Genomic DNA, 222,216 nt, shown 5'->3' on the forward strand with positions numbered 1-222,216 from the left:
TATATATATATATATATATATATATATATATATATATAAAACCGTAACTGTATCTTTACATACATGTGTTAGTCATGTGTCTGTGCCCAGAAGTCTATTTTAGCTGATAAAGGACTGCTTCCTGCTGATGAATATGTGCGTGATGCGACATTCTTCATCCTTTTCCTTCCAACCTGCCTCTATTATTATATTGAAGATGAATTTCATATAGACAACATGTTTCCGAGTCTAGATTTTCATTCCATTCTGCCTGTCTTTTTGGTGTTTGGTATTTTCATTGGTTTATTGTGACCAGTTATATTAAAATAATCCCTTTTGTTAGGGCTTAAGTTCATCATTTAATTTTTGTGTCCTGTTTCTTCTCTGATTTTAGGTTTTTTTGTTTGTTTGTTTGTTTTTAATCCTTTCTCCTGCCTTCCTGTGGGTTTCTCGAGCATTCTTCTAGAATTCATGTTGATTTATCTCTAGTGTTTTGGAGAGTGTCTCCTGCATAGCTTTCTAGTGGCCACTCTAGGTGCTACATTTTACACACATAAATGACTGGGGTCTGCTGTTGAAATGAGGTCCCTTTACTCTTCCTGGTTATAGTTGTCTCAGACATTTCCTAGTCATGCTTTCGGAAATTCATCACACTGTGTTGCGATTTTTACTTTCACTGTCCAACGTAATTTAAATACTTCAAGGGGAGAACAAAAATCCCTTGATTCCCCCATATTTCTGTCTACTGTTTCCTTTTTGTTTTTCCTTTTTGGTGTTTCAAGATTTCTTCTTTTGTCATCCACTATGTGTAGAGCACTTTCTTCTGCCATCCCTTTCTCCATCTGAAAATGTCCTGATTTCCCCTTCACTCCTGAAGGACATTTTGGGTAGACAGAGAATTCTGAGTGGACAAGTCTTTTCTTCCAGTACCCGAGCAATACTACGCAACTTCCTTCTGGACCCCATGGTTGCTGTAGGAAACCCCCCTGCATTTGAAGTGGTGTTGCCCTGAGGTGAGGTGATGGTTCTCTCTTGAGGCTTTTCAGAGGTCGTGTCTTCTGATTGATGACAACGTGTGGTGGGTTAGAACTCTTTGGGTTTCTCTGGCAATCTTGTCTCTACAAGTTTATGTCTTTTGCCAAATTTCAGAAGTTTTCGGCAAGCCACTGTTTCTTTTTCCTTGCTGAAGTGCAGTTGACACATAGAATCGTGTTGGTCTCGGGGGTACAACAGAGTGATCTGACAGTTGCGAGGACGCCCTCACCGTCTGTCACTGTATGGTCATTACAAGTTACCGACTATACTCCCTATGCTGCACTTCCCACCCCCACGAATTCTTCACTTTCTAACTGGAGGTTTGTACCTCTTGATCCCCTTTTTGCCCAGCTCCCCCCCGTTCTGGCCACCATGAGTTTGTTCTCTGTATTTATAGGACCGATTCTGCTTTTTATTTACTTGTTGGTTCATTTGTTTTGTTTTCTAGATTTCGCATGTATATGAAACCGCGCCGCCTTTGTCTTTCTCCGGCTGACTTAGCGTGTTACTTCGCACAATAACGTCCAGGTCCATCTATGCTGCTGCGAGGCTGGTACTTCTTTGAATATGTTTTCAGCCCGACGTCTTTCTGTCATCCCGAGGCTCCGAGGACACGTACACTGGAGCTTCTGTTACAGTCCCACGGAGTCCTGAGGCTGCGTGCATTTTTTCAGACTGCTCTCAGTCTCTTGTCCAAACTGGCTAATTTCTATTTCTCTATCTTCCTGTTCGTTCACCCTCCCCTCTGTTATTGTGCCACCCCCTGAGCTTTTTATTCTGGTTGTTATATTCTGCACTTCTATGTGTGTCATTTGGTTCCTCTATAAGTGGTCTATTTCTCTGCCAAGACTGAACTATGAGACCTAACTGTTTTCTATTTTGTTTCAAGGGGGCTCATAATTGCTTGTTGAAGTTCTCATATGCTAGCTCACTTAACATATCTGTTGGATAATTCTAATGGCTCTGCGACCTTGGTCTTGACATCTATCGACTACATTTCCTCATTCAGAGATCTCTCCTGGTTCTCAGTGTGACAAATGGTTTTCTTCTGAAGCCTCGACAGCTTGGGCATTACGTTTTAAGACTCTGGATCTTATTTAAGCTACTGTGTGAGCTGGCTTACTTTGACACTCGTCCGCAGAGGAAGTGGGGAATGCCAGCTTATGTCTGCCAGGTGGGGGCAGAAGGGCAGGTTTCCTATTTGGCCCCCTTTAGTCCCATCCCATGAGGGTTCCTCATTACTTTTAGGCAGGGGTGGGGGGTGTGACCACACACTGGGGCCTGTGTGATACTTCCCTGGCTGGGATAGGTGGTGGTGTCTTGTGACTGCTCCCCCGTGGCCTCCAACAACATGCCTGGGAGGAAGGTTGGCCTTGTTGGATTTCCCTAAGCACCTAGGGGAAACCCAGCCATCCACCAGGCCTCCTCCCACAGCGTCCCTGTGGGGGGACCTTGCTGCTGCTGGGTGGAGGAGGGAATCCAGCCTCCCATGTGCTTTCTGCACTAGGACTTTGGGGGACGGAAGTCCTGACCTCTCAGCAGACCTTCTTCGACACTACCCTGGTCATGAGCATGTGTTGGGACAGTGTGTGATAGCCTCATGAGGGAAGAAGTGTAGGATCTGCACCTGACCCTGCTGGCATGTTGAGAGTGGGACTACGGGTTTTCCTGTGCTGTGATCGAGAGTAGAACAGTTACCCTAAAAGTTTTCCTCCCCGACAGGCAGTCCCTTCCCCGTTCCTTTGGTTAGAGAGAAAGCAGGATTTCGTTAGGGGTGTGTGTGTGTGTGTGTGTGTGTGTGTGTTAATTTTAGTAAAAAACAACACACCACATAAAATTTTCTACTGTAACCACTTTCAAGAGTGCTGTTCAGATCAGTCGTGTTAAGTATATTCACCTTGTCATGAAATGGATCTCCAGAACGTTTCCATCCTGCAAACTGAAACTCTATGCTCACTAAATAATTCCCCTTCCCCACATCTCATGGTAACCATAATCCCTATTATCTGTTTCTATAAATGTGGTTACTCTAGGTTCCTCATACAAATGGAATCACACATTATTTTTATTTTTGTGACTGGCTTATCCCACTTAGTATCATGTCCTCAAATGACAGGGTTCTTCAATAAAACTGAGGGTTGTTTTTGAAAAGATCAACAAATTTGACAAATCCTTAGCTAGGTTAAGTAAGAAAAAAAAAAACGGAGAACACTCAAATAAATAAAATCAGAAAAGAAAAAGAAAGAGGGAACATTATAACCAGTGCCACAGAAGTAAAAAGGGTTATAAGAGCATGCTGTGAAAAATGGTATGCCCACAAATTGGGTAATGAAAAAAATGGAAAAATTCCTGCAAACTCACAACCTACCAGGGCTGAATCATGAACTGGAAAATCTGGACAGACCAATAAGTATTAAGGAGATTGAATCTGTGATCAAAAACCTTCCCACAAGGAAAAGCCCAGGACCAGATGGCTTCACTGAAGAATTCTACCAATTAAGGAAGAATTAACACCAATTCTCTTGAAAGCCTTCCAAAAAATTGAAAAGGAGGGACCACTTTGAAGCTCATCCTCAGAGGTCAGTATCATCTTTAGACCAAAACTAGACAAATAAACTGCAAGAAAAGAAAATTACAGCCCAGTATCTCTGATCAATATTAGTACAAAAGCCCCCAGCAAATACAAGCGAACTGAATTCAATGGCATATTAAAGGGATTATACACCACAACTAAGTGGGGTTTATTACCGGAATAGAAGCATGATTCAACACATGAAAATCAATCAGGGTAACTCACCACACTCACAGAGAGAAAGTCAAGACCACACGGCCACCCTGGTTGGTACAGAAAAGACATTTGACAAGATTCCACAGCTGTTCTTGGTGTACAGCCTTGGACCAGCAACCTTCGAACCCCGTCTTTTTATTACCTTTGTCTGGCTTTATTATCAAGAATGTGCCTTTTGTTTGTTTGTTTGTTTGTTTGTTTTCCCCCTTAAATATGTGGCATTACATTGGAAGTACTTACTCCTTGAGTAAGGATAGAACTTGAGTCCACCAGGACTTGGACTTCGTGTGAGGAGTTTTGACTATTGATGTCTGGGGTCCTGGCTGGGATGCTTCCTCCAGAGAGGAAAGGGCCACCTTTGGGTATCTTTTTTTTTAGATATAAACAGTTGACTCTGATAGTTCAGGCCCCATGGGATACACTCCACACCACCTACTGCTGAGGTTGTGAGGAAGAAACAGACACAGAGGATACCCTTTGAACACCTCTCTGTCCCCTGAGCACTTTGGACCCTGTAAAGGGAAGGATTGCTGAGTCATCAGAGGTGTCACTCGCTAGCCGTCTGAGCTCAGCCCAGAACACCCAAGATAATTTCCCCTGCCACGCGTGCCCTTTTGGTTCACTACTGGTCTTCTTAGAGCAGAATCTCTCTTTTTCAGTTACGCCCCTATCCAGACTCTTGCTACCAGCGTAACAACCTAGAACAAATGAAGTGGAGCCATATGCAATTACCATGTCATTAATATTACAGTTTCTAGATTCACCAGCTTACCTACATGTTAATTCTTTTTAAAAATCCTACAAAGGTATCAGTATTATTATTTTGAACAATTTTCTTGCGGTTTATCCACATATTTAACTCTGTGCCCTTCCTTCCTTCCTGCGTCTCAGACCCTGCAGTTCCTACAATTGCTGTTTTTGTGCTCAGGACACATCCTTTGATCCGTGTTGACCCACGTAGTAGCCGTTAGTCACATGTGGTTATTTAAATTTAAGGTGATTTTTTAAAAGATTTTATTTATTTATTTGACAGACAGAGATCACAAGTAGACAGAGAGGCAGGCAGAGAGAGAGGAGGAAGCAGGCTCCCCGCGGAGCAGAGAGCCCGATTCGGGGCTCAATCCTAGAACCCTAGGATCATGACCTGAGCAAAAGGCAGAGGCTTTAAACCACTGAGCCACCCAGGCGCCCCAAATTTAAGGTGATTAACATTAACATTTACATGGGGTTCCCCAGTCAGAGTAGCCACATTTTACATGCTTATTGATAACCACATGTGGCTGGTGGCTAATTTTCTGTCCTCGTAGAAATTTCTACTCAGCCGTGGTGCTTTAAAATGTCATTAATGAAGACCTCCACGTGCAGATGTACTCACTTTTTGTTATCCAAAGTGTCTTCCCTTCGCACTCCCTTTTCACAAATCTTCTTCTGAGTATAGGATTCTGGGTTGAATCCCTGCATTTGCATATAACAAGGGTAGTAATTCTGCAGCTAAGAAACCCAAGGTCGGGGTCCTTCTCCCTAAATCTGACCCCTGTGTGCAGCCCCAGATGAGGCTGGAAATCAGGGCCTGGCCTGGCTGGCTCCTGCTCCTGTGACTGCGAGTGTCCCGTGACCTGGACGACCGCATCTGCGGCTCCTGTTACTCCCCTGTAAGAGTGGCTAAAGTGGCTCCCACACCATTAGCTTGCATGTGAGATGGCTATTAATGAGTTACTTTCAGTTAATGAATCTTTCCCATGGGGCCTGAACTATCAGAGTCAACTGTTTATATCTAAAAAAACTGTTTATATCTAAAAAAAAGATACCCAAATAACCACGTTCAGTCCCACTTCAGTTTACTTTATATGTATGAGATCTCCAAAGCCTCACCTGACTCAACAGAAGCAGTAAACTAACAGACTCACTGTAGGTTAGGGGCTGTGCTAAGCCCTCCCAAGGGTTAAGTCAGTGCTTATGAATACGATTGTCCCCCCCAAAACGTCATAATACTCGTGTGGGTTTAAGTAGCCCGAAGATCTAGCACTAATAACATTTTTGTTCAGCTGTAGTGTTTTCAATGTGTAGAGAATCTTCCAATGCCCTAGAGCTTGAAAACGAGCCCATGGTCTTCAGGGGAGCTGGAGACGCACCAAGTCCATTTCCTCATTTGGAAGGCAGACCACTTCATGTTTATCACTATCTTCCTAATTCTTCCTCCCATGTTGCCACGCCTGATGAGCCAGGCTGGTGTAGGAGACCACCAGGACCACAGAGAGCACCCAGGGACTCAACATGTTAGTTACGTGCACTGTGAACAGATTAAGCAACGCAATAAACGTGTTCATTCATTATGGGTCCATGGCCCCCCATGTTGGAAGACGGTCCACTGCTCCCCGTGTGGGAAGACTATTTCAACATCCCAGTCGCATTGTCACCATCAGTTTATGCCTATACAGGAAAATACATCCATTGCGTTTGTCCTCCTTCAGTGTAAGAATCGTGAACTTTATATTTTATGCTTAAAAAATCCATGGAAAACAATTATCTACCAGATGTTCTGTAAGGAAAGAAAACAAACTAAAATTCCAGAAATGGTGATTATTCTAGACGCACAGAATGCCCCAACATGTTTTTCTCTACAACTACATAATCCTGGGGTGGTAGTGAAGGGGGCTTTACTTCATCATGGAGTAAGCAGGGGTTCTGAAGTTCTAGTCCAAATAATAAGTGTTAATTATGTGCTATTTTCCTTTACTGTTTGGAAATAAAACTTGGGGAATTATTATCTTTGAACATTTATTTCATAGAAAGGTGTTATTTGCAAACTAGGATTTGTATATTTACAGTGCTCTAGAAACCCAGCCCCGGGGGGAAATCTTGTGTAACCTGTTTTGAGTACATAGTAAACATTCAACAAATAACTTACTGAATGCTAAATTATTGTTCTCTGGCAAACGTATAAATACCTACATTCATAGGTATTTTAAGTTGTAGTAATCAGTAAATACTAGGCACTTTATGTTTTACTTTGTGTTTGACAATTTAAACACCTTGGCAAATCATATTAACAGAGCATAGTACTCTCTATATACAGCAGAGATAAAATAATACACACACCACAACAGAATATATGCATTTGCACAATTTTTAATATTTTAGGGGAAAATCAATATAATTTCATAATTCAAATTTCATTCGATTTCTTTTAAAAATATTTTCCTAATTTAATTCAAAAAGATTATTTCATTAACAAATAAGCAGGTAAAATTTACAAATCAGTAAACTGGGTGATACGTCACTGCAGTTTGGTACAAATATTTTGTTTTCTCTTTTAAAAAGAGAGCAGAATACAATTAATTTCACTATCTATAAATCTGCAAAATGCCAGCTACCAAAGTGATGAACATTTCCAGAACTTAATGTGATCATTTGTTAAAGTTGTCGTGATTTCAGGGTGTTAACAGTCAGCTGTGCATTAACTAGAACCTATCGTTTTTGTGCTGAATCCTTCTCCATTGTGCATAAAAGCCTTTTGGGGTGGGGGAAGTATATATTATTCACCGAAGTAGGTTCTTCATATATTACTCTATTGAGACCCTGAAAATCCTTCATTCTTCACTTAAAGAAACTTCAGTATAGTACTGTGGTAGATTAACTTTCACGTGACTCCCATGATCTCATCCTGCTGGTTCAAGTCCTTCTGTGATCCTCCCCTCTTCAATGTGGGCAGGACGTAGGACTTGCTTATAACCAACTGAATTTGGCAGTGGGGATGGGCCTTCACTCCCATCATCATGTTACAGTATTTAAAACTCCTTCTTGTCAGCAGACTTGCTCTAGAGTCTCTGTCTCTCTCTTTCTCTCTCTCTCTCTTGCTGGTCTCTAGCAGAAGCAGGCTTCCAGGAATCTTCCAACAGTAAGGAATGGAATGCTGCCCATAACCGTAAGACCGAGGACTTCCCCAGCTGAGTCTCTGGATGAGGACACAGTCCTGGCTGATGCCTCAAAGCAGCCTTGCAGAAAACACGATAAACCCGTGCCCAGCTCCTGATCCACAGAAACTATGAGATAATATATTATGGTGATTTGGTAAACCTCATAGAAAACTAATATGAAACCATAAGAAAAAAGGGTTTTTGTTTTGTTTTGTTTTGTTTTTTGAGAAAAGGCTTAGTACTGAGGATATCTTTTTCTATTGTTTAAAAAAATCACAGAAAAATAGGCATACACTCAAAGGTCATAGCAAGGCTCCATGTATGGAGTTCTGGGTGGTCCTGTTGTGGTCAAAGGAAGCAACATGATTCCTGGCAGGCACGTGGCAAGTGGCTTATCAAGGCATTTCACGTAGAAATGGCTAGTGAGTGCAAATGGTCAGCTCCGTGCAATTATCCTCTGACCCCTACCACAAAAGTCGTTACTGGAAAAATTCCTGTGGTTAATACAAATTCTTTATGCCCTGAGTATGCAAATATCCCCAAATATGAAATGAACTGGTTGATTATGGGTGCTCTGATGGATGACTCTGACTCCGAAATCCTAGATTCCTGACCAGAATGACAGATTGGGTCCAGATCCTACAACCTGCATTTTCCCTGGCATCAGCACCCTTCCCCTGACATTCCAAACAGTGACTAGACTGAGATGGTATTTCAGAAAATGGTTTGCCTAGATCACTCGGAATTTAGAAAAAAGAAATGGAGAGCTTTTGTTCAAAATGGGACTTTTCCCAAGTAAATGAAAAGACAGTTGCAAGAAATCCAGTTGTTGTGACAACCTTCAGAACAAGAGAACCACAAGACTGCAAAGAATTGTGACCATAGCACCCCACATTTGAAAGAAACAAATTTAGGATTAAGTTCAGGCGTGCCTGGGTGGCTCAGTGGGTTAAGCCTCTGCCTTCAGCTCAGGTCATGATCTCAGGGTCCTGGGATCGAGCCCTGCATCAGGCTCTTTGCTCAGCGAGGAGCCTGCTTCCCCCTTTCTCTCTGCCTGCCTCTCCGCCTACTTGTGATCTCTCTCTCTCGCTCTCTCTTTAAAATAAATAAATAAAATCTTAAAAAAAAAGGATTAAGTTCATTCTGATGAAAGGGAGGAAGGATACATTTACAGTGTTCAAGCCAGTCTATACCTGGGCACTATTTCAGTTAGAAAATATACATGTTGGGGAGATCGTCAGCTGATCTTTATCATAATTTACAAAGATTAAAATGACGGATTACAAAGAAAAAAAGCAAAGTAGTGCAGACTAGAATGTTTTACGCGTTTTGCTACCTATGAATTTTTCTGTTCCATAAATGAATACAATACTACAATTTCATAGCTGGCATTCAATATTCATTTCATCACTAAAAATGTATGCAAACTGACTTTAAAGAGACAGATCATAAAAACAGTTGGTCAAAAAAAAAAAATGTTTTTTTCTAGGTCACTAGTGCATTTTCAGCCCATGGGCTCTGGTTCAAACAGAGATAGAAACGCACTCCAAGACCATTGGAGAAGCACTTCCCAGCTTAGAAGCATCTGCAGGTGATTGATAAAGGAGGCAAAACACAAGATTTGTACGCAACACACAACGCTAGGGTCCAACTTTGACTTTTATAAACTTCCGGGTCTCATTTTTTAAGAGAGTAGGACCACAGCTCACATCCTTGTTCTCACTTCAAACCCAAAGTCATTATGCAAACCACGTGTGTATTTTCAACAATCGGGCCAGACAGTCAGACACCTCCGAACAGGGGTTAATGGGCACTGCCGAGTCCCTCTACACACACAGGTCATGAAGCAGCACGGAGCAGAGCCTTCCAGGACTGCACTCGAGCAAGCTGACGGTGCTGAAGGATGGCGCCCAATTGGGGGGGGTGCTTCATCTGCTGGGAGCCCCCCCCCCCCCCCCCCCCCCCCCCCCCCCCCCCCCCCCCCCCCGGCTTAGTGAGAAAGTCCCATCACCAGAGCCTGAAGTAAGGTGCCGCTACCCTTCAAAAGAAGTACTCTCTCTGGCTCTCACTGACTGAGCTTTGCACATTGACCTCACTCTTCAGAGCCGTCTCAGCGCTGTCTCCAGCCGGGGGAACAGTTGACTCGTTTTTTTGGTACAGCCATCTCTGCTGATAAATGCGTGCGGTCACGGTGGTGAGACAGAGCAAGACAAATACCACCACCGCTATCACACCTGGTGAGAGAAGGGGGAGGCGCAGTCAGAACACAGACTTGTAACATGCAGGACTCACGTAGCTGATAGCAAGCTCACGTACATCACACGTGCATCATCAGGAAAGTGGGCACTGGCCTACTGGAACACTGAGTCCTAAGTCTGCACGTCCTTTGGATACAGCAGTTTTTTGCCTTTAGGTTAAAAATCTATTGGCCTGGCTTTCACCTGGTGCCTGCCTGTTAAAATTCAGAACCACAGTGTGGCCTCTAGGTCATGCCCTCACTTCATGCTAACAAGCAAGCACGTTTTCATTATTTTAAAAGGATGGAGTATATAGACTTGTCATAGAGTAATTAAATACTTATGTACAAGTACATTAAAAAGATCTGCTGCTGACGTTCTGCTGATTTACAGTTCTGTGGTGAGTACACCAGTTCCTTCTATGAGGCTAGAAAAGTCTTTCGTGATCTCTGCTGCTGGGGGGCCATGCCTTGTGCGTGATCCCCTTCAGTTGCTTATGTGTAGGGCCTGTGGCTTGTTTTTAACCAATGAAAACAACAGAGGTGATGTGCTGTACCTTGGTTATGATTTTATGGTATGTGAGATGGTAGCACCTGTCTTATGGAACCGTCCCTCCTCCTGCTGGCGGTAAGGGGGCAGGCAGTCATGGTGGGAGTCCATATGGGAATCCCTACATGGCACAGAACTACAGGTAAACTCTAGGTGCTAAGGGCAGCCAGCAAAAATCGAGACGCTCTTGGTCCTACAGCTACAAGACTCTGAATGCCGTCAGCACCCATGCGGAGGAGGAAGTGGATCCTTCCCCAGAGGAATCTCCAGATGAGACCTCAATGCTGGCTGACACCTTCATTGCAGGCTTCTGTGACACTGAGCAGAGGACCCAGCTAAGCTCTGCCCAGACTCCTGACCCACAGAAACTGGGGCATACTAAAAAGGAGTTGGGTTAAGCTCTAAGTGGGTGGTGATCTGTCAGGCAGCAGTAGATAACTGATATACCACTGTATTAAAAATTTCTAGAAAGAGAGACAATGTTCAGCGACAGGGGAAGTAGATTATTTGACATCTTTTGCTGGTAATGCTTTAAGTACTGAAGTGTTAGCTGTGTCAGTGCTTCTCAACTTTGGCTGCACAGCAGATGATAGCTCAGAATCTTCAGTGGGAGGCTTGGACACCAGTATTGTTTTAAAATTTCCTCTGATTTTTTTCAAGGGCTGCCAGGGTTGGGACGGTCAGATGAAGCTTAGAGGGGTTTGCTCAAGCTGCCATATTCGTTAAAGAATGAATGTTAATCCATACCGAAACAGGGAGTTACCAAAACAGCGTTCATCAGTCAAACACTTTCAAGATGACTGACACAGGCATTGATATTGCAGTTAGCAAATGTTAGAAAATGCATTACTGTTTAGTTAGCTGAATCCAGATTCGTGTTGTTAAATGAAGATTCTTCACTATGCTCTGGGACAGAAATAAAGAGCATAACAGATCCCAACAGACTCGCAGCTCAGTGGGTGCCTCTGGTCACAGGGATTCCTGATCAGATGCTCAGAACCTCTGGAAAGGTTCTTAAATACTAACAAGTAAAACAATCAACACGTTCTCTACACCTTGAACCTCACCTGACAACAAACAGTTGTCGCTTTAATTACTCTTAAGTTTTGTTACAGGACTTCGCTTTGAAAGGCTACATTGTATCCAATTTTAGTGTCAGGGACAGGAACTCAATAACAGTGATCAGGCCACTTGGTTATCCAATCACTGTCACTGTTACCCTCAAACACCCAGGATGTTATTATGTATGTAACTGAGTACTAGCTTGCTCGTTCTGTGAGACTTGGTAGGGTTCTAGAGCAACCTCTGTCTTCATCTGCTCTCTGAAGAGACTGAGATGACGTGACTAATGCATCCGATGCCTTCCATAACCTTCCTTTCAGCAATCCAACTGTGAATGCATTTGTGAAAAGCACTTAGGTCTGTCTGCCTCTCCATCCATCTACACATCTGTGTCCTTCTCTGCCTGTTCATCGACACGATGGATCCCGTGGCAAGAAACACTCCATGATCTCCGGTGTACCAGGTTAATTCCCCTTCCTGTATTGTACCCTTTGTTTGCAAGAGGAGAGGTGATGGAGCTCAGCACGTGGAGAAATCCACCTGCCGGGGTGGTTCTTTAACTGGACTAAGTACTTTACATGTGGTGCGGACTGTGGTCATTCGGACACAGGGCTGAGGATTCCACCCAGGATTCTACACTGCAGCTCAATATACTTGGCAGTGGACACACCACGCAGCACACAGCCACCGCACAGATCGAAGGCAGAGCCACGTGAGTTGCAGGGGCCATAAGCTGAGTTGTTACCTCCCTAACATCCCATGTGCTCTGATTCTCCCTCCCATCTGTCAGGAGCTGCAGCTGACCCTCAGAACAATGTATTACTTAAAATATAACCCATGGGGAATTTTACTAGTTACCAAGCACATTTAGATATAGCCTTAAGAAAAACACATACTGGCAACAGGCTGTAGGGGAGAGGACGATATGCGGCCTTGAAGCTGAGCAGCTGGGAACGCCTGGCCCACTCAGGGCGGAACGCCGCCTGCTTCATTTTTCCGTTATCTCCCCTTTCCCCCAGAGAGCACCTGTGGCTACTTAGATAAGTCCTTTGAATGTGCTTGTTCAACTATAAATTTTATACTGCTTGTCCAGACATATTTTGCCCTCCTTCTTGTTTATCTACAAGGCCTATGACTAATGTTTGGCCTTCTTCGGCTCTTCTGTTGGTTACTGTTTCTATCTAATGAAAGCGGGACCGAGGAGTTGTTCGGGGCAACAGTCTTTTCTACTGTTGTCTCCTGCTCGCTTTCTTTTGCAGCTGACTTGTTTGTGCCTCATTCTTCTCCCGTTCGCTGACAGGAAGCGGCAAGGAGCCAAGCAGGATTTCTCAAAAGGGAAAAATATTGGTGCAACTTACTTACTTTGTACAACTTGCCAGTGATATTTAACCAAAGGCAATATAGCTCCGAAGACCACACCTTCTATTCTAGCACCATCCTATCATCGTTGCTCTCTTTAAACATGGCACCAACCATGACATTTTGCATGTTTGGACTTTGATTCCTATTTCAAAAACATGAATCACATTTAAGTCGATTTATTTTAAATCAGCTTTTTGCTTTATACTGAAGTCTTCTCATTCAAAATAAATGAGAACAGTTCAGGATTAAGACTTGATTTATATTTTAATACAAAAGTAATCCTTTTAAGTGTACATTATAAATAACACATGTTTCTTTGTTCCTGGAGTTGTGAAATCAGGAGATCGTATACCTCATTCATTAGAAAAACAGAAGCAGTTACGATAGGAATGGGCAAGTTCACATTCTTACACAGATTTGGTCAGCACGTGAAAATGTCTGAGTACCTTCCTAATAGTCTGGAGAAAACTGGCATCTTGATGAACAGAAACCCAATGGGCAGATGCAGTCTGGTCTGCCTGAAAAGGGGACACCCACCTGCATCCCCCAGCTTGGGGATGACCTCCCTTATCTGGAATAGCCATGGAATGGAGAGCAGCTCGCTCCCTCCTAGCCCACAGAGTTTACAACAGACACATTCCAGTAGTCTAATAAATGTAAGCGTTCTCTGAATCATAAGGAGGAGACTTGAATATTCATTTTTTAAAGCAGGCCTAAATAAATTCTGTTTCAGAGAATACAGTGGGAGATATTTAAGATGGAATTACTTGTACCTCTTCAAATATATGTAAGTACATAAAAAATATAAATATACATTATATGTGAATATATATGTAAATACATATATAGTTTATCTATAGAACTTTGTTTTAAAGAGCTGTGTTATATCCAGTTTTACCATCACATGCATAGTATACATGTGACACTGAGGTGTATATATAATACAAATATATGTGAATAGTTACATTTAGAAATACAAATAAATATATGTAAATCTAAGATAAGACTGACACCAGGAAACAGTTCCGTATATTTATGTTTAGAAAAATCTGTTTTCTATCTTTGTGTTTATGAAAATGACAACTTGCACAGTTTAGGTGGTTCTAAACTCACCTAATGCTTTACTTTTAATATTATTTTTTAAAGTTTTGGGCGAATGGACTGAGAGGTCGTGGCTATTTTGGATCAAAGAAGTAAAGGTGAATATGTCATATACCTGCGTGTGTATATATGATCTCCTGAGAGATATGAATGGGTATTTTCAAATGAAAAACCTTATTACTCTGTTGTTGGGCAACTATCCTTTAAAGGATAGTTCCCTCCACTCAGCCCCACTCAGCCCCAGCAGAGGCCGACGTGGGGGCAAGCCCGTGAAGAACGCCCGCAAAGGGGTGTCCGGCCATTGACCTCGCCCCTCAGCTCGGACTCCAGAACACGTGTTTATGCCCGCGGTGACAGCAGCGCCAAGGACCAGGTCGTTCACTGCCCTGTTACCTCCGATCACAGCAGGGCCACTTCTATCAGCGCTAACTAAGGGCTCTCCCCCGTCTGTCGGTCCAGAACCACCTACAGCAGAGAAAGGGAGAATGACAGTGGCAGAGGGAAGAGCACTTTGGTGACATTCGCGAACATCTGACAGGAGATGACAGGAGAGCAGAGCACTGCGCGGGCGGGCAGGAGCATGAAACCCAGACCAGAGCAGGGCCAGGTGACCCCACCGAGGTCCTGGGCAGCCCTGGGGTGCAGACGGGGTGGAGGACCGCGGCGGCGAGCGCGACCGCGGGCGGAGGGGCACGCACCTGCGCCACCTGCGATTGGGCGGGTGGCCTCCCGCGCCGGGGCTCCGGCCCCCTTGGACTCCGCGCACTGGGACGCGGCGGCCACGTGTCCGCGCACGGTGACCGCTACGGGGCCGCCGGGGCGCAGCGCAGCCTTGAGCGGAACGGCGGGGCCGAAGCGCACGGCCGACAGGCAGCCGGTGAAGCCGCGCGCGCTGGCCCTCAGCGTGTCCGGATCCGCGCCGGGGGGCTCTGAGGGCAGACAAGCGGGGCACGCATTAGGGCGCGGGGGGCGCAGGCCTGGCCCGCGTCTGCAGGGCCGCCACCAACCGACCAGTCCTCGGAATCCTCGGCCCTTCTTTCCGTAGGGCAAGACAGGCAGGGCCGTCCCTGCGGCCCCCGCTGGTGACCGGCGGGCGCCAGCTCTGCCTGCGGGCAGGCCGAAGCATCCCCGGGGCAGTCCCGCCCAACAAAGGATTCCACCCTCTGCCGTTGCGCGTTTCAAAGATCACGGCAGTATTTTGTTAACAGGATCTGTGGCCCGTAATCGAGGTGGTCGCAGTGAAATGTCACCCGCGTGGGGTCAACAGTGCTCTAGGAATCCCTGGGGCGTTCTAACCTCCCCATTTACACTTGACTCTGGCCCCGTTCTCAGCCCCACAGAAGCCCCGCCCCAGCTGCAGCTGCCACCGGGGAACCCCACCTCCCGCTGCCTTTCCTCGTCACAGCGGTGGGCTCTGTCCCTTTCCCGTAAGTCTGGGCTGGCTGCCCGTCCTAGCCCCCGACCTGGCTCGGATCTGACCGAGGTTGGTTAGCGGGAGAAGGGCCGCGAGGGACCCACGAGAGCAGAGCACCAATCCCTTCACTTTGAGGACGATTAGCCCCTACACTGCACTTGCTCAGTGCGCCCCAAATCTGACCGGGCCCAGTTACGTGCAGGCTTCGGACGTTTCATGGATGTGCAGGGAAGCCGCCTCAGTGTGGGGACCCGCGGCATCTGCGTCTGACTCCCTCCCTGCTTCAGTGTGTCCACTGGCCGGCTGACATCTTCTCCTACCAACCATACACAGAACCAAGAATTCACCCGGTGCCTTCCACAGGTCGGCCACCGTGTGGGATCATTTGCAGAGCTGAGAATTTAATGATCTCAATGTAATACCGCGAGTGTTTTTATTCCTGCTGGAAGCCAGTTCACATTAGATTTCAGAAATGTCTGAATGTCTCTCACCTGGGGCGACCTGGATCCAGGCTGGTCACAGGAACCCCCTTTTCAACAGGATATTCTCTCTTTATCCGCCAGTAGCTTTTGGACATGTTCGTAATTGCTCGCATTAAGGGATGGGTAAATGGGGATCGTTACACTATTTTTAGAATGAATGCTATACCTTCCATAGAATACATGCGCCACTCTACAAGTCTTTTTGGTTAGCGCGATAGCAGGTCTTTAAGTTCACCCTGAGGATCTCAGCTGTGATCCGTTCCTCTTGATGTTGTGGATAAACTCTTAGGGGGTAGTGTTTGCTTCCTTTGAGTTTTTGAGGGGTGCTCTAAGTGCTATGTAAAAGACCTCTAAAAGCAACTAAAATGAGGGGCATGTTTACATTGCTACAATCCTAATAAATAACTCTCTGAAACACACAGCTCTCTTGGCCAGGCTGATCATATGAGACATCAAGGAGGCTTATGTATGATGAATTTCAGGTAGATTCTTACAGTGAAGTAAGCCAGCTGGAGACAACTCAGTTGAATGATCATTTTAGATTAAAGAGCTCTTCTGGGGCACCCAGGTGGTTGCGTCGGTTAAGGGTCGGCCTCTGGCTCAGGTCATGACCTAGGGGTCCTGGGATTGAGCCCCTTCGTGCTCCCTGCTCTGCGGGGAGTCTGCTCTTCCCTCTCCAACTGACCTCCGCCCACCCCCAGCCCTTATGCACACTCTCTCTCCCTCAAATAAAAAATAAATAAAAAAAATTAAAATAGAGTACTTTAAAGGTCACTTTTTTTTTTTTGCATTCAGACCATATATATTCATTCCATAAAGAAAGGCATCCTTGATTGAATATACTTAAAAGAATATCAAGAACTAAAACAGGAAAACGCTGTCATAGTAACATAGGACTGCCACAATGCTAAAATACTAAAAACAAAAACAAAACACCACAGGCCAATTAAAAGTCCCAGCCACTGAGCCAAAAGAGGAACCGGACAACACTCTCTTTCCTGGTCAAAGTCTGACACGAGCGCTACAAGGCTAGGGTCACAGAATCAATCCTGGGCAGACATGTATCTTACTAACTAATTGGACTAACTTTGTGAAATTCATTTTAAAGATAAATTTAAAAATGTCTATAGGCAGAGCTATTATTCAAGAAAGGAACACCGGTAGAACACTGTATTGCAGTCAAGAACTTGTACTTGACATTTATACGTACTTGTGGATTGTGGGTATGGGCATGTGTGGGTGGGCTCATGTTCGCCCATAGCCTGTTATTAACCCCCACAGCTGTAGCCATGACTTTGTATGTGTACGGGGTACCAAGATGCATGCAAGTTTACTGCTCACTGCTCCCTGCTGCCTTCATATTTTCCATCCTGAGGTCATGCTTGTGATTCGTTTTTTGACTGGAATAATTCTCTAGTATTTTCCTCAGATGGGAGGCATGGTCCATATTTAACCTCCAGCCTTCCTTGTTACCCAAAATATCTTTTTTTAACCTTGTCAAATACATTATATATTAGATGCTTGCATTGTGGCTCATTCCTCAGCCATACTAATGATAATCCACATCATTTTTTTATCCCGCTATAACAAATGAGAAGTTAGATGCTGATGCCACAATCATTGTTTTTTCATTGTAGTAACTTCTGCCTGGAAAGTTTGGAGGACTTTTCTCTATGGGTTTTGCAAGTCGGAAATTTTCTCAGTTTTATGTGTTTTCTCATCAGAATTGATGCGTTCTTTCAATCTGCAACTCCAGTTTTCCTTTAGCTCAGATAATTATTTTTCATGCATAATTACTGTCTTTGCTTCCAGTTCTGTTTCTGGATCTCTAATTATCCCCGTTAGGTTTTCTCTTATTTTCCCTTCTAATTTCTCTCTCTTAATCTTTTCTCTGCGGTTTGAGATAGCCCATCTCTGTAATATTCCAGACCACTGTCTAATGAGAACCAGTGATGATTCTCTCCTTCAGATAATCCTGTGAAATTGTGAAAACCCGTATTTGCTTTAACCCCCAGAGTTGGTGTGTGACTTTTCCAAGTGTCCTTGAGTGCCAAGTCTCATCGCAGTTGTGTTCTGTCTTCTTTAATGGCTCTATTTTGATGTGGGAACTGTAGTTGTCTTCAGTCCTCCTCTCCATCTTCTTAGGGGCGACATCATCTTTTTAGCCTTTGATTTATCATTCAGCTAGTGAGAACTCCGTGGCTGAGGATCTTAGATGGTATGGGGGTCCTGGAAAGCTAGAGGCTGCATCTTTTCTGCCCCATACCCAGCAGTGGACCTGCAGGTTCATGATGTGGCCCCAAATGGAATGTAGGAAGAAGTCTCTCTCTCTCTTACCATGGCAGGAGGAATATGGCGTAACCATTCTGCCCATCCCCTGCTCCACGAGGGGCATTGAGGATAAGCATAACCATGCTGAGCAATGCTGACCTTCCCTCTGGAAGTTAAACTTTTTTTTTTTTTTAATTCTAGATAAGTTACATAATTAGAAAACGAGTAGAAGACAGACTTTTCCAGTCCATCTTTCCAACAATTCAGAGCCAGGGGGCCCTGATTTTCAGAGTGAGAAAGAAGTGAATGAATTATTCCTTCCTCCCCAAAACACAGGCCCACGGAGCACCAGGTTCTCCCAGTGCTCGCAGCTAACACCAGAGAAGAAATCAGGGGTAATCTGGGACCCGATGTGCTCAGAGTGAGCAATGCTAGTAGGCACTTCCTGGAGCACTAGTCCTTAGTACATAATACAGACTCTTCGTGTAATGACACGTAGGCAATCCCCGCCACTCTTTCACCCAACAAGGTGATTACATCAAAACTCCCCACAATCGTTGCTCTTAGTTCTTTAGTCGTCTTTACAATCGTGCAGCCCCTCCCGATGTGCCTCTGCCCGTTTCAGCAGTCTTGAACCCTGAGCCCTTCCACTTCCCTCCCCCCACCTCCCATCACACCCTGTCCTGGAACACACTCATTCACACTTCAGACTAGACACCCAGTTACAACTCATCACTCACCTCTCCCAGCTGCGTTTGCAGAAGAGGCATTGGCAAAAGAAATGAATCTGTAATACTTTTTTTTTTAATATTGAGATACAATTCACATACCATAAAACTGATCTTTTTAAAGTATACAATTGAGGGGGATTTTGTATATTTACACAGTTGTCAAACCGTTATCAGTATTCACTTGCAGAATCTTTCTATCTCTCCTAAAGAAAGCCAGTACACATTAGACTCCACATTGCATTCCTACCCCTCTCCAGCCCTGGGCAAACCTAAACTTTCTGTTTCTATGATTTACCTATTCTGGACATTTCATACAAAATAAATCACACAGTAAGTCACTTTCGGTATTTATCCTCATTTATTTAACATCATGTTTTCACCCATCTGTAGCCTGTGTAGCGACTTCATTACATTTTATGGCCAATATTTCACTTTTGTTTGTGGCACACAGTGAAACACTGGCATGAAACATAACACTGTATCACTTAGTCGTCGGTCGCTGGGGTTATTCCCATGCTGGGTTATTAGTGGAGAACACAGCTATGGGGATTTACATATACCTTTTGTGTCTGGACATATGTTTTCAATTCTCTTGGGTATATACCTAGGAGAGGTCATATGGTAACTCCGTGTTTAACTTCCAGATCAACTGCCAAACTGTTTTTCCACAGTGGCCACACATTTTACATTCCCATCACCAATGCACAAGCGCTCAAATTTCTCCACCTCCTCCACTTGTTATGGTTTTTTAGTGATATCTTGTGGTTTAGATTTGCATTCCTTTGCTGGCTAATGATCTTGAGCATCATTTCATATCAGTTTTTGGTAAATCTTCTTCAAAGAAATGTCTTTGATTTCAGCCTTTGACCAGATCTTTGGACCATTTTTAATTGGGTCATTTGTCATTTTGTTTGGTTGTGAGAGCTCTGTATACACTCTGTACAAAAATTTCTTATGAAGCTGGAGCAAACAATCCTAAAATTTGTATGGACTCAGAAGAGACCCTGAATTGCTAAGGAAATGTTGAAAAAGAAAGACAACTGGGGGCATCATGTTGCCTGATTTCAAGCTTTGCTACAAAGCTGTGATCACCAGGACAGCATGGTACTGGCACTAAAACAGACACATAGATCAGTGGAACAGAGGAGAGAGCCCAGATATGGACTCTCAACCCTATGGTCAAATAGTCTTCAACAAAGCAGGAAAAAATACACAGTGGAAAAAAAAAAGTCTCTTCAATAAATGGTGCTGGGAAAATTGGACAGCTATGTGTATGAAACTCAACCATTCTCTTACACCATATGCAAAGACAAACTCTAAATGGATAAAAGACCTCAACATGAGGCAGGAATCTATCAAAATCCTAGAAGAGAACATCAGCAGTAACCTCTTCGATATCAGCCACAGCAACTTCTTTTAAGATATGTCTCCAAAGGCAAAGGAAACAAAAGTGAAAATGAACTTTTGGGACTTATCAAGATCAAAAGCTTCTGCACAGCAAAGGAAACAGTCAACAAAAAAAAAGAGGCAACCCATGGAATAGGAGAAGATATTCGTAAATGACAGTATAGACAAAAGTCTGATATCGAAGATCTATAAAGAACTCCTCAAACTCAACACACACAAAACAGATATTCATGTCAAAAAAATGGGCAGAAGACATGAACAGACACTTCTCCAATGAAGACATACAAATGGCTAACAGACACATGAAAAAATGTTCATCATCACTAGTCATCAGGGAGATTAAAATCAAAACAACATTGAGATACCACCTTACACCAGTTACAACGGCCCAAATTAACAAGACCGTAAATAATGTGTTTTGGATAGGATGTGGAGAAAGGGGAACCCTCCTACACTGTTGGTGGGAATGCGAGTTGGTGCAGCCACTTTGGAAAACAGTGTGAGATTCCTTAAGAAATTAAAAATAGAGCTACCCTATGACCCTGCAATCACACTATTGGGTATTTACCACAAAGATACAGATGTAGTGAAAAGAAGGGCCATCTGTACCCCAATGTTCATAGCAGCAATGGCCATGGTTGCCACACTGTGGAAAGAACCAAGATGCCCTTCAACAGATGAATGGATAAGGAGTATGTGGTCCATATATACTATGGAGTATTATGCGTCCATCAGAAAGGATGAATACCTAACTTTTGTATCAACTTAGACGGCACTGGAGGAGATTATGCTAAGTGAAATAAGTCAAGCAGAGAGAGTCAATTATCATATGCTTTCACTTACTTGTGGAGCATAAGAAATAACACAGAGGACATGGGGAGATGGAGAGGAGAAGTGAGTTGGGGGAAATTGGAGGGGGAGATAAACCATGAGAGACTGTGGACTCTGAAAAACAATCCGGGTCCTGAAGGGGCGGGGGGTGGGAGATTGGGTGAGCCTGGTGGTGGGTATTAAGGAGGGCACATATTGCTTGGAGCACTGGGTGTGGTACATAAACAATGAATTCTGGTACACTGAAAAGAAATAAAAAACAAATAAATAAAATGTTACTTGTCAAAAAAATTTCTTATGAGATGCATGACTTGTGAATGTTTATCCTCATTTTGTGGATTGCCTTTTTATTTTTTTAGTAGTGTCTTTTGAATTACTAAGGTTCTAATATTGAGGAAGTCTGACTTATATTTTTCTCTTTCTGCTTGTGCTTTTGAGAAATGATGATCTAACCCAAGGCTTTTGAGAAGCCTTCTCTAAGAAACCAGTGCCTAACCCAAGGTCACAAAAATGCACAGCCATTGTTTGGTCTAAGAGTTTTATATATGTAGCTCCTACATGGAGGAGTATCATTCATTTTGAGTTAATTTTTCTAAATGGTGTGAGGTAGGGTCAACATCGCTTTTTTAACCTGTTGGCTCTGTACCATTTAAGACACTAGTGTTCCTCCACTGGATGGGCCTGGCACCCATGTCTAATGTCAACTAAAGATAAATAGTTTGACTTCTCGACTTTCAATCTACTCCGTTGGTCAATATGTTTCTCCTCATGCCAACATCACAAAGTTTTGACACCATGGCTTTGTACCAAGTCTTAAAATCCAGGGCAAAAACTCCAGCTTCACTCTTCTTTTCAAGATGGTTTTGGTTAATTGGAGTACCTCGCATTTCCATACGCATTTGGGATCAACTTGCCACTTGGACTTGGATCGGAATTGTACTGAACCTGTAGATCAATTTGGGGAGCACCACCACCTTAGCAACGTTAACACTTCCCGTCCACAAACACGGATGTCTTTCCATTTGTGTGAATCTTCCTTAATTCCTTCCAGCAGTGCTTCATGGTTTCCAGCGTACGTGTCTCACACCTCTTCTGTTCAAGTTATTCCAAGGTATTTTATTCTTTCTGATGCTACTTTAAGTGGAATTTACATTTTGGTCTTCATTTCATTTTTGTATTATTCATTGCTAGTATAAAAATCTAATAAATTTCTGTACGTTGATCTTATATCCTTGCTCCAACTGTGAACTATCTCCATTAGCTTTTCTCATGGATTCCTTACAAGATCCTGTTCTCTACAAATAGAGATAGTTTTACTTCTTCCTTTTCATTCTGGATACTTTTTACTCTTTGTTTCTTGCCTTGTAGCCCTCACTCAAACCTGTACTACAATTCTGAAAGAAAGTGGTGAGAGTAGACATCCTTATTTTATTCCTGATCTTAGGGAAAGATTTCCATTATTTTCCATTAAGTGTAATGTTTAGGCATGGGGTTTTCGTAGCTGTCTTTTTTCATGTGAGGAGGTTTCTTTCTATTCCTACTTTGTTTTTTTTTTTTTTGTTTTTTGTTTTTTTTATGAAAGCACAGTGGATTTTTTTCAAATGCTTTTTCTGTGCCTATTGAGACAACCATGTGGTTTTTGTCCTTTATTCTATTAATATGCTGTATTACATTGATTGTTTTTATCTGCCGACCCAACCTTAAATTCCTAGGATAAATCTTATCTGGTTGTGTATAACAATTTGTTTGTTACTGGATTAGATTTGGTAATATTTTGTTGAGGATCTTTGCATTTATATTCATATTACTGAAATTATATAAAATCTTTGTGTCTTCCGCCCTATGACTTTACTCCCAAATGAGATAAATTCTTAGGCAGAGCACAGCAAAGACAAAACATACATCACAGAAGTCAATGGAGCTTTTAATATCCAAACTGTAGTCTGTCCATGAAGGCATCAATAACTCCCACATATTATTTATAACCCAATTCTCATATATGGAGTTCCATTTCAACACAAGATCCTTCAGTGGGTTTATTTTCCCCACTAAGGTTTATCCGCATGACTGTACTGACTTGAACTACATTCAATGTATTGTACTCTTTCCCAGAAGGAAAGAGAAAGGCACATCTTTACTCTGCACCCTTCAAAACAGATTTTTGTTTTGGTATTTTGGGGATCTTTGCTGTTGTTGTTTTTTAATGCACAAAAGACAAAATCCACAGAATACCATTTACACAAAAGCCTTTAGAGAGATAAAACCTAGTGAAAATGCCAGGACACCTTACTGGGTTGTTGTATTTTAAAGCTCTCATACTTCAGGGTTACAGGCCACATCTTAGTCAAGACTGGACAGAAAATTAGAAACCTAACGATCTGCACTTAAACTAGGATTTTACTAAAATTATTTTATAGTAACTGGGAGCACTTGACCTGAGTAGTCGTCGTTAATAAGACTACTGAAGAACGGGAAGAGCAGCCTGTTAATCTAGAAGATGACCCTGAACCGCTCCTCCCAGTGCATATTAGGGTAAATAATAAAGACAATAAAGGAGATCCATCATGAACACTCCTTTATTCTTCATGTTTCCTACTGTGCTGAGAGCACTTTGAGGGCAGGTACAATATGTCTTGTTTCTAGGATTCAAAATGCCCAGGGAAGTACAAGTGCACATCAGGGACCTAAAGCTTTTTTACTGAATGGACATGTTGTTGAGTCGAGGGAGCTCGCCAAAAATAAGTGGAGGACAGCTTGCCATAGCTTGGGACAATTGTCTTTGGAAAATGAATGGCTCTTCATTAGCCAGTCTGTTGCTCTATTTTATGCAACTTTATGAAAGGAAGCTCAGCTTCTATTTCCCAAATCTGAACATGAAATAGTCATCTTCTCGTAGTTACTACTAAGTAGAAGCTATCCTAAATAAAGTTACCCAAAACATGAAAAGTGTTATTAGCCTTTGATCAAGATGCGTACCTCTAGGTACAGATGAAATGAATATTTATAATTTTATTAGACTCAGTTGCTTCAAGCAATAAACTTCATTGCTGAATTTCAACTTCAATTTCTATAGCCTGAGAGAGATGCTTTTTGACTAGACCATTCTTGAATCAAAACATTAACATCTTCAATTCCGTGCTACTGCTCTCTACAGATGAACTTGCAGGAAAATAAAAATGTATATGATAAAATGTATTATTCTCCTTTTTTATTAAAATGATTCCCTTTATATAAGGGTAGTTTAGTTATTAAATCAGTTTTCATAATCCATGACATATCTTTTTACAGAGAATACATTCAAAGCTAAATTGTCTTTAAAAATGTTTGTCAATTTCACACTTCCTGCTGGCAGCTTCCTTCCTTGTGCCACAGTCACTTCTGAACCTGCCTCATCTCTCCTGTCAGAGCCGGAGTCACTGAGGGCAAGCAGTTGTGTGTGGTGTGTTCCTTTTGTTCCTTGACCCTATCTGTCCTCCTGGCTGGGAAGAGTGCCCACAGAAACCTGCTCCAGCAACAAAGGAGAGATGACTCTGCTGGGGGCAGGCGGGGCCATCCCTGCACTCACAGACCGCACCTGCATGTAAGTAAGCTGAGCTCTGAGGCTTGCACACCCCTAAGATGATCTACTCCTCACTCTGTTCAAGCCATGAATGGTAACTGTCAGGCCAGAGAGTGGAGCTCAGTAGCACATAAAAAGGGAGCAAATTCTTTTCCACTTGGATATTAAAAATTCCTTTCCACTTGGATTGTATAAAAATTTATACTATTCAGCTGACAGCCGAGGATGGGGTTCCATCCCACTGTTCTGTGAAACTCAACATGTGCTCTGACTTTTTAGGAACTTCAAAACCTCTTCCTGCTAATTGTATACTGTTATTCTCATGGATCAAAGCCAGAGGAGAACCTTATCTCTTTCCATTGTCTTTCCAGTTCTTGTGGTTTTTCTATACTATGTCACTGTTTTTGTTTGGTTTGGTTTGGTTTCAGTGTTGGTTTTGGTTTTTAAATTTATTTAACAGAGAGAGAGACAGTGGGAGACAGAACACAAGCAGGGGGAGTAGGAGAGGGAGAAACAGGCTTCCCACTGAGCAGGGAGCCTGATGTGGGGCTCAACCCAGGACCCTGAGACCATGACCTGAGCCGAAAGCAGATGCTTAACGACTGAACCACTCAGGCAAACACCACCTCCCTCTTTTTTTTTTTTGCCACTGTTCTAAATAGAATGAAAAAAAAAAAACAACTTACTGGGTCTTGTATCTAGATGATGAATCACTAAATTCTACACCTGAAATTAATATTAAACTATATGTCAGCCATCTAGAATTTAAATAAAAACTTTAAAAAATAGAATAAAAAAATCTACTCATATCACAAAAACATGGATGTCCAGAAACGCCTAGAAAACACACCTGAAGTCACACATTAGAGACTAAGCTGTTCCCCTCCCTTTCCTATGGGCTGTTTGAGCTACAGACTTCTCCCAGCGCTCGAGGGGAACAACTGTGCTCGTCTGCATTTCTGCACCAGCTGCTGGAGGCCCACTCTGCATGTGCAGAGGAGGCAGGAACGGCGAGCCACAGCAAAGCCTTTCTGCCAACACATCATGGGGCCCGACTCTTTATCCACACTAAGGCACAGTTAGAAAGCAAGACCACCACTTCGGCCCAAAGTTGGTATCCATTACATGATGCCAAGACTGTTTTCACAGCAAAGAACCCCAGGACCCTGCTTCACTGGCTTAACCTGCACTTGTAACTCCCAGGACCAACACGGAGCTTCCCATGCCTTCTACCATCTAAATGATGTGCATCTGCATTTACCATTTATAAGGGCATGCTGCGATCTGCCCCATTTCCTCTGAAAAATAAGAACCTATAATTTTATTGCCCATCATCTTTTAGAAAAATGTCACCGTTTTAACAGTTACTGTGCTTCTCACCCTATTTTGAACATGGGCTCGTGGGCTGTATCTAAATCTCCAGCAAATGTAGGATGTTTTATGTGTCGGGGATAAAAGAAATGATCAAAGAATCAAGGTACAAATGGCTGAAAAGGTAATAAAGAGTCTATGAATTATCTCGGACCAAACACAACCAGATAGTGTCATGTACCAGAGCAGAAATTCTACCCAAGACTACAAGAGGATTTCTCCCAAATAACTTTAGATATTGACAGCACATACAGTTTACAATATAAACAATCAAAAGGAAAAAAAAAAATCCTTTCAAATTTTATTTTTATTTCTAATTCTTGGTGACAAGGGGGAAAACAAAGGCATAAATAATTTGATGCTTAAGTAGTCTGGTATGCTTTTATCAGCCCTGAAGGGGGTGTGGGGGATCTTCAGATCCTGACCTTCTAAGGGTAGCTGGGATCACTGAACACACCTCAGAGCAAGGCCCAGCCAACCACCCAACATGTACTCACTTTCTCAAAGAAAATGTAAGTCCTTTCTTCTTGTAAATGTAAATCTATATTTACTGTTGGGTGATTTCTGCATTTGACCCCTGATTAATATACAATTGTGAACGTGACACCTGCTTTGATTTTGCCTTTCCTCAATTGTTATAAAAATACCAAGTCTCATTCTGCTTGATTGCCAAGTGAGAGGGCACATGTGGAGACACTTCTCAGGGGTCACTGTGGCTCACCTAGGAGACAGCCCTCCCTGGTGATTTACAGGCACACTCGGACAAAAGAGCTGCTTCTACCTTGATTGTCACTTGCTGGGAAACCATGAATACGACAAGGAGCTTCTTTCAGCCTTATGAACCCTTCCCGTGTTTGCAACCTGACACTTCTGATCCATGTCAGGAGGTTGGGGGTGGGGGGACGATGCTCTTTCTGAAACTTACCTAAAATTGTCCCCAACATAAGGGATTTGACAGCATTGAATTCTGTCCCTGATGACAGGACAACTTGTCTCCTTGCATTCTGGTTAACCTATTAAATATTCCACAAGAAGCAAACATCAAAATGGCGAGTAATTTTGGTGATGAGAGAATGGGAGTCTGAGGGAGACCAAGGAAAACGGTAAAAACGAGCCATATGTTCAGCTGTCACAAAGGTGAAATGGTTTCACAGCAATTGTTTTAATACCTCGGATTTCACACCACCCCATTGCCTATTCTTTCCCCTTTATTTGTCTTCATGGTTTAGGGATCCGTAATTGGTATGATCCACAAAAAAATGCAATAAGCTATTTCAAACCTTAAAGCTTTTACTTATTTCAAACAGAAATTAGTAACACAAGCCACAAAAGGTATTACTGGCACAGATTCAATACATAAAGGTTATTCTTCAAAACCCAGTGATAATGAATAATTAAAACATGGAGGCTTTTAAAAAATGTATTCCCACTTTCAGCAAAATCTTGCTTTTTCCTCTTGTGTTTACATTTCTGCCACCTTTGCTCTTTTGTAGTCAGATGGAAAAGCCTCTCATTCTCGTTGGAATGTCTCCAGTAATCGCTGGGAGAAACTGGGCAACATTTCCCTACTGACAAGGACAGCTTGGCATTTAGCAGTCAGATATTAACAAGAACCCTGTCAGCATCTTGCTAAACAAACAAACGACATTGCTAAAGAAAACACTTTGACTATGTTTTCTGTCCCCAGGACTTTCTGGGAAGACTGATGAACGTGTATCTCTTTTACTAGGATTTATTCTCAAAGCCTTGCTGGAGGTCATACACTGAATGCCACAGGTTTGGTTACTGTGGCTGCTGTGAATCTACTCCTTACCTCTACAGAGACCACCGCTGCTTCTCTGTAAATCGTCACCTGGTGAAGCCGCCCATCAGCAAAGTTTTTAAAACCAAAGTTAAAAACATCAGGTTCTTGGTGCCTGTCCAGCTTATACCTAATCTGCAAACTTCCTAAACAAGACCAAAAAAATGACATTTTTAACTAAAATGGAATTTTATAAAAACCATCAATGCAGGTTCTAAAGCACATTTTGTTTTTATTTATTTCCTATAATTTGAATTTACTGAGCATTTGCTTAAGGACACCGAGAGTCTCTATTCCTGGAAGAGTGATCATTTATGTGCTATTCCAGGGCTGAATTCAGAATCCGATTACACTATTTTAAAAGTCAAGACCAAATGGTCTTTCCCCAAGTTCTTCCATTTTCCTTAACAAAAGGAAAAAATTCTAAGTTAAGCATATGGGAACTCGGAGCCAGGCTCGAAGTTAATTATTCATGTGGTATTCATAGTATTAAATGGTAAAACCTCAAGCAATATTGCATTAACATTCAGGTTCCATCAGCATCACTTCTTTTAATGTGACTTATTTTAATGCATTTTAATGTATTGCTGACATTTGCATAAAGAATCTTTTGCACAACTAGAATTTTTTTCCTAATGTTTTTGCCATAATTAAGAAACAGAAGAAAGACCAATGATTTGCTACAACATCTAAATCTCCTGATGTCCTTCACAGGGATGCCCACTGCCCCATAACCCCGTACTGCCTAGAACAGATCTTCCAGAAAGTAGGTCTCTGCCCTTCCGCTCTGTGAAGCGAGGTTACAGCTTGGGCTAATGCTCCATCTGCAACAGTCTTGGAAAGACGTGGTGGCCATGAGTTGGGTACCTCTCATCCCACTTTTCTTCGTATGTAGATATTGCCATGAATGGCTTCCCAGCCACTGAAGAGTAAAGAACAATCCTATTCATGTGATGCATAGGAATAGTGGATTTTAGATAGTTTAATATACTTCTTTACTTTGCTAAGAAGGAGGAGGAAATATTTTCCATGTACAAAATGAGCTATCTTGTTTCAAAGTGAATTGCAGAACTAATTTATTCACGTACAGAAGGAAAGACTTCCCAGAATAGCAAGAAGCCTAGTGGCACATCAAATACCTAAAATGATCAAACTTCCATGGGGGAAATGTATCTTAAATGTAATCATGGAAATGTGAACTTTAGTGATAAACACTTGAGGGTTATCATGAACTAGTGTAACAAGCATGGCAAGCCATTCAATTGTGTTTCCTTTTCATAATTAAACACCTAAAAGGTCCCTGTCATTGTGGTCCTTATTTTCTAATTCAGCCTCCTCGTTCTTACAGTCTCGACACTCACCATTGGGGGCGAGGATCACGGACAGGTATTCCTCGTAGAAGGAGCTCACGTAGAGGAGTAAGCTGGGCGTCCCTGTGGTCCGGAAGCTCAGTGTGGCCATTTCTCCAGCCAGCGTCAAACCCTCATGAAGTAAAGTTGCAAAGGAGCTTGAGTTCTTGCTGGTGGTGTAGTTAGAATGTTCCTGAAAGTCGTAGATAACAGACGAGCCAATTCCAAAATACGCAGAAATCTCTGGAATGACACTCATTTTTGTTATGTTAGCACGAAGTCAAGGCGAGGCTCTTCTCTATGTGTATTTACACTATCTCTAACCCTTAGTCTCTCAAGACAGAAAACAAGAATGTCACACTTTGCTTTTTTTTTTTTTTAATTTAGAAATATTTCTGATTAAAAAGGTAATCAAGTATGGATAAAAAGATAACTTATCCCCGTGTATATTTGCATGATGTTGAACTAAGTAACAATATTTTATTATGGCCCACAAAATGCTTCATCTCAGAGTTACACAGCATTAAATGCTGAGTGTAAACATACAGTTAGAGTTATTGTCCATCTCAGTGTCACGTGAATGATGCTGAATCCAACAGAATTCATCATGAGTTTCTCAAGAACAGAATCATAAATGGACAAATTTGGGAGAGAAACAACTTTCCTTTAGCCAATCAGAGAGAACCGCCTTATCCTTTTGTAGAGAAAGGGTTAAATGCCAGAAACACGAGGCAAAGATCCAAATAAGGTGCCTCCCTTTCCCGGTCCTGCCTAGGGCATACTCACCGCTCTCACAGAATGGCCCATCATATGCAGAGAAGGCACAGTCGCAGGCAATGCCCCTGGGTCTCTCCCTACATCTCCCTCCATTGCGACACAGGTGTCCATAGCTGCTGCAGTGTCCTGGGCAGCCTGGGTCCACGCCCGGCGTCATCATGGCCCTTTCTTCCAGGTCGAGGGCCAGCCCATTCAACCGCAGAGACCGAATGCACCCCAGGAAGCCTCTCTGTCTGGTGGCCGTCCCGCCTACAAGGGAAACAATTACAGCCGTGCCCGGGGGGTCTCGGTGGCGTTTCCAACCCACATCCAACTGTGGCCGGACCGATCGCATCAGAAAGGGGACCCACCGGAAGCTTTACAAACATATGCAATTTTGAAAACCTAGGCTGTGATCTCATACTAAGAATCAGCAAACGATATCGAATAAACCACAGACGGAAATATTTTTGAAATTGAACTTGGTAAATATTTATTCTAAAAAGTACTTCTTCAAGTTCTATTTAGAAAGATTTGTACATTTTTAAGTTGGTTCCTTCATTTAAAAAAAAAAAAAGACCATCTCTCCCTTTTAAAGTTTAAGTGTATAAACTGTGATGGGCACAATAAAGTTAAATAGTTGAAAATCTTTGCAATATAGTACATATTACAAATTTGTAACATGCAAATGTATACACATTGTATAGGGTTAATATGTAATATACATTATATTTTGTATATGGATTTGTCATACATATTTTGTTATGTATTTGTTATACACTTGTTATATATAATATAATGCATGTATTATATATAATAACAAATTATATATGTAATACCATCCTTTCTTAGAAATGCTCCCATTAATAATGCCATTTAAAGGGAATTGAGGAGCAGGCAAAGAAAGAGAAAGTAGGGGTGACATTAAAACCCAGGCTCAGGCCTGCCTTGCTCCAGCCTGCTGGCTCTGAGGTCGGGAGGGTAACAGTCTCTGAGCACTCTTTCTATCCTGCCTCACGTGAGCCTAATCTCAAATCTCGGGGTGCGGGGTCACCCAGAGTGCTTGCTACTCCTGGGGTTCATTCCCAGAGATTCTGACTCAGTGGGCCTGGGGCATATAGATCAGCATTTTCCGCCAGCTTCCCATGCTCTAGAAACATTGTTTCCATGAGGATGTCAATTCCAGGTAGGTGTTCATGCCAACTTTGTTCCTAGAAATTCCATTCCTTGATCCTCAGGATTATGAATCAGAAAACAGAATTGTTTAATTTGAGTAACAGTTTGATGACTTGATGGGAAGCTTTGAAGTTTTCTGTGTCATGGGTTGTGCATGTGCACGTGCGCGTGCACACACACACACACACACACACCCCTCCCTGCATTGTACAGCACCCAGAAGCTGTAGGTGTCCTCTGGCAAAGCAGACCGCGGGCTAATCTGTGATTTAGATTAGTTCCTAATTGGACCAGCTCCTTATTTACTTGAAAACACGTGAGAAATGACCAAGGAAGAGCTACCTCATTGATTTGCTTGCTTTCCAAATTAGAATAGAGTTATCTGAAAAGTAATGTAGCAAAACTTATCTCTCACTTTGAGAAAAAGAAAAAAAAAATCTTAAAAAAAATAAGTAAATGAAAAGGAAGACTTCCACTACCCAGAGCTTTCATCCCTGAAGCACCGGCAGCGAGAATGGAGCCAGCCCGGTTTTGAACCTGGTGTCTGCAAGGACTGGGCAGCGGAGGAGGGTGACACAGCCACGCGAGTCTTCCTGCGGTCTGCGTTAGAGGGGACACGGAGAACTCGGGCACAGTCACACGGCAGATTCCCTGACTGCACTGAGAAGTAGAGCCGGGAGTTCTGGATGAAATTTGCTAACCACTTTATAAATAGCATTGATAAGAAGTCACTAAAGCAAACACGGGTCATCAATACTGTTGAGGTCCAGCCTGGGAATCCACCCACTGGGGAATGGGTTTCTCTTCTATTTCAGTTTCTAGACTACATCACTCGCTCTCTCTGGACCTCCATTATCTCATCTGTGACCTGGGAAATCTATGGAAACCATGATCCCAAACAACACATTATGGAAACTGTATTAACAACCATCTGTGGAAAGAGTGCCTGACTCTTGCTCAAGCTCTCAGTCCGTGGTGCTGACAGGAGTCGTGTGCACCTGCTGCCATCACAGCTGGACGGCTCTCGACTTCTCTGTGTCCACCAGCACGGCCCAGCCAGAGGGCAGCCACACTCACCCACGAAGAGCTGGCTATTGAGCTGCAGGCGGGCATGGCCGTCCGCAGGCGCAGCTTGCGTCTTGCTGGGGAGCTGGTCCACTTGAAGGGTCGCCTCCTTTACATTCCTCTCAGCCCTCACGTGGTGCCACTGGTTGTCGTTAAAGGGAGTGGGAGACCGCACTGTGACCTCACATCGCCCGTTCCCCACATCGAAGGAAAAGGTCACTTCTGCAGGAGCTGCAAACACAGAGAGGAGAGTAGCTTGGTTCATTCCCCGGGTAGGAAATTCAGTCTCAAGAGACAGGAGGGAAGCAGCATGACATGCTCCTTATGAAAGCGGGTGGTGACACTGCTGCCGAACAATGTCATTCTGAGCTGGCTAGGAAGGCAACAGAAATGTGTGTCCTCAGGGAAGAAAAAGAAAGCCATTTTACCCTATTCCTCCTCAGAGAATGCTCCTCATCTTGCTAAACCTTAAGGAGTAGAGATCTTTCCCCACCGGAGGGAAACTGGCCTGTGACCTGCCTTCTTATATATCAGCGGATTTATTCCAAGGTGGGTGGAATCCTCATGTACTTTATTTAAAAAGCCCTCCGTGAAATTTTGAAGTAAGGAACCGAGCCTTGCATACATGCGTGAACAATGTGGCGAGTCAATTACATGAAATGATTCTGCAATTTAGGGAGTAGTTATCAGACCAGTTTGGTTTAAAAGATCCTTACTGCACACACAGTTAGGGCAGCACAAAATTGGACAGACTGCGAGTGTTTTGTGAATCACTGTTTTCCGCTCTATTAAAAATAAGGATTTAAAATAATGGAGCTTTAGGCACTCCTGGGTGGTATGGTTGGTTAAGTGTCCGACTCTTGGTGTGAGCTCAGGTTGTGATCTCAGGGTCACGAGATCAAGCCCTGCACTGGGCTCTACACTCAGCATGGAGTCTGCTTAAGACTCTGTCTTCCTCTTCCCCCCTCCCAACCCTGCTCTCTCTCTCTCAAATAAATTAATCTTTTTAAAAAAAGGTATTAGAACTTTAGCACGTACTAAAGGAATACAAGTGACGAAGAAAGCATAGCAGTACTTTGGGAATTAGGTTCCCAGAAGGGTTATTGCTATATACTGAGACCTGGTGGCTTTGCCCAGGGGGTGACTCACCGTGCAGCTCTAGCCTGATGAAGTCTGTGATCCCCAGGTTCTCTACAAACACCCCAGAAGGCGCTGTCGTCTTAAAAAAGAAAGACACATCAGCACTGAGCTCTCCACGGAACGTAGGGAAGTGAAGGTATGAGGTTTTGGTGTTGAAGGAAGCGGAATTCCAAAATGAATCTGTTTCCAAAAAAAAAAAAAAAAAGACAGTGACAATAGCAAGGAAACAGAATAACAACCATATTTTGTATTTCTAGCAATATTTTTAACCATTATTACCATTTTTACCATTATTAAATGCATTCATTATCTACGCAAGCCTTCATTTGGGGGTTCTTCCAAACATACAGCCACAATGTGAATATCCAGATAGTGACTCTTTCAAGGATTAAGATGGACAAGACTGCAACTGAGTGGACAGATAATCACTGGAAATACCTTGCGTTTTTAGAAGACGATATTATTTATAGATTACCATTAAGTCAAATTGACTTTGGGGGGACATACAGTTAGATGAACTTTTATACACATGTAGGGTTGTATAACCACCACCAAAATCAGGATAAAGGACAGCTCCATCTCCCCTCCTCCCTCAGGCTGTTCTCTTACAGTCACACCCTCCTCCTGCCCCTAAGCCCTGGTCATTGTGATCTACAGTTGTGCCTTTTCCAAGTGTCATATAAACGGAATCACACTGTAGGTAACCTTCTGAGACTGGCTTCTCTCACTCATTGGAATTCGAGATTCATTCAGTTTGCCACAACTTATTGCTGCTCTATCATCCTTCATCACGTGGATCGGGCCACCATTTCTTTGTCACTGGAGAATATCAGTGTGGTTTCCAGTTTTGGTCGTTCACAAACAGATCTGCTCTAAACATGTCTGCTAATCACATGTGTATCTGCAAATAGTTTTCTTTCTTGCTTTCCAACCTGGATGCCCTTCCTTCCTTCCTCGGTTGCTGCACTGGCTAGGACGTCCAGTGTGACTAAAGTCACAGAACAGAAGCAGTGAGATTGAATATCCTTATCTTGTGCCCACTCCTGCAGGGAAAGGGTTCAGTTTTTCACCAGTAACCATGCTGCCAGCTGTTCTGTATATAGATAATCTTTATTAGGATCAAGAAGTTCCCTGTTATTCATAGTTTCCTAAAAGTTTTATTGTGAGTGGTATCTGATATGAATGTATCATGTTAGTTCATGATATAATCATAGTAATTCAAATGATTGTGTTCATATCAGTTGATGCAAAAAAAAGCATTTGGTGTGATTTTTCTTCTTTAAACTGTTAATATGGTAGATGACATTGATTGATTTCCAAATATGGTCAACCCTTGAACAACAAGGGGGTTGGGGCACTGACCTTTGCACAGTTGGACATTCACATGTAACTTTGGACCCTCCAAAAACTTAACTACTAATAGCCTACTGGACAGGTTGACTGGACACCTTACCAAGAAGCATCAACATTTGATTAATATACACTTTGCATGTTATAGTATTATATACTGTATTCTTACAATACAGTGAACTGGAGAAAAGAAAATATTATTAAGAAAATCACAAGAAAGAGAAAACACATTTACAGGATGGTACTGTATTTATTGAAAAAAATCTGCACATAAGTGGACCTACCCAGTTCAGACCCATGTTTTCCCAGGGTCAGCTGCACTGAATCAGCCTTGTGTCCTGGGGTAAACCCCAGTTGGTGATGATGTATTATTCTTTTAATGTTCCTGGATTTTTTGCTAATGTAGTTGAAGATTTTTGCATATGTATCTGTGATGATGCTGTCCATAGTTATCTCTGTCTTAATTTTTTTTTTTTTTTGCATTTTCTTTGTCTAGTTTGGGTATTGGGGCAATGTTGGGCCCTCATAAAATGTTGGAAAGAATTTCCTCTGCTATTTGCTGAAAGAGATTGTGTAAACACGGTGTTACTTCTTCTTTGGTGGAACTCACCAGTGAAGTCATCTCCAACTGAATTCAATTCCGTCAATACTTCCAGGTCTCTACTAGTTGTTCAATTTATCTTGAGTGAGCTTTAGTAGTTAGTGGTTATCAAGGAATAAGTCTGTTTTATCTACATTGGAGAACTGACATGTGTAGAGTCGTTTGTGGTATGCCATTATTATCCTATTGATGTCTATAGGGTCTGTAGTGATACTCCAGCTTTCACTACTCATACTGGTAATATTTCTCTTCTCTCTCTCTCAACAATTTTGCTGGAGATTTATCTATTTTATTGTTCTTTTACAAATATTTTGTTTTTATAGATCTCTGCCTTTAACTGATTTCTCTTCTTATCTTTACTATTTCCTTCCTTCTGCTATTTTGAATTATTTCTTCTTTTTTTTCTAATTTCTTATGGTAAAATTTTAAATCATCCAGTTGAGATCTTTTCTTTCATAATACAAGCATTTAATGCTATTACTATCTCTCCAAGCACTGACATAACTGCCTCCCACCATTTTTGATATGTTGTATATTCCTTTTTATTCGGACCAATATGTTTTATAATGTCTGTTGAGATGTCCTTGACTCATTTAATATTTAGTAGTTTGGTGTTTAATTTCTAAGTGTTTGGAGACTTTCTCACTCTCTTTGTTCTTTGTTTCTAGTTTAATTCAATTATGTCAGGGAATGTATTTTTGTGTGATTTATTTGATATGTGCTCAAGTTTGTTTTGTGACACAGAATATGGTGTATCCATGTGCAACTTAAAAGAATGTGTATTTTACTGTTGGTACGGTGTTCCATAAATGTCAATTAAATTCTGTTGCTTTGTAGTGACATTAGGTTTTATGTACACTTTGCTTGTTTCCCCCCTTTTAGTTCCAAAGATTAATGAGAGAGGAGTATTTGATTCTCTAATTATAATTGTGATTTGGCCTACTTTCCCTTTCCATCCTGTCAGTTGTTGCTTTATGCATTTTGAAGGTCAGTTATCAGTGTACACATTTAAGATTCTCATGTCTTCTTAATCGCTTTTTGTATCTATTAATTTTCTATGCTTTTAAGCAAAAATTTAATACAGAATCTCCAGCTTTCTTTCAGTTAGTGTTTGTGTAGTATATCTTTCCCTGTCCCTCTTTTTAAACTTATGATATCATTATATTTGGAGTGAGTTTCTTGTACAAAGTACATAGTTGAGTCATACCCATCTGTCCCTTAACTGGTTTGTTTGGACCATTTATATTAAATATAAATGTTGACAAGTTTAACTTAGTTTTATCATTTTATTATTTTTTTTTCCTGTTTCTTAGGCTTTGTTGTTCTTTTCTGTCTCCTTTGGGGTTAAACATTTTTTAGTATTCTATTTTTGTTTGTCTATAGCAGTTCCTTGGTTGGTTACTTTAGGAGTGACAATATATACACTTAGAGTCTGCTCAGAATCTACATTTTAACCACTTGCACTCATATGTCAAAACAATTCTGTCAGTTTACTGAGTGCCTTCATTTATTGCTGCCAAATGTATTCCATCTGTACAAATTAATAGCTCTATGAAATAATGTTGTATTTTTTGCTTTCAACCAAAGGTATATTTAAAATAACTCAATAGGAGAATAGTCTATTATATGTACCCCAATATTTACCATTTCTCAAGCTGATTTTATACCCCTGAGATCCCAAATTTCCTTCTGATATCATTTCCCTTCTTTCTGAGTCTTCCTTTAGAAAGTCTTTTAAAGTATCTTCTGGTAAGGAATGCTTTTAGCTTTCCTTCATCTGAGAATTTCTTTATCTTCATCCCTGAAGGAGGTTTTCGCTGAATATGGAATTCCAGACTGACAGTTCTTTACTTTTAGCCCTTGAGAAATGTTTTGCCACTTCCTTCCTGGCTTCCATATTTCTAATGAGAAAGTCATGGCCATATGAGTAGGAGTTCACCTACAGATGATGCATCACTCTTCTCTCTGGTTGATTTCAAACATTCTTCATTGCCTTTGTTTTGAGCAGTTTGATAATGATGTGCCTGGAGGTGAATTTGAGTTTATCCTGTTTCAAGTTCATCCAGCTTCTCAAGTCTGTTTTTTGCCAAACTTGGACAATTTTCAACCTTTTTTTTTTCCTTTTTTTTCCAGCACCACACTATTCTGTCTGCTTCTGGATGCTCAATTACATCAATGTTAGTTCTTTTGTTGTTGACTCAGAGTTCCCTGAGGCCCTGTTCATTTTTAGATTTTTTCTTTCTTTTGATCAGATGAGTCATTCCCATCATTAAGACCACTGACTTTCTCATCTCAGACCCACTATTTGGCCCACCCAGGACATCTTTTATTTCAGTTTTCTATTTTTCAGTTCTAAAGTTTTCATTTAGCTCTTTGGATATCCTATTTCTTTGGTGAAATTTCTTTTTCTATTTCTTACAAAAGTGTTTATGATCACTTGTTAGAGTTCTTATGTAATAGCTGTTTTAAACTATTTATCAATTTGTTCTAACCACTGTGTCACAATTGCATTAGTATCTGTTGACTATATTTTCCTAAGCCAGCTTAGATTTTTCTGGTTCTTTGTGCTAAGTAATTTTGGATGACTTCCTATATATTTTAAATATTATATTAATATATTCTGGGCTTTGTTTAAGTGTTGTGGAGCATGTTGATTTCATATATATATGTATATATGAATACATATGTATTCATATATACAAATTCATTTATATAAAATTCATATATACAAATATTATTTTATTTTTTTTGTAAGACAAAGTGTTTATTTTCACAACAAATAGCTTTTAGACTAGATGGTAAATAAAAATATCTATAAATAAAAATAGAATAAATGCTAAATATATTCTTAGGTATGGCAGAGAATTGGCAATGAATGAACAAACTAACAAATTGCAGAAGTAACAAATGTGCTATATTTAAAAGTTGAGGATTTTTCATGACTTTCCATGTCTTGACAGATCTCAGAGTTATTGTAAATAATAAGAGTATGCAATCATATTTGAGTACCTTAGATAAGAGCATGAAATGTATTGACCAGAGTAATTCCTGAGAAACTCCACACCCTGTCACTTCATGTGTGCCTGATCTGGAGACTCATTTGCAAAGATGTCTGAGAAAACAGCTTGGTGGTAGTATAGCAACAAAGCTATACCAATCTATATCTTCAAGAACTTTGGATCATTCCCGTTCATCATCACTTGTGTTCCTGCCTAGACTCCACTAATAATGCCTGTGAAGCTCAAAGTCACTCAAGCATGGTATATGTTTTGTGGTTTCCTTGTTAAATGTCAGACCAATGGAAGTCAGGTCACCTGTTTTCTTATTTCAAGAGGGGACTCAGTCCTTTTTACAATGTCACAACATTCCAAAAGACTTTTGCATGGCTTCACATGAGGTCTGAATCATATTATATAAATGTAGGCATGGCTTTACATGACAAGTGTATAATAAATGTGTTGTATTAACATATTATCTTTTCATGGAATTTGTATCAATTTAGAACATACTGTAAAAGTTACATTATATGTTCAAAAGCTTTCTCAATTTCTAATACACTATAGTCTATGCTCTCAGGACAAATATAAAAGGATCAAGGTCCTCAAAGCAGTTTTTGTATTCAACTGGGGGATTATTTTTCTTAAGTATCATATGACTAAAATTAAAATTATTTTTAGAAAATTACCACATGCCTTTAGGTTTCAAAAGGACTCATGTATTTCTGCTTTCAGTTCATTTTTTTTTAATATCTAAGTTTTTCAAGTTAGAGGGTATTTTTTAAAGTGTATTTATTTTCTAGAGGCTCAGCCATTTTCTTTTTTTTTTTTACTGTTTTATTTTTTTTTAATTTCTTTTCAGTGTAACAGTATTCATTGTTTTTGCACCATACCCAGTGCTCCATGCAATACGTGCCCTCCCCAATACCCACCGCCTGGTTCCCCCAACCTCCCATCCCCCACCCCTTCAAAATCCTCAGATTGTTTTTCAGTGTCCATAGTCTCTCATGGTTCACCTCCCCTTCCAATTTCCCTCAACTCCCTTCTCCTCTCCATCTCCCCATGTCCTCCATGTTATTTGTTATGCTCCACAAATAAGTGAAACCATATGATAATTGGCTCTCTCTGCTTGACTTATTTCACTCAGCATAATCTCTTCCAGTCCGTCCATGTTGCTACAAAAGTTGGGTATTCATCCTTTCTGATGGAGGCATCATACTCCATAGTGTATATGGACCACATCTTCCTTATCCATTCATCCATTGAAGGGCATCTTGGTTCTTTCCACAGTTTGGCCACAACCTGAATAGACCAAAATCTAGTAACAAGATTGAAGCAGTGATCAAAAGCTTCCCAAAATACAAGAGCCCAGGACATGATGGATTCCCTGGGAAATTCTACCAAACTTTCAAAGAAAAAATAACACCTATTCTCCTGAAGCTGTTTCAAAAAACTGAAGCAGAAGGAAAACTTCCAGACTCTTTTTATGAAGCCAGCATTACCCTGATCCCCAAACCAGGCAAAAACCCCACCAAAAAGGAGAATTTCAGACCAATATCACTGATGAATATGGATGCTAAGATTCTCAACAAGATCCTAGCAAACAGGACCCAACAGCACCTTAAAAAGATTATCCACCATAACCAGGTGGGATTCATCCCTGGGTTACAAGGATGGTTCAACATTCGCAAATCAATCAGTGTGATAGAACAAATTAATAAGAGAAGAGAGAAGAACCACATGGTCCTCTCAACTGATGCAAAAAAAGCATTTGACAAAATCCAACATCCGTTCCTGATTAAAACGCTTCAAAGTATAGGGATAGAGGGAACATTCCTGAACTTCATCAAATCTATCTATGAAAGACCCACAGAAAATATCATCCTCAATGGGAAAAAGCTCGCAGTCTTCCCACTGAGATCAGAAACACGACAAGAATGCCCACTCTCACCACTCTTGTTCAACATAGTATTAGAAGTCCTAGCAACAGCAATCAGACAACAAAGAGAAATAAAAGGTATCCAAATTGGCAATGAAGAAGTCAAACTCTCCCTCTTCGCAGATAACATGATTCTTTATATGGGAAACCCAAAAGACTCCACCCCCAAACTACTAGAACTCATACAGCAATTCAGTAACGTGGCAGGATACAAAGTCAATGTACAGAAATCAGTGGCTTTCTTTACACTAACAATGAAAATACAGAAAGGGAAATTAGAGAATCAATTCCATTTATTACAGCAACAAGAACCTTTAGATACCTGGGAATAAACCTAACCAAAGAGGTAAAGGATCTGTACTTGGGGAACTACAGAACACTCATGAAAGAAATTGAAGAAGACACAAAAAGATGGAAGACCATTCCATGGTCTTGGATCAGAAGAATAAACATTGTTAAAATGTCTATACTGCCTAGAGCAATCTATACTTTTATTGCCATTCCGATCAAAATTCCACCGGTGTTTTTCAAAGAGCTGGAGCAAATAATCTTAAAATTTGTATGGAATCAGAAGAGATCCCAAATTGCTAAGTAAATGTTGAAAAACAAAAATAAAACTGGTGGCATCACGTTACCTGATTTCAAGCTTTACTACAAAGCTGTGATCACCAAGACAGCATGGTACTGGCATAAAAACAGACACATAGACCAGTGGAACAGATTAGAGAGTCCAGATATGGACCCTCAACTCTATGGTCAAATAATCTTCAACAAAGCAGGAAAAAATATACAGTGGAAAAAAGACAGTCTCTTCAATAAATGGTGCTGGGAAAATTGGACAGCTATATGTAGAAGAATGAAACTAGACCATGCTTTTACACCATACACAAAGATAAACTGAAATGGATAAAAGACCTCAACGTGAGACAGGAATCCATCAGAACCCTAGAGGAGAACATAGGCAGTAATCTCTTTGATATCAGCCACGGCAACTTCTTTCAAGATATGTCTCCAAAGGCAAAGGAAACAAAAGCCAAAATTAACTTTTGGGACTTCATCAAAATCAAAATCTTCTGCACAGCAAAGGAAACAGTCAAGAAAACAAAGAGGCAACCCACAGAATGGGAGAAAATATTTGCAAATGACAGTACAAAAAGTTGATATCTAGGATCTATAAAGAACTTCTCAAACTCAACACACACAAAACAGATAATCATATCAAAAAATGGGCAGAAGATATGGACAGATACTTCTCCAATGAAGACATACAAATGGCTATCAGACACATGACAAAATGTTCATCATCACTAGCCATCAGGGAGATTCAAATTAAAACCACCTTGAGATACCACCTTACACCAGTTAGAATGGCCAAAATTAGCAAGACAGGAAACAACGTGTGTTGGAGAGGATGTGGAGAAAGGGGAACCCTCTTACACTGTTGGTGGGAATGCAAGTTAGTGCAGCCACTTTGGAGAACAGTGTAAAGATTCCTCAAAAAATAAAAAATAGAGCTTCCCTATGACCCTGCAATTGCACTTCTGGGTATTTACCCCAAAGATACAGATGTAGTGAAAAGAAGGGCCATCTGTACCCCAATGTTTATAGCAGCAATGGCCACAAATTTTGTTTTTTGTTTTTAATTTATTTAGTTATTTTTGCAGGCACTTGGCCTAGTTAGGATCTGGCCACACATTGCAACCTTCCTTCTGTGGGTTGTCTCTAATGGCAGTCCAGTTTCCAAAGCCTTTGCAGCATGACTCAGCTCTGCCTCACTTGTGCATGACCCAGTGGCCAGCCTGGGTCTTGGGTGGTCGACTCTCCATTCAGTTCTCAATTTCTTGGGTCTACAGTTAGGACCGGATCCATGCATGTGTCGCTCCAAGATGAGCCTAGGACTTCATAAACAACATATAATATGCTTTCCTGAATGGCTGCCTCCCTCTGCTCTTCTAAGTACTTTCTGGTCTCCTGGTCTCCCTTGTCAGTCACGGAACTGGAAAACAGGCTCTACTGAGACTGCTCTTTAATGCTCTCCTATGCAACTGTACCTGGTCCATTACCAAGTGATGGGTGAGTAGAGGAAGAAAACAAAAATAAGAGGAGTCTTCCCACCATCTCTGAGCCACAGCTGCCCTGTGCAGAACAAAAGTCCCCTTCTGAAGTCCTGGCTCTTGTGCGTTCCCTGGGCAGCTTCTGCTGTTATCGTCATGGGTCTGCCTGGACAGAAAAAGAGGGAAATGGGATTCCTGCATTCCCTGAAAGTTAGGAACTTTCTGTTCCAGCCTGTAGCCAGGGCTCAAGGGCTTCTCCTGGAACCTCTCTGTCCATGACCCAGTGCCCGCGTCTGGGTTGACCGACAGATACTGGAGGGAAAATAAATGGTGACTTCTGGTTTCTCCTCCTTGCCTCTCCTGGCTTCCTAGCGTCCTGAGATAACTGTTTCAGGCATTCTGCCCAGGTTTCATAGGGGGACTCGTGGGAGAGATGAGGTTGGCATGCTTAGTTCATGCTATCTGGACACAGAATGTGGTCTGCTGTCTAAGGTCATGAGTGGGAAGAACAATTCTTTGTACTATCATCCATCAAGGCATGTTCATATGTTCTTTACACTGTGACTATCCACCTCTCAATATTTTTGTCATCTGAAGTAGGAAACTTCCTTTTTCTGAATGGCAAGGCTCAGAAATGCCAGGATTTCTCCACATGGCAACATCTGCTATGCGGCCCTGGGAAGGATTGGCCACCACAGCCTTGGTAGATGTTGAATTTTGGCCTCTGCTCTGATACAAATGCCACTGGAGATTCTGGGCCAGAGGACTGACGTGCCCTGACTTTTCCCTCTGGCCGTTCTGTGGCGTCTCCGCTAAGTGGAAAGAAGCAGCTGCAAGCAAGCCAGTCAAGCCACTGGGAGAGGGGTGCTGGATCCAGTTTTGAAATTCAAAGCAATACGATTTGTATTTGTGGTTGAGTCCGATGTGTGTTAAGAGAGGAAAGAAGTTATGAGTGGCTGTTACATTTTCTGTCTAAGCGAAAGGAAGCATGGAGTTGCCATGCCCTGAGTTGGGGAAGGTTCTTACGGAAAAACTTTTTTTTTTCCTTCTTTTGGACAAACTGTTTTGAAATGCCTATCGGGCCTAAGCAGCTGGATGGCAGAGGTGGGAGTGCAGGGAGACAGCCTGGGGTATAGCGATGACAGAATCATTGACCTCAATGTGGGATTTAAAGCCATGAACCTGTTGGGAACAGCTAACCACTGGAGAACAGAGAGACAGAGGGCTGAGCACACAGGCTGGGGGCACCGCAATAGGATGTCACTGGCACGGGGAGGAAGGAGGGAAAACCCAGAATGTTGTGGGTAAGAAATCCACATGTAGTGGGAGGGGTGAGGACAGTTAGGACCACTGAGGTTCACAAACTGTCCGAGGGTGACAATGAAGAGGCACGTGATGGCTTCCATCACCCCGTTTCTCAGTATCTTACCAGTTTTAGGCATCTCAGCACTCAGCCAATACTTACTCCAATTAATTAATTATCAAATGACTAGATTTTGCTGACTGGGTGACCAGTGTTTCAGATCATCCCACTAACATTCACAGCAATAGTCCGACTCAAATACTACACAGAGGACACACACTCTGAAGGTAATACAATATTCCTCATTTTTTTTCTCAAGCAGAACGCCAATACACACTTCTTTTGTAAGTTAACACATTCCTAATGAGATGCAGAGTATTAGCATAGACAGTGTTCTTATGGACTCAGGCAGCTACATGTCTCCTAAAACACTGACATGCATTTCCAAGGGTCAAGGCAGTTCCTCTTGCCACTACTTACTGTCCCCTGAGCAGAGCAGAGGCCCCAGCGCATAAGCCGCTTCTGAATGTGGTCGGCCTGTGTCTCTCATCACAACCTGAGTGACTGGCAGGTGCTCCTTATGGGAAAGGACTACTGTGTCGCTGGTCCTACAAAACAAAAACGACCACCTTAGTATTATTCTGAATGACATCTAGAGAAGGAGCAAATATTTTCTTACTGCAGCGCAAGACATGGTAAGCTGAATTTGTAAATACGTAACAATAAGGAAATCAAAGGGCTCATCTGAACTCTGACATAGTAACGTACTTAATAAGGTCTGAGGGTCCGAGATCCTTGTTCCTCTGCGTGACCACAGAGATAAAAACAGGCAGGGCTGAAATCATAACCGTCAGTGCAAGCACGAGATTACATTTCCCTGCAATGAAGCAGCTCGCAGCCCTTTCCCATCTGCCCGCCTTATGAGATTTAAATGCAAAACTTACACATGCAAGATCTGCCCGGCTTTGTTAAAAAACAAAACAAAACAAAACAAAACAAAACAAACCCACCCAACTGAAAAGATTTAGGTTTTCAATTCCCAGATCTTTCTTTTTTAACTCAATTTTCCAAAATTCCTATCATGGTTACTAAGCATTTCCTTATGTATTGATGCCATCCGTTAAAAAAAAAAAGAAGGAAAGAAAGAAGGAGAAGGTTGATTAAACCAAACTGAAGGTATGATACAATGTGCTCTTAAAATTAATAATTGGGGTAATGCAGGGGAAGAGCTGGTCATGACTGTCTCTATCCATTCATTCAGCCAACATTTGGTGCACAGCAACTCCTTGCCAGGTCCTGCGTGTGGGGGGTGTGGGCATAAGAACCACCATCAGTGTCACCAAGGAATCCAGTGGATATTATAAATAATGACAAAAATATAATTGTAATATAATAAAATCACACAAGTGAATATTTAGGACTGAATATCTATAGTTCTAATGTAACAAAAACCAGACTAGAGCCAGAGGTCCTGAGTAGGAAGCTAGCTGTGCCACCAACCACCACTCTGGGCAAAGAAGATTCTTCTGCACCTTGTGAGCTGCTCATGTTTTTACGTCCTGCTTCAATTACATATGTACTTTGGATTTAGAACAAATAACGGTGTGTCTAATGTATCTTTCAGATGTCCTGAATCTGTGTAGAACCTAGGGAGTTTCAATTTCTAACAATTATAAAGCCCCCACTTGCTCTGATGTATTTTTACAAGTCAAAACAATCAGCAATTTCGAATGCTTCAGCTTAGTAGCTTTGCTTCAAAAAGACCCTGCATCACTTGATAGTTAATCATTCCAATTCTGTTGAGGCATCAAAAGTATTCTTTCAAGGTAGGAAGTTTAAAATTATTAGCATTTTTATTTTGCTTTAAAAATTGACAAGGTGACTGCTGGTGCATATTTGTAAGATATCAAAAATTTGAACTAAATATCCTGAAAGTTCAGAAACATTTTTTTTGGAATCAGATGGTTTCCAAAAATCAGGTGGAACAAAACCCCAGGGCTTTATCTGGGTAAGGCCCTGCAATTTCTGTGCTTGGAAGCACACAGGCAGGTCGTCCCAAAAACAGAACTCCTGGCTTTGTTGGGAACGGGACAGGTGGTCGGTCACAAGCCAGAAGGTAGCATGGATGGTGGGGGGAGTCAGTCTGAAAAAAATGCTTGTTATAAATGTGGGACTAACACAGCAAAATTAATTCCTGGTGTTAAGTATCAGGAAATGTTGCAAATAAGCATTTTCATTCCTGTCATTGCTATTTTGGAAGAACATCTAGAGGGGAAACATAAGGGCATTAGTCATTCATTGAGTAATCCTGAATTTTAAAGAACAATTTAAAAGCTACATTTATAATGTAGTGAAAAGCTACACTTTGTGTTTAGCAATGACAAAGCACAGAGAGCCCTGCAAAAAAACCTAAGGAAAATCATAATGGGTAATCGTGTGTGTTAAGGCAGATACCATAATACGTTCTTTTTTCATTCTGTTGTTTGCAAAGTAACTTCCTGAGCCTGAGGAAATTTTAAACAGCTCAGAACTGAGAATACTTCTCAGCACAGGTCATTCCCAAATGCCCACGCTTCACGTAGGACGAGATTCATTGCCAGGGTCACCAGACTCATTCGAAATCACCGAACTTCGTTACATCTCAGGATTTTCCTTGCCTCTCCATGTTTCTCTCTTTTCCCCGAAGGCCGGAGTTTTGCTCTCTCGGCGTGACGACTCTCATGGTAGGTTCCCAGCACTCAGTGACGGGACTTCCAAGGCCTCTTCCTCTTGGTCTTCCATTCCCGGCGCTCTAGACGCTTCTTGCGCTGGCTGTTTCGCAGAACACCTTTTCGCGGGTGCAGTGCAGCCACCGCGACTCCTGAGTTCTGGGAAAGGCTGCAGGGAACCAACACTGGGTCGGCTTTCACATTTCCTAATTGTTCCGGAGAAAGCGAGCCTGGGGACCACGGAACCATCGCCGCCCAGAGCTCCCTGTTTTGAAAGCTCCCGGGCTCGCTCTCGGGCTGTGCTGTTTGCCTCGCTGATCCCGTCGGCAAACGCCCTCCGTTAGGAGCCTGCGGTCCCCTGACACTCCAAGTCCTGGGGGGGGGGGGGCGGTCTCCTGTCCTTGCTTCCACCTTCAGGACCGCCATGGACCACTGCTTTCCCATGCGCATCTTCCCAGCGCCTAACCGTCCCAAACACTCGGCAAATGACTGGCGTTGGAATGAAATGGAATCAAGAAAATGAAATTTTTCCCACTCATGGCAGTCATGTGATATTTCCATTTAGATACACCTTCTCATAATCCCATAATAAAACATAAAAGTTCTGCATATTTCTGTTATCTTTATTGCAGGATCTACAGTCTTCATGCTGATTTTGCAAGTGGTTTTCATGATTTTTTCTTACGGTAATAATTTCTTTGTAGGAACTCAGTTATTCTAAGATTCAGTGGGTAGCCCTACTAAATTCTCATTAATTTCAATAGTATTTCTGTCTATCCTCGGGTTTTCCTGATAGGCAACCATATTTTCTATGAATAATGTCATCTTCATTTCCTTGTTTCTAATCATTTGTGGCTTTGAAATGCCACCTATATTTTTGTCCTTCTGCTATTCATTTCTAACCTCAGTGTCCTGTAATCAGAGAAATTGTCCATACCATAACAACTTCTGTAAAATTTTGTGGGTTTTGTTTTATGAAACATTAGGAAAATCAGTTTGCAAAAATGTGCCATGTGTGCTTGAGAAAATTATATATTCTGTAATTTTCAGGGCCTACCAAATCAATCCATTGATTTCATATAAAAATATTCCATATCCTTAATAATTGTCATCTCCATGATTTACCAGTTGCTAACAGATGTATGTCTAAACCTCTCCTTACAATGGTTGATTTGTATAGTCCTTCTTTCAATTCAGGCAATTATTTTCTATATACATTTTGAGTCATGTATGTTAGAAACATACAACTTTAGGATTACTAGGGGTTTTTTGATGAAATTAAAAAGCATCATTATATGGTGATGCTAATCGTTCTATATTAAGACTTCAAAATTTTGGGGTGCCTGGGTGGCTCAGTTGGTTTAACATCTGACTTTGGCTCAGGTCATGCATGGTCTCAGGGTCCTTTGATGAACCCCAAGTCGTTGGGCTCCCCACTCAGCAGGGAGACTGCCTCTCCCTCTGCCCTTCCCCCACTTATGGGCACAGGCACCCTTCCTCCCTGTCAAATAAATAAAATCTTAAAAAAAAAAAAAGACTTTTAAACTTAAATTACTTCTGTGCACATTTGCTTCGTAAGTTGTTTTAAGATTTTGCGTTCAACATTTCTAGGTGTACAAACAAGATATACTTATTTTTAATTCAAAATGACCTATCTGCACTTAAATGGCTATTTTGTCACATTTATTGTGCCTTATTACTCATAATATTCCTTTTTTTTAAGATTCCATTTATTTATTTGACAGAGAGAAAGAGATCACAAGTAGGCAGAAAAGCAGGCAGAGAGTGGGGGGAGCAGGCTCCCCGCTGAGCAGAGAGCCCGATGTGGGGCTCGAACCCAGGACCCTGAGATCATGACCTGAGCCGAAGACAGAGGTTTAACCCACTGAGCCACCCAGGTACCCCCATAATATTCTTATATCATTTTGTTGCTTGTTGTTTCCTCTTCCTTTTTAAATTTTATTTCCTACCTTCTTTTGAATTAACTGTTCTTAAAATCCCATTTTTCCTTCCTTCCCTCTTTGGATTTGAATATTACACTGTTTCTATTCTTCAGTGCTTAAACTTGAAATCTTAATGCGTGCACTATGAGCCATTTAATGATGACAGACTTCTACAAAACAAGTTTCTAAGTTCAATCATATTCTTATTTCTAACCCTGGCTGTAGTTCTGGACAGGACCGCTCCCTCCTGTTTCAGTATGGTACATGCCTGACACATGACTGGTGTCTCATATTTGCCTCTTATGTTTCTGTTAACCTCTGAGTTTACACATTTCTTTCCTCGGTATTTCTTCTAGAATCTGAGATTCTCCTTACCAGATCACCAACTTTCATTCTAAAAACCATTCTTGGGTGTGCCTGGGTGGCTCAGTGGGTTAAAGCCTCTGCCTTCAGCTCAGGACATGATCTCAGGGTCCTGGGATTGAGCCCCACGTTGGGCTCTCTGCTCATTGGAGAGCCTGCTTCCTCCCCTCTCTCTGCCTGCCTCACTGCCTACTTGTGAGCTCTGTCAAATAAATAAGTAAAGTCTTAAAAAAAGAAATTAAAAAATTAAAAAAAATTAAAACCCTTCTTGAAACTGTCTTTTGGAATCGGCTGGTGGTGTATTTCTTCTGTGTCTGTCTGTCTGGGTGTCCCTGTATCTTGGCTGGGGACACACTTGGAATCGGACAGTACCGTACTTACTGAGGCACAGCGAGGGGAGTGCTGGCGCCCGCAGGCTTTGCTGGATCCACAGAGGGAGTCTTGTCTGGCTCCTACAGTCCTTGCTTTGACACCTTCTGGTCACCTCTGCTCCCTTTCACATTCTCTTTAATCTTCCTTGATTTCAGAATGATGCTTCTACAGGTGGATTTACTCTTATTTATCCTGCCTGGTATCCTAGTATTTTCTCAAGTCTGGCCAATTCTTAGCTATTTTAGCCCTTAATTATCACCAGTCTCCTCTGTTAAAACTTGACTCCGACCCCAGTTCTCCCCTCCCTGTCCCTGGTTTCCTTCCTCCCATGCCGGTCTCTCTGGGCTAGAGTCCCTGTCACTTATCTACAAGCATTTTCCGTTTCACCAGTGTCCTGATCCCGTGTGTCTAGTATCTGATCTGACAAGTCTTAAATTTCAACGAGAATATTTTCATTTCTAAACGTTCATTTGGTTCTTTTGTAAATCGCGATCACCTTTGTCTATAGTATCTGGTTGCTTTCTCAATCAATCCCAGGCCTTATTTTTCCAACATCTCAAGCATTTATTTTATCTGAGTTCTTAAGTTATCCATGATCTGGGATTTTTAGGCATCCGTTTACTCCATTGTTTCTTCTGTCTCCCACTTCTGTCCCCTGGGGCTGTGTAGCCCTGATTGTGAGCTCATGTTTGGTGGCATTTTTATCTGTGGGAATCCTCAGGGAGGGCTGGCCTCTAGCAAGAGTGTCACATACTTCTACGATGAGCCATTGGTACTGCTGACCTGTGGCCACACTAACTTAATCCAAGGACCATGTAAATTTGGACTCCGGATCTGTGTGAGGGAAGGTCTGTGGATGTGTGTTTTCAGGGAGTTATTTCTTCCTACCTGGGAGGTTAGCTGGGGTTGGCCACGGGGCCATCATCATGTCTATCGGGTTAAACTTAACCATAGGAACTCTGATAATGATACTTTCAGTGAATGGGAAACATTAATCTGGTATTCCTATCTTGTCTTATTAGGAAAAACATTAAATGGACATGATTAGTTACAGGTAAGCAGAAATAGCTACCTTAATGCCTCAGTCCTCAGATTAATTACACTGTACACATCAAAGCTTACACCTCGAACTGGCTGGGGAATACTTTAATCTGTTCTCTTTATATGACTGTCTTGTCCAATGTCTGCCTAACTTACACAGTTTAAGCAACACAGAATGACAGTTTGCACAGGGAAATTATATGGAAATCACCATTCATTCTGGGCGGCATCACAGTTGCAGTGATATTGAGAATCAAGGCAGTTCCCCTGTAATCCACAAGCACATTTTTGAGCACCAGGCAGAGAACCTCCCCAGTAAGTGTGTGTCTCATTGGTTCTTCCAACCCACCAGCTCACTGGGGTTCCATCTGAAAGACAAATATGAGAAAGGTGACACCTACTTTGCCCCCCAATGCCTGCCTCCCCAGCATAGTCCTTTACTCCCCTCTGTCTAAAACACAGATGAGCAGAGGTTAACTCCACAACAGGGTCCTTTCTAAGAGGACCTCCAAAGGTTTAAGACATATTTCCACATCTAGATGTACGTTCTCACCATATGTTTTACTTTTATTAGAAAACGAGCAAGTTGTCCCTAACTCATTCAGGCATGATATCTACACATTTCTCTTGAGGACTCCAATGACATCATTTATTGGGACACAACATTGAAAGAACTGTCATTTTAAAAAAAAGGAATGAACGAAAACCAGACTAATTTGTACACTGCATCCAAATGCTGTTCGAGAGCCTAAAATGCCATTGAAAGATGTAATATGAGACAAAATATGGATTTCTTATCTATTGGATGAAAACACTGGTACTCTCCTGTCATGTCTTCAAAGTCTGCTGGAGGAACGAGCTTCTTGTACTGACAGGTTGGCTTTGTATCTGGAAACCATAGACATGGCCTGACAAGCCTCCCTCATGCCTGAGGTGGGTCCTGGGCTCTGGACAACTGAGGCCAGTCTAGCTCAACGCTCAAATGTTCCAAAAGGGCCAGAGGCCACATCATCTCTGCTGGGCTGTGTCCTCTGCTGAGGCCCCAGGACAGACATGCAGGGTGAGGGTGACAGGGAAGGAGGGCCCTTGGGAGGGTGGAGGGGAACAGTGCCTCATAAACAGAGTCGGAGCAGGAGAAATGGAAGTGACCTCCATCAGCTGCCCAAGAAAATGCCGGTCCGTTTCAGCACGCTTCCTCCCTCAGACCCTCAGGTTGTCCCACTTGGCCCCCACCGGGAATCTGGAACACGTCCCACCTTCTCCCTAACTTACAGCCACCACCGCTTGTTACGGCTCCCTGTTCGACGAGGCTTCACCTGCTGCCCACAGCCTCCCAGTGGGCGCACACGGGCCGCACTCATTACCGCCCACCGCAGGCCCGCTGGGTGAGAAGTGCGCCAAGAAATCAATGTCGGCAATGTTTGTTTTTTCCCCTCAGTGTGTTGAAACTTATCTGTAGGGGGTGGAAGATCTTTTCCACTCAACAGATATTTTTTAAAACACCATTTTAAACACAGGATTATTCAACATCCTTTTCATAGATGGAGGAGCAAAGAAATCATTGCCCACAGATGCACAATTGTTTGTTTACATCCGAATCTCTCACTTCCTCTATCAAGTAAGAACCAGCAAGTGTTGTTCAAGGTACAGAATACATCTGGCTCCATTCAAGGTTTCTTAGAGCAATCCAGAGAATTTGCAGAAGGATCATTAAGAGCAAGGTGAAGAGGAAGAAACGGCTGAAGGGAAGGGAGCAGGGCTCCCCACACCTCCGGCACCTGAGCCCCTGGCTGGCTGTCTTCTGCTCCAGCCACAAGGGCAATCCTCAGGGACCTTAATGCTCATGGCATGGAGACCGAACAGTCTCCTGGAATCAGCACTTGTCGTCCTTGAGCTCCCTCTTAGGCCCCCAGAACCTCAGCCCCTGAAACCTGCAGGATAGAGACTTACATGCTGCTGCAGGCAAAGGCTGCAGGACCCTAATAAGAGCTGAGGCCCACTGCTCCCCAGCAGCCCTCCCGGAAAACCACATGAACCAGGGCCTGCGACACCGAGGCCCCAGCTCCGCCCTCTCTCCTCTCACAATAAACCCCGGGGACCTGATAACAACTGAGGACTTGAACACAGGAATTCTTGGGGGGAAAACTCGATTCTGACTGACATTCCCGTTCCCAGTCTGCTCCATGACACTCTTAAGCTCCCTGCTTCACATGCAGCAGCTGCCTAAGGTGGTTTTCCACGGCGACATTCCACTGAGGGCTCCCGGGGAAGGCTCCTTGAGCCCATTTGAGTCCTGGATGACACACGGGAAGCAGTGCGACCCTTTAAAGTGTCAGGCAACAGTCTTTAGGCCTCACCTGCACCGTAATGAAGGGCTGCTGGGATCACGGGCTGGACTGCGACTGTCTAAACGAGGTTTGTACAAGTTCTCCAGCAGCAGCCCACGGAAGTGCAGCCTCCAGCCTGTGTAGTTACAAAGTCCCTCATTCTGTCTCCACCCCAACCCCAGTTAAAGCTTCGGTTTGGTTGTGGCTGTGGCTGCGTTATTTACTGCTGTGGGAGGGAGCACAGCCAAGGAATCTCTTGCGAATCAGGTAGGGAGAGGCCCGCCCTCCGTGCGGGGATTCTCTACTGACCCGGGCCGCGTGTCCGGGCTGTGGCACAGACCACATGCTAGCACGCACGAGTTTGCTCCCAGATTCAAGGGGGTTTTGCTTTCTGACCCTGCTAGCGGCTGGCATCTACACCACTCTGCCTTTGCCTCTTTCCCTGCTCCAGCAGCCCAACCTGCCCTGAGTTTCTCCCCAGGAGGCTGCTTTCTCCACCCCCGGGAGCAAGCCGGTTTAGCTCGCTCATCTGTTTGGCAGGAACCCAGTCACAACAAGCACTAAGCCCCCAGCACTAACTATGCATCCACATGCTGCAGCGAGGCCAACAAACAGCATTTGCTTCACCCATCGACATTGCACAGTTCGGTCCCGGCGAGGTCAGTGTCTGAGTGCGAAAGTCTTGGGGAGATGAACCCCCAGGCTGCTGAGCGGCAGGCTTGGACCCCCTGAGCTCAGAGGACCCTGACGACCATTCTGACAAAATGAGGTATTTCAAAGGAAGAAAATACGAAACCAAAAATAGAATTTTCAAGAACAGAAACGCTATGAAGAATGAGCTGCTAGCCGGTGTGCTGTGTGAGAGGAGCTGCGTGACACCGACAAGGCTCCCTATTAATAATGACCGAGAGACTAATCCCACTCAACCCGTGATGAAGAATCTCCAGATAACTAAGCCCACGTGCTGTCCCCCATATGTCTAAGACCGAACATTTCCGAGGCGTGGCTGCCCTTCGTGGTGGCTGAACACCCGGCGTCCCACGGCCTCATGAGGGGCTTTCGTTGATCTGTTACCCACTTGAGTCGGGAAGAGACTTCCCAGCTCGTTCTCCGCTTTGAGTGAGGAGCCACACATATGGACCTTGCTCTTCACTCTGAGGAAAAACATCTCTGTAATGTCCCGATCGCGATATGGGCACCTGGGTCAGGCCCCTGCCACTGGCGGGCACGGCAGCCTGCGATGGCGAGGGACTCCCACTACTCACCGCGGCCAGCTGAAAGCCTCGACTTCTTGCAGCGCAGGACCAGCTCCTGTCGGCAGTCGTCCGCACCGTCCATGATGGCTTGGAGCTGGTCCGGGCTGGCCGTGTACTTGAAAAACACGGGCTGGGGGCTTTCTCCGTTCGAGCTTTTGACCTTGGCCAGCTGGGAGCCATTGTGCTGTACCGAGGTCCAGGTGGTGTCCTCTGGGTAGAAACAGGGTTGGGAGGGAGACTGGGACTGTGACTAGGTTGGAGCAGTTAAACACAATGTGAAAGTCGGAAGCCTCTTTTATCTGAATTAGGGTTTTAATGTTTGTAGCTATCAGGTCTCTTTGATGTTGGAGTCAGCATAAGGGACACTGTTAAACTGTTAGGAATGGGGACTCTCTTTACTGGAATTCTTCTTACCCTGAATGCAGCCAACATTGTCAGGGGGCCGATTCTTAAAATTCTGCGCTATAATATTCAAAGTTATAAATAAAACATTTTGTCCCTTAATTTATGTCTTTACATTACTGTAAGAAGAAAGCTAAGTTGTTATTGTGTATGATTATACACCCTTATATTAATATACATACTCTTCTTCATTGGACTGAGCATTTTTTCCTTTGGTAATCAAAGAAATGCATAAGAGACACATGAAGGGAATAAGCAGTTCATATGATCATGCAAAATGATAGGAAATCAGTATTTTTGACAAAATTGACTGATCGTGTGTCAGCATCTCATTCAGTGCCCAGCCCCAAACGAGGCGCCTGCTGGAGTCGCTAATATAACCATTCCTGTCAGGAACACGACACACTAATGTCTGCTGGCAAATTCTGACATGTTTCTGTTCCCTTGACTACCCATATTTTTAAAAGAGATTTAAAAACAATGGATGAGCACTCCATGGTGTTTGAAACAGAAGAGAAAGATCTCCCTTTCTTCTACCTTCCCCCAAAACCTAGCTCCTCCCACAGTGTAAAAGGGCCGTGGTTCAGGGACCAAAATTCTGGCTTCATGTTGTCCTAACCCAACTTCATTTATAGCATCAAGTCTCATAAAACTTCGTCTGGAACATGAGTCGGGTACAGACATGATCGGTCGACATATTTCCAAATTATAGGGGCTGGAAACAGTCACGTGAGGTTTATTCTTACAACTTTTAATGGCTAAGACCTAAACAAGGCTAAAAAATCAAAACAACGTTACCAGGAACCCTCAGAGCCCTCCCTGCCAGCCCCTCCCCATCCTGCCCCAGGAAAAACCTAACAGCCTTATTGGTGCTCAGGGACCCATGGAATACAGTCAGAGATCCAGAGCAGAGAACGCCCAGGGGCCCTAGCTCAAAGCCTATGAAAAACACCATCAAATATGCAAAATCCAGCAGGAACAGGAGCAGACTGTGAATCAGCACGACTAATGCAGTCATTCATTCAGTCAGGGAGAAAAAGCTTCATAGATCACCCCCTCTCTCCGCTCATTTAAGGGGCTCTGAGTGCTCCTATAGCAATTTGAATCCTACAGGTTCCCCGCCCCCCCACTTTAATCACGTTTTCACCAGACATTTTACACTTCAACATTTTCCTGGAAAATTTCTTAAATGGACCTGGCGTTATTTTTTGCAATTACCTACTCACATTCACAGTCAGGGTTTCTTCCACCAGACGAAAGGGGGTGAGAGCACCGATGGAGAAGCCAGGGGCTGGGCTCGGGGATTCATGGGTTCTAAAGCCTAAGGGTCATTTATGTCCATGGTTTACGGCACAAAGAGAAACACTGTGACTGAGGGGCTCCCGCAGGCTGGTGGCCCAGTGATGGACTCATGGTTGTGCATGGTTACAGTGTAATCAGAGAACTCTTTCTTGAGTGGAGAGAAGGGAAAGCATGAATAGAATCTCAAAGCTGCCTTTTGAAAAAAGAGAAATTTCAATGCTTGTCCTTTCTAGAAATATCACTTGTAAGGCCCCAGCAAGGGCTTGTTATGTTTCCTTGATGTAGCACAGAGTGGGATTTTCATAGGTTTCCAACTGTAGCTGGGAAGGCACCCTGGAGAGGCAACGTGACGGAAGCTCTCAAGGACGAGGAGACAGACCAAGGAACTGAAGGGACCAGCGTGGTGGAAAAACACTTTGTTGTCACGCACCGTAGTATGGAGCACAAACAAGATCAGAGGAAATTAACTGTAATGGGGAAAACTTAAAACAGGACTTTCGAACTGTTGAATGAGGCCCTATCATATAACGTTCTCCAGCTCAGCGGAGCCTCTCCTCTGCACACGAGCAGGGAGGCTAACCGGGGCTCCTGGCTCACTGTTCGTTTGGGCAAACCAACCTACATTAATGTGACGCTTTGTTTTGGTAAGCAGGATATTAAAAAAAAAAATAACACTGACTCGCCATATCATATGACACCCCTAGTTTCTCTTTTTACTTTTTCAAATTATATCTACTTGGCAACCTGCAACACTTCGTACACTGTGGATTGTATCTCTGAACTATACAAGGCATCTTTTAAGGGAAAACAGGTGGTCAAATGGGGAAAAGGAAACGGATGTGTATTTTCCACAGTCGGGGAAATGTGAACCCACGGTGGGTCTGCTATGCTCGTTTTCATCTCCCTAAGGGAAAAGAAGAAAAAAGACTTGATTGTAAAAACCCCAATGCCTGTCTGGGTGGTCGGTCTGTCCCTCACGAGATGGACATTGATCTCCAGGAAAGGGAAGGCAAGAATCCCCTTTCTGACAGATGCCTGAAATGAAGTCCAAGCTGGGTCCAACACCACCTCTTCGGAAACGAAGCCAGCTGCCTGCATCTCTTCTGATGGGACGTGGGTGCTCGAGTTCAAAGATGAGGAGGGAGGCAACATGCGAGGTGATGCGAGGCCCGTTGCCTCACACGTGCAGAAGAAGAACCAGCAGAGGACGGTCACTCACAGTGACACAGGATGGCAGACGGATGGGAAGACTAGCAGGCATCCCTGGAGTCACCAAGATGACGTGAACACTGTGCTCTGGGCGGAACAGCCCCAACCCTTCTCAGGACTCCGCAGCGTCATGATCCAGAGGGAAATACCACAGCAGGTGGCTCCCATCTCCTGCAGCCCAGTCCTCCTGCTGCACAGAAAATGAAAGGGAAGCCTGGGAACACCCACTCACCCAACTTCAGGAAACTGTGCCATGTCACCACGCAGTGTGGTCACCAGACCTTCTGAGGTGCTCAAGTTCTCAAAGAGCACTGAGGCCCATGACCTTTCCAGAGTGCCTCATGCACCTGGGTCGTATCCTGGATTTCAAAGGAAAACACTCCCAGGGAAAATAGAACCAGATCATGGGCTCTGATGGGCACCTATGTGCACACAGGGCTGGGAGGGCCAAGCAGCTGCTGTGAACGTCCAGTGGGGGCCAGAGGAAGGCGATCGGTGGCTCTGATCTACCCCCGCCCTAGACCTAGGAGGCACCAGCCCTGCTGTGTTGTCCATGTGCCAGAGCCCAAGAGGATCGGATGCTTGTGTTTCACCAAGGACAGGGATGGCTCCTCGAAGCAGGCAGCCCCTGGGTCCTGGGAGAGGCCCAGAGGCCGTCCTGTCTCAGCCCCACCCCTTTGGGTCTCTCCGAATCAATATTTGCATTAGGGTCCTTACAAGGACTGCTGTTCTTGTCAGAGTTTGGAGGCCTTGAGCTTTGCATGATTTACTTTAATATTTTCCACGCAAGACAATGCTCTGAGACACAACTAGACACACCCAAGAAGTGTAGCTACTTCACAGCCTTCTTCTCCTGGGGTTTCAGAGGGTCATCTTGTCACTTAACAGGTCACACTAAGTGTAGATTTATGTGTCTGCTCAGTCATTAGTGTGGACCCTGCTGTTTAACATGGAGGGACATGAGGCCCCACCCCCCACAACCTCCCACGTGTTCAGTACCATAAAATGTCATTAGAGTCTACCCCTGCATTTCAGCCCATGACATGGCAAGAGAGCAGTTTCCTCGGAGAGAACACTGTGTAGACACTTACAAAATTAGATACAGACGGAGCACTGTGTTACCGTCAATGGGAGAATACAGGCTCTAATCGCAGCATTTGGTAAATGGGGAGAGTGAAGCAGGTGACGTCAAAAGACTGAAAACCATGGTTCTGGCTGTCTTAAAAGGCCATTAACCAGGCACACTGCTGGCCGAGCCGCCATCTGAGGGCTGGGCTCTTACTGCTTGTCGAGACCATCTTCCTATCCATCCACAGGCAGGGCCGTGCTGATGAGAGCGGGAAGATGAACTTTCCCAAAACACGTGTCTCTCCACTCCTTTGGGAGCAAAGACAGGACCTGGTCTGGAAGTTGTGTGTCCCCATGCACACTGGGCGTGCCTACTTTTGCAACTCCCTTTAGAAGCTGCAGGAGATCAGCCAGAATGTCCCCTCCGTGGGAGCAGGAAGGATTCCTTCCAGGCAAAAGCCCATAGAAAAGAGATGCAGGGTCGTGGTGTGTGACCATCATCAAAGAGCAGATTTTCTCTTTTTTTTTTTCCCTTGCAAATTCTAACATTTCAACATTATAGAATCTTCTGGAAGAGATGCTATTTTCAAGCAAACCTTGCCACACGTGACATGATGATGCCACGCTTACTGTCCATCTCAGTTTTCAAGGGCAACACAGAGAACTACGAAATCACAACTCTTCCCAAGCAGAGAAAAATATATTCCTCAGCAGCTGTGTGTGTGTTCACGAAGGAGACTCTCCAACCCACACGCAGAGCCTTTTTATTTTGTTTTACTTTATTTTTTACAAATTCCCAGCAAGTGTCCCTATCTACAGGCATACCTCAGAGATACGCAGGCCCCGGTCCAGACCACCTGAATAACACATATACCGCAAGACAGAGAGATAGAAGAACGTTTCGGTTTCCACTGCGTGTACAGGTCACCTCTCAGCCCTCCTGGAGTCAGTATGAAGTGTGCAATGACATGACGTCTAACAAACATACCTACCTCGATCAAGAGTGCCTCTTGCTGAACGAATGCCAGCCATCATCGGCGCTCCCAGCAAGCCGAGATCTTTGCTGCTGGAGAGCCTTGCCTTGCTATTGGCGCTGCTGACTGATCAGCGTGGCAGTGCTGAAGGTCAGGGCGGCCGTGGCCACTTCTGAAAACAAGACAACGGTGACGTCTGCAGCACGACTGACTCCTCCTCTCCTGAGTGACGTCTCTATAGTGTGGGATGCCGTCTGGTCGCATTTTACCCACAGTAGAATTTCTTCCAAACTGTCAACTAAGCTGATGCAATGTTCTAAACCCTTTGTTCTGTTAAGCACCTTCACCGGAAGTAGATCCCACCTCCACAAACCACTTTCTCTGCTCATTCATCAGTAGCAACTCTTCATCAGTCCAAGCTGTATCCTGCAGTGGGTCTGTCCTGTGGTCAGGCTCCACTTCTAATTCTGGCTCTCTTGCTATCTCCACCACTCCTGCAGTGACCTCTTCCTCTGAAATTGTGAACCCCTCAAAGTCATCCATGAATACTGGAAACTACTTCTTCCAGATTCCTAATAATGCTGATATATTGATCTCTCTCCATGAATCATGAATTCTCTCCATGGCATCTAGGACAGTGAATCTTTCCCAGAAGGTTTTCAATTGACCTTGCCCAGATCCATCCGAGGAATCACTATCCAGGGCAGCTATACCTTTAGGAAATGTTATTTTATTTATTTTTTTTTTTTGAAAATGTTATTTCTTAATGACGACGACCTGCCAGCTGAAATGACTCCTTGATCCATGGGCTGCAGACCGGATGTTTTGTTAGCAGACATGAAAACAACGTAAATCTCACTGTCCGACTCCATCAGAACTCTGGGGTGATCAGGTGCACAGTTGGTAAGTGATGATAATGTGAAAGGAATCTTTTTTCTTTTTTCCTTAGGCGGGTCTCAAAAATGGGCTTAAAACACTCAGTACACCATGCTGTGAACAGATGTCCTGTCCTCTAGGTTCTGCTGTTCCATTCAGAGAGCACAGGTAGAGGAGATTTGCCGTGATTCCTAAGGGCCCTAGGATTGGAGAAATGCTCAGCACCTGCTACACATTAAAAGTCACCCTTCGCACTGGCCCCAACCATGGACAGTGGAAGCTGTGAAGGCAGCACTGACTCCTCCTATTGAGCCGGGAAGTCCTCGATGACACCTTCTTCCTGTGGGAGGCTCTCGCATCCACCCTGAAAATCTGTTGGTCAGTGCAGCCGCCTTCAGGAACGATCTCGATCTTCTGGATCTTGTGGATCTCCTGGTCACTTGCTGCAGCTCCCACGGCAGCACGTGCTGCTTTGCCTTGCACTTTCGTGCCACGGACGAGGCCTCCTTCCTGAAACCTCAAGCCTGGATCTCTGCTCATGTCAGGCTTCGCTCCTGCAGCTTCCTCACCTCTCTCTGCCTGCACAGAACCGGAGAGAGTCAGGGCCTTCTGCTTTGGCTGAGGAGAATGTCGTGGCTGGCTGGACCTCTTATCCACTAAACGTTCTCCATATCAGCAATAAAGCTGTTTCACTTTCCTATCGTTCATGTGTTCACTGAGGTAGCACTTTTAATTTCCTTCAGGAGCTTTTTCTTCAATTCACGACTCGGCTAACTGGCATCAGAGGCCTTAGCTTTCAACATGCCTTCCTCACTGAGCTTTAGTCATGTCTAGCCTTTGGTTGATAGTGGGAGGCATGCAGCTTCTCCTTCCAGCTGAACACATAGAGACTACTGTAGGGCTATTAATTGGCTTAAATTCAATACTGCTATGTCTTGGGAATAGAGAGCCCAAGGACAGAGATGGACCTATATGAGGAAATGGCCAGTTGGTAGAGCCATTTACCAATGAAGTTCATGGTCTTGGACGCACATAGCTCATGGCGCCTGAAAACAACCCCAACAGTAAAGATCACTGGTCAGAGATCATCATAACAAATATGATGGCAACAAAAAAGTTAGAAATATTGTAAGTGTTACCAAAATGTGCCACAGAGACGCCAAGTGAGCAGGTGCTGTTGGAAAATGGGGCTGGTAGACTTGTTTCACCCAGGGCTGCCATAAACTTTCAAATTGTTTCAAAAAAAAAAAAAGCAAATTCCTTTAATCTGAATCCAAGTCCAATAAAGCAAAATGCAATAAAATGAGGTATGCCTATATTTAAAATAACAAATGCAGGGTGCCTGGGTGGCTCAGTGGGTTAAGCTGCTGCCTTCGGCTCAGGTCATGATCTCAGGGTCCTGGGATGGAGTCCCGCATCGGGCTCTCTGCTCAGCAGAGAGCCTGCTTCCCTCTCTCTCTCTGCCTGCCTCTCTGTCTACTGTGATCTCTCTCTGTCAAATAAATAAATAAAATCTTAAAAAAATAGCAAATGCAAACTTATAATAGTCATAATATGTTCAGTGAGCCGAATTACATCTGTCCCCCTCCCTAGTCTGAAGTCAACGAGAGAAGTTCATTCCTCTTCTTACTCAAATGTGGTGTGGCCCCTGGGAGCCCACAGTACAGTAGTGGTCAGGGATGAGGATGAGTGACCAAACGCCTGAACTGAACATCTGATTGGAAAGGGAGGTGTTTGACTGGGCTGAGACAGAAGCTATTGCAGGAAGACAGAAGCAAAAGAAACAGAAAATCCATACAAATCCACAAACATAAAAAGCACAGCAGGATGCTTGACAGGCGCCCATTCCGTAGAGAATTTCCTTTTGAAATTAATGGGAGAGTATGTAAAGCAGCTGATTGGCTGTCCTCTGTTCTACCATGTGGGTTGGAGACCACTCGCAATTTCTGTCATGGGAAGAAGGAGGCTGTTTAAGAAAACACGGTGGCTTGGTTAGCACAAGTGTGACAGACTCCATGGTAAGTGCTGGGTCACTGACATGCTGAGTCAATGAATCAGGATCCGAGTGGGGCAGCGGGCAGGTGTGCAGCCGACCATGTTCTCGGCATGTTCCTCAAGCCCCTGCCAACTCTTACGAACCTGATGCGGAATCATAGCTCTGCCTTCATGCCATCTCCTCCCTGAGACAAGTGTTCCCACGGTGCCATGTCTGGGAACCAGTGTTTGGAGCACGACTAGGAACACATCAGCGAACAACTGCGGGGGGTTTCTGGGGGCACAGGCGGCCCCACTGTCCCTGTAGGCAGAGCCATCGAGCTCATGTTTCTCATCCCGCCATCAAAGAAGTTAGATTCTGTCTCTTCTGCATAGGAAGGGGATCGATCTGTTAACAAATTGCATAAACAGTCCCTTCAAAATAGCTTTTTTTTGTTTGTTTTGGTAGCTTTTATACTAAAGATACTAAAATTTATACAGAGTATATTCAGAGGATATTCTGGCACCAGGGTTTGGAAGGCTGTTACCAAGTATATACTTATAGCCATTGCTTTAGAATTTTGATTTTTGCATGTTTCTCCATGTGAGAGTATTTGTTTATAATAATGAAAGAATACTTCATTGTCCATGGGCATGGTAGCTTCATGGAGAAGGTGACCTTGCAGCGGAAATATTTCCCTCCTGGGAGAAGAAGGCCAGGATCTTAGTTCTTCTGCAGTCACACAAGGTTTGTCGGGGGACCTCATGGGACTGTAACTCTGGGTCCTTCCTGGATCACCTTGGATTGTTTTAAACTTTTGATTAAAAACTTCACAGTGTAGCTTCTGGAAATATTTGTCGTCTTAGCACAGCACTTTCCTTATGGCTTTAAGTTTCATAAAAACCATTGGCCTTTAGCATTATTTGGAAATCCTTTCCACAGTATTTCTAACAAAGCAGGATGTGTGTGTGTGTGTGTGTGTGTGTGCGTGCGTGCACACGTGCATGTTCCATTCTCCAGCTCAACCCTAACTCATGGAACTTGATAACATTTATTCATCACATAGAATAAGAATATACTAACCTTAGGGGTTTTCTTTTATGAAAGCCAGCTAGAAACTTTTCTAAAAACTTAATTACCTAAAAGGTCTTTGTGACACAATGATCTGTACTTTGCTTGGTCATTTTCAAAGTAATATGAAAGCATACATGTTTGTTAAGTGTTATCTGATAATAAAAACATATAGTAATATCAATCATTAAATCATTACCCCTACAGTTCATGAATTCCTATACACACAGACACACACATGCATGCTTTTAAGCTCTAGACTTTCCAAGATCAAGTTAGAGAGTTTGGAAGATGTTTAGTTTACAGAATCCATGCCTTCAATATTATCTTAATGCATGTGAGAGATTCTGCTGCCTTTGTGGATGTGGTGGTCATTAAATTCCACCACAGCCAATTTTACAAATGGAGCAACAGAACCGTGGCCTGGACCAAGAAATGAACAGCAGCTCCAGAATTTTACAGCTGCATTGGTTCTATTTCTCCTTTCTGTGATGCCTTTTGCCCTCTTTCCATTTTAATTTTGGTGGACACAGGGCAGGCTGTGCCAATGAAACCAAAGATCCAAGCCCCATGGCCATGGCTTCTGAATCTGTATGTACATCAGAAAACTACAGGAAGCTTCATAAAAACACAGCTTTTCCTGGGATGCTGCTGCAGAGCCTGATCCTGCTGAGAGCAGAGCTGCCCTTCCATGGACAATGGACAAGGGTGTGGGGACCAAGAGATGCCCCTTGTTGCTGTGGGATGCTGGACAGCGTCCACCAGCCACCCCAAAGCAAAGGGGAGCCTGCTGGTCTGTTCAATTAGTGTGTAAAGTCACTCTCCAAAATATATTTTTAGAAGTTCATATTACCAAGGAGATTCTAACTACCCAGCGGGCTTACAGATGACACATTGCACTTGTTTTTATGACCAACAGGTCCCCACTAACTATTCACACAGCTGGCAATGCAACCTCAGGTGTTCACTGTGGGAATCCTGCTCTCCTCTGCAGACCCGCCTCTTCCCTGCTGCTAATACCTGCACCGTCCTTCCAGGGCTTCGATGCAAACATGGAAGATGTTCCAGATGCCTGTCTTCCTCCAGCCACATTCTGTCCATGGATTTGCCCCGACTCCCTCCCCTCCTCCATTCCCACCTGCTCCACCCCATCCCCACTAACGGGTCTCCTTGCTCCTGCACAGCCTGGTGGCCAAAGGCCCCAACTACTCTGCCAGTGGGAGTCCTGGACCTGTCACTTTCCAGCGGCATGATTTGAGGGTCCCCCTCGGGTCCACGCCTCCCCCAGCATCTGTCCAACAGATTAGGGTCCCGGGAGCACACTCCCTCTGCTTGAAGGCTTGCTCCGGTTTTCTGGAAGCAAACCTTACTTTCAAATTGAGTGCTTCTCTGGATGGCTCTATCTAAAATTGTGACCCCTTCCCCCATCCATGGTCTGTGCGCCCCTCCCCCACCATATTCAGCGTCACAGCACCTGCCGCTGCACACCAGCCACCTGCTCCAGCAGCAGCTCTCAGGGCCCTGGTTCTGTGCACAGACCTGCGTACCGCACACCCGGGGCAGGGAGTGTTCTCCTCCGCTCCCTGCCACGGTTACCACCGTGCCCAGCACAGAGAGGGTACTGAGGACACAGGAGCTCCATGTTTGGGGGCACTGCTTTTTCAACTCTTCAGTGTGGGGCATTACTTGGACATTCCTTGGAGTCATGCCTGGGAGGAAAGTGATTTGCATCCTCAGGAGAGAGTCTGTGAGGCTTTCCTCTTATACATAAATTGGCTAAGAGATTTTACCTTTTAGAGGCTCCTTCTTGTCTCGAGGATAAAAAACAAACAAAACCCTGGCTTATATGTCATCAGATAGTTTCTTGTGTTACCCAAAATCAAAACCTGAGATCTGTTCTTGCTTTCTCTTTGCACTTTGACTGTAACTACTCTTCCCTCTGCTAGTGGGCTCACTCTGAAAAGGCAGCAGCAATGACAGACCATCAAAACACACCAGCGATGTTATGAAATTCGTATTAAAACAAGTGTCTATGAGCCAGCGGTACATTCTGAAGGCACTTTATAAATAAGCACAATGAAAGCTTCCTGGTGAAGCCTGGACCATGTGTCCACTTGCATGATTATACTATTTTTCTTTTATTATGACGATACACTGCAGAGAATCAGGCAATTAGTCATCTATCATGCCTTTCGGCAGCAAATGTCTTTTTATTTCTTTATTTTTTTAAATAAATGTGACCTCAGCCTTATTAACCCTGCCAGCAGCTAATTATCAAGAAAACAGCTTCAAAAAAAAAAAAAAAAGAAAACAGCTTCAGTCATTGAAAATTTGCTCATCTTTGCAGTGTGCCAGCTGGGATCATTTTCACTTTTCCCCAGATCTCAAAAATTTTCAGTGTATAAGGAACTTTGCTTATAGGACAAAATATATGAAAATCTTTAATAGGTCCTAGACTTCTGTGATAATTAGGCATGTGATTGATAAAAGTAGAATGTATTACTGGGATGCCAGGATCTTTATTTAGCTTTCTCTGTTCTTGGCATTCACTTGAGCCATGAAAACCAAGCAGAAATTGAGTAAGTTGAAGGCCTGTTACAACCACTGGAGCCCAGGATGTCTAGAAAGATCCTTACGTACTTTAACACATCACATACCTTTCAATAAAGTAAGTCAATATATTTACCTCTTATCCTGTTGCAATGTTTTGGTCAGTTTCTGTGATAAGATGCTTGCCCCAAAGCCCCCAACAGTCATACATCCATCCAATGCAAAGTTGGAGGTAGTTTTGGGGCTGGAAGATATAATTGATCCAATTCAGATCAACACTAGATTCACCATCACCAAAATGCTCAGATTTTATGTATGCAGTGAGAGTAGGTATAGAAACCACAGCAGAACTTCCAGCTTGTCACAAACCACCATTGTCAATTCCCCCATAAATGACTCCTTCCATCTAGAAATTGCAACCCTATCGGGGTGACACGTAGCCAGAGCAGAGAAAGCAAATTATAACCAGGTCAAGGTTACCTGAGAACCATTTACAGCTGACTCTTTTCTGACCAGTGTCTCAGACTTTGCAGGGTCAAACTCTAAGGTTGCCAAAGTTCCCACCAGGTCCACACCACTAGAGTAGCATGGGAAGTTTATAAAGGAGGGTTGTTTCTGCTGGTGAAATGTGATGTGAGCACAGAAGAGAAGATGTGGCCACCAACACACACACACACACACACACACACACACACACACACACACACGGAGGTGTTCGAAATTGCATCAGATCATGGGCAGCAGTCATTCACCATGGTATACACACTGATCCTTTGCAGGACTTGCCTGTGACACACCTGTATCCATCTACCATGTATAACCGGGTTTCTAGGGAAAATGAAATACTGCTTATACATAGTTTCACAGGAACACACATATTACTCGACGGAGCTAAACCTCGTGGTTTGGCACACAGCAACCAATCACACGAGCTTAATGGGCACAATAAAGTGTATCATTAGCATACCTGTCATGTTGCAGTATACAAGAGCAGGTCCCAGCGGGCCACTTCCGTCTGAATCAATATAGTAGAACCCTGAGGAGTCCCCTCTGTGCCTGTGGGCATCACAGGACTGCTCGAACAGAGCTGCAAAGGACAGGGGTCTCAGACAGGGCTGCAGTGGGATGGATCCTTCCCTGTCCTTAGTGATGGGATGCTTTCCCCAGTGATACTCATTCTGCCTTGCTCTCTGGGACAGTTTTTCCAGGGGAGTGTTCCCCTGTGTCAGTCAGGCAGCATGAAGACCCTGAAACTTGGAGCAAAAGATTTTAAGAGGTTATCACCTTTTGTATCTGAACTCTCCCTGCTCTAGCAACAAGATTCATTCCAAAAACACGGCAACTGGCCTCACACTATCTCCTATTCTGCCCCATGATATCTAAGCCTCGGAAGTGCACTGGCTTTGTCTCCTTAAGTGATCTGTTATTACCTAATAACCATGTCGATGTATTAAATTACTCAGTAGTTTTATCCTCTGTTTACTTAAAACAATATACTTGTGCAATGCATTACTTTCCAGAGGAGTTTTATAAATCAGCAAGTCTCCTTCATTCCATTTATAATGTGTGTTTTAAAAGGAAAGTTCCTGAAATGCTTCACAAATGATTATTCAAGCAAACTGAAATTCAAGCAGTTTGCTTGAATATGAAATTTGCTTGAATTTCACATATATATATATATACATATATATGAAATATCTCTCAGTAATTTCAACATGTCCAGATTCTTAGTTGAATTTTTTATACGTACAATAAATGTTTTGCTATCACCAGGCAAGTGACTAACATCAGTAGATGATGGACTTAATCAATGTTCAGAATAAGTCTAAATGACTAATCAACTGAGTAATAGCTCCCACGTATCTCCCTCATTTCCATGACATGAAAGACCCTTTGAAAACCTGAGAAGTGGCTAATGGCAGCCAGTCAAGGACAATGCGGACTGGGTCCCTCAGCCCCCCTAAGGCTGAGACCTGGCATCCATGAACACAGACCCGCAAGTGGCCAGCCCAGAGTCACAGAGCAGAGTGACCCTAGCAGGGACAGAGGGGGCCAAGCGTGGATGGAGAACAGACACCATTCTAAGCTTTCTGAATTATCTACCTTTTAAATCTCTGCCTCTTTTGAAAAGCGAAGAGAATCCGGGAGAAGCGGGGCAGCCAGGGCAGAGGGATTTTCTCCTTTCTCACTGAAGAAGAAGATCAAAGTCATGTCTGCCTGCCCAAGGATTTTGCAAAATACGACATTCTTTTATAAATTATGGCTGAGTGTCAGTGTGTCAAATTAGATTGGCCCCCATCTGTCACACACCTAGCACCACCATCCACTCATGGCCACAGAGACAACATGGATTGCTTTCCCAGACATGCTGGCAGTTTGCCCACTCATGTTTGTGTTTTTGCAAATACATGAATATGCTCGTAACTGCCTAGGAGAGTGTCCAGAGGGACAGACGCAAAGTGCTAATGGTGGTTACATTTGGGTTGGGGCTGGGCCTGCCTGGGGACAAGAGGTAGCGAAGGAAACACTAGGAAGACACCTGCTGTACGTGTGAATGCAGACACATTCACTGGACCCTTACACCAAAATCTCATCATCTCTGATCCCTTCCTGTGGCTTTGGAATTATCCCACCTTCACTTTGGTAGACAGAGAATCAGTAAAGTCAGTTCAGTCATTCGACCAAATCAAATTATGAAGGCCACGAGTGAAAGACCCTTTTTTATAACACCTGGGACTTTTTCAATCAGAGTTGTTTGGAGCGATGTTTAATTCAGAGTTACTGATAACACTTTAGCAACTGCGCCTTAGTCATTAAGTCTGTGTAGGACACCTTGCTCGATGTGATGGGCAGACACTGTAAGTAGGAGGCCACCCCATTCCTAGCTGCAACTCTAGACCAGTCACTCAGCCTCAGACTTCCCAGATGCCCAGCTCCTTCCAAATAGTTACCTCAGCAAGTTCTTACCTGGTACCATAATAGTAAATAGAGATGCAGGTAGAATTGCTCTGGTTGAACTTATGGGATTTTGGGGGATTGAGTATTGAGTGACCTCCCTTTGTCTGCAGAGCCTTCTGGCCCCTCTACAGAACCCCCTGGGCTGGGGACCGAGCCTTCTCATCCCAACAATGATGCCTGCTTCCTTGGGGTTCAGTTCACTTAAGGTTGGATATGGGACAATCTATGCTTTGCTCGGTGAATTTTCATGTCATGCTGTGTCTCTAAAGGCCCAGAGAAGGGAGACATGCTACAAAAGAAGGGACTCAGAAATGGTGGCAGCCACTCTGGAAAATAGTACGGAGGCTCCTCAAAAAGTTGAAAATAGAGCTATCCTATGACCCAGCATTTCCACTACTGGGTGTTTGCCTGGAAGATACAAATGTCGTGATCCAAAGGGGCACGTGCGCCCCAATGTTTATAGCAACAATGTCCACCATAGCCAAACCAGGGAAAAAGCCCAGATGTCCACTGACAGATGAATGGATAAAGAAGACGTGGTGTGAAAATACAATGGAATGTTACTCAGCCATCAGAACGGATGACATCTTGCCATGTGCAACAACATGGACGGAACTACAGGGTATTATGCTCAGTGAAGTAAGTCAATCAGAGACAGACAACCATCATGTGATCTCACTCGAAATTGGAATTTAAGAAACAAAACAGAGGAGCATAAGGGAAGGGAGGGAAATATAAAATAAGATGAAATCAGAGAGGGAGACAAACCATAAGAGATCCTTATGAAAACAAACGAGGGTTGCTGGAGGCGAAGGGGTGGGAGGATAGGGTCACTGGGTGATGGGCTTTAAGGAGGGCATGGGATGGAATGGGCACTGGGTGTTACAGAAGATGGATGAATCACTGACCTCTCCCTCTGAAACTAATAATATACTATGTGTTAATGAATGGAATTGGAATAAAAATAAATAAATTTTAAAAAATGTCACTGATACACACAAAAAAGGAAAAAGTAGAATAAAAACATAAACAACAAAAGCTAGTAGTTAGAAAGCAGTGAGGATCTTGGGGCTCTGTTGTGAGCTTCTCGTAGTAATGAATTAGGGGTCAATAAAGGATGCTTAGCTATGAGATGGAGAAAATAATTCTTTAGGAAAGAGACTGGCATCCAAGGTGGAAGAAATGGGATGGAGAGGTGGTCGAGAGACCTCGCTGGCAGCAGTGTCACCACAGCCAAAGGAGCTGACCTCTGTCTTTCCTCAAGCGCACAGTGTGGAAAATAAAGCACTTACCTTCCAGGGCAGTTCTGAGGGTTAAAGGAGTTGAGACGTGCAGAACTAGACAAAGTGAGGGTCCCACAGGCATGTGGTAAGTCCCCAGTGTGTAAACCACCACCATCATCAAAGAGCATCAAGATTGCAAGGGACCTGAACGTTTGCCTGGCTTCTGGATGACATCTAGAAACCCCCCATGGTATTTCCCATCCTGTGCTCCTCCAGAGACTCTCCCCGTGTGATTTTATAAATACCAACCACCAGTACTTTGTCCTCTTTCTTTGGCAGACAGGACTTGAGAACCAAAGTTGGGTCCAACCCAAGGAACAGAACAAGTAACGCCACCATGCCATCCAGATTGCTTTTTGTATTGGGGGAGAGGGAGATTGTTTTTTCACTTTTTGTTATATTTTATCTTCTTATTCTTATCTTCCTTTGCCTCCTATTTTATTTTTTTTCCTGTCCTATTTGATATTATGGATTTCTGTAAGCTATTGTAACATGACTAGGAAATAAAATTGATTAAAAATAAACCAGACAAGGGCACCTGGGTGGTTCAGTTAGTTAAGTGTCCGACTCCTGATTTCAACTCAGATCATGATCTCAGGGTCATGAGATCGAGTGTGATGTCAAGCTCCAAACAGGGCTGGGATTCTCTCTCTCCCTCTCTCCCAGCCCCTCCCCACCTCTAAAATAAATAAATAACCAAACCAGACACAAATTAGTCTCTAAAATACCTACTGGTTTTGTTGTTTTCCACCGAATGACTGCACAGATACAGACATATATACACCAAATCACGGAAAGGAAAAAGGAACTGCACGGAAATTGAGACTGATGTGTGAGGCTTACAGGAATGGCAGGTTGCACCCGTGTATCCAGTGTGCGCGCAGTCACAGCTGAAGGTGTCCCAGGACTGGGAGCATTCGCCCCCGTGTTCACAGTAGCTGGGCAAACACCTGCAAGAAAACAGATACACTGGCTTTTCCCCACATTCTGTCAGGAGAAAATGTGTGTCTTAGCTCTAACCTGCTACAGTGAAACATGGTACCAACAGGGCCTTCAGGAGAAAAATGAGACCATGGACAAAACCTGCTGGGTCTGTCAAGAAGGTTTCCTAATGCAGTACCCACCACAGATAAGAAACCCACTAGATGCTACCAATTGTTCTGTATTGGCAGCAGATCAAGTTTTTACACATTGCATTCTGTCAAAAAAAATGTGTTTGCTTTTTCACAAATAAGGCAAGATTGGTTTCATCCATGATCAAAGTCAAAGTGCTAGCAAAGGCCAAAGGCGGCCAGCTGCACCTGTTCCCCTCCTAGCCTCCATGTCCTTGCAGTGGGACCTGCAGATCCTCCCACCAAGAGGCTTAGCCTTCTTCAACCTGGGTTGGGCATGGGACTTGCTCTGACAAATGGGGCATTAGCAAACTGAGACATTGGGGGCTAGAAGAGTGTTTGGGGGTGAAAGACCTGTACCTGGAAAACTATAATATATTGATGAGAGAAACCAGAGATGACACAAACCAACAGAAAGGCATGTTATGCTCATGGATTGGAAGAATTAGTATTGTTAAAATGTCCTGCTGCCCAAAGCAATCTACCTATTGAACACAGTCCCTATCAAAAGGCCAATAGTACTTTCTACAGAACTAGAACAACAACAACAAAAAAATCCTAAAATTTATATGGAACGACAAAAGACCATGAATAGTCAAAACAATCTTGAAAAAGAAGAACAAAGCTAGAGGTATAATTCTAGATTTCAAATGACTGCCAGGCTACAGTAACCAAAACAGCATGGTACTGGCACGAAAACAGACACAGAGACCCATGGCATAGAAGTGAGAGTGCAGAAATAGACCCATGATCATATAGTTAATTAATCTATGGCAAAGGAGGCAAGAATATACAATGGTGAAAAGAGAGTCTCTTCAATGAATGCTGGGAAAAATGGACAGCCACATGCAAAAGAACGGAACTGGACCACTTTGTTACACCACACACAAAAATAAACTCAAAATGTATAAAGACCTAAATGTGATACCTGAAACCATAAAACTCCTAGAACAAATATAAGCAGTAAACCCTTGCCCATCAGCCTTAGCAATATTTTTCTAGATATGTCTCCTCAGGCAAGGGAAACAAAAGCAAAAATAAACTATTGGGACTACATCAAACTAAGAAAGTTTTGTCCCATCAACAAACAAAAAAGCAACCTTTCGAATGAGAGAGGATATTTGCAAATCATATATCTGATAAGAGCTTAATAACTAAAATATATAAAGAGTGGATATAATGCAACATCAGAAAAACAAATAACAAATTAAAAAATGAGCACTGAATCTGGACAGATGTTTTCCCAAGAGGCCATCCGATGGCCAACAGACACATGAAAAAATGTTCATGACTCATCACCAGGGAAAGGCAGATCAGAACCATGATGAGATCTCATCTCACTCTGCTCAGAATGGCTAGTGTCAAAAAGACAGGAAATAGCAAGTGTTCGGGAGAATGTGGTAAGAAGGGAAGCTTTGTGCACTGTTGGTGGGAATGTAAACTGGTGCATCAACTACGGAAGCAGTATGGAAGTTCCCAAAAAAAGTAAGAATAGATATGACATATGATCCAGTAATTCCACTTCTGGGTATTAATTCCAAGAAAAACAAAAACATGAATTCCAAAGGCTACATGCACCCTATGTTCTTTGCAAGCATTATTTACAAAAGTCAAGACATGGAAGCAACCTGACTAGTCATAACAGATGGGTGGACAAGGAAGATGTGGTATATAAACACACAACAGTAGACTGCTCAGCCATAAAAGAAATCTTGCTATTTGAGAGAACACGGATGGACCTAGAAGGTATTATCCTCGGTGAAATAAGTCAGATGGAGAAAGACAAATACCATATGATTTCATTTGAATGTTGAATCTAAAACAAACAAACAAACAAATGAGCAAACAAAAGACCATAAAAAAGAGAAACAGACTCATATATATGAGAACAAACTAGTGGTTGCCAGGTAATAGGGGAGGGGAGAAGGGCAAAATATGTAAATGGGATTGAGAGGTACAGCCTTTGGTTATAAAATAAATGCCAGGGATGAAAAATACAGCATAGAGAATATAGTCAATAGTATTATAATAAGTTTTTGTGGTGAAACTTGTTAACAACACCATTCAGGGTGAGTGTTTCATAATGTATATAATGGCTAGTCAGCCACTCACTCTACTGTACACCTAAAACTAATAAAATATGTAAACTGTGTTTCAATTACAGATTAAAAGAACTTAAAGTTAACCTAACTTAGATCATAGACCTAATTGTAAAATACCAAACTGTTAAACTCCCAGAAGAGAACGCAGGAGAAAAATCTAGCTGACCTTGGGCATGGCAGTGACTTTTCAGATATGGTCTATGAAAGAAATTTGAAAGTTGATAATTCAGGCTTCATTAAAATTTAAAACTTAAGGGAATAAGAATAGAGGCCACAGACTGGAAGACTGTCTTTGCAAAATTCGTATTTGACACAGGATGGATATCCAAAATATAGATACAACTTTTTAAAAATTCAACAATAAGGGCAATGAACAACCAATTAAAAACTGGGTCCAAGGAGTCAAAAGATCTGAACAGATGCCTTACAAAAGATGACCAGACGGAAAATACACGTATGTAATCATGAACAGATGCCTTACAAAAGATGACCAGACAGAAAATACACATATGTAAGCCTGCTCAACATCATTAGTCATTTGGAAAGCACAAATCAAAACCACAACGAGATGCCACTTCTCACCCACTGGAATGGTTCTCATCAAAAAGACATCATAATAGGTGTAGGCAGGGCCAAGGAGGATTTGGACCCTTCTACATCACTGCTGGGAATATAAAATGGTATTTTGGAAATCCATCTGGAAGTTCCTCAAGCAGTTAAACACAAACTCACCCCAACCCAGCAATTCCGCTCCTAGGTATCTGCCCAAGAGAACCAAAAACTCAGGTCTGCATAAAACCCTGTACATTCATGTTTATATCAGCATTATTCATAAGAGTCAAAAAGTAGAAACAACCTACATGTCCATCAAATGAAGAATGGGTAAAACAAATTTGTTAATATCCTCACAAAGGAATGTTATGCACCACACATTTTCAATGATGTAGAAATGAAGACCGACATCAATTTAAAGGCAGATTGCTTAAGTCCTGACAAGCCACATGGCCTCTCTTGTCATACAGTTAAAGCTCTCGATATAGCCCTTCAAAAGCCTCATACATATGCAGGAACTTACATAAGTACTTGTTATCCTCTGGAGCTCAACGCCTATTTCTCTCAAGGAGCCAAAGGAATGGGTAACTTTGGGTTCCTTCTACTCTATATGCAGTTAGCACTCCTTTGCTATTTGGGAGGAAGGTGCTGGAAATGAGCCCAATGTCTTTCAAAGGACACACATAAACACTCTCCTGCTAGGTCTTCTGGCATTTGAATGTAAGACACCTGATTCCATGCCAAGAATTAGAAGGTGAGCTTCTTGGGAAAATGGAAGAACGTCTCTTCACCTCTAATGATTATAGAGCAGGTCTGTTTGTACCCGGGCCCTTTCCTTAGTGACTATTGTCCCATGTCCTTGGTCTATTTAGGACAGTTTCCTTGACTCTACACACCTGAGGTCAGCTTCCTTACCCCAAACCTCCAGCTTTCCTGGCAGGACCCAGCATGCACAAGGAAGACCAGAGAGAGGCACCAGCTGTAGTAAGAAAACTAAAATAGCAGCACACCCCCACATTTGTGATTGGTGAAAACCACAAGTCCAGCATGTGGATATGGGGATAAAGTGTGCCTAAACTTAGAGCAGGAAATATGAAGATTTGTGGTAGAAATCTGGGTGGAAAAGAGGACACTGATGAAGCATTTGGTGAATGGGCAAGGGTCTCATTCCCGAAAGATGGAACAGAAGCAGGATTCTCTTCTCTACAGTGAGAAAGAGATCTCCGCTTTGAGATGGAAACTTCAGTAGATGTCATGCTTAAGATTCTTCTCAACTTTAGGATTTTGTACTTCTATGATTCCCTAAATATCTTCAGATTTAATAACTAAGCCTCTTGACTCTGCCTCCCAAAATCATGCTTCTTCTTCAGTGTTCCATTGAGTGGTGATACCACCCTTTATATAGCTGTCCAAGCCAGAACCCAAGGGTCATCCTGACCTGTCCCTCTCCATCCCCCCATAGCCACGCACTCATCAGCTTGTGCTTCTGTTGAACAAACACCATGTAAGTCATCTACATTTTTCTCTTCCCTACCTCAGGCTATCATCCCTTCTCGTATGGGTAGGCAGGTCCTTACCTGGCCTCCAGGCCACACACCCTCTCTCTGTGGCCCACACCCAAAGCATCTTCCCCCATAGGCAGTATTGCTTAGCTGTGCAAGTGGCTTCCTAGCACAGAGGCTTCAGTGACTTCCTGGGGAACCTTAGATCAGTGTCCAAATTTTGAGCTGGCCACCAGGCCTCTGCAGTGTAACCCCTTCCCAGCCAGGCAACCCAATCTCTCGCCATCCCTGCTGCTCATCCTCAGACACCCAATTTCTACAGCAGCCATGTTCAAACAGGCAGACTCATGGCGGAAATTTGGCTTGGGCTCATGGCTGTACCTTCGCTGGATGTCCAGCCTCTCTCACTCAACTGATGTACCTACCTTCCACCCCAGGGTAGGTGTCTCTCCTTCCTCTCTTATAGCCCTGTCTTGTCCCAGCACAAATTAGGCACCCGTCCTGCATGTCTCCACAACCTCCCCACAACTTCCACCTCAGTCTACTGATCTCTAAAAAATAACACGTAGAGCACGTGATGCTGCATTTTGCATCTAGAAGATGAACACTGGCCAAAGTCCACAGAGGTGGGAAAAGTGGTCCCATCAGTACAGTTCCGCCTAGAGATGTTCAAGTTGGCATTCCTGTGATCCTAAAAGAAACCTGGAAAGGACTGTGTAACCTGAGTTATAGGACATGAAATCCTAATATCCAAAACACAATTGCTGTGAGACATGATCCTTCACCACAATAACCTCGTTCCTGAAGCCTTGTCCCCAAGAACCCACAGCTTTCCCAGTTTCATGGGAACCTGGGGTGCACAGAGCACCATATGCATGAGTCCTTGTGCAGCTCAGGAAGGTCTCCTGTATCCCCAGCCAGTTTCAAACATCTTTTCATAACCTGCTGTGCCGTTGGGCCAGGAATGCTCTTATGCATCATGAATTATTAACTCCTTTGCCCGACAGATAAGAGTTACAAAATTGCCTGCATTGCAATCATAAATCGCAGCTTCACCTGAACACAGCGTGACTGGCTCTGGACAGGCAAGGTGCGGGCTGGCAACAGCCGGGCTCGGCAAGGAGCAAGTGCCCAGCAAGAGCCTGGCATGGATGGTTGCTCTGTCATATTTCCACGTGAATCTCTTCCATGATGCATTGAACATGGAGGTGGAGGTGTGGCCTGAAGCACTAAGGAAGAGTGAATGTTTCTAACAGTGAAGAGTAAGGATGTGTTTTCTGATGCCACAAAAACCATAAAAAATTACAATTATTGGCTACATCAGCCAAATTGCCAATGGCTCTTTTCAGACCCACTTATGGGGTTGCCATGAACCTCAGCTTCTGCTTTGAAAGTGGGGTTGCCATGAACCTCAGCTTCTGCTTTGAGCGGGAAAGGTAACTTAATACACCAGATCCCAGAGGTCCCTATCCATTGCTGGTACATACTTCTAACAATAATTTTTGGGTGTGATATGGGGAATCTTTCTATTTTGGTGATACACACACACACACACACATATACACACACAGAGGCATACCTCATGCATACTTTGTTATTGTTGTTGGTGGTGGTGGTGGTTTTTTTTGTGTGTTTTTGGCTAAAGACCTTTCTGCACAAAGGGGCAACATGCATTTCTTATGTAAGAGAAACACTGATTGCATCATGCTTTGTGCAGGAATTCCCAGGGCACTGAGGTAACTTCCTGTGAGCATCATAAGCTGCACGACTGAACAACAACCTGACCCCTGACCCCTGGCCCTCCTGAGCCACTGACAGCCATTCTCATCATTGAGGGCTATACCTTACCTCCAAGCTAGTGTTTCTGAACCCCCTCCCAATACTAAGATTCAGGATTCCAGAACTGGCGGAAGCTATAACTTACAGACGAAGCCAGTTTCTATGCCAGCATACATTTCATAATCTGAGAATTAGGATTCAAAGTCTTTGCCTAATTCTTTGAATCTACTTTTGCCCCTACAAATGAACAGAATGTAAACGATACCCATGAACATCTGCATTAAGGAAAGCAAGTTCTTATGAGTTAATATTTCAAGTTACTGGAACTTATGGTTTTCTAACACACTGCCAAATTGCAACATTACTTGTACTTTATTGGACATGACGTGGGATTCCGACTAGTGCTGTTAAACTGGGAACAGATTTACTGCACAAAGCACTTTGCACAGCGTGAACTTGGAAGAGGCTGGCCAAACACAGATGTGGGAGGGTGTCTGGAGTGTGCTAATTTATTCGACAGGAACATAAGGCAGTCCTGCTTCAGGAAGGGCAGACATAACAGGCACAGAAAAAATTTAATGTCATCAAGCTAAGCCATCCCTTCTAGCTAGAAAACCTGAAAGTCCAAGAGTGCGACAAATAAGACAGTTTGAATAAAGTTGCAAGATTTCGTGATTTTAACGTCCTACGGCTTCAGGGGTTTTCTTTCCTTCTTTCTTTCTTTCTTTTTTAATTGAGGTACAATTGACTTAAAACATTATATTAGTTTCAGGTGTACAATAGAACGAGTCAATATTTGTGTATCTTGTGACGTGATCACCACAATAAGTCTCACTAACATCCAGCACCACACAGTCACAAAATTTTTTTCTTGCAACGAGAACTTTCAAGATCCTCAGCGACTTTCAAATATGCACAACAGTATTCACTACAGTCATCATGCTGCTCGCTACGTCTCCACACTTACTTATTTTAGAGTGGGAAGTTTGTGCCTTTGTCCCCTTGCACTCGTCCCCCACTATGTCCTCACTGACTGGTATGGTGTTCAGTGTGTGGTAACTGGGTTCCTTCCATTCCTCCTTGTGTTTGTGTGACTAGGAATCCCCGAGGCTGAGACCCTTCTAGGGGAAGAGTTACTTTTCATTTTCCACATAGAAAAGGGAGTGTGGGGTGAATCCCGCTGACCACATGTGGCTTTCAACTTTCTGGTCCTCAACGATTCACCATCTTTCTAGAATATTCTAATCTGTTTTGTGCCGTGAAAGAATTTTTAGAAGTATTTTCACTCATCAGTATTTACACTCATCGACAATTATAGCACCACGTACAGGATTCTATAAAAACTAAGTGGCTTGGGGACACATGCAAGGAAAACTCACAACAGTGCATCTTCTAAGAAGACACCATCTGAAAGGAGCAACAGTTTGAAATTAAACAGGGTCGTTTTCTAGTTTTCAATTAATTATAGTTTTCCAGACGGGTTGGCTATCAGAAAGAGAGAAGGGGCTAGAAGGAGGTGCTCCCCCTCAGCAGCTCATTAGTTCTTAACCCACTACCCAAAAATTGAAATCAGGAATGCCGAAATGACCTGGGACGGCTTTACCTGTCAGTGAGGCCACATGTGTCTATCTGGAGGTCACGGAAAGTCCCCAGCGACCCCTGCTGTACCGTGATAAGGTCCACCGCCTGGTCACCAATGGAGATGAGCCTCAGGCAGCCCTGAAACCCTGCCAGGGGACCTCCGCATCCAGGGCCAGAGCTGCTGTCAGGACAGCCTGAATGAACACGGAGACACACAAAGGAGAAAGTCAACAGTCATGACCAAAACAGCCGTCAGTATTCTGTACGTGCAAGTTTGCCACCTCCTGCTCGCAGACGCCTGAAGATTACACTTCGTCATGGACGGGGCAGTGGATGGCTGAGAACAGACACTACTGGTTTTGCTAAAGCACAGAAATAACAACTCGAGCCAGGCTGGTGGCTGGCTGAAGGTAGCCGAAGGTAGCCGAAGGTAGACTCTACCAGTACAGTCAAGGCCCATTTACTCTAAGCTGAGTTTGATTTCTCTTTTGAAACCACCTGAAGAAATCGGTCCTTTCAGCATGATATTAAACTATATGAAGTAAAGGCCATGGGATAACAGAATCAGAAGGAAAACACAGGCCTACTAGGACCTATGAAATTTAAAATGCTTGAGAAATAACAATGTATGTGAGATTCCTACTCTGGGTGTGCAACACAACACAGTTGTGTGTGCTGTGCTGCAAGCACAACACAGTTAAAACAAGGTTTGACCATACACACTCAGAGACCTCGAACGACAATGTAAGTGACTTACATTTCCAACTGTTTCTGAATTAGGCATTTTAGTCAAATACCTTTTAACACACACACACACACACACACACACACACACACACAGTTAACAAGTATCTCAACAATATGGCCCTGAGAATAATGGAGAAAAGTTAGCATCCTGGAGCACCCCATGCAAAAAGAAATGGGCTTTGACTGTTTTCAATAATAGTAAATTTTTACAAGTTCTGCTGCATTCACTAATTAGCTTGCTGTAAATTACTGTTAAATTAATGAAGGAAAGAAGCCATCAGACCGCGGTGACTCACCAAAAGCTTCAGTGGCCTAGGACAGCAAACCAGAGTTTGAGACTGTAAATGAGTTTGATTTCTGTGTGGCTTCATGTGGCTTGTCAAGACTCTGAAACCGGAACCTATGGACAGTGGCCCCAGACAGCCACCCCCCCTTTCAGCCAGAGCGGAGCCAATCAGTAATTCTTCTCCCTGCTGCGGCTCCTCCTCTCCGGGAGCCCTCCCCCCACTCCTGCCCACGGAACACTCCTGACCACTTCTACTTCGGTGTTGTGTGATTCGGATCAGTTTTTGCTCCAAAACATCCTTAAAAATTTGAATCTGCCTCAGGTTATCTTCTACCATTACAAACCACAATGCCTAGCCTGTGGTTTTATTGTATCCCCCTGGTTTCCCACAAAGATAAGGCTCTTATACCCATGATGAGCAAGGACACAGCTTTGAAATCAATGTCAAAGTCAATCGGGGTTCAGAGCTGCCTCCTTCTCCTCCTGGGGTCAGGAGGCTGGCACGTGCTCTCCCAACCTCTGCGGAGCTGCCCTCAAAGCAATCACAGGTCCTTCGATGTGAGCGCCGCCAGATTCCCAGGGGACAGAAAAAGAGAAACAGACTCACTGCAAATGCTTTGGTGAAATGCCATCATGCGGAGAAATCTACAGACACAGCTTCATCTCCATTTCACACACACCCCTCATTTTGGGGACTGAGGCTGAGATTCTCCCCAGGAACTTCCCTGGCTGCAGGGAGCAGAGTCTCATGGGTGGTACCCTCCCCAAGGACGGCCAGTGCCCACAGATGCAATGGATGGGTCAGTGACCCACAGCCTCAACTGGGATGTCCCTAAGGGGCAATGCTTCTTCAGAGCTCCCTTGAGGTTTGTATGCAACGGCATTGTGCCTCGCCTTGTCTCTGCTCATCCCAGCTGCTCGCTCCCCTCCCCTGGTGGGGGTCATTCCTGAGAACTAACCTCACTAAGCCACGAGTCTCCCAAGCAGAGAGCCAGCTTCCTGGGGAACCTACCTGTAGCCACGTGGGATAAAATCTCAAAGCATTCACTTAATTGAGTATTTTATTTTCAGAAACAAAGACAGTAGAAACACAACATTTTTAAATAATTTAATATTCTTTTAATTCCAAGAAATTGTGAAACAAATTTTATGCTTCCTGAGAAACTCACCTATTTAATTCATTCTGTGCCTTATACAATTATGTCTCATTGACATCATTTCCAGGAGAATGTTTTCTTTTAACTTGTTAGATACAGAGTCATAACTATTCATCTTTCTAAAAAAAATCATTAAAAAATCATTTTCCAAGCATTTAAATATTAAGGAAGTTTTTGGTAATATTTACAGGTGGGGTTTGAGGTTATTTTATAAGTCTCTTATTTTTTAAATGAAATAGAATCAGTAATTAATTTTTTTAGAAAGATTTATTTATTTATGTGAGAAAAAGAGAGAGGGAGACAGTGACAGCATGAGGGGAGGAGGGACAGAGCATGGGAGACTCAAGCTGGGAGCCCAACATGGGGCCGGATCTCACGACCTTGAGATCACGCTCTGAGCCGACATCAGGCATCAGACATTTAACTACATCGTCCAAGTGCCCCTGGAATCAGTAATTTCATAAAGATTTGACTCATTATGCTTAAATGTTTTTCATTCTCCTCTGTCTGAACTTTTGTCATGAGGGTCACTGGTGCACCTTCAAAGGGCAGGGACTGAAGACGGAGCCTCCTCTTGTTCCCACCCAACAGCCACAAGCTTGCACCTAAGAATTTCCACAAGACGCACATGGTCCATCTCTCCTCTTTTTTCAGTGACTGAGGCTTTGCATTCCTGACAAATAAACCCCAAACCAGCCAAGGCCTTCGTCCGGTGAAACCCACTGTTGGGCACAATGAAGCCCCATAAATTAGCCTCATAGAGATGTTGACACTTCAAATGTGATGTTACATTACAAAGAACAGACAAACTGTCCAGTTTCCCTTTCCCTTTTCCTTGTTTTATGTGAAAATATGCACATTTCCATTTGTAAAAGAATTTCTGGAAGGTTGGATATGTTTGGAAGATACCTGGTGTATCTTTGTGTCCTTATAGGCGACTTCCACTGACAGTGCTTAGGGACTGAGAACAATAGGATACAGGATCAGAAACGTTCAGCCAATAAATCTTTCCCTTTCTCCAGATCACAAACTTCAGATGCATCTAAAATACAATGCAGTATCTGGGGCACCTGGTGGCTCAGTCAGCTGGGCATGCAACTCTTGATTTCCACTCAAGTCATGATCTCAGAGTCGTGGGATCGGGCCCTGTGTCGGGCTCTGCACTGGGCAAGATTCTCTCTCGCCCCTCGTCCCTCCCCACCCATCCCCACTCACACACTCTCTTTCTCTCTAGAAAAGAAAAGAAAAAGAAAAAAAATGAAAAAATAAATACAGTGCAGTACCTCAGTGTTCCTATAAAGACTCAACTGAATCCAGCGGTCACAAAAAAATTTTCTCAAAGCAGAACATTAAGAAGGAAAGGTCAAGCCACAAAGTCCTTCCTTGCTCCAGTTACAAGAGAAAGGTCAAGAAGCAAGGGATGCCACAGCCCAAGACAAGCCCAGACCACCAGCTGTCTGTTCATCCACACAGATTGGCCAAAGTCCCAACGGTAAGATGGCAGAGGGTCATTCCTCCATGACCTGATTCGGGATGGACAGTGAAAGTGGACAGGGGATATTTATTGCTAAGTCAATGGCACATACCCATCACCATGTAAAGAGTCAGAAATTTAAGTACCTCTGAGGATGACAGAGAAATTGTCACTGGATGTCACGACCCCAGAATGGGTTATGAGGTGAGACCTTGTTACAGCCGTCATTGTTCCCTGGTCTGCTAAGGCCTCACACACACACAACGACCTTTGCGAGATTCGGAGCATAATTTGATGTTTCCCAGCTCTGCAGAGCATGTGTGCTGGTGGACAGCACCACGATTCCACAAAAGGAATCCAGATGACAGCAGCTTCCCACTACCCTCCCCGGCAGGCACCAAACTCTGTAGAGGGTAGAGCAAAACTACTGTCAGAAGAATAATTTACAAACAAAGCTCACACTGAGGAGAAATAGAAAAGGAAAAAGGGAAACCTGCACCACATGTAAAAAGGCTATGAATCTGCGAGAGGAACTTTGTCACGGAAAGAAATCAACAGAGCCCTGCTTTATGCCTGTTGTCCTGCCATAATTATCAACATCATCCCCTCCGTTCACTAAAGTGTCCTGGTTTGGACAATAAATTATATGTCCACCCTAACTGTAATAGGAAGGCACCCTAATCTGTCCTTATGGGAAAGCATGGCAACAAAATGTCACTGGCCACATGGTGAGCGGGAACTTGCCACTGAACCTCCATCAGAAGAGCTGGCTAAGGAGGGTCTCGGAACATGGGACACTGGCTGTCATGAATACAGCATACTGCTACTGAGCATGGACTGGATAAAGTGGGTTTCTCTGTTAACACAATACACATTCCAGTTCCAATGGATGTCCATTAAGAAGATAATTAAAGAGACACTGGCATACACGATTCTTGGGACTGGATAAAACATCTCTGGCATTGACGTCTTTGGGTCTCAAAGTTCCCACTCAATTTGAAACTGACCTGCACCCCTTTCCCCAGAACAGAGCTGGGGAATCCAATGGACCATACAGACGAGGGGCTCTGAACAAGGGATTCTTCCCCTGTGCATACAGCTTTGAACACAGCACATCGACTGAGAATCGGGCTGCATGTTCACCGGTCCTAGACCTGCCTCTCCTGCTTTTCCTTCACAACAAATAATTCTCATCTCCTTATTTAACATCAGTAAATTGGGGTGTTTTGGTTTTGTGTGTTTGCCACAGCCTGGTGACAGCATTAGCTGGGTTGTTTGGAAAGAGTATATTCCTTCTCTAGGAAAAAAGATGCAGTTATGTTGGTATAAAAAGGATACGTTGGTTTGAATCAGTGCCTGGAATTGCTCTGTAGGAATCAAGAGGGTGTTTACAATGGAGTACGTACAAGTCATTCTGAATTTACACATTAGTTACAGATAATGTGCTGTGATTGCAAGATCTTACACTATTTTTGCTACTCAGTGCCAAATTTTAATTACAACCAAAAAATAGCAAACTGGTAACGAAGAACAGTCATTATACTCTCTCATGGGATGTTTAAACTTTGTAATTCCACTCATCTTAGAGACACGATTTGTTATTGGAAACTAAACTAACAAGACAGTTTTTCTGCACATCAACACAATTTTATGAAAACATGTAAGAAAAGCCCATTATGCTTTTTTTTCAACACATTGCCTCCAAATCTCTAGGGTCCTTTATAGACCAAAGGTTGTTTCATTAAATTGACTATGCATATTAGGAAAGATTGATAGTTTGTACATAAGGAAAATTTTAAAATCACTGGCAAGATTATTCTTGGCAGCTATAGGATATTTATCACATCTTTTATAATAGCAAAAAAATGGGCACCATCAAGTTGTTGCTCAACAGTAAAACGGGATGGCAGATTTAATAAGTGAAACATGGTGTTGTACACATCAAAACCACATGGCAATAAAAATTTAATTAACTTTACCTATAAATACTCACAGGGCTGGATCTCCAAAACTAATCTAGAACAACAGTGACAGCAATAACAATAAAAAGAACCCAGAAGAAGGCACATGGTAGTGCTCTATTTGTAAACTGAAAAGCAAGGGAACACAAAACACTACTGTGTGAAGTCACTTACATGGATATAGCTTCTAAAGAAAAGCAATACATTAAAAATTACAAACTTTCAGTTGTAAAATAAATAAGTCATAGGGATGCAACATACAGCATGGAGTTTACAGCTAATAATACCTTATTGTCTATTTAAAAGCTGCTAAGAAAGTAGACCTTAAAATTTTCATGACAAGAAAAATTATAACCATGTATGGTGGTGGCTATTAACTAGTTATTGTGGGATTATTTCCTAATGTATACAAACACTGAGTCATATGTTCACATCTGAAACTGACATGGTATTACACGTTGATTAAAACATAAAAAGGCGATACAAAGATTAGTAAAAAGCGGGGGCAGGGTAATACTTAACTGGGGGAGTGTGAATTTAGAGGAGTGAGGGAGACATTAAAAACATTGTAGCGTTTAATTGTGTACATTGGGGGATTAGCCCACAAACACTCTTTCAAGAAACATGAGTAGTATTTTAAAATACATACATGAATTACATAGTGACTTCATATCACGTCAACGTGTAAGTATTTATGGAAAGTACCTGTTCTCATGCAGCTGTGCATTGCACACTTGGAACATGCCCAATGCTCAAATATGAGAGAAGACTGTGTGGTTTTAGAATATATATATATATTTTTTTTTTTAACTTTTTATTTTAATACAAAATAACAAGCATTCCATTTTGCACCATTAAACAATACAGCAAGGATTTTTCTTCCTGTCCCTTTTAGTGCTTCAAAATCTTTTACATTTTAAGTTACAGCTCCCAGATAAATTCTTTATTTAGTTTTGAAGGAGTTGTTTCCTCTGCAGAGCTCTAAAATCCATCATAAGCATAAAGGTTTAAAAACCTGTCTGGGTCAGAGGTGCACCATATTTGGCAGGTGGGGAGAGTGAGCAATCCAATGTTCTAATGCTCCTGGCTCCACTCCATGCTCACAGCGATGCTTGTTTTAGGGGGCTTGAAAGATTAAACACCCTAATGCATGGTGTATGGGCTTACTATCAATTCTTAGGGAGGATTTTATACTTTCTTGTTGGGCTATCAAGTTATCTCCACCATGACCTCAAACTTATTTTGGAAAGGAACAACCATAAAATGTGAAATGGGAGTAAGAGCAAGGACGGCTTCCAGCCACGATTAGAAGGAAGTCTCACAACTGACAGGCCTAAGTTCTGGTGGCTCAGACTTTTCACACGGACGCCTCAGAACGGACATTTGTTACCCTCAGAAGCTCCCCCTCCCTGGCTGCATGGATCCTGGACAGACTCGGTCAAAGTTCTACCAAACAAGCAAACCCGCCATCTCCCACAGTTGGGGTGATGGTCTGGTGTTGTCTTGGTAAAGTTCACCACGAGGTAGTGAGTGAGTGTCAGTAGCCATTAAGTTCCTGTCTTGCTCTGGTGTAGGTAACGGTGTCCTTGTGCCTAGATAGTGGGCAACAGGACCCTTCTTGAATGTTTAGGGCAACAGAGCAGCTGGGGATCTTGGGGAAATGCAGACTGTGGCTCAGGAAGTCAGGAGAGTTATGTCTGCATCTGTGACAGGCTTGAAAGTGGTGCTGCCATGGGTGGCTCCCGGGCCACTCCAGAGGACCTGGGCCCCTCAGGGAGGAGAGTGGCTGACAAAAAGAAGACCACACACGTGCAACAAGGAAACTGTTGCATAAAAACATCTGAAGGAAAGGTTCTAAGGGTTATCTGGCCTCCCGAAAATACTCTACAGTGAAGCACAAAAGGTAAGACAGAGAGTGAGGACCCTCAGAGTGGCCTGCACAGAGTCACCTGGAGAGCCCACTCCCTGGGTGTCAGAGGCAGAGAAAGCAGATCTCTAGGGATGGAGACAGGCCCTAGCATTCTGGAAGCTTTCCAGGTGACTGCAGTGAAACAAGTGCTAAATTCAAAACCAATCTTAGCAAATGCACGTCAAAACAAGGCCCCCCATAGACTTGCATTTTAGGCCATAATTTACCGTCTTTGTCCGGGGCACCTGGGTGGCACAGCAGGTTAAGCACCCTATTCTTGGTTTTGGATCAGCTCATGATCTCAGGGTCATGAGATTGAGCCCCATGTGAGGCTCCACTCTCAATGGGGGATCTGCTTAGGATTCTCTCTCCCTCTCCCTCTGTCATTCCCACTCAGGCTCTCTCTCTAAAATAAGTAAATAAATCCTTAAGAAAAATTTACTGCCTTTGCTCAACATTTTCATTGACTAAACTGAAAGAGAAACCTCACTCTTCACTATTAACCTTCATTTAAAATTGCCGGTTGTCTCAGAAGGCAGGAGCTGGAAAGACAAGGATGGTTTGATTGCCAGCACCACCAGTTCCTGTCACTTACCACCCAAATAATAGGTGTTCCCTGAATCAATCTGCCCATGCAGGAAGTGAGCCACAGAGGCTGCCTCACCATCCACCATCACACTCAGGTGATTTTCTTTCAACGAGAGGGCCACTGAATGCCACTGCCCATCACTTAATCTGGCACCTGGAAGTAAACAAAATTGGGTAAGAAATTCCTAAAAACCTTATAGATGTAGATACGCAGAACCATGCTTGAAAACAATACAATCACCATCTTAGACATACTACCAAACTTCACCTGAAGTTTGAACTCACCTGAAACCCCCCAGGTTATTTAGCTGGCTGGGCAATGGAGACCAACCACAGAGGACAGCTGGCCCTCTCAGAGAGAAAGGGAGAGGCTTGGGACAGATGTGGGCTTGGGGGTTTCTTAACAGGTGATGAGATCACATGGTATCCTGGTCATGTTTCTCTACAAGGAACAGGTTACCTGTGGAGTGAGGCTCATTGAGTAAATGTGTGGTTCCAGAGGGTCCTTGCCTCTGACCTCCCCCAGTCATAGATTGGCCAGTCACGTTCTAACACAAATTATATTCTAGCAAAAATTACTGTGGTCAGTTAAGAGTATTAAGACATATGTACACACGGCAATGCCTGTGTTTCACTTTATCATTGCTCTGTTAAATCAGAAAAGTGTGGGGAGAAAAAAAGAGAAACGAAAGAAAGCTGAATTGAAAGGGGAAAGAAGAATCAAGAGTGGACAGTCTAAACATTCTGCCTTGGACAGCACAATCTTAGTTTCTCCCAGTGCTAGGACTTTAACAGACTAACACAACAGGATCCGGAACGAGCTTGAAATGATAAAATATCTTAGTCCTCTGGCACAGGGCATACTTCCCCCTCTTCTAGTTTGTTAATATTTTAGGATGTTGAGAAGGAGAAGATTTCCCAAAATTGTTGTTATAAAAATAAAATCTTGTCTCTACTTTCACGTATTATTACTATATATAACCTTGGTAGACTATTTAGAAAAATATATCATATATGTTGATGTAACTCTTTAGAAAAAATGTATCAGCAACTTAAGTATTACTAAAACATGAAAATTCATTGAACAAAATGTAAAGTTTAGAAAGCATCACATTAAAGTGTGTGTGTGTGTGTTTGTGCATACTCAATCACTGTCTAAAAATGGACAAAAACCAGTAGGTAATATTTTTAAATGTTAACATTAACTTTGGATGAGGGAATTGTGTTTGCCTTCATGCCCCTATTCCACTGGCCAAATCGAGTCATTTGTTCAAAGGCAAGGGACTCCTCCCTTCCACGGGGAGGCCATGGCCACTGTCAAGGCCCCAGAGACACCTGCTGCTCTGAAGGAGCACAGTGAATAATTGGAATCTTTAGAAATTGTCTTGCCCAACAGGGAAACAGGTCATAAACAAACACTTCAGCTCATTGAAAAACAACAAAGTGAGACTCTTGATTTCTTTGATGTCATGCCCAAGCTCACACATGAGCCTGCCTGACTCTAATTTGATCATCTTGGGGAACTGTCCTGATAGATTAGCCTATACCTCTTGCAAATGAGAAAGGTGCTGACTGCTTAGAGCTCTCTAAGTTTGGAAATCAACCTGCAAGGGTCAGAAGTTATTTTCTAGCTCATGGGGTATCAGCCCCAAAGAAAATACAGCCATGTTTCCAGTGGAAAGTTAACCTGGCATATTTAATTTAGTATTAGAGTTTGGCCCAAGGAACACAATCAACTCCATAAATCCATGTCCCTCCAGTGCTCGTTTATATGTCAACGATACTACAATTAAAAATGAAAATACAGCTTTTTTTTTTGTCTTGGCTTCATTTCTCATCAGTGATGTTGACATGGATTCAAGACCCATATGCATGGGAAATATGTTTCTGGCCTGACCCCGAAGGTCATAGATCCTACTGTAAAAATCACGATGCCTCTGCTCCTCTCAGACTGTGAAATAGGAGCAATGGTACTTCCCAGCACTCCCTTTCAGGGACATTAGCTCTTTGCCGTGTATACACATCTCTCACTTTCTGTGTCACATTTGTGAATCCAAAACTGTTGCAAAGAACCCACATAGGATAGGTTCATGAGCAATGATGAGATAGCCAACAACAGAATATGGAGGACTGCGGTTAGATACTCAAGACCTATAATATGAAACTGGTCCTGAAGGAAATCCTCCAGCCCTGGAGCTGAAGGAATCCACAAACAAGAACCTGGGAGTGTCCCTTCCACTCTTGTCATTCAGTATTTATTTTAAAGTTTACCTAACATTATCTGTCAGGACAGAACCACATTCATTTAAAATCTGATGTTAACACCCGGGTGTGGGCACCTGAGTGGCTCAGTGGGTTAAGCCTCTGCCTTCGGCTCAGGTCGATTTCAGGGTCCTGGGATCGAGCCCCACTTCGGGCTCTCTGTTCAGCAGTAAGCCTGCTTCCCCCTCTCTCTGCCTACTTGTGATCTCTTTCTGCCAAATAAATAAATAAAATCTTTAAAAAAAAATAAAATCTGATGTTAAAATCCCCTCCTGTCCTCTCCCTCCCCCCTCCACCTACCCATCTGTCTAGGACATAGAGGTTTTTTCCTGGGAGAACTTGCAGAAAACACTCCAGAATATCTCCTTGAATGGGTAATAGATACCATTTACCTCTATAATAAAAGACTGTTTTTAATAAAATTTGGCATCCTCATTTAAAAGTGAAATGCCTGCTCTTATGATGATTCTGTTTCTCCCCATCATAATTCTCAGCGTTTGTGTTCCTTTTGTGTGTCTTCTAACCTCCCTACTTCTGACGGAAGGACGGCCTGTCTCCCAGGCAGCACCACAGTCAAAGGATGGATGGAGAAGGGAGGGGCAGGGGTGTTTTCATTTGTGCTACTGGGAACACGATGCTCATTCTCCCACCCACCTCCCAGCTCCACAAAGGCTTCAGTCTGGGGGGCCAGTGATGGTCTCAGGACTAGTTCTGGAATAATGAGAACTAAAGGTTTTGGAGTGACTGCTGACTAGCAGGCACTGGGCTCATGGTCTGTACGCTCAACATCATTGTTTCTACCATCGGTCACACTAGTGTCACTCCAACGACGAGGACCCGAGGCTTGGGGAGAACATGGGTGGCACTTTTTGAGCCCATCAGCCCTAGCAGCACAGAGGTGGTTCTGGAAATGGGCCTGGGAGGCGAGCCCTCTCACGCACCCCTCCCACCAGCTTGTCTCAAATCTTTCCTGATTGCATAGAACACTGCCCTGGGCAGTCAACTCCCTTTGGGAAAGGATGGACTGTGTCTTTTCCTACAGAAAGGGAACCCACATTCCCCTTCCCCCCACTGACCTTCTGTTCCCACCACGCTCCACTGGCCCAGCTCCACAAGTACACGGACACTAGATTGTACACTCTGGACCTTTTTAAATCCCTTCACAATCACAGTGAGGTAACTATTTGGAAAAAGGACCCAAAGCTGGAAGCAGGATGAACAGTGACTGGGTGTCCTTTCCTGGCATTCGGCATGATTACGTCTCACTCAGCCTTTAAACTTTGGTTCTTGGTTTGGTAGGTGCTTTCGCACTTCATCCAAGGTTTGGAGTGAAAACCAGTCGCCATCTGTCTCCTCTTCGTCGCTTTCTGTGCTTCACAGACACCACGCCTTTCTCCAGCTGAAGGCTGGTGGCCCGCTGCCCGGACTGCATCTCTCGGGGACATTTTTCCAACAGCATCTGCTCATTCTGTGTCTCTGTGTCATGATCCTTCAGACTTTTTTTTATCACTGTGACATTTGTGATGCTGATCTGTGATCTGTGATTACAACTCGCTGAAGGCTCAGGTGACACCATTTCTTAGCAATAGTGTATTTTTTTAATTAAGGCACGTATATTGTTTTTCCAGACATAAAATTCCTGCACATTTAAAAGACCATGGTATACTGTAGACATAACTTTTATATGTGTGGGGAAGCCAAAAGAAAAAAAAATCAATTTTGTTCGCTTTGTTGCAATATTTGTTGTACTGGGGTGGTCTGGAACCAGACCTGAGTATCTCAGAGGCAGGTCTGTATTTCAAAGGAAAAAAAAAAAAATCACCCCTCAAATGCTTCTTTATTTTTTCTTTTTAAAGATTTTATTTATTTATTTGACAGAGACCACAAGTAGGCAGAGAGGCAGGCAGAAAGAGGGGGAAGCAGACTCCCTGCTGAGCAGAAAGCCCTATGTGGGGCTCGATCCCAGGACCTTGGGACCACGACCAGAACCAAAGGCAGAGGCTTCAACCCACTGAGCCACCCAGGTGCCCCACCCCTCAGATGCTTCTTTAAAAAGCAGCAAGAAAAATGCACCAAAAATTAACGCGTTGCCCAATGAAAGCTTAAAAAATCAATTCAATAAAATATTTCTATAATATCTCAGTGCCAGCCTTCAAAAAAAGTTAAATAACTAATCCCAGTGTGTTGGAAGGGAGAACGGCGTGTACTCACGTGAAGCAACAGCAAAACACCATCTCTTCATTAATAAGGCACGCAGGTTGTAAATCTACACAAACCAAGAGTGAAGCAATTTCCAAAATCTGACTTGGTCGTGCTTATCTGCTGAGGTCCACAAGGGAACTCCCTATGCCAGTGGTCAGATTTTTTCTTTTATTTATAAAGAGAAACAAAGAGCTACGTTTCATTCCTGGCTTTCAATCCTGACCTGGTAATCTGGGTCAGGCAAGGTGCTCCTTCCGTAGTCAACACTCGTGGAATGACACCCACCTGGCTTTACATTTTCACCAGCACTCTAATGCAAAACAGTCCCCAGACTCTAAGGTTAACACAACCCCGGAAGGGAGTTTAGAAACGTGGGTCCTTCTTGGAAGCCGAGCAGAACATTCGCCCACAGTTATAAGAAGCCTTATCCAAAACAGGGATTCCCGAAGGAACAGAAAATCCGGGAAAAATCGTAACTTCAAATATTATGACTCGTGTGTGTATAGACTCAAAAGACGGTATAAGGAACCTCTTTTCTCAGGACTCCGACTTAGGATACTGTTCTCCAGTATTTCAAGCAGACTGCCAACTCCCTACCATCAGTTGATGACAAGGTTATTTTTTAAACTTTTTGAGAGGTATGTGTGATCTGCAGCTAACTTCAGCTCACACTGACTCATACACCAACAGCCTGGAGGTACCTAGTTCAAAGGTAAAAGAACTCTAGTTCCCTCTAGAAGGATTATGAGTGTCTTACTGATTCAGTCGCTCGTTTAGTGCAGAGGTGACAGAAGGACTGTGCGGTCACAGCAAACGCCTATTACCTGCTGTGACGTCCCTCGCTGGATGTCCGGGTTGGGAGAGACTCAGCCTGAGTTTTCCATCATTAAGAAAGAGGACGAGAGCCGCTGGCCTGTGTTGGAATTGAGTGGTCAGCAGCAGCCCTGCCCTGTTCCACGTTCGGAATTGGAAAGCGACCGACACCTTGTCCTCTCCGATGGTGCCCGGCAGAGCCAAATAACTCCTGGAGCTCAGAAAAGTCACGGGCATAATTTGTGGGTGTGAGCATGAGAAGGACACATTTCCCTGTGAATACAGTGGAAAAGGATTTAGGAAGGGGCAGAAGGGATGCTTTCATGAACAACAAGCTTTCCAAGAGGTGCAGTTTCCTATCAACCTTCCAGCAAGCAAGGACTTAAGAACTAGGCTTCCCTATCCAGCTGCAATCCAGATTTACCTGACAGGTCCCTCAAACCATGACACTGCCCTGGCTGGGCAAACTTCCTTCTGAGACTTTTAGGGCAGTTCTGTCTCCTCCATTTCTGGGCATTGGCAAAGGAATCTCGAGACACGACTTTCCCAGGCCTTGTGCTGGGTGCAGGACACAACAGAGGAGACAGATTTCTTATACCTCGAGGCACTGGCTGTTTACATGGGGCATGGAGCCCAGCACCATGGACAGCGGCTCTGGGAACTTTTCTGCACTCCCCTTGGTTGTGTAAATGCTTACACACTCCTTACTCAGGGGACATGAACATCTGGCTTAGGTAGGCCATGAGCTTCAGCCCATTTGAGGCAGGGGTGTGGCCGGCCTGAGTGGGCTGCCCGCCTCTTAGAGGTTCCCATGGGCCTCGTCAATCAGCACACTCTCCCCAGCCTGACCTCTGACCCGCAGGCTGCCTGTTGCTTTTATTTCATTCTATTTTACTAAAAAACACACCTTTGAGCTTTACATTATATCTACTGCTCCAGGAGCAAACTTACCTTTAGTCATAGTGTTTGGGAAGAAGGAACTTAAGTTCTTAAAAGAACCCCAATTAAGTAGGGCACCTGGGGGGCTCAGTGGGTTAAGCCTCTGCCTTCACCTCAGGTCATGATCTCGGGCTCCTGGGATCAAGGACTCAGTAGGGAGTCTGCTTCTCCCTCTCCCTCTGTCTCTCCCCCTGCATGTGCTCTCTCTCTCAAGTAAATAAATTCTTTTAAAAAATTTAGATAAATTTTCATAAATTCCAGAGGAATATGTGCCCAAACATTGCCCTTCCTCTCCAAAATATATACCATAAAAGCACTGTAATCAAGTCATATGGCATTGGTATGGGGTAAACACAGCAGCGGAGCCCAGTGACTGACCCACAGAAAGATCTGAGACCACGGGTACAGCCAGTACATGGTGAGAGGTTAGATTCAAGCCTGTGCAAGGAGGTTGGGTCTGGTCACTAAACAGCTCAGGCACGAATGGGTACCCACGAGACCTAAAATAACTACTGATCTGCACAAAGAGTAAAGCCCAGACAGTCGAAGACTTAATTTTTTTTTTCAATTTTAAAGTAAATAAATAAATGAAACCACCTTAAAACTTTTTACAGGAAAATCCTTGAGACTGTATCTAGAGCCTAGGGTTTCAGAAATATTTCAAAGCAAGACTAAATATTACAAAGCTATTAAAAAAATACATTGAGACATTGGCTACGTACCAATAAAGGCATTTATATACTCAACATGGCCCATAACATTTAATATAAAAGATATGATATCTGATATATAATTATAACATGATCTTATATTTCATAGAATATTGGTTAATCTGAGAAAACATTTGGATCATGACTGACAAAGGGTGATCTATCAAACCTAAAACTCTTATAAATTGGGGCACCTGGGTGGCTCAGTCGGCTGAGTGACCGACTCTTGATTTCAGCTCAGGTCATAGTCTCAGGGTCCTGGGATTGAGTCCCATGTGGGGCTCCAAGCTCAGTGGGGGGTCTGCTTGAGAGATACTCTCTCTTTCTCTCCTTCATGCTCACTCTCTAAAATAAATAAACCCTTAAAAAAAAATAAAAGCATTCCCACAGGTTTCGCTGAGTTGGAAAATGGAGATGGAGAAAAGCTTACATAAAACAATCCCATTTCTGTAAATGACACTCGATATGGAGGCAACGATATTCACAAAGCTGGGTGCACTGATTGTAGAGGATTCGGGTCTAAGGAACCAAACGTGGAAGGACAGACGCTAGCTCAGTAACACGCTGGCCTGGGGGAACGGCCGGCAGCCGCGTGGAGAGACGGAAGCCTGACAACAGTCCAACCCATCTGAAACGTCCACCTGCTTCGAGATAACATGCTCCTTATTCGCTGACCTAAGTCCCCAGATCCACAGCAGACAGACCCCTGGCCTTGGGGCGAGAAGGTCCCAAACTTTCCCAGTCGCCTGTTCAAAGCCACATCCACCTTCCGAAGAGTCAAGCAAGTTTTCTGGCAAATCTTTTTCTTTCTTAGGTCACAGGACTGATTTTACTAACCTCCCTTTGTGTATCTGTGGGCCTTGGCCTCCCTTTGCAGAACAATGGGACGTTCCTGCACATCAGCAAACAGGCACCAGACCCCCGGGGCACAGACCCTGAAGCACAGAGATAGGGTTTGTGGCCGGAACCACGGTGTCTGCCCGGGATGGAGAAATGCAGCAGACCACCCCCTCCCTTCACCGACCCACTCCTAACCCCTCTGCAAATCTCTGGGCCAGGCAGAAACCCGGCAGCTGGCTTTTGCACAAGAGTCCACCTTCTCCCCAGGTTCCTGGCCTCAAATTAAATTAAGCTCAAATTCCTTTCCAATCCAAATTCATCTCTCGAATACTGGCCTTTCGAGCAAGCGACAGGCAGCTGAGCTAGGAGTTCAGTAACTGGAGAAAGAAGCAAGAGGAAATCAATCCCAACAAAGACCCTGCCCCGAAAAGTCTTTATTCAGATGTGCCATGACACATTTGCTGTTTCCTCACACCTGTAAAAATTAAGAAGCAGGTGATGGGGATGGAGGAGGGCACTTGTGAGGAGCCTAGGTGATGCAGGGAAGTACTGAATCCCTGAACTGCACACTGGAAGCTAATACTACACTGTATGTTAGTGACTGGAACTAAAATTTTAAGAAGTTAAATTAAAAAAATCAAGTTAATTATTTAGTGAATTAAGTCAAAAATGAACTAAAAGGTATACGTGATTGGCACTTTCCCTGCCTTCAGGAGAGGCATATTCTAGACTGGGTCCATCAGACAAGCTTCAGTTCCCTGCTCTTTTGACCTCGCGTGTAGCTTTCTTACCATGATGAGGATCTGTGGTGTGTGTTTCTTGGACAAATCAATGATATCCACTCCATTATAGTAGAGATTTTCAAAGCAGCCGTGAAAATCTTTATGTGGGAATGCCACTGATTTTCCGTGTCCAGGAATCCCTCCAAAGCTGATCTTAGAAAGAAAAAATGACATAAATAATATTGCTTAATGATTTTCTGATTGTCTGCCTAAAACATGTATGCTCAGCAGGTATGGGATAATTGCCTCCAATCTATCTGGCATTATTTTAACATTAACATGTTAATTTCAGGTGAATTTTTAGACATAGATGTACTGGTTCTTTCTTTATTACATTTAGATAAGTAGGTTAAATACCCCTTCTTGCAATTTGCTACTCAAAGGGCTATGTCACTTCAGCTGATGGGGAATGTTGTACATTCATTTCCACGGTCATTCTTGATCTGGGTGACAAGGCGGCTGACCGTGATGACATTCTACTTTACAAACCTTCCTAGAACCCAGCTTCAGCGTCCGGGTCTTTGCCAGGACACTGCTGATGGGATAGAATAATGAAGGCATCAAATAATCTCATTCAGGACCAGGTTCTGCAGCTGGCCTCCTCAGCTGAGGCCACTTACACTAGATGATTGTCGAAATCATCCCCTTTGCTCTGATAGATGTGCTGAGCAGAACTGGCAGAACAAAAGGTGCTCTCCAGTGCCAGTTAGATACATGCGGGCAACACGCTGGGGATGCGTTAAGCCTTTAAATGTCCCTAGAAATGGTATTTTGAATCGCCTGACTCTGGCTCTCTCGTTCCTGGAAAAAGCAGGTTGGAATGTATTGTGATTACTTCTCCAAGCACCCTAGATTGCTTATTCTGTTTACGATCGCCCTAAAACACAGAGATCTCCAAAGGAATGGGTCATGGCCAACACCAGAGATAACACAGAAAGCCGTCCAGACCCGTGTATTTTACCGAGCCACCTGTCATACTGATAGCTCTTCATCCACACACTTCCTGAATTCAACAACTACTTCCTCCCAGGGAAGAACTCACAGCTATGAGTGATACAACACCTCAACAATGCACGTGTGTCTCTCTCTGGGCCGACATCACCCGTGGGAAATGTTTCATCAGAATTCCAAATTACTAGCAATGGGAATTTCTCTGTGTAGCAGTGTTTTCTTAAAACGTTATGTTGTGTTTAAATAACAAAATCTGTAATACTTGTAAAGAAATGTTCACACCTTATAATCAAGATCCAAGTAGTAGGACTTGCCCTCGGCCTGGAAATGCTGACTGTGCCTGTCCACGGTGAAGTGGACATGCGTGTTCCCGAGCTCGATGAGGACAGAATGCCAGTGCTCATCATCCAGCAGGTTGCCCAGGGTGAGGGTCTCTTGGGCATCAAGGGAGGGCAGGTTAGCATGGCCTACAAGGACAGGCGAAGCAAATGAACTGCCCCATCCAACCCGGTACCATGGCTGCCATGTGGGAGGCCAACTCAGTACCATGGCTGCCGTGTGGGAGGTCAACATGTCCCCCAGTCACTTTCCTTGCACACTTCTATCCAGAGAACTGGTCAACTGCCTTTACCTCAGCCTCATGTACAACCTTCTCTCACTCGGGAATGATTTCTTCTACCTTTCTTGTGTTTGTTTTTATTAATTATTGCATTTTTGCTTTTCTTGGAAGTATCTTCTTCCGAGAACCTCATGAAACACACGGCCTCACGGCTCCTGAGAACCTCACGAAGAGCACCACCTCACGGTTTTGGGGATCCACCCCTTGTCTTTGCAATACTACCAGATTGTTTACTGAACATGTGCAAATGGTCTTACACACTAATCGAGCTATAAAACTTGTTACAGTAAAGTACATTCAGGATACATGCGTGTTCTCTGTAGTACACCTCAACTGTGGAGCGACCACGCTTCCATTTGCCCAGACCATTCTGTTTCATGCCCCTTGCTCCAGAGTAATTATTTCTAGGGTCTTCTTTCTTTCTTGAAAGTGTTCTGGTTTCAGGATAAATTAGCTACTTAACTGTGAAAAACTAAGCCTAAAAAGATACTTCCATCTAAAGAGGTATATTTTTGACAACACCCACTGGGAACTTTTTACCTGAATTAAGCAATAAGATGAGCTTTCCTCTAACTAACTGCAGGGTGATGTGTTTGCCGTTTTGTCCTTCTCTGTGGAATAGAATCCCATCAGTCTGCCTGGTTTTAAATTTCAAAGAAATAACATCTTCTGCTGGACTCATGGATTTCTGATTAAACGTGTATAGCAAGAAGCTTTTCCCATCAAAGTTAACCATCTCGGATCCTATAGCGGGAGAAATTAGAAAATAATCTAAGTATAATACATCATTACTCATGCAATCAAATGAGCAAATTGACACAAACACACGCACACATAATATATCTCTGGTCTGTTTAGTGCAGAGGGGAAAAATGGTGCTGCCCATCCTCCCCGATACCTGTAGTTGAGATCCCTAACCTCTACTCTTTGCCTTTTCTGACATTTTCCCTAATGTGTATCAGCTAGAAATACTTCTGTTGACTAAGCCCAATTGTGTCTGCCTTTGTACTGGCCATTTCTCATCCTGTAAACAACAAAGATCGGTAAAACAGTTGAAGTCACTCCCCACGGTGGCACATCATGGCTACAAAGTTGCCATTGTCCCTCAGCTCTCTGATAGTCTTATTTTTCCCACTATCAAGGTCACTTGCATTCTCTTTATTGAAAAAGTTATATTTTGTCATTAATGTAAAAAGAACATTGGTCAAAGCAACCAAAGACAGAATAGGAGACACACAAAGGGATTCATACTACCCAGAAGAATCTCTTGTACTGCTCATATTTCACAAGTAAAAAGACAAGACGTTGCTGTCCTTAAAAAGTCAAAAACCATATGATTTTACTCATACGTGGAATCTAAAAACAAAAGAAATAAATAAACAAACAGAAAGCAGAACCAGACCTATAAATGCAGAGAACAAACTGGTGGTTATCAAAGGGACTGGGTGGGGGATGGGTAAAGTGGGTGATGTGGAGTGGCAAGTTCGGGCTTCCAGTCATGGAGTGAGTGAATAAGTCACGGTGTGAAAGGTATGGCCAAGAAATTAGTCAACGATATTCTAATTGAGTTGTATGGGGATGTGCGGCAGCCACGCTGGTGGTGAACATCGTACAACCCATAAAATCGTCAAATCACCATGTTGTACACCTGACGCTAATGTAACATTGTGTGTACGCTGCACTCAAATTTTTGAAAAAGAGGTTTTTTCAAATGTGTGTGTGCAATAAATGAAGGTGCAAGAGGAAGACAAAGAAACAGGAAGCTGATGTCTTCTGAGCCAATGATACGACACTGAGTTTATTTAACTTCACAAAAGCCTGGGGCCAATGTACACTAGGACCTACATTTCATCCAGACGAACTAAAATGTTTACAGCAAACCCTTTACATTCACAACTCTAAGGAATCCTTTATTTCATGCAGCCACCTTTTGAAAATTCAGGAGTTTGATTCTGGTTCCCATACATGGTAGAAAATATATAAACACAGCAGTGTGTCTAAAAATCATGGAAACAAGCAATTATTCTCCATTGCATAGTTAAATGAACGTCTGATAAAAACATATCCCTTTGTCAAATTCGAATGAGTTGTCCTGGCATTTCGGGTGAGCACAGATCTGGCCCCACCCCAGAACGGCGACTCTGCTGGCCTGGGGTGGGACCTGAGAGTCTGCTTTTCTAACATGTCCCCTAGCGATGTAGATGATGTCAATGCCGCTGGTCTGGTGACTACATATGAGAACCACTGCTCTAAAGAACCTAGATTATATTTCCTGGAACATTCCCCTCAGGCAAAATGGAGTAGTGAAAAATTTATTGGATTTATAGAAACACAAAAGAATGGGCTGAAAATCCTTTCGTTGTAATGTTTTTGTTTCCTCTCCAGTACACTTTCTTTTCATTTAACATGGGTATAGCACCCACTAGGTGCTGGGATGCTGGGAGGAAACCCAAGAGGACAGACATGGCTTGGCCTTCCCAGAGCTGACAGTGCTCCCCTCACCTTCTCACTTCAGCTATCATGAAAAGAACACATTTCACCAGGAATATCCTGTGGTCTGCTTAGGAAACTAGAGACAAGGAAGCTCATAGTCAGGAAGGAGGAAGTGGAGCACAGGGGAGGTCTTCTCTGGGGAAGTGTCTAGAAAGAAAGAGGGTAAGACCTTACCAATCATATGGCATGTGTCACACGCAATTTACAGATAGGCACCCAAAAGCAGCCAACACGGTTCAAACAATGGGCTATACTGTTGATCAAGAAGCCCTTCATGATAAATGTGAAGCCCATGTGATAAGTAAGAGTGTGCCCTGTCACAAGGACGACTTACAACGGGAATGTGTGGACTGGAAACTCAGTTTCAGGCCTCATCAAAGAGAATCAATTCTATAGAATGTTGTTCACTTACAAACGTTCATGAATCAGTCTGAATATCTGAAAACAAACGGACACGTCACTAAACATAACATGACATTTTTAAACATGTGTCACTCATACACCATTTTTAAAGGCAATAGATTTTTTTTCAAAGATTTTATTTATTTGACAGACAGAGATCACAAGCAGGCAGAGAGGCAGGCAGAGAGAGGAGGAAGCAGGCTCCCCGCCGAGCAGAGAGCCCGATGTGGGGCTCGATCCCAGAACCCTGGGATCATGAAGTGAGCTGAAGGCAGAAGCTTAACCCACTGAGCTGCCCTGGTGCCCCAAAGCAATAGATTAAAAAAAAAAAATTAAACCAAAACATCGTATTGTGGGACAGAGAAGACTTAGCTCAGGGAGTTTGCAGGGCCTAGCTCTCCAAGCACGGATGGGGGACAGCCCATCTGTAGAAGTAGAGGTTCCCTCACCTTCATGCCCATGCTGGCGATAGCCATCAAAATATAGCCCCAGTTAATAAAACCAATAGTTATAAAATAAAATCATATAAATTGGAAAAACACTTCGAATTTTCAACGAAGCATCATATCACATTTTCCATTTTGGAATGCAGGTTCTTCACTCTTGCAATGGACAAAACTACTGGTTCCCATTTTGATTATAATAAGTGGACCTCCATCTCAAGTACCCCAATAATTTAATTAGTTGAATTACGTACAAACACATTTTTTACGAGCCTTCTTGTAAAAGTTAAGTGTGATGGTAAGGAATAATTTAATGCATTATTTTGGAGTTTTTATTCAAATAAAAATATTTTAGAATTGGTTATTTGTATTAATTATGGACATTTAAATTTTTATGATATTTATATTACATATGTAATCATATTACATATGTATTTATAGAAATATATAAATATCAAGGATATTTTGAGGTTGCTAAACAAAACCTATAAATTTCTGCTGTAACAGTCAGTACATTTTTAAAATAAACACAATATTTTAATTTTTTTTAACTAGGCTCCATGCCCAGTGTGGAGCCCAACATGAGACTTGAACTCATGACCCTGAGATAGAGACCTGAGTTGAGATCAAGAGTCAGATGCTTAACTGACTAAGCCCCCCAGGTGCCCCAGATAAACGCAATGTTTTAAAATGGCCAATTACATGTTTTACTCCCAATTTTATTTTCATGCCTGACTTGACACAGGACCAGAGTGCCACGGGGATGACTGGTAGGTCCCCATGGTGTTGGCCATTCTGTGCCTACATAGTCCATATTCCCAAGGACTCATGCACTCCTTTCCTCCTTCTTCTCTCCTTCTGTCCTCCCCTCCTTCTCTCTCTCTTCCCTTATTCAGACAAACAACATGCTACTGAACAGAAGACAACATTACACCACCACAGGATGGGACTAGTACAAGCTCAAGGGAATGGTTGAGAAGACACTGACCATGAACACAGGAGTCAAAGTGGAAAAGAAGGAGCAGAAGATGTCCCAGGGAAGAATAACAGTCAAGAAAGAAATGAAGGAGGACCTGGGGCCAGTGTTGGTGTCTGTGGCTTACAGAGACCTACGTCAAGGATGTCAATGTGAAACTGATCAGAGTGTGTAAATGTTACTGAAAATTTAAGAAAGTGGAGGACACCCAAACAGAAACCTTTTCAGAGTGGGATACAAAACCTAGAACAAGTCCATGGGGAATATGGCCCTGGATGCCCCCCTTCCTCGGTGCTGCTGGAGGGGGCATGAGACTCTAAGAAGACCCCCATGTACACACCACGTGCACTCTAGAAGTTGGGGGAAGGGAGGGATTTCCAGGTAGAGAACGTGTGTGTGCCACCCCAGGAAGCCATGAAGAATGCCTGGTGTTTTTAGGAACAGCAAATATCATTGTAATTGGAGTCTAAAGAAGTGAAACCAAAGAGAGAAGCTGCATCTAAGAGACATTATATGCCAAGATAAGCAATATGGACATTTTCTCAATATCAACAGGGCAGTGAAAGTAGAAATGGGGGGGACAATAATTAGCACTTTGGGCTATAAATCATATCATATACAATTACTGTCAAAAACAAAAGTGCAAAGCTCTATCCTTGAACAATTGCTCTTATTAATAGTAAGAATGAAGACAAGACAGAAGCTCCACTAGTAAGCCACGGAAGCCGCATAGTTTTGCGAGTTGCCGTGACTGTTATCGGTCCACAGTTTTAGGTTAGGAGACCCCCGTGGTGCACAGCTTGTATTTGCTGACTTTAGGGTGCAGGCAGGTCCTTCCCGGGACCAGGCCTGCAGTTTTGATCTCCCTGGGACTGACCTCTCCCCCAAGGAGGTGGTACCACCTCACGAAGAACATCAAGCTAATGGCAAATCGCCATCAAAGACCTTGTTCTGCTTTGAAGTCAGTAAATCTGAAGAGTAATGGTTGGAAGGAGAAGCTGATTTTATGGGATCAAAGAGAAAATGGAGTATCGGGTGTCCCAGGCGCTTGCCTCACTAAGCACGTTCACGGATCTCAGACACAAAAGGAGGGGAGGCGATGGCCTGTGGAAAGAGGGGGGAAAGGGCGGGCAGCATCACGAAACCATCTCCAGTGAATGTTGCATGGAAAGGCCAACACAGAGACAAGTTCGGAAAGCGGAGCCTGTCTGAGCTCAAGAAGATGGTGGAGCGAGGCTGAAGGGGACCCTTGAATCTAGGATGGGGTCGCTTTAGGGACGGTGAGCCCCACCTCCAGAAGGTCTCCCTGCCTGTGGGATCAGCAAAGGGGCGATGGTATCCTTACTTTGCAGCAGCTCCCTGTGCCCCACAGCGCCCACACCCTCCCAGACCCCGAGACCACAGAAGCCCAGAGTCCCACAGCCACTGTATGCACGTTCCTGCCTTCCTCCTTCCAGAAGCCCCTCCCTACCCCAGCTCACTCCGCAAGCCCTTCACTCAGAAAACTGACTGACCGCCCTCCTTCCTAGGCCCCAGGACCGTGTTCCAATATTTCACATTTGTTTTGTACAATTTTATGACTTCTCATAAAATCCTGACAGAGAAAACCAATCATTTTAGAAGAGCCCCCTACATCCAGTCCCTAACACAGTTCTTTGCAAATAGCAAGTGTCCGATAAATTCTGACATGGCACGTGAGGGAACAAAGAAATGAAAGCCTGCATAATATAATAGTTATGAAAACCAAATTTGGGGGGAAGACAGAGTTTTTAAATCCTAGGTCCAGTACGGAATAGCTCTCGCAAACATCTCCATGTCTCCACGGTCAAGTTCTTCTCCCTCGAGGCCATACCAGATCCGTCTGGCTGGTGTGGTTGTGGAATGAGAAAATGTCTGCTAGGTAGGATCTGACATATTAAACATTCCACCTGTGACAGATCTCACTGACACTTTTCTGCAAAGCTAATGCTCTGATCAGGTATGAAATGAAGTGTGACCAAAAACCCAACCTCCCACGATGTTACTCTTTGGGTTATTCTCCAGTTTTCTAGAAATTTTTCTTTAATATTTTTTCTTTTTGTACTATTTTAAAAATTCCAGTATATTCCAAATCATCAAAATGGCAACAGTACAGTCAATTTCCCCACAGACATCACTGAATGCGTTTCTGCTTGTGTTCATGCTCACAATGGCTGTGACTTTTGTCCCTCTGCTCATCAGTGGGGAAAAGAGGGAAGACACAACACATAAATGATGTTCAAACAAGGGTTCACATCAAGGAAAGTGGGGATTTGAGCAGCGAATATGGGAGAAGCCCAGAGTCATTTTGGATTACGGGGAAAACAAGATCACCTGTTGTCCCCTGCGTCCCCACACCAGGGTCACCTCAGTGCCCAAGAATGGCACCATCCATCACAGTGAATTGCTGTGGTTAACTTGGACCTCGTTGTTTGGATGACACACCCACTCTGAAACAGGTATCCTGCTCTCTCCTGGGATTCTCGGATTCTGAGGCTCAGTTCAGGCCCACCTCTATGTTCACCTAAAGTAACAAAAGACAGAAGTATCCAGGCTCTCCACAAAAACACACAGAGATGCCTAAAAAGTTAGAAACAACTCAAGCTCAGTTTTCAGCCTGGCCATGAGAGCATGTCCCTCTGTCACTGATTTTGGGGCAGGGAGAGGGGTAAACAGCACTTACGGTACGTGCATCCGTACACTTCTATCCTCATTCCGATCCTGCCCTTGGGGCTCCAGGCTAAGGGGAGGAAGCGCAGGAACCTGGCTTCGAGGGGAGGCTGCAGTCGGTGATGCACCACGCTGTCCGCATTTGTGTTTCCTGGAAAACTCTGGGAGAGAACGGAGAAAAGGATCAGAGTGTCTGCAGAACTCAGAGCTCCAGGCTCTTCTCCTGTGGGTTAGGGACAGAAGCTTCACTCTGTTCTTATGCAAAAGCCTGCCTGCTTTATAGAAAGTCTGCTAATGTTTAAGAGGGATGTGACCACATTTCCTGGGGCCTGGATTATTGTTCTAAGCTTTCCTTATTTGCAGGAATTTACATTTACATTTTTACATTAACATTTCAGCAGCACCATTAAGCTGGCTGTAAACCTGCCACCCTTGAAGGCTTGCTCTTCCCCTAAAGCATTTTCCTCATCTCTAAGCAGCAAAGACCCTCTCCTGCAGCCCCACATCCAAGGCAATCAAGTGCGATGTTGCATCTCTTCCTTGCCATCTGTGCAGGAAGAACCCTCGACTCTGGGGTATGAGCACTGGGAGGGACCTACACAGGGTTCTAATTCCAAACCCTTCATTAATAAAGGCAAAACCGAAGTCCAAGAAAGTAAAAAGAGTCTGCGGAGGTAGGGACAGCGGCTACCCGGAATGGCCAAGACTAGATACTGGGCTTTGGATTTCAATCGCAGTGTTCTTAGTGTGCAGTCAGGCTGTCCACAAGTTAGCCGCATTTCCAGAGCACTGGGGAGACCCACAAGACAGAGGGCTGCCCTTGCCTGGACACAGGCACCTGGCCTCAGGCTAGAAGGGGCCAGTGTGAGCATAATGGACATTGTTACAGGGGATGAGTAACTCGTTTCTCACCGCATTGATTTCATATGCAGATCAGCATATGGGGAAACCCAAAAAAGGGTGATGCATATACACACACCGATCATATCACTAATGACTTAATCTATTTAGACAGCTATGTTACTAATGATTTGCTCAGTTTTTCAAAGGTAACACATACATGTGAGAAGAATCGGAGAACAAAGCACAGACTCCAACACCAGGAAGTGCGTCCCCACGCAGCCTCTCCGCCCTGACCTGCAACCTCTGTTGAATGCTCCTGAAGTGCTCTGTACTTGCGTCCGGGAAGAAAAAGGTGGGTGGGCTTCCGATGACATGGACTTAGTTACCTCTGTCGGCGAATCCACTCCCCTCACCCCCACGGTCCTGCCTACCTTAGCATTAACTCCCGAACAGCGATCTTCCAGAAGCTGGTGTGTGCCTATGAAGTCCCCTGAGACGCTGGGCTCCTCTGTCCTGCCACCTGGGCCCCAGAACCTCCGCTAGCCTCCTTCGCACCAGGATTTCGACGGGCTCTTCCTGCTCTGGGCATTTCGGTGTCTGCCCCCGACAATGTACACCCCCTTTTAAAACTGATTCCATCGACTCTTCCTCAGATTGTCCATCTGTTTTCCCAGAGGACCTATGCAACAGCAAAGCCATAACAGCCTAAGGTTTTCCAATTGTAACACAGCATCTTAGCGGAAAATGATGCCCCATCCAAGGACCTTACTGGTCTATGCTCTGAAAACAAACAGAGCCCCAGCTATGGTGCGTCTCTTCTAAAAACCCATGTCAACTGGTACATCTACCTCAATGCTATCAGTTTTTTGGAACCCCCTGTCAAAAGTTCAAGTTCTGCATTCTTTGATCTCTCCAAGTTTTATCATCCAGAGGGCCAAAGATATTCTCCTTCATATAGTAGTAATAAAATGAGGGAACAGAAGACTTGACCCTTTCTCATGCTCACTTACACCAGAAGGACACACTCCACCTCCCACTGCAGTTAAAAGGGTCAGACATACTCACGCCGCACGGGAGCAAAGCTCGTAGTTGGGCCAAAAAGAATGCCCATCCTGTCGTTTTGCTTTGTGAAATCCTAGACCTGGCTTAACATCCAAACCCAACCAAACCAAGCCCAAGCACTACTCGGGCTTGTAAGCCATGACAAGCAGGTAGGAACAGACGGAACCAAGAACACACACAGAAAACTCAAATGTGGTATCAGGGCCAGTCTCAAACCCTATAACACTTCCTCTTGGCTAGTGAATGAAACATCATCTGGGAAGCCCTCTGGCCTCTCTCTCTTGCTCAGTGGAAGCGCCATCTTTGTCCAGTGTCATCTGTTCTTCAAGGGTTGGCAACCGTTACACCAAGAGCAGGCAAACCCTCTCCATTGCCTCCATGCTCTGAATGGGAAGTCAGGAACATGCCCTCCCTGCCCCCAGCTTCCTGCAAGAATTGCAAGCTGGCATGGGTAGGAGTTGCTTTGTACCAACATCACCACTGTCCAGCACACACTCCTAACTGTTATTACAGGCTCCCAGACCCACTGCCTTCATCCACAAAACCAGCTTGGTCCAGCGAACTCTGAAAGTTGAGGAGCTATTACATGCGATAATACCTGACAATCATGTTCCCACACCTGCCTGGAGGTAGGTGGTCCACAAGCACCAGCCACTGTGGACATGGCCTTGGCTGCCATTTTGGTTATGGCAGGCGCATCTGGCAGAGGCTGCTCATCTGTCCAACTCTGCATCATGTTCCTTAAACTCTGTCTCGGGTTCAAGACCTGAGACGTGCAGATCAATGTCGGCTCCCACATTCACTGTGATGCCAAGGTTACAATTCAACCTCAGAACTGAAGTCCATGTTTATCTGAGGGTAACTGACAAAAACTAGGAAAGGTATTTGAACAAATTGTTTTATTTTCCTTGGATATCATTACTTCCTTCTGAAGCACTTTGTCCGTGGAAGGTGAATTCTGGACACCTTCATTCAGACTGTGTGATGGCAATGCCATAGAGCAAAAGGAATTTCTAGTGCTGTTTTAATGGAATTTAGACAGAATACTATTTAAGGAATATTTCAAGTGGCAATAATGTCTTAATAGTTTATGAAAAGAGGAGATTCAGAAGGCACTCTTTAAAACTTCTGAGAATCTGTATACGAAGCATTTGTCACACACGATTTTAATTACATTCAGAAATTGGAACATATGTATGTATGTGTGAACAGCTGTGTGACCATGATAATTCATTCTAATTTTAAGGGACCACATTATTTTGTCTTACAAAGAACTATCACCAGTCCACAGAGACTGGGTAGAAATCAATCTATGCATTTCTTTAAAGATACAGAAGTTAAATGAAATGACTTTGGCACAAGACGGATCCCTACTAGCATGTCACTTTCAATTTCAGGGCTCATTACTGAAATGATCCCATATATTTTGGTGAAGCTAGTGTTTATCTCTTAAGAGGTAGTGTGATCTGTTCTTTGCCGTATGTATTTTTGCTTTGCTTTTCCAGAACAGATCTGGGTGAACAGGCCACACAGACTTGCAGGAACAAAGGCCCACTCTGTGTTCTAGTAAATGGGAAGATGAACGAAGGACCGCTCTGTGTTCTAGTAAGTGGGAAGATGAAAACCCCATCTTCCCCATCTCTCATGATAGGAGTGACCTCGGGGAAGCCAGCATTTTCATGTGTAAAGTAAGAACAAGAAAACCTCTCTTACGATTTTGATGAGTTAGTGGGAGGAGTTCCATGGGCCTGTCTTTCTGGCATCCCTCTTGGCTCGCTAGCATTAAGAAACACACCGACGAGACTCTCCCCATGACTGATCACCAGGGACACTTCTCTGGACACGGACTCAATATCCGGTCACTTTAAAGGCATCACATTGAATCCTTTGTCCACTATTAGGAGCAGACGATGTCTGATGAAGTCTTCCGTTTCCACGTTAGTTAAGTTGAAGGTAACCCGAGTCCATGGCTTGGGCTCCGCTCACGTGCTAGAAACACGTTTCTGAGATAATTTGTTTTAGGAATCGGTGACATTTCTGAAAAGCTGCCAACTCTGCACTGATTGAGTTAGCAGTCTATGTTAGTAGACTATAAATCCGGAGAAGGGATCATTGGGAGACTTCCGCGGAGCCATGGACTCAGTTGTAAACTGAGTCATCACAATTCCACATTGGAGTCAACAAATGACCTCAAGATGCCTATATGTATTAGTCATTTCAGGGTTTGAAATATCTGTGTCCTAAGGTCGGCTTTTATACCAATGCCTTCTTTCCAAACACAAGCGGTATTGCCTATAGAAACAGGTCTTGGTGATTTTAAAAATAAATAAATATTAAGCCTCTACTGCGGGCCCCTAGGAAATCCGAGCTTCATTATTCACTCACCGCTGTTCATTTTATTTTAAAACCTCTGAGGTAGGAGGAAGGATGTTGCCAAGATCAAGAGAGTGTGCAAGAATCCCCAAGCTCTAATTCTGGCCATTTTAATTACGGGGCCATGATGGTCTTGGGCAAGATGCTTAACTCTCCCCACATCTCAGCTTCTTCATGAGCAATGGGGGAATAATAATAATTACTGTTACTATTAAAAATAATATTTTGTCCCCATTATTTCCAGAGGCTCACGGACCATGAAAGGACGTACTAAAATTATTTCCTGTCATTTTACTGAGTGAGCCAGACTGGGATGTCAGAAGTATGACCTGGAGGGAGGGCCTGACCCCTTAGATGTCAGTCAGCCAGGCGCTTCATGCGTGGTGAGCGCTAGAGTTTAACTCGTGCAGATGAGTTGACTTCAACAGTGTCCTAGAAAGTGAACGAATAATCTCCCTTCTCACTTAAAACAACCAGACAGGTGCCTGATGAGCATCTTCTGATGTGACAATCTCAGTGTGTTGGAAAAATTGTGCACTTAGTAAGCATATCCTGGTTTCTTTCACAGACTCAGTGGAAGCAAGTCACACAGTCAAACCAGTGACTGAGCAAAAAGAGATGACCATGTCTCTGGGTCCCAGCACCTTCCCCTACCTGGAGAGGGAACCCACCCTGTGACTGAGCACAGCTACACCTACCAGAAACCCATAGTGCCTGGCCCTGGACTCATCCGCATCCCAAGGCCAAAACAGGTGCAGGAAACAGGGTCCCGAATGCTGCTCTTCTTTAATGTGCTTTTGTAATCTCAGCTGTATAAAAGGATAATGTAAACATATCCAAAATATTATTGAAATGAAGTATTTTTAAAACACGTTGAGAAGTTGTAGGCCTTTACTGCTTAGTTTTACCTTCTTGAAATACGAACCCAGCAGAAAAGACAAGACCGGTTTCTGAGTCTGTAAAAAAACCAGTAGGGTTTCACAATGCTCCTCCCTTCCCTATCTTCTTACGTGATCAGGAGAAATACATTTTATAAGCTATCTGGAAGGCCCACCGGTGTTGGCAAAGAGGTTGAAAGTAGAGAAAAAGCCAGAAAAAATATTTCCAATAGAAAAAAAATCATACTTTAAAAGCAATGTATGGTTATTGAAAACAATACCAGAACATCGCAAAAAAAAGGTGTGTGGTTTGATACGTGGCACAAGCTTATTTTCTGGAAACCGAATTAGCTTTCAGTATTTGAAGAGTGACACCAAAGAACAAAATGAGGTGTTGTTAGTGTTATGAGAAATGCCTCAAATGAGTGTTTCATAGTGTGCCTCTCCTATCAGCAACTTGAAGGAATTAAATAAGTTAATTGAATGAGAAGAATTAAATATATAACTTGACTTAAATATTAACTTGAGTCCAGGCAGAGTTTGGGGGCATTCTTTAACAACTCACATTATTGGCAGAACAGCATGATCCTCGTAGCCTCCTGCATATGTTCAAAATAATGATATATCAAATGGGTTATTTGTACAAAAGTTAGAAGATTTCTCATCGAGAAGTACCCGCGACGTGAAGAGATACCATATGTATTTAATTCAACATTAAAATACTTTATAAATTAGGGAACTTGGGGCACCTTGGGGTGGTTCAGTGGGTTAAAGCCTCTGCCTTCGGCTCAGGTCATGATCCCAGGGTCCAGGGATCGAGCCCCATGTCGGGTTCTCTGTTCCACAGGCATCTGCTTCCTCCTCTCTCTCTGCCTGCCTCTCTGCCTACTTGTGATCTCTGTCTGTCAAATAAATAATTTTAAAAAAATATATTTAAAGTAGGGAACCCATATAACTTGCTGTGATGGGCTAAATTGTGTCCCTCACCCCTAATTCATATGTGGCAGCCTGAACCCCCCATACTTCCGAATGTGACTGTTTGGAGACAGGGTCTATAAAGAGGTGATCAAGGCAAAATGAGGCCATTGGAGTGAGTCCTTATCTGACGAGCCTGGGTCGTTACAAGAGGAAATCTGGACACACAGAGACCCCAGGGAACGTGCACATGGAAGGAAGATCCCGTGAGTACCCAGGGAGTACCCAGTTGTCACACGTCAACTGCAGCACAATAAATTGGGGGGGGGGACTTCACACCAGCATTAGATGTCTTGAGCAAAAACTCCCCATTTTTAAATACCTTCTGAGGGAGACTGAATACCACTGGGCAACTAAAAAAATACTTCTGAAACCTTCTCTGTGGCTTCCCATTTCTTTCAAGAGGCTAACTGCCAGGTGCCTGGCCAGCTCAGGCAGAGGAGTGTGCAACTCTTGATCTCAGGGTCTTGAGTTCAAGCCCCACCTGGGGTTTATTAAATAAGTTGCTCAGTAAATAAACTTTAAATAAATATATATTTTTAAGAGGCAAATGGCCCATTTTAATACAGGGGAACAAGCAAACAATCCTGCAGTAGTAGAATGAAAATGTTTTCCGAAATGAAATTCTGAAATGAAAGTTCCGAATGAAATGGTTTTCAAAATTTTCTTCTCCAATAGATATTTGGATTTATCCTAGACTGTTTATAAGGGAAACACACTCACCCTCCCAAGATTCTGCTGTCATACATACAAAAAACCAGAGTCACTTCTGAGTGGTAGGCACAACTTTGCATTCAAAGGAAGTGTTAATTTATATAGGATTTAACCAAATAAGTTAAAAATTGTATCAAGATCAAATAGCTGTTTTTCAACTAATTGTCTATCTAAAGTTGTTTTGGTCATTTTAGAAACCCTTTGCCCCCCAAGAAGCTCTTTTCTTAGCATTTTAAATTTGAGTTACCAATACTGTTAAACAAAAATGATTAGGGTCACTATGAGTTCAGAATTAATTCTGACACAAGAATTGTGCTTAAAATAGGATAAAAGAAATACGTATCTGAGAAGTAAGTTGAAGTGAGTATGAAGTAAGTCCTTTGCCACGTTGACTCACCATTTTCCAGGGACGATAAAAGGCTGTGGGGGCCAGAGCAGAGGGAAGACAATTCTCCATAGGTTTCTCCCATTTCTGCACATCTTACAGAGTGAAGCCCTGACTGTCTTTTCTTCTGAACTGTCTTGCAAGGACATGTATATAGAAAGCAGCCCTGTAAGATCTTTTTTTTTCCTTCCAGGCGAAGGGCAGGCATGCTTCCTGCACAAAAGACTCAGGTTCCTGGACTCTTGTAACATAAGCCCCTGAGTGTGCAGACATCCACCTGGGCATGACACACACTCACATGACACACGTGTGACGTAGGGTCAAGGGGAACCAAGGCCAGGATGCAATGTTGCCTGCCAATAACCAAGTCAGTCCCACGCTCCCCATCTCTGACCCAGGAGTCTCCCATCTCCTCCCACATTCAGGAAAGAGGAAGGCGAACTTGTTGCAAATAGAGCAAAAACTCAAACACCTCACAGTTCTAGATGGAAAGTTGAAGTTCATCTCCCTGCAGACTTCTGAGAACATGTAGGGAAAAAGGCATAGGACTAAACACTTTACTTCATTCAAGCCGCTATGCAAACATTTGTACATTTGACTATATTGGTCTGTTATGTTGTTCTCTTTTGTTTGCTTTTGTTAATGCATGAATCCAAATTATTTTTTAATTTATTTTTAAATGTTACACAGTTTCTTAATAAAAAAATACCAAGAAAAAACAAAATGTGGTCTGTGTTCTCACTAGCAAGAAAACTCCTGTTGACATGGAAAATAAATGAGGAACATAAATGGCTTGGCTAGAAAAGTCAAGTAGTGCAGAACAGCTTAACACGCAGAAGCCACTCTTCCTGCCCTCTCCCTGTCCCCAGTTAGCCATTGTTTATGGTTTACTGCTTCCCACCTTTTTTTTTTTTTTCCAGATTTTCTGGTAGGGATCCCCGTGATTAGGGACAGGCAGACATGAAGTCCCCGGCTAAGGCACAACAGGGGCCATCCCTCTACCACAGAATCCTTCCCATCACTAACCAGGTTCTAGAGAAGCTCCAGCTGATATCCCAGGCACTGGGGGAAATAATTAGCAAATACTGCTCATGCCTCCCCCCAGCAGGAAAGCAAGCTGGATCCACAAAACACCAGTCCCTGATACCTGGATAGATCCCTCCTCCTTTCTCCTCCAAAAGGGAAGCAGGGAGGAGAGATCCACCCAGGTCCCAATCTTCAGAAAGACCTATCAGGAGCTCATGTTTGGTTTAATCACTTAAGCCGGATCAAGTGAAGTCACGTTAGTAAACTGCTTAGCACTCATTTTTATTCAACACGTGGCGTGATAAGAAAGCATGCCTCTCATTACCTACACACTGCATTTGCTCAATGTAAGTTTTGTGGCGCTATATTCTACTCAACGTATTCGGTCTCCACAGTTTGTCTCTGCAGTAAAATTTCCACCTACATAAAATTTTCAGAGATTTGGAAGAAATCTGCATTATGTTCTGTGTACAACTCAGATCTTTTCCATTTCAAAATGTTTACCTCTGTATTTCAGTATGCTTGACGATCTCATTTATAATCTCAGGGTATGTTTTAGACTCTTTAGATATGCAGACTAAACTAGAATCTGGGATTCCAGAGACACAGGGGGTGATGACATTATAGTCTGAGCTCCTGCTAGTGTCAGGGAGGACTTCCCATCTCTTGGAGAGGGCCCTAGACACAACTGACGCGAGGCAGATGAACAGGAGAAGAAGTGTGTTCATACAAATGGGAGAGGAGAAGCTAGCTCAGGGCTGAAGCTGGAGGCTAATTAGACCTCATTTAGCAGGGGAAGAGGGAGGAGGCAGGGTTCGTAAGGGAAGAACAAAGTAGTTGCTTTAGGAAAGACAAATGGGTTTTAGGGAGAATGAACCAGAGATGGGGCAAGATTTGTTTATGCAGGTGAAAGCGGTTTTTCTTTTTCTGCACCATGAACAGAGGATGTGGCAAGGATTTAGGGTGGGTTTATCTCAGTCTCTCTCCTGGGATTGGATCCACCTCGAGGAAGGGACTCACAGCTGCCTCACCTCTCAGAAGCGGCTGCTTTGAGTCACATTAGCACCTTGAAGGCTTCTTTCTGCAGCTGTTCGCCAATGCCTTCAGGTTAAAATCTTCTTAATGCCAGTTCAGGGTTCAGAGAGGGTCCCCCTACTTGGAGCCCCTCCCCGTGTCCTCACCATGAGCTCCCCCCCCTCACCCCATGGGGCCATGCCTGTTCTTTACTCTGCACAGAGGACAAAAACTGGCTTCCCCGAGGTCTGCTGGCCAGAGGCAGAGCAGGGTTCCTCCCAGGGCTGTCGGACTCCAAAGCCCTTTGAGATCCGACCACTAGAGACATCTCAGAGCCACCTCAATCCAAACCTCCTTGCGATCTTCAATCACTTTGGCTCACTGTCAGCCACTACCTGAGATCCTGGACCATCTCCTTAGCCACTCTGTGCCTGTAAAAGAACAGCAGCACTCACTGCTAATCATGTTACTTCTACTGACTATCATCAATTTTGTAGGCAGCAAGGCCTTCTCAGAAACACCCAGAGACCAAGCCCATCCCATACTGAGAGATGCCCAGCAACTGTTGCTGTTGGGCTGTGACAAACACCATGGCAGGGGCCATGAACGCCCCGGTGCGAACAGGGGAGTGGGGAGGGCGCCCTGAGGGCAGGCATCCTGCACTGCCGACTCCTATGATGAGGTTCTCCTCCGGAAGCTTGTGTGCACACCACTACGGACCTCGCCTCCCCCAGTGAGAGAGGAGCTTTACTACGCATCCTCGCAATCCATTTCCGATGGTGTTTGGCCACTTATGTAATGGAAGACCATCGGTTTCTAAAATTTCATGATATTTACATAAACTAAAAATTTTGTTTTTTAGACTCTATCTATTGGTGGGAAGGGGCAGAGGGGGAGGAGCAAAGGAGGGAGGGAGGAGGACAAGCAGACTCCCCACCCAGTGGTGAGCCCAGGCCGCCGAAACTCAGGACCTGAGATCATGACCTGAGTTGAAACTGAGTTAGTGCCTTAATCCACTGAGCCAGCCAGGTGCCCCTGAGATTTTTGAACTAACTTTCAAGTATGCAAGAGAGGAGAAAATACGTTACCGAAGTATTCACAAAATGGTAATGATGGTGATGTTCTGTGCTTGTGTAGGGTTTCCTCCTCATGAAGCCCTGAGTCAGGACCTTGGCTTAGAGCACCTCGCTCACAACCCTAACCCCTCCTTTAACCCCTCCCCTAACCACTCCCCTAACCCCTCCTCTAACCTCTCCCCAAACCCCTCTTCTAACCACTCCCCTAACCACGCCCAATATCCCCTCCCCTAACCCCTCCCCTAACCCCTCCTCCAACCACTCCTCTAACCCCTCCTCTAACCACACCCTAACCACTCCCACCTTCCCAGGAATCAATCCATGTAACTGATGAAGAGCGGGAAAGGTTGTTGCTGTTGTCTGCTTTGTAAAGCAAGGTTGCTTGTTGCCACCTCTCTTCTGGATTATTTCACAGACATTAGACAAAGCTTTACAAGAAAGTTCTCCCTCATCTAGGAGAGTGGATCTTCCCACGTTTTATCACAAACCTTTCCTACAAACATTTCAGAAATGCCAATATAATACATCATATTTTCTACAAATGAATACAAGCAAAGATTTATCTCATTCATGTAAATGCTAAGAAAGCAAGACAGCGAATTAGTGATTGAAGCCTCGCACCTGAGGCTTACGCAGACGAGCAGAGCCCTGCAGTCGATCAGCTACAGAGAAGGACGATACACATAAACGACGTCGACTTTGCAATCATGGAGAACTATGATGTGGGATTTGAAAAGTCCTAGAAGTGGTCACTGCCTTTCAAAACATCCCTCCTATTTTTCCCACAGAGCCCAAGGGCCAGCGAGGCCTCGAACTTTTGATTTACCATGAGTTGTAAAGGCTTTTCAATCTGGAGAAGTAAGTCCCTTTCGAAATGGAACCACCCTTTCGTGGCATTCTTTTAAGTCAGGTTTTCTCCTTCGTTTCTTCATCCAAATGTATTTGTCAAACAGCCAGAGTCGGCATGGAGCCTGGAAGAGGACCCCCCATCAGCCTCTTTGCTGGCTTGAACCAAACAGACAGACAATTAAAGAAAAGGGCTCACCTGTGCTGAGATCTGACTGTTTCCAGGACACTAAACGTGATATTTTTCATAAGCAGGATCTCAAGAAATCCATGCTATGACCCTGTGTGTTACGGTTAATCAGGCTGTTTTTTATGGAAAGAAAGAAAAACAGAGGTTGAGGTCTGGAAAGTTTCTTGGCCAAGGGGTCATCCCCCGAGAGGCCTGCCCCTGAGACTGAGGGTGGGAGGTTTCTGGAATAATGTCCCCCACACTAGGGCATGTGCTGGGAGGAATGTACTTACTGACAGGAGGTTTTATCTACACATACACCTCGGTTTTCCTACCAAATAGGACTGCTGCGTCATGGAAACACTAAGTAGGAATTCTCAGGGGAAACGCCAAGGAAGAAACATCGACACTAGGGTGCTGAGTGACTGTCTAAGTCAATCCTTCATCTGTCTCATGCCTTCAACTACCCTGTCAGGATGTGGAGGGTTCAGACGAATGGGCTCAGAAGCCCTACAAACTCTGACTAAAAGAAAGACCCCATGACAAGATTTCACCAATGTCCAGGAGTTTAAAGGACAGCAGAGAGAGCCAAGATTCCACATCAGAAGCAGCCAGGGACATCTGGAGGAGAAAGGTACAGCTTAGTCCCTCACAGGCCTGCTCTGCATGGAAAGGAAGGCAGAAAATTCTGGCACTCCTTCCCGTGAGCATTGAAAGACCATCTTTCCTTCATTCAAAACTTACCACCCCCTCAAAAAACAAACAAACAAACAAACAAACAAACGTGACATGCGGAAAGACTGAGCCGGGGCAGTGGTTTCTACCCCAACTATTCCTGAGTTAGTATTATGGTCTTACAATACCTCACTTTTATTGTTTAACTGTCTCTGCTCTGAGTACATTTCAGAGAAAATTCTTAAGTGAGCATTCAAGTGAAGCCATAAAAATGTCCTGTACTGTGATCAAGTGGGCATTTTAATGACTTATAATTACGCTTCTAACGTAGGAAACACTCCATGCATCCCAAGCTAAGCTTGTTAGGGGTCAGAGAGATTCATGAATGTGTGCAGTCTCTGTTATATTTCCATCCTGGGCTGTTTTTCTTCTAAGTGTTTAGAGCTGCTTAAGCAGTGATTTAGAAAAAATACTTTGACTACTTTTATTCACTCTATGAACCCACTTCAAATATTGTGGAAATATTAAAAGATATAATTCTCTCATTCCTTTCTCATACCTCGAATCCTTTTAGTTTGTGTTCTTGAGAACGCTGTGCACTGAAAGGGATGTAAGTGTGCTTGGGTGTCCTGATACAAGGGTGGTGTTTTCCACTCGATGCCTGTTTCTCGAAGGTTCACTTAAGCCCAGAGGAGCTGCTGACATGTTCTGCTGCTTCTGTGGGGGCTCCGCCGTTCCATCACTGGGCTTACTTGCCCTGTTCTGTGCCGCCAACAGTTTACCAGACTCCTGGGGGTCTGTGTTCTGGGATCCTGGCGTCTCAGCTGGACCCACTGGGAGAGCCCTGGAGACCACATGATCTGCCCACAGAGTCCTACCATGGCCCAGGGTAGTAACAGGGAATATCAAGGGCAGTGAGAACACTTAGCACTGTTTCCCTGGGCTCCCTGCCCCCCTTGCCGGGCAGCACCCCACCTCAGCTCCTGGCCACCCACTCCCAGGACGCAGTGGTGGCTGATGCAAACGAGGGTTATAAGAGCCTTCTGCACACATGTGACATACATGTAATCTTAGTGAGGCAGTGGCGGACCAGGGAAGAAAACAGTATCTGTTCAGTAGCTCTAATGCAGAGCTCCACTCTCCTGCAGCGTCCATGCGCAAATCGTTGACTCTTCTTGGACTTCCACTCTTTCCATGCAAAATTGAGGGGACAGTGACTCCCTGGCTAGCCCCCACCATGGAGCAAGGAAGGGGTGCTTGTGATTTGTAAACTGAGAGAAAGCACACAAATACCATGGCCAATGATTTGTGGTACCAGGCCAGGTAGGTAGAAAGAGGTAAAGGCAGGAACAACAACAACAAAAAAAGGTGCAGTGTCCTTTTCTTTCAGAGAGTAACAGATGCACCAAGGAGTCTGAAAGGTGGCCAGGAGCTAGGGTCCAGGGCCCGGTGGACACCACGCACCCCTGAGCCTCAACAGAATGCACAAATCTCAGTTCCACGTCACCATTAATGAACTGAAATATTTCCTCTCTATTGGTTTCAGGTGATGAAAGACTGTTTATATATTTTGGAACTGTCCCAGGCAGTACCAGAGTCTTGGTTTTCTTACCTGAGAAGGAAAATAAGGTTGAAAATGGGAATAAAGGATGAAGACTGATTGTAAATTGTTAGCATTTCCTCTCTCCCTGATGACTCAACATCGCCAGGCAGAGGCTGTGAGCCCCCTCCTGGGCCCACCAGGGTGGTCAGGTTGGCTCCTGTCACAAGGTCCCCAACTCCCCCTCCCCTGTCTGTGACCCAGGGACTCCAAACATACCAGTGAAATCCCCTCAAGGCTTTGTGGCCATCCCAACCCAGAATATAGGAACCTGCCAGGGGTTCTCAGTGGTTAAGGTCTGCACCTACTGGATACGGTCACCTCCTGGACCCACCTGCCGTGTGGCCAACAGCAAGGAGTGCTGGTTGTACCTCCCACCCTAGCACCTGTGATCGTAACAAGTCCGGTCATTTCTTAGCTTTCCTGCACGTGATTTCCACAACCACACTGGAATGTTCCTTAAAGACCCCACAAGGGGGACTAACGTCCCCCACACACAACACAATGGTATTGGCAGAAAACAGAATCTTCATTTTAAATACATGTGGTCTGGGAAAGCTAAGTGATTCACTAAGCCAGACTTCTAGAAGGTTCCTACATCCTAGATGCCTGATGAACTCAGAGAGCCTGTTTCCTGCACAGTGGATCACAACAGCTCAGTTATTCTCTGCCCCAAATCCTTGCTTCCCTGCTCATGACTGACCCCATTCTCATGACCCTCAGCCATGGCTTATGACTTGTCAATTCCCTTTGTGTGAAATACACTAGAAGGAGGACCTTGCATGACAAATGATTGAGACAGAAGAAGTCATATTTCTACCACAGTCTCTTAAAACACTAAGAAACTTCTTAAAACATGAATCAGAAGATGTCAGGACATCTAGCACAGGAGGCTATGCAGCTCTGTCTGAGTGGGCCAGTCCCTCAGATCACTATCTACGACTGATTTTAAAAAGACAGTGTGTACTAAGTAAACGTAATATAACATATAATTTTGGAATGCTTTACAAAAAGGACAGAGTTCCTGATATTATCTTTTTATGATTAAGAAAAGAGTTAGTTTGACCTTTGCTCAGTATTTATTCAAGTGTGATTTTTAAGCCCCAATTTACTAAATGAGATGAACTTTAAAGCTATGGGATATTGTAGCATGAGCAGTTCAGAAGTCCTGAATGCAGCTGAAAGGCTAACCCATGCAGAGAGGATCTAAGGACAGGGGACCCGGAACAATGTGCTTGTGGATATCACCATAGGCTTATGTCACACACGACTTTTCAGTCTTACAGTGAATGGGTTTTGTGAATTCAAAATTATTGTGCAGAAGCTGTCATAGCTGTCCTTGCCTTCCATCATCATTCTGGTGACTAGACACTAGGAATCCTGTAAAATATTTTACATCAGCCCTGCCCACCCACCAGTGATAGAACTACGATGTGCTCTATACATAGGGAATCATTTAAAAAGGTTATTTTCTATGAGATGACAGCTGCTTTCACCTGGAAATGCAGTAAATACTTTCCTTACAAGATTCCTATGACTGACTGGTGAGGAAACACACTGGACACCAAGTGCAAGGGGCTGGAGCCAGGCTCTCAGGGCTGCCCAGGCTGGTGCTGTGGGCGGGAACCAGCACCACCAGATCGGGAACCCCAGAGCCCAGGGTCCATGGGGAAATGCAGCAGGTGCGTTGGTCGGAAGTCAGGGAGTGCTCTCTGGAGGAGGAGGAGGTGGATGCTGGGTTTTCATGGCACAGAGTTTAGACTGAGGCCACCAGAGCAGAGATGACTGGGGCAGGGCACACCTGCAGGGAAGACGCCGAGCTGGAAGGAGGCTGCGGGGAGCTGGCAGGCTGCCTCCGGGACACGGGAGGACATTTAGGACACGGGCTGGCTGGGAGACGAGCCTGCAAGCCAGGTCAGGATGCCGCACTGTGAGGGGTCCTGAGTGTCTGAGCCAGGAAGGGCAACCGTAGTCCCCAGGCAAGGCTTCAGGGCACAGACCCACACATGCTTCAGTGGGATGACCCCGCAGGGCCTGGAGTTGTGGAGGGGAGTGGGGCTGCTGGGAACCTGGGCTGGGAATATCTTTACAGACTGTATCTGAAATAGAGCTAATTAGTGATCAGGACTGAGTCAAATGGAGTGAGACCAGTTCTTGGAAGGTTGCAAGCTGGTTTGCCTCCTGGTGCCCAGCCTCGCTTTAGTTGTTGTCAGGTTTCCCTTCTTTTCCAAGCACCAGCCATGAAGTCAGCATCAGGCAGAGTTCCAGTCACTAGCTAGGCGTGGGTGGGGGCCGCCAGGAGCAGGGTCCCCATCTCCTCGTGTGGATACAGCTCCCCCAGGGATCCCTGCGGGGAGGGCCGGTGCCCTGAGAGACTCATGTGGATCTATGGTCCTTGACCCTCCCTAACCTGAGGTCGGAGAGGGGGCTGTCCCTCCTTCCTCTGGAGGGGGTGCCCTGGAGAGGGCCCTGAGAGGGGGCCTGTGGACCTGTCATTTCTTTGCCAGTGGCCTCTCTGCTGCACTTGTTAGGGTCCCTGGGCTGTGAGAATATGCCCCACAGAAGTGGTCATTTAGTGAGTCCCCAAGATGGCACTGCTTCCCCTCTGGGTGACGGTCACATCCAGCTGGCCCTTGGGAAACATCTGTTAGGAAACGGGAAGTGCGGGTGCCTGAAAATGGGCTGGAGGAGGGAAGGGCGAAGGGGCTTTGCAGAGCCAACAATAGAGGCACACAGGACACTGCTGTAGGTTGGCAGGGACAGGTGAGGAGCCTGTCTGAGTGCTGGTCCCAGCTGGGACTCCAGCTCTCTGTCAGTGTCACACACTGCCCACAAACCTCCCCTGATGAGGGAAGGCTGATTGGTCACCGGCGTGTTATTACAGTAACTGTCATAACCTGAGCACCAGTGGGATGGTCCCTGGTACCCAGGAGACTTGTCAGTGCCCTTTCATGCTGTGAGCGTCCAGACATGTGGTGTGTTTCCAGCAGCATCTGGAGAGAAGGATACTAGCCCTCAGTGCAGAAAGCAGATCTGTGTGCAAGGAGGAGCCTCTCCACTTATATGGCGGTCACTCGGTCTCTGTAAAAGTGACCCTATCCCCATGCAGTTTAAAGGTCCTCTTAGGCATCACACATATCAGGCTGGCAGGGTAAAGACCTCTTCTTCCACAAGTGACTAGAACCCACTAACACTGTGTTTTCATTTTAAAAATATGGAAACTGTCAGATACAAATAACAGAACGTGAACATGTATGTACCAGCACATTTTGAAATAGACTGGGTATTTTAAAAACTTACTTAAAAATTCAGGAGAGTGATGTCAGCAAGAAGACACATAAGAAAACTCCAGGCCTGTACCCTCCACAGAAACACCAAATACACAACTAGAGACTGACCAAAATAACATATGGGAACTATGGTAATGGCCAAAGAGGCACAGCAACCAAGTGAGTGCCCAGTCAAGAATGAGCCTCATGTGGCAGGGCAGGAAATGCCATGACCGTGCTGGGCAGAACAGCTTGAGCAGAGTGGTCGCCACAACCTAGTGCCCTCTGCAAGCCAGAGACAGCAGAGTGGACTGATCTGCAGCCTTTTGATTTCTAACCTGTCTAGGGGATACCTGAGGGACTGGTCTTGGGACACTCAACAAGAGTTCAGACAACCAAAAGTGGCTCACACCACAGAAGTGGAAAGTCACTGGAAGCAGCAGGTATGACTTGTGAAAACCGTCCAAAACGTAATTACAGACACAGACATCTGGGGCAAGTGATTACTGATTGAGGAATACAATAGAACAGCTAACATCCCTAAAATGAGAAAGGGCATGAGCCTAACAGAGAAGAAGGCATTAAAAGCAGCCATATCCATGAGAGACCTGGGAAGAGAGCACGTGCTCAGATCGAGGGACAAGAAAGGCATGAGAAAAATGCATGCCAAGCTGATTAGCGAGAGTCTCCCGTGCATGAAGCCAGCATGCAAAGCCTGGGAGAGGGGGCTGTTTTTAAAAATATCCAGTTTTCAACAGAAGATCACAAGGCGTACAAAGAAGAAGTACAATGTGGCTCATTCAAAGGAACAAAATACATCTCCAGAAACCATCCCTAAAGAAAGATTGGCTTTGGACTTACTAGAGAAAGGCTTTAAAACAATTGCCTTAAATATGCTCTAAAGGCTAAAGGAAAACATGGACAAAAGAACTAAAGGAAATTGAGAAAATATATGCGCAAAATGAGAATATCTACAAAGAATTTGGAATTATTAGAAACAATCAAATGGAAATTTTGGAGGTGAAAAATACAAAACTGAATTTAAATAAAATCATTTAAGGGGTTCAATAGCAAAGGCAAACAGAAAGAAAGGCTCAGCGAACTTGAAAATAGGTCATTTGAAACAGACATTTGAGACAGAGGAGTAAAACGAGAAAAAAAGGAAGAACAGTGAACAGAGCCTGAGAGACTTATGATGGGAGAACATCAAGCTGACCAATATAGACATTATGGGACATGCAGGGGAGAAATGACAGAGAAAACAGCAGAGAAGTTACTGCGAGAAATAATGGCCATGCATTTCACAAGTCTGAGGAAAGCCATGGATATAGCAATACAAGCTTAACAAATGCCATAGGATAAACACAAACAGACCCACACCAAAAGAAGAGCGGCTCATCATATACAGGGCAGCCTCTGTAAAACTATCAGTGGGTTCCTCAGGCAAAAAGGCAAGTCATGGAGAATTCAACATTAGGCAAATGTCCTGCAAAAATGAGTGAGAAAGAAAGACATTCCCAGATCAACAACAGAAACCGAAAATGTCCATTACCACTAGATCTGCCATTCAAGAAATGCTAAAGAAAGTCTATCCAGTTGGAGTTAAAGATGCTAGATGGCAACTCAAAGCCATATGAAAATATCAGATTCTCCAGGAGAGACAAACACATGGACAAATACAAAAACTAGCAAAGTATTATTGTACTTTTAAATTGTTACTCCTTTCCACTTTTATTGAGAAATTACTGAAATACATATACATAAATCGACTTTTTATTCTTTTACAAGATTTACAACAAATAGCCATGAATATATGTTTAACTATATATAATAATTATAAACCTATGTTACTAAGTACAAAATATATAAAGATGTAATTTGTGACATCAGTAAGGTAAAGTGTAGGTGAATAAATAAATAAATAATAAGGTGTGGGTAGAACGGTGAAAAGAAGGGGTGTTGCATGCAATAAAGTTAAATATCAGGTAACAACAGATTATTATAACTTTAAGATATTATATGCAGTCCCCATAGAAATCACAAAGAAAATATTTATGGAATTTACAGAAAAGGAAATGAAAATTAAATCAAAATGTATAAATCAAAATGAGTAAAAAAATTAAATTCAAAAGAAGACAATAAAGGAGGAACAAAACAGTTAAGACATAAGGACAACAAACAACAAAATGCCAATAGTAGGCCATCCTACCAGTAACCACTTTAAATGTAAGTGAATTAAGTTCCCCAATCAAAAGGCCTATATTGGCGGAATGATACCAAAAAACTAAAACAAAAAACAAAACAAAAAAACCCAGGATCCAACTTTATTCTCTTTATAACATACTCATTTTAGATGTAAGGACACAAACATAGATTTGGAAGTAAAAAGGATAGAACAAGATATTCCATGCAATTAGTAACCAAAAGACCAGGGTTGGGTATACTAATATCAGATAAAACAGACTAAGGCAAGAAGTGTTTCAAGCAATGAAGAAGAACATTATTCAATGATAAGAGGTCTATTCACCAAGAGGATATAAGAATTATAAATAAATGTGCAGCCAACATCAGAGCACCTACATATCAAACTGACAGAACTGAAGGGAGAAATAGATTGATCTAGAATAAAAGAAGGAGACTTCAATACCACATTTTCAATAACAAACAGAATCATCAGACAGAAGATCAGTAAAAATTAGGGGACCTCAACAAGACTATAAGCCAATTGGTCACAATAGAGATTTACAAACTACTCCAACCCACAAGAGTAGAATACACATCTTTCTCGAAAAGACATGGAACAATCTCCAGTTTAGAACAGATGTTAGCCCATAAAACAAGTCTTAAAAAATTTAGAAAGATGGGGATCATGAAAAATATCTTTTCTGATCAAAATAAAATGAAACCAGAAAGGTTTCAGAAGGAAAACTGGAAAATCTACAAATACGTGGAAATTGAAAATTACCTTAAACAACAAATGAGTCAAGGAATAAATCACAAAGGAAATGTGAAAATTTATTGAGACAAATGGGAATAAAACCACAACCTAGCAAAACTTATGGGATGTAGCAAAAGAAGTGCTAATAGGGAAATTTATAACTATCAATGCTAACATTGAAAAGGAAGAAATATCTCCAAGTCAGCAACCTAACTTTACACCATAAGGAACTAGAAAAAAAGAAGAAGAAATGAAATCAAAAGCAGCAGAGGAAAAAAATAATAAAAATTAGCAAAATAGAGAATAAAAATACGATAAACAAAACAAGATAAGCATAATAGAGAGTAGAAACAGAGAAAATCCACAAAATCAAGAGTTGAGTCTTCAAAAATCAAAAACTGACAAGTTGTTAGCGACACCGACTAATTAAAAAAAGAGAGAATACTCAAACAGCTAAAGGCAACAATGAAAGTTGGCCATTACGACAGATTTTATAGATAGGGAAGGATCATAAGAGAATACTGTGAACACTGTATTGTAACAAATTGAATAACTGAGATGAAATGGATTAATTCCCAGAAATATGAAATTTCACCAAGACTAACCCAAAAAGAAATAGAAAATATGAACAGATCCATAACAAGTAAGGCTACAGGTCTCCTTACAAAGAAAAACATCGGACTTGATGGCCTCACTGGTGATTTCTACCAAATATTTAAAGAAGAGCCAACACCAATCCTCTTAAACATTTCCAGAAATATGAACAGGAGAGAGAACTCCCTGACTCATTCAATGAGGCCAGCATTACTCCATAATCCGGAGATACTACAAGTAAAAACAACTACCAACCAACATCCCTGATTAAGACCAGTGCAAGAATCATCAACAAAATACTAGCAAACTGAATTTGGTAGCATATGAAAAGGATTATGCACCATTACCAAGTGCAATGGATTCCTGGAATGCAAGAATGAGTCAATATACAAGAAACAATCAGTGTCATAGGTCACATTAGGAAAGGAAGGGTAAGTCACATGATCATCTCAACTGATGCAGAAAAAGCACTTGGCAACATTCAGCACGTTTTCATGATAAAAGCACTCAACAGACTACGAATAGAAGAAACTATGTCAACATAATAAGAGCCATATATGAAAAACCGACAGTGAGCCTCATACCCCACAGCGAAAGGTTACAAGCTTTTCCGCTAAGATCAGGAACAATTCAGGGATGCGAGATTTTGTCACTTCTACTAAACATAATACTGGAAGTACAAGCCAGAACCATTAGGCATGAGAGGAAATCCGAATTGGAACGAAATAAGTAAAATTATCTCTGTTTGCAGATGGCATGATCTTATATGTAGAAAACCCTGAAGATTCCAGGAAAACAATAACGATAGTTGACCAAAATCAACATACAGAAATCTGCTGCAATTCAATACCCCAGCAATGAATAATTTAAAAAGGAAACTAAGAAAACAATTTCCTGTGTAACAGCATCAAGAAGAATAAAATACATTGGAATAATCTTAACCAAGAGGTAGTAGAGTTGTACACTGGAAACTATGAAATGCTGCTGAAAGAAATGAAAGAATACACTTATAACTGGAAGGCTATACCATGTTCATGTTTTGGAAACCTTGGTATTTTTAAGATGTTAATGCTTTGCAAAGGGATCTACAAATAATTTTCAACATGGGTGCCAGGATTACTCAACAGGGAAAGGACAGTTTTCCAACAACTGAGGCTAGGAAAATTGGATAACGGTATGCAAAGGAATAAAAATGGACCTTCACCTTATTCTGTATACAAAAACTAACTCGCAATGAATCAAAGTACTCAGCATAAGACCTAGGGCTATAAAAACTCTTAGGGAAGAAAAAGAGGACAAAAGATTTATCACATTAAATTTGATGATGATTTCTTGGATAGGACACTAAAAGCACAGACAACATAAGATAAAATAGATAAATTCAAATACATCAAAATTTAAAACTTTTGTGCTTCAAAGAATGCCATCAGCAGAGTGAAATGGCAACTCATGAATGACAGAAAATATCTGCAAATTCTCTCTCTGATTAGGGGTTCATATCCGGAATATATAAAGAACTTTGTACATCCCAGCAACCAAAAAATCAAACGCCTTGATTTTAAAATGCACAAAGTACTTCAATAGACATTTATCCAAAGAAAATATACAAATGTCCAATGAACATATGAAAAGATGCTCAACTTCAGAAGTCATCAGGGGAATGCAAATCAAAACTACAGTGAGACACCACTTCCCACCCTTTGGCTATTTTTTTTTTTATGGGAAATAAGATGTGTTGATGAGCATGAGTTGGAGCCGTGGTGCACTGGTGGGAATGTAACACAGCAAAGCAGCCATCTCCTCAAAAACTTAAAAACAGAATTGCCACAGAATCCAGGAATTGCACTTGTTGGTATACACCCAAAAGAACTGAAAGCAAGGTCTCAAAGGTATTTGTTTATCCAAATTCACAGCAACTTTATTCACTACAGCCAAAAGGTGGAAGAGTCCACAGATCCCTCAGGAGAGGAGATGAGCAGAACTGGCATATACATGCTGTAAAACATTCTTCACAATTCGACACACGCCCCAGCACTGATCGATCTAGAGGACATTATGCTAGATGAGATCTGCCCGTCATGGAAGGACCAAAATGGTATGACACCACTTAGATGAGGTGCCCGGATGAGTCAAATTCATGGAGACAGAAAGTGGAACGGCAGTTGCCAGGGTCTGGAGAAAGGGCAGGATGGGGAATTAGTATCTAGAGGGCAGCGAGTTTCAGTTCGGCAAGATGGCAAGGATTCTGGAGGGACCACAGTGTGAAAATGCTAATGCCATTGACCCGTCTACTTAAAACTAGTTACAAAGTTAACTTCTATGTTATGTCTCTTTTACCACAATCAGAAATATTTAAACAAAAAGTTCACTTTCATTAATGTGAATGAGACCCAGCCTGATTTGTGATGCAGTGAGAAACCCAATTCCTGCACATACACTCCCTGGGGTGATGGGGAACCCCACCCAACCCCACCCCCCAGTGCAGATCTCCTAGTCACCCTGTGCATCACCACCATGCCCACCCCCAACATCATGGCAGTGACATGGGACCCACTTGCCATCATGCCTCGTTTGGAGTCACAGAGTGGCAGGACGCTTGGCACAATTTCTCACCTGTCCTCACACAGTGGGAATATACCCACCACCAACTTCACATGGTGAGGGCCCCAATATGCCCACTCTGGTGTTTCTTTTTGGTTTTGTTTTTTAAGATTTTATTAATTTATTTGAGAGAGAGAATGCATGTGCATACATTGAAGAGAGAGCACATGAGAAAGGACAGGAGAGAGTGAGAAGCAGCCGCCCCGCTGAGCAGGGAGCCCAAGGCGGGGCTTGATCCCAGGACCCCAGGATCATTACCTGAGCTGAAGGCAGATGCTTCACCACCTGAGCCCCCCAGGTGCTCAGAATGCCTAGTCTCTTCACCTAGATGTAGCTACCACCAACACCTTTCATCTTCAGGGTAATGAACTCTGACTCATTAATCCAAACAGAGCAGTGAAACACAGGAAGTTAACAATCCATGACTCCATTAGGACAAAAGCAGAGGCTTCCCCTCCCACCCCCTTATGATTTGCATGGGGGCAGGGTGTACAGCTGAGCAGCCAGGTCTGACTGAAACAGCCCCCTGCCCCAAGAACGGGTAGCAGCCTCTCCCAGAAAGCTGTCTGTGGGCCTGTCCCCACTGGGCTTCTTAGGGAATGCAAAGCAGTGGATCATCTCCAGAGGGTGCCCGATAAGCTAAGCAGGACCGAGATAACAAAATCCACCTTCTGCAAACAACATAAAATGTCTAATAAAAAAAAAAAAGTGTAACTTGGGAGTCACAATGCTAACATCAGGAGTAAGAAGCAGAAAGCAAAACTGAAGCACATTCAGCCACAAAGTGTGAAGGAAAAACTTAAAATCAGATTTGAAAATGACATGGAATTGAATGGAGAGCCTTGGCTCTGGGGTGCTGTCCAGCCCCCTGCTGGGGAGCTGTGGAGAGACTGGCAGTCAAGTGGCAGGGGTCTGAGGCTCTGCCTGTGGTGATGGAGCCAGGAACTTCCAGCTGCCTCTCCCCCGTGTCCCCTTTCCTAATCTCTTGATTCTTCTGATTCATGCTTGGCCCACAGTAGTTCCTCAGAATCAGGCTCCAGGTTTGCAGTGATCCAGAGAACAGGAGGTATAAGGGCTGGAAAGGAGGATTTCCTAAGACAGTGGCTTCAGAGAGAAAGGATATGAAAGCCAGAAAGAGAGAGAACTGAGCTCAGAGACACTCTGTCTAGACAAGGGCCTCAGAAAACCAGAGACTTCTAGGATGGCCGTCTTTGCATCTTCCTGAACCAAGATGACCCAAGATGCTGAGCAAGTCCCCAGCCTGGGATGAGGCAGGCAATGGGTTTTCCCAATGCTCAGCAGCTCTCTTTGCTGGCATCCAAACCTGGAGGGAACCGCTGGGCCTGTCTGCATCTCACTCCCACCAGAGAGAAACCACCAGCAGAGGCACCGTGGGGGAACTCTGAACAAGATGGCAGAGCTCTAGGAACCGAGCCCAGGCGGGACTGGGATGGCAGCCAAAACACATCATTCTGGAATGCCACAGAGGATCCCGAGGGCAGCAAGTGCCCAGACGTCTCCTGACCACTGTCCTTGGGTACTTTCCTGGGTGAATGACAAGGGGCCACACAAGTGCCCAGGTTCCTGCTGGAGCCAGACATGTGTCCCTCAGCATGCCGTCGTCCAAACGGAGACTGCCCATGATGTGTGTGTCAGTGTCTGGACACTTTCAGAAATCTCACTTAACCGGAGGACTTGGAAGAACGAATTTACTTGGCTAAACAACTGACACCAACTCCCAGGCTCTGGGAGGGAAACTACACTAGGCTGCACATGACCTCACCCCTTCGATTGTACACTACGTCCAGGAACAACGGGGAGACGTTTTCAGTGTTTCACTGCAGCACAGGGCTGTTTGACTTAGCGCATAGATCATACAGGGCCACACGCATCTTATATTCACTTGAAAACATGCTCAGGTACTTTGGGGGGGCTCTGTCTCTGTGCTCAGTCTGACAGATCCGCAGCAACAGGCAGTGACTGGCACAACTCATACCGAGAGACGACTCTCAGGAAGGAACATACCGAGATGCTTTCTTCTCGCCAGTACTGCTTCCAGTTCCTCCCGCCGTCACTGAACATGAGGACATAGCTGCTCACCCAGTCGGAGCTCCCATACCCTCCCTGCGTGGCCACAGCTGTGACCTCCATTCTCTCTCCAAGGTCGACCTGCAGCCACTGGTATTTATCTGACGCAAGTGGAGACCAGCCACCGGCCCCTTGAGGGGAAACAGAAGCAGGAGAAAATAGTAAAGGGAAAGAAATCATTAAGACCTACATTATCCTGTGAAGAAAGAGATCATAAATAAAACTTACAAAAATCAGAATTCCAAATTCTAGAACATATATCCCCCCCATGATCACAACAGACACACACACACTTAAAACCATGGGTTAAGTGAAGAGACGAATCCTACATTCCTCATAAATTGCTCTGATTTCTCAGTCATAACCCTGACTCTCGGGTGTCCAGCGGTCCCAGGCAACAGGGGGCTGACCAAACACCAGGTCACCGCATCCCTGCTTGAGACTGGTGTCTCCACCGGCCTGTATGTATGACATACCTTTGGCTGGACCTGAAGGAAAACATGCAGACCGTGGTAGAACTAGAAAAGCTTAATTCTGGAACCCCAGCATGAGGAAGTACCGTACCGAATGACGGGATAGGAAGGGTGGTGATGGCAAACCCGACATTCGATACACTTACAGGTTCATGTGAGAAACAGGCATTTCGAAGAACCACCTGAAATGCAGAACGGCAGGGGTGGTTGTGAAGGTTTTCCTGCGCAGGGAGGGAGAGCCTGAGGGGCAGCGAGGAGCTTGAGGGAGAACACAGAGCGAGCGAATAACAAGGATGTTCTAGGTTTTCGAGACAACAGGTGCAGAGCAGAAATCATGAGGCTTTGTCATGTCCAGTGAGAAACAGATGAGACACAGACTCAGAGTAGGCTCCCAGAGGCTGTGTTGGGACATATTTTGTTCTTCCACGTCCCAGAAACGTGGGTTTTGAAATTGGAATTAGACATCACATTGAAGTTTCTGGTTTTAAATTAATAAGTAATTAAAAAACTGGAAAATAAGCTTGAAACACCTTCTGGAACTGATATTTTGCCAATTATCTGTGTCCAGAAAACACGAGTCATGGAAGTCACCCGTAATATGATATGAGGGGTTTTGGAAAACAATTTTGTCCACCGTCTGACACCTCACTTGAGGTTCTCATAATGAGGCCTAACGCATTAGACCACATTGACCATCTTCCCGTGAGGGGATCTTACAGACCCCCGCACTGGGTTTGCTAAGGCCTGTAGGGCTGGGTGTATGTCAGGAAGTGTGTGACATGATCCCAGGATGGCTGGGAGGGAAACGGAAGTGGGGCGCTTGCATCAGGATTGGGGGTGTCCCCAGGGGGTGGGCACGGACGTCTCTTCACCATGTCCTCCCTTCACGACATCTTCCCCTTCACCGCGTCCTCCCTTCACCACAGTGTTCAAGCACGGCCTTCAGGAGAACCCAGATTCTTTCTCATTTCTTTCTACCCAGATTTCCCAGACTGAATCTTTGTTCAAGTGTTCCAAATTTTCCTCTCAATATATGGCAAGCACAATGCCTTTTTCTTTGACCCAGAATCCAAAATGTCCTGCATTTTGGGTTGTTCTATAATGCATTTTTAACTTTTTCTTCTGAAATAACTTCCAATTGCCCAAATAGATACATATGTGGTAAAGGGGATTCTTGTCTCCTTTTTACCTGGTTCCCCCCAAAGTTAACATCCTACATCATCATGGGGCTTTTATCAGGATGAAGGTATTTACACGGGTGCAGAATTAATGCAATGACAAACGTTATTTGGATTCCCCAGTGTCCCCACTGACCCCATTCCTCTGCACCACGAGGCTGTTTACACATCGAGTCTCCTCTGGTCCTCAGCCCATACCAGTTCTTCTACCCTTCCTTGCCTCTCGTGACAAGATTGGTTCTGCTGCTTTGTCCGAGGGCCCCGCTCACAGCCGATGACTCGAAGTCCTTCTGTATTCTAGCTGAGAGCCACTCACAGTCCAAGGGACATTTCTTATCAGCCAGGCATGATTTTTATAATTGTCACAAAAATAACCTTAAAAATTAGGTGTTGGCATTTAGCAGATCGTTTTAATGTGGAGATTCCACATCGAAATTTCCTACAGATCACTTTAGATCTCTGAGGGACTACTGATGTTCTGCATCTGGGCTCATCCCAGTTCACAGCAGAGTTCTGTAGAAGGTACTGATGATACCCTTGCTGGAATTTGCCATCTTTCCCCATAAATTTTCACCTCTCTCGAGGCCAGGAAGTATCACCAGCATGGCGTCACCCGTGCAGGGAAGCAAATCAGTAAACAGATCACGATGCCACCGGCATGTTGCCCTGGGACCGGCCTCTCCCACAGGTGCAACTCCCTACCTGCCAACTAGCCTCCCCCACCCACAGGTAACCGACCCTGAACATCTCATCCTGACCTGCGGTGAGGACATGCTTCTGGCATGCACGTCAAGCCATCTGATGAACTTGAGGCAGCGACAGGCATGGAACGGCAGAATCCGCTATACCAGGGGCGGTTCGCTCCAGCAGGCTAACAAGGTCCCCGTGCCCCCAGATCGCTGCTGAGGGCCGATGTGCAGGGGGAGTGTGCATCCCCTGCCCCCGTCACCTGCCTCTCTCCCACCTCTGCCCCTTCCTGAATACAGTGTCACAATGTGTACCAAGGAAAACCTATCTGGGGACCCCACCTGCATAGAGCAAACTGCAGAGCCTGGAAGGTCACCCCACACAGAACATCCTTCTCCCTCCTGGAGACAGTGTGCTAGCTATGTGTTGCGGCAGTGAGGGAGGCATGGCAGGAGGATATGTGCAGCACCCAGTGTCGTCCCTCCCATGGGCTGCCGGGTGCTGGATGACAGTTGCCGTTACAACGGCCGTCCCCACCGCGGCTTCCAGGTGCATGAGGGGCCACAGCCCTGGCGCTGAGATTTCTGGTGACCTTATCACTGAAGGTCTGTTGCCTGCACTTCTTCCCAGACAAAGGTAAGATGGTGAAGAAAGTCAAACCTGTCACGCATGCGTGATGGGCCAAGGACCTCGCCCGGGACCCCACGTGGGACCCCATAAGCCCCACACCCAGCAAGCAGGACTGGCCTGATGGTCCCTGCTCTGCCGATGAGAAAGATACAGCACTTGAGGTTCCTGTGAGGGTGTTGGAAGAAAGCTTGGCCCCCTTCCACTCTCGACCCCTTGTACAGACATCTCCCTGCAGTTCCTCAGTTATTCAAGATTGTCTGCTGACCGCCAGTCAGACTGTATTTAAATTGATCTGTTGGAAGGTTTCCGTCTCTAGTTAATCCTGTGTGACTGCTTCCCCCGCCCGCCCCCCGCTTTGGTGGCCCTGACAGTGGCAGGGACACTTCCTTGGGGAGAGGAAAGGTTGGCTGGGAAACTCTCAGTGGGGCCTGAATTGCTCTGTCCGCTAATGGCAATGACAGTGACCACAGCCCCTGGTGCTCACGGAACACGTGCTCGTGTGAACGTTGGCTTTATGCAGAGAAGAACATGACCCCGGGGGCGAAGAACCAAACCTCACGCTTTCTTCAAGCTTCAGCAAGCATGAGAGCAGCCAAAAGAGACTCTTCACTCCAGGAAACCAGGGTGGGGGTAAGGGGAGGTGGGCGGGGGATGGAGTAGCAGGGTGGTGGGAACAAAGGGGGTCATGCGACGTGATGAGCCCTGGGTGTCATTTGCAATGACGAATCACTGAGCTCTAGCCTGAAACTAACACTGTACTATGTGTTAACTAACTTGAATTTGGAGGGAGAAAAGGTACCCACAGAGCAGAAGTCAAGTGGGTTAGTTGGAAGTGAACAGACCTACCCATCTTCAGAGTGTCTATGCTGAGCACATAAGTGGCTCTGCTACAATTGTTGCCAAGGGGAGTGTCCCCCCGCGATCAATACTCTGTTGTCTGGGAGGGGATCACATCCAGCAATGGTGTTCTTTCCTCATTAGCTCTGAGTTCTACACAGGGCCCAGCAGGAGTGGGAAGGGCAGGAGAGAAGCAGGAGCCCATCGCTGCCTGCCCCAGGAAGGTGACAGGCATCTCCAGGAAGGTCATGGGCATTCCCAGGAAGGCAACGGGTGTCCCCAGGTAGGTGACGGGCATCCCCAGAAAAGAGGGGCCAGCAGGAAGACAGGCTCTGGCGATGGTGTTGAGGTCCTCCTGACCTCCCCACTCAGGGGTCCTAGGGCTGAACGAGCTGAAGCCTGGGTCAGACGCTGCTGTTATTGAGGGCATTAAGGCATTTGCTGCAACTCTGGTTCCTTAAGAGGCAGCACCAGCTGTGTCCAGGTAGCATTCCAGCCATCAGGATGGAGTAGGCCCAGAAACCCTGCCTGGGGCCCTCAGCTCCCCTGCCTGTGTGCTTCCTGCACTGCGCTAGGAGCCTCAGCCGGGAGAAGAGGACATTTCCCACGAAGGGCATCCGGAGGGAAACGGTCACCGCAGCTGCCTCAGTGTGAGCCGGGTTCCTACGTGCAATGCAAAGATGCCCGAAATGGCTTGGTAAACAGACCCTTCGAAAGTCAAATGAAAATATGTGCTCGATGCACACCTGTCACCCTGAGTTTGCCAGTGCCAGTGATCTTGAGGAAGAGAAAGTGCCCCACAGGCATTCACGTGTGACCTCCCCAGGGACAGATTTCCATGCCCTTAGGCACCAAGTGTTCTGACTGCAGCTCTGTCTGCATAAAACAGACAAAAATGGGTCAGTCCCATATGTTTTGTTTTGCTGTCCTCACACAGACTCCTGAACATGTAGTAGAGACCCACTGAGATCTGACCAGAGGCTCTCAGCTCCAACTCATTGGAAGTTCTGCCTCGGCAAAACATGAGATGGTTCTGCCAATTTCCCACTGTAAACAGAACAAGAATTGCCCAGCAAGCCTATCACGATCCAAACAGGTCACAAATCCTTCATTTATGACCGAATAAAATGTGTGACTGAGCTCATTCATGTCCTGTGAAATCTCTGTGTTTACAAGGAGTGCAGCTCTGGCCGTGCCCTAATTCTAGGAGGGCATCCTCTCAGAGGCCCCCTGACTCACGCAGAACAGACAGGATATCAGATCACCCCCGATGCCATCGGAACAGGGGCACCTCCCTCTGCTGTGGGCAGACACATGGGGAGTCCAGGGCCCCAGAAGGGCAGGAGGCCAGGCCAGCCCACTGCTCCTGACAGGAGCTCAGCTGCACGCTCTCAAGGCAATGTCTCCTTTTTTAAAAATCCAGTATGGTGGAGGATCGTGTCAGGAAATGCAGGGGGGAGCTGCTCGGAAGACAAAACCATGACAACTAAATTAGCCAGCCATTTGTGACTTCTCAGTCAGCCAAATGCCTCTGGGGAAAAAGAAAGAAAATTCCACTGATGCTAAAACTTGCATTCTCTTGAAGGACACTGTATGGCTTAATTCCTGTTTGTAATCACGCCATGAGAGCCTCTGATGAAAAGAGTCGTGGACCGATTACCTGCTATAGGAAACAGAGTATTGTAATGAATGCAAAAATGGGGAGGCCTGAGCATCACGTGACGTGATGAGCAGCACGGTGGGGGGGTGCATTCAAAGGATGGCACGTGAACATGTCAGAGCAAACCCCACTGCCCCAATTTCCTCAGAGGAACACAGCAACGGGACAACAGTCAGGCTGCAAGGATGGCAGGAAAGAGAACAGGGGGTCCTGGGATCACCATCCCCCCATCAGCCCCTAGTCCAGGCAGGTCTCCCTTCACATTCACAGCAGCAGAGCAGCTGACCACGGGGGACCCGGAGAGGTCCCAGCAGCCCTTGTCCCTGACTATGGTCCTCCTGAGTCACAGGTTAAAGGAGAAGTTCAGGACTCCCATGTCAATTTCGATATGGTGCCTGTGACCCATCAGGGATCCCAGGTGCCTCGGGAAGAATTACTAACTGGACCCCACCACTTTGGCAGACAGGAAGGCCGCCTTAGCTGGCGAATCCTTAGCCAGGGGCCCTGGAAAGGAAATTCCTAGGAGGGGGAATGCGGAGGAACATGGCTGGATGGAAAATAAATGTAAAGATAAAGTGTTTATGCCTTTTCTTAGAGAAGTGATCTGAATCACAGCCTTTCTTCTTAAACAAATTCTCAGGTGTTGCTCTCCACTCAATCATGATCTGGAGGGCATGAGATCGAGCCCCATGTCGGGCTTTGTGCTCGGTGCAGAGTCTGCTAGTCCCTCTCCCTCTGCTCCTTGCCTCACTCACATGCTCTGTCCTTCTAAAATAAGTAAATCAATTCTTTAAAAATAATAAAAATAAAGAAAATTTATGTACTGACTATTGTCTTACTACCTTATACATCAGGTAGATGCAATGATCAGCTACATACAAAATCCCTGGTAGGAGCCATGAAGGTTCAGATAGTTCTACTTTTCCATAAGAATATTGAAAGCTCAAAGACTGCTGGGCAAAATAGGGAGATAAGACAGACCACCTTCTTTACAACCTCCAGGTACCATAATATAGACCAAGGACATTTTAATCATATAATCAAGTTGTCTAACATGGCTTCCATGACCAGATCTTGCACCAAATTTTCAAAAAAGCTACAACTACTATAGGAAGAATCACTGTCATCATTATTATAATCCTCCATATTTTATAGTCCACATTTTACATCATAATATCCTAAACTGAAGTGAACTAATCTGTTCTCCAGCATTTACAAAGTCAAAAGAAATTCCAGGAAACAATCTGAGATGTTGGCTTTAGTTTTTTTTTTTTTTTAAGATTTTATTTATTTATTTATTTGAGAGAAAAAGAGAGAGAGAACACAAGCAGAGTGAGGGGCAGAGGGATAAGCAGGCTCTCTTATGAGCAGGGAGCTTGGTGCAGGGCTCAATCCAGGGACCCCAGGATCATGTGCCCAGCCAAAGGCAGAGGCCCAACCAACTGAGCCACCCAGATGCCTCTGGGATGCTGGCTTTCAACAGAAAATATGCATAGATAATCCTTCAGAAGGAACATTGACAAACTGTGCTGTCTGAATCCAGCCTTAGGAATGGGTATGAAATCAGATGGTAAAATGAAGGAATATTTAATGAATTATGTATTGTGTACAATCCGAGTAGCAACAGCCACAAGAAAGAACCTCATCAGTTGATTGTCACGCTCTTAAAAATTTAATTTAAATCTGCAAAGAGTGATCTGACTATAGTAAATACATTTGATATTTACAATTTTACAATTGTTGCTTATGATAGTCTAAGTTATTAATTTTTTAATTAAGTATAATGGAAATAAATTCATCTTAAACGCTGGGACTTTCCCTTCTGATGCTTATAAACTTTCCAGTGCCACCACACTGACAGGACCAGAGGCCTGAATCATAAAGATATTCTGTATATGCAAATCAGAAACACAATACACAGGCCCCTTGGGATCCTTTAAGCTAATTAAGGATGGTGCTTATTTGATTTTTACAGTCTTTGGGCAACCATTGGAAAGTTTAGATGTTAAGCTGGTATTAGAGGAACCACCAGACCAAAAATAGTAAATCTGATCATTTAATTATTAATTGAAAACTGGCTTCAGTGAGAGGCTGAGGACTGAAAGTCATCAGGACTGATGCTTCATAACTATCTGGAGGAGAAAATATCTGGCCAGAAATGGTTCTTCATAGTAAAAGGTCATGAAGGTGGTCCTCAGCGGTGTGATCTCTCCACCCCCCAAACTCACCAAAATCCTCCACCGTGTCCTTAAGGGGCCCTATCAGTCTATTTGATCTCTTGTGGGGTTCCTGCATTTGACTTTTGAGGACACAATAAAATTCAAGCTATACTTAAACTGTGATCTTAGAAATACTGAATAAAGGGAGGCAAAAGCTCCATTCCATCATCATAATCTTCAGAATTTACGTGGGACACAGTCAATTTTTTTTGGGGGGGGACACAGTCAATTTAAAATTTTACTTTCTGGATGGATCATTCACCAAAAAAGTTAATCTATCCCTTTTCAAGGTAGTAAAACATTTGCATTTTCAGTGCAGGTATTACTCAGTCTGCTGAACTATTATTTGTGCAAAAGTGAAAGCAACTTCATCCATGACAGTCAAGGAGCAAGAATGAATGAACGAACACCCCTCTCCCCAAGAAAGGAGGCCTTCAGCAAGAAATGGGCAGAAGACATGAACAGACATTTCTGCAAAGAAGACATCCAGATGGCCAACAGACACATGAAAAAGTGCTCCATATCACTCAGCATCAGGGAAATACAAATCAAAACCACAATGAGATACCACCTCACACCAGTCAGAATGGCTAAAATTAACAAGTCCGGAAATGACAGATGCTGGCGAGGATGCGGAGAAAGGGGAACCCTCCTACACTGTTGGTGGGAATGCAAGCTGGTGCAACCACTCTGGAAAACAGCATGGAGGTTCCTCAAAATGTTGAAAATAGAACTACCCTATGACCCAGCAATTGCACTGCTGGGTATTTACCCTAAAGATACAAACGTAGTGATCCGAAGGGGCACGTGCACCCGAATGTTTATAGCAGCAATGTCTACAATAGCCAAACTATGGAAAGAACCTAGATGTCCATCAACAGACGAATGGATAAAGAAGATGTGGTATATATATACAATGGAATACTATGCAGCCATCAAAAGAAATGAAATCTTGCCATTTGCGACAACATGGATGGAACTAGAGGGTATCATGCTTAGCGAAATAAGTCAATCAGAGAAAGACAACTATCATATGATCTCCCTGATATGAGGGAGAGGAGATGCAACATGGGGGGTTAATGTGGTAGGAGAAGAGTAAATGAAACAAGTTGGGATTGGGAGGGAGACAAACCATAAGTGACTCTTAATCTCACAAAACAAACTGAGGGTTGCTGGGCAGAGGGGGGTTGGGGGGGGAGGTTATGGACATTGGGTAGGGTATGTGCTATGGTGAGTGCTGTGAAGTTTGTAAACGTGGAAATTCACAGACCTGTACCCCTGGGGGAAAAATATATATATATATATATATATGTTTATAAAAAATAAAATTATAAAAAAAAATTTAAAAAAAAAAAAAAGAAAGGAGGCCTTCAGCTCCCTTCCCAAAGGTATGATCAGAATCTATTTTCAACAGAAGGCTTTGCCCTGGCTCCTCCCAGGCTAGGTCCTGGGATGGGGCTGTTTCCCCATCACTACCCCGTGGCAGCTTCCCACCTCACTGGTGCCAGCCAGTGGCTTGCTGGGTGTTCCCAGTGCCCGTGACATTGGCTCATTCATTTGTTGTTGGTTTTTTTTTTTAAGACTTTGATTATTTATTTGAGAGAGAGAGAGAGAGTGAGAGAGATAGAAGAAAGAGCAGGAGCTGGGAGGAGAGGGAGAAGCAGGCTCCCCACCGAGCAGGGAGCCAGATGTGGGGCTTGATTCCAGGACCCCGAGATCACTGAGCCACCCAGGAGCCCCGTGTTTGTTGTTTTAGTTACCCACAATAAGCACACTTGCTAGTCACCCCTCCGTGGGGTGCTCTGAAACTAAAAAAAGATAACAATAATCTGGAGCCTCCAGTAATTTCCTTCTGATTCGGATCTCATTTATGACTACTTGACGACCATCAGCAGGGAAGGGAAAAGTCAGAACCAAGAGAAAAGAAGAATACTACAGATGCAGGAAGCTAGAAATGATACAATGCTGAACCTGCTTCTTCATTTCCACCCAACTGCGATATAATTACTCTTCGAGCCACAAGAATGAATATTAAGTAAGAATGGTCATTATTCTCTCTGAGAAAGACTCGTGATGGGCTAACAGCAAGACAGCATCAGACTTACCATCTCTGCGATTAAGACGTGCGAACCCCGGGCCGTGGCTCCTGGACAGCTGCGACGTGCAGCTGAAGGACTCTCGTGGCAATGTGGATGCCAGCGGGACATCACAGCGATCTGTGAGGAAAACCCCAAATTCAGATTAACCCCCTGTTCCAGGCATTCCTGACTTCTTCCCTCCCTCCCTTCCTGCTTCTTTCTTCCTCTCCCTCCTCTCTTCCCTCCTTTCTTTGCTTTTAGTTAACAGGCCGAGAAAATGCTAAAACCTATGGCAAACATCAGTCTTGAGCAGAGGTGTGTTAGTAGGTGGTAAAGAAAATAAAACCCCTGATTGGTAGCATTCGCCATCTTCTGTGGTGTACATACTCCCATTGCGGGAAATTCCCAGCTGTCAGTGTGATGTCACCAACCATCTCAAGGGTAAGAGGGTCACACATGATACTTCATTATACAGTGTTTCCACTGTATAGTGCAGATTAAGAGATTAAAAGAACCTCAAGAGCATAGACAAGAGATGCCATGAAAGAGAGTAGTACGTGGTGAATTTACCTTTGTTTTTAACATGATTTACTTAACTATAACTTTATACAACTTAATCTTTAATAATGACTGTGTTTTAACAACTGGCTTACAAAATTCATGAAAAGTGAACGAATGGCTCTTGCTGGCTGCTAAAAGTTGGTTCCAGCCCACTGCCCCTCAGTGGAGAACTGTTAGAAGAATTTCCTTTAAAATCAGGAAGACTTTAATAGGCATCACAGCTTCTGCTGAAAGCCACTCTCAAAGTCCTATCAGTACATAAGAGAACATTTAAGAATTAAAAGCAGAGACTTGGGAAAGAAAAAGTATAAAAGCCACCACCATCACTTCCAGATGATACGACTGCTGAGGCAGAAAGTCCAAAAGTCAGTAAGTGACTGGTTTAATAGCTCAACATCCCAAAACCGATTTCATCTTAAACCCTAGCTGGGGTCTGATGATAACTAGAATAGCAAATAATAACAAAATACACAAAGTATCTAAGAATGAATCTTACAAAGCTGTGCAGAACATTTATGGGGATTATTATAAAAACTGTACTGAATGACATTAAAGAAAAACTGAGTAAAATACAGACTCCCGTGATCACAGACAGGAAGACGGCATTTTTAAATGCTCAGTCATCCCCAGTTTGAGCTAAAGACTCAATAGAAGTCCAACAAAGGCCCAAGAGGGTTTTTCATAGAAACTGAATTAGGGAACCATGACTCAGCAGTTCATAACATGGGGTACAGATATGATATAAGGAGCCTGCGAAGACAGAGAAAAACTACATCTTTATTTTCATTAAACCTCCAGCTAAAATTCAGCATTTTCTTTAATCATGAGCATAGACAAACCACAGCATCTTCAGTAGTGCCCATGCTTTTTTGTTTGTTTGTTACCATCATAAGTTACAGACAGTCTTATAGCAATCTTCATGGATATCTAGAAGTATCATTTATGTTCCTCCTTACTTCCAAATAATTGATTTGACTCAGCACTAGATTTTGTTATTTAATGAGCTAATAACAAAGGAGACATTATATTACAATTTCTGATTTATGGATATCAGCCCTTCACTGTAACTGGCATATATATATAAATATAATGCATTTATAACCATTGTTATGAGAAGGGGACACAGACTTCAGCAAAGTCCCAAAGGGGTCTGTGGCATAGGAAGGCCTAGGAAGCCCCCATGATGGGTGTGTGCACAGGAAGCACAAAGTGTTGGCCTATTACTGGGGTATGGTTAGTACTTCAGAAAATTCCAGAAGAGGGGTGTTATCCACAGGTCATGGTCAATGGCGCTAACTCGAGAGTTAGCCTAAAAGTCTCTCAGGGTCTAGCACATTGAGCAAAACAGGCCTGCATTAGTCTACCTGTATGCAGGGGGTCCCGGGGACCTCACCACTACCTTGAAATTACACAGCAGATTGACAGCAAGAGAGGGCTATTGCCATTAATTGTGTGTCTAGGGAAGCCTGCTCTCTTCCCAGCCCTGGCCCCACACAGTCTCCTTTAGGGTTCTGTCTTGATGCTAGTCCTCTCTGCTCACACTGTTGTCATCTCACCACTGAAGCTAGTATAGATTTTGCAACTGGACTTGGGTGGGACTGGCATTCACCAGCCTTGCCGACTCTTGGGTGTCACTCACTCTTCTCTAAGCTTCAGTTCTCTCCTCAGTTCAATGGGAAATCATACAACTGGACAGTGATGATATCACACAATTATGCAATGGGGAGCCAACCCCCACAACTGTATAGTGGGCCATTACACAACAATACAACGGAACTCACACAGCAACATGGCAGGGAGTACAATGGGGACTCACACACTGAGAGGACTGCTGAGGGTTGAAAGTATTTGCTTTTATTATTCTCACTCTGCTAAGACAAGTCAACACTTATTAAGTTCCTTCAAAAGATGCTATAAGGACATGTTCCCCATAGAGAGATGTAAAAGGCAGTGTTCAACGTTCCAAACCATATTGTCATTTTTTTATTCTTTCTTCAAAGAAGGCATATGAAGCTTCATCTTCTAAAAGAAAAAAAAAAAAGAAGTAATAGCATTTGTGCTGTAATCTTTCTTTGGAAGAACAATTTATAAAATTTATTTTTAAATGACAATTTTTTTATAACCCTAACTTAGAGGCTTCAAAACCAGTTTTCCAATTCACTCCAACATAGAAGAAGTCAAGGACTTGTGTGGTCAAAAACAAGGTGGTCACATCCTTATAAGGTACCTGGAGAGGAGAGGTTCAGGATTTGGACAGTGTTTCCCAGGCATTCAGCGTGTTTCTAAATGAATTTAATCCATGTGACGTGAAGCCTCCAGAGCCATCCCAAACCTCCATTAACTACTGTTTTCAATCTGAAATGTTTAGGTTTTCTACCACGATTCCTGAAGCAAAAATTGTCAAGACCCAATTTAATTTTCTTTTTTCTTCGCATCATTACAAAACATGTGGATCCCACGAAATGAGTATCATTCTCATGAATAATCTGATAAATATTATTTCTATCAAAAAAAAGATGATTCCTGAAATGTTTCAAAGGTACAAGAATTATGGGGCGCCTGGGTGGCTCAGTGGGTTAAAGCCTTTGCCTTTGGCTCGGGTCATGATCCCAGGGTCCTGGAATCGAGCCCCACATCAGGCTCCCTGCTCAGCAGTGAGCCTGCTTCCCCTCCCCCCATGCCTGCCTCTCTGCCTGATTATGATCTCTGTCTGTCAAATAAATAAATAAAATCTTAAAAAAAAAACAAAGGTACAAGAATTATTCACAAAGTGTGGATTTTGACAAGTGAGATGGTAAAACAATTTTAAACAACTACTATTTATCACTTAGAGGGGAAAGCAAGTTGAGTACAAATAATAAGCTTATGAGAATTAACACAAAAATAGAGAATATTGCAGTTAAGTAAGCTAAAGCAATTTTATTTCCCTTCATAATAACCACCCGTATTAATGAGAGTGAGTCCATGGAATAATCTTTTTGTTTGTTTGTTTGCTTTTTAGCATTTAGGGGGAAGTTTAATCTATGGTCTCTGAAAAATTATTACAATGTCCATGTGTGCAGCACATTTGAAAAGAAACTATTATGTTTGCCAACAGCCTCCATGGAATAATCTTAATTTTGAAATGCACTCATCCTTCAGTGGTTCAAATGTACACCAAGTGAGGTTCTCAGAGAGGCTTAAGAATGCTAAAGGAAAAGTGATGGTCCATTGTCATGGGTTTTAGAGAAAAAACAAAGACACCACAATTGTTCATGATTTATGTATGACTCAGATCAGAGTGCCAGAGACATCCTTATGTGCATTCTGATATAATAAATCCATATTTATGAAATACCCAAACCTTGTCTCACTAGGTGCACCTATTACAATGCCATTTTAATCAAAAGCCTATTGTACGTCTTACCAGCAGAACAGCCTTAGACTGAGATTATAAAACAATATTCCAGCTTCTGTTTTTTAAAATTATATATATTTTTTCCAGGTAAAATCCTAGAAATTTCGAACTTCCCACAACTGGAGAAAATAGAGCTGACTTAGTCCTTCTACTCTAGCTGAGCTGATCTGGGGGTTTTCTAGGCTCTTGATCTCCTTCTAAAACTACTTAAATCTACCCTTCCCTACAGACAGAAAAGAAGCCCAGACAGACTCCACTGGTTAGCCACAGCCTGTCTATAATACATTTGTTCTGGTTTCTTTGACACTTCAAATTCAGTTTGTACTCAATTATGTGTAAGTGGTATCTTTCAAGATGCCTTATCTTCTGGATGAGATTAAAAATTCCTCAACACAGAAAATTCATGTTTGTTTATTTGTTGCTTGTTTTCCATCCTTTAGCATATCACAATGGACTCCAGTCCCTGGAATGGAACAGAGAGTATGCCCTAAATTCCCCTCCATTTCCGGCCCTACTTGCTCCTCCCAGGTGGGCAGCTGGAATCAAGGCCCAGACCCACACAGGGGTGCCCCTTGGCCACTGGACCAGCAAGGACATCTGGACTCAGAAAAGCCTGAAGATATCTGGGAATCTCTCTCCATCAGGAGGAATGAGGCCCAGAGCTAGGCTGCTGCTCCAATATTCCCCGATCTCTGGTGGCCCATCAAGGCCACTGAGAACTTTGTGAACGTCTGGGCCCCCCACGCCTCACCTCCCAAGGTGTGTGCTTACAGAGTCCCAATCCGTACAGGTTCCTATCCATGCTGTCAGCACTTTGGATGGTGGTACTGACCTTGGCCAGGATTCAGGGGCACTGGCCAGTCTCCAACCCTCAGGTACACACACCTGTGCATGTGTGTGTGATGGTAATGTCCCCCTAGAAGCGACAGGACATTCTGTAAGCATCGCATACAGGATGCTCTAGGGACCCATGCCTAATTCTCCAAGCCCATCTCAGCCACCCCCACCCTCACTTACCCCTGAAAATCTGTTGTGTGCTCAGACTGGCCATTACCCATTGTGGGACTACACTTGGCACCAACTGGGCATCCCATGAGTTTGAACAACTGCAAGTTTGAGCTGCTTAGTTTCATGATCCTCAAAGCCCAACCTGTTAGGAGGCCAGCTGAAGGAAAGCAGAGGTGATTTCAGATCTCTTGTCTGTTCCAATAAGTTGTGCATGCCAAGAATAGAATACAGTCATATCTCTGTGAGAACCAAGTCAGAAAGGGCAAATTACACCAAGTTCCTGGCTAATTTATTTATCTCACCCATGCAGAGAGTGTTTGCCTACCCATTAGCACAGTCCGAAGTTAAGCACTCTTGTTTTTACTTCTAGGCTGGCTTTCCTATCGTAACCTATGTTGTGAATTATTTCAAAGGTTGGGTTTATGTTCACTGCATTAAATGAGAGCTATGTAATGATTAGCTCTAGATCCAGATGTCTGTAAAATTATTCCTCGGCATAGAAGGATTCACTTTTTTTTGTAAGTCAAATGGTAACACTACAAAAACAATTTACCATTAATTTTAGTGGGGTAATATATCAAATTAGTACTCATTAATTGCAACTATTATTAAGTATGAATTTGAAATAATTATTGTTCTTATAATTAAAAAAATACCTCATGTTCCCTCCAGCTGAGTGAACTCATACTGGTAGTGTTTCCTTTTTTAGATCAAAGCATTTGTAAAATGTCTTATGTATTTTTTAGAAAATTCTAAACTACAAAATAATATATTCCAAATGCTGAATCCAAATGATAGAGAAGATGTAACTGGGCAAATATTTGTTAATAAAAAGAACTTCCTGACTAATAGTCTGGCTTTGATCTTCCAGAAAATCTGCAACGGAAATTAAAACAATGGGATACCACCATAAGGCCATCAGCATGGCCGACACCTGAAACTGGGCCAACATAAAATGCCGGCACGGACAGAGGGCAGCAGGAACCCTCATCCATTGCTGGTGGGAGTGCAAAATGGTATGGTCTTCTTGGAAGACAACTTGGCAGGTTCTTAGAAAACTAAGTATACTCTCTCCGTGCATTCCAACCACTGCACTCCTTCGTATTTACCCAAAGGAGTTGAAAGCTTATGTCCACACAGTAAAACACACATGCTGTTTCTAGCAGCTTTACTCACTGATGGCCAAAGCCTGAAGTCAAAGAAAGTGTCCTTTAGTCAGCGAATAGCTAAAGAAACAGTGGCACAACCAGACAAGAGGATCTTTTCAGCACGAAAGAGAAGTGAGCTATCAGGCCATGAAAAGACATGAAGGAACCTTAAGTGCATATTAGTAAGTGAAAGAAGCCAATTTGAAGAGGCTACACACTTGGAAAAAGCAAAATTATAGAGACAGTAAAAAGATCAGTAGCTGTCAGAGTTTAAGAGGTAGACAGGAATGAATGCGGGGTGGGGGGGTGGGGGTGGAGCGCCAGGACTCAGGGCAGCTAAGCTACTCTGTAGGGCACTGTCATGGTGGATATAGGTCTTTATACATTTGGCAAGTCCCAGAGTGTACAACGCCCAGAGTGACCCCTCACATAAATCATGAGTTCTGAGTGATAACAGGTTAATCAGTTTGAAGGAAGGAAGCACTGTGGGGTGACTGCTGGTAATAGGGGAGGCCGTGCATGTGTGGGGAGAGGGGGAATATGGGAAATCCCTTTACATTGCATAATTTCGCTGAGAACCTAAAATTGTTCCAAAAATAATGCCTCCTAAGAAGCAAAGGCTTTTTTTTTTTTTTATCAACAACTGAGAATTTACTTAAGAATAAAGGCTGTGATCCAAATAACTTCCCTGGGACAAGACACGAACAGTTCTTCTTTAAACTGATTTTATTCCAGCTCTACGTCAAGAAGACTCTGAAATTTTGCTCTAGTGCATTGCTGAAAAATTCAAATCTATTTCTTCCTCGTTTTAAAATCATGCAAAACTGTGTGATTTCCCAACCTCAGAGGAACCGCGGCCCTGGGGGAGAACTGTTCTAGGTTTCTCACAGGTTGCCCTCCTTCCGCACGCTAAAGAGCCAAGAATTTGCACCGTTTGAAAGGCAGAATTTTAATGATCTCAATCATTATCCACTAAGGTCCCCAAAGAACTTATATTCAGCAAAAGGCACGGACACCCAATGGTTACTGTGGCTTCAGCATTACAACCGGCACCATTTTTAATGACTCATCCTGCTTCTCATGGAGGATCCGCAGGTCTTATAAAGAACCAATATTTACCTTTATTTCCTCAGCTTCTAGCACACCGCTCAGCACAGGGCAGGCATCTGATAAACGTGCTGAATTCAGTGGGGCCACAAGGTGGAGAGCGACTTTCTGAAATCCATATCTAAGTTATATCTCATTTCGACACATATTGAGCTCACGCCTCCCAAGCAACCAAGTTCGTCCTGATAGGAAAAGCCTGCAGGCTTCACTTCCGGGCAGCTCCATGGGCCACCTGCTGTCACGGGAGCAGCCGGGCACCCGTGCTGTGTTCTCTGGGTAGCGTTTAAACCAGGACTGGCGAATCAGCAGGTAAGAAACATGACTGCAAGATCCGGAACCCTCTCCTGCTCCTACTCAGAGGGCCGCACTTGAGAAAGTCAGCTGTGGACTCATGCTGGCATTGATGTGGCCCTAAACCTTGAGTTTAAAAAGAATTTAACTAGTCATAGCTCACCAGCTGGAGAACTGCCTTGATGACCCATAAATCTGAACTATCCATTTCGAGGGAAAGAGTCTAATATTCCACGGACTCTACTCACGTTGTTAAAATGGCCACAGAACAATGGAGTGTGCCTGTTTTTAATTGTTTTGTTCAGACGTTCACACGCGTTACCAAAATACTGTGATTCTCATTAAATCACGTAGCTTCATTCTATAGATGGTGCTTCTCCGTAAGGTGCTTCATGGAACAACAGCTAATAAATATTTCTTGGGGGAATACAGAATTTATTTTGAAACTTTTAGACAAATTTTTTAAGTTTCTCAATTTGCGCCACCAAAAATTTGGAAACATAGTTATTTCATTCCCTCTCTACTATCTGATGGTAAGATGATAGAAAACGACAGGACAAAGTTTGAAAAATTTATGGGGACACATGAAAGGATTTAGATGTTCATTAATATTTTAAGGAATGTTTCTCCTGCAAGTCCACATGACTTTAAGGACTGACAAATTTTAACCAAAAACAGCCAACAACACCCTATCCTATTTGCCATAAATATTATCACCAATAGTTGAATTTTTAGGAAAAGGCTTAGGTGACTTGAACTTATTATCTTGGAAAGAATATTTAGTATTTGGGCATTTTCACTGGAAAGTATTTAAAACAATAAGTACAAAATAACTAGCATATTCCCAAGCTAAAGACTCACCGCTTCGGGCGCCTGGGTGGCTCAGTGGGTTAAGCCTCTGCCTTCAGCTCGGGTCATGATCTCAGGGTCCTGGGATCGAGTCCTGCATCGGGCTCTCTGCTCTGCGGAGAGCCTGCTTCCCCCTCTCTCTCTGCCTGCCTCTCTGACTACTTGTGATTTCTTTCTCTGTGTGTCAAATAAATAAATAAAATTTAAAAAAAAAGACTCACCGCTTCATGAGAATGAGAAACAGAATACATGCCACTGCAAAGAAATATGTATTTTGTGCTTTAAAAAATCAACTGGGAAGTTCAAAATCTGGTGTGACCACTGATGAACATCTAGTCACAAGCTCTGTCATTTGGATCCACCTGCCTTTTGCTCTCTCTCCTGCCTCCTCCAATCTTGCCCTTCTTCCTTGTCTCCCTCCCTCCTTCACTCCTCCCTCCCTTCTTCTTTCCTCTGACAGAGTCAACAAGGACAGTTGTTCAAAAGAATCTGCAGTTGGTGGCAGCAGGTACAATCAATGCAGCCCAAGCACGAATATTTGTACGTGACCCTTCCACAAAATACTGGTTTTCCCCATTTTGTTGGAGGGAGGAAAACACAAGGCAGTAATTTCTTTGTAGAGCTCCAAGAATGTATACAAGATACATAGGGGGGAGGAAAGTTTTTATATTATGGAATTTGATATATTATGGAATTAAATGATTCTGAAAGTTTAAGTACAATCCATTCACAGTTAAGTATTTTCTGGAACAGCCCACTGAGGTCCTGGTACACGATAGCATTGCTGTTTAATGTAATGTTTACCTAAAAATTATTTGAATTTAAATAGTAACAGTTCACTGAAAACTTGGGTCTCTGCCCAAAAAATTTCCATAAAACAATCATTTTGTTTAATGGTTCATGTTTATTCAAAACTAGAGACCACTGCTATTACATAAGTGGAAAATCCAATCATTTTTAGGAAGTGTATGTGTGTGTGTGTGTGTGTGTGTGTGTGCATCAAGCAAATACAAACTTAGATCACCACTGAATAAAATGGTACTCTTTCCAGTATCTCGTTAGACACATTTACAAAGGTAATATATCTATTTGGTGTTATTTCCAAGGGTGCAACTAAACATTTCTTTTCAAAATTCACCAGAAGAGGGTGGGGTTTTTTCATTCCTCTACTAACCTTTCGAGCCATGTGGAGATACAGCACCCGTGTCAAAGACAAGGGGAAATGCTGAAATGTTCGGCAGCTAGTAGAGATTTAAAATTCACAGCATGTGTCAAAACACACCATGTATATATACTGCCTTTTCTTTTATAAACCTCTCTATCTGCATCATCTAGGCATTCTATAAGACCACAGAACTTAAAATTAGCTTATAAAAGATACAAATCTGCTAATCTCAGGGAACTCCAGATTCTAACAGAAAAATGCATGATAAAAATCCAATGTTTTTTTCTGTTTTAAAATATGAGAAATAGCTCAAGATTTCAGACACCCGTAGAAAAATGCCTCTGTAATTTATCAGCAGTAATTGTTGAAACTTAATAACGTCACAAGTATATGAGTAAAGTGCCATGAGCACGAATTAAATTGTGCCACCCAAATCGCCCATGGTGCCAACAGCCACACTTAGGATTATCGCTGTAACCCTAACAGCAGTCCATAAGCAAAGGAGATCAGATGAAAACCCACACATTTAAATGATCCCATTCACCTGCTTTCAAGCATAAACACATTTTCTTTGTTTAATCAAGAATATTCTCAATATCAGATAAGAGAAAAATGAATGAACATACAACCAAATTAAAATATGAAACAGAAAACATTTTTACCTAAAGAGGAAAAAATTTCACGATGTTGCACAACATGCAAAATATCTCATTTAATTCATTTTTCGCTGATTATCCTTCTATTTTTAACACAATGCTTACTCTCAATTTTTGAACAATGCCTCAAGCAAAATTTTACTTATTTCCCAAAGACCATTAGCAAAAGTTTACTCTCCCTTGTCATTCTCCCTACTCATGACTGTAAATTTCCAATGAAAAAGTTATTTTCCCTCATAACTTGTATTTATTTCTGCTTTTCCTTTTGCTTCTGATCTTACTGTTCCAATGAATTCAAACCAGCTCTTGTTTCATTATAGCAAATCAGCTTACACCATTATCTTTGGTGACCAAAACTGGAACCATGTTTCCCTGTTTTTCCCACTTCCACTATCTTCATACAACAATTCCCATTATTGTGTTCCATTTATTTAACTCGGCACAAGAGCTTCTGTAATTGAACATTATTCTTTTTCAGTTTTAGGAAATTTTCTTCTACTTTTAAGCTGATAATTCTTTCAAATTTATTGAAACTGGGTTTGATTTGGGGTTTTTTTTGTTAAGTAAAAATGTAATATTCTTTATTTTTTAAAGATTTTATTTATTTGACAGATCACAAGTAGGCAGAGAGGCAGGCAGAGAGAGGTGGGGAAGCAGGCTCCCTGCTGAGCAGAGAGCCCGATGCGGGGCTCAATCCCAGGACCCTGAAAACATGACCCAAGCCAAAGGCAGAGGCTTTAACCCACTGAGCCACCCAGGTGCCCCAAAATGTAAATATTCTATATATAGTTGAAAACCTGAATAATATTGTCCAATATAGTCTATACCCAAAATATAAAAGCTGGAAATAATTTCTTCAAATCTCTATATCCTTATCACCTCATTACAGTTTATTTTATGTACTTGTTTGCCTATTTTATCCAAAGCTTTCTTATTTTTCTTTCCCTCTCTTCTTGCTTTCTTTTGAATAGTCTGAAATCTGTCTCCCACCTAGTCCATTTTTTAAATTATATTGGCTTGGCAGGTATACTTCCTATTAGTATTCTTCTTGTGGGCCTCCTTAAAATATTATACTACACTCTGGTTTACAATTTAACAAAGCCTACAATCAAACCAATTTTAATTCCCTCCACAAAATAATGCAAGGATCATAAAATGCCTTATGTCTGATCACTCCTTTCCATGTTGGCTTTCCATTGCTCATGTAGACTTGTCTTCTTTCTTTTCATCAAACTGCATGTTGATGTTGTACATACAGCTTTATTGTTACTCAAATGTATGATCAGATTTGCACACTAGTTGCTAGATTTTTACGTCTCGTACTGCCCTCTGTAATCATGTCCCTTCTTGCTAAACTTACCCATCAACATTTCTTTAGTGAAGCTTTGTTGGCCTTTCATACTTTTGGATTTTATTTTTTCTAAGCATGTCTTTATTTCACTTTCATTCTTGAACTGTAAAGCAAAAAGTCTACAATTCCTGGCTGGCAATTATTCCCTTTCACAAACTTAAGAGTTCACGTCCCTGCTTTTATGTTTGTCATTCATCTCTCAGGACACTTTTACCAGCTTCTCTCTACTCTGGGGTTCAATAGTTCCAACATAAAGTGTAGCAGTGGGTGGTAATATTTTTGTATTACTAGGGATTTGAAGGTCTTCCTGAATCTAAAGATTGGTGACTTTTCAATTCTGGGCAATTTCTATAGATGGCCTCTATAGATCACCTTTCTATAGAAACACATCTTAAGTGTTTCTTCTTTCCACATCTCCTCCTTCCAGAACTCCTATCTGACACAGAGATCTTGTGCTCTTCTCCCTGCCCCTTGGCCTGGTTTTCATATTCCCTGCCTCCTTGTCTCCCTACGGAACATGCTGGTTCTTTATTCCATGACTGTCTTCTAATTTGCTAAGTCTCTCTCCACCTGTGTCTAATCTGCCATGTCAGCAGCCACTGAATTCTTTACACCAACGATAAAGAATTTCATTTCGGGGCACCTGGGTGGCTCAGTGGCTTAAGCTTCTGCCTTTGGCTCAGGTCATGGTCTCAGGATCCTGGGATCAAGCCCCACATCAGGCTCTCTGCTCAGCGGGGAGCCTGCTCCCCCCTCCCTCTCTGCCTGCCTCTCTGCCTACTTGTGATCTCTCTCTCTCTGTCAAATAAACAAATAAAAAAAATCTTAATAATATATTTTAAAAAAAAAGAATTTCATTTCAACACTGTTCTTTTTCAATTCTGCTCAATCATTTTGATCATCCTTATTCTCTCCATTCTCCCCATCGTTTATTTCCTTACACCTATACAACAAATTGTACATTCTAAATTGATCTCAGTATCTACATTTATTTTTATCTGTGCAGTTTCTCATTTCTTCTGATTCTCCCTCGTGATGCTTTGTCTCTTCTATCTGTTTTGTTCTTATTTTTATTGTAGGTATGTGTTTCCTGGACATGGATCCATGAGCCTAGATGACTGCAGGAGCAAAACACATTCAATAGGAAGACAAGACATCAGGAGTCAGAAATGGAAACAGGTGTGTGTGTGTGTGTGTGTGTGTGTGAGAGAGAGAGAGAGAGAGAGAGAGAGAAAGTGAAAACCCTGGTGAGAATGTCAGTGCAGTGAGGTATCTGTAGTTCAAGGTCAGTTAAAGGAGGAGATGAAAGCAGTGAGTGAAGAGAAGGGACCTTTCAATGAGTGTGTGTGTGATATAAGAAAATACATGAAAGTTCTACCAGGGAAAGTAAGATCATCTTTAGAAAGATTACTCTGGCAGTAGAATAAACTGGATTAGAAGGAGGTAAACTGGCAACAGGGAAACCATGGAGACAACTATCGCACATCAGTTCCAGAGACATGGAGGGTTTGAACAAGTGAGTGGTAGAATAATTAAAGAAAAGGGAAAAGGAACAAATTGAAGAGAGAGTGTTAACCCTAATCTTTCAGAATCAAGCCAGAATGCTCCCTTTCTAGGGGTCCACATCGGTGTCTTCATACCCACTTTAACTGAGACTTCATCCTAAAGTACATACAGATACGTCTGGCTTGGAGACTAACACTCATTTAACAATCACAAAGGTCGAACCATCTGTATTGATACTATGTATCCTAGAAGACTTCCGAAAAAAATAGCCAGATAAAAAGTAGCGTCTGTTGGATTATACAATCCAACACCAAATAAATAGATAAATAATGTGATTAAAAATGGGCAGAAGACTTGAATAAACACTTTTCCAAAGAAGACATCCAGATGGCCAATAGACACAGGAAAAGATGCTCAAGGTCACTCAGCATCAGGGAAACACAAATCAAAACCACAGTGAAATATCACCTCGCACCTGTCAGAATGGTTAAACTCAAAAAGACAAGAAATAGCAAGTGTTCATGAGGATGTAGAGAAAAAGGAACCCTCATGCATTGTTGGTGGGAATGTAAATTCATGCATCCACTATGGAAGCAGTACAAAGTTCCTCCCCCAAAAAAAATTTAAAAAGAGGTGTCTGGGTGGCTCAGTTGGTAAAACATCTGACTCATGGTTTTAGGTCAGTTCTCAGATCTCCTGGGTTCTGAGATGCAGGATGGATCCCCTCAAGATGGAGCCCCACCTCAGGCTCCATGCTCACCAGGGAATCTGCTTACAGATCCTCTCCCTCCACCTTTCCCCCTATTTCGGTTCTCTTTCTTTCTCTCTCTAAAATAAATAAATAAGTCTTTTTAAAAAATTAAAAATAGAAATGCCATATGATCCAGTAATCCTATTACTAGATATCTACTTAAAGAAAATCAAAACACTAATTTAAAAAGACACATATACCCTGCAAGTTTATTCCAGCATTATTTACAAAAGCCAAAACATGGAAGCAACCTTCCTGTCCATCAATAGATGAATGGATAAAGAAGAGGTGATATGCCTGTGTGAGGTGTGTGTTTGTGTGTGTGTATATATATATATATATATATATGACAGCACAGATGAACCTAGAAGATATTATGCTAAGTGAGATAAGCCAGACAGAAAAGACAAATGCCTATTATTTCATTTTCTAGGTGGAATCTGAAAAACAAAATGAACAAAGGCAGAAAGAAACCCATGAATACAAAGAACAAATTGGTGGTGGTGAGAGGGGATGGGCAAAAATGGGAGCAGGGCAGGGGGAGGTAGAGGCTTCCAGTTCCAAAATGAATAATTCATGGCATGAAGGGTACATCCTGGGAGTAGTCGGTGGCATTGAAGTTGGGTTGTTTGGTGACAGATGGCTGTCCCCCTCCCTGTAAGCACAGCATGAAGGCTAGCTCTCTGCTAGCCAGTCACTATCCAGTCACTATGCTGTGCATGGGTACCGACCACACTTCAATTACCCCCCCCCACTCTCTGAAAGTATGGTCAGTGCCTTGAGGACCCTTGTTGAGAGTTTTCGTTCTCTGCTACTTGAAAGGATGCTGCCGGAATCGGCACCATGGAAACGGTGCCCCCACTACATCATTCTGAAAACAGGGTCAGAAGCAATCTTCATTTGAAAGTAGAGATATTCTCTAGGCACCATCAAGCCCTCAAGTCCATGAGTCATGAACATTTTCTATAATAGTAGCAGGTTTTGTTGGCTGGGAAGATCCCTCAGCCCAGACCAGGGGAGTCAAGCCTGAGACCCCACAGGAGCTTGCTCTGGGCGTGCCAGGTTCCTAGCCACAAGTCCACAGCTGCCATGCCAGAGACAGCTTTGGCTCAAATGAACACAGCCTCCTGGCTGCCCAGATGGCAGTGGACAGCCACACTGAGGTGTAGGGGCCATCTGTCTGCCTCCCTGTCCTCTGCCGTGTTGTACAGTCAGCCTTTCCCACTGGGCTGACATATGGCTTCAAGCATCTTAGTGGGTGAACCAGGCTTCTGGGGACCTCCAGTGACACACTGCTCCCAAGCACCTCTATTTCACACCCCAAATATGGAGCCCAGCTCGGGCTTGATGTAGGATCTCCCTAGAAACAGACATCTCATTCAAGGGCCCCTGCCCAGAGGCCTCCTCATTCCCGCACATTGGTCTTGGGTAGTGTCCCTGACACCTGGCCTTTTCAGTGCCCCTTAAGGTTCCAGCAGCTTTTAGAACATGCACCATGCACCTGGCCTCAGGCCAGAAATTATGTTATGCATTTTTCAACCGAAAGAAAAGGAAACATTCAAAATCAGTGAGTGGGATCTTTCCATGGACAAATGATGAGCTCCGAGATGCTCGTGTAAAAATTAACTTTTTACTAGGCTACCTGCAGAATGATTATAGAACACCCATGAGGATGGTGCAGGGCTTCTGTATACTTTCATTCTGTATACTTTCAAAATAGAGTATTTTCAATATATTAATTTCTTCTTTTCTTGGTAAATACTTAGCACCATCAGCCAAGCTGTAGGGACAAATAAATGTGATTCTGTTTTCAGGAACTTTAAAATCTAATGAAGGAGGCACACATGTAAGCGACCATCTGCTATATGAAGCAGATAAGAGCCTGAAAGCCAATGCTTTCATCATAGATGTTAAACTAATTACCTAAATGGATGGTGCATTTCGCTTCCTTGTCAGGATGATACAGAAAAAGCACCGGGTCAGGGACTGAATCCCAATCCCTCCCTGGCTCCACCCTGGGTGAGTTAGAAGGCCACCCCCTCCCTGTCACAGTCCCCTGGTAGGAACGGCTGCACAGCCCAGCAGAGACAATACAGAGAGTCAGATCTGGGGATTTGGCTAGAAGTTTTGGGAAGGTAAATCATTGGCCTGTTTACATACTCAACAGCCTGCTGTCTCTCAGAACTACCCCCTGTCCCCTCAAGAAGTCCCTGCTTTCCTGGAGCTCGGAACAAGGGACAAGTAAGTAAGCACGCACCACTCTGAAGCGATGAGGGCCAGAGTCCAGCCAGGGGGAAGCGTTGTTGTCCCCAGCGGTGTGGCTGGGCAGCCCGACTTGGCCATGGATCTGTCAGACAGAGCACCGCCAGAGCACCAGGCCCCCGCAGGATGAGGAGAGACCAAGCCTCCGGGCACAGCCTCACCCGCTGGCCCCAGCCCTGCCCGAAATGAAGCAATGGGTGCCCACAGTTCCCCTCCTGGGGTAAGTCCATGTGATGTGGTTTTTTGCCACTTGAAACTGAAAGATGCTTGCCAGGGCCCTGGTCCTGACAGCCGCGTTTCTCACTGGTCTGCACACGAAGTCCAGGGCCAGCCCAGGTGGTCACTCGGCCTCACTGTCCGCGCAGACACGAGGAGAGGATGAGGCTCGTGGAGGCTCTGCGCATGAAGGCTGCAAAGCACTCCATGCCCACCTGCACCTTCGGGTTGGCCGCACCTGCACTGACACGCACACGCGCGGACACGCACACGCACGGATGTGCACACACGCAGACACGCACACACACCAATATGCACACAAGCACGCACAGACACATGCACACGTGTGGACACGCACACGTGCGGACACACACATGCACCGACACATGCACACGCGTGGACACACACCGATGCGCACACACGCTGACACGCACACACGCGCGCACCAACACACGCACATGTGTGGACACGCAAACACACCGACATGCATATGTGCCGACACACACACACACCGACACAGGCACACGCGCGAACACGCACACCCTCAGACACACACGGACATGCACACGCGCCGACATGCACACGCGGGACACGCTGCCCCCGCCGGGCTGGGCAGCACTCCCACGCCACACGCTTAGCTTCCCCAGTTGAGCTCTCTGGTTTTCCCGGGGACTTGCAGGCGTAAAAATAAGAACTAACTGGAGCCGTTAGTCCTGCAGGCAAGGCCTGATTTAATGTCCCCAGGGAGCAGGTCACGCCCGCGGTCATCTGAGCTGGCAACTTAACTGTGGGCTCACAAGCCCCAGAGAAAACGCCCACGGCATCTGAGCAGCCCAAGCCAGGGTATGAGGGGACAACAGCAACTGAGCAGGGGAGTGCTGGGTCTCAGCGCTTCGGGAGGTCACTGAACCCCCAGCCCCACATGAGGGCCGCCAGCCCCCGCCCCCCAGTGGCCCTGTGAATGCATGGCCTGGAAATTCCTTCTCCCTGGCAACAACCACTAAATCAGGGACAGAACCCCAAACCATAGATTCTGCAAAAGCCACATCTCAACCCTACTCGGGAAGCCAAAAACTTACAGCTTGTCATAGTCCCTGAAAATAACATGTGCCAAATTTATTCTCTACTTCAGGAAGCAGACTTCTCCACGTTTCTCTGCATGAGTAACCCAACACCTATACCTAACACCCCCCACAACTGTCTAACCCACGGTACTCAACAGTAGTAAAAGACCCCACCCAGATACATGACACCATTTCTTGTCTTACAGCAGTGGGACAGGGCAATAAACCTTCATAGTTACCACTTGTATCTGAAAATAAACCAGTGTAACATGTACCGTCTTAGTGTCTAAGCTCTGATCAAACGGGAAATGACCAAGTTGGCCATGCTGCCTTATTCGGAAGAATTAGACAATCGTGTGGGCCTATGGAACAATGCTCGGAGGGACGGTACAAAGGTCATGCTGTCGTCCTCTCTTTCCACAGTATTTACAAGTTGTGTATAATTTTTCTCAACACGTGATAAAAGACATATTTAAAGCATGTCATCCTATGCCATAGAATTCAAACGAGGAATAACAAGTATGTCTGTTTGGATGGTCTAATGCCTCTCAGAAACAGGCTAACATAAATAATTCAGTCTTTAAAAGTTACTCAACACAAAACAGCCCGTGCCTAAAGCAGCAGCACGACAGTGGCCATGGGTGGCCGGGGGAGTGGGATCCTGCAGAAGTCACTCTGAAGCATTTTGTATGTTGAAGCCAAGCCTTCAAGGCTCTAGAGAGTTAGTGGGGAGAGGCCCTTGGCTCTGCTACTTCCAAATTGTTGGAACTATTTTATACTTTTTTAGTCAAAGACTAATTTTGATTTAAGGGGGAAAATTCAACTTGAAATTTGCTCAGGTCATTGAAAGGTTTCTGTTAGTGAATAGGTCCTTTATGAAGTATTTTTGAATGATTTGGGTTTTTTTCCCCCAAAATCAATTTGAAAAAGCAGATTTTCATGACCTCCTGTCCTCTCCCCAAAACCTCCTTCCAGGCCTCGGAGGGTCCCTGATGACGTATCTTTGGGTCATTCTGTCTGTTCTGTGTAGGGGGTCTCCCAGAATTGGAAGAGCTGGTTCTGCTCTTGCCCACCACTCTGTATTGAGGATCACCACGGACTGTGTGGGTTTTTGGTTTGTTTTCTCCGTGTTCCCAAAAGCATCCTCACCACCTCAGTATTTCTGGGAAGTGCATTCAAACGCTATAAATACGGGTCTGTTTACTGGTTTGTCGAAGGCTCTTTCCAGACCATCTGAACTCCACTGCTCGCTACAGCACGCACCCATCTATTCCCTGCTCATTTTGCCCAACACGCTTCACTGCTGCAGGAGCGGACCCCCCACTCACTGTTCCAGGGGCACCCCTCTGACAGACTCCCTTCCTGCCCCAGCTGATGAATGCAGAAGACTGGGCTCCCTCCAGACAAACACAGAGCAGGCTACTGAGGCAAAGAGAAGCCAGAACCAGTGAAAACCCTGGAAGGAGTTTAGCCCACACTGGTCAAGACGAAATGCCTTGACAGACCATATGGAGCCTCTTACCCTCACGGCCTGCCCAGAGATCGTGTACGCTCAGACAGTAACAAAGAATATCAACGACACTTAGCAAATAATTACAAGAATCCATGTCGGCTGAAAGAACAAGGCTCCTGAAAAACAAAACCCTCGGGAAGAGATATATGACAAATACGTTTACTTAAATGAATGCTCATGGGGCGCCCACATGGCACAGTCAGTCGAGCGACCAACTCTTGATTTTGGCTCAGGTCATGATCTCAGGGCCGTGGGATCGAGCCCCGCGTGGGGCTCTGTGTTGAGTGGGGGGGTCTGCGTGGGATTCTTTGCTTCTCTCTCTGCCCCTCCCACATGTGTGTCTGCTCACTCTCTCTAAAAAATAAATGCATACTTGTGATTTTATACCTCTTAGTAATTACAGAATTATGTCCAGTTACCAGGTTCCGCAGGTGTATATTTTATTCCAGATTACCAAGGCTCATCGTGGCACCAGGTTAGGGTGATTTGAAGACTACAAGGGCCTCAATATTATACCAAACCGGGCACATTATTTATATTTTAAAGGGATAATACTGTGTGATCATTTCTATTACAGGATTATACTCATGAACCTGTGTCAGAGAAGACACAGTACGGCTTCTGCACATAAAGAAGCTGAGGCTCGATGAAGAAAGGATTCGACTCTGGTGCAAATCTTCCAGCTGAGATGGCAGCACTACAAGGCCCGTGGAGACCATGGTTTGGTTTCCCGTGGCAGCCGTTAAAATGGGCTTGGTCCACACCCCCAGTCATGGTCAGACATCTCTCCTATGTATGTAGGGACTTACTGGGGAAGAGGACAGGTGTCAGTATATGAAAACAAATTCAGATAATCCCTCCTAGAACAGAAGTATGGACCCCACCTGCAGTGGACCAGAAATCGATCTTTCTCTCTTGCAACAAGAAGGGCACTTTGGAAAGGAAGGATTCAGAGGAAGTTTCTAGAGAAAATTACAAGCACTGAGCTTTAACAAAGTGAAAACAAATCAGTCATACTCACTAAACGGAATCTTGGATCTGTAAAAAATGTCATCATTTGTGTCAAATAATCACCATCAAGGACTGAAATTTCTCACATATGCTTGGGTCCTTTTCTGGTGGAGATGGAAAGGGGGCAGCAGCTGTCAGCCCTAGCTTATACTTTACTTACACTGGGAAAATAATTCAGCTGTGAATTACCTTCCAATTGTGTTGTTCCCAAGCGGGGAGGAGGTACACATGACCCTTCAGAGCGATGCACAATCCAGGAAACTGGTTGACAACAACCAAAATGTTGACGTTTTCATACTCAGATTATATCTTTCTCCCTCCCAAAGGGTCTTGGAATTCATAAAGGAATCGTGGGCTCACCAGCATAATTCTAAAGCAAAGAGCTATCACCTTCTTCCATTTGTGGCTCTTGGTAGGAAGTAAAGGAGCCAACAACAGCCTACATAGCAACTTCCAGAAAGCAGGGCTCTAACTTGGAATCTATATCCTAACTTCCCTCTTGAGTTATCTAAGAGGACAGCTCTGCATTAGAACACTCTCATCTTGACTCAGGATAGAGAGTTCTAGAAGGCAGATCAGGGAGATGTTCACATTTTTTAAAAAATCAGGTCCTAAGTCCTGTTTTGCAGAATGCAGCTTGTTTTATCTTCAAAAAGACAGAGAATACAGAGCAACAAAACAAGCCCACAGTCATGGCTATTTAGAAATATTTTCCCTCCCGTGTATTATCTTCCTGATATAAAATTTCCCACTGATTAGAAATGTTCGTACCGCACATGTGAAATCTCTGAGATGTCAAATCTTGCAAACAAGTCCTGTTCCTTGAGAGGATCTGTTAGGCTGGAACCCTGCCAAGACTGACCCCTGGCTGGCTGCTTCACTACTGACAACTTGCTTTAAAGAGAGTAACTCTGTCTTTGGGTCTACATGGGCGAAGACCTTTGTCTTTTTTTATTCATATACAAGTCTCATTAATTTCTAGTTAGTGCTCAAGAATATCTCATGTTTGTTCATTTTAAAGTTCTATCTGAAAGGATTATTTGAGTTTTGAAAACACTAAAATGGGGCGGGGGGGGCAAGGAGGATAGCCAACAAAAGACTTCAGCAATATTCATTTCAAGATTTCTTGTTTGTACCTTAAATCCCACACTGCTGGCAAACTCCTCTAGAATTTCTCAAATGTTGGGGCAGAACAAAAAAGACCCCTCTACCTTGACTTAGTAATAACGGATTGCAAATATGTGCTGACGTATTTTGCTTGTACACACATTACAACACACACGCCCCAGATATGCAGGAGTTAAAGAAACACTGATTTGGTCAAACTAGCGAATCTAGACATGAGATTCATTGACCATTTACTTCTACTGCTACAGATGATGTGGCCAGATGTGATTACTGAGAAATTATCAAAGGCCATCTGTGTGGCCTCTATGAATCTTTAAATCTGCAAAGTCCTTTAAACATATACTCGATGCGTGAAGGTGTCATCTCTGTGGTGATCTGATCAAGGACTTTAACCTGAGTGTCTAAGACATCCTTCCATTGCAAATGTACATGCACTTTTGAATTTACTGAACTTTTCATAAGAGTGCTAAATATACCTCAACACACAGGCTGAAAAGCACAGACTAGCATCAGCACCTGGAGAGTCAGCCCGAGACCCACAGGGGCTGAGCCTGGACACCCAGCTCGTCTCTGACCCAAGTGTCTGCACGGATATTCAGACACAGAACATCCCAGAGCACAGGATTCCGAAGAAGGATGTTCAGTATGAAAGAGCCTGACACCTCTGTGGGTTTCGGGGAGTAAAACACTAAGTGAAAATAAATACCACAACAACCGATCTTGCCAATACGCTGTAATCAGCAGCACGGAGATGAGAAAGTCAACACGGCACTCTGCTCTCCCTCACAGGAAGGATTTTTGAAGCATCTTTACCTTTAAATAGGAGTAACCTCCAGTGACTTTTTAATGGTACCTCAGAGTAGGATGTGAATCACCCTACAATTTACTAATATCAATGAATCGTTAGTAGTGGTCCTTTTTAATTTCTTAGCAAATTGACAAGAGCTCTATTGCAGGATCTGAGGATCTGATTTTACCTAAATTCCCCCATTTTAATTAATTCAGAGCAGTTGTCGTACCAAGCTAAATTAAAATTGTGTCTGAAACACAGGGCAGTATTTGCTGAAAAGAGATTAAGGCTCATTTTGAGGAGTGACTCATACCGGATATGGCATTAAATGAGCTAATACTAGCTGATGATACCACAAAATCATCATGGCCCTCCGGCATCCACGGATGAAGGAGTGGGACAGTGACTTCAGGTGCAAAGCTTTTTCACTTTAGCCAACTTCCCGGTGAGGGGAGAGTCCGGCCGCCTTGCAAGGGCTGAATCCGGACACCCCCAGCAAGGTCAGTTTCTGAACGAGCCTGCTAACCCTTTCTTGAAACGCACACCACTTGACCTACACCTGATCTGTTTTTTTTATTTTATTTTATTTTATATATTTATTTTATTATTTATTTTATTTTATTTTATTATTTTATCTTATTTTTCTTGAAAGGAATAGGGGCCAGGAGAGAAGACGAGAGGGACTTTCTTAAAACCCCTTAAGGGAAGAAAAGCCTCGGATGGCGATTTCAGTCTGAGCAAGTCTTCCAACTTTTCCTGACATTCACAGTGAAATCCCTGGAGGGCCGAGCCTCTGGACGTGCAGCGGCGAATTTGGACGGGATCAGCCCAAGCTCTCCAGGAGCCTTCGCGAAGGCTCTGGCCTCAACGAGCTCTGCACCCATCACCGCGCGGAGCCGGACCTGATGCGAGCGCGGACGGCAGGCTGCGCTCCCGGGGGCGCGAGGGGTCCGGCCTCCCCGAGCTGCGGGGTCGGTACCGAGCGGGCTGCGGGCTCCAGGGCGCGGACTCCGCAGGGCGCGCACTGAAGACGCGCTAATGCAGGACTCGCCGCGCGCGGACCCGGCTCCCGCAGTCCGCACCTCCGGCGCCCGAGGGACACGGACCCGCCGGCCTGTTCTCGAGCGGACCCTGGGCTCCACCAGAACTTGGGCTGTCCCCGAAAGACTCCGCTCCCGGCAGGGACACCGCAAATACCCGGTTAGCTGTGCTTGCGACTTGGCGGGAGCGAAAAGCCCGGCGAGCCCCGCTGCGGGCGCTGGGACGCGGCGCGCTGCTTCGGGACGCCCCTTCCCCGCACCCCGCAGCGGTGCCTCTGCAAACCCGCGCGCTCAGGAGAGCACGAATCCCAAGAGCCGGGCAAGTTCCCGGAGGACGGGCGTACTCACGAGCTTCCCCCGCCGCCGCGGGGCTCCAGGGCCGCGCCGCCCAGACAAAGAGCATCCCGAGGAAGGCCGCCGCGCCCCGCTCCATTGGGCCCTCGCCCTGCGCCCGAGGCGTCCCGCGGCTCCGCGCCAGGCCCGCCCACAAGCTCCGGGTCGGGGTGGCACCGCCCGCTCGGTGGGCTCTTCCGGCCCGCGCGCTCTGCCGGCCCGCGCGCTCTGCCCGCGGGAGCGCTCTGCTGGCCCGCAGCAACACCTGCGGCCACACCCACCCCCGCCCGCCCCGCGCCCACGCTGCGGCCCCGCACGGCCCCGGGCGCCCCTGGCGGCGGCGGGCGGAAGTGCGCGCGGACCCCGGCCTGCCTGACGCCCGCGCGGCGCTGGGGACCCTGGGGCCCCCAGCCGCCAGCCCGGCTCGCTCATGCGAGGGGTCCCCACGACCGCGCGGCCTGGCCTGGCCCGCCGCAGTCCAAGGAGCGTCCACCCCGGCGACAGGGAAGGGTCTCCTGCGGCTTGGGGGTGGGTGCGCGTGTGTGCCTGTGCGCGCGTGTGGGTGTCCCTAGTGGGAAAGGTGAAGCTGGGAGAGAAACAGCTAATCGGGTTGGAAGACGACGTTGTATGGAAAACTGTTGTAAGAAGACTTCTTGCCTTCTGAACTCATTTAATGATTCAAGCAAAAACACCTCGTGATCTCCGTAGGCAAGCCAGACCGTGATGGACATTGTAAGCTTTGGCGGGGATCTGTGTCCACTTGTAGCTCAATAAGGCCGGGAAAAAAAAAATATGTATATATACAATATATATATATAGTATATATATATTGTATATATATATATTTACATATACATATATATTTTTTTAATTTCTATTTTAAACCCTCCCCCACCCCCAATGCTACGGGTCAGCATTTTACTATGGACAGCCCTGCTTGGAGATTTGAGGGCTAAGACCGACCAACAGATAAAACCACAAACTGCACCTTGGCAGAAGGAATGTTGTTCCAAATGCCATGCCGAGCTGACCTTATACCGAGTAGGCGCACTGAATAGATTTAATTGAAGAATGAAAGCTTTTGAAACAACTCGGTCTACTGTATGTGCGTTGCTTTCCACTCAGATTCTCTCATAACAGTTTCCCAAAGAGCATATTTTTTTAATGACGGTGTATTAAAGGAAAAGCATATCAAAGGGGGCGGGGGCTTCACAGCATAAAGATAAAAACCAGAAGCCCATGGAGGGAGAATCGTTTCAAGACCTGTGACCTGGAACTCACTTGGCAACTTAGTGGCCTGTCTCCTCCCTGAAAGGACCCCTAGGAGGTGTAAATCCAGGAGTTACAAGCTTGACATCAATACGGTCCTAAAACTGATCAGACTGGTGACAAATGTGCTGAGATGGGGAAACAGGCTCCAGGCATCCTTGTGCCGCCCAAAGTGACTGGAATACGAAAGGAACTTTAACCTTTAGCAAACCCCCACTTGCCTGAGAGCACAGCAAGCAGAAAAGGTGTTTTTATGGTTATTTTGCCTGGGAGGTGGGGAGGACAAAACCAGAAATGGAAAATTTAAATAGCTTTGCCAGAGTCATAGTATTAACCGCTGGAAGGACTGAGAATTAGACCAAATACAGAGATTCTGATCTCGACTTTATGGCTTCCTCCACCCTCACTTGGGCCCCTGGGAATCAGGAACACTCTCCCCTCCCCCGACCCCAGCAAAAGGCAGTGACAACAAAACCTGTTCAGAAGGTGTGTTCAGAACCTTGCAAAAAAGCCACAGGCATTGCAATGACCTTCATTCGTTCATCAGACACTTCCCTCCGGGCCTGCCAGGAGTCCTGGGACTGGAACATTTTGTTTCTAATTTTGTAAAGCAAATATAAATTAATGATTTACATTAAGGGTCTAATACATTTTTTAAACGACCTATGAACCAAGCACTGTAAGTGTGTGTATTCTTAGCCTAAATAAATGGTCACAACGTTCCTCTGAAGTAAATACTAAGCCCTGTTAACAGATAGGCTGGATCTCAGAGAGGGTTAGGGGTGTGTCCAGAGTCACACAGCAAGCTGGGATTGGAAGCCAGGTTCGCTGAACTCTGAGAACACCTTCTCACAGAGACAGTGTCTCTGCAATGGAGAAGTTGTCACCCTGTGAAAACTATACTCATTTGGAACACTGAAAAAATAAAATTAAAAAAAAAAAACCCTATACTCAGTGGTTCACAAGAAACCCATTTAGAATGCCTTGGTCAGCACCTCAGTAATTGATACCAATAAAGCCAGAAAGGACAGTGGTGGTAAATCACTTGAGCAGGGATTAGGATAGGTTTTTACAAGTCAGATGAGACCCAGCAACAGGAGGGAGTGAGACCCCTGGGTGGCATTCCCCATGCAGAGCACAGCATTGAGATGTTAACAAAAATTCAACTGAGTAAATTTTAAAGTCTATTTGACTTTATTAATTGATTCCGGAATCCAGCAACTTCCCATCTAGCAAACCAGAGGGGAATTCCAAAGGGCTCTAGAACAGGAAAGGTTTTTTAAGGACGAGGGAGTCATAAACAGAAAAAGAAAAAAAAAAAAGGATTATTTGGGGTAGGATCACATTCCTTTAGGGAAAAGGGGTCTTATTAGGTGGATTACTTCATCTTGCTTTGGGGGTTGGAGAGGACCCATGTGACAGATTACCTTTATACATTGTTGATGCTGACCAGAGAAGCCCGGATTGGTCAGTTAAGACTATATTGTTGGGGGAGGTTGAAACTTTGATTAGGTTAGGTATTAAGCCCTGGCTTGGTGGCTTGGTCTAGCATAAATGACTCAATTTGGGGCTTGTGGTTTTCTTCTTAAAAGGATGCTGGACCAGGGCACCTGGGTAGCTCAGTTGGTTAAGTATCTGCATTGGTCTCAGGTCATGGTCCCAGAATCCTAGGATCGGGTCCCAAGTGGGGATCCCTGCTCAGCAGAGTGTCTGCTTCTCCCTCTCCCTCTGCCACTCTCCCTGCTTGTGCTCTCTCTCTCTCTGTCAAGTAAATGAATAAAATCTTAAAAAAAAAAAAAAAAGAATGCCAGACTGGACATCAGCACTGGGTTCACGACATGACCTCCCAGAACAAGGGCAGCCAGGGTGTGCAGTGCCAAGAGCAGAGCCCTGCGAGCATGTGACCCGTGCGGCACGTCCATTCCTCCCTCTCCGGCTGTGTCCTCCAGGAGGAGACTGAGTGGCTTGCTTTTCGGTTGTTTGGTTTGTGTCATGGGAACCACAGCCTGACCTAGAACCATGAGGGAATCGCGGGTTTAAAGCCCCCGCAGAAGTCTGAAGACTGCAGTGCAGACCACCTTGGGAGTGGGCAACAGCCTTAGGCCCCTGCCAGCTGCTCAACACCTGGGAGCCTCACCCTCCTGGTCTGTTCCATAAGGTCCTCTCCATGGAAGACGGCTCCAAGCACTAAAGGAGAAAACGTGTGTTGAAGGTTAACGTCCTGTGCTTGTCTGGAGGGCACTGGATCAGGCGGGCATGTCGCTGGGAGCTCTGGGTTGGGAGAAGAGGGCATGCCAGCCCGGGGACCACCAACAACTGGGAGCTAACGCACTCCATTCCCTGACCCTTCTCCGTAGCTCTTTGCTATTTTAAATAGGAAAGATGAAAAAAAAAAATGTGGAGATGGAATCTGGCACATTGCTAGAGCTGATGATTCAGACCCCCAGACTGTGCGCGCACATGGCCATCAGAGTTTGTACCAAACACAAATGAGAACTTAATCTCAGCGTGCGTCACAACAGAAGATAAGAAATGACTGCTCATGTTAGGAGAGGTGTAGACGCTTGTGTATGTCACTGCACACAGGCTGTCTATGGAAATACTCCAAGGGAAACCGAGCCCCTAGCATTTCCTGCCAATGTCCTCTGTCCTCCCTGCACACCTGGGTCCCCTCTGTCCCTGAGCGGAGGAATGACCAATTTGCCCACCACAGTGAAGATTCTTCTGAAGGCTGTCCACAGACTGAAACATGATGCCATTAATTCTCCTCTTCATTCAGCAATTTCTTCCCTATAAATTCTTATTTCTGCATGTTTTATTTAAGTCTAGAAATACATTTAACTTTACCTTCATAGTGAGAACAGATTTGTCATTAAATCCTCTGAAAGTTAGAATACTGTGAGTAAAATATAATAGTATTTCTATCAGGAGTGATTTTTCCCATAAGCCCCTGAGCAACAAATCCTGAAGAACAATTATCGAGAAACAGACTCCAGTGAGAATAAATGTCCCATGTGTGATATAGGGCACACTGCACAGTATCTTTCCAGGTTCTCTCTGATGAGCTGTGTTCCCTGTAATTAGTCCTTGGAAAGCCGGGGTTTTAACAGCCAAAGGTTTGTGCATCTGATTACATAAATCTCAGCTACAAGAGTAGTCAACCTCATACTTCTTACAAATTCAGTCCGCTTCAACCCAGTAGGACCTTTTGTGATGACCACTGGTGTCTAAGACAACCCAAAATAAGCCCCCACCAAGAACTTGGAGTATAAAAACAATACTGTGTGGTATTCCCCAAAGTGTGTGAGGAAACATTCCACATGATTACTCCCAGATCATCACACACAGTTTCCCTGATGTTCTGGCTTGGATGGAATCAGAGAAGCTTAAAATTAAGATGGCCCCCAGAGTCAGGCAGAAAGCACTCCCCCAGTTCAAGCACTACCTTCCCCAACACCAATCCTTCACATGCCAATGGATGGCAAAGGCCAAAGCACACCCTTGGGGAAAGAAGGCAGAGGCTAGAATTTCCTCCAGTCACAACCCACCGGCAGATACATTCACGGAGTCAATGACATGAGTTTCCACAAACAGTTCTCTTCTTTTTTTAAAAAAAAATACAGAGATCTGTTTGTACCTTTGCAACCAAATTTCTAATTCTATAGAAGGCATGAAAGTTACCTCTGATTTTTTTCCTCACTTCTTTGGGGCCAGGAGGAAGGAGGCAGCATGGAATGTATCTAAAAAGTTTTTTTATTTTTCCACTTAAAATTAAAATCAACATCTGAACTTGGCATAAGAATTTTTAGAGTCCTCCTACTGGAAGGGGCACAATTTTGAAATATAATTTTATACATTCAAACTCTAAATTGTACCTCTTTCAATATGGAAAGTGAAAATAAATAAATAAATAAATAAATAAATAAATAAATAAATCCATTTGGGTTGACTTTAGCTGTTGAAATTGTTAGGCTTAATGGTGAAAAGCTAAGAAACTCTTTTTCAGAAGCACATACTTAATCTCTAAATCATGGTCACCACAAACAAGTTAAGAAAATGTAAAGAAAAAAAACAGGCGCCTGGGTGGCTCAGTCCATTGAGTGACTGCCTTCAGCTCAGGTCAGGATTGAGTCCCAGGATCAAGTCCCACATGGGGCTTCCTGCTCAGCAGGATGTCTGCTTCTCCCTCTGACCTTCCCCTCTCATGGTCCCTCATTGTCTCTCTCTCCCTCCCAAATAAATAAATTAAATATTTTTAATGTAAAAAAAATTGAAGAAAGAAGAGAAAAGAAAATGTGGGCAGTGTGAAGTCTTGGTTTTATTACAGGGTAAGACGAATAATAATGATGTCTTGAGCATCCAATTCCAGGTATAAAACACACTTTCTAAATTTGGTTGAGAACAAAATTGGCTCTGGTCTCAGTGGGACGTCTACCAGAAGGCCCTGATAGTGCCTCTATACCATGTTTTGTATCCTGCCATCAAGAATCATAAAGTTTGCTCTTCAGAAAGTCAGGAAGCATGAACATTGCTGCATTTTTTTTCTCTTTTAGGTTGATACTTGGACAAGAAATTGTATTGATTCTATCCCTATTTTTTTTGTTGTTTTAAAAGGTTTAATGTGCTTTAAGGAAATGATGCTCATAAATGCAACTTATATTGTTGTAATCACTGGTGATGAAATGTTACCATTTTTGATACATTTGTATTTGAAACTTATTTTGACAATAAAGCATGCTCCAAACTGTGTCAAATTTAAGAATACTGAGACTCACCATAATAATAATAATAATAATAATAATAATAATAATAGTAGAAGGACAGGGAATAATAAACATTGGTGAAGAAGTAAACTAGGAGTCCTTGCCCACCCCTGGTGGGAACGTAACCTGGCACAGCTGCTTTGGGACACAGTCTGGGGGTTCTTCCAGTGGTTAAATACGGAGTGACTATAACAGTGTGACTACCAGCTACACATGCGAGAGACAAGAAAACGTGCCCCCACATGAACTTGAGCACAAATGTTTGTAGCAGCATTACTCACAAGAGCCAAAAGGTGAAGACAACCCAGACACCCATCAACACATGAGTGGATAAACGAAATGTGGTCTATGCAGACAATTAAATACTATCTCGCCTTTAATGGGAAAGAACTTCTGATGTATGCTCCAACATGTGAAATCCCTGAAGGCATCATGCTGAGTGAAACAAGCCAGTCCCAAGAAACCAAACAGGATATGATCCCACTTCTCTAAGGGCACTCTCAGAGACAAGTGAAGAGACAGAAAGTAGATTAGTGATCACCAGAGGCTGTGGGGAAGGAGCATAGGGATACAGTGGTTCATGCATACAGAGTTTCAGCTGGGGAAGATGAGAAAGTTCTGGAAGGTATGGTGGTGAGGGTTGCACAACATTGTGAATGAAATGCTCCCGAATTACATGCCTAAAAATTATTACAATGGTGAACTTCATGTTATGCATGTTGTATCCCAGGAAAAAAAAATAAGAAAGAAAATATAGCTTTGTTGATGCAAAAGTTGTAATTTTAGTAGACTTACAGACCTTGATTTGGATGAATTTCAGTCATTAAAATGTTGAGTGGGGAAGAAATACTACTGAAGTATTTGGAGGAACCTTGAAAACATGCTAAGTGAAGGTCGGCCCCAAGGACCATGTGTTATATAAGCCCATTGATAAGAATTTCTCAGAAAAGACGAATCTATAGAGACAGAAACTAGACTATCTCTTGCTTAGGGCTGGGCGGGGGGGAGAGGGAGTAGAAGAACAAGAGGATAACAGTTAAGGGGATTGCAGACAGAAATGTGACTGACAAATGAGAGGTCCATCCATAAGCCACTCATCAGTTTGTTACTGTCCTAGTAATGCTGTCGAACAGCCTCAGACCTGAGCAGGAGACACCGCCAGACTGAGCTCCCCAGGCTCAAGGCCACGGCAGGCTCAAGCAGGTGCTCCTATCTCACCTCGCCAGTGTTGGGGATGTGGGCCGTTGGCCGATCTAGAATGGCCCCAACTGGGATGCTTCAACAAGCCCAGCCAACAAGCCCAGCACCTCTTACAATGGGGTGTGGAAGCAAGAGGAGACGCAGGAGAAGATGCAAGTCTGCTCCAAGCCCTTCCTCCAGCACCTTGGCGAGCACTCCACTGACCAAAGCAAATCTCACAGCCAAAGGCTGATTCAAGGGTCAGGATGGCAGATCTGGCTTCACCTTCATGTTCTCCCCATTTCTACGTACAATTGTATCCAGAACTTTGAGACGTCTTGCTTACTTTCTGTCTCATTTAATTTAAATATTAGCCACATTTAACATTTTTATAATTCAGCTTGAACAACAGCCTCATAATTCAGGTAGATGGAAAAGCGAATCGAATCTCTTTGCAACAGCGCGCTCTGAAATGCCCCTGGACAATGCTGTACATGACGTGAGCCTTGACTGTGTCTCGTACCTTCTCCTTAGATCATCTTTGTAGCAGATGTCCTGGCTGCAAGTGTATTCACAGCAAGCATTTTTGCTGTACAACCAGCAGGGAAGCAATTTTGCCATAAAAATTTAAAGGACTAAAAAAAAAATGGTCGGATGGCAGTTCGGTTTGACAGTTTGGTTTCATTTCTCCATTGATATGCTGCTCTCATCTTCACAGCACGTAAATCTTAACCTCCACAGTGGCCCATGGAGTGGCGGGATTCCGACCCAACATTGCGTAGAGCTTTGGAATGTCTGTCGATGGACACATTGGCAATATGCCAAGAGCAAACAACAGTGTGGAAGTCTTTCACACATGCCACGGAACTCAGTTACAAATATGTGTCCTGGTCTTTGAAAACTGATACTCCTCTTAATGAAGGACGGAATTTTAGTGGGAAAAAAAGTGTGATGCCCAATGTGGAGGCAACTTGACAGGCAAAAAAAAAGTGTGAACAAAGAGGCTAGAGATAAGTGTTTAGGTACAATCCAGAAGATCAAAGCAGTTATATGCAGTGTTGCCATGAATCTACACACATTTTAAGTGTATTCAAATATTTTGCACTTCACAGCAAAGTGTTTTGAATTTTGTTATGGATTTTTCATGTTATGTGGTGTCCTTTTCAATGAATGTGTCTCATTTTTTGTGATTTTATCTTTTATGGCAAAATTGCCTTATGGCTAATTAGGAACATGGCGGAAGTGTTTGCTGCGAAAAGGATCATGGCCAAGATGTTTCCAGCGAAACTACGGAGAGCCCAGCTTGATGACTTGCCTTTTAATTATGGAAAATTTTAGCTTTTGCAAAGATAACTACTTTTTCTAAAGTGCTTTTCTAAATATTCTTCTCTTATCACTGAAATGCATGCCTGTATGCACAAAGAATAATTGGAATAAGAAAATGTTAATAACGATCTGCAGCACATGTGCATGTGCGCACGCGCGCATGTACACAGACACACACACACACACACACACACAGACACTGCTCTTGCCTGTGGATGAAAAGTACCAGGTCACTGATGAAACAGATGATAACTCTTTCTTTATGCGCACTTATAAGACTGGGTTCATTTTATTTGTGTTGTAATTATCCTGTGACATTAGTCTGCATCTCCTTCTGGGTTTGCACATCTTATTTCCAGAGAGTGGCTTCATATTTGGAGAATGAAATCCTTTTCTGGCCTGTCAGTTTAAAATGACTTTGAATCGTAAATGGATCTCACATGGTCTGCCTTTAATACACTCTTTTTTCTTGTTACATCATGATGGACTGTTACAAAATGATGGACTGTATCAGTCACATGAATTATGTAACAAATGCCCACCTGTATAACACTGGGCACACTTTCTATCCACAGGCAATATCAGAAGAAATAAATGATTATATCATTAGAGTCTTTTTTTTTTCTTTAAAGTGGTGACTGTGGTTGATTTAGAAAGGTATGCTTTAAAAGTGGTGGCTCGAAGTAGGGCTTAAGAATTTGTTCCTGCCAGAAAATAGACCAGGCTCTGCTTCTTACTTCCCTCCGCCTTCCACATGTTTCAATTACCAGGAAGGTTAATGGTGCCGAAGAACAGAGGTATGAAGGCGCCTTTCATTACCTTCAGTGTCAGAAGCCCCCCGAGCCTCTTTGCCTTCCCTCAGTGTTTATGGGGATAGACAGAGTGTTCTCTCACACGCCAGAGAACATGAGAACTGACTTCTCACAGCCGAGCAGAACTTTGCCAACATTTTCTGGAAAACAATTCTATCCCTTTCAGAGCCAGCCTGGAATGTAATTTGAACTCAAGTACAAAGGAGAACGTCCTTTAAGATGAACTATGAAATCCCTTAATCTTGTGAAATAAGCAAACTGCCTTCTACATTCTCCCACACGTGGTCTCCAACAATGCCTTAGTTACTACTCAACCAGAGTAGGCAAGTAGGGTGTCTCTGAATTTTTTATACTGAATTAACAAAAATAATTGGGATGTTAAAGACGAGAGGGCTGTGATGGGCAGAATCTGCCAAGGCGTCTGCAGCATACCGTGATGCTGTCACCGCTGATGTGTAAAGCATCTTATTGCTGTCCTTTGTGACCTCTCCTCCTGAAATACCACCCTCCATGCAGCCTCCATTGGGATTAACCTTACATAGAAATAATCGGTGACTGTGAGCAGGGCAGGTTTTCAGGGAATGGAAATGAACTTCTGAACCCCGGAATCTCTCTTGTTTCAGCACAGACTTGCTAATACTTAGCATAAGATAAAAACCTTGTTTCCTTTTCCTCATTATCATTTTGAACATGTAACAAAGGCAACTCAGTGAAAGGCAGGCAGTGTTGCCTTAAAATCTCCCGCCTTGGATCCTTAGCTTTGGTCTGGGGAAGGACATCAAGCCCCAAGGAAGGGTGATGTGTGCAAAGAAAAGATCACTGGAGTAGGGTTGCCAGGGAAAATGCAGCACACCTATGTAAATTTGAACTGCAGAGAATCACATAGTTTGGGGGACATATGTGTGCTAGACGTAAGTCTGTCAGCTCTACATCAGGTGTACTGAGGAGATGATCTTTCAAAAAAAGAGGTCATGGAGAGCATCAGAGATTAACACGATACTTCACAGTTCTGTCTAGGGCCCAGGTCAGCGAACTCTGGCCTGAGGGCCAAATCTGGTTTGCCTCTGTTTTAATAATGTTTTCCTGAGGAGCTCCTGGGTGGCTCAGATGGTTGAGCACCTGCCTTCGGCTCAGGTCATGATCCCAGGGTCCTGAGATTGAGTCCCACATTGGGTTTTCTGCTCAGTGGGGGGCCTGCTTGAGATTCTCTCCCTCTCCTTCTTCTGCTCCTCCCCCTGCTTGCATGCGCACTCTCTCTCTCTAAATAAATAAGTAATACAATCTTTTAAAAAATGATGTTTGGGGGCACCTGGGTGGCTCAGTCATTAAGCATCTGCCTTCAGCTCAGGTCATGATCCTGGGGTCCTGGGATCCATACACACACTGGGCTCCCTGTTCATTGGGAAGCCTGCTTCTCCCTCTCCTGATACCCCTGCTTGTATTCCCTCTCTGTCTCTCTCTCTCTGTGTGTCTGTCAAATAAATAAATAAAATCTTTTAAAAAATAAAAAATAAAAATAAAAAACAAAAATAAATTAAAATTAAAAATTAAAAAATGATGTTTTACTGGAGACACACTCACACGCAGTCATTGGGTATAGTCTAGGGCTGCTCTCATCCCACAATGCCAGAATTCGGTAGTTACAACAGATACAATATGTCCTCCAGGGCCTAAAATATTTACCATCTGACCCTTTACAGAAAAGGTTAACCAAACTTTTTTCCCAGAAAAAATTCCCTAAATGACAACTGCCATCCTAAATACCATTCTCATCTCTGATGAAATGTTCCTTTCCATAGGCATGCTCATGACTTCGAAGCTGAAAATCTGTTAGGTTATTAAATACATGATACTGTTTTACTCATTGGAATTAATCATAAGAAAATCAGGTTACTTCAAGAGAAACAGCTTTGAGAAATTTTTATACATGTCAACAATTGTGTTTCAGAACTCCAGATAGCCTCATCGCAAACTTATTTCTCAGCACAGTGAAGCAGAGAATATTATGGAAGATTCAGGGAAATCCAATCCACCCACCAACTAGGTCTTCCAATCTTCAGAAGAACATTTCCTACCCAATGTGGTTCAAAGTGGCTTAAAGAAGTGATTGTTGAATTCCCATGTGGATAACTATGGTTCTGAAGAATGAAGGAATTACAGAATTAATCTCCAAACAGTGAGAAGAAAAGCTGGGCTCACAAGTGTATAACGTGCCAATGAGTAGCTGAAAGGAAGCTACTCCTTCCTTGGGATTTTTGGAAAGTTGGATTTTTTTTTAATTTAATTTTTTTTCAGTGTTCCAGAATTCCCTGTTTATGCACCACACCTAGTTCTCCATGCAATAGGTGCCCTCCTTAGTACCCACCACCAGGAAAGTCAGATTTTATTCCTTAGAACCAACACATGGTTGAAGACACTTGGTGGGTGGATAATGTGAGAGGGGTCTGGGGACCAAAGTCACCCCCTAGCGTGGGTACAGATGGCAGACAGAAACAAGACAAAGGGCTCACAGCAGCTCACAAGCTGAGAACCTAGCTTGCAGATAAAGAGTGTAGAGAAGAAAATTCCATTTCTATTCGACTTGTAAGAGGTGTGCATTTAATTTTCAGATTGTGACATGTCCAGAGCAGGAACAAGTCTAGACTGTCATGCCTGACTGTGCAGCAGCTGCCCGGGCTCCCCGACACAGCAGCCACACGGTGACAGTGAAGGAGGGAGCCCAGACCACTGCCAGTGCCATGGCCGCAGACTGAAGAACACACGTGAGGGGTTTCCTGACGTGTATGGTAAATAACCCGTCGGGCAACTCCTCCAGGCCATGACCTAGATTGTATACAAGAAGCAAGAAGAAATAAAGAAAGCTGCCAGTCAGCACTGGGCAGAGAGGGCCAGATCAGTTCCAGCAGACGTGAGGTTCCTGAGGGGGGCTCTGTGGACAGAGATGGTACAGAGTCCAACAAGCTTTGACATGGTGCCTTGGTGCTCTGGGCCTCACTGGAGTGCTGCAAACCTCAGTCGGCACACATCCAATGCGAAAATAAAATCACCTGTCTTTTATAAAAATTCTTCATGGAAAATGGCTGCGACCAGTAAGATAATGATAATTCCATAAATGCATGTTATTAGTAATAGAAATAACCATAAGAGTCTCCTAAGAACATATTTAATAACCTAATACATTTTGGGTCACCCACTTCTACCCCAAGGATTTAATCTATCCTACCATAGCCTCTAATCTAGTGTCCCTTGTGTCCCTTGCCTGGGGACAGCAGGATAAAATGTTAGGGGTTTGGGTCCTACAGACCTATAGTTTCTAGTTGTTACAGATGGATGTTCCTTGAGAGTATTTTTGTATGAATAAACAATTAAAAGTGAGAAACATTCCTATGAAAGGCAGATTAACTACTAAAGTGTGAGAAATTCTAATTTAAAAATGAAAGAGAAGTGAGACTTTGACCAAGGTTCTTTTCAGAAGCCACTATCAGACCTTTTCACAATGGGAAATTCTAAGCTGTGATACAAACATTCCCTATGGAAATAACACCTGACAAAAAGAACTCCAACTAAACATGACATCTTCCATCCAAACACATTCCTTAATAATTACGTCAGCATGGGGGCTGCCTGGGTGGCTCAGTGAGTTAAGCCTCTGCCTTCAGCTCAGGTCCTGATCTCAGGGTTCTGGGATCAAGTCCCACATCGGGCTCTCTGCTAGGCAGGGAGCCTGCCTCCTCCTCCTCTCTCTCTCTCTCTCTCTTTCTCTTCTTGCGATCTCTCTCTCTGTCAAATAAATAAAATCTTAAAAAAAATAATTACGTCAGCATGGAATAGGGAAATTATCAGAAGGGACTGGAATTTGTCAGTTGGTAATTTCTCAGTGAAGCACACCTGAGTTAATCAAACCTCCAGCATCAAGCAAGAAAACCATCTTGACAGACTCTTAGCCATAGTCAGATGCAGGGATGTGGGAGTATATTTGTAGGGTTTGGAGTGTGAACTCAAATGGTTTAAGGTGGATTTTTCAAGATGGTAATCTGGCTCGGTTTGGGAAAGTCTTATGACATAAGAGTAATGATTTGGAGGCTCATTATGAGGCATAAAGGCAATTTAGTAGAGAAAGGATGGAATTTTCAAGAACCGGTACTGGAGCAATTGGATCCTTATGTCAACTTTTTAAAAATAAACTTCCATTTATATTTCATACTTTATTCAAAAACTAGCTCAAAATGGATCATAGACCTAAATTTAAAAGTTAAACAATACAACTCCTGGAAGAAAATACAGGAGAAAATTTTTATGACCTTGAATTAAGAAAATATATCTTTTTTTAATATTGTATTATGTTAGTCACCGTACAGTGCATCATTAGTTTTTGATGTCGTGTTCCATGATTCCTTGTTTGCATAGAACACCCAGTGCTCCATGCAATCTGTGCCTTCCTTAATACACACTGATGGGCCAACCAATCCCCCACCCCCGCCCCTCCAAAACCCTCAGTTTGTTTCCTGGAGTCTATAGTCCCTCATGGTTCATTTCCCCCTCCAACTTCTTCCCCTTTATTTTCCCCTTCCTTCTAATGCCCTGCATTCTATTCCTTATGCTCCACAAGTAAGTGAAACCATATGATATGGACTCTCTCTGCTTGACTTACTTCACTCAACATAATCTCCTCCAGTCCCATCCATGTTGATGATTAATTTGGTTTTTCATCCTTTCTGATGGCTGAGTAATATTCCATTGTGTATATGGATCACATCTTCTTTATCCATTCATCTGCTGAAGGTCATCTTGGCTCTTTCCACATTTTAGCTACTGTCGACATTTCTGCTATGAACATTGGGGTGCATATGGCTCTGCCTTTCACCACATCTCTATCTTTGGGGTAAATATCCAGTAGTGCAATTGCTGGGTCATAGGCAGCTCTATTTTAATTTTTTAAGGAACCTCCATACTGATTTCCAAAGTGGCTGTACCAACTTGCATTTCCACCAACAGTGTAAGAGGGTTCCCCTTTCTCCACAACTTCTCCAACATTTGTTGTTCCTTGGTATTAGGCAAATATTTCTTAGATATGACACCAAAATCACTATATATATGAAAATTCAATAAATTAGATTTTACCAAGATGAAAAATGTCTTTTCTTTGAAAAAAAAAACGTTCAGTTAAGAAAATAGGAACATGATGCCCCGGTTTTATTTTTGTTTTTCAACATTTCCTTAGAGATTCAGGGTCTCTTCTGGTTCCATACAAATTTTTGGATTATTTGCTCCAGCTCTTTGAAGAATACTGGTGGAATTTTGATTGGAATGGCATTAAAAGTATAGATTGCTCTAGGCAGTATAGACATTTTAACAATGTTTATTCTTCCAATCCAAGAGCATGGAATGGTCTTCCATCTTTTTGTCTCTTCTTCAATTTCTTTCATGAGTGTTCTGTAGTTCCTCGAGTATAGATCCTTTACCTCTTTGGTTAGGTTTATTCCCAGGTATCGTATGGTTCTTGGTGCTATAGTAAATGGAATCGATTCTCTAATTTCCCTTTCTGTATTTTTGTTGTTAGTGTATAAGAAAGCCACTGATTTCTGTACATTGACTTTGTATCCTGCCACGTTACTGAATTGCTGTATGAGTTCTAGTAGTTTGGGGGTGGAGTCTTTTGGGTTTTCCATATAAAGAATCATGTCATCTGCGAAGAGAGAGAGTTTGACTTCTTCATTACCAATTTGGATACCTTTTATTTCTCGTTGTTGTCTGATTACTGTTGCTAGGACTTCTAATACTATGTTGAACAAGAATGGTGAGAGTGGGCATCCTTGTCGTGTTCCTGATCTCAACGGGAAGGCTGCAAGCTTTTTCCCATTGAGGATGATATTTGCTGTGGGTTTTTCATAGATAGATTTGATGAAGTTCAGGAATGTTCCCTCTATCCTTATACTTTGAAGCATTTTAATCAGGAACGGATGCTGGATTTTGTCAAATGCTTTTTCTGCATCAATTGAGAGGACCATGTGGTTCTTATCTCTTTTCTTATTAACTTGTTCTATCACATTCATTGATTTGTGAATGTTGAACCACGCTTGTAGCCCAGGAATGAATCCCACCTGGTCATGGTGGATAATCTTTTTAATGTGCTGTTGGATCCTGTTTGCTAGGATCTTGTTGAGAATCTTAGCATCCATATTCATCAGTTACCTGATTTCAAGCTTTACTACAAAGCTGTGATCACCAAGACAGCATGGTACTGGCATAAAAACAGACACATATACCAGTGGAACAGAGTAGAGAGCCCAGATATGGACCCTCAACTCTGGTCAGTTAATCTTCGACAAAACAGGAAAAAATATACAGTGAAAAAAAGACAGTCTCTTCAATAAATGGTGCTGGGAAAACTGGGCAGCTATATGTAGAAGAATGAAACTCGACCATTCTCTTACACCGTACACAAAGATAAACTCAAAATGGATAAAAGACCTCAACGTGAGACAGGAATCCATCAGAATCCTAGAGGAGAACATAGGCAGTAATCTCTTTGATATCAGCCACGGCAACTTCTTTCAAGATATGTCTCCAAAGGCAAAGGAAACAAAAGCCAAAATTAACTTTTGGGACTTCATCAAAATCAAAAGCTTCTGCACAGCAAAGGAAACAGTCAACAAAACAAAGAGGCAACCCACAGAATGGGAGAAGATATTTGAAAATGACAGTACAGACAAAAGATTGATATCCAGGATCTATAAAGAACTCCTCAAACTCAACACACACAAAACAGATAATCATATCAAAAAATGGGCAGAAGATATGAACAGACACTTCTCCAATGAAGACATACAAATGGCTATCAGACACATGACAAAATGTTCATCATCACTAGCCATCAGGGAGATTCAAATTAAAACCACCTTGAGATACCACCTTACACCACTTAGAATGGCCAAAATTAGCAAGACAGGAAACAACGTGTGTTGGAGAGGATGTGGAGAAAGGGGAACCTTCTTACACTGTTGGTGGGAATGCAAGTTGGTGCAGCCTCTTTGGAGAACAGAGTGGAGATTCCTCAAGAAATTAAAAATAGAACTTCCCTATGACCCTGCAATTGCACTACTGGGTATTGACCCCAAAGATACAGATGTAGTGAAAAGAAGGGCCATCTGTACCCCAATGTTTATAGCAGCAATGGCCACGGTTGCCAAACTGTGGAAAGAACCAAGATGCCCTTCAACGGACGAATGGATAAGGAAGATGTGGTCCATATACACTATGGAGTATGATGCCTCCATCAGAAAGGATGAATACCCAACTTTTGTAGCAACATGGATGGGACTGGAAGAGATGATGCTGAGTGAAATAAGTCAAGCAGAGAGAGTCAATTATCATATGGTTTCACTTATTTGTGGAGCATAACAAATAGCATGGAGGACATGGGGAGTTAGGAGAAGGGAGTTGGGGGAAATTGGAAGGGGAGGTGAACTATGAGAGACTATGGACTCTGAAAAACAATCTGAAGGGTTTGAAGAGGTGGGGGGGTGGGAGATTGGGGGAACCAGGTGGTGGGTATTAGAGAGGGCATGGATTGCATGGAGCACTGGGTGCGGTACAAAAACAATGAATACTGTTATGCTGAAAATAAATTAAAAAAAGTGATTAAAAAAAAAGAAGATAGGAACAGAAATCATGAACCAGTCAAAGATACTCACAAGTAACAGATTTGATTTTTTAAAAACTTGTATACATAAATAACTGTTGAAACTCAATAATAAAATCTAAACAGACCAATTTCTGGTAAGGAGACTACGTTAGTATACAAAACCTCCCAACCACAACAACAACAAAGTCCAGGACCAGACAGTTTCATTGGTGAATTATACTGAACATTCAAAGAAGAATAATACCAATCCTCAATATCTTCAAAAAACAGAAAGGAAGGGAACACTTTTCAATTCATTTTACAAAAAATAAAGTCCCCTGATACCAAAACCAGACAAGGATGTAAAAAAAAAAAAAATAGAAGTCAATATCCCTGATGAATATGGACACAAAAATTCTCAAAAAATATTAAAAAGCAAATGGAACAACACGTGAAAGGGATCATACATCATGACAAGCGGATCTTATTCCAGGTGCAAGACAGCACAGTACCTGCAAACCAATCCATGCGCTTCGTCACATTATCAAAGTGATGGGCAGACCATCACACGGCCTCCCAGTAGATGTAGTGGAAACATGTGACAGTGCAACATCCATTCGTGATCAGTGTCTCAGCAAAATGGGCCTGGAAGGAGTGTAGCTTGACAAAGACAGGATGAACCTTGAGGACACCATGCCGTCACAGTAAATGCGAAAGAGAGACACAAAAAATGAATGATCTCATTTACATGGAGTCTGAAAGCAACAGACACCAAAATAGGAGCTCGTGCATGTGGAGAACAGATTGAGGCTGCCAGAGTGAGGGACTGTGGGGGAGGAGCGGGCAAAGAGGGGTCAAGACCCACAAATTTCCAGGTGTAAAATAACTAAGTCCCGGGCACATAATGTACAGCACGTAGATTATGCTCGATAATGCTGTGTCATAGACTTGGAAGTTGCTGAGAAAACAACTCGTGAGGGGCGCCTGGATGGCTCAGTCAGCTGGGCGCCTGACTCAGGACCTCGGCTCAGGTCCTGATCTCAGGGGTTGCGGCATCCAGAACCAGTGGAGCGGCTGTGTGGGCTCCTCACTCAGCAGGGAGTCTGCTTGAGATTCTCTCTTTCCCTTCCCCTCTGCCCCTCCGCCCCCTGGAAAGTAAATAAATAACTCCTTAAAAAAAAAAGTAAGTAAATTTTTAATGTTCTCACCCAAGGAAAAAAAACTGTGTGCACTCTGTGTGGTGTGGGTTTAAACTAGACTTAGTGCGATGACCACTCTACAATAAGTACAAATATTGAATCATTCTTGTATACATCTGAAGCTAATATAAGGTCAAAGTGTATCAATTATGACTCAATAAAAAAGTAATAATCGGGGCACCTGCGTGGCTCAGTGGATTAAGCTGCTGCCTTCGGCTCAGTTCATGATCTCAGGGTCCTGGAATCGAGCCCCACATCTGCTTCAGCATCCCTGATGAGCAAAGAGCCTGCTTCCCCCTCTCTCTCTGCCTGACTCTCTGCCTACTTGTGATCTCTCTCTCTGTCAAATAAATAAATAAAATCTTTAAAAAAAAAAGTAATAATTGAACAACCGAACTTTCTAAAAAAGGGGACAACTCTGAAGAGAAGCTTCCCCCAAGATGGACAGAGTGCTGACTAGAGCAGGAAAAGAAGCTCGGAGTCACAGACGTTAGGGAGATGTAAAGAACATTCACAATGGAATTACTTTACAGACACGCGTACCAGCTACAACTAAACAGGCAGATGACAGGGGCGCCCGGGGCTCAGTTGCTGAAGGGTCTGCCTTCTGCTCAGGTCATGATGGGATCAGCCAACCCTGGGCTCCTGTTCAGTGGGGACCCTGCTCCTCCCTCCATCACTCCCCCTGCTCATGCTCTCTCTCTCTCTCAGATGATAGCAAATGTTTGTGTTTTTTTATAATTAGCTCAACCTGGGAACAACACAAACATCTGTCAATAGAAGTATTCCTCAGTACACAAGTTGGGGTGTATCTGTACAGTGGAACGCACAACAGTAAAAATACACATGTAGACAAGCGCAAGGAGGGGAGGAGTCACAACATCCTCACCCAAGGTAAAAGAAACCGGGTGAAACATAACAAGTACTCTGTGACTCCATGTCAAATTCTCCATGCAACACAAACCAAAGTACAGCAGCAGAAAGTAGATCAGTGCTGGTCCACTGATGAGCACGGCAAGGACAGGAAGCAGAAATGTTTATAAAGGAGCAAGAAATATCTTTGGGGAGATAGTTATATGTTCATTTTCTAGATTGTGAATATGATGCTTATACATATATACATATATATCAAAAACTGTCAAATCACACACTTCAAAACATGTGGCTTAGTTCATTTCAATTATACCTTACTGAAGTTGCTTAGAAAGAAATATTTTCTTACCAAAAAAAAAAAAATAATGTAAAATATTAGCCAATGAGCATTATGATTTTTACTGTTGGATTTCCCAAAGGCACATGGTCAGATGGTACTTCTTCAGTGAGGTGTTCCAAGGTGTCCTCTGTGCTGTGGGAAGACAAAACAAAACAAAACAACCTCCTAAGAAACATTTCAAGGCACCAGGTTACACACCCCACTTATTCTCTCTGCACTATGCTGCTCCACCACCACACACACACCGGTAGCATAAAAGGAGGGAGAAGACCTGGAGTCCAACAGTGGCGTAGAGAAGGATCAGCCTGTCCCATGGTTCCTGAGCAACCCAGCCCAGGGTGCTGATGAAAAAAAGCAGCTGTGGAGTCTGTCTTACACTTAGAAAAACAAACCACCACACTAAGCACAAAGTTTATAGAATTCTAGCACTAAAATGAAAACAAGAAGCTCATTGGAATTATATCTTGAGAATGACAGCATCTGGGAACCTATCCTCTTTGCGGACACATGGAGGAATTAAAGAACATAATGTAACTTCACTAATAAACACTCAGAAAGGATTCCTGACAATGGGAGCAAAACTGATCCTTCCTGTCATAGGACAGAAAACAGATCCTTCCTTCCCCATGTATTGGAAGGAGCTGAAATATTAGGGAAGGGGATCAGGATATGCCACCCCTCAAAATATGCCTCGTTAACATGAAGACTGTTCTGAGCTAAAAGCAGTTGAAAATCAACAGAGGCAGCAAGAACCTTCCTTCCCCTTTTCTGCCTAAAATCAGAGCTTTACCTTCCCTTTAGAAAGTATATCTGCTTCTGTACCAGGCAGAAGAGAGGGTCTGCGCTGAGATACGTCCATAAACAAACCTTACCAAGATAACTCTTACCCGCCATATATTTCTTTCATCCATTTCCTAGGCACTTTCCTACCACGGGTCATCCCTCAAAGCCCAAGCCCCCTTTCCTTTGTTAAAAATGGATATAAGCCCCCTTGTCTAACTGGTTCTTTGAGTTTCACTCCCTTTTTGTGGACTCTCATATATAATAAAAGATTAATAAAAATTGTACATCTTATCTCCCATTAATCTGTATCTTGTTAGTTTAATTTGCAATCCTCTGGGACAGAGTCTAAGAGGGTGGAGAAAAAGGTTTTCTTCTGTAACATTGGCAATAAAGGAGAAAACGTGTTTTAGTGGTGAGATAAGAATAACTTTGGAGTTGGTCAAATCATCACATTGGTCACAGGGGTATTCTTTCCTGAGCAGCGTCCCTTGGTATCTTTGTCTTGCCTCTGCCTTTTATGGTACCTGGAAGAGCTGCAGTGTCCGGGAACGTCATCTGCTTTGTGCAACCTGAGTCCTATATACAGATATTATTTAAGAAACTATTTCCATACTTCCCTTTAAATATGTTCAAAGTAAAGCCATTAAATTCATGTTTTAAGCATGATGGTAGCTCAACACACATGGCAGACCCTTGAGAAAGCACAACGTGCCTATGGATTTTGGGTACGGTGTTAATATGGGCCTCAGGATTATCAGAAGACAGTAAGTGCTGCACTGCCTTATATCAGCCAATGTTTCACTCTCTCCAATGATGCAGCTCCCTGGAGCCTGTGACATTTCATCAATACCATGCTTTCTGAGAGCAGTTTCTGCCCTCACTCAGAGTCACACCCTACTTAGTCTGGCTTTTTTTTTTTTTAAATCATGTGAACAGTTTCAAGATTCACTGTTACTGTGGGGTAGCTGGAGAATACATCTGGGAATCCCCTCCCCAGGAACACTTAGTCTCCAGACACTTGTAGGTCAGATGAGCAAGAGAAAACCTCTTGTAAATTGGCATTAAGAAAAACTATCCAAACACCTGGGGAGAAGCTAAAAGATTTCAGCTTGCTGTTTCTCGGGGTCAAGCTAAAACTTGATCGCCAGGTCTGCCTGAGGGTTATCTGACTCTGCAGGCACGCACTTCTGCTTCTTTGTCTTGCTGTTTAATATTGCCAGTGCTGTGTTAGAACTCTGGAAGCCTCGGTCCTCACTTGGAGAGAAATGATTCTTGTCTGGCAGCAATCCAAAGGAACTTTGTCCAGTGGGTACAAATGATTCCTTTCTGAGAGAGAAAAAAAAAATAAGCCCCAAAGTTCAGGATTTTATCTGGTTTTCACTACAGAAACTTAGGTGTTTTTTTTTTTTTTACCTAAAATTAATGATCTTACGGAAGAATTCTCTCTTCCAGCTCCTGTAAAGGCTTCCACTCCATCCTGCTCTCTCCACCCAGCATTCCTATCACGCCAGTTCTCTTATTAATGAGCTAATTAAATCTATGGCATATATTCATTTTATATTTGCATGAGACTCATGGGTTTAATTTTTGAAAATTGTACTTTAACAAAGAGCCCGTGTGAATCATGCTGCATGAGCCAGTCAATAAACTATGGTGCGTGAAGGGAGGGTCACCTGCACGGATGCACACGCAGGAACACCGGTCACTTTCAAGCAGGAGCTCTGCAACCTTTTCCCTGCTTTTATCTGGGTTTCTAAGAGCCAGGATTTTACAATACCTAGCATATTTGTTATGCTTCTCTGTTAAAAACGCTTAGACCCATACTGGTTGTATGCCATTGTAATTCCGGGCTCCTGTTTCTCCTAGGGTAGCTAAAGCCCCGCACTCTGTGCGCAGGTCTGATAATGGGCTCTCGTGTGAAGCGGAGATGTGGGCTAGAAAGTTAGAGCCTAAACCTCCGTCTTTCCTGAATGCTGGGACACCGTCCCTCAGCACCACCTCCCCGCCCTGGCTCTTCCCACTGCTTTCCCGGAAGAGAACCACCCTTCCTTCCCTCTGGTCCTGGGGAGGCTGCTTGGACATCTCGCGTCTTCTCCCCTCCCACAGCTGTTCTCCTCCAAGTCTCCGCATCTTCCTTACAGGGGCTCTTTCCCTTACAAGCAAGTTCATTGAAACTGCACTGACTGGTGGATACCGTCAAAAAGAATGAACCAAATACCTGAAATGGAGATATTTGCAACTCTGAGTGAGGGAAGGCTGGGAGGAGACTGATTTCGTAAGCGTATTCACCAATTTTTTACTTCCAAACAATATTGTGTCCCTCCAGCACCTAGCACCTGTAGACCTGGGAAAATGAATTTTGAATGAACAAAGAGTCAGTGTTACTCAAGTCAAAAGATGTACTCTACTTAGTATTTTGAACCAGAACAAGTGTTGAACTTGGGCCAAAGATGACTAAGGCATCCCACCGGTCCTCAAGAAGGCCACAGAGCAACGGAGTTGACAGTCGTCTGCCAGAACATAGAAGATAGGGCATTTTAAGTCTCATTATGACTTTTCAGATGCCTGTACAAAAAGTCTGAGCACACAATGACTCCATAATCAAATATTATTGTTTATTTTATTTATTCATTATTTTCAGTTCAAAAGTCATTAGAGAGTAATTTTCTTTCCTACTGACATATTAACAGAAGTAAACAAAAAGGAAACGTGATTTACTTGAAGCTTGTGTTCACTTTAGGATGCAGAGGTAATTACAATGCATGCATTCAATCACTGATGTCCCCCACCAAGGGGGGCCAGGCTGCAACAGTGTAATTACAAGAACAAAAGCTATTCTCATGGTGGTGTTTATATTGGACCAAATAACAATCCACCAAATCTAGAAACTGAAAAGCAATTTACTTCTCAGGTGGTGTCTGCCTCCCCTGTCCCCATCTTTGTGGATTCCTTGGGTTAATTCTTTCTTCTCTGTCCTTTAGAAGGAATTGGACAAGAGTTGTAAATAAAAAGCATGCCCTCAGTATTCCGTTGTGGCTTGGCCTTCTGTAAGGCTGTCCAGTTGCTGTTCAATCTGCACGGTGCCCCTGGCCTCTAGGAGGAGTTTGGGGGATCCTGACAGCCACCAGGGGCTCCCAGAGAACCTGCTGGGTGTCACAGTACCAGGATCATGACAGGTAAACGGATTGTAACCAGGAGGTGTTAAGCTGTGCCCAATATTCTCTAAAATAAAAGTAATCATCGGAAAATGCATACATACAGTGCAACACTGGGAAGGGCTTTGCAGGGGAAAGGACGGGCACCTGCTGGGCCCCGGGGACAGGGAGGAGTCCTGCAGAGACTGCCTGAGCCCTCCAGACTCAAGTCCAGCTCTGGGGTGCTTCTCACAATCGTGGAGGGCCCCTCAGACACTGAGCTTCCTTTTTATTAAAAGAATCTTAAGCACTGAGTTCTGGAACACTGAAAAGAAATTTAAAAAATAATAATAAAATTTTAAAAAAAAGAATCTTAAGCACTGAGAACAATTTAGATTTTCCCTGGTTTAAATAGATCCTTGCTGTCCTCCTCAATTCCCAGGGATCATTGGTTCATGCATTGGCCTGACTTTAATTTAGTTCTATTTCTGTGGATGGGTTTGTTAACAAAGGGTATTTTAGTGAGTATTAAAATAGTCATACAAAAATAATATAAACAACACACTTCTAAAGCTAACCAGAACCCAAAAAGTAAAATCATTGACAACGTACTTTTCCCTCATAATGCCCCCCTTTTACCGACATGAGCACCAGCTTGGGAAGCCTTCCTTGCTTTCCTCGGAAAGTCTCGTATGTGAGTATGAACCTTTTCCCACCCTCTCAGGGTGTGTGTGTGTGTGTGTGTGTGTGTGTCTGTGTGTGTGTCTGTGTGTCTGTGTAGTGCCATCATTTCTGACAACCAAACCAAACTGCGGGTAGAAATCCGTCCCGTCTCTGCAGATTGTTGGAAATAGCTAGCGCTGGGGGTCGTGCTGGGTGGCTCCGTCAGTGAAACATCCGAGTCTTGATTCAGGCTCAGGTCATGACCTCAGGGTCCTGAGATCGAGCCCTGCGACAGGCTGCATGCTCAATGGAGAGTCTGCTTGAGATGCCCTCTCCCTCTCCTTCCCCCTCCGCCCCTCCCCCCCAATCATGCAAATGCACCCCCACTCGCTCTCTCAAATAAATAAGTAAAGGAAACGTTTTAAAAACATGCCTATTTTACATGGCTCGTATGAAGTTAAAGTCAAGAAAGCCAATGTAAATTCTCCATCTTCGTAGGTGTCCTGTGTTAAACCTTATTTTGCACGGCCTCTCCTTTGCTCAGAGACATGCCCCTCGGTTGAGGCTGAGAGGATTTAGGAATCCAGAACTCTGGAAGGATTCTGTTAAGTATGCTTTCTTCCAAGACAAGGGAAGGTTAGCAGCAAGTGTGTGCCCTTGTGCTTGGGGGCCTCATAGCCTGTAAAGCTAGGTGAACTCCAAAAGTATTTTTCTTTGATTGATGTACTTTGGATGGTCCCAGATAAGATAAGCCCAGGACAACGGCCACTGCCAACCCCACAGCAGCGTCCCAGGACACCTTCCTCCCTCCCGATGCCCCCGGCAGCACTGCTTCCTGCTTCCTCCCACCCACACTTGGGGGTGATGAAGGTGACATCCACCATTTCCGAAGTTTGCAGCCTGTCCCTGTTCCATTATTTCACACTCATAACACACACAAAGCAACACAAAACTCAAGAGCGTACATGAATGAAAAAGCTGTTCCTGTGTCAAAACAGACTTTTCAAAACCAAAGAAGGATAACGGTAAAAAAGAACTGTTTTAATTCAGTTCCTCATGAAGAAGTCCTGCATTCCTGGACGTGAGGCTGAGCCCCACCGGACGGAGCTGTCTGTCAGCGTGAGTGGGAGACGTTAGAGGAGACGCCCTCAAGCTTGTCTAATGCATCCTGTGAGTACTGATGACCAGAATATGGATTTTTTTCATTATTTTCAAACTATTATTCCTTCTGAAGCCAAACTCATGGATCACACTTTCAGTATCTATGGTATTACAGTCAATTAATTAAAGATTTATTAATACATGTAAGTTACTTTGTTGGTTAAGACCCAGGGACGAGTCTGTGGTCACCAGAGTTTCGTCCCAAGGGAAGTCCTTGCTCATATTTGAAAATACAAACGGGCCAGGCCCCGGGGCTCAGTCAGTTCAGCATCGGACTCTTGGTGTCAACTCGGGTTCATGATCTCAGGGTTGTGGGATGGAGCCTGATGCCCGTCTCCCTGCTCAGTGCAAGTCTGCTTGTCCCTCTGCCTCTGCCTCTCCCCCAGCCCCTCTGTCAAATGAATAAAATCTTTTTCAAAAATATGAATGGGTCATGCCTCTGTAAGTGCTACATTGGGAATCATTATTATTGAAATTAATAAAAGTTAACATGGAATCAGTAGACTGCCAATGAGACTAAAAAATATTATCAAACTACATAGTTTTAATGAAACAAGCAAAATGCTGCATCTGCCTTATGTGAAAACAAATCAAAGAACAGCTTTTTATATCATATTCAAAAATTAATTCTAAATACCAGTTTGTTATATATTTCTATAATTATTATATATGTTTTTTTTAAGATTTTATTTATTTATTTGACAGACAGATCACAGGTAGGCAGAGAAGCAGGCAGAGAGAGAGGAAGGGCAGCACGCTCCCCACTGAGCAGAGAGCCCAATGCAGGGCTCGTTCCCAGGACCCCGGGATCATGACCTGAGCCGAAGGCAGAGGTTTTAACCCACTGAGCCACCCAGGCGCCCCTAATTATTATATATTTGTAATTTTTTTTATTTTTCAAAAATATGGTGGTGCTCCAGAGTTCCAAGAATCAAATGATATTTGTATATTGTGGGTACTAGCCCTTTATCAGATACATGTCTTTGCAAATATTTTTTCCCAGACCATGGTTTGACTTGACATTCTGTCAACAGTATCTTTCTGTTAGAGCAGAAGTACTTCATTTTAATAAAGTTCCACTGATTATATTTATTTCCATGATGTATCTTAAGTTCATATACGTGAAAGGTATGAAGTCTTAAGTAGATTTTTTTTTTGCACACGTATGAATCTGTTCCAGAACCAAAACTCACACGAAGAGAAAGAGACAATCTGAAAAGGCCTAAGTCTACTGAAGAACTTGAATCAGTCATTAATAATCTGCCAAACAGAAAACACTAGGGCCAGATGGATTCATTGGTGAATTCTACCAAACACTTTAAGGGATAAAATTATGCTTATTCAGTAAAATCTCTTCCAAAAAAAAAAAAAATAGAACCAAAGTGAATACTTGTAAATGTATTCTATGAGGTTGACATTATCCTAAAATCAAAAACGTATAAAATATTATTTAAAAAGGAAACATTCAGACAAATATCTTTCATGGGTATAGAAACCAACATCTTCAAAAAAATATTAACAAATCAAATCCAATAACATATGAAAAGAACCAAGACCAAGAGGGATTTAGTCCAGGTATGCAAGACTGGTTCGATGTTAGCAAATTGATTAGTGAAATTCACCATTTCAACAGGCTAAAGAAGAAAAACTGACTGATCATATCGGTAGATGTGGAAAGAGCATTTGACAAAGACATAAAAAATATATAGATTGGAAAAGAAGAAATAAACTATCTTTTTTCCTAGATGACATGATCATCTATGCAGAGCATCTGAGACAATCAACAAAAAAATCTGGTAACAAAAAACAATTATGGCAAGATTGCAGAGTATATTTTCGTATATAAAAGTTGATTGCTTTCTAATATACCAGCAATAAACACTTGGGTTTTAAATTAAAAACACATCATTCATATTAGCACCAAAAGAATGAAATACTTAGGTATAAACCTAACAAAATAGACATAAGATTGACATGATCAAAAGGACATTTTAATAAATGGAAAGATATTTCATCTCCCTTTTATAGGAAGATCAAAAACTGTTAAGATGTCACTTCTCCCTAACTTGGTGTATTGATCCAATGAATCCAGATCAAAACCCCAACAAGTTATTTTCTGGATATTGACAAACATATTCCAAAGTTCATAAAAAACTGGAAGAGCCAGCACAATATTGAAGGAGAAGAGCAAAGTTGGAGGACTGCCACCACCCAACATCCACGCGCACTCTAAAATTACAGTAATCAAGACTGCGTGGTATTGGCCAAAGAATGGATGACAAGATCAATGGAGCTGAATAGAGAGCCCAGAAACAGGCCCACACAAATATAGTCAACTGATCTTTGATAGAGGAGCAGAGGCAAGGCTGCCTCTCACAAAAATTAACTTGAAAAGGATCACAGACCTAAATGTAAAACACAAAGGTATTTAACAGAGGAGAAAAATCTAGGTCATCCAGGGCTGGGCAATGATTTTTAGACACAATACAAAAACCACACTTCTTGAAGGGAAAAAAAGATAATTTGGATTTCACTAAATTAAACACTGCTAGAAAACCACAGACCGGTGAGTCTGCAAAATGATATGGCCTCTTTGGAAGACAGGCTGGCAAACTCTTACAAGATTAAACTTATTCCAGTCATATGATCAACAATCACACTCCTTCGCATCTACCCTCAATAGATGAATGGGTAAGCCAAGGCAATATACAGACAACAGAATAGTATTCCTCAATTAAAAAAAAAAAAAAAAGAGCTACCAAGCAAAACGAACATAGAGGAACCCTAGAAGTATATTGGTAAGTGTAAGAAGCCTGTCTGAAAAGGCTACATGCTATATTTCCCAACCATGTGGCATCATGGAAAAAGCAAAACTATAAAGATAGTAAAAAGATCAGTGGTTGCCAGGACCTAAGGACAAGGGAAGGAATGATGAATAGGGGGATTGCAGGAATTTTTTAGGGTAGCGACACTCTGTAGGAGACTATGATGGTGGATACATGACATCATGCATTTGTCAAGGCCCCTAGAATGTACAACACAAAGAGTGAGCCCTAATGTAAATTTTAATTAACAACAATGTTTCAGTATTGGCCCATCAACTGTAACAAATGTACCACTCATACAACATGTTAAAAATAGGAAAAAGGGGATGGAAGCATTGTGAGGGTGAGGGGAGGGTATGGGAACTCTGTACATTCTGCTCAGTGTTTCTAGAAACCCCAAAATGCTCAAAAATAAAGTTCTTAAATTGAAATAGTACTGGCAGAGACAGTTGGAGATTTATATGAAAGTGTTGACTCATGAACATTTCTGAGATTTGAACAAAGTTAATTAGTAGTGACTTAATCTCAGGGGCTTGAGGAGATGTGGGGTCATCTCCCAAGGGTATGGGATTCCTTTTTGAGGTGATGAAAAAGTCCTGAAATTAACTGTGGGGATGATTGTCTTCTCTGTGAATATACTAGAAACTACTGAATTGTGCACTTCAAGCAGGTGCACATGTGAATCGTATCTCAATAAAGCTGGTGAAATAAAGATTTGTATTATAAAGTTAAACCAGTTGCATTTAATAGTTTGTCTCTCACCGGAGTCCATGCTCCAAGGTCTTAACATCTGACTTCTTATCAGAAAGTCAATACTGTTTAAAAGTATAAAACTCCAGAGTGAACATCAATGTTTTACTGATTTCAGTGAAGGTTAAGAGAATCACAGGGGCAAGAGACCCTTAAAACATTTTCCTTCCAGACCACGAATGCTTTCGATACGATTTTTAAGTGTCATTGTTAATGCCAAGGAAAGTGTATACAATGTTAATTTGGGCTGAAGTTTTGAGCATTTATTTTAGAATAAAAACAATTACAGTAATCCCCCACTCCCCCCAACACACACAGGCAGAAGGACACATCCTCCTTATGGAGCTACCAGCTCAGCTGAATGCCACTCCAAAGAAGGGAATACAAAAGAGCACGGAACAAACAGCCAGTGCTGCCACTGGCCAGTCACAGCAGTGGTTCTGTCCTCAGAAGTACTGGGAAGAATGAAAGAAGAGATGGACGTCCAGATTACAGGGATTCACAAAATAAGCTTTGTGTTATGTGGAGGGCTTGCCAAGAAAAGAAATGAGACATCAGAAAGAAGGAACATAAGAGCCACAGAGAGAGGAAGAGTATTTGGAAAGTAAATTCTCCCAATTATTGTATCTGGCTGTTTAATTCTGTGGCATGATTCTGGCAATTTGCACTGTATTGGGGACAATGCATTCTGACATGGGTGAAATTGAATTAGTGCGATTCTTTTATATGGAAGTTATCTTATAAAAAAGTTTAAGATCTAAAACTGATAATATGATTACTTGCTGATGATTTTTAAATATCATATGGGAACCTAACTTCTAATAAGGATGTTTAGACAGCAGGTGTTTCGAGGTGATCTGCACACTTTTATAGTCTCCTGTTCATCTCCATATCAAGTGAAAACCACATTTCTGTGTACTCTTCAGCTGTATAAGATGCACACACACGCGTGCGTGTGCGTGCACGCACACACACACACACACACACACACATATGTTGGGATTAAACCTTACGTCCTGGGGGACTTGGTGTAAACTTGAAGAGCCACACATAGATGGTTTGGGAGCATTGATCAATTACCTGTTTGAATTTAAGAGACTAAGATAACCACTGACAGTAACGTCATCAGAGAGGACATCCCTGCTAGACACGTCTCCCACATAAGTTTCACAGGTGTGACTTCACCCAAACGTTTTGAGGAAGACATTCAACCACTTGACCACAAAGCCTCTGGTATCATAAACTCTAGTCATTTTTGTCAAATGTATTACCCTACAAACATTTGTACAGACCACCGAATTTCAAAGGCACATTTAAAAAAGCTTTCTTAATACATATGCATATTGATCAATATTTACTTTCTGGAAGGGATGGAGGAATTTCTGCATGTAAGTGCAGACTTTTTTTTTTTAAGATTTTTTTATTTATTTGACAGAGAGATCACAAGTAGACAGAGAGGCAGGCAGAGAAAGAGAGAGAGAAGGAAGCAGGCTCCCTGCCTAGCAGAGAGCCCAATGTGGGACTCGATTCTAGGACCCTGAGATCATGACCTGAGCTGAAGGCAGAGGCTTAACCCACTGAGCCACCCAGGTGCCCCAGACTTTATTTTTTTCTTGGACACATTGGGACAGGCACTGTAGGCTAAAATTGGTAGTGCTCATGCATGGACAGTCCACACCAGGCAAAATGCAGAGTTTCATGTGTTTTTATATCTTATAATCTATAAAAATTGAAATGAGGTAACTGGAATGTAAACTCAAAAAATATTAACCAAATTAGGCTTGTAACACACTGAACATTATCTATTAGCATATATGTGAAGAAGCCTGACTCGCATACGAAGTATTTCCAGGGAAAAGACTCATACATAATGTTTTAGAGAATAGAATAAAATCACTTTCATAATACATGTGTGTATTAGCCAAAATCCATTTCTAAACCTTTATTCTATTCATCAGACTCACTACTCCTCTTCCAAAAAGATATGCCTGTGTAGAGTCAATAAGGCTCAACTCTTGAAACATGTATGTTATCTCTGAAGAAGAAATGAAGGTGAATTATAAGCCATAGTCACTGATTTAAATTCATGTTTCATCCCATAAAGTGGACTGCATCGCATTACATAATATTCCATAAGTATGAAATACGAAAAATTGGAAACTTGTTTATCTAGATGATACAACTGGCTATGAGGAATGACTTGAATTATTACAAATATTTCAAAAAGAAAGGTTATTTATAAAGCCTTTTTCATCCAAAGTCCAGATCTTACAATATGGATAATCTTCATTTAACATGTTTTTAGTTTCCTGCTTTCCTCTGAGAAAAAAATAGATAAGAAATTCCTCAAAGGAAAAACAAGGAAACGAAACAAAACCAAAACAACACACAAGTTAATCCAGTGTATGTTAGTCCTTGTTTTACTAGATTTTACTTAATTTAAAATCAACTTGAGATCTGCTGTAATATGTACTGCTTAACTAAGTAGAAGCAATTAGACAAGTCATGTTTCAAGTAGGGGTGTGCCCAGCCATTCTGGTAATTCTATTTAAAGATGCATTAAGACAATAGCTGAGATTCCTGAATAGAATTAAATTCAAGGAGTTCTGGCTAACAAGAAGGTCACTTCTAATAGCTTGTGTCCAGTCCTATAACGCCAATTCAAAATACTGCATGATAGAGATCTTAGGATCGAATTTTGCATCAACTTTTGCAAGCATAATACTGCAACCTTTAGGCCCCACAAAATATAAAGGAAGCAAATAAACCTCTATTCAACTGAGATTTTTTTTTAAATTTTAGTCACAACACTGAAAAGAAATTTAAAAAAATAAAATTTCTAAAAATGTCAAAATCTTGAATTTTAGGAAGATTTTGAAATCACTTGATGCTTTGATAAATAAATACACTGATACAAAATCTGAAAAAAATTTTTTATCACAAAAATAATATAGGCACATAGTTTAAAAAGTCAAATAGCACTGAAATGGCTACTCTGACCATCAACTTTTCACAGCAGGTGTGCAACCTTGGACAAGTCATTTAACGTCTCCGTTGGCTCCCCATCTGTAAAATGGGGTAATAATGCATTGAACTCAAAGGGAGGCTGAGAGGATTCACGCAGTGAAGGACTCAGGATATCTGGCCACAGCAAGTGCTTCCTGCGACCCGGCATTGTTGTCAACGTTCCCGTCCTCAGCAGTGACCCTGTTGTCTCCTCTAATTGGCCCCCATCTCGCTCAGAACAAGCTTTGAGTTTCTTCTCTCACTGCCAGGAAGAGTGTAAAGACTCATCTTTGCCCCAAATCCTCACCTGACTCAAGTCATGGGCATGCCAGCATCATCTCAACAGCAAAGTTTCGTGCCAGAGCCTCCTCCAGTGATGAAGGATAGACAGCAAAAATCCGATACCACAGAGGCACCTGCGAGAGCAGGATCCCAGAACCCCACCCACACAGGCTTTGATGAGAAGGATTTTTGTTCCAGGGAGAGGCTGGCATTCCTTGGAGATAGAGTTTCAGGCTCAGCAAGTTCCTGAAAATAAATAATTCGATGGCATTACAGATTTCCCAACTGAGGATGCGGAAGGTGTGTATGAAAATGCCCTTGGGACATGACTGAAATTCTCCGAAGCCTTTTGATGTCCTTCAGGTTCTTGAGGTGTTTATCAGAACCCCAGAGCCACAGAACTCCTCTTTGTTCCCATCATTGTGTGACTCAACTTCTGTTTTAACTTACAGATCTTGAGGACATACGCTGTGATTTCTTCAGTTGTGAAACTGAGAGACCTGTCTCAAATCGCAACCCCGGTAAACCCCAGACTATAGATGCTGCACCTCCTTGTGGCAGGAAGGGTTCTTAGCTGTGAACAACATAATTTGACCATTTTTCTTCATAAAAGGAGGGTTTAGTAAAGGATACAGTGAGCTCACAGAACCAGCAGGGAGCTGAAGGGCTTTGCTTGGGAGAGGAGTAGAGACTAAACACCCTGAGTGGGGTGGGGTACAGGGCCAGAGGGCCATAGTAGCCTCTTGGGGAGAGCCTGCCACTTCGCTTATCTTCGCCCAGTTAGTGCCAACCCGGAGCTATTTTTAACTTTTTGAGGAGTGTCCCCCACTGTGGAGTGCACAGCCAAAGAAATTGGCCTCAAGGTCTCATAAAGATGTCTGCAATCCCACACTATTCACCACTGGAAGGACATGGAAACAGCATAAAGGACCCCCAATGGAAGAGATGGGTGGAGATGTGGGGTGTGTCTATCACCAGATGCCATTCCACCTCTACAAGAAGGAAGTCCTGCCCTTTGCGACAACCTGGGGGAGCGTGAGGGACAGTCTGCTAAGTGAACTAAGCCACACCCAGGGGGGGGATAAAATGGCACAATCTCACATGTGTGAGGAATCTCGAACAGCTGGACTGAGAGAAGCAAGAGTGTGGGATGGTGGAGGCCGGAGGCTGGGGGAGGGAAGACGAAAGATGAAGAGGATTTAGTCAAAGGCACAAGGTTCAGGGCTGCCGGTTGACTTAAGTCTAGAGATCTGTTGTACCGTGTCGTGCCTATGATTAAATATGGTGCATTCAAAAATTTGCTAAGGGCTCAATCTTATGTCAAGTGTTCTCTTAATCCTAATTCTATTTTTAATTTTTTAATTATGTTCGGTTAGCCAACATAGAGTACAGCATTACTTTTTGATGCAGTGTTCAGTGATTCATTAGTCGTGTGTAACACCCAGTGCTCTCATCATGAAATGAGAATAGAAAGTAAAGATGGTGAGAGGGGAAAAAAATTTTTTAAAAGTCCCCCCAGGACAGAGCGTGAGCCACCCCCCCACACACACACACACATACACTTGGAGGGGGACTGAAGCAAAGTTCATAGTGGCAGGCAGCAAGTTGATTCTCAATAGGAGATCACAACTGGGGAACTCCCTCCAAGCCAGGAGGCAGGTAGGGGCTGCACAATCAAAAAAAATGACAAGCATGCCTTCCCCCAAATTCACACACATTCTTATACACACTTAGAATTCCAGAAATTATAAGTGTTCATGATTAACACGGCACAGTTATCTTTGAAACAGTAAAGACTGCAACACCTCTGTGTCCTGCCCCAGTCCTGGCATCACTGGGCACCACCCAGTTCTCTCCTCCAAGATGGGTTGCAGGCACATCTCCATCCTCTGAAACCCGCAGAGTAATGGTGAGTTTAACCATCCCAGAGGAAGTGCTTACATAAGTGGTTTCACAAAGCAAGGGGAGGGCAAGGGAAGTTAGTTCTGGAGCAAGGAAGAAAATATGAGTCAGCATGTGCTTCTGCAATAGTCCTGGCATTATGATGTGATGCCCTTCAGCTGCTCCCTGCCCCATGCTCACTTCGCTCCCAGGTAGCACTTCACTCATCCCCTTCTTTTCCCAGTGACCCAAACCAGACCTCCATTTCTGGGGACATTGAGACCTTCATGGTCCGGCCAGTGTGGTATTACTGCTGCCTCATTAATTTTGATAAGATATAGAATGTAAGGAGGCCAAGACCTAGGAACCACTGATAACTGGAATGGGTGCCTTCTGCCCACCCATCCCATGACCCTTTTCCCCTCAACTTGCCCAGGGATTTGCAGAGACTGGGATACCAGAAAGCAGTCTCAGCTTCCATGCAGTGGGGCCACTGTTGTGCCTGCTGATGGAAGCAGACCTCCCGTGGGTCTGACAATGTCCAAATCCAGGGTCCTCAACTCAGTTGAGGAAAATATTCGTGAAGCAGGTGATCATGTGGTTCATAAGTGAAAGCAACAGCGGTTGCTAGTTCAAGTTGCAACCAGGTCCTATAAAATAGTATGCCAAGGGATCAGACACGACACAGCCCAGGACATTGACAGTCCAGCTTAGCTGCCCTAGACATGCCCCCTCCCCTATCCAGCCAGCAAGGCCACTGTCCCCACATTCTCCAGTAGCCACTGGAGAAGTCTACTGTCACCACAACAAAATGCCGCTCCTCCTTTACCTTTGCCCCGCATGTTCATGATTGCGTCTTGGGTTGGGGGATCGCGTCTGCTGAGTCCAAGGCTTGTGCCTCCTAGCTGACCATCAGAAGCACCAGCAAGGTAGGATCTGTCCCCCTCATCCATTATCAGCATGAAGTCATGACTCCAGAATATAACAGTCGGTCGTGCAGTTGGCAAGTTCATTCCTGATTCCCAAACAGTCCATAGAAGCAAGCAGGGAACTCTCAGTGCTTCCAGCCATGTGCTCTCAATTTGCTTCTTAGTACTGATGAGACAGACTCCAAGGGGCTCATGTGGTTCGTTCCCCACAGAACTGGAATTAAGATCACACCCTGAGAACATGTGAACACCACACAAGCTGGTTATTCAGGTCATGTTGCAAAAGCAGAATCATTACAGGGTTTTCTTCTATGACAGTTGGCAGAGAAAAAGCACATGGAAACAGCCCACTGCATCTCCCCCTGAGTTCGTGAAAAATGCTTGGACAACCAGACAACTACGCATAGGTATTTTAGGGAAAGTACTCAAAATAGGGAAGAGTAATCCTCTCCCATATTAGGTCAAACAGAGTTTTCTTCCTAAGCTATTTTTTAAGTCATTTTGATCCCCCTAAGCGGTAGTGGGACAGAATCATAGCATATGTGAGCCGAATGGGCTCTGGGCCCAGCCGGTCATGGCACAGATGGAGGGCCCAGCCTTGGAGGCCAGCTGCCCAGTGGACTTGTCCCAGACCTGGTTTCCAGGCACTGTCTCAGGCTCACACTGATCCAATGCCCACAACTTGCCCAGCCCTAATCACATTAGAGGTTACAGAGAAGTAACAGTCCCCTATCCTGCCCTGTTACAGAAGGTATTATCATGACTTTATTAGTGGGAATGCATTAAAACAGCATTAAAAAAAAGATTTTATTTATTTATTTTTATTTGAGAGAGAAAGGGAGCACGAGTGGGGAGAGGGAGAAGTAGGCTTCCCACCGAGCAGGGAGCCCAATGTGGGACTCGATTCCAGGACCCCAAGATCATAACTGGAGCCAAAGTCAGGTGTTTCAACTGACTGAGCCCCAGGTGTCCCTAAAAGGGCACTTTTAAAGTAAATATTCCCAAATGTAAATATGAACATGTGAATGTTTTTGGTATTGGGCACTCAGTAATATCAACTCTGAGGACTGAAGGGGTACAATTAAAGTAGGAAAAAAACGACCCTCTCCTTTCTCCATAAAAATGTGTCTCAGAATAACTGGGCTTACAAAAGCTTGGAATACAAAGGCTGGTGATGAAAAATATGTGATTGAGATCGCTCCAATTAGAGACTTCTAAAATATTTTTCTTTCTTCTGACTAAAGTATTTTAAGCTGCAGAGAATCTTGTTAGCTGTAATGGAACTCATTGAGGGCTGATTCTTGGGAGAGAGACAGATCCAGCCTGCCATCAGGCACGTGTGTGGGGGATGCTGTCTACAGCCCCAAATCTGGCAGAGAGCACACAGGCGTGAAGCCAGTGTGTGAGGACACAGGGGGATGTAGGGGGGAGGAACAGAGGGTGGCTCTCAGGGAAAATCATGGATCAGGGACTGAGTAGTCTTGGACTTGACGCAGTCCCCTGTCCTGGGCAAACTTGGAAATGTCACCAAATCTCTTCAGAACCTCTCAGAAAATATCTCACCATGCAGGCTCAATTCTCCACCAGGTCTGCAACTCTGTTTCCAGCACTGAATCCATTTACCTCAATTTACTCTGTAAAAGTTTTATATTCTTCGTTAAATCTCAGGAGCATTGGACTTGTCAGTTATCTTGACATCAGAGCTCTGCAAAGTTGCCCGAATTAATGAAAAATTCCCTATAGCATGATATTGTGTATCTTAAGAGACTGCTTTTCTGTCCTAACATTACTCTTCAATTACTAGATTTATGTGCACATGGTTAACCTGTCTCAAAAGTGAGCTAATATTATTCAGCAGAGTAATATTTCTAATGCAGTGTGTCAAAAGTTACATTAAATTCTCCCTGAAATATATTCTCCTTATAAAAATCATGCTTCTCTTATTATGTTACCAATGATAAAATGACTTCCTTAAAGTTGAAATGTCTTGAACAAGTGAGCATTCTCAAAACAAAACAACACTTCTATACAGACTTTTTCCTATTTTAGCACGTTACTTTTTACAATGTTTTGTTTTGAAATAATTAGAGATCACTAGAAAGATGCAAAAGTAGAGCAAAGAGGCTCGATGTAATCTTCATTCAGTTTTCCCAACTGGTTACATCTTACTAACAATAGAACACTGTCGGAACCAGGAGACTGACATTGGTACAACACACGGATGATGCGTGTAGCCTTCACCGAAATCTGGATACACACTTGATCCATCACCACAAAGATCTTCCCCCTGCCTCCCTTTCCCAGTCACACACACCTCCTTCCTCAGCCCTCCCCATCCACCAGCCCTACAAACTGGCAATCACTTACCCATCTCCTTTTTTTTTTTTTTTTGCCATTTTTTTCATTTCAAGAATGCTATATAAACATACTCATACACTACGTGCCCTTCAAAAGCCAACTCTAAGATGAGCTTTTTTCATTCAGCATCGTGTTTTTGAGATCTGTCAGAGTACCTGCACGCAGCAACTGTCTATGCATTTGACTGTGGAATAGTAGTCCACAGTATTGATAAACTATGCTTTGCTTAACCATTCGCTTATTCTAAAAAGTTTCTTAAAAATTTAGTTGATTCCAGGGCACCTGGGTGGCTCAGTGGGTTAAATCTTCTGCCTTTGGCTCAGGTCATGATCCCAGGGTCCTGGGATCGAGCCCCACATCAGGCTCTCTGCTCAACAGGGAGCCTGCTTCCTCCTCTCTCTCTCTGCCTGCCTCTCTGCCTACTTGTGATCTCTATCTGTCAAATAAATAAATAAAAATCTTTTTAAAAAATTTGGTTGATTCCAGTTTACAGCTATTACAAATGAAGCTGCCATAAACCATGATGTGCCAATGGGTGCAGGGATTTAAGCTGTAATTTCACTTGGACAGATGCCTAGGCATGCCATCCCCGGCACAAACCCCCTTGGATGCGGTGTACAATTCTTTTGCTATATTGTCAAATTTTACTTGTTAAGGTTTTGTTAAGGATTTGTATATCTATGTTTATGAGCACTATGGATCTACAGTTTTCCTTGTTTGTACAGTCTGGTTTTTTTTTAATCGTATTTAAATTTCATTTAGTTAACATGCAGTGTTATATTAGTTTCAGGTGTACAGTGCAGTGATTCAACATTCCCATACAACACCTGGTGCTCATCACAAGTGCACGCCTTCATCCCCACCTCTGCTTCCCCCACACACCCCAACCTCTCCCCTTCAGTGACCATCTGTGTGTTCCCCAGAGTGAAGAGTCTGGTTCTCACATTAAGGTAATACGAGCTTTATAAGATGAATTGGGAAATATTCCCTCTTTAACTTTCTGGAAGGGATTTTGTAGATTGGTGCTAATTCTTCTATAAATATTGGTAGAATTCTCCAGTGAAAACATCTGGGCCAAGAGATTTTGGTTTTGGAAGTTTTTTCAATTATGGATTAAATATCTTTAATAGATTTCGGGCTATTCGAATGATGTGTCCTATATTGGATGAGTTGTGTGAATTTCTCGTTAATGTTGGGGTTTTATTTAGAATTGGTATATTTTCCCTAAATTATCAAATGTGTGTGGGTGGAATCATTCACAGAATTTTCTTACTACCATTGTCATGTCTTCAGGGTCTGTAGTGATGCCCCAAATTCCAGATATGGATAATTTGAGAGTTCTCTCTTTCTTTCTCTGTCTTTTCACAAGTTAATAGAAGTTTGTCAATTTTACTGATCTTTTCAAAGAATCAGCTTATTTCCTTTGCTTTTCTCTATTTTTCTTTTTTCTATCTTATTCATTTCTGCTTTTGTAATTCCCTTCCTTCTGCTTGCTTTGGTTTTATTTCACGACTATTCCTGTGGTTATTCCCCCACTTCTGGAAGGTATATTTGGAATCAACATAACTTAGCAGCTAGCAGAATCCGTACCTTTGTCCCCTGACCTGGGGAGTGACTCTAAGGCTGCAGGAGAGGCCAAGTGGGATCCATTAGAACCACTGCATCTACCTAGGAAAGTAGAAAAGCAAGAGAACCACTACATTCCTGGAGGGACTGGGGGGGTCTGCGCACCCATCAAGGACATTCTATGTGGCTTGGAGAATGGCAGTGGATTATGTGTCCTTAACCAGACAGTGATTCCATAAGGCAGCTGCCGAGGCAGATATGGCTTCATTGCTTGAGCGATTTCCCTCATCCTCTGGTACCCAGCAGGCAGCCATTGATCCATCCGATGTCTCTGTCTACATACCTGTCCATCAGGCCCACACCAGGGCAGCATTCTCAGCTGGCAAGGCCAATGATGCATCTTCATTGTCCTACGTCAGGGCGTATCAACTCTCCAACCTCATTTAGTTCTCAGGGGTCTTGATGGCCTCTACCTTCCACAGGACATCTCACTAGCCCATTATGCTGATGACATTACATTTACTGAACCTAGTGAGAAACAAGTAGTAACTTACTACTCTAGATTCACATGAGACCTTTGTGTGTCAGAAGTGGGAAATAAATGGGACAAAATGCAGAGGGCTTTTACCTCAGTGAGATTTCTAGAGGTTCAGTGGTGTGGGGCGTGATGAGAGATCCCTTCTCAGATGAAGGCAAGTTGTAATTATATCTGACTCCTCCCACAACCATGAAAGAGGTGTGCTACCTGGTGGCCTTCTTTGGATTTTGGATTTTGTTCCTCATTTGAGTATGTGACTCATGCCTTGTTGCTGAACCACACAAAAAGCTGCTAGTTTAGAGTGAGATCCAGAACAAGAGAAGGGTCTGCAGGAGGTCCAAGCTGCTGTCTGAGCTGGTCAGCTGCTCAGGCCTGTGATGCTCCATTTGGGCCGTATGATGCTTGAAGATCCAGAGGCCGAGAGGGTTGCTGTTTGGAGCCTTTTGAAGGCCCTTCCAGGTGCATCAAAGAACAGGCTTTGAGGATTTTGGAGCAAGGCCCTTCTATCATCCACTAGATAACTATTCTCCTTCCGAGAAACAGCTCTTTGCCAGCTTCTGGATCAAGATACTAAACACTTGACCATGAGCACTAAGTTACCAGGTGACCTCAGCTGTCCACCATGAACTGAGCACTACCTTACTCATGAAGCCACAAAGTGGGCCTTGCTCGACAGCACCCCATCATCCAAGGGGAGTAGCATATATATATATATATATATATATATATATATGAGATCAGTACTGAGCAGATCCTGGAGGCACACATAAGTGACATGGAAACATGACCCAAATACCCATGGTCCCCACTCCTGCTACGCTGCTTTCCCTCTCCATGTGCACATAGAGCCTCTCGAGGAGTTCCCTATGATTCATTGACAAAGGAAGGGAAGATGCAGTCCTGGTTTACAGATAGTTCTGCTTACTCTACAGACCCAACAGTAGGCTGCCACAGCACAACAAACCCTCTCTGGGACATCCTGTGCGACTGTGGTGAAGAGAATCCTCCCTGTGGACAGAACTTCAGGCAGTTCACCTGGTTGAAAGATAAATTCCTAGAAGGAGAAAAGGCCAGACCTGTGGTTTTATACTGGATTGTGGTCTGTGGCCAATGGTTTGGCTGGATGGTGGGGGACCTGAAAGGCGCAGGATTGGAAAATCGGTCATAAGGAAATATGGGGAAGAGGAATACAGACAGGCTTCTCTGAATGGGTCAGAAATGTGAAGGTATTTGTGTTTATGTGAATTCTCAGCAAAGAGTAACCTCCACAAACGAGGATTTTAATACTTAAGTACATGAGATGATCCGTTCCGTGGATACGAGTCAGCCTGTCTCCCCAGCCGCCCTCATCATTGCCCAAGGAGCTTATCAACAGAGTGCCCACGGTGGCACGATGGAAGTTATGCCTGTGCTCAGCAATGTGAACTTCCATTCACCAAGGCCAATCTGGCCATGCTCACCATGGAGTGCTCAATCTTCCAGCAGTGGAGTCCAGCCTGTCTCCAATATGGCCCATTCCCCCGGGTGATAAGCCGGCTGGTCGGTAGCAGATTGATAACACTGGATATGGAGGGGCAGCATTGTGCTTACTGAAATAGACACTTGCTCAGGATACAGATTTGTCTTCCCCACATGAACACTTCTGCCAAAACTGTTATCTCTGGACTTACAGAATGCCTTATCCATTGGCATAGTATTCCACACAGCACTGCTCCTGATCAAGAAACCCATATCACAGCACACCAAGAGTGGCAATGGGCCCACAGTGGTGGAATTCATGATCTTCCCATGTTCCCCACCACCCTGAAGCATTTGGTTTAGTAGAACAATGAAATTTGAAAACTCAGTTACAGTGCTGCCTGGGCAGCTATAACTTGCAGGCAAAGCTCGTCCTGGGCCAGGGCTCTCCAGGGCACCGTATGTGACCTGAGTCAGTATCTGATACGTGATGCTTCTTCCTCCACAGCCAAGGCTCATAGGTGTAGGAATCGAGGGGTCAAAATGGAAGTAGGACCATTGTGATCCCCACGAGAATTTAGTGTTCCCATGCCCTTATGCCCTGATGGCCTTAGCTCCAAAGAGATTAATGCTTCCACCGGGAGACACAACAATTCCATTTAAATGTGAGTTAACACTGCCATTTGGCCACTGTGGGCTCCTCATGTCTCTGAATCAACAGTCAGGGAGGTCAGTTTTATTGGCTCTGACCACCAAGGGGACTATTTGCAGACTACAATTCCACAGTAAAGGTGAGGAGGTGTGTGTATCTGGAATACAGGGGGTCCCTTAAGGCAGCACTTGCAAAGCCTAATGCTCTGGGATTGGGTTTAATAGAAAACTTACAACAACCCAATCCAGGCAGGACTGCCAGTGACACAGACCATTCAGGAATGAAGCTGTGGGTCACCCCACCAGATGAAGAACAATTGGCTGAGGTGCCTACTCAAGGTGAAGGGAATACAGAACGGGTAGGGGAAGAAGGCACCAATACCACCTACAATCATGTGACCAGGTACAGAAATGAGGACTACAAGTGTCTGGGGTATTTATTCTTTTTTTATTATGAATGTGTGTGTGGGGGGTGGTGTTACTCTCTTATTATCACTTAACATTAAGATGTACTGATTTTATGTCCTAGTACATAAGCATTATTAATATTACATTAAGTTATATTACTCAAGGACCTTACCTCCTCTTCTGAGGATGGGGTTGGGGCATTTTCTGTTGAGTGTCAGATTGTTTTTTTGTTTGTTTGTTTAAGATTTTGTTTATTTATTTGGCAGACAGAGATCACAAGTAGGCAGAGAGGCAGGCTCCCTGATGAGCAGAGAGCCCGATGTGGGGCTCAATCCCAGGACTCTGGGATCATGACCTGAGTCAAAGGCAGAGGCTTTAACCCACTGAGCCACCCAGGTGCCGTGAGTGTCAGATTGTTATATCATGTTAGAGTCAGGTAGAAATATGACCTTCTTATTGTCCTTATTGGAGGTTAAGTATGGTTTAAGGAGATTCATGTGTCATGTTGACCTGGGGTTTGTTATTTGTGATGGCTAATTTTATGTGCCCATCTGACTGGCCACACAGTGCCCAGATTAAATGTTATTTCTGGATGTATCTGTGAGTGTGTTCCAAATGAAACTAGTATTAAAATTGATGGACTCAGGAGAACAAATTGCTCTCCCCAGTGTGGGTAGGCCTCACCTAATCTGTTAAGGGCATGAGTAGAATAAGAGGCAGAGGAAGGAAGGAAGAATTTGCCCTGGCTTTTCACCATTGAGCCGGGACACCTCATCTCATCTCCTGATCCTCGGACTAGAGTCTACATAACTGGTTTCCTGGTCCCCAAGTCCTGGGTGTGGGACTGAGTCACCCCAGCTTTCTTGGGTCTCTAGCTTGTAGGCAGCAGATTGTGGGAGTCCTCAGCCTCCACTGTGGTGTGAGTCAATTCCCCATTACACACATGCACACGTGCACATACACACACACCTGTGGTGTGAGTCAATTCCCCGTTACACGCATGCACGTGCACACACACACACAATGCAAGCTCTTTGGAGAACCTGACTAATACATGTAACCACCATCATAATCATACAGAATAGTTTCTGCTCCCAAATCCCCTGTGTTCTACCCACTCATCCCCATCTCCTCTCCACTCCTCTCCTCCCAAATCTCAGACAGCCACTGATCTTTTTACTGTATCTCTAGTGTTGTCCTCCAAAGTGTCACAGAGTTGGAATCACAGAGCATGTAGCCTTTTTATATTGTCTTCTTTCACTTGGGGAATATGCGTTTAAGGTTCTTGCATATCTTTTCATGGCTGGACAGGTCATTGCTTTTTATCACTAAATAATATTCCATTATAGGAGTATTAGCATGGTTCCTTTGCCCACCCACTTAGGGACATGTTGGTTGCTTCCACTTTTTGGGAAATTATGAATAAAAGTTCTACATGCATGCATGTGTAGGCATTTGTGTGTATATAGGTTTTGGATCACTGGAGTATATACCATGAAGTTTGATCAACAGATTGCATGTTAAGTGTCTATTTAGGTTTTTTTATTGAGAAACTGCCAAACTGTTTTCTGAAGTGGCTATACCATTTTGTGTTCCCTCCAGCAGTAACTAGAATTCCTGGGGTTCCCTATCCTCACCAACATTTGATGTCATCACTGTTCTGGATCTGGGGCATCTTAACAGGTTCATTGTGGTATTTTATTGTTGTTTGAAGTTATAATTCCCTAACCATGTATGACATTGAGCATCTTTGCATATGCTTACTTGATGTACTTGTATCTTCATTGTTGGTGTGTCTACTAAGCTTTTTTGCCCATTTTAAAATCAGTTTGTTCAATTTTATTTTTTTTTTTTTAGTGTTGATCAGTAAGAGTTCCTTGCATATTTTTATATGAGTCTTTTATAAGACGTGTGATTTACAAATATCTTCTTCCTCTCTTTGGTCTGTCTTCTCATTCTCTTGGTATTCATTTCTTTTCTAAGTCTCTAAAATTTTTATTTGTGAGTTTCTTTGGGATAAGATCCCTTGCTTTTTGTTCAAGTTTACTGATTTTTTTTTCTGCAATATCTAGTCTGCAGTTAATCTCATCCTGTGTACTTTTTATCTGAGCATTTTTCATTTTAATCTCTAGAAAATTGATTTGCATCTTTTCTATACCTTTCCTGCCTCTACTTCACAGATTCCTTCTTGTAGCTTCTCGAAAATATGGACTATAGTTATAATGTCTGTTTTAATGTCCTTGTTTAAAAATGCTTTAATCTCTCCATTTCTGGATCAGTGTTAATGGATGGTTGTTTTTCCTTCTCATTGCGGTTCAATTGTCCTGCTTCTTGGCATGCCCAATAATGTCTAATGGATGCCAGTCATTGTAATTCTTACTTTTTTGGAGCTGAATATTTTAGTATTTCTATAAATGTTCTTTAATTTGGTTCTGGGATGTAGTTAAATTACTTGAAAATAATTTTATCCTTTTGGGTCTTGCTTTCAAGGTTTTTTTCGGTGGAGGTCCGACAATGTGTAGTTTATGTTGCTGTGTTCCCCACTTTTCAGGACTGAGAACTATTCTGAGTGCTCATGCATTGAAGTTTTCCCGTGCTGGCTGGAGAGACCGGGCATTTTTCTCTGCCCTGTGTGAGTCCCAGGGATATACATTTTCTTTTTTAATTTGAGAGAGAGAGTGCACAAACAGGGGGAGGGGTAGAGGGAGAGGGAGAGAGAATTCCAAGCAGACTCCACACTGAGCTCGGAGCCCTAGCAGGACTCCATCTCAGGACCCCAAGATCATGACACGAGTTGAAACCAAGAGTCAGATGCTCAATGGATTGGGCCACCCAGGTGCCCCACTTCTGATGCTCGGAGGTGGTTCTTTCCCCTGCCTTGGGAAGTGTTCTTACAGGAGTATGCTGGTCTGTGCTTGTAAACTTCCAGACCTAGTTTCCACTCACCTCTGCCACTTCCCATGCCCGTCCTTACTCTACCACATTCACACTGGGGTTTTTCTGGTTTCTAGAACAATCCTGGCTCTTTGCACCAGTTTTTATTCCTTCTACCTACAATGTGCTCCCTCTGCCAGACTTGACAGCCTCCAACTGGCATCCAGCACTGAGCTCCAATATTGCCTTTTCTTATGCAAATGTGATTCTCTAATTTTCTCTCAAATGCTGTTTCTTACCTTCAAATCGTTTTGTGGTTTAAAATAACCAGTTTGTTTATTTTGTGTTTTTTTTTTTTAATGTGCTTTCCTGAGCTGTCCTACCCAGCAGTTGATAATCACATGGGGACAGGAACTCTAAGTTCTTGTTTGGCACTGAACTCCTTGTGTCCTGGTGGACAGACACTTGGTTAATATCTGTCTGATGTGGCTCTTTGGCTTGATCACCAATTAGAAGTCGGCATCCCTCAACTGTCACCATGGTGTAAGCCTTCTATTGCCTCATTTGTGATATCAGCATATTTGTCGTCCACAGGAATGCTTGTTATATGTTTATTATTCATTTTCTGCAAACTGGTGCCCTAGGTCTGCATTCAGTAATGATATTGAAGTGACAGTCCAGCTTTATATGTCAGAGTCTTCAGGTTTTCCACTCGTAAGTTACAAAATTTTAAACGCCGTAGAAATAAATTTGCTCGAGGCAGAACTATAAGTCTCTCAAAGATATTTTGATAAACACTAATAATATATTTTTCCACTTTTTCTGATTCCGGAAAAAAAAAGTCACCATTCTGAAAGTCTTCATTAAAAAAATCTCCAAATCTCGAATTGCTAGATTGTACACCTAATAGACTAATAGAACGTTGTATGTTAACTACCACGATTTAAAATAAAAACTTAAAAATCTTCCAAATCAATTAAAAAACAAACTTGTCATTGAAATTTTAAAATTTAAGAAGATATTTTCTGAGTTAATTGTTATTGCTCTGAACAAAATATCTTCTTATCACTGTATTTAATTTTGTCTGGGAATGTATACTAGTAATTGGCTTTTTGTAGGCATCTGAGAAATCACATTGGCTTAAAATATCTGTTATTCCTATTACTAAAATTTAACTGCAAATAGTTTAGGAGACGGTGGATGTAACCTTAGATATAACACAATTTAATTAGTGGGAAAATACTTTGCAAATACCAAGTAAGCCACTTGGACCAGCTCTTCTAGCTCTGGACGCCACCTATTTTTTTTCCTAAAGAAAGAGGGAAAATCCTTAAAGCAAAAATTTATTAATTTTTTTCCACAATGCTGAAGAACACAGTTTCAGAATTATTTTGACTTTAGCGAGTGTTCTTTTTATAGGTGACAATGATGCCTTTTACTGGTTTTACTGGTATCAAAGAGACTTTGGAATTCCTCATTAGACCATCCTCCCTTGGATGGGAAATGCAGCAGTGACGTCTGTCTGCAGTGCCCACTGCTCGTCTAGCAGGAGGCACATGGCTTACTGTTCCTGATGGAGTTATTTCAGTCCTATCCAGACAGAAAACCTTAGATGCAATCTTGATTCCAGGAAGGAAGGGAGATTATAGAGGAAGTTGGGCTGAGTGAATCCTTTTTCCTCCCTTAAGAGGGGTAATGTGTTGATTCCAAACATGTGTAAAAACAAGTAAGCAAACACTTGCTTTATTTACGAACTCAAAGTAGATGGGCTTCGCATGCTGGTGGGAAAGGTCTGATTTGGGGATAATTCAGGACCTTTGGTCTAAAGACGTGCTTCTCTTTTCAAAGCATGCTCTTCAGGAACCCACGTTTTATGCCAAATACTCTCCCAGGTGTCAGAACCCATTTTCTACATGTAGATAACAGTGAGCATGTAAAATCTTCTTTTTAAAAAAGACTTTATTTACTTATTTTAGAGAGAGGCAGATAGTGACAGAGAGAGCAGGAGAGAGCACAGTCAGGGAGGAGAGAGAGAAGCAGGGCCCCCCTGAGCAGGGAGCCAGACATTGGGTTCAATCCCAGGACCCCGAGATCATGACCTGAGCAGAAGGCAGACGTTTAATCAAATGAGCCACCCAGGCACACCGAACCTATAAAATCTTGAGCTGGTATAAGTTACTAGTTAATACAATGTGACATTTTTTCAAGTTTATTTACAGTTTCAAGAGTTTGAGCTGTCTCTTGTAGAAGTCTATAAGGATGGGACGCCTGGGTGGCTCAGTAGGCTGGGTGTCTGCCTTCAGCTCAGGTGATGATCTCAGGGGTCCTGGGATCAAGTCCCGAGTGGGGCTCCTTGCTCAGCTGGGAGCCTGCTTCTCCCTCTTCCTCTACCTGCCCTTCCCCTGCTTCCGTGCCGCACATGTGCTCTCTCTCTGTCACATAAATAAATAAAATCTTTAAAAGACAAAAATTCCATAAGGACTTTGAGAGGGACTTCACGCAACTCCTTCCCACCCATGTCTTTGAGTGTATTTTGTTTGGCTAGGCCAGCCACAGGCTGACTTTTTGCTCCTAACCAGGGTCTAGAGTCACCAGGTTACACTACCTGTCTGGCCTTGAAATCATCTGAGTGTGCAAATGAGACTTGCTTCAATCTCCTTCCATGACAGAGGAAGAACTTAAAGCCCGACTATGTCAGAGATTTGCTAAAGGTGAGGGGACCACTTTGCAACTTTCATGGGTGTCATAGTTTCTTATGGAAGCTGTTGACAAGTCCATAAACTCAGCACCTTCAAGCAGCTGAAACTGGTGGTCCTATGGTTTTGGAAATCAGATCTCTGACATGAAACCAGGTGTCAACGGGGCCACATCCCTTCAAGAGACTCCAGGGGAGAAGTGACCATCTTCCTTTTCCAGCTTCTGGAGGATGCCCGCTTGCCTTGGCTTGTGGCCACATTCTTCACATTCAAAGCACGTCACTCCAACTCCTCTTCTCTGGTCACATCTCCTCCCTCTCTCTCTCACACCTGCTCTGCCCTCAGAGGACCCTGGAGATCACACTGGGTACTGCAGGATCATCACAAAACCCTTAATGTGCAAAGTCCTTTTTGTCCATGTGGAGTCACATGGACATAGGGACTGGGGAGGAGAGTGGGGGCAATGCTGGGGCTGTTATTCTCACTGACTGAGTGAGCATATTTGCTCCATGGACTATTTCCTCTGTTAGAAAGTATTAAAAGTTCCATCGTATGATTGTATTAGTATAAAAATCTAGTTGTTTAACATAGTCATTATTATTTATATTCACTTTTATTCCTCATAATTTTAAAAGAAATTCAAGACCAGCCTTTTTGTCATCTGTACCTCATGGAAAAGGAGGTCCCGGATGAAAAGGCTAAAAATGCAACTTGAGGGGGAGGAGTCAAGATGGCGGAGAAGTAGCAGGCTGAGACTACTTCAGGTAGAGGGAGATCAGCTATATAGCTTATCTAAAGATTGCAAACACCTACAAATCCAATGGGAGATCGAAGAGAACAGCAATTCTAAAAACAGAAAATCAACCACTTTCTGAAAGGCAGGACTGGCGGAGAAGTGAATCCAAAGCGACGGGAAGATAGACCGCGGGGGGAGGGGCCGGCTCCCGGCAAGCAGCGGAGCAACGGAGCACAAAATCAGGACTTTTAAAAGTCTGTTCCGCTGAGGGACATCGCTCCAGAGGCTTAACCGGGGTGAAGCCCACGCGGGGTCAGCGTGGCCTCAGGTCCCGCAGGGTCACAGAAGGATCGGGGGTGGCTGAGTGTCGCAGAGCTTACAGGTATTAGAACGGGGAAGCCGGCTACAGAGACAGAGCCGAGGAGTGAACTCTAAGCTTGGGGTTACCTTGAACTGGTCGCAGGCTTGGTCAGCTTGGAGCGCGGCCGGAGGCCAGGCAGACAGGAGTAATTGGACGCTGTTCTCTGAGGGCGCACTGAGGAGTGGGGCCCCGGGCTCTCGGCTCCTCCGGGCCAGAGACTGGGAGGCCGCCATCTTCATTCCCGTCCTCCGGACTCTACGGAAAGCGCTCAGGGAACAAAAGCTCCCGAAAGCAAACCTGAGCTGATTACTCAGCCCGGCCCCTGGTAAGGGCGGTGCAACTCCGCCTGGGACAAAGATGCTTGAAAATCACTACAACAGGGCCCTCCCCCAGAAGATCAACAAGGAACCCAGCCAGGACCAAGTTCACCTACCAAGGAGTGCAGTTTCAATACCAAGGAGAGCGGCGGAATTCCAGAGGAGGAGAAAGCAAAGCACGGAACTCATGGCTTTCTCCCCATGATTCTTTAGCCTTGTAGTTAATTTAATTTTTTTTTCTTTTTCAATTTTTTTTCTCTTCTTCTGCTAAATTATTTTTAACTTTTACCCTTTTCTTTTTTAACGTTTTTTAACTAGTTTATCTAATATATATATATATATATATATATATATATATATATATTTGCCTTTTTTATTTTTTCATTATTGGTTTTCTTTTTTTATTTGTTTCTTTTTTTTCTTTTTTCTTTTTTTTTTTTTTCCTTTCTGAACCTCTTTATATCCCCTTTCCTCCCCCTCACGATTTGGGATCTCTTCTGATTTGGCTAAAGCATATTTTCCTGGGGTTGTTGCCACCCTTTTAATATTTTACTTTTCCTTCATATACTCTTATCTGGACAAAATGACAAGGCGGAAAAATTCACCACAAAAAAAAGAACAAGAGGCAGTACCAAAGGCTAGGGACCTAATCAATACAGACATTGGTAATATGTCAGATCTAGAGTTCAGAATGACGATTCTCAAGGTTCTAGCCAAGCTCGAAAAAGGCATGGAAGATATTAGAGAAACCCTCTCAGGAGATATAAAAGCCCTTTCTGGAGAAATAAAAGAACTAAAATCTAATCAAGTTGAAATAAAAAAAGCTATTAATGAGGTACAATCAAAAATGGAGGCTCTCACTGCTAGGATAAATGAGGCAGAAGAAAGAATTAGCAATATAGAAGACCAAATGACAGAGAATAAAGAAGCTGAGCAAAAGAGGGACAAACAGCTACTGGACCACGAGGGCAGAATTCGAGAGATAAGTGACACCATAAGATGAAACAACATTAGAATAATTGGGATTCCAGAAGAAGAAGAAAGAGAGAGGGGAGCAGAAGGTATATTGGAGAGAATTATTGGAGAGAATTTCCCCAATATGGCAAAGGGAACAAGCATCAAAATCCAGGAGGTTCAGAGAACCCCCTCAAAATCAATAAGAATAGGTCCACACCCCGTCACCTAATAGTAAAATTTACAAGTCTTAGTGACAAAGAGAAAATCCTGAAAGCAGCCCAGGAGAAGAAGTCTGTAACATACAATGGTAAAAATATTAGATTGGCAGCAGACTTATCCACAGAGACCTGGCAGGCCAGAAAGAGCTGGCATGATATATTCAGAGTACTAAATGAGAAAAACATGCAGCCAAGAATATTATATCCAGATAGGCTATCATTGAAAATAGAAGGAGAGATTAAAAGCTTCCAGGACAAACAAAAACTGAAAGAATTTGCAAACACCAAACCAGCTCTACAGGAAATATTGAAAGGGGTCCTCTAAGCAAAAAGAGAGCCTAAAAGTAGTAGATCAGAAAGGAACAGAAACAATATACAATAACAGTCACCTTACAGGCAATACAATGACACTAAATTCATATCTCTCAATAGTTACCCTGAATGTGAATGGGCTAAATGCCCCAATCAAAAGACACAGGGTATCAGAATGGATAAAAAAACAAAACCCATCTATGTGTTGCCTACAAGAAACTCATTTTAAACCCGAAGACATCTTCAGATTTAAAGTGAGGGGGTGGAAAAGAATTTACCATGCTAATGCACATCAGAAGAAAGCAGGAGTGGCAATCCTTATATCAGATCAATTAGATTTTAAGCCAAAGACTATAATAAGAGATGAGGAAGGACACTATATCATACTCAAAGGATCTGTCCAACAAGAAGATCTAATAATTTTAAATATCTACGCCCCTAACGTGGGAGCAGCCAACTATATAACCCAATTAATAAAAAAATCAAAGAAACACATCCACATAATAGTAGGGGACTTTAACACTTCCCTTACTGAAATGGAGAGATCATCCAAGCAAAAGATCAACAAGGAAAAAAAGGTCTTAAATGACACACTGGACCAGATGGATATCACAGATATATTCAGAACATTTCACCCCAAAGCACAGAATACATATTCTTCTCTAGTGCACATGGAACATTCTCCAGAATAGATCACATCCTCGGTCCTAAATCAGATCTCAACCGGTATCAAAAGATTGGGATCATTCCCTGCATATTTTCAGACCACAATGCTCTGAAGCTAGAACTCAATCACAAGAGGAAATTTGGAAAGAACCCAAATACATGCAGACTAAACAGCATCCTTCTAAAGAATGAATGGATCAACCAGGAAATTAAAGAAGAATTGAAAAAGTCATGGAAACAAATGATAATGAAAATACAACGGTTCAAAATCTGTGGGACACAACAAAGGCAGTCCTAAGAGGAAAATATATAGTGGTACAAGCCTTTCTCAAGAAACAAGAAAGGTCTCAGGTACACAACCTAACCCTACACCTAAAGGAGCTGGAGAAAGAACAAGAAAGAAACCCTAAACCCAGCAGGAGAAGAGAAATCATAAAGATCAGAGCAGAAATCAATGAAATAGAAACCAAAAAAACAATAGAACAAATCAACGAAACTAGGAGCTGGTTCTTTGAAAGAATTAATAAGATTGATAAACCCCTGGCCAGACTTATCAAAAAGAAAAGAGAAAGGACCCAAATCAATAAAATTATGAATGAAAGAGGAGAGATCACAACTAACACCAAAGAAATATAGACAATTATAAGAACATATTATGAGCAACTCTATGCCAACAAATTTGACAATCTGGAAGAAATGGATGCATTCCTAGAGACATATAAACTACCACAACTGAACCAAGAAGAAATAGAAAGCCCGAACAGACCCATAACCAGTAAGGAGATTGAAACAGTCATCAAAAATCTCCAAACAAACAAAAGCCCAGGGCCAGACGGCTTCCCGGGGGAATTCTACCAAACATTTAAGGAAGAACTAATTCCTATTCTCCTGAAACTGTTCCAAAGAATAGAAATGCAAGGAAAACTTCCAAACTCATTTTATGAGGCCAGCATCACCTTGATCCCAAAACCAGACAAGGATCCCATCAAAAAAGAGAACGACAGACCAATATCCTTGATGAACACAGATGCAAAAATTCTCACCAAAATACTAGCCAATAGGATTCAACAGTACATTAAAAGGATTATTCACCACGACCAAGTGGGATTTATTCCAGGGCTGCAAGGTTGGTTCAACATCCGCAAATCAATCAGTGTGATACAACACATTAATAAAAGAAAGAACAAGAACCATATGATACTCTCCATAGATGCTGAAAAAGCAGTTGACAAAGTACAGCATCCCTTCCTGATCAAAACTCTTCAAAGTGTAGGGATAGAGGGCACATACCTCAATATTATCAAAGCTATCTATGAAAAACCCATCGCAAATATCATTCTCAATGGAGAAAAACTGAAAGCTTTTCCTCTAAGGTCAGGAACACAGCAGGGATGTCCGTTATCACCACTGCTATTCAACATAGTACTAGAAGTCCTAGCCTCAGCAATCCGACAACAAAAAGAAATTAAAGGCATCCAAATCAGCAAAGAAGAAGTCAAACTATCACTCTTCGCAGATGATATGATACTATATGTGGAAAAGCCAAAAGACTCCACTCCAAAACTGCTAAAACTGGTACAGGAATTCAGTAAAGTGTCAGGATATAAAATCAATGCACGGAAATCAGTTGCATTTCTCTACACCAACAACAAGACAGAAGAAAGAGAAATTAAGGAGTCAATCCCATTTACAATTGCACCCAAAACTATAAGATACCTAGGAATAAACCTAACCAAAGAGACTAAGAATCTATACACAGAAAACTATAAAGTACTCATGAAAGAAATTGAGGAAGACACAAAGAAATGGAAAAATGTTCCATGCTCCTGGATTGGAAGAATAAATATTGTGAAAATGTCTATGCTACCTAAAGCAATCTACACATTTAATGCAATTCCTATCAAAGTACCATCCATTTTTTTTCCAAAGAAATGGAACAAATAATCCTAAAATTTATATGGAACCAGAAAAGACCACGAATAGCCAAAGGAACATTGAAAAAGAAAGCCAAAGTTGGTGGCATCACAATTCCGGACTTCAAGCTCTATTACAAAGCTGTCATCATCAAGACAGCATGGCACTGGCACAAAAACAGACACATAGATCAATGGAACAGAATAGAGAGCCCAGAAATAGACCCTCAACTCTATGGTCAACTAATATTCGACAAAGCAGGAAAGAATGTCCAATGGAAAAAAGACAGCCTCTTCAATAAGTGGTGTTGGGAAAATTGGATAGCCACATGCAGAAAAATGAAATTGGATCATTTCCTTACACCACACATGAAAATAGACTCAAAATGGATGAAGGACCTCAATGTGAGTAAGGAATCCATCAAAATCCTTGAGGAGAACACAGGCAGCAACCTCTTCGACCTCAGCCGCAGCAACATCTTCCTAGGAACATCGCCAAAGGCAAGGGAAGCAAGGGCAAAAATGAACTATTGGGATTTTATCAAGATCAAAAGCTTTTGCACAGCAAAGGAAACAGTTAACAAAACCAAAAGACAACTGACAGAATGGGAGAAGATATTTGCAAACGACATATCAGATAAAGGGCTAGTGTCCAGAAACTATAAAGAACTTAGCAAACTCAACACCCAAAGAACAAATAATCCAATCAAGAAATGGGCAGAAGACATGAACAGACATTTCTGCAAAGAAGACATCCAGATGGCCAACAGACACGTGAAAAAGTGCTCCATATCACTCGGCATCAGGGAAATACAAATCAAAACCACAATGAGATACCACCTCACACCAGTCAGAATGGCTAAAATTAACAAGTCAGGAAATGACAGATGCTGGCGAGGATGCGGAGAAAGGGGAACCCTCCTACACTGTTGGTGGGAATGCAAGCTGGTGCAACCACTCTGGAAAACAGCATGGAGGTTCCTCAAAATGTTGAAAATAGAACTACCCTATGACTCAGCAATTGCACTACTGGGTATTTACCCTAAAGATACAAACGTAGTGATCCAAAGGGGCACGTGCACCCGAGTGTTTATAGCAGCAATGTCCACAATAGCCAAACTATGGAAAGAACCTAGATGTCCATCAACAGATGAATGGATAAAGAAGATGTGGTATATACACACAATGGAATACTATGCAGCCATCAAAAGAAATGAAATCTTGCCATTTGCGACGACGTGGATGGAACTAGAAGGTATCATGCTTAGTGAAATAAGTCAATCAGAGAAAGACAACTATCATATGATCTCCCTGATATGAGGGAGAGGAGATGCAACATGGGGGCTAAGGGGGTAGGAGAAGAGTAAATGAAGCAAGATGGGATTGGGAGGGAGATAAACCGTAGGTGACTCTTAAACTCACAAAACAAACTGAGGGTTGCTGGGAGGAGGGGGGTTGGGGGGGAGGGATTATTATGGACATTGGGGAGGGTATGTGCTATGGTGAGTGCTGTGAAGTGTGTAAACCTGGCGATTCACAGACCTGTACCCCTGGGGAAAAAAATATATGTTTATAAAAAATAAAATTAAAAAAAAAATGCGACTTGAGCATTAGACTTCCATTTCCTTCCTCTTCACACTCGATTTCCTAGGTCTGGCTTAGAATTTCGGATGGAACCATGCGGTTCTTCGAAAGCTGCTTTGGAATGTGCTACCACCAATGGCTTTCTTCGACGTGATGAAGAGTTTAGTTGGCGACCTGGCATTTTGATTGATGTCTGCTGTCATCGAGGCTGTCCTTAGACAACATCCAGCATCCTCCCACCCAGTGAAGAGAGTCCTCACACCCACACAGGTCTTTCCTCACCAGAAAACACTCTTCTGGAGAGGTGCGCTAATCCGTTTCCTGCCTCCCACGCTCTTCTGCATGTTCTGGCTTATGCCAAGACCCAGGAAGAAATTAAATTTTCCTCTGAATTGAAATTTTACCTTCTCCAAACTGCTGGCTCCCTCGCTGGCCCATGGCGTGAGCCAGGAATGCTGGTTTATTATATGACATCGTGGCTGTCGATGGGGGTGCGCTCCCCCAGCTCAGGAACCATCATGAGATGGCCCCAGGCCTCCAGCTACACTGGGTTTCCTGAATTCCCTGAGGTAAGAACCAGCCTCCAAGGGCATGAGCTGCACTCCCCACAGCAGGAGAGTCCATACTTCCTCACCCTCACGCTGGGTACAGCTTTCTCTAGCTTGTCTTGACCTAGTTTTGAGGCTCCAACTGGAGGCCCATCAGTAACTCTACTTGAGCAGCTGGTTAGTTCCACACCCAGCCATTCCCCCTGGGTGCTAGGCTCTCATGCTCTAGCCCCAGGCCAGGGGCCAGGCACCTTGGGACAGCCCCTCTGCCCAACAGCCTACTGACACGGTTCAAACTAACCAATCCCAAGCCTGACCACCCTGCCTCGCCTGTTCCATCCCATGGAAACCCCAAGATAGGTCCTTGTCCACATTTTCCCTTCATCTCCTCTGCCTCTCGACCTTAGTCTCCTGACTCCCACGTGGCCCTCGGTGGTGCAGACCCCCTCCTGTGGGGACCTCGGAGAATAATAAGCTCTCTTTGCAATGTAAGTCATCTTCTGATCTGTTGGCCTCAATGTGAAGACACATACATGTCTCCACACCAAACAACCATTGAAATAATGAGAGTTTTCACAATCCCAACAGTTATGTACATACACGAGTCTGTGACTCTGACAATGGGATGCATGACTTGAAAGAGAGAAACCTTAATGTGTAGAGTAAACCCCTTCGACTGCAGAGATGATGAAGGTGTGTTTGAAGAAAGAATTAATAAACAAGGGGGGACAAGATGGCGGGGAAGTAGGAGGAGGCACCTTTTCAACCTGTACCCTAAAGTGAGCTGATTACCTACCAAAGAACTCCGATCACCCATGAAATCAGCCTGAGATCAGAATTATACACGTCTGGATCTCTACAGGGGCAGAAGACACCAGTGGGCAGGTAAAGCAGAGTGGGAAAGGCGGACTGATATCGGAAGATAAACAAAAGGGGGAGGGAGCCACCAGAGGTGACCGGTTGGAAAGTAATACCCCTAATACAAGCGAGAGTGCCCTGCGTCTGGGGACCAGCTTTAACTTGGAGACTGGTTGAAAGCACTCCAAAAGAGCAAAAGATGGCGGGGGGGGGGGGCGGGATTGTGGGAATCAGTGTGGCTAGGGACAGGGGCTTAAGTCCCTGGTCCCAGGACAGCCTCCCCTGGCGCTGAGGCACAGAGAGTGCGGTGGAGAAACCAGGTCTTGGTCCCTGAGCTGCCAGCGCGCCCGAGATTGTGTGGGTTCTGGCCCCTGTGAGGGGATGGGAGCCACGCTGGATCGCAGAATGTGCGAGCCCTGCTACAGAGCCTGAGATGCGCGTGCCCCTCAACCTCCCCTGAGAGAGGTACAAAGGCCCAGCCAGCGCTCTTTGACACGTGCCATTGTTTCAGAGCCTGAGACACAAGACCCAAACTCTCCCCTGAGAGAGGTGCTTGAAGGCCCAGCCTGGTGCTTTAGGACCTGCGCCCCATTCTCAGAGCCTGAGACACGCGCGACACACAGCCTCCCCTGAAAGAGGTGCGCGGAAGCCGGGCATTCTCAGACCCAGCAAGACCAGGCACTCCTAGCCTGGGCCAGCAGGAAAATCTGTGTGCGATCATTGCTTGGAACCTCTGGTGGTCTGGAACTGCCCAAATAGCTGCCGCTGCTTTGGTTTTGGGTACAAGCAGAAGATCCTGCGTCCCAAGGGACCACAACTCGGAACCTGCTCTGCCAGCGGCCAAGGGGGGATTTATATGGGCTCTGCAACACCCACAGAAGAACAGACTGAGGCTTCTCTCTGAGAGGGAGGTCAGGGTGCAGTTTGTTTTCCTCTAAACCTACAAAAACCATCAAAAGTGGTCAAGGCAAGAGGAAAAAAAAAAAAGGTGAACAAACATAAAAACCCCCAGAGAACAAAAGCCTGAAAAAACCGGTTTCCTCAGAGACCACCCCCTTGAGGGGGACTGGAGGACTTAACTCAGGGAACATCATTGACTGAAAACCCACGTGGCAGGGCCCTCCCCCAGAAAACCAACCAGGAAAGAAAAAAAAAAAAAAAAGACTACAAGAGAACCACCACCACTACTTCTTCATAAGACAACTTTTATTTTTAATTTGTTCCCACTATTCTGGCTCACTTTTTTATATAGATAATTTTTTAACCTATTTACCATCACAGTGAGCTGTCCAGTACATCAAAGTCCATAATAACCTTCTAACCTGAACTTTTTGATACATACACCTGTGTTTTTCTTTTGCATTTCTATTTTTTGAGTTATTTTTTAATTTTAGTTTAGTTTAGTCTAGTTTATTCCTTTTTTATTTTTATTTTCTAATATTCATATAGAGTTAAACTTCAAAGTAATCCCCTTTCCCCAATCAATACTACCCCTATAGGTAAACCAATTTTTAATCCCCCTTTAGCCTAGGAAAGTTGAGTCCTTTAACAAAGATATCAAGATACATCCAGGAAGAATCAAAACAACCTTCCTCGCCCACACTGAGAATTTATAACCACTCTCCCATCTTTTTCTTCCACCAGTGTTTCTGTGTTTTTGTGTTTGTCCTGATAGTATATAAATCTTACACTTGGGGTTCTTTTTGACAAGGTTCTTCCTTTATTTGCATATATATATTTTTTTCTCTTGTTATATACTTTTATCAGTCTTTTTGTTTGTCTGTTTTTGTTTGTATACCTCATAAATCTTACCTTGGGGCCCATTTGGGCTGAAACTTCTCCTTCATCTTCCCTTTCTTTCCTCTCTCTCTCTCTCTCTCTCTTTTTCTTTTTCTTTTTTTCTCTCATTTGGGTGGGGAATCCTGATTGCTCAGAAGTGTTCCAGGGTACACCCAGACTGCACCAAGGTCGATACAACCAGCTACATCTGTTCAGTCATCTCTCACCAAAATGACTAGGAGGAGGAATGCCCAACAGAAGAAAAATACAGAGGATGGACCTTCTGCAACAGAGCTAATGGCTATCAACATAGACAATATGTCGGAAAGAGAATTCAGGCTAACAATTATCCAGGCAATAGCTAGGTTGGAGAAAGCCATGTATGACCAAACGGAATTGATTCGGGCCGAGCTGAAAGCAACCAGACAGGATGTTCACAATGTTAGGGCAGAGCTAAAAGCTACCAGGGCTGAGGTTCACAATGTTCTCAATGAGTTCCAATCTAATCTAAATTCTCTCAAAGCTAGGGTAACTGAGACAGGAGATAGAATTAGTGATCTGGAGGACAAACAGATAGAGAGAAAGGATCAAGAGGAAGCCTGGAACAAACAGCTTAGAAACCATGAAAACAGAATCAGGGAAATAAATGATGCCATGAAACATTCCAACGTCAGAATTATTGGAATCCCTGAAGAGGAGGAGAAAGAAAGAAGACTAGAAGATATAGTGGAACAAGTTCTTCACAAAAATTTTCCCAATCTCGTGAATGGAACCAGCGTTCATGTACTAGAGGCCGAACGGTCTCCACCCAAGATTACAGATTCCAGAAAAACATCAAGGCACCTGATAGTCAAATTGAGGAATCATAATTGTAGGTATAATCTCTTGAAAGCCGCTCAGACAAAGAAGCTCCTTACTTACAGAGGAAAGCCCATCAGAATAACGTCAGACCTGTCCACAGAGACCTGGCAAGCCAGGCAGGGCTGGCAAGATGTATTCAGGGCACTAAATGAGAAGAACATGCAGCCAAGAATACTTTATCCAGCAAGACTGACATTCAAAATGGATGGAGAGATAAAGAGTTTCCAAGACCAGCAAGGCTTAAAAGACTATGCAACCACCAAGCCAACACTGCAGGAAATATTAAGGGGGGTTCTGTAAAAGAGGAAAAATCCTAAGAATAGCATTGAACAGAAATATAGAGACAATCTACAGAAAGAAAGACTTCAAAGGTAACACGATGTCAATAAAAACGTATCTATCAATAATCACTCTCAATGTGAATGGCCTAAATGTGCCCATAAAATGGCACAGGGTTGCAGATTGGATAAAACGACAGGACCCATTCATATGTTGTCTACAAGAGACCCATTTTGAACCTAAAGATACACCCAGACTGAAAGTGAAGGGATGGAGAAGCATCTTTCATGCCAATGGGCCTCAAAAGAAGGCTGGGGTAGCGATTCTCATATCAGATAAATTAGATTTTAAACTAAAGTCTGTAGTCAGAGATACAGAAGGACACTACATCATTCTTAAAGGGACTATCCACCAAGATGATCTAACAATTATAAATATCTATGCCCCCAGTATGGGAGCAGACAATTACATAAGAAAACTGTTAATCAAGAAAAAGAGTCATATTGATATGAATATATTAATAGTAGGAGATCTTAACATGTCTCTCTCAGAAATAGACAGATCATCGAAGAAGAAAATCAATAAAGAAACAAGAGCATTGAATGAGACATTGGACCAGATGGACCTCATAGATATATACAGAACATTCCACCCTAAAACAACAGAATACTCATTCTTCTCAAGTGCACATGGAACCTTCTCAAGAATAGACCACATACTGGGTCACAAATCAGGTCTCAACCGATAGCAAAAGACTGAGATTATTCCCTGCATATTTTCAGATCACAATGCTTTGAAACTGGAGCTCAATCACAAGGAAAAGTTCAGAAGGAACTCAAACACATGGAAGCTAAAGACCACCTTGCTTAACAATGCTTAGATCAACCAGGAGATCAAAGAAGAACTGAAACAATTCATGGAAACCAATGAGAATGAAGACACTTCGGTCCAAAACCTATGGGATACAGCAAAGGCGGTCCTAAGGAGGAAATACATAGCCATCCAAGCCTCCCTCAAAGGAAATCCAGAACACAGCAGCTATCTCTACACCATAAATAACTGGAGAATCAACAACAAATCAAACCAATTCCACACATAAGAAGGGAAATAATCAAGATTAGAGCTGAGATCAATGAGGTAGAAACCAGAGATACAGTAGAACGTAACAATGAAACTAGAAGCTGGTTTTTTGAAAGAATCAATAAGATCGATAAACCATTGGCCACACTAATCCAAAAGAAAAGAGAGAAAGCCCAAATTCGTAAAATTATGAATGAAAAGGGAGAGATCACAACTAACACCAAGGAAGCAGAAACAATAATCAGAAGTTATTATCAACAGTTATATGCCAATAAGCTAAGCAACCTAGATGAAATGGATGCATTCCTGGAAAGCTATAAACTCCCAAAATTGAACCAGGAAGAAATCGACAACCTAAATAGACCAATATCTACTAACGAGATTGAAGCAGTGATCAAAAACCTCCCAAAAAACAAGAGCCCAGGACCTGACGGATTCCTTGGGGAACTCTACCAAACTTTCAAAGAAGAAATAACACCTATTCTCCTGAAGCTGTTTCAAAAAATTGAAGCAGAAGGAAAACTTCCAGACTCTTCCTATGAAGCCAGCATTACCCTGATCCCCAAACCAGGCAAAGACCCTACCAAAAAGGAGAATTTCAGACCAATATCCCTAATGAATATGGATGCTAAGATTCTCAACAAGATCCTAGCAAACAGGATCCAACAGCACATTAAAAAGATTATCCACCATGACCAGGTGGGATTCATTCCTGGGCTACAAGGATGGTTCAACATTCGCAAACCAATCAGTGTGATAGGACAAATTAATAAGAGAAGAGAGAAGAACCACATGCTCCTCTCAATTGATGCAGAAAAAGCATTTGACAAAATCCAGCATCTGTTCCTGATTAAAACACTTCAAAGTATAGGGATAGAGGGAACATTCCTGAACTTCATCAAATCTATCTATGAAAAACCCACAGCAAATATCATCCTCAATGGGAAAAAGCTTGCAGCCTTCCCGTTGAGATCAGGAACACGACAAGGATGCCCACTCTCACCATTCTTGTTCAACATAGTATTAGAAGTCCTAGCAACAGCAATCAGACAACAAAGAGAAATAAAATGTATCCAAATTGGCAATGAAGAAGTCAAACTGTCCCTCTTGGCAGATGACATGATTCTTTATGTGGAAAACCCAAAAGACTCCACCCCCAAACTACTAGAACTCATACAGCAATTCAGTAAC

The 222,216-nt window shown here is 43.5% G+C and overlaps 1 protein-coding gene across 1 annotated transcript; it reads right to left on the bottom strand.

Moving 5' to 3' along the window:
* Positions 1-9,752: 9,752 nt before the first annotated feature.
* Positions 9,753-161,308, bottom strand: LOC116882593 (contactin-associated protein-like 3). Its single transcript, XM_032883114.1, has 24 exons — positions 161,224-161,308; positions 138,089-138,199; positions 128,237-128,430; positions 103,187-103,334; positions 96,712-96,915; positions 95,835-96,019; positions 94,611-94,754; positions 91,342-91,603; positions 86,061-86,207; positions 77,954-78,125; positions 70,147-70,253; positions 66,030-66,149; positions 53,645-53,845; positions 50,264-50,420; positions 44,106-44,233; positions 33,392-33,562; positions 32,255-32,473; positions 30,033-30,272; positions 29,259-29,489; positions 27,910-28,043; positions 27,022-27,109; positions 14,729-14,959; positions 14,424-14,495; positions 9,753-9,953 (listed from the first exon to the last, which is right to left on the bottom strand). Exons 1-24 carry the CDS (start codon positions 161,306-161,308, stop codon positions 9,760-9,762), a joined length of 3,945 nt encoding a protein of 1,314 aa, XP_032739005.1. The 3' UTR covers positions 9,753-9,759.
* Between the last annotated feature and the right edge of the window lie 60,908 nt (positions 161,309-222,216).

The sequence above is a fragment of the Lontra canadensis genome, unplaced genomic scaffold (assembly GCF_010015895.1).
Source record: "Lontra canadensis isolate GAN:19392208 unplaced genomic scaffold, GSC_riverotter_1.0 scaffold85, whole genome shotgun sequence".
Lineage (NCBI taxonomy): Eukaryota > Metazoa > Chordata > Mammalia > Carnivora > Mustelidae > Lontra > Lontra canadensis.

Bases quoted from the DNA above. Each gene is read 5' to 3' on its own strand.
- LOC116882593 (XM_032883114.1), bottom strand. From the start codon at position 161,308: ATGGAGCGGGGCGCGGCGGCCTTCCTCGGGATGCTCTTTGTCTGGGCG. The intron at 138,200-161,223 runs GTGAGTACGCCC...TTTTCCTCACAG, and splicing joins CGCGGCGGCGGGGGAAGCTC to ATCGCTGTGATGTCCCGCTG. The intron at 128,431-138,088 runs GTAAGTCTGATG...TTTCCCCTCAAG, and splicing joins ACGTCTTAATCGCAGAGATG to GGGCCGGTGGCTGGTCTCCA.